Here is a 280,450-nt window from a genome sequence, read left to right on the forward strand (position 1 = left end):
CTCGTTTATCAGTTCTTGTGATCTACTCATTTATTCATTCATTTGATCAAAAATATTAGCAAAATTATTTTTTGCCTTGCCCCATAAAAAAAAATAAATAAAATTTTTCACTTTTATATGAAGTCACATATTTGCTCCCAAAACTAAAAATATCTGTTTCAATGAAGGTTTTTATGTAAAATACATTATTTCTTAATATACTGTAATTTTCAAAATAAATATTCAGTTTTTTCATTTTGAGAAAGGTAAGCTATCTTCACTTTCCCCTACCAAATTGCAATCCAGTTCTTTACTTGATAAAAAAAAAAAAAAAAAAAAAACGTTCTGACTTCGCAGGCCTCAATTTATGATTAAACTATTCGGTACAAAAAACAAAAAAGGAGCAAGTCAAGTCAGTTTCGAATCCTTTGCTCCTTTGCTGTTTGATTCCGGTAGTCTACGTTCTGAAGCCATTGTGATAGGGGTGCAATATTGTCTAAATGAATACCGTATTCAGTCGAATCTAAAACGCCCTGAGGTCTACTCGAATTAAATCTAGTGTTTTTTTTTTTTTTTTTTTTTTTTTGCGTTTAAATTAATACTTAATAATTCTACCTGATTTGGAAATGGTGAATAAAAATCTGCGCTTTGTTTTAGTTCAAAAGCTATGGATTTTAATTTTTCTTTTCTCAAAATGATATTTTCGGCAGTTTAGTTATTATTATTATTATCATTATTTTTTGAATACACAGGATTAAATAAAAACTACACATGGTTATATATACGTAGAATACTAATTGTTGCTGTTCAAAAATAACCGCCACTGCGCTGCACGATCCGAGTAAACCACCCAATTTTCCAGGAAGGTGAAGCAGTGAAAACAGCATTAGAATATCTGATGTTGCACCATTTTTTTTTTTTTTTTAAAGCAGTCTTCATGTTAATCACGCAAATGTTGTGGTCACTATAATTACCTACGGTTTTCCACCTCATCATAGGTGTTCTTCTGAAAGGAAAACTTTTGGGCAAGATAATTAAAAACTCTTGATACGGATTATATTATTAAATTGCATAAAAACTGTAGTTTGTATAGAGAAACCGACTGCAGATTTTAAATGAGAAATTCGAAAATGTCTCAGGTCTGTTAAGAGTCTCATGCAACAGAAGAAAAAAATCTTACCCAGTGTAATTGTCAATATTATTGGTCACAAAAGAACCGCCTTCGTTTTCGTTTTTTTTTTAAATTAAATTTTCGTTTTAGACTCGAGAAAAAAATAACTTTTTCTTTATTTATTTCTTAAAAAATTTGAAACTTACAAAATACTACTAATATGCAACTTTTAGTTATATATTTGTTTAACCAAAACCTCACCAAACTAGCGCGTTTTGAGATAGCGTCTTCTACCTTATCTCAAAATGTGGCAAAATTCTTCAACTTCTCGCTGTGGTTGCTACAATTGAGAATTTCTCAACTCCCAAAACTGACTTTATTTCGATGGTTCCAACACCCCCCCCCCCTAACGGACTTTTTTGGTCACTCTTGACCTGGGACCATTATCTGGGACCTAGGAGCTCTGCTGAGTTTAGTGGGTTGAGAAATTCCTAATTATAGCACCAGTACCAAGAGAAGTTGAAGAATTTTTCCGTATTTTGAGCCAAAGCATGCTGCTTCAAAATGCGCAAGTGAGGTGAGTTTTCAGTTAAAATGCTACACTGTGTGCTATAAAGAAAATTCGGAATAATAGATATTCAAAGTAAGAAATATTTAACAGTTTTAAGCGGTATTTTTTCGTACTGAATCCATTGTGTAAAAACTTTCTTGGCAGTAGCGGAAAAGGATAATGACAAAGTGCGACTATTGTGTGTAACATTTCATTTTTTACTGTAAAACTCATTCTCATTTAACAAAAGCTACGAAATCACAAATTTGAATTTTCAGTTTCTAAAACTACTCCCACGAGAGCAATTTGCTGGCTCAACAGGTGAGCTATTTGGTTGCGTCGAAATTATTGAACCAGTAGTTGATGCAATAAAGGGTATCTACAAAACTTAATTAATAAGGACGCTCAAAAAAAAAAACGCTCAGCTTTCAATTCACAGTTAATGGTCCTAGCTGACTATTATGACTCGTTCTTTATTTTTAACGCTCCATTTTAGAGTAATTAATTCCGGCATTAGTTTATGTCAATGAATGTGTAGTCGGTTTTAGCACCTGGATTTTCCCAATGGATGTACAGAAACAAAATCCCACTAACTGCCATTTTCTTATTACGTTTTTCTTTTCAAAAAGTCATGTTTGCTTTACACGATAGCATGAAATTCATTTAGGTTCGGAAAGTTTTTCTGGGGATATCGTGAGCGTAAGAAGAATCGGAATCAAATTCGTGATTATTTTTTCGTTTTTTTTTTTTTTTCGTTTTGAGTGCTTTCATTTTGAAGTTTGTTTTCTATGAGATTCTTGAACTCGGTAGTTATTTCGAGTCAAATGGTTTTGGTTCTTTTTTGAAAAAAATCCTGATGTCAACTAGGAGAGGAAATATTTTTGATTTTGTATATAGGTATGTTGGTTTATTCTGAAGTTAAGCATTAAATTTCACTTAACCATAACTGGTGGGGTGTCGAACATCCTCGGAGAATTCGAATTGTTCATTCAAATGTTTTGAAATGCTTACACATATTACGGCTTATGGCTCAAAAAAGTACATGTTGTCACTTATGGGACTTTTTCAGTTCTATTTATATAGATAAGCAATACAAAACTCATTGGAAATGTACCTAGGTTAAATTGCTAAGTTTTGTAGAACGCACAAAAAAATGTAACGTTGTGGTTATATACATCCCACCACGCCCTGAACAGTTAAAACTGCGGGTTGCATATGGCACCTTTTAGGTTGTAACATTTTAGCTCCCAGAGCCCCCGCCCCCCCCCCCCCCCAAGAATGCCATTTTGCCACCTATGGCACCCTTAAAGGTACCGGAGGAAGCCAAATGGCACCCTTATAGGTCCCGTAGAATGCCGCATGGAAACAACTGGCACCTTTAAGGATGCTTATGGGGTGCCATAGAGAGCCAAAGAGTATTTCATAAGGAGAAGCCACTGGTGCTACAACGTTTCGCCCTGAAAATTTCGATATGCAACCTGCAGTTTTAACAGTGTATGTTAAAAAATATCACCTTACTAGTTAAGGGTTTATTATAAAAAAATACTATACTAGTTTATTTGGCTTTTTCAACATGCTTTTTATGTGGATGAATCAAAATTTTTATTGCTCGTTCGAAACATCGGCATAAAGTTTTTTTTTTTTTCAGAAATCATGGACGATTTCTCTGTACCAAATACATTATTCATATTTAAGCATACATTATGTTTAAACTAATGAAAACAAAAGGTTTTTTAGATAATATTTATATTTGTAGGGTTTTTTTTTTTTTTTAATTTTATCTACCGCATCCTCCTGTTCGATTTCTTAGAAGTATTATGCTCGTTTTCAAACGAATACATATAGCCTAATTTAAAGACAAAAACAAGTTTCCTCGAATCTTTTGTAATCTCGGGTGTATCAAGCGCCTAACATTTAAAGTTACACTAATTTTCTTTTATGTTTTTGAAATGAAATCGCATGAAATTAGATTTTCCGATTTCTTAATAAATATATGTAACTATCATTGCATTGTTATTTAGTTGAGAATTATTTTTTAATGTTATCTATCTATCTTTTGAGACCGATTTAAAGGCTTATGTTTAAGCTTCTAATTTTACATTAAAACACAGGTAATAAAATTCAATATCGTCAGTTTTCGTTATCTTAGGTCAATTCAAAATAAATTACTTCTTATATGTATATATAGAGAAGAAATTCGTTTGGGAAAAATGGTTTTTAGTCTAAAAATTGGTTTTAGGGATTTGGGAATAAATCTGGGTGTTTGGATTATGAACATCCATTCATAACGTTCGTTCTTCGTTCATTCAAATGAAGCCAGCAATTTGAAATTTTACGAAATATAAGTGAAATTTTTTAAAAATAATCATCTTCTTTGACGTTCTATTACTATAGAAGTGAATATAAAATCATTACTCTCCCCACCTTTCGCTACGCATGATATCCCAATCATACACATAAACAATAAAAAACTAATGGAGCAAAATATTATGCTAAACTTAGGAAAGAAACAATATAAATATCTATTTACTAGAAAAATGGTTAAACGTATTCAATGAGATCAGAAAGATTTTACTGATGAACTAAATCTATGTATAATAGTTCATTCCAATTTCATACTTGAGCTGACTGTTTTATTCAATTTTTCTCCCAAGAAACAGACTTAACGCGAGATTTACAATGCGTCACACTTTTAATGTCATTTGAAGAAATTTCATTAAAGATTGTAAATCCTTATAAAAGGTTTAAGCAGTTAAAATGCGTTTAAATATTATTTAAGCATTAAATAAAAATTTTTTCACTGTATAACGTCTTAATTGTATGAGAAAGTGGACATAGTTCAAAAATTGATTTAAATCTGATTTAGTTCAAATAGTATTTAAAAAGTGGAGCAAAAAAAAAAAAAAGTGAAATAACGGGGCAAAGTGAAATAGTAAAATAGTTTCACTGTCTACATCGCCAACTATCTAGCAATATTTTAACCATGTTCCTAAACATATTGCCAATTCCAGTCAAAAAATTAAATGCTCCATATGTCAGTTTCAAAATTTGATGCCCATTTTTCAATATTTTGTGGTTTGTCAAAAATATTTTTTGTTATTCTAAAATGATAAAGGATTTATGATTAAATTTTGAACATTAATTGAAATCTATTAATGTCATGTGCAGTATTTATTTAGTTAATATTAGGCACGTTTTGATTTGAATGTTTGATGCAATTTGTCATGAGCACGCGGGGTAAAATGAAGTAGTCCGTTTTGTGTAGTTATTCATTCATCTACTAAATCGCTTAGGTATTCATTTATTAATTAATTAGCTCATTACATTCCTACACATAATTATTTACTTATTTTTTCTTTAATTCATTTATTTTCTTTTTCATTCACTATTTTATTCACTCATTTATTTTTTCTCATATATTAATAAATTTATTTATTTATTTATTCTCTCGTTTATAGTTTCATCATTTATTCATTTAGTTATTCATTCGTTTATTTACTCATTCATTTGATGAAAAAAATTCAATTATAAAATGGAAATATTTCATAAGAAAAATAATTCTTTTTTCACTTTTCCACATTCGTGGGGCAAGCAAACTGAAAAATTTTCTACTTTTTTTAAGGACTAAATTTACTGCTAAAAATGAAAAAGAATATACAAATGCATGTTTCTCACAAAATTCGTCATTAGTTCTTAATGTATTGTAATTTTCAAACAAAATTTCCAATTTGCTCATTTTGAAAAAGGTACGTTAACTATTTCATTTGGCCAAACATTCCCCTATATTTGACAATGGATCTAGAGAGGAACAGACGACAATCGTTTATTTATTCATCAGAGTGAAAGTAGCTTAAGATTAATGGGACGAACTTTTCATGTTAATCAGTATAAATTTTATTAGTTACTATGTCTTTTCTATTAAGGAAGCAACATTGAAGTATTAAGAAAAATCAATAATTTTTATATTCACTTTCCCCATGTTTAAATTTAAAATTTTTATGCATGGAGCATAACTTGGCATCGTATTTTTTTTTTTTTTAATAGTTCTGAACGGGAGTGTAATGACGCTGGATTGCAATAGTTTTTGTCTTTTAGTATATGTAGTTTCTTGGAACACACTTTTAACGTATGGTGCATTTAGAGACGAGTGATAGCGGAAATAAATAAAAAGGGTTGTTGTTTGGCGCCAAGATTTCCTTATTTCATGAATTTCTTGTCAGATTGGCGATTTTATTCATGAACATTCGCTTATCTGTTTGGCACTATTTTCAATTATCGCAGCGCCAAGCAAACAATGCTATCACCAAGTGTCTCGTTGCTTTGTTTACTTCCCCTATCACTTCTCACTGAACTCACTATAGAACTCAATCTGTATAGCTCAAAATTTGCTGAAATACTTATTTCTCAGTTTAGTATATTAACTTGTTAATCGCTATTTTGTTAGAAATTGAATTAACTACTCTCTACGTTTCACCGACAGTTCCTAACCCAGAAAAGAGTGGAAATGCTATTTTTGTATTTACTCGCATGTTGTTGAGTTAAAAAGAAAAAACAAAAGATGAATGATGTAAGTTCGCTGTAAACACGCACGCACATGCAATAAACCGAAACTCAAGTAGTGCATTAAATTTTCATTGCACAATTACAGGAAGATTTTTATGCTGATGTACTCAATCGTGCATGTAGCAGAATTTCATCTCTGCTGGTGATTAAAAGCACTGCACAGTTCGCAACTGTGCAAAGAAAAACAGAAGATTAACTCATTTAAAAAATGCAGATAAAAAAGGACACTAAGTAATAACGAATAAGCTCCGCTAACTTTTCTTTAAAACACCAAATACGTCAATTTTAACTTCCAGCTAGTTACCCTAACTAGCCGCCGAGTTTTTCCCTTTTTTCCCCATTTTTTTCAATCTGTGATTAATCTATGGAACGTTTACTTGTTCTGGTCAATCAAGTTTGTCTTCATTTTTTGCGAGAGTGAAAAAAAAGCCGCATTTCTGTCTAATGAGCTTATAAAATCAATATTAATAAAAGGTATAGATCGATAGGTAGTACTCCTTGAACCGTGTAAGCTGTTTAGATTGCACTGGTTTTGGTACTTAGTCTTATACCCTATGGACCACTTGTTCTGGGATCATTTAGCCTAATTACTATTAAGATCAAAATTGGATGTAGCCCAATTTAAACATCAGGCAGAAAAAAGTAACGGAAACATAATTAAGTAAATTACAGGAAGCGTTTTTCCCTAAAAGCTTTTTACGCAGCGAGTAAAAAACTTGGGTTATTTTTTTAAATAAAGGCTGTTGCCGAGTTTTGTTCGCGAGGTCATTAATTCTGAGTTTTTATTATTTTCTTCTCCACCGTAAGTTTAAAAGTAAAGGACAGTTCATCGCATAAAGTTAACATGCTCGTTAATCATTTGATTATTATCTCCCCATCAAAAAGTGCATCGATGTGGGCGATTCTTCTGTGGTGTTGGGGTATTAGTCTACTCACCTTTGTTCTTGCCCAACGTCTTAAAAGACTTTTTCTCTGCGCAGATAATAATGTCTTACACCCTTTTAAGTGAACACAAAAGGCCCTGTTTCCCTTTCCTCCAAAAATATTCAAAGCCATGCTAAAACGCAACTTTTGCAAATGGTTTTAAAGTGCGCCACGATCGATTTTACTCCAGATTAAGATTTTAACTCGAGAGTAAGCTTGATGCATATTGAAGCATTGTGGACTAACATAATGGTTTAATAGTTGGGTGATTATCCACTGATAGTTTGGTTTCTTATCTTGCATGATGTATATAGGAGCATTATGTACTAACTTTACGGTTCTATAGTTGGGTGCTAAACAAAGAGATAGTTTGGTTTTATATGTATGTAACAGTGGTTTGTATCTGTTGTTATTTCATTATTAAAGAAAACTCGGAACTGAATTACTTACTGAAACACTGATTTTTTTTTATTGAATTGAAAATCGTCATTAGTAGTAATTGAATAAAGTCATTTGATCTGTAACTATGTTTTTTCCCTATGATATCCGTGTAGCAGGAAAAAAACCCCTAAGATTTCAGAAGAAAATATGCGTGTAAAGAAAATAATTCTCAAAGCTACGCTGAATCGAAACTTTTACAAATAGTTTTGAAGTGCGCCACAATCGATTTTTCATCGGATCAAGATTTTAACTCTGGAATAAACAAGCCAGATGAATATTAAGTCATTATAAACTCACATAATGGTTCAATAGTTGGGTGTTTATCCAAGGGATGGTTTGGTTTCTTATCTTTGCTTGTAGCATATTGAAGCATTATGGACTAACCATATGGTTTGGTAGTTATTGTGTTTTTATTTTATTAATAAAATAATCAGAACTGAAGCAATTACTACGGCACTAATTAGTTTCATTTATCACGCAGAAAATCGCCATTAGTCGTAATTATAGAAAATCATATATTCTGTGAGTATGCTTTCCCCTACAATATGCTTGTTGCAGGAAAAAACGTGAGATTTCAGACGAAAATATACGTGTACAGTAAATAATTCCAGAAGATGTGCTGAATCGAAACTTTTGTAAATGGTTTTATGGTGAGTCATAATCACTTTAACGCCAGATTGCGGTTTTAACTTGAGAGTGAGTCTGATACATACTGAAGCATTGTGGACTCACTTAATAGTTGGAGGTTTATCCTAGACACAGTTTAGTCTCTTATCGAAATAGTAGTGAAATCTATCTATTGTCGATCTAAAAAAATGCAGAACTGGATCAGTACTGGATTAGTTTCAGTCATTAAGCAGAAATCGGTTTTATAGTCGTAATTATGGAAAATCATTTGATCTGTAAATATGTTTTTTCCTACAGTTTGCATGCAGTAGGAAAAACAAAAGATTTCAGGCTTAAAAAGTTCATTCAGGGACATAGCTACAGTTTTTCAGTTTTTTTCAAGGAGTTAAAATACTTTTGACATTTTTAGTTGAGGGAAATTCATTTTGGTTGAGTGAAATTTGTGAAAACAATAAAGACTATAATAGTGATCAATTCCATAAATAAACCTCGTTTCATAAAAATTAAATTGGTCTCTAAATATATATATATATATTTTTTTTTTTGCATTATGCATGCAGTAGGAAAAAACAAATGATTTCAAGCTTAAACAGTATGTTCAGGGATATAGAGCTTTTTTCAAGGCGAGAAAATACTCTTTGACATTTTAAGAGGAGTGAAATTTATTTGGTTGAGTGAAATGTATGAAAATAATAGAGACTATAATAGTGATAAATTCTATTAAAAATCCTTCTTTTATAAAAATTAAATTTGTCTGTATATATGTTTTGTCCTTCATTATGCATGTTGTAGGAAAAAACAGAAGATTTCAGTGTATAACAGTTCATTCAGATTTTTGATACTCTTTGGCATTTTTAGCAGAGTGAAATTCATTTTGGTTGAGTGAAATGGGTGAAAACAGTAGACCATAATAGTGATCAATTCTATAAAAAATTATAGTTTCAAAAAAAGTAAATTGGTCTGTAAATATGTTTTTTCCTACATTATGCACGCTGTAGAAAAAAAAAAAAAAAAAACAAAATTTTTCAGGCTTTAATATACAATAACAGTCGAGGATATAGCTAGAACTTTTTCGGGAAAATATTCTTTGAAATTTTTAGAGGAGTGAAATTCTTTTTGGTTGAGTGAAATGTATGAAAACGGTAAAGCCAATAATAGTGATCTATTCTACAAAAATCAAACTTTTTAAGGATTAAGTGGAAGAAGGTCGGGACTTGGGAGTGAAGAGATGAGTACTATGTGGGCTGTCCATAAACAATGTCACACTTCCCAACCCTTTTGGACCCCCCTCCCTCTCCTTAGTAATATAGTCATACTTCATCTTACACACCCCCCTTTTGTCACAAGTCACTCTATTTTTCATAAACGTATCATTATAAGAAATGCGTGATGTGACGCTTCTTGTTACCCCCCTCCCTCTTTGTCACAATGTCACGAACCCCCACCCCCTAAAATCGTGACATCATTTGTAGACAGCCCTTTGAATTAAAAAATATTGCATCTTAGAAAATGAAAGGAAAAGAAATAATCAAATGTGGATTTTTTATAACATTCAATATGAATGTTTATTTATTTTTTAAATACAAACTATATTCAGCATTATAAACGTCAAAGTAGGGGCTGTCCACAAATGGTGTCACGCTTTGAGGGAGAAGGGGAGGGGGATTGTGAAATTGTGAGAGTTTGTGACAAGGAGGAGAGAGAAGGTAACAAGAAGCGTGCCATCACGCATTTTTATAAGAATATGTTCACGAAAAAATAGCGTGACATGTGACACAGGGGGAAGGGGGGAGGTGAAGTTAGTAACTTTGGGACAAATGGGAGGAGAGATGTTAAAATGTTGTAAAAACCATGACATCAATTATGGACAATCCCCAACATACAAAGCGGGAATAAACGCGTTTCAGGCCTATTTCTGTTTTTCAACCAGTAAAATACGCTAAAGTACAACAACTAATTCGCAAACCATCAAGAAAGAAAAACATTTTAAAATTTTTAGGCTAATTTGATTCGAAGTATTTCCTAGCAGTTCTCTGTAATCGAGTAAAATAACTATTATATGCAAAAGAATGAAACGAAAAAGGGAAAAGTTTATGCTCCATCACATGAGGAAGGAATAATTCCGTTGCTTAAAATTTAAAGTAAGTAAACATTTGATGCTGAATCTAAAATCCTCTATGTGTCGTATAAATATTATCAAACTGCTCAATTGCAAGTAAAATTTAGAGAAAACAATCTTAGTTTTACAACTTACTGAAAACAATGCACTTGATTCAAATGTCTTGCCCAGACAGAGTTTACCTTAAGGTAAAGGATTTTCTCATAACAGTCCTACCTGATGTATACAAATTATCGTCTTAGGATTGGCAATCCAACCCCAAACCGTGCTTTAACTTAAATCTTTGATTTGACTTAATGCATTTTTAAAGCCTTGTACCAGCATGAATATATGTAACATATTAGAGTTAAACATTTATGTGGAATAATAAAATGTTTTTTTTTTTTTTTTGAATTAAGAAAAGGCAAATTTTGAGGCAGTGTTTTGGACTTTGTTTTAAACAAATAAAGAATGTTTATCTATCTGTTGTAGAAAAAAAAAGACGAAACTAAATGTGTTTATTGCATCATAGTGATGTATCTTAAATGTGAGTATTTTACTGTAAAAATTAAACTGAAGAATCTAAATACTGTTTGTAAATTCATTTGAAATCTATACTTTTTATTGCCACATGATTTTGTATTAAAATGAGCGGGAAAAATGAATAATAAATTTCAAACACTCAACATAACAGCTTTTGTGAGATAAATAAAAAAAAAATCAAAGACCTACTAAACAATTAGCATCAATTGTTTTAATCGTCATATAGAGTTTGATCACTTTTCTTCAACATTTCAATATTTCCTATTGGTAAACACAAAACGTCATTTTATGCGTATATATATAAGCATATATATAGGATGTATTATGCATAATATACTAACAGGTTTTCGACGTGAAATTTTTGACATCTGTTGAGAAAGTAGTAACATGTGCGTAACTAAAATATCTTTCAGTGCTAAATAGACAAACGCTCTCACTAATGTTTGTGTGTCAGATTGCAATGGCCGCCTCTGAACTCTTTATCCATTAGCAGCAATGAGATGGCAGCTATAAAAAAAGAACACACTTATGCGGATGGAATTATGGCACCTAGATCTTCATTGAATAAGGAAATCAAGCGTTCCCGTTAAGCAAACTAAAATGGAAGAACAAAATGGAAACATACATTAACGACATTAGTGGAATTGATTTAAATGTGGCTGATGTGGCCTTTTCGTCCTTGAACGCAATCGATGGCATTAATTTTTCTTTGGAAAAGTTCTGTCTGTCTGTCTGTCTCTGCGGGCCATTAGAAGACAATCTGTTCTGCTTGGACTGAAGGGACGCGCTGCCGATTCTCTTAACATCCCGTTGCAAAAAGAAATGCCGGGGGTCAGACCCACATTGACGTTTGTGCAAATAAGAGCTATAACTAATGCACCAAGACTTCGTTTTAATTTAATTCCCTTCCAAAATAAGGAACCTTAATATTCAATGTCATGTTCTTAGCGGACGAATTTTTATTTTACCTATGCTAGTTTCTTTCAATATTTATTTGTGGGATACGTGACAAAAAAAAAAAAAAAAAAAAAAAAAAAAAAAAAAATCCATTTTATCAAATTAAATGATTAAAATAAATATGTAAAAAATGAGCAAAAGTGCTTCCATAATCAATAGTATTCCTCTTACCAAGAACCGACCCAGATTTGGTTTGGTAGGGGGTCACTATTAGAAAAAGGGATTTCGTTAGTGCAAATTCAATCAAAAATAAGGTGTCTGTGGTTAAGTTTTGGAAATAAAAGGACCCAAATGGCATCTTTGAACAATGTTTGGTAGCTGAAAAGAGTCATTCGCATGACTTCCATGACCCCTCCTCCTTTTGAATACCCGCTTGTTTCTTACTAACATACCATTATCGATAGAAATAACATGTAAGTTTGAAAATATTTAAATTATAGTAGTTATATCAGTGTCAAAACGATGTAGAGAAGAAAGAAAACGTTCAATCTTCCCTCTTGATTTATGTATCATAACCACTAAATCTACTTCAGTCGCCCATTATTTGTTTAGTTGAGTATGCTCGTAATAGATGTCATGTTTAATGACTTTAGTTTAATGACTAATTTAGTTAATTTAGACTCATGTTTAATGACAAAAAAAAATGTCATTTTAGATTACTTGTTCTAGCACTAAATTTTAAAAGCAGGTATTAATTATAATTTTTTTAAATATAAAATGACTGTTTGAAACCAATTTAAGGTTGCAACGACGTTAAATTAGCCTTATTTTTACAATAATCTATCGATATAAAAATATCTGTATGTGGGTGGGTGTGCGTGTTTGTTTTTATATGTATGTTCTTGATACAAATCCACTGCTTACGTTTTATCTTTGCCACATTCGGCACAAAGGTCCTTTCATGCTCAGGAATTCACATAGGGGGTTTTCACCAAAAATCCATGGAGCGGAAGGTTTATTCCTATTAATAGCAATGACTGAGTTTTGGAATTTTAAAAAATCCAAAGAGGTCCAAGTTTAAATTTTTGGTCATAAAATTACTGTCATAAAAAATAAATACCACGTTGACGGGAAATTTTACTTTTTTTCCCTTTTATTTTAGCCTGATTGTTAAACTTACGTCACCTGACACAACATTTATTTTCGAGGTAGACCATATTACGCCGGGCACAGCAGCTAGTATACCAAATTTAGCAAAGTAACGGCATCCCCCTCCAAAGTGCAGCACTGCCCTTTTGTAAAAAAGAAGGTGTGGCAAGCTATATTTTTATTTGATGACATTCAATACGTGAAATATTATTTTAATGTACTGAAAGAGTTTTAGTAATTAACAGAGCCATAGAAATTATACAATCAAACATAAAGCTCACATCAAAGATGGCTTCTGGGCTTGTTTGGTAGAGCGCAGCGCCTTGCTGCCCTTTTGAAGCACTCGGATGCTTTTAAAAAGCACTACACAGCCTCTTCTTATTGCTGTTACAAGTACCGTGTATGTGATCGTGTGGTTTAAAAAAGGACTCATTCTCTAACAAAACAAGGGCTTTTGAGTATTCTGGGCACCTTTTGACAGCTTTTTATTCGTTTTTTCTTCTTTAGGGTCCTATTATTAATTCTTACGTAAGAACGCATTACAAATTTACAAATAAATGCAATGAACCGGCTTAATCCCGGAAGAAGAGATTTTTGATATAATTCGTTTACATTGTAACCTACAGTTGACCAATACCTGATCTGAAATATCCCACTCTGCACCTGGTAAAGAGCAGGCCCGAAATATATCTGCAGTTATCCACTTATTCTCCATTTCTTTTTCTTGAATTTTCTTTTCACTGTAAAGTACCTGCAATGAGTCAGCTGTTAGGACAATGTAAACGGCACTGTTAAGTTTCAAATGAAAAAGTGTAACTTACCGTCTCCCTAAAAAAAAAAAAATTCAGTACTACTAGAAAATCTACAGGAAACTGGGATCCTGCAATTTTTTCTAGTATAAAGATACAGTTCTTTCTTATGTTACTTAAGAAGAAGCTGCATAGTTACAACGTTACTTAAGAAAAAGCTGCATCGTTACTAAAATGTAGGGAAAAAAACTACCGTACTACCAGAGAATATCAATGAAATTGGTAGTCCATAAACTTTTTTAGTATAACGATACAGCTTCTTTTTAAGTAAATTGACAGCGTTACTTAAGAAGAAGCTGTAGTGTTATTAGAAAACTTTATATAAGTCCAGGATTTTTTTTAGAAGCACTGCAGCTTTTATGTTTAAGTTATAGAGGTTACTTTTACGAAGTAAAAACAAAATTCTGAGAACGTGCATTCTTTTAATTTACCTATCAATCGACTTATACCATAGTACTAATAAGTATACACTTATTTTATTAATAACTATTACTTTAAAAAAATCAGAAAAAAAAACATGAAAATTTAGGTTATGGAGAGAAAAAACAAGCACCTCAAAAAAATTCTAATGGTTTCATTAAATAAATATTTTTGGAACATGTTCTCAAACGGTTGATTACACACAACTTCCGTTTTCTCTTTTTGTTATCTTTTTTTGACACGAATGTGAAGACTTTTACTTCCAGTAACAGAAGTTACAAAACAGGTTACATAAATATGGAACATACAATTTTTTTGTGTAAAAATGAAACAGAACATGGACTTGAAGCTCTAACTTATGCATTAATGTATCGGAAAAGCTTTTCCTATTTCGACAAAATGTTTACACTTCAGAGTGATAATGCTTTGGGGCAATTCCATGGTAAAAAAAAAAAGTATCAATTGTTGCACAAAACACCCTACAAAGTGTCCAAATATGTTAGATCCTTGTTTAATTGTATGAACATTATGAGGAACGTGGTCTTTTAATGAGCTATGATAGGAGTTACGTCCGCACATGAGCAAAAAAGTATTAACTAACCTTTTTTTTTCTGGGAATCTTCAACATTTAATTGCATTTTAGCGCTTTAGTTTTTCGTACAATAAATCAAATATCTAACATATTTGAGGCTTTGTAAGTTGTTTTGTATAGCAATTGATAAGTATATTACATTGGAATTGCTGTTAGGGACGAAAGAAGCATTGTGTTTCAGAGAAACTTAACCTCAAATAGCCAAAATGATCTTTGATGAATTGTTTAATTCTTCTCTTTTGGTAACAAGGAGAGTCGTTTGGTGAGATTCAACCAGTATTGATGAGAGATGACTTAAATCCCTCATTTCGACCCCCAAATCAATGTTATTTGAGGGAGGAAAATCTTTCGATGAGGCAATATGCAAATGAATTTCAAGGCAGAAAGCTCGATGTTTCTTAGAATTTTATTTTATTTTGCCAAATTTTTTGATTTAGGCAGTTTTTTCTTCTTTTCTTTCTTTTTCCTCTTTTTTTCCGACGGCATAACTCCCATTGTGCTGTCCTTTTATTCACTGTTGTAAAAACTAATACACATTTCTTTGAGCATCCAGTGCCGCCCCTTAGTCCATTAAGCCCTCAGATTAGGTAGTATGCATTTATTAAATTATTTATTTATTATTTAATTTATTAAACCTTCACCAAAAAAAAACTAGTCCCTGTTTTTTCGTAAGGGATAGAAGTGCTGAAATCTGTTTACCTTGTCGACAACAAAAAGATGTGCATTCCGCACCTTCCAAAACCCAATAGTCTGTGGTCAAGGTGATGGTGAAGGTTAATTTGTACCAGAGGTAATGGGTTTAACTCTCTGACTGCCTGTCCGGCGTTTTCCACGGGCAACGAATATGCAGTAAAATCTGCTCATACCAAAATTTCAACGTGCTTGATTTTTTGACGTATGTTTAAATCCTTGATCCTTTAATCATAAAATTGGCAGTGTCTCGTTATTTTCTCGCCAAGGCTATATAATCCCATATCAAACCCCCATATATTATCTTGATGGCAGAGTAGGAAAAATAACATGCAAGTAAAGTTTTGAAGGTAAACTAACGAAATGAACTGCAACTTCTCTGCAAGATTATAAAAAATAAGCTCATGAAAATGTAGCATATATAAATTGTGTAACTTTATCATATAGTACTGTAGTTAGGCGTAACCATAAATTTCCCCACCTCTCAAAACATCCCATTTCATAATAAATATAATTATAAACTTTATCCTAACATTTCTTTATAGATCTGTTCCTTTGATGTCTGTACCGAAACTGAGAATTTTAGTCTGCTAACTTTTGTTTTAGAAGAAAGGTTATCAGCAGCTTACTCATACGTGCCAGATGCGATTATCATTAAAAAAAAAAAAAAAATTGTTCCTATTCTAAAATTAAAATTAAGGTACTTGCTATAATCTCAATATTCTTCTCCAAAAAATAATTAACTAAATATATTAAAAGAGAGGAAATGGGTGTTTTTCAATGTACTCCCCTTTTACCCCATGGACCTATTTTCACCCACCTGACCCTATTTAGATTGACAGTCATTTTGCAACCCACACCTATTTCAAACGCGAAAGAATCACTCTGATAGTGTGTTACTTTCATTGATAGTGTGTTGAAAAAAAAAAGAAAACTGAGACTGAAACATTTTTTTTTTCTTTTCAAGAAATTGGAATTTAGTGCAAAGATTGCGGAATAGGGCTCGACCTTGGGCATTGTTTTGAGATTTATCTTAGCAAATGTAGTTTCTAACCGACACACAAACATAATGTGTATGAATAATAGGGTCTGGGTCTGGTGGGGTAAAGTGATCATAAAATCCAGTTTTTTCAACTTAGGTCATTAATCTAAGAATTTCTTTTAAAACTTCAAATTTTTTTCGTCGTTACTACACATTACATTAATAATGAACAAACTGCACTGAATTTTTGGAAGAAAAAAATATATTTGAATAGCTTTACTGCATTTTCTTTCTCATATGTGGTAAGGACCTTGGGTGAGGTAAAGTGGTCATAGTTAAAAAACATTGATCTAAAACCATCATAAATAACCATATTTTTTTAAAAATGATCTCCAGCTTAGTTGCGTATGCAGGCGTGTTCTTGAGACATCCTGAAAGTTGCCTGCGCAGCCAATCTGCTAAAAATTAAAAAAATATATATATATCAAGGAAAAAAAATACAAAGAAGTTAAAAGAGTGTTCAGATTTTAGAATGTTTCCTAAGTAAAAAAAAATTCTCACAAAATGAAATATTGCCAGTATTAAAATTTGTAATTCAAAACTTAATTCTTAATAGTTAAAATCTAAAGTAAAAAAATTACTTCTTCCATTTATTTCGAATACATAGTTTTTTATTTGCAAAAAAACAGTCAAGAACTTTGTACTGTGGAATAGGGAAAATGACACAACGTGTATAAAGTACAAATAAAAGCATTAAAAAAAAAGATTTAAAAACTCAACAAACAGCAGTTTCCTTAGGCTCTTCTTCCAGCTCTTTCTCAGGAAACAGCTTTTGCTGAGTTTAACTCTTTTTTATATGCTTTTATTTGTGCTTTATACATGTTGTGTCATTTTACTTAGTTTTTTATTTAATTTATGTGCACTTTACCCCATTGACCACTTTCCCCCACCAGACCCTATATAGTATAAGTATATTTTTATATTGGTTTATATTGTTCAATCCATTTGTATTGTTGTGGCATTTTTATGCGTTTATTTGCACTGTATTCTTGGAAGCTTAAACTTGAGCTTCTAATTGGGATATATTCGAATATAAGGAGCCATTATGTGTTATAATATAAAGTATTGCATTTCTAAACAAAATTTTTGTTCTTTAACAATGATGATGTGGTCACGCCCACAATACGTATGAAACTTTTTTTTAACTCTAAGAAAACTTTTTAGAAAGTTGGAGACATAATGGCTAAATATCAGGAGAGGAAAAAATAGAAACTGAAGTTTGAAGGTCAGGAAATAAAGAGCAAATACACGCGAAAAAGGCCTCATTTGTGCAAATATATTTTTTAAAAACATCACATTTTATAGCAAGTTAGTTAAACAATTGAGCAATCAGATGCTGTCTGGCAGGAGCACTATGTTCTTCAAAGTTTTTTTTTTCATGCACAACAGTCTAAAATATTACTTAATCTGCAAAAATTAACCAAAACTCAGTGTAAATTAAACCCTGATTTTAGGGAATTTGGTAGATTGGCTTGGAGGGCCCAAAATGTATGTGCGAAAATGGGAAAAAGTCTCAAAATACCTAAAAATAAAACCAAATTTTCGGTCTGAAAATACATTTTCATGCTGACATATTTAAAATCCCCCCTAATGGCGTTAATCTGGGTATTGAAACAAGCAGTCTGTGCAAAATAGTCATAAAAATTCATTGACCCTTATAAAAAGGCTCTTCTTGAGCGAAGAAAAAACCCTTCTTAAACTTAGTGTAATTTTATATGACAATTAAATTTCATCGAAGGATAGCGACGGAAGTGGAAAATAACTCTTTTCTGAAATTGGTTTTACCATAAAAAATATTTTATACAAAATTTAAAAGAAATTTTTAGTAAAAAGTTTGCTTAATGCAATAATATTTGTAAAAAATAAACGTATTATTATTAGCCTTTTTCTCAGTAATGGCATCAAATAACGTCACAATCGTCTTTTGTGAGATATAACTTTTAACATAATCATTACTTAAAACTGTAATGTATCGATTAGAATCAAAGTGTTTTCTTTTTAGAAAAAAGTATTGTTTTTTATGTTTGTTTCTTATTTCCTCGTTTTGATAATTTGTAAAAAGACATTTTTAGTTTAATTCCGTTGAAAATTGTTCATATAGTTTCACCCTCAATAAAAATTCTGGAGTCATTTACAAATTATGATAAATATTAATTAAAAATTCTTTTAACTACTCAATATTTAAAAAAAAAACTATTTTACTGGAGGCATGTTTTTTTTTTTTTTAAACTAGCTGCGTTGCTCGGCTTTGCACGGTCTACCTTGAAAATAAAAGTTACGACAAGTGACGCGTGTTCAACAATCAGGCTCAAATAAAAGAAAAAAAATATATTGTAATATTTTCAGTGAGAATAATGACGACAACTCCTAAGAATCCCCATTAAAATTTGGACATTAATTCGTAAAAGTTCCCGTTCAAATGAGAAAACTTCGTAAATAAAGATAACACTGTCCCCAAACTCCCAATACTTGAATGAGTAAAGAGAAATATAGCTAAAAAGGTTATTAGAATTAAGGCAAAAGTCTTAAAATAGCGCAAATAGACCCTTAAATCCTTGTTAGAATTAAGACAACAGTTCCCGAAAATCCCTCGTACAACCTCGACATTAGTCTCGTCAAAATCCTTACTTGAGTGCGGACAACAGTCCTTAAAATGTACCATCAAAGTAAGGAAAACAGTTCCTAAACACTCCTATTGGAAGGAGGATAATAGTCCATAAAACTCCTTAATTAGAAAAAGAAAAACATTCCCTTAAACTTCCCATTAGTATAAGGACATGAATTTCACTAAACACCCTGATAGAATAAATGTTACAGATTTCAAATAACTTCAACATTTCCTCAAAAAATATCCATCGGGGTTAGGAAAATAGTTCTAAAAACTCCTTTCAAAATGAGAAAGAATGTCCAAAAAAAATCCATATTCTCTCTTTTAAGCCCATCAGAAAAGGGAGAATAACTTCAAAATATTCCCTTTTTTAATAAGCTCGATATTCCCTAAAAAGGCCCATTACAATATCAACAACAGTTCCGCAAAATCCATACCAGAATGAAAGTTTTCAAATAACATTGACACCAACTCTAAAAATTCGATCAGTCTAAAGTCAATAGTAAAGTTTCGGTTAACACAACCAAAATCCATCAAAATTGATGTCTTACAAAACAATAATAATAATAACAATACTAATAATAATAATAACAACCAGAAGGCAAGAAGTTGCAAGAAAAGCCTCAAAGCAAAAACAGGAAATTTATTTGTTCTCTCTGAAGCAAAAACTGGCAACAGGTATTGCTTCTCAATGATGTCTTCATGCTAATTGAAAGTGAGATAAATATTTGATTAATACTCAAAAATGTTTATAACTTTTCCCTGGCTATCTTAGACCCTTGGAGTTTCAAAACCGCAGGAAGAAAATCGTCTAAGAGAGCATTTTTAAAGAATTTACAATGAAACTAAAATCGAGACGGAATGATACATCATTATTTCGAGTAGAAAGAGCCATTTACTCCTTTTTTGAGTCTTAAATTAAAATTCGAACAGTTCGATATTTTTTTAGCGTTCAAAATTCCCTTACGATCCTTCCCAGGTGCCAAATTACCTAGGCGCCAAGTTTGGTCAAAATCTGACGTAAACTGTGGATTTGTATAGAGATAACATACAAAAATATTTTGTTTTATTTATATAGATGACGACGATAAAGCTTGGAAAAGCGTTTTGTAAATGCGTTTGGGGAAAAAAATCGAAGGAGCGCTATATTCTTAAGAACTAATTTCCCCTTTCTGAAAGATCCGAAAATAGTCTGGATTACGTCACTCGTGAAAAAATTTAGTGAAGACAAAGAGAAGTAAAAGACTTGAGCTTCCGTGAGCTCCCATGCAAATTGAGAGCAGCATTACGTGCCAAATACAAAGATTGCTCAGATGTCACGTTTGGAATATTAATAAAGAAATTCTTTTTGCTTTGATTGACTATCTTACTAAAGATCCGGTCAATCTAAATTACATAATGCCGCCTGTATAAGGGGGGTGGGGAGGGCTGGAAAATTAGTTTTCAAAATCCAGGCTTGTAACCAGGTTTTGAAGCGATGTTTTTTGTTTTTATTTATTTATTTTTGAACTTATTTCAGTTTATCACCAATAAATCCAGATATCCAAACAATATACTATAATATATGAAGCACTCACCAAAAAATAAATTGTCAATGCAGTAAGAGTAAACAGTGTCCACTGTTGTAGTATTAAAAAAGCAAAAGATAGTAGTACGAAATAATCATTCATAAATACCGCATATTTAAAGGTCTTAAGTAAGCGACACAACATTGCCTAATCTAAAGTTCACTCTCCATATGAAGCGATGGATCATGTGACTCGTAATCATGTAACTCGTAAAGTAACACCAAGTCGCTGCAGAGCGAAATCAATAAGCTATCTTATTTATTCAAAAAATAAAAGAAATTTGCGTTATTATTTATAGAGAAAAAATGTTATTTTCATTGGTACTTTAACTTTTGAATTCGTACTCGTTGTAACGAGTATGTACACTGTTAATTAAACGTTGAAGTACCAGCGGAACCCCCTTTAAGAGAGCCATTTTGGCTTTTGGCATCTATAAGGGTGCCATATGACATTTCATTTGACATCTTTTTCTCACTTGCCATGGCAATAAATTTTTAATTAAAGTGAAATCTGGTGAAGGTTACATATTACTGAAAGTTATTAACTCTTAAGTTGGTAGAAGCATATTTGATATGATGGTCAAAGTTAATAATTTTTAGGGTGGTCTTGTGTACTGCGCTTTTTATTTGCTTAATTTTTTTCTTTTACTCAAACAGTTTGCTTCCTACCTGCAAATTCATTTGTAATGAAAAATGGTAAACTGCTATTGGCTCATGTAATTTTAACAATAAACTTCAAAAAAGTATTTTTCAATCAATATGTTATTCAAGTGGTTTAATTTATGCATTAAATAAGAAAGAAAAAGAACACCTTTTTAAACACTTCACAATCCTTTTTATTTACAAAAATCATTCAATGCTTCATTAAATCCAATGCGATATTTCTGAAATCAATCGTAATCTTGTCTCTTTAAATCAACACAATAACGAAATATAATATCTACTCGTTCCCTAGCAACGGAAAAGCGCGAAACTGTTTTTTGCGCTGAAACATAGAATTATCCTGGCGCCAAACATCCAATGAGAAAACAGACCACTGGAGTAAGCTATGCAAGACTAGTAAGAGGCAGGTAGTTTAACACAGAAGGGAAAAACACACATAACAACCGATAAAGAAAGGAAAAACAGAGCTCAAAAGTAAAAAAAAAAATATTTCGCAGGTAAAAGTGTAAGAAATTACTGTGGTAGTAGTTATTAGGGAATCTACCACTAAGCCAACTGTACGGGTTATGTGAAATCCTAGCCTTTAACTGCTGATTCAGTTATCTAAGAGAAGGAGTGAAAAAGAGAAGTAGAAGAGGGATTTTTTTTTTTTTTTTTTTAATTCTATACTTTCTCCATCCTTTTTTTCCCAACTCCTAGAGCTCTATTTTTTGCATTTTTTCTGTCTCCCAGTCTGCGTTTCACACGGCCTTTTGTGTGGGTTACTAGCCTTGCGATCGTCGGAAAGAAGCCAATCAGAGAGTAGCATTTTAGAAAGGGAGAGAAAAAAAGGGAAATGTGCCAATTGTCAGAATTTTTCGTATATTTTAAATCTAGACTTTGGATTTAGAAAAAGAAGCTGTGAGAACAATGTCTCCCGAACAAGTACTTGGATATAAATTAATAATCATTGTTCTGGATAAAGCATTTTTTTTTTGAATTATTAGACATTACGATATTTTTCAGTATGAATGAATCTTATACTAGGTAGCTAAAACTCCTGTTTCATTCATCGTAATAAATTTATGTTATGAATTTACAAATTATGTTGAATAAAATTCTGAATGAATAATATCTATAATTTTCACATTTTACTGTTCAGGAGTTTTGGAAATTGTTTCTTACTCCAAATATCAAAGTGCATGTCTTTATAAGGAGCCAAACCAATTGTTTTTATTTATTTATTAATTTATTTATTTTTCGTGTTAAAAATTGTACATTAACTGCGAGAAACACATTTTGATTAAAATTAATACACGCTCCGTAACAGTTTTCAAATTTTGTGAACACTCAAAGTTCAAATTTTAAAAAAAGTTGTAAAATTTTTTTAAATATACTTTATTTGCATTTGGTTTGATGCACTTCCTTGTATTTCTTCTAAATTAATTGTTTTGCTTCAATGTAAGGAATAGTTTACTGCGCTATATGCTAAAACTAGTGGATGAGTTTTAAAAATTGAATGAACTTTTGTTGTCAATGTTGTTGTGTTTGAACTATTATTGCCTAACCCGTGAAAGCTGAATTTCAACGGGTTAGACAATAATCTGCTCAAAACTTTTGTTGACTGAGTTTAAACTAATAAAAATGAGCTGAAACAATTTAAATTATTTATTTATTTTTCCATTTCAATTTTTCAACTAAGGGTGAAGAAATACATTGAACATAAAATTAAGCTATATAATTTGGAGATAGATCGATCTCTTACGCCCTGTTCAATTGACAAGCTCCTTGGTTGACGGACTCCAGCTCTCACTACTGAAAAAATAATTAAATAAATAAATAAATAAATAAACTTTAATGTTAGTTTACTATTTAAATTAAAAATAATCATCCAGAACAACATCTTAACGTAACTCAAAGTAATAAAAATGAAACATATCATGGTTCAAAACATCAACAAGGTACTATACTTAAAAATACGCACTTTTAACCAAAAACATTAACATTAGAGATCAGTCAAATCTAGAACAAATGTCTACTATTAATACTTTTTAAAAGGTTAGGCAGTGTATTCCATGATCTTGGCCCCTAGGATTACTGCCGCAAGATCGTTTTTGCACTAATAAGTATTAGGTTTTTTTTTTTTTTACTGTTTCTAATTAGACAATTATAATTCATTTCTTGGATTTAGCACTCTCAGAAATGCATCGCTTACTTCCGAACACTTTTAAATTGTTGGACAAACTTCATCAATTGCAAAAATTCTTTCTTCATTGAGTCAGACTCAAATGACACGAATGTTAGTCAATTGACAAAAAGTTGACTCAATTTGACAAAAAAGTTTATTCAGAGCATTTTTCACGAAGCCATTTCTTCAAATACCACCAAAACAGTGCTATTTGAGGATGCATTTTTTACAGTGCATCTATTTCAAAACAATGACCGCTTGCTTACACTTTTTGCGAGTAATTCTGTACGTTTCATGTTATTAATCAACAAGATTATCAACATTCGTTTAACATTAATTTTGTATCTTAAGAAATAATAAGATAATAATCGACAAGCATTTTAACGATATACACTTTTATAACCAGAGGTTCCAGACGAGTGAATATATTCCCTCTAAGGTGAAAGCAGGGTGTCCAAAGGTGCCGTGTTGTCCAGGATATAGAGCAGGGGTGCGAAAACAGCGACAATCGCAGACAGGGGTGCCAAAACAGCAAGCAATCGCTAAATGACTCGCTGGCGCATGCGCTGCCGGCATACATTCACCATTCAACCACTTCAATATGGCGGACGAATGATATGTTGCATCTAGCATAGCCTTCCATGTCTTTCACATTGAATGAACTACACTATTGGATTAAATCTCAACTTTTCTAGAATAATTCTTTAAAATAACAAGTAAGTACAGTTTTTGATCACTTTGTAGCTTTTAGGGCTTTCAAGTATAATTAAAAGTACGTTCACTGCTTTTCAGTTACCGTTAGTCCGTTACGGTATCGTAGTACCGTTAGTTGTTTAAATTCAGTTTGATGTTACTGTCGTGAAATTTCCATCATTCAAAACGCTACTAAATATATCTATCATTATTTTCTTGATTAGTCGATAAGCAACATTTAATCACCAAAATAATAACCGCAATAAGATTATCAATAATCAACAAGTGAAAATCTAAATAAAAATGATTCTTGTGCTTCGTAGATTAAAACAGCAAGCACAAAAAATAAAAAAGAAATCTCTCTCCGTCTAGCTTTTATTTATTTATTTATTTATTTATTTATTTATTTATTTATTTATTTATTTTTTTGCTTTTTCATTCAAGTGTTTGAATCATTTCCTGTTAGCGGTTAATATTTCGATAGCGTTAGGAATTTCTTTAGGTTTTTAAACTGTCGAAAAATTTCATATGTGCATTTTATTTTATTGTTACTCTTGATTGAAATTTTGAACGTTCGAGAAACGATTTTGTTTTTCCGTAACTGTAATATTCCAGAATATTTTTGGCTCTTCATGTAAATAATTCATAAGTATCTCTACACTTTACTTTCGGTGTGGTTATTTCTCACAAATGATCATTAACTTAACTATTTATATTTAAATAATTACTCGTAGTTAACTTTAAATATATTTGTGATAACTCTTTGATGCCAAGTAAAGTGGGTAGATATTTATTGTTTTATTCATTTTCAATATTACTTTATAAAAAAAAAAAAAAAACCTCACGCAGAATTTTTTAACAAGTTTTTAACTGCCCGAGAGTTATTATAATTATTATTGTGTATTTTATTTCTTTTTAAGAAAAGGATAAAAATTTTACAGGTCCGAAATGTTTTTCATTTGCTTTTACCCACCTGTGAGTCAAAACAGGTTGAGAAACACTGAGTTGAAGCACGATCAGATGAATTTAAAACAATGAGCACTTCTTAACTATATGTTGAAAACTCTGAAATATGATCAAATGCTGTAATAACAAGTTTTAATCATTTCCAGTACTGAATTCATGCAATGTGAAAAAGTCCAAAACGTAGAATATCATGAATCAAAACAAAACTATTAAAAAAAAAAGAATTACAGAACTGTATTCAAAAACGTACACAATACGGGGGAGGGGGGAGGAGGATCTACATTAAGGGTGCCGTTTCTCTCTCCGAAGGTTCATTCTTTTCACCCCGTTTGCTTATTTTTTAAAAGGTGCCTGTTTTTCACCCTAGTTAGAGGTGCCATTTCGGCTCCGTATTGGGTGCCGTTGGTGAACAAGCGTTTCACCCCTGAAAGGTGCCGAATGCAACCTGTAGTTTTAACAGTGAGAGTAAAATATTAGACTAATTTATAGATGTATTAGTTGCGACTTCAGATCGTGCACCACCTTTCAAAGTCATAGCTCGTAACTAAAACTAAAAACTAAATGATTGTCTTTTCTCTGGATGCACTTGAACAATCAGGAGCGGAACTAACCAGGGGTGGATTTACAGGTTTGTTGTTTCTTTAGAGATGAACGCAAAATATTTTTATGAGTCTTTTTAAATCACCAGTGGAGCCGCAATGTCGTGGGGACACTCGCAATTGCGATATGGTAAATCCGTCATGATTCCAACGTCACAAGAGAATTGTCGTCTCAGATTTGCGCCTTATGATAAGAAATTTTACAACTTCACCTGCCTAAACAAACATCTAGCTTCTGTAACATTGAAACGAAAATTCTGTTAATTGTGGTCATTTTAGTTTGGTTTTCCTTTTCTTACTTAACGTGAATTTTGCGTGGTGCATATTCGTCAATTTTCAGGTGAAATACATTGATTATATTTCTCTAAATGCATTCAAGGTCGGGGTTATAAATACAACTGATACATATACGATGAACAGACTGGGGAAGAGGAAGACAAAACCCAAATGATCTAAACTGGTTTAATGAGGATAGAATAATTCATGAACAAACTAATTAACGTGCTCAGATATGAATACCAACATTTGATTGTAATAACTCGTAATTTCTGTAATAACGGAATAGACTTTCCATTAATAATTACTTCACTTATGCTTTTCAAGTTGAAACAGACAGAATTATATTTTCCACGATAATTCCATGAACAAATATTAGGGAACTAAACTTAAAGAACGTGATCTGTGAAACTTTTATTCAATTAATCAATGTACAGCTAAATAAAGTCTGTAGAGCATGTTGTCATGTTAAATTTTTTGTGAAAGGTTTGGGGTAAAATTTGACGATTGGAAGTACAATATTTGTCAGTAAGTGTAAATTTTTAAGTGAAAAATGCGAATAATAACCAGTAATTTCGAGCCATGGTGAAAACTGGGGCTATCTTGTAAGAAGATATTCAAAGCAGAACGTTAGGGGGGTGGATAGAATAGATGCTTGCAATGAGTCCCCGTTTCCTTCATGACATCATGCTGCTTCCTGGAAAGTTAGGGAAAATGTTCCCCTCCAAGTTTTTTAATATGACTGAAAGCGCTTATTCATTGGGATTCTTCTCAACACAATGCACCCAATTTTTCGAGGATGGTAAATCACTATATAGTGAATTGTTTTGTATTATTTTGTAAAACGATGGATTTTCGAATTTACTCAGTTTGGGTAAAATTGCCTTTAATCTTATTTACACATGTCCGAGCGTGCTTTGTTTTTCTCCGGTACTCAATGGCATTAATAATGTCCAAAATATGCATTGCCTAATCTCAAAAGCCTAATTAGTGTAGTCAAATTGCTCATTTATATATCTTAGTACATATTAATAACTGTTACAAAAATCGAAATGGTTAAAATTTTAGGAAAGTGTTGAAATATAATCTCGTTAAATATTTTGGCTTTCATTAATATTTTGCATGATGCTTTCCATTAAGTAATATGTGCAGTAGTGCAGTTCAGTAGGAGAAAATTTGATTCCTCTAAGAATGGAATGATAGTTTTTTACGAAGTAACTTTAGAGGTAACATATAAGCCCCAAAATATGGTGCAATCAAACTTTACGTATTTAATAGCATCACTAGTGCAGCCAGAATCGATATTCTGGGGGTAGGATAGGCCATAACCGTCCTTACATGTATATAAACTACGATATTAGGATTGTCAATATGTGTGAAAATCAAGGGATTTGGGGAGTTTACTCCTTTTGCTGTGCCACTGAGTAGCATACAAGAAAGTGCCAAGCTCAATTCTAATATATGATTCAAGAATATTCATTGTCACTATACATTTGCCGATATCAATGAATCACTTATATTTGCATTTTAAAGTTTGTAAATAGCATTTTGTTTCAGATGAAATAGAATTACCGGCCATTCTTAATTTTTGATCTAATTTAGTTCAACAGCTTTTTTATACTGCACCTTCCCTATCTTAAAGAGGAGTGCAAAGAGTTGTTTTAATCTTCTGTAAGGTTAGCTATGCAATCTAAGACAACTTGTATAACAAGACTGATGCATAAAAACTTAGCTCATTTAGTTTTTCAAGCAAAATATCAAAGTTACAAAGTTTTAACGCTTTAGCGTTTAGCTAAACGGCGCAGTTCATATGTTCCATGGAAGTCCAATTCGATTTTATCAACTGTAAAAATTCCCTATTTCAACTTCCCAAGGTAAAGCATTCATAGATTACCAGTGGGTTCCAGTAACCCTATTAATGGAGCACATGGGCCCCGTATGTCCCCATAAAATCAGCATTTAATCAACAAAAACTATCGAACCATTTTTAGTGCAGACTCGAAATGGTCTCGATTGAAAAATAGTTCGAAAAATAAAACTAACCAAAAGAGATGTGATAGTCTGTGGATTGAAGAACAGTAATTAAACTTATTATATTGAATTGATTTTTAAAATTTCAAAAGTGTATTCTATCGGACGTAAATTACATAATTCAAGAAATTGTATGAATCTTTTATACGAAGAAAAATACCTTTTAACAATGCGCTGTAATGAAATATTTTTTATTTTCGAAATGTTAATTATATTTTCAATCATCATTTGATCTATTCTGCTTAAAAGAAACCTTTGTAATGAATCCTTTCGGTTAATCGAAATCTCCGTACAGACTCTTTTGACGGAAACTAAAAAGAAACATTCGCTCCACACTTTCTTTCTCATTGACGTCTTCAGTACCGCAGTCCTACCAACTGAAAACCCGAACCTTGGATTCTGTCCAAGTTCCAGTCTTCAATAAATTACAAAAAAAAAAAAAAAAAAGAACTTTCTCTCCACTATTACCAGAATTTTTTAAGGAATAGTTTAATCATGTACTGGTACTAATAAGAAAAGGAACTCTTATGAGATTATAAAAGTACATTAACTGAAAAATAATTAACATGGAAATGTCCGTTTAATTGCGATCAATTAAAACAGGAATAGAGTTATTTTTTATTTGATTTCGACGGACTCAAATTATGAAAGGTTAATGCAGATTAAATTGCTCTACTTAATTTTTAAAACACATCTAATTTTTAATAAATGGGTCGAAAATATTTTTTGTACCAAGTTCTTATTATTTTGAATTTCCTTTCATTTTCTAGTGAAAAATATGCCAACTAAATACAAAACCAAATGGTGACACTAAAATAGTAAGCGAAAGATGTTTTGGATTGAAATATATCTTACATTATTTATTTAATATTCTCTTCTGCTATTAAAAAAAATATTTCCGAAAATAAATAGATAAATAATATGAATAATGAAATAAATGTATAAATAAGTAAATGAATTACAATTTATTTACAAATGGCACGTACAAATTAGCACTAATGTCATCAGCATACGAGTTCTTCAATATTTTTCATCAGTACACGTAAAACCACTTCGTACAGAGCACACGTTGGAGAATCAGAGTAATTTCGAACACATATATAAATAAAATAACGGTATGAGTGAATAAATAAATAGGTTATATGAATGAATAAACAAATACTTGCGTAAAAGAATAAACAAGTAAATAGATAGACAAATAAATGAATGAATAAATAAATACTTGCGTAAAAGATAAACAAATAAATAGATGCACAAATAAAAAAATAAATAAATACATGCTTAAAAGATACACAAATAAATAGATGTAAAAATAAATGAATAAATAAATACTTGCGTAAAAGAATAAACAAATAAATACGCGAAAAAATAAATAAATAAGTAAATAAATAATTAAATTTATTTAACAAATGACACAAATTAGCACTAATGGCATCAGTACACGAATTTTCCGATATTTTTCATCAGTACGAGTAAAACCACTTCGTACAGAGCACATATTTAAATGTTCGGTTGTCGTAGGTTGACGAGTGTTACGAAGAGTAGTTAGGAGAATCAGAGGAATTAGGAACACGTATATAAATAAAATAACGGTATGAGTGAATAAAAAAATAAATAAATGTATGAATCAATCAATATTTGCTTGCCTAAAGAAAAAACAAATAAACATTTTTTTTTGTATAAATAAATAAGTGAATAAATATATAAACGACAAAATAAATTAAAAAGATTAAAAAAATAATGCATAAAAAAATACTTGAAAGTAACAAAAAAAAAAAAAAAAAACCATTTCTCCATCATAAATCAATGCCCATTTATACACAAACTTGATAGCTGAAATAATTGCCGAATGAAAAACTAAAAGTAAAATATTTATTTTTACGCTCATGAGGGGTGAAATAATTACATGGACACAACTTTGTATATCTTTTCGCAACTAACATAGGCGTCAAAAACTCGGATTTAGTATCACTGATTAAAAAAGGGAAGTATTATATCATTTCTTTTCAATGTAGAATAACAGAGCCTCAATAATTTTCCAATTATCATTGGAAACGAAAAAGTAAGGAAATGCGATTAAGCTCATATTCCCAAAAGCTAAAAATTTCTGTTTGAAAAAGAAACAAATAAATTCTTATGTCAATTTGTATTATTTTCAACACAAGCCTTCCCAAAAGGAAAATCTAATCGATTTAACAAACTCTCAATTTAATTGATACTAATAGCTTATTTGTCTGCAGTTTGAAGTTTGTTTTTCTTCAATTACTAAGCATTTTATCGCAATCAATTGCTTAAAATATGAAAGTTGCTGTCATAATTAATTTCGCTGTGTTTTTGGATGCATTTAATCATTCGCAAAAAGCGCTTATTTTGTCATATAAGGAATAAATTTCTGAAATACTTTGAAGTATTATTTATTTAAAAGCTTATTTCTATAGTTAGAGTTTAAATAAATTATTGAAAAATTGTGCTAATTTGTTATGAAGTAAGTGAAGAAAAGAGTTTTCTTTTTATATTACTAAAATAAAATCAGATAACAAAAATAAATTAATTGGAATATTGGTGGTTGAGGAAAATATAAAATTCTTTGGCGTTTATTAAACGAGCAAAAAAGTCAAAGCAAAGATCATGTGAGAAGTACACTGTAAAAACGCTGGTTACATTTAGCACCTTTTAAGTTGAAATGTTGTAGCTATACCGGGGGGTCAGTTACCCCTTAAAGGGCCAGAGGGAAACTAATGGCACCTCTAAGGGTGCCATATGGAGCCAAATGGCACCCTTAAAGGGGTGCCGCTGATACTACAGCGTTTCACCTTGAAAGGTGCCACACGCAACCCGCAGTTTTAACGGCCTAATATAGGACAATATTTCTGCGTAAATCGAATTTTTTTCGTAAACCCATTTTTTTTTAAACATACTATTTGTAAACTTACTGTTTATCTCGATCAAGTGCCATTATTTGCAAATACCTACAGTAATTTTGACATTTTAACGTAATGCAATATTAAATACGATGAATGAATTTGCCAACTGTTATATTCCTTTCTACTGCACAGTAAACTAGTAACACGTAGACTTTGTTAGTTATGAAAAGTGGTAGAAACTAATTCACGTGCGCGAGGTTTTTAAGTAATATTTTTCGCCTTTCATATTGTAAACATTAAGTGAGAGTTTACCGTCGTTTCCAGTAATGTTCGAAACCACAATAATTTTAATTATTCATCGTGCAATTCCTCGTACAATTGTTTGAACAAAGTTCAAAATAGGAAGTCAAATACTGATACACATTAATTCTGTTTAGCCAACCCCTTCTGTAGAAAGTATAACATGAACTTATATTGAACAACCTTAAACCATGTTTGACCTTAGAGCAAGAATTAGTAAATGGAGGGTGCAAGTCCAATCATTTGCTTAGCAAAAGCTGAGACAAAGATCCCAAGTTACGTGACTCAACAACGATGAATGGTGGACACGTTTTGCGTGAAATTAGCGAAAGGAACATGATTTCTTCCAATGTATTGCTTTCAAGTATATCACGTTACTTGAAATCTTTGCTACACGAATTCATGTCTTCACTCCCACTCATGTCTCTATCTCTTCTCAATGGTTTGAACAAGCTTGATATTACTATATTGTTCTAAAATGCGACTGTCAATTCTTTAGGACTTTTTGGAAATGAAAAGTATGACAGACTTCTTTTCATCTACAAGCTCATTTTTTCGATTGATAAAAGGTTTCCTTGTGACCCCGAAACACGTATCTGCAATTTCAATTTCTATTTGTGCAGCTATAACGTTGTTTTTATGATTTTAACTTGTAGCACAAAGTGAAAAAATTTATTTTAATCTGCTGTTATTGTAGGAAAAGTTAGTCATTTAAGTTCAAATCTTACAGATCAAGTGTCTGTTTTGAACTCAAACTTATTTCATGCAATATCATTTTCTGTTCTCGTCATTTTCTTCTTTTTTCAGTGAATGACTGAATGCTTAAACATCAAACTGTTCCGAGTGGCCCAGAATCCCTCGGCTAATCTATTCTAATGAGTTCACTTGGTAAAAGAGAAGTTTCAGTCGAAAGGGTGGAAATTTCAGATGATTAACTTTTTCTCAGGTCGCATAAGTCAAAATTTGACACATTGAGAGCTAATCTATTATAATTCTTGAAAGAAATAGATGGGATTAAATTCACCTTTCTTGAACACGGTATTGGGAATTTTCAGACAACTTGAAAAGTATAAGCAAAGAGCATTTTTTAGTTTCACACATTTAAATTTTATGCGTTATTTAAATTACAATTTGCAGCAAACCACTGAGAATTTTTTTTAAATCAAATGTAAACGAATGCCCCATGAATCTACGTATGATTTTGATTATGATATTTTAACGGTTCGCGATTACTTGATCATATTGTTGATTTAAAAGTTTAGTTTACGGAGGCTAGTAAGGTAAGACCACCAATAGTTGACACTGGACTTCAATGTTAAAACTGCGGTTTGCATATGGCACCTTTTAGGGTGAAACAGTGTAGCACCAGCGGTATGTCCTTGAGAGGGGCCATTTAGCTCCGTATGGCACACTTAAAAGGGTGTCTTACGGAAACCTATGGAACTCTAAAGGTGACATACGGACATACGGAACCAAGTGGCACCTTGAAGGGTGCCATGGGGGTGCCATAGCGAGCTAAATGGCACCCTTGAGGGATTCCGCTGATGCTACAACGTTTTACCCTAAAACGTGCCACATGCGACCCGCAGTCTTAACAGTTTATTAGTTGACTCTTATAAAAGAAAAAACAGATTAACAAGAAAAATTATACAATTGCACAAAAACTACAAAAATATGAAATGTTTAAATTTGCAATGCTTACCTTTCAACTTATTTTTAGCTGATCTTTTGACGCCTGTGTTTCTGTTGTTCATTATTTTTTTTTTCCTTGTAAGTGTCAGACACTAGTGCAATTTTAACTACTGGTGCTTTTACAAAGTACGTTTTATTTTTATTTTATTTATTTATTTATTTTACTTATTTATTTTTTTATTTATTTTATTTATTTATTTATTTATTTATTTATTTATTTTTTTATTTATTTATTTATTTTTTTTTGAGAATATCTGATAGACATTTTTTTAAACACATACTAGTTCATATTCAAGTAAACTTTTAAGAAAACTAACCAGCAGAGCAACAAGGGTTTTGGGTGTGCCCCCCCCCCAAGAAGCTCGTCATTTAAGGAGTCCAGGGGGTCAATTGATCCCCCCCCCCTGCATTGAAAAATCAATGTTTTGGCATATAAGTGGGAGTGTTTTTCGTTGGTTTTAGCAAAACGTACGATAAGTTTGCACATTTCGTCTCCCCCTTCCCTGGAAACATGAGAAATGATAGGCATGCTCCGTAACACTTCACTTTAAACTGTATTGACTATTATAACATGGTAACATTTAAAATATATTTTAGGGTGGTTCAAAAATACATGTAAAAAAAAAAGCTTCTCCTAGATACCAGGATAATCCTCAATATTTTTAGACTTGTGGATAGCAATATACTGGAAGGATTTTAGTTTCCTATTTCAACTGTAAGAGGGTGCTCAACCCCCTATCCCAAATTTCATCAGTATGGGGAGGGGGGGTAAAAAAATACGTTGAACTGGAAAAAAACAATGCTACATATTATAATATACACGAGTAATATGCATATACATTGCAATAAAATAATTATTTATAAAAAAAGAAAAAAACTGCTGAAAAAATTAAATGTTTCTAAATTTGTGACATTTTCTATGCTACGTCTAATGTTGAATTGAGGGGTCATTGAGTACTGTCTTAAAATTTGAGTAAGAAGTTAATTTCAGCATAATACTATTAGTAAATCTAAAAAAAATTAGGTGGTCTCCTGGACTCTAGCTGGAAAAAAGTTTTTTTTTGAACCACCCTAATATGAATACCTACCCTATATATATGGAAATGCTTTTATGACACCTACCCCCACGGAAGAAATGCAACACCAATAATTGGTGATTTTTAATCACATTAAAAAAGGGGGACTTTCCCAAATCTCTTCCTTGAATACGCTCCTGATCAAAGACATCAAGTAAACAAATCAAATAAAGTCGTTTTATTTAAAGATATTTTGGGGAAAGCAGGTAACGAAAGTAAATGTCACCGTTATTAGTTTTGAGATCGGTTTTGAAACAGACCGATTATTATTATTTCAAGTCCCCAAGAAAAAAAGGATCGATGATTTGTTACAGAAAGCAATAACTTTAAAACATAGCACAAGTTTCTGAAAAAAAAAGGAAACACACAATATTATTTCTAGTGGAAATTGAAAATTGATTTGATTCTAGTTCGAAACTGAATTCGTCTTATTTTGTGATTTATTTCAACTTCCATGCCTGCACAAACTCGCTGCATTAACCAAAATCTCTCATAAAAACTGAGCTAAACGTGCCAATGTAGCAACCTGCAAGTTATTTGGATCCTCAATAGTGGCGTTGTGCATAGCAGCATAGCAATCAAGCAGACGGGCCTTGCTTTTCCCGCCTCATGCGCCAGGAACTCACCCCCTATCATTAGAGCTTACTTATTCAAGGGGAAGGCACCAAACATTCCTAATGCGATGTGCGAGAATAGGCATCCTATCCTGTTATTTCTTGCTGCTTTGATTTTTTCTTATTCCTTCGAAATTTTTTATAACTTTTTTTAGTCCACAGCTAACCACGACTTGCAAAGAAACTCCGCCAACTGTAATTCTAGTGGACGCCGCGCCTTTTTTCTTTGCTCTATTCATTTCTTTCATTCTTTTTCCTTTCTTTTAATATATTATTTCTTTCCTTTTATGATAGGTTTCGAGACTATGCAAAAAGCTTTAGCATATTTTCTTGTGAGCTGGTGAATTTTCAGGGCATTTTCTTTTTCTTTTTTATTTCTAACCTGTTTTTCAAATCTTTTACGTAGTGTCTTGATTTTGTGTTGTCCTCTAGCGACGAAGGACTATCAACATTACCGCGTGCTTTCACGGGCTATAAAGATATAATCAGGTTGTTTGAATCGCATGGTCATCATAATAGCCCTTAACCTTTGGTTAGAGTTTTCAATTTTCTTGGACCCGCTAATGGCTTTATTTCAGGGATTAGTTTCAAACAAAAAAAGTGCGGGAGCCTTATCCTTCAGAATTCATACTGATAAGTGAATAATCTAAAATTTCGTCTTATCTGTAAAAATGCATCGAAAAAGAAAATTGTATGTACAGGAGCTCAGCTCCCAAGAAAAAAAAAGCTTTATTTATTCCTAGGAAGAGAATATTCAGGGTAAGACCTGTTTTTCATTTCAGAAAGCAATTAGGGAAGTTATTTACTGTCAAAACTATTACGAACGTAAAAACGTTACGACTACGCTAATCACTTTATTTCAGGGATTAATTTCTAACAAAAAAAAGTCTGAAGCCATACCTTCAACATTCAAACTGATAAACGGTCTAATATATAAAAATGTATAGAAAAAAGAATAAATAAATAAAGGAGCTGAGCTCCCGCGCAAATTAATCTCTGTTTTATTCGTTGAAAGAGAATAGTTAGGAATCAACTGGACCTATTTTCATTTCAGGAAGCAATTTGTCATGTTGATCTAATATTATTTACAATTAAAAATATTCTTAATATGAAAAATTTACGACTATGGTTTATTTTTTCTGGAATCGGCAAGCAGTTAGGACTAATGATTGCAGTTCTGGTATACCGATATTTTGTGCTATTTTACAATTTCGTAAAACCGGCTTTTACTAAGGAAAAACGCCGGTATTTTCGGTATCAGCTTCGAATAATAATTATTTCTCAAAGGGGTTTTTCATAAGTTTTTGTCGTTTACTTTTATTCTACAATTATACAAATAATTACAGTGAAACCCCGATTTTACGTTCCCCGAATATACGTTTTTCTCGCGTTTTACGCTTTTTCTATCGGGTTCCAGTTTCTCGTATACTAATAAAGTTAATTAACCCGAATTGCAAATTTGTTATTAATGAAATTTCCAGCATTTTATGTTTTCTCTGGAAAGTTAAATAAATAAATAAATAAATAAGCAATATTTTTTCTTTTGTGCTTTTTTGATGCTAATCCACGCTGTTGAAAGTTGATTTTGAAACCAGAACTGAATTACACAGACTTCTGTCTTCTCTCTGGTCAAGGTATTTCAAACGTGGAAAGGCTGGATTCACTTTAAACTCGATGACTGAAAAACAATCCACTAATACGGACTATTTTTAACCTAAACAGCAGGATTCGCAATTTAATGTTAAAATGATTTTAAAATGGTATGGCTAATAATATTATTTTTTATAAAATATAGATGTTTTACTTTTTGAAAGCGTCACCTTTTTTTCTTTGAAAACCAGTCCCTTTAGAAACGTAAAATCGGGGTTTCACTGTAATTGAAATAATTTAAAATGGCATCCTTATGATCCTCTTGCTTTTTACGCCGATAACTTCAACTGTTACATTTTAACTCGATGCTAATAAGCCCAGACAGAGGTAGAGGTAGAAAATGGTGTGGTGTCATTTGTTCATTATTCACTAAATTTTTGCAAAACAAAAGGAAAAAAATCTGTTTCAGTTTGCGTATATATATATATATATATATATATATATATATATATATATATATATATATATATATATATATATATATATATATATATATATAATATACACACACATTTTAAAAGAGAAAAGTACCAGTAAAAATGCTTTTCATAAGTCTAAGCTAATGAAAAATGTTAAATATCTGAAATTTCATGCTGAAATTATCTGTCGCGTAGGAAAAAGTAATTTTTCATTTCCGAGTAATAGTACCTGTCGATCTTAAATTGTAAGAGCTTGTTTTCTCCAACAATGTTAGAGATAATTAAAGCCTTCCTCTCAGTGCAAGGTCTCGCAAGCCGCGTTAATTGCGTTTTATCTCGAGGGAGCAATTTTTGATCACTTTGCACTATTTTGGTCGGCACTTTCTTATTAAATAAATAAATAGTAATAATAAAACAGAAAAGAAGGGAGAAAATGCAAGAAACGTTTTTGTTTGGTGAAAGACTATTTTGTGGAATTGATTTCTATTTACATATTAACAAAAGGCTCAAGGGGAAGCAATTATATAAACAGTATAACAGTATAAATATTAACGATATATATTGAGCAATCCATTTGTACAAATGAGACACTTTTACGCATATATTGACATTTCATTCCCGGAATTTTAAACTTTTTCATTTAATTGTGATCCAGTGGAACCACGATTTTACATAGTCCGTTTCATACGCTATCCCGCTTCCAACGTCCTTTACTGATAGTCAGTGAAAATTATTATACCGGTAATATTAAAATATTTCGGATCAAAACTTACATTTTTTTTTCAGAAACCCCGCTTAATACGTTTTTCTTAAATCGCATCAAACTTTATAAGACTTTCATAAAAAAATGTGTCTGTGTTTTTCTTCTGTTTTATTTTTCGTGATAAATTTGTTTCTTAACCGTTTGAAACTGTTATAGCATTCTTTCTCTTCTGTCTTATTGTATTAATTGTCAATGGATAAGAACTCTAAAACAATTTTTATTTGTGAATGCAAACGAAGTATCAAATTTCCAAAAAAAAAATTGCAAGTATAAAACGTGCTAAAAATGAAATGGTGTGCAAAAAAAAAAAAAAAAAAAAAAAAAACGCGTTACAGATTAAGTCCAATTTTCAATTAGAAGTGTTCATTTTAAAAAAGTACGGTTTTCAATTTTTACCCCCGCCCCCGATTTTACATTTTCTAGCTTTGTATGTTTTTTATCACAAGTCTGAAAGAATGCGTATAATCTGGGTTCATTGTTTATTCGAATATAAGGAACATTTGTGTATCATAATTTGAAGTATCACTTTTCTAAAATGTCATCTTATATTTAAAAAATAATGATTTGTACGCGATGCGGGTGACCGTACGGTCACACCAGCAACGCGTACAAGACGCGCGCACTTCGTATGATGATACATAATGGTTTCTTACTTTTAAAGTTACCAAAATTTAAGGTCAAAGTTTAAAATTATAGGATAAAACAAAAAGTCGTGTAAGCGAAAAAATGTCACAACCATGCAAATTCATTGAGCAATTTAAGAATATTCTAAACTTGTATGGAGCATTAGCGTATAAAAACCAACCTGTATCAAGTCTCCCTTTTCAAATTGTGTATAATAGACCATAATGAATCATATTCATCTTATATTATGCAAAGTTATAAACTTTAAACTTAAATAAAAGCCAGCTGTTATAAAGTAGAAATATATTCCGACTTACATTTAAAAAAAAAAAAAAAGCAAAGCATTATGTCAATGTATGGCATATTGCTCCAGGAAACAGCTCCAAAGTCTGTTGCTTTGAATTTAGAAGTTAACATATTTCTTAGATAATCGCCATAAAAATTATCTCGTAAAATCTAAATACTTTTAAAATGTTTAGGTCAGTAAAAGAAATCCTTTAAAACATATTGGCCCGTCGGCAGTGGCGTACTTAGCGTAGGTAACCCCCGGGGTGGTAATTTTGGGTGTCACCACCTTCCCCCCCCCCCACAAACGCGAAAGAAATTTTTTCATGTACACATGAAATTTATGCAATTTCCAGAAACAACTACGTTTGTGTTATAACGAAATTTTAAGTGGGCTAATGTACAAAAAACAAGTAAAAAGGGGGACCTGGGGGTTTTCCCGCGTAAAATTTTCAAATTTTTAGTCTTAAAAATGCATTTTAGCTTCATATTTTTTAAACACTTATTATTCAACCCGGGGCGGACCGCTCCCTCTCCTCCCCATAGTGACGCCACTGCCCGTCGAAAATCACAGAAAAATTTTATCATTTGGGAAGGAGATAAAAAAAAAAAGTTCTGTGCAAAACATAACTGGTCTAAGTATTATTCAAATAGTCCATCTAAAATACTAGCAATACGATGGACTGCCCTTCACCTTGCAAGAAAATAGATGAAATTTTTTCACACGCCCCCGTCCGCCATTAAACTAACATTCCGAATTCTTACTTAAAAATAAGGGTTCGTTGGTCAAAATTAACTGAAACCAAGAAACTAGTTATCCTCTTGAAGGACTGTGGATTAACCATATTCTTGGTGAATCGTTGAACCTTTATTTTTAATTTTGTATCTTGGTTTTTTTTGCTAACCCTTTGTGTCTCTCCTGTATATTAATACCTGTCGGAAAATTTTGAACAAAGTATAGTTGTTGTTGTGTGTTCACATTGTAACGTTTTGAGAATATTATTTAATGGAAGGGATTGCTGGCAAACCTCTAAGTTTATTGGGTGTATTTTTAAGTACAATGTTTTTTTATTGACTTAGCGTTTCGTCTCACGTTGTCTTGCACCATTTCCGCGCCAACTTCAAAAGTTGTGGCTTACAGTAGTATTGAGGCTGTTTAGAAGGTTTCTTTTTTTTTTTTTTTAACTCAGCTTATGACATTATGTAAGATGAAAATTTTCACAATTTTACTGTTCTCTAATTAACATCTCTACAAGTATCATTGGGTCTTTTAAAACCTTTGTGCTGGAAGGGGTTGTATACTTTCTGCTCCATGTGCTTGCGTCTAACATTTTTGTTTAGAGATTTACTTCAGACTGTATTTGGAAACTCATTTAGTATGTTTTTTTTTATTTTGTTAGATTGGTTATCAACAAATAACAATAATATTTATCACGTTCGTAATCGAATACAGTCGAACCTCATTAACTCGAACACGCTTAAAAAGAATTACTGCTAAGACGAACTACATCTACGACATCTACGATCCCTGCCCTATTGTATTCACATAAAACGCTATTTATTGGTTTTCGGAGAAGACAAACTGTGGTTAAAATAAATTAATTTTAAAAGTCTCTTTGAATTCGTTTTAACGAGGTTCGACTATAGAAAGTTATTATTTCCTTCAACTAAAAAAAATTGCAAACATAAGAATCTTAAAAATAAAATTAAATTAATGTTGAAGTAGTTTTTTACTCATAAAATTCAGAGCATACGTGTAAGCCACATTTTTTGGGCACACAACTTTTTTTATTTTTTTTCTTAAGGAAACTGCACAACTATTTGAAGGGCCACGGGGAAGAATGATCATAGTTCACCATGCTCAAATTTTCCTCATTACGTTTTTGAGCTTGAAATCTCGAATCGTTTCCAAGTTAGCCTCATTCTTCCCTGTTAAAACTCACTCACTATGATGATTCTTGCCTGAATAATATTTCTCTGTAATAATCTACGTGTTCAAATGGGTTAACCAGAGTTTTTTTTAGAAAAATGGACTTTGATCGTTCTTCCCCGTAGCCCTTCATTTAAATTCGATCGGCGAAGTTTAGCTATGAAGCGTAAAATAATTAATGAATAACTGGTCAAAATGATACGATTATACGAATTACAAATATTAAAGAATAACTGATCAATCAAGATTTATATCGCGTCTTCCTTTTGCACAGTATTAAAAACGGAAAAAAAAGGGGGGGGGGCTAAGCTAAAGCAAGTTTTAGGGCTGATTAGCTGTCTCTAAAATATGAAGAAGAAGCAATTACATCTGAATGCTGACAAATGCGAGACAACTCGACAACTCGCTTTCCCTCAAATTTTTCCACTCCCAAAAAAGGTTATATCCCTTGGCGTTCTGTTGATGATTTAGACATAATGCATTGGCTCAGTCACGTGGCATTAACTTAAACCAAATTATATCATTAAAATGTGAGGGATATCAAATCAATTCATTCCTGACCTAGAAAAACCAGATTGGTTTAGTTTACTCCGTATTTTGAAAGTGTATAAATATTGGATTGCATTAGTGCAAAGTGTACGATACTGGATAAAACTGATGAATATTCTTTATGCTTGGGGCAGTAGTATTTTTTGGAAAATTAATGCCAAAATATTACCAAATAATTATCTCTAACATTTAACGAGTAAAACCATTTTCAATGCTAAATGTTTTTCGCGACTTTTTCAACACATTAACAGGATCCGAAATTTTGGGACAGTAGGCCCAACTCGTCTGCAGGGGTTCTTTTGAACAAAAAACTGAACAAAGTGCTGTAAACAAGTGATATTCAGCACCACTAAAATAAATTTCAAAATTCGCCTTGAAAAATAAATTTCAAAGGTCACATTTACGAGACTGCAAATAGAACTTTCCTTCGTAAAAATATTGGCCTATAATTTTCTAGGAGACCGAGATCCCCGAGATAGAGGGCGCTTAGGCCTTATCTTATAGGTCTAGGCAATAGCACATATAGAAACTACCTTCTAGGTTCAAAGGTCTCTACCTTTTGGGTTCTTATATATAAAACAACAGTATCAGGATTGGCAATGTATATTAAAACCAAGATTTCTGGAGCAGTTTTGGCCCCATGAACTTCCCCTGACTGCACCACTGGGTTTTAATAAATCAGACGTTGCTCATTAAAAGGAAAGGATAAATTTATTGTTAAAAGAAAAGTCGTTCTTCTTTGAATAGTTAGGTTGTTTTTGCCTTTTTCCGAAAATTCTTACTATGGAGATAACATTTCTTCACTTTTATTTTTTCAATTGGTATATTTTTTTTCCATTACATCTTAATATGCTTCAATGACAAAGAATCTCACGTAATTGATTTCTTAGAAAAAATATTTTAATCAACGTTCTGCTATTTCGAAAGATTTTTCTACCTTCATCTAACAAATGTACACCGAAATATGATAATCACATACCAGTTTTTTAATGCCACAGAAACGAGAAATTAAAGAAAAAAACATCCCCGCAGGAAATCTGTTTTTCTAAATATAAACCCAAATGATATAGCCACAACTCTCAATTTCTATTTTCCCTTTTTCCTTTAATCACTGGACTTTTCTTTTTTGGCCCATCTGTTCGAATAAATCTCCATGGTTACTGTCGACCGGCCATTTGAGTCGAAATTCGGACTGGTCAGTAACATAGCTTTTTCCTGGATCATGATCCTATCGATTAATGACGAAACTTTAGAGGAAATCATGCATTATGACGGCGCAGCGTTTTCTATAAAAGACGAGTGCGTATTTTTTTTTCTTTTTTTATCTATTAGAAAGAAGTTGAGATAAATTTGTTGTTTTTCCTCTTTTTTTTGGGGGGGGGGTAGACTCAGAGATCTGTACAGAATGCATACGTCATGAAACGAGACCTGTCAACAAAGGGGTTATTTATAAATTTCGTGAAAGAAAATACGTCAAAGCCCGTTTAACTCTTTAATGCATGATTTTTTAAAAACCTTTAAAATACAGTGAAATATCGTTATAATGAACATCAATACAACTAAATATCCGTTTCAACGAAATAAATATTCAGTTTCAATTTAATTTCCTTTGCATTGCTTGAATTTCATTACAACGAAATTCCCGTTAAAACGAACAAAATTTGCGGTCCCTTGAAGATCGTTGTAACGGGATGTCACTGCATGTTCTTTGGGTGTAAACTTCGGTTCAATACATGAGAACAATACTGAAAAAATCATACATTAATTCTGGGATGGTTTAAGGTTAAATAACCGTTTGGCACCATCGGGTTTTAACTGAAAGAACAACATATATTTTACCACTAAATGTCCCAAAACATTGATAAAAATTGTAGAAATGCTTTAATTTAAAATAATAGTAAAACAAATTTGTCATAGAATTTAAAAACTAGGCATTTTCAAGCACAATAAACTAATCAAAAAAAAAAAAAGAAAAGAAATCTACTTTAGCAAATTGCGAAAAAATAAATATGTTTTTGTTTTCCATTACATTGGTGCATTTACAAGTTTAAAATTTATTTAGTGGTACCTTCAGTGAGTATTTTCTTGGTTATTGGCAAATACAGATTTTCAATAGTGGCTAAAAAAGAATAGAAATGAAATAAGAAGAAAACTATTTAAACCACGTAAAATGTTTCACTTTTATTGAAAAAAAAAATCTAAAGAATCTTTACTGGGAAACCCTGTGCGCGTCTGTCTGTGTGTCTATATGGCTGTAATCCTATCTTCTTAGGACTATGAATTGCTATACAAGATCAATACTGGTTACCGTTTGATATAGAACAACTAGGGAAAGCCATTCCGTCCTGTCTTACCTTTTAATCCTTAAGAGGCCGGAGATATGAATCGATAAAAACCATCTAGGACATCCAAGGGGGAAAAGCATTAAAATTATCCAAATAGTAAAAAACAAGAAGTGAAAATAAATTAGTAAGTGAAATCAAATAAACTCGTACTTGTTTTAGAATATTTTTCAGATTACATTCATATTTTTTGCTGTCCTAGACTTTTTTTAGCTGGATTGCCAGGTAAATAATGAAACAAATTGGGATTTTCGTACTCTTTAAAACTTTCAGAATGCTTGTATTATTTTGTTTCTTTTTTCAATGGCATGTATTTTTGAATATGTTCGCTAATGAGTTCATCGACCTTCTAAATCTGAATAATTGTGAATAGTGTACAAAAATGGTGACACGCTGGCCGTGTTTACGTATTCTTCGAGATGTCAATTATCACCACACAAAGATCTTCCTTAGTGATCTTTCCTTGTTACTTTTCCACTAAATATGTATTGCAATAACAAAAACTTCAGAGTTTTTGTTTCAGAGAGTGTTCAGAGTGTTCAGAGATTTTTTTTTTCTAAGCGAAATTTGTGAACACCCTATTCTTTTACATTTCAAATTCATATAATATACCATACCAATGTATTATTACAATTCCTTTCATGGCTGTTCAATTAATACCCAACTTTGCTCTTCAATAATTAGTAGTCAAACAAAATAAATTACGACGTTGATTACGTGTCATTGTCTGGGGCGTGCATAGAAATTTTGGGGCCCGTCACAAATGACTTTTACGGGCCCCCTACAATATTGTTTACCCCTTCGTCCCTACACATTTCACCCCCAATTTTAACAATTTTGGGTCCCCTTCAGGGTCGGACCCGGGTCAACAGGTGTCCCTTCTCCCCCCTTGTGCACGTCCCTGGTCATTGTGCCAAAATTACACTTTAATTTGAACTTGATGATTCAAAAAATGAGTGTTTGTGAGCAAAATAAGGTATTTTTAATCATAGGAGAATCGAAATCAAAATGTTTTGAACATATCGTGACATTTACTATTGATTGCTCCCAAAATAGTCATTGAAGAAATCTGCGGAAATGTCATTAGCGTCGCTGACCAAGAATGATGAATGCAGGCTCAAGCTAGGAAAATGAACTCGGAAGTCTTGACCGTGAAAATTTACTTGCGGAAACTTAATACAATCACAAATTAAAGTGTATGCTCTATTAAGTGGTACAAATCTCCCTGTACTTGATCATAGGAATCTTTTAAGCGTTTGTTCATGATATTTTCCAGTTATAGCAGCTCCAAAAGTTATTTCCAAGCTATACCAGCGTCAAAATCTCTGTATTTCATATTCCCCGACTATTCTATAATGCTCCCCTTTTAGAACTTCAGAGCTACAACATTTTTCCATGTAACAGTTGCACACACCCTTTTCTTTTACATGTCAGAAATTATATACTAATGTATCATTACTATTCCTTTCATGATTGTTCAATTAATACCTAGCATTGAACTTCAGTAATTAGCAGAAAATAAAATAAATTATGACATTGATTACATGTCATTACCCCAAAATTAAGACTTTAATTAAAAAATAATGATGCTAAAATGTGTGTTTATGAGCAAAATAAGGTATTTTTAATCATAGAAATCAAAATTTTTGGAACGTATCATGATATTTTCCTAATGATTGCCCTCAAAACAGTCATTGAAGAAGTCGTCGGAAATGTCATTAGCGTCGCTTACCAAGAATGATGAATGCGGGCTCAAGCTAGGAAAATGAACTCGAAGACTTGACCGTGGAAATGGAGCCGGCTAATTGAGACACGCCAGTCAAAGGGGGATATCACCACTAAATATGCTAAAATGAACGGCATATTTGGATTTGCCTTTTTAATTTGTTCTTTTTCCGAACGCACAATATCGGATACAACGAATGAGATAAAAATCGTTTATTGCGGCCGTTTATCGGCTTCGGAGCTTAATGTCGAGTTGACATGGATTGAGTAATTAGCGTGAATTAATTAATCTCTTCACTTTTCTTCGTTGAGCAGTAGGCGTAAGGCATAATTGACATTCAGGCTAGTTAAAGAGTCTGGGGTAATTTACATGAAGAAGCCATCAAGGTGAAGACAATCTATACTCAACGCGGCTGTTTTAAAATTCAAATGGATTGTACATTTTTGATGAGGTTCAAAGGTTTCCGTTAATTTAACCTTTGGTACTTGACTTTTTCACCTTTTCGAGTGGGTTTGTTAGCTTGAAACCAGAGTCCAGAGCTCCGATCGATTTTTTTTTTTTTTTTTGGTACTAATCGTAGAAAATGTATGGTTTGTTGCTACGATAAAACTTAAATTCGAAAGCTGATTAATTGTACTTATTTATGTTAGTTCGATAACAATAGCCACAGTTTTCCTTTGTCGTTGAAAATAGTCTGAGGAGAAGGGGAGAGTGTTGTACCTTGGGATGTTTCTACCTTGGGACGCTGCTAATTTTTAAGAAACTATTTTTAGCAGCCATGTTTTTGTAATATCTAATAGTAACCTTCACCACTAAATGGTGCCGAAATAAAAATCAGCATAAAATGTGTACAATTGACGATTTTGTGAAAAAAAGAAAATAATATAACTCTAAAGTAAATATTTTCTTCATTTTTAATTCATTTTCTTTCTTTGTATTTATAAATTTAATCAAATAAATTTTATTTTGTTATAAAAGAGAAGTACATTAAATATTTTGTTTATGAGAAATAAGGATAGTGCATCCTGATTGACCATCATTTTGGTTTTTCTTAAACAAAATGGTGATTGTACCTTGGGACAGCCAAACATTTTGTACCTTAGGACAGCCAAACATTTTGTACCTTAGGACACGTTCCAAGGTACAACATATGCATGGTTCTTAATAATTAAGATACGTTAAGGAACATGGAACAATATTCAAATCTTATGTATTCTTTTAAACACATTTAATGTTAGATAATAATTCATTATTCATAATTCATGATTTAATTCACTACCATATATTTTTTTTTTCTGGTGCAAAATTGGTTCATGTATATGACTGTTTCCCGAATCATGAAGACATTCCCTTAGTACAACAGGATGTGTCCCAAGGTACAGTAGGATGTTGTACCTTGGGACAGCTTGGAACTTTTACTTTAAATGGCTGGCCATATTTTATTTTTTAACTGTCCGAATTTTAAAAAATATATTGTGTAGAAGTATGTTGGGGTATTATAATGTATCTTTTAAATTTTTAATTTGATTCAAATAATTGACGTTAAAAATTAAAATATGAAAAGTGTCCCAAGGTACAACACTCTCCCCTACTGCAAGAGAGAGCAGGAAAAACTATTTTAATGTCGTTTCGTTTTAACTTCTTTAATCAATTTACTAAACCACCGACTTTTGAAATTATTTATGTTTTACAACAAAGAAAAAATGACAAAAAGAAACTATTGATTGTTAAATACAAAAGGTCCTTGTTTTGAAGGAAAATATGCATTAAATGGTACTAGTAACATTTATTATACTTTTAATAGTTTTTATCTCTATTAAGAAAAAGGTGCTATATATATTTAAAAAAAGAAAGAGAGAAACAAAAACAAGTTTCCAGGAGGTGTGTTTTAAGTCTTTTACATCAAAGCCAGCATGTGAAATGTACTAGCAAGTGCCGTTTTCCATTATTTGGCTTGTTTACCATTAAGAATTGTACTAAATGTTTGATGTCCCTGAATCGATTAGAGCAACTTGAGCAATAGATACTGATTTGGTAACTTGGATACTGATTTGAAAAAAATTGACATAGCGCCCTTTATCTCCCAGTTACTGACTCTAACTATTGACTTTTTAATGACGTTAAATCTAAATCAGTTTTTGAAATTTTACATTTTAAGAAGCCCATTTTATCTCATAAATCGCAATTAAAAAACTTTTTGAGCTAAACATTGTGATACGACTCTGCCAGGACTGCAGAGTTGGAGTTGGACTGATTTTGGTATAAAAGAGTCGGAGTATGTAATTTTCTCATCGTGTCCATAAATTTGCCAGGGCTGGCGGAGTTAGAATCAGAGTCCTGCAGTTGGAGTTGGATTGACCTTGAGTAGGATACGAGTGGGAGTTAAGGCACTAAAATTCCAAGAGTTGGTCATTTTCCCTCCGACTCCGCAGCCCTGAAAAATAGCTCCCTGATTTTTACAGTTTTGAATCAGACGTACTTTCCCCCCTTTTAGCTTGTGCAGCCTTATGATCATGCATTACCGCGGGAAAAAGTGTTTGGGTTTTCCCACGGTTTTCCACTCTCGGCAATCCAGCCCAAGACGTCTATAGGGAAGTCAATGGTCATAATCATCATACTACATGGGACATAAATCTATACTGTAGTTAAGGTTGCGGTTAGATGATGCAAAATTATGTTTCATTGTTCCGTAATTCAACTGTAACCTAGTGTTAGTAGAATAGTGTCAATAGAAGAATAGCAAAAAAAAAAAAAAAAAAAACATCAGAAGCTTTGAAAAGCATAAGATGATTCCTAACTTTTTTTCCTGGTTCCTAGATATTTTAGCAATTTTATCAACTTTGTTTTAAATCATAGAACTTAAAAAATGGTCTCAAACAGGGGCGTAGCATGGTTTTAACCTGTTACTACTCAGAGTAGTGTAGTTTATATCCAGGTATGGACTTTTATGTTCCCTCATGCCCCCCGCCCCCAATTATTACAGGCCCCCTTGCCAAATCATGCTTCTGGCCCCATACCAACTTTGTCAAGATAGTAACTATACGCATATAAATAGACTTTTATCTCACTTTTTTTTAAAACTTGGGCTCCTTCCACCCGAGTCACATTGCTGTTATAACTCCAAGTCTCTTTTATGGGAGGGCATAGGCAGGGGCGTGCACAGAAATTTTAGGGCCTGTCACAAATGACTTTTGCGGGCTCCATAAGGTTACCCCTACGAACTCACATATAATTCACCCTTATTCAAAAAATTTCGGGCCCCCTTCAGGCTCGGGCCCGGGCAAACAGGTGTCCCTTCTCCCTCCCCCCCCCCTTAGTACGCCCTTGGCCATGGGTACTCCCTCCAGAAGATGAAGTCTTGGTTCGTTGGTGGTCTCAACACGCTAGCTAGCCGAAATTGGCATTCTGGTGTAGGGAAGCATCATAACATTCCTTACAAGTATATGCCGTATTTGTACTGGTAACATAAAACCAAGGACTCTCTGCGTGTGTGTGTGAGGGGGGGACTCCTCCAACACCCATCTCGCTGCTCCACTTTTATAGCATACAATATTGTGTAAAGTATGGATAAGTTCATCTAAAAATTTTAGCGTTTGCTAATCAGTTTCAGAAATTTTAGAATCATCTAAATGAATGCGGAATACGGGTCACCACAACTCCAATTGTCACAAAATTAACACCCAAATGAAAATTGACTGAAAATCTTTAATAAATGTATTATTATAAATGTATAATGCCATTTGCAGTCTAAAAAGGAGAAATATTAAAATATTTTGCTAAATCCATTTGCACTGGTGTTTCGTTTTTACACCTATTTTTGCACTTTAGAGAATTTTTGGCTTTTGATTCTGATATATTCGGATATAAGAAGCCATTATTTGCCATAATATGAAGTATCAACTTTCTAAAAAGTTTCCTTGCATCAAAAAATTATGATTTATAAGTGTTGTGGGTGTGATCGTACTGTCACGCCCGCAATACGTACAAATCATTATTTTACAGGTATTAATTGGTTTTTTTTTTTCTTCCCTTCTTATAAAGCTGATGTTTTATATTATGATATATAATGGTTTCTTATGCAGGGGCAGATTCAGGGGAGGGTCAAAGGGTCAGCCGACCCTCCTGTGACAAGAATTTTATTATAATTATTACCAATCTTCAAATTTTTAAATTCGAAAAAATAGTACATGGAATCAATGTTAACCTGTTTTTTGCTTCGTTCCGTAAGGTATTTATTTCTTCTCAGCGCGTCACAGTTCAAATGATTGACTGGGTTCGTTTAAATGGGCAACTGCTATTTTCAGTTTTTTTGTTCATTTTCAAAAGCACAATCATCTCTAATGAGCTTAACCATTAAAAAATAGTAGGGAGTTGTTATGTGAATGAGTTTTCATCTCATTGGGGGGGGAGGGGAGGATGGGCACCCCTGCTTACAAGAAGCTTTTTTACCTAGAAGATATAACGCCGGCCATTGAAACTTGACCCCCCTTACAAATGTTTCTGGATACGCCCCTGTATCTTATGTTCTAATAGTCTCACAATTAAAAGACAAAGTTTAAAAATTCCAGTAATTAAGTGCTAACATATCTCTAATAATGTCACACCCTTACAAATGGATTGAGCAATTTATAAAGTCTTGTTATGAATTTAAAGAAAAAAAAATAATAATTCGGTCCAATTCAATATGCATTAACTGATTCTAGAATGTTGATATATATTAGTCTATTTTGAGAAATTTCTGTCTCAGCGATGCTTGAGATCTTGCCTTTCTTCTTCTTTCCAAGTTTGAGTATCACACGTTTCAAGTTACAACTTTTTATCAGTGAGCCAAAATGGAGGTTTTTGAGTCAACCCTTCAAGTGTTGACTCAAACCACCCTTAAAAGTGAACCCTTAAACCCTTAGTTTCAACACATACTGCCAATCTTGATACAGTAGTTTTTTTTTTTTTTCATTTTAGGGCAGGTCGTAAAATCAATGTAACTTCAACCGAAAAATATCAAAATCATGCCCACTTATAATACAAATACATTGATTTCTAAAATCAGAAGAGTGAGGGGGTGGAGCAATTGCGCCCTCCTGACACCGTGTCACCCCAAAATGACTGGCCTGTATAAGGGCAGTTATGACCGAAAACCACACGCAGAGGGTAATTTTTGCCTGCGCTACAATTTTTGTGCAACGTGCTTCACCTTTAACTAGTAATTTTGGGCGTCATTATAACCTCGGCCAGAAGAATTGAACTTCTGCATTCAAACTTTTACAATGTTTACATATCTGACTTTTTAGGTATGTGCATGTCCCTTACGATGATGTTTTAGTCGTACTAAAATAAATAAATAAAACAAAACATATTGAAGATTTTCTTACTTTAATTTGCTAAATTTTGTTTTGCGCGTAAGAAATATACTGTTGATATTATATACACTCCTCCTCATCGCTTACGTTACAAAAAAAAAAAAAAAGAAAGAAAGAAAGAAAAAAATTCTTTGCACCAGTCTCGTGTTATAGCTAAATACAATTTAAACTTGAGCTTAAAGTTTTATTGCAGGATGATATATGCAGTTGTGAAGAAGTGCTTTCGTTTAGTTCATATGTTCAAACTTTTTTTTTTTTTATAAATCTTTATCATTTGCTCCAAACCCCAATTTGTGTTGTCTTTTATTAAATTAGATGTATGCATGTAAATCCATGATTTGAGATATTTCCAGAATATAAACGCATGTAAGAATACAAAGTTATCGTGACAAAATGTTTATATATATTTTTACAAGAATATTTATATTTAACTTCAAAATCTAAGTTAATATAAATGGGATTGCAGTGATATGAGCCATGTGTCTCATTCATTCTTAAATTTTGGTTCGTGTCATTATGTGTACAAAATTAAGCATAATTTGATTGAATTAAGTCATCTGCTTTTGAATTTAATTTGATATAGTTGTAAACGAATCTGATAACAACTAACCCAAAATTTGATTCTCAATTGATACCAAATTAATCCCAAATTGTTATCCTCCGCCTGATTTAATGTTCGACAACATCTAAAAATCGGATTGCACTCCTAAATGTTGTTAAATCCAACTGCTTGCCCAGAAATCCTAAAAAAGGAGATCAAACATGTTTGAATATTCATTTGTAAACTTGATTGATGATTAATAATAAAATTTATTTAAATTTGTGAAAGAGAGAAGTTAGATCATCCTGCTCATAGTGTAAATTAATTGTCCTCCTCTTCTGTCCATAGCTGATGGTTAACTTAGGAAAACCACGTGGCTGTAAATTGTTCAGATCAACACTTCAACCTTTTGTGATTGGTTAGAAGAAAATATAAATCAGCTAGTCTATAGAGATTACCTGATTTATAGCTTCTTCTAACCATTTGCATTAAATCATCCTTAATGTATTTGTTCAAAATCATAACAGCATACTTACATAACTTGGTTGAATTTAGTCATCCTCCCTTAAATCAGTTTTGGAATTATTGTTAATCAAACTGGTAGTAACCCAAAATTTGATTCTCAATTGTTCTCAAATTAGTCCCAAATTGTCATCGGCAGTATACAATGTTTAGCAACATCTAAATCAGATTGTGACTCCAAAATTCTTAAATCAAATTTATTGTCAAAAATCTTTCTCATTAGAAAGAATCTCCTGAAATATTAAAATATTCACATTTTTAAATTAGGTAGATGATTAAAGATTAATTTCATTGGTGACAGAATAAGCTAGATCATATCGTGTATTCATTTTCCTCCTCTTTTCTCAATAGTTGGGTAATTTAGGAACACTTCGTGGCTGTGAATTGTTCAAATCGATGCTTCTTCAAACTTTTGTGATGGAATAATCCACTAGCGCATCCAGAAATACCTTCTGGAGGGGGTTTTCGTATCAAAAATACCTTCTAAAGAGGTTTATTTGATCAGCATAAACTACTGTATTAGAATTTGCATTTATGCTAAAACATTATGCTCTGGGGGGAGAGTTTTTACCCCAAAACCTCCATTTCGCCGTGCCACTGGAATAGTCTATTGTCATCTTCTAACCATCTGCATTAATTAAAACTTTTCTTATGTGTACAAAATCTAACATAACTTGATTGAATTGAGTCATCCCCTCTTGAATTTGCTTTGGATTAGTTGAACCAAACTAATACTAATCCAAAATTTTATTTCCATTTGTTCTCAAATTAATCCCACATTGTCACCCATGGTATGGTTTAATATTTAACAACATCTAAATCAGTTTGTACCCCCAATATTGCCAAACCAAATTACTTGTCAAAAATCTCTCTAATTTGAAAGAAGGTCAAATTTGTTAAAATATTCTCATGTGTAAACTTGGTTGATGATTAGTAATTTTATTTTACTGTTTGAAAGAATGACAAGTTAGATCATATTATGCATTAATTTTCCTCCTCTTCTCTCGGTAATTGTAATTTAAGCAAACTTCGTGGCTCTGAATTGCTCAAATCGATGCTGCTTCAATCTTTTAAGGTTAGAATAGTCGAATTACAGCTTTTTCTAATCATTTTCATTTAACCATCCTGATCTTGAACCAATAGCTTGGTAAATCACCATTGATATTTTCCCTGCTCTATTTTTTCGGGAACAGCATTGGCTGCCAATTTGAAAGTAATCCCAAGACAAGTTCAATCTTTCACAGAAAATACATATTAATTTCCCACCTTGAAATACTAAGTCATCCACGCTTAAATTTAAATTTGGAATAATTGTTAACTAAACTGAAAGCAGCTAACCCAAAATTTAGTTCCCAAATATTCCCTAATTGTTATCACAATCCGGTATAGTGTTCAACATCATCCTAATCAGATTGTGCCCTGAATATTGCTAAATCAAATTTCTTGTCAGAAATTTCGAGAAAAAAGGTCAAAAGCAGCTTCACAAGTGTAAACTAGGTTGATGATTAATAATTAATTTCATTTCGATGTGTGAAAGAATGATAAGTTCGATCATATTGTGTATTAATTTCCCACCTTTCTCTCAATAGCTGGGTAATTTAGGAACACTTCGTGGCTGTAAATTGTTAAAATCGATGCTCCTTCAACCTTTTGTGATAGACTAGTCGATTTATAGCTTCTTCTAATCATCTTCATTAAAACATCATGATCTTGAACCGATAGCTTTGTTAATCAGCTCTGTTCCTTTCGCTGCCCGATTTTCTCAGGAACCACGTGTCTGCATCGGCTCCCAGCTTCCATCGGAGTCACGTGACGGCGTCGAAAGCGTGTCGTCATTTCCTCTAATTACTGTTGTCGCTGGGGCTGGTTTTATAAATGGCTACCATGCCGGGAGAGCTATTCATTTTCAACTCGCTGTCCTTTGAATTTCGGTTGAAAATTGGCGCCACGGAAATTAATTTCGCATCTTTAAATACTGTTTAGTTCTGCAAATATCTGGAAGTGTCGAGAACGATGGGGAATTAAACCTTGTTTAAGGATTTATTAAGCCACATTATCACCTTAATTTATTGATTCTTTCTTTTTTTTCCTCAGCATTATTTCGGTAATTTAAGAATGTTTTCTTATGGTACTCAGCCAATTAAGTTTCTTCTCGTCCGTTGTTCCTTTTTGTTACACAGTTTATTATTCATTATTTAAGCGAGTGTTTTTATATTTAACTGATAACTTATAATTCAAATTATAGCTCTTTAAAGCCGAAATACAAATAAATTTCCCATCGTTAAACACTGTTTAGTTCTCCAAATACAGACACAAAATGAATGGAAATTATGCTTTGGTAGTGTATTTGTTAAGCCTCGTTTTCAGCAAAATTTCTTTCTTTATCATTCTGCTAGTGTAAGTTTGTTTTTCTGTGGTGCTCAAAAATTAAGGCGCTTCTTTTAAGCTTTGTTTTTGTTTAATATGGTGTTTTTTTTTTTTTTTTTTTTTTTTTTTTTGATAGTATTTCCCACGAACAGCTTCGACCTTTGGTTGAAAATGCACATTAGTTTCACAGCTTAAAATAATATTTAGCTCTTCAATGTCTGAAGTATAGAGACTGATGGAAAATTAAGCCGTGTTTGAGGATTTGATAAGCCATGGTTTCAACATGCTTTATATCGATTCTTTATTTTTATTACATATCGTTAAAACTGAGTTGTATATGACACCTTGTAGAGTGAAACGGGTACCATATTGAGAGCCAAAGGGCACTCTTAAGGGGGTATCGTTTGCGCTACAACGCTTCACCCTAAACGGTGCCGTATGCAACCCACAACTTGAACAGTGTAACGTCTTCAGATTGTATTGTCATGGTGCCCAACTAGTTAAGTTGCTTCTTTATATGCATTTAATCTACTTTACTACATATTGCAACATTTGTGCCGTTTTCTAACTAAACTTTATTATATATACACATGGAAAACAAGAAGTTCATCTGGAACTAAATAAACCTACATTCCTGCACAAAACATCAATTTTCTAACAGTAGACATACAGTTCTATCAGCAAACAAGGTGTATCTCAATATTCTTGAACCGTTTATTTATTTTATTTTTGCACTAGCCTTACAGTATAGTTCAAAACATGTTAGAAGGAGATAAATAAGACTAAATAATTGAAATTTTAATTTCTAGGAGAAAAATGCATAGTTGTTAAAGGTATTCACAGCAAATATTTGGAACGACATTTCTTAGTCAAATAATGATAGTTAGAGGTACGCTATTCTTGCTTGTATGGTCTGTATATATTTCTCACAATAGGTTTAATTTGTAATTTATTTCACTTGCAATTTTCTAATACTTGTAACAGATTCCTGAAAATCGCTTAGAAAACTTCGAAATGTCACACATTATTTCCAGGCAATGTTCCGGGATTTCACGGGTTTCTACCCGTTTTCTATGAAAACCAAGTAAATTTGCGAAAAGTTTTTCACGAATTGCTGGAATTAGACCTCTCACTGGTATGAAAAATATTTTTCGTTGTCACTGTCAAAATATGCTCGGTGTTTTTATTAAGTGCTTCGTCTGGGGTTTAATTTTTGCCCGTCCAGTTTGACTAAGCCCCAACTGAGGACGTACTGCATTCTCTTGATACTAGCTTTGCAAGAATTGCAGGAAAATATGGTCTTAGGCATTTGCTATTTTCTTGCAATTCTTTTGTCCATATTTGCTAAAACTCTTAGCTTTGTCCATATTTGCCGAAATGCTTTAGGATAATTCCTGTTAAATCAGAATGGTGCCAAGCTACTACTATAAACATATACAAAACTTTCTTGGAACTTTCCTGATATATTCCAAAAACGCGATTGGCTTTTATTGGGAAGGAGTAGGAAGGTTTTTCTATTCTTCTGACAAGATTCCAGGTTAATTTCAGGAAGGTTACTGAGTTTTAGCGAGAAACTTTCTGTTGTTTGCTAGATACGTTACTTTCAGAAGTTAGACACATTAGCCATCCATTATTTTCCAGGTACGCAGGGGCGTGCACAAATATTTTGGGGCCCGTCACAAATGATTTTTTTCGGGCCCCCCTCCACATTGTTTAGCCCTATATTTCACGCTTAGTTTTAAAATATTGGACCCCCTTCAGGCTCGGTCCCGGGCCAACAGGTGTCCGTCCTTTCTCCACCTGCCCCCCCCCCCGTGCACGCCCCTGCAGGTAGTTTCAGAGTTTTTATTTATTTATTTTTTTAACAGTGTATAATTCAAACTTTTACAACAGAATTTAAAAAAAACAATAGCGATTACCAAGCCAAAAAAAAAAAGGAAAAAGAAAAAAGAAAGTAATTAAACTTTGAATGAAAAATAATTACGCCTAAATAAATTATTTGTATTAAAAATGAAATAGTTTGTAGTGCTTTCTTCAGGGTAAAAAAAAAAAAAAAAACACTTAGAATTCACTAAACCAATCAATCAATCCCTTACCTTCGTGAATTTTAAATCTGCAGAGGAATATATTTTGGTTTTCAATATACGAATGTAAACATTATTTTTCTGTTTCTTAAGCAAATATTCAAAATATGTTTTGAATCTAATTTTATCGACTTCGGGGGCTAAAAAAAGAATTTTGTGCAAATGGTTATTTAAGTTTTAAAGTTTTAAAGTTTAGATTTCTCCCGTAGGCCTTTCAAATTTTTTTTTTCAAGCATTCAAGCAAATCTGCCTGGTAGGTTTGTATTAATATTTAATCCAAATTTTCGATCTCGATGTCTACCAAGGAACCTATTTCAATTTTTAATTAAACTTTATTTTATTTTTTTTTTTTCAATTGCATACTGGGCCAATGACTACCTTTTTGAAGTTATTAATTTTAGGTAAACATTTTAAGGAGACAGCATATTACTGCGAACGTTGAATTGCACAACGTATTTGTTCCACGCTTATGCTCCACAGCGACACAGTTGCTTCGCTGTGGTTCCTTCAGCTATGTCGATTGTGTTATTGCCATTTTGTTGAGATGCTGTTCCTTCAAAATTTCGTCAATAAAAATATCTCTGTTTTCCAATATTTTCTATAAGAAACACTTTGTAGACTGCTGCTAAACGTATCAAAAAGTTTTAAAAATACCAAAAATATCTCAGTGGAGCAAGCCTTCAATCCCTGTTGTTCATTACTCTCTGCCATGTCCTGATTTCGGTTTTAAATCTATAATAAACATCATTTTTCGTTGTCGTGCAATATTCTAATGGAAACCTCTATCGATCAAGAACTTTTTAGCAAAAGACCAAAACGTCGCTTTTATGATTTCATGGGAGAAAAAAATCGGAAGCTATTTCATTTTCAAAAAACTATAATGTTGTCAAGACGATTTTTGCATTAACTTAATTTTTCTTTGCTTCTCTATCAGTAGCTCAGGAGCCCGCCCTTCATTTTGAGCCACTCAGGTAACACTTTGGGGAGCTGATGTGAAGGAATCATTAATTTTAAATGTCAATAAAGCCGACTTGAGATGATATCAGACGTATAACAAAGGGAGCGACATTATTTGACCAGCTTGCCTGATCAATTGCTTAAAAAAAATCGACGATAAGGTATCTCGTTTAACGGAGCCAGAATTTTTCGACAATATGAAAAATTAACGAAGCATTTTAAAAATATTTGACGCTGGAAACTTTCAGCTTGATACGCACAGAAACCGTTGATGACTGAAACATATTTAAACAGAAAATGCAACTTTCTCTGTTGATTCTTCAAGTCATGTTGGCATGCATTTTATGCTGATATCAAGGGTGGATTTAGCTTCTGGTTTTAGAGAGGGTCATTATCGGAAATATTTGCTCACAAAAAGTTATTTGGGGAGAAATTTTCGAAATGTAAGTGCTCAAAATGTAGTTTTAGACTACTTTTGGTCGCTATGGGAGAGGGAGCCTTCTGGATCCGCGCTTGGCTGATGTACTAGAACTCTTTCTGATTCTCCCGAAGATAGGTTGTTTACTAGATCGTATATATGTAATTACTGCTAAAAGGAACAAGTCTAAAAATATAGCTACAAAGGTTATAATGACTAGGGAATGATCAATTAAGGAGAATAATAAGGGTTCAAAAGGTTTTTTCAAGAAGAGTTTTCAGAAGGAAGTTCCTTCGATCTTCTGCAGTACAAATGAAACTAGAAAATGAGTTTGTCCTCTGATTTGCGTGTTCATTCATTAGGTTGTTGTACGCTTTTCATTTCTATCCCCGCAAAAATAAATACATAAATAAATATATAAATAGAAAACTCGACACAAAACCATAAAACTATCTTATTTAAATTTTAAAATATTGCCATTATAATTATCAGTTAAACTGTTTTCACTGTTATGTGCCAAATGTTAGTGAAAAAGAAATTGCACTTAAGTATTCCTTCACTGATCGGTCTACCCGAGTACGACTTATTACAGAATCATCTAAGCAAACAAGTTAACTCAAATACTGGTTCAGTGTGACTTCAAACTCTTAGCGTTGTTCTTCTACTATGTTATGGCAAAAATATTTTACTAATTTTTGCATCATGACTCGGTAGGAGAATATTTTTTCGATTTTGTTCGTAATCACTGCAGGATATGTTCCTGGGAGGTTAAAACGAGCCAGAATTTTATCCTTGGAGGAAACCAGTTATGACTGTACTCCTCATTCTCATCCCAAGGCACCACTGTGCCCCCCAGTAGACGTGGTTGAAAGTCGCTTTAAACTTTTAATATCTTATCTCTGTATCTGATTTTGAAAATTTTTGCAATTGGAAGTATGCATCTAGGACTAACGGTTGCAAAAATAAAGGTCATGCAGGTTAAACCTCAACACCTTGTATGTAATACAGATGTAAAAGAAAGGAATAAATTTCGCTTCCGTATTGAGCCATCGATGCTCGCACCTTTATAAAAGACGAGCTTTCCTATTCAATATATTACTTTAAAGAGCTAATTTCTGTTTAGTTGCAATTATTTTTCAATATCCCAGGGAACTAGGGAACGCATTGACACATAATAGATGAGACATACTGTTTATGAGTGTCAGAAATAATTAATAATTTGCTAGGGCAGAGTTCAACCTTTCGTGTAAGATGAGATTCCAGACGCATGGAACGCTTTAGAGGTTTGAGTAGTTAATGCATATTAAATTGAGCATAATGGTGAAATAGTTTAGCTATATTGAATGATGATAGGGTAACAGAATCTCGTTTATACTTTAATTAATCATTTTGACCGGAATTTGATTACGCTTAAACATTATGTTACGTAAGTCGTTACATTCCTTTTCTAGACAACTCGTAAGTCAAGGTCACTTCCGTTCTTTTTACCTTTGCCAGTAACACTAGAAGTTCAGAAAAATTTAAATCCAACGCCTTTCTTTTGAAAACATCTTAAGAGCATTTTGATGCTTTTAATTTGAAAAACTATGTCCAAAAGCAAAAAAGGTGGTATAACGTCACTACATAATGGGTGTTTTTACCGTCACGTGTGGGACAAATAGGACTGAAAATTTTCTTACATTTTTATATATAAATTCTAAATATTTAGAGCTAACAATTAACAATTTGCTGATCTAGTGAAAACCCTTTACTTGGGTGGTTTGTCAATTAAAAACTATGTTCCAATGTCTTTTTTAGTTGTTATTTTTAAAATGAAATTAACCTGTCACGTGCAGGACAAAAGTTCAGTTTTAGCTTTCTCAATTCTATCAAAATATCCTCTGAATCAATTAATGCTACTTTATAATATTTTACTATTAGTTTAAAAAATAAACAAATATTGGGCAATTCCTCAGAAAATCCGACATTTTGTCCTGCACGTGACATCTCTATATTTTACTGTAAAAGCAAGGTTTAAAAAATGCAAGAAGCGTATCTTTTTTGCCTAGGAAATCACACAAACATGTGTGATTTGTTGGACTTAAAAATTGTTTATTACATATTTTGAAATCAAATACATATTTATCACGTGCCAGGGCAAAATGTCTGCTTTTCTCCGGAATATGCGCCCGCATGTGCCTGTGGGGGGGGGGGGGATAGAAAGGGTGCGACCTTCACTGTAAAAACTGCAGGTTGCATATGGCACCATTTTAGAGTGAAACGCATTAGCACCAGAGGCACCTCTTTTGTTGTGCCATTTTGAAACCTACGGCATCGTTAAGGGTACCAGCCTGAGCCAAATGGCACTCTTAGAGGTGCCATATAAAACCAAATAGGCCCCTTTAAGCGCGCAATTGGTGTGCCAAAAATAGAGAGCAAATGGCACTAAGGGGGTGCCGCTGCTGCGACAACTTTTTACACTAAAATGTGTCATATGCAACATGCAGTTTCAACATTGTTGTTCCGATCTTTCTAATATAAGATGATACAGTATTAAATTGAGATTTCAACATTTATTATTTTTGCCTCATGAATTAGAAAGAAAATCGTTCGTTGAAAAAAAAAAGAGAATATAATAGACAGTTCAAAAGAGGAGGTTAAGTGAGGTCTCAAATAATCGAGAGTTCTAGTCTTACAACTACTTTTCTTACATTTTTTTCATCTGATCAGAAAAAGAAATTAGTGAAATTTGTCGATAGAGAAATTAAGTACATTTTTGACTGCATTATATATATTTTTTTTCCGAAATGCAAAATGTTAATTGCGAGTTTGATGAGTAATTCCTATTGCAGAATTTTTGATTTGAATTCCTATTCGTCTCGCATGAGTTCATTTGATAACAGATAATTGAAAAAAAAAAAAAAAGGCCACTATAAAATGTATGTTGGTATAATTGCAATTTTTTAAATGATTTTTGACTTTCACTTTCGTACTCAGAATATCACCAAATTCTTAACTCAGTCAGTGGTAATCTGAAGCTGTTATTTTCAATTTAGTAATTACATGAAATCAGTGTTGAAAAACAAGAAAAGACTCTATCCTTAATTATAGTCGCTATATTTTGGTCGAAATTTTTTTCCCAAATTAGTTGCTACAGTTTATTATTATTATTTTTTTTTTTTTTTTTGTAAATCATTTTCGTAGTCTTTATCAATTATCTTCAATGTGTATATTTTACAACGAATAAAAGAATAATCATATTCAAATTAGATGTACTTTAGATCAGTGAGTGATGAGTTTAGATTTTCAGTCTCTGATCCACGATCAATTTTCAAGTGGTCAGCGAACAGCTAGGGAAATTTAATCTATATATGATTTTTATAGTTGTAAATTCGTGTATTACGGAAAACTTTTGGATTCACCTCATTTCCCATAATGTAACTGTTGTGAAAATATTATTTCAATCGTATGTGGCACGCTTAAAGTTCGGAAGGATACCAAGTGGTCCTCGGAAGTGAAAAGGTTGAGAACCAGATTTAGATAGTAAACCAGAGTTATTCATGCTGCATAATGCAACTTTTTATGGAACTTTTCTGGTAAAATTTGTAAAGCAGTTGAAATGAATTGATCTTGAACAAATTGGCTGATTATAAATGATATCTTTGTGGAACAAGTTCTGTCGCAATTAGCCACAAGAGTTACATACTAATCTTTATATCCATTTTGAGAGTTGATATATTTTGGAAATTTTCTTCCTTAATAGCTACAACAAACTCCCCTGTAATCATATACGCAACTCTACCCAATAACGATTGTTAAAATCGCAACAATCCATTGAAGCGGATCGAACTCTATGCAGAGTTGCAGGTTAGAAGCTCCTATTGTGAGCGTATTAGGGTCGAATCGGCGGGCTAAAAGACCCTAAAAAGCGTGTTCTCTCTCCACGGGGGGTGACGATTGCTATTGCCTGTTCACCATCCATCAACCTGCAAGAGATCTGAAGTTGCCGTCATAGCGTACTTTGTATACAGTCCTTGGGTGCTCTTCGAATCCACGTGTTTGTTCTGTTCGTTTTCGAATCTGTGTTCTGCTGCAATCAAAGCATGGCTCCGCCTCTAGCTGCGACAGATAATCACTAGTTTTCACTCTGAGTAGACCTACTCCTGACGTCTTTTATTCTTAGAACTCACTTGCCCCCTCCCCCTTGCCTTCCCTATAATCTCATTTCCACACACACCCCTCTGCATGTCGGTGCATTCTGTTCCAGTGCCGTTTCTTACAACCAGTTTCCTAAGTCAACCTGCCTCTTCTTTTCTCCCCCCCCCCCACGGCTCTTCTTTTTGTCTTCTTTTTCTTTCTTCGGCATATTCGCATACTCCATTTGAAATCTTAACACGATATTCTCCCCTTCCCCTCCCCCCACTGTCTCTCACTCTTAAACTCGGTATAAGTAACAGCAGCCAAGGCGGTCGGTTAAAAAAATATTAATGCAAGCAGCACCTGCATACAACATTGTGGCGGTGGCGAAAAAAAGAAAAAAAAAATGCGACCGCGAAAATGATTTTGACATTACACGAGTTGAACTTCGCGGAATTGTTGAACCATTTTTCAATGCCACGGAAATCATTTGGGACAACATAATATTAGTTTACGAAATTTAATTCTGCTATTTCGTTCAAATCAAAGCTTTGACAAGAACACAATTCGATCTCTTATCAGCTGTTTTCGAGAAATAAATAAATACAACCCCAAGATTTATGTCTGGAAAATAAATGATTCCTTGATAACTCTTAACAAAATGCTTTGCGGAGCCACATTTTAAAACATGATGTAATAATCAATGTTGCGCTCATTTTCTTCTTAAAAAAAAAAAAAAAAAAAAAATCATGCTGATTCCCAATATGTGTCTTTTTAAAGAAAAAGCCACTGAAAGTTTTATAGGTATCCCCCATCTCCCTCAATATTAATTAAAATATCCCAGTAAATCATACTAAAGACAATGGTTTATGATATAAGTCTCATTGTATTTGTACTCGAACTTGTTGAGTGTTAAATCCTACTAACTAGTTCAAAATTTCTCCCCTTATTATAAAATACCATTTTTTTGCATTGTGGATACTTTGAAAACAATTAAATATATTAACTGAATGCTAGCTCACGCGAAAGGACTTAATAAGTTCTGCTACATCATAAATACATGCTGTTTAAAAATTTCTCATTAAACGAACAGAAATATAATTTTGACACTTGTTTTTTGCAACTACATAAGATTATATTATCTAAATTGCAATAATAATAGTAAATAAATAAGTGAAATAAAGTAAAGCGATGCCATTTATGCACATTCATTTTTCTTATTGAGTTTGTTTTTTAACTTTTTCCATTGCTGTAATTGGCAAAAATTACGTAACCAGGTGACATGTGATATAGGATACTTCTGTAACTCTTGTGTTTATTGCCGAGAAAAATTATATATTGTGTTACTGTTTGCTTTCTCAGATGCTTTTGATCATTTGACATAGACTTCCTCCAATGAGCATAGTGAGTTATATCAAGATTTCTGTAAAACTTGCTGTGTTCATTGCTGAGAACAATCTGTATGATGTCCCCCCCCCCCTGTTTATTTGGCTGCAGTTGAGCGATATTTTCAGGTTGCATTTCTACGCTACCTCCCCCCCCCCCTTTTTCTTGTAGGGTGATATTGCCAATTTCAATTTTTATCTTTGCACGTTTTCTTCATTTTGGGCATCGCTCCTTGTTCTAAGTACTTCTTTGTACTATAAGTAGGGGAATATGGTGCAAAATGAAATAGTTAAGATAATGTCCTTTTTTGAGAATGAACAAATTGGAATTTTCTGAAAATTACGGCACATAATGAAAGAACAATATACTTTATAATAAACATGCATAGAAACATTATTGTTTATTTTTGGCAGTAAATTTGTACCATAAAAAAATTTAAAAAAAGGTGAAACTTTTTCACATCTTTTTTTCATGAGGCAAAGTGAAAAATAAAATTATTCTCTAGCGAAATATTTTCTATTGGATTATTAAAGATATTTTTGATCAAATAAAGAAGTAAATAATAGAATGAATGAATAAATAAGGGAACTGTTAAATGAATGAATGTAAATGAAATAATTAATAAATGAATACGTAAGTGTTTTGATAAAGGATTGAATAAGTAAATGAAATGAACTATTTCACTTTGCCCAATCCGCTTTGCCCCGCATGCCCTTGACTTATTGAATAAGTCATTTAAAATACAAATAAGCTTTTTATTAAATAAATACTGCGCCGAATATTAGTAGGTTTCAATTCATAGTTAATGTTAATAACAAGAACTTTATCGTTTAGTAATGACAAAAATAATTTTTGACTTACAACAGAATATTATAATATGAGTATCAATTTTTGAAAATTGCTTGTATTATCATGTTCTTTGATTTTCATAGGTAATTTTTCTCGACTGAAACAGAGTACATGTGTTACTACATAGTTAAAATATTACAAGGTGGGTGGCGCTAAAAGCAGACTAAATATTTCCCCATTTCACTTTGCCCTGCTATTTCACTTTGCTCCACATTCCCCTACTACTTAAATTTTTGCTTCCTCTCTTCAGCTCTCTCTCTCTTTTTCAGCTATTGAAGCTTTTACTGCAAAAGAAAAAGGCTTCAGACAGTTTTTTGGATTTATGGGGCTATCTTTAATGGTTTTATAATTTTTTTTTTAATGATTCAAAATTTTTGTTTCTTTGCATGCTTTTCTTCCGATAGATGAGCGTATTATTTTAGATTTAACTGCTTGGTTACATTTTGATACAAAGGAACATTGAAGTTAAAGAAACTGTAAGATTTCAGACAATTTACTAAAGAATGAAAATTATTTTTTTTAATGGTCATGAAATTTTTCATACGACTCAAGTTCATTGTCGCAGGAATATACAAAATTCAATCTTAAATGAATAAAAATGACCGGATTTAGAACATCCACAACAACATTAGTACAGAGCATGATAGTACAGCTTTTATTTGAGCTCTTTTTCATAACATATAGGAAATAAATTTATACTTACTTACTATTAAGTACTCGTAGTCCTTTTATGCATCCTTGTTGTTCTTTTTTTGCTAAATCTATTAATGTAAGAAGTAAGATTTTGACCTTTGTCTGGAAACACATAACACATGTATAGAATAAACTCAAAAACAGCATGAACATCAAAAAAAGAAAAAAAAAATGTATATACGTGTTTCGGGATCTCATGAAACAAATTTTCGGAATCTCAACGACTTTTCTCTCCGAAAAACTTTTTTTTTTTTTTGCTATTTATGCGACACAACACTGCGTTATTTCCAATCCTAAGATTATTTACTTCTAGTAGGAATAGAGACAATGAATTTCATAGTTTTTCGCTGAAAAAAATTGAGTCTTGTTTATGTCTTGTTAACTTTGAAAAACCTACTAATTTCTGCACTAACGCAATTAGAATTTACCTCCTTTAGTGGGGATTGGGAGTCGTAACAATACTTACCTGCATGTTACCATATTAATATTGGCAATGGTGTAAAGACCAAGTACTCCCCCCCCCCTCCCGAACCGCTGAGCCCCTGCGATCTACACATTGTTGAAAATCGGGTATAGACTCTGCGGTGGAACATGAATCTTGGGTCTTGTCAGTTGTCATGTTAGTATGAAAAATACAGGGTTGCTCACCTTGGGGAGTGTCATATTTTTAGGGGTGGGGGGTGTTTTGAGGGAGCATTTTTCTCTCTTCTTGGGGGGTATTTGTTGTATTTAGGGGGGGGGCGGGCTCGCTTGTTTTTGTGGGGGGAGGGCTCCCCTGCAATAAATGTAATGTGCTCATATTATTCGTATTAATGAAATAGCACTATATGTCTGACCCTTCCGACACTTCAAATGTCCGTACAAACATACACGAATGTTAAATTATATGTAGTCCAATATTTTTCATCTAAACTAAAATTTATACTTTCCTTTTTTACTGATAGTTGTTTTTTTTTTTATTTTCTTTTTTTTTTTCTTTTTTTTTTTTTTTTTGCTTTCCTACCTCGGCTATTTTTATATTGTTGCCGCTATTGTAGCTATAAAAGCTTCACCGTTAAAGTTTCAGTGTTAGAAGTGTACTCACATTATTCGTAATAACCAGAGATCAACATAATCGACTTCAAATATCCGTAGAATCATACGCGTATGTTAAAATGAATGTAGCCCAGCATTTTCCATCTTAACTGAAATGTATACTTTCTCTTTTGGGGTGATTTTTTCCTCCCGTTTTGGATTTCTAACTCGGTTATTTGTATATTGTTACCGCTGTTGCAGGTATAAAAGCTTCACCGTTATCTCATATCAATATTGATAAAGTTCACACATTAATAATAATAACATCAGATCATTATAATCAACTTCAAACGTCCATACCAGCATACACGCATGTTAAATTAAATGTAGCTCAGTATTTTTCATCTTAACTAAAATGTATACTTTCTCTTTTTGAGTGATTTTTTTCTCTCTCTACTTTGCTTTTCTAACTCGGTTATTTTTATATTGTTGCCGCTGCTGTAGGTATAGAAGCTTCGCCGTTATCTCTAAGACTAATCTCATTAGATGTTAAAAACGTACAAGCAAACAATCTTGTCTTCTTGGCTTCAATCCAAAGACGCAAACACGCCAACATGGTGCGAGAGGAGTTTTTCTCTCGAAAAACGTTTTTTCTTCATAAAATCCTCATTTCAGGTCTGGTGGTCGAATTTGAGGTTCCTACTCCCTTGTAGTTCGGATGAAATTGCAGAGCTAATTAGGTGAAGTTTAATTGAAGAAATAATTATTTCCTTCATTTATTAATGTACTACTTCTTAATACAGATTTGAATGCTGACTATAAGTATAAAATGCAGTTAACTATCTAAGGATGAATTTGAGGTTTTTACTGTGTGGCTGCAGAGTATATTGACGATGTATGAAGTACTCCATAAAGTAATTGGTAAAGAATAAATAAATAAGCAAACATATCAATACGACCATGGAAAGGTAAAAGGCAGTATCTGCGAAGGCAGTGCCAAAAAATCAGCTGAGAACTAGCAGAAAACATTACAAATTTAAACACCATTGAAAATTTTGTAATTTTTGTACAATTTCATAATTTCTTCGGTTATTCCTTAAAAATGTCAAATACCGCATAATTCAATGTCAACCAGGAGTGCTCACATGGGCATGGCGCAGACTGCGCTATTACAATTTTTAGAGGAGGGAGGGGTTGAAGTCTATTTTTCCCTTTTGGGGGGGTGCTCTTGCTTTGAGGGGTGTCTTCGCGGTATTTAGAGGGGGACCTTTGCTTTTAAGGGGGAGGGGGCGGGCGCCCCTGGTGTCTACTCCCCAGATAGAACACTTCGATTCGTAAGCGTTTTTAAATAGTTATTACCATTTTGACAACCATTTTAAAACGATTAAACGTTACGTGCGCTACATGGGTAGTACGGGTGTCAAATACTAGTGGTTTTACCATTATGGTTATTTCGAATACTTATGCGTACACACAGTTTATATATTAATCAGTTTTGATGAAAGAGTTGTGACGTGAGAGAGACAGTGACGTAAGTAGTTTCCACTAAGTTTTTCTTTCGTTATACGAATGTTTCGTGTATACTATTAGAACTAATATTTTCAGTTACTGATCTCGTAAAAAGTAAATGAGAAAAAATTGACACAAAATTTACAGATTAGATACGAAGAAAATGCATAATGCCTGGAGAAATTTTTAAATGCTTCTTTTAATGTTGAACAGTGTGCACTGTGTTTTAAATATTTAGATAGCCTGCAATCACACAGGAAGAGGAAGCAAATAGTAAGGTGGATTTAAATCCCTATTTTCTGAACTTAATATCTTTCCCAATGAAATATCTTGTTACTCCATTTCTATCAAATTCAAAAGTGGGTGTTAACCGAGTTGGTGTGAGTTGTGAAAAGCTGAAAAATTCATAAATTATCAAATTGCACTCCATCAATGAAGTATTGACCAAAGTTTGTTCTTCGTCTCCATTTATCCCCTATTCTCCCCCAAGGGACTGCCCACAAATGATGCCACACTTTGAAGAATGAATGATGGGGTTCTTGAAAGTGTGACAGTTTGTGTCAAGGAGGATGAGGGTGTAACCAGAAGTGTGACATGGCGCATTTTTTTTATAAGAATATGTTTATGAAAAATAGCGGGACGTGTGACACATGGGGAGGGGTCAAAAATGTTGAAAAGGAGCATGAAATATTAATGGACAGTTCCAAAATTTTCATTCAGAAATCAAATAAAACAATAACGGCGAATTCCTTATTTTTCAAGTATAAAACTTGATTTGTTTATTTGTTCAAAGTTTATTTTTATTTAAGCTTTTGTTTGATATATTTTAGTTATTTATGGCTGGTATGATAAGGAAGGGGGGGGGGGGTTGAATTATTATTTACATTTTTTTACGAGAAAAAAAAGGGATAAATAATTTTGCCATTATGTTTAACTTATTTTTATTCTGTTGCAAACATATTTGAATATAATATAGCGTTTCTTTTTTAAATTTAGTTATTTATTGTTTCTATTTTTAAAGACACATTCCCGAGCTCGATTTGTAATCGTTGCTATTGAAAGAGATGCTTTATTCGACAATTACTGACCATTATTATCATTATATAAACAACTATGAGCTGTGACATATGTCCTAACATAATACTTAACAATGTAACTAGTGTAACAATGTATTTATTGTTTTAGCTTAAAGGAACACACCTTTGAATGATTTATGAGGTTGTTTGGATCTTAGTTTGAATCTGATTTTGTTTTTTAATTAAATTTTATTTATTCATTTATTTATTTTTTTGAGGGGAAGGATACTTTTTTTTCATCACGATTTGATTCTTAACGTTAATCAATATCTTTAAAAAGTTAGAAAGATGAAATGTTGCTTCAAAATCAAATGTCGATCGAATAATAATAAAAAAAGGAATTGTTTAAGAGGAAAGAAGTCTACGATCCCATGTATAGCAAATGTCACCTGTTGTTTTTAAAGCAATGATTGATTTTTTTCTTTCTTTTTTTTAAATGATCTAAAAGTTAATTATAACACTTTAATTATAAAAGTAAATTACAAAATATATGAAAGTAATATTGCAAAAGTCAATTTCTATACATGTGTGGACATGGACATTAAAGGATAATTGGTTTTTATTTGAGCATGAAATGTTTGCATTCAAATTCAGACGTTCATATTTAATTTTACAATTGCGTTTTTTGTTGATTAAAAAACTTACCACATTATTAAAAGACAAAAAGATACAAACAAAATTTTTGATAAAATGAATTCAAATCATGATATTTTATCATATTATTTCAGCACTAAATACCATATTATTATGCAACAGAATTTTAAAGCAGTGATAATTTGATATGTAAAGTCTTTTTTTTTAAGTATCAGCAAGAAATAAACCCTTTTACATTTTGTTGAATTTATTTGCATTACAACCTATGAAAACAATGTGTTGGTTTAAATAGATTAAATAATTTCAAATTTAATTTAGTATTCATACAAGACACAGTTAAATTTTGAAAAAAAATGTATCCTCATTCAAAACATTTGGAGCTTAAATCAGTTTTCAGAGATTTATAGAGCTACTTAAATAAACAGAGAAGTAATTCAATGTCAACTTAAAGGATTGAAGACTAGTATGTGAGAGAATTGGAGTTTGATAAATTAAACATACAAATAATGAAGCTTAAAAAGTTATTCCAAGCTATCAATAATGTATAAAGCTAGCTCTACTAAAATGGTTCCTCAATTTGTTTCAACTTAACTTCAGATTTTATGGCTGCTAAATTATCAAAATGACTTCAAGATTTGGAAATGAAACTACACAATTCAAATCAATTTGTTTATTTATTGTATTGTTAAATTGAAAACCTATAAACTATATCAAAATTATCTCACAGATTTTACATAAGCACAAATAAAACCGTAAAATAAAGCGTTTTTTCCCCCTTGCAACATATTTAATTTTTTTTTTAATTAAATTTACTTATTTTTCACACAGAATTGTGTGAAAAATATTTTGTTGTGGATAATATTTTGTTGACATTTTGAAATAGATGCCGCAGCTTGAGAGGAAAATTAATATTTTAAATATTTTCAGTCAAATTTTAAATATTTGAACATGTTATTTGCTAATTTTTAACGGCTTACAATTGGAAAAACAATGGAGCGTAATAAATCTATTGTACCTGTCTTTAATTAATATTGTTTTCTTGATTAAATTTATCCCTTAGGCGTGTATCTTTTCATTTAAAATTTTTAAATAATTTATGTAAAATAGACACAAAGCTGTACTCTTATAACCTTCTATTCTCAATGTCTTTAGTTGAATAAAATCTAAATCATAAAATAAAAATCATATACATTTTAATAGTATTAGGTTATAGATGAAATATATTATATATTTTTTTTTTATTTATTTATATACTTTTTTATCAAAGCATGAATTAGAAATATGAAAATGCTTATTTATCGATTGAGTATTTGCTTTTAAATTTTTATCGAACTTCATACAGATTTTTTACTGTAAATATTCATAGAATACATTTATATGCATTGTGAGGAAATGTAATTTTTAAACCAACTTAGTGGGACTTATATGGAAAAGTTAGTTTTTTTCTTTTAACTTTAAGCAAATTTAATGATAACGTAACCGAAAATTAACGTATTTAATTAATTCATTTGCTTAATGTAATTTTGGAAAATCTGTTTGAAAATTTCTATTTTTTGCAAACAAGGCATTAAATTATTTTTTTCGCAATCATTTTATTTTTTATTGCTTGCGTCAACTTACATCAAATATTAATTCGTTTCAGAACCTAGCTACAAACGGAATTTGTGGGTCTGCCTATGATTGAAAAGCAATAGTAAAAGGTAACACTGACTCACTTTATATCAAATGTATCACTAAAACTGCGATATTATCACAGTGTTATGTTTTCAAATGTAAGTTAAGCTAAATGAAGTAATTGTTAATTAGCACTAATATACTAATTTTTATGCACTAATATTTACGTTATAGTTTAAAACATCTTGCTTTTTCTTTCAAAGGAAAAGTCATATATTCTATTTCAGCCCAGATTTTGACTTTTAAAACAATTAATAGATCTGCAAAGGCTGTTCCTTATAGTTAGTGTTTTTAAACATCTTTAAGATGTAATTCTTTAGCTTTTAAATTTGAACTCATTGTCACAATCTTACTCTGATTGGAAAGTTCTAAATTAATTATTTTAGCTGAACCTCTTTCATTAATATTTTTAAATCATAAATGAAATTTCTAGCGTTCGTGTTATTTTTTAAATTTTTAGCTAAGGCAAGTGGTCAGTTTCTTTTCAATGCCCCATATAAGAAGTTTATAATTATCTTAACAGAACTAACGGAACTGATGACTCGATTATGCTAATTATTTATTTTAAGGAAGATTATCTTACTCATTGTTTGAAGAAAAAAAACCGTTTTCTTAAATACGAATTTTTGAATGAAGTAAAAGTGTTGAAGATGCAGCTAATAGCATATCAAACTTTCGTTTTCAAAAAATCCCTCTCTATATGGAGACCATTTTCTTCAAAAATCAGTTTTCGTAAAAATAGAGATGATTGCTTTAAAGAGGTTTCACTATTTGTTAATTTACCGACAAATATCTTAGTAGAGTTAAGTTGATAACTCAATGTGTAATGAATTTCTTTTTTTCGAATTTTCATTGTGTGGAGCTATTGAACGTTTTTCGAAAGAATTTTTATTGAGGCATTTATTGATATTTCTGACGCATGTGTATTAATAAAATATAAATTACAGATATTTTTTTACAATATTCAGTAAATATATATATATATATATATATATATATATATATATATATATATATATATATACATTAATCATCACACAGAGAAATCTATCAAAAAAAAAAAATAAGTAATAATGCATAAGCTACAAGTGTTTTCAACCAGACTCGCCGAATAGCAAGTGTGTAAAAAAATCTTTGTATTTAAATTCAATTTGTTTGCAGCTTATGTAACCTCTTAAATCAAGATTTAATCTTATACATTTCCTTTAAAACCAAATGAACGGAATGGTAAGTGTAATGCTAATTTTACATTTCAAATGAATTAGAAAGTAATTCAAGAAAGGATGTTCGGGTTAAGGATTCATAATGGGATGTAATATTTTGTTCTTGAAATAAAAATAAAATGATTGGCATATGGATGTTAGGGTAAAGGATTCGTATTGGGATGTAATAAAATGCGTGCCCTTAAAATAAAAAAAACATGATTGGCAAATGGATGTTAGGGTAAAAGATTCATATAGGAATATAATAATATGCATGCTCTTGAAATAAAAAGTAAAGCGATTGGCATATTGATGAACAAATCTAGTTTCGTTTTAAGCTATAGTTGACGGAAACTCTTATGAGCTGTAAATTAAGATTTAATTTTCATTAAATTTTGGCTTATTTTTTAAATATTCTTTAGTGATGAAATACCTTTCGCTAATTTATGCATTCAAAATGCCCCAATCTTATTTTGAAATGGAGGGAAAATGAAATCGTTTCATATCACTCCTTTTTTATGACCTTTATGAATTGTCAAGTGAAAGTTTTGATTTTATTACTAATAAAAATATGAAGGTATGTCTAAAAAATTTGAATTATTAAGTACTTAACTTTTAATACGAAGAAAAGAAAAAAAATCAATTAAATAAATAAAGAAATTTGAAAAAAAAAAAAAAATTGGGTAGATAAGTAATAGTTTAGTATGTACACATTCCATTACAGTGGTTTCATTATTTTTTCTTTTTCATTAGTTCACAAAAATGTTAGTATTTGAAGCTTGAAAAGGAAAATAAACGCTTAGATATTTCATTTTAATCGATTATATTAAATTTATGCTCATCATTAACTAGTCAAAAGTTTTAGTACTGTAATTCAATATTAAAAAAATAATAATAATAAATGAGTGAAATAAATAAATCCCAAAATCTTGTTTGTACTCACGTTCTATTATGGTAGTTTTATCGATAAATTACTTCTTTTTATTCGTTTCCTGAAATACTATTTCTAAATGCTGAAAAATGAACATTAATATTTTTCATTTAATTAATAAAATTAAATGTTTCTTATTGATTTTCATTATTAACTAATTAGTCGAAAAAATCTATTATTAAAAACGTATTCTGTGATAAGAGAAAAAAAGTAGATAACTAAAAATAAAAAAAGAAGAAGAAAAACATTAGTAAACACGTTCCATTACAGTACTTTTATTAATTATTTCTCTTAAATATTATTATTAAATACTGTAATCATCAAAAGATCATTTTTCTGTTCAAAGAGGGAAAATACTTATTGCAAAATAGTTTAATATATAAAACCAGTAATGCTGATTGTTGCTTCAAGAAATGTTTTTTTTTTTTTTTAAAGAAAATTCTAAATTGTGAAGAACTATGGTTTAAATCATGAAATCCTTTCAATTAGATAATAAACATCGAATTCCATTTGTTTATCAACTGTCAAGTATCAACTAATCAAAAGTTAATCAAACTGATCATTTCATTAAATTTAGTTCCTTGGAATATTATTATTAGATAATATGCGAAGAAACTAATATCATTTAATTTCATCTTCCCGATGTAGTTTTTATTTAAAAACTGATGAATTATGCAATCCTTCTGTAAAATTTTTTAGACATTTGTGGAAAATAACGCTTTATATAGAATCAGCAAACTATATAGTATAAGTAAACTATTTTTACTTGAACAAATGGTTATTTATTGCGGTAAACAAATTGAAAGGTGTGCATTTAAGGAATTTATAGCTACTATGTTTTCAATCATTGTGGACCATTTATAATATGGTGGCAAAAAGATAAATATTTTGGAAAAAAAAGGTGAAATTTTAAATAAATTAGAATAATGTTGACTAAATAATTTACATCTCTCCACCAAAAAAAAAAAAGTTCAATAATTTTTTTATTTAAATGGGGATAATTAATTATGAAAATGAAGGAGTCTCTGTTTGTAGAAAATAATAATGATAATAGCTCAAATTTATAAGGAAATAGAATCAATTCTAACTGAAAGATTGAAACAAACACTTCCGAATCGAATGATAAACAAACAATCAAATAATCACGTACAAATAAGATTTTAAAGTCAGTGCAGATCCGTCAGTTCAAGATTTTATAGTTAATTTAGTTGGAAAACTCCCAGTGGCTACCACTCAAATGAAGTTAATTTTGTAATGGTCAATAGCTAATTCGTTTAGTTTATCTAAAGAAAAAAGGGGCGGGGAAACGCCCATTTTGAGCATGCTAATAACAGAAGCAGAAATTAAATTGTTGTTCATACATTATTTCCATTGATACATTGTGTTGTCGTTATCAATCATTAATGCCAAAACAATAATTAACCGAATTAGTTTTTTGTGTTTTGAATTTGCGGTTAGCTAAATGCAATAGTTTCGAGTGGTGTGATGCTAAAAGGATACCGGTCGAGTGGAACCTCGATCCGATTAAAATAGCATCTCACTCGCACATATGGGAGCACTGAATGTCAAATAGTTTTTGTTTGTGTTTTGCTGTGTGTGTACGAGAGAAAGAGAGAGAGAGAGAGCGTACCTGTTTGGTGTGTGTGCGAGTGTGGGGGGTGGGGAGAAGTCCACCCCTCTGGATGAGGGCGCCACTGGGATGTGGGAGCGTGTGCGGCGAGCGATCTCTTTGGCCCCACATCAGCAATGGTCTCTGAGCGGAGCGAACCGTGTTCGGTGCCTAGCCAGTGAGAGGGAGCCACAACTTCTGGGGCCCGGGCACGTTTTTCAGGTGTTTTCGAGAGCACGCCATATTGTAGCGCAATGTGTCCCCAACCATCGATCATTCTGGCGTATGCTCTCCGGGTCATCGCAAAGGCGCGCGGTTGGCGGGCGCCCGTCACGTGATATGCTAATGCTCTCCAACGGGCGGAGCCAGCGCTCAGTTAAACGACAACCCCAAAGAAAAATTATTTCCATCCAATTCATCCAAAAATTAATGATCATGAGTTCGTATTTGATGAACTCTCCCGCTTACAGTGATCCAAAATTTCCACCGACAGAGGAATACTCTCAAGGGAATTACATTCCTAGCCACGGTGGGGATTACTACACGCCGTCGCATCACCATCACCATCATCCACACCATCAACAACATCCACACCATCAGCATCATCCGCCACCGCCGCCGCCACCGAGTCACCACCAGCATCCGCAGCAGCACCACCACCACCACCCCTATGCCGGATACCCCCTGTCCGGCCCGGTCCAGTACGGCCAGGAGAATGGCAGTCCGGTCTATGGGGCGGCGGGCCAGCACTATTACCGGCCCCCACCGCCACCGCCGCCCCCCTGCGGCATGGGGCCCGTCTCGCCCCTGGCCCGCACTCCGACGCTCGAGCCCCACGTGAGCCCCGTTCCCGGCGGTCACAAGCAGTCGCCCGGCTCATCGCCCACCCCGCCCGGATTGCCCGGCAGGCAACCACCTCAACCATCTTCGCAGCAGCAACAACTCGGACCCACCTCGCCCGACTGTGCAATAACGGCCGGCAATGGAGCCAACCAGCCGGTTATATACCCCTGGATGAAAAAGGTCCATGTTGGTACAGGTAAGTCCCCGATTTTATTACTTTTCTTACTCTCAACATACCCCCCAAACTGAGAGCGTTAATCCCCATCTTAAACTCAATCTAACTATTAAGTAAATGTAACCATGCGTCAAATTCAATGTCTAGTTATATCGCCAGCCGTGCTATTTCTAAGATCAGCCCAAAACTATCTGTAAACAATCCAAATTTTTACTACTAACTGAAAGCGTTATAAAACCTCTCCTCAAAATTCGAAAAAATATCTTTAAGTATGTTACTCTCCTTTTATTACTTATTCAAAATTAAAGTGTGTGTCCATGCTAAAAAGATCATTAAAACATCGAAGTTTATTTTAAAAATAAACCAATAATCAGAGACAATCTCTTTTGGTGAAACTCCCAAAAGATTCAATTTTCCCACTAATTGATGAAAAAACTATCAGAATATCTTATTTTCTGAAATACCTTTCTAAATTTTGATACTTAAAAAAAAAAAAAAATCAAGGAATGCAGGAAACTTTTCCCAGGATTTTTAAAAAGTCAATACAATTTTCATTAACTAATAGCAAAAACAGTGAAAATCATTTATCCAGACATCTAATGCATCTCAGCTCTAAAATTACAAAAGAATCGCCATAACTGTTATCGATGCGAAACTAAAAAATTACTAAGTATAAATTAGTAAAGTTGATAAACTCGGTTCAAATATATGAAATTTTGGTTAAATTACATGATAATTTCTTACTGCTTGTATTTTATTGCTAGAAACATTTCCTTTAGAAATAAGACAAACACATTTCATTACGAGTTTTAAAATGCCACAATGCGAATCTAATTCTAAACATTTTTTCACCTTTTAAAAGTTCCATACCTATGTTGAATAGCATCATAAATCTATCTCCTATGGTTTTCTAATTGTCTGTGTAAGTTAAAATTAAATTGAAAATTCTGGAAATCAAAAATGAGACATTATTAAGAAATGTTCCAGATAAACTTTTTAAAGCACAAGAGAAAATGTTGAAAAAATCAGTTGTTGCATTATTATTTAAAGGCTTGACATACAAAAGGTACGAAAACCACCAACTAAATTATGCTATAGCGCGATGTAAAGTATCTTTAAGCACCCGTGTAACAATACATTATTTTATGTAACATTACATTTTTCTAGCTGTTCTAGAAAATTTATACTGATCTGAGCTTTTAACACATTATCAATCTCACTGGTTCTAAAATAAAATTGAGAAAAACAAGGGTTAAGTCACTGCAAATAGAAGTAAACAATGCGAATTTCCTGCAGATTGAGTCGCGCTTTAAATACCCGAACTAATTGAGAAAAAATATTATTGTAAAACTCTGCTTTCAAAAGCTCATCTTAGTCATTTTTACAAAAGTTTTTATAAGCTAAAAACATTACCTAGACACACAAGGCAATAATTAAATATTTTTGGTTGGAAACATTACTATAAAAATAATGCTTTCCCAAAAACTACAAGACAATAACTGAACATCTTCTGTTCAACTATTTTTATAAGATAAAAGCTTTACCTAGAATAACGAGACAATAATTAAATATTTTCAGTGTGTTTGGTAATATAACAAAAAATATAAAACGATCTTTCAAAGAAAATGAAAACTTGGTTCTCTAATGTTTAAAATCCGAAAAATTATTGTTGACGAGCTAGTAAACACGTGTGCAATTTGTCGAGATATTTATGAAAACCGGTACAAAATAGAAGCTGTAATTTCGAGCATAAATTAGCCATAAAACTCGGAGGAACACGCGAAATGGGCTATTGAATCTGAGTATGGGTAACGCTGCTGCATTCTAATGACAAATCAGCTGTGTTTATGATACGGTTTTATAAAAAGACTTGGATGAAGACATTTGGACTTGATTGAATGTAAACGAAGAGTTTTTAGTTGAGTGCAACAAGATTTGCTTAAGTGTTTTTGTAGATTTGATTGGTATACAGAAGGAAAGAAGATTTCGACTAAAATGTTCTTAATGTGCAGTTTGTTTTGAGTAATTATCATCACTAGTTGGTTTGCCTTTACGTAAATCAAATGGAATTTGATTGTTTGGTGAAAGATTTGCATTTATAGTTGTGCAAAAAGCAGTTTTTGGTATTAATGGCTCTTATGTAAGTCATTAATGATTGTAAATAATGAGTGAATTTGTTTGTTTTAAGTTACTTAGAAAATTTTCTTTAAATAGCTTAGAGCGTTTTCTTCAGAAAAATTAATTACTTCAAGTGTTATAAATGAAATTTCCCAAGGCATCTATAGAAAAATATTATTTTTTATAGAATCATTTGACTCTTGAATTTAATTGAGTCTCATTTGTTGTTAAACTAACGTCCACATTGAAAAAGGATCCCATAAGATATCACATATAAAAAGGGTCTTTCATGGAAACAAAGCTTTTAAAAACTTGGTCTTGCTTGTATTTGTGAAACATTTTACAAGTAAAATATGTTTATTAACTAAATGCTATCTGTTCTATGTGTGAGACATAGAAGATAACAACGAATTAAACAGAATGCTATATATTTATTAACTTTACGCTGTGTCTTTATTCTTTTACTTTTAAACAAAACTATTTATTTAATACAATCAATTAAAGATTTAACTTCATTAGTTTTCTTTTATAAAGCAAAATATTTGTTAAATAGGGATAAATCAAATAGATATCTTTTCTTTATTAAATGAAAAAATGTAATGCGTTTACGTGGTTTTAGTTAAACATTGTTTAGCATGTAGAATGCAACGACAATATTTTTAAAGAAGTATTTTATTGAAAAATTGCACATAAATATAGACGCTAACAGCATATACATGCACTTGTATTCTGAATACGAAAGATTATTGAAGATTCTTTATACATTACTCCATGACTGCTTTAATAGTGTAAATAATGGCTCCAGTTATTTTTGATTATGGCTAAATAAGTGTGGCCAAATCTAAAAATAGCTTCGATTTTAGGAGATATTTTACTGAAAAAAAGACTTTTAGCAGAAAGTAGTTATTGCTGAATTTTTGAAAAGATTTACAGTATATTTTAACGTTTGATTATACGAAATGGACAGTAAAAAGAATTTGCTTTATGAGTTAAATTTATGTTAAATCATTTATCTGTGTTTTGTTTCTGTATAATCAATAGAAAAAAGATGTGCTTAAAATGCAATGACATTTATGCAATAATGTTCATTTTCAAGTTTGATAATGTTCAATAGCATGTTTAGAGTTAGCCCCCCCCCCCCCCTACATTTGGTTGTCAAACAATGATAACGGAAACACTTGCAAGCGGATTTAAAAATGATTAATTAATGCAACTGTGTTATGAGTAAAGTTTTTTCTGCTCGACTTGACAATGTTCCTCCCATTTAACTAACTTTTTTTTTTAATTTCGATTATATTGAAAATTCAAACGTATGATGCAGTAAATGAGCCTTTAACAACAGTAACAGAGGAAAAAATATTTCCATGTTCAACAATGCACAACATTTAACTTATCCCTTTATTTTTGCTTTTGCACATTATATGTCAAACATTACAAAACGAAATGCTTCAAATACAACTGGCATGCATGCAACAATTTTAAGAAAATTAGTTTGTTTTCCCAGCTTACTAACATTATAACAATGATCTAACTTTTTTTTTTTTGCTTTGATAAACGATACTTGGAAAACATATAGAAGTGACATGTTTTTTTTTTCTTTTTTTTAATGCGGCACATATTTATGCAATAATGGTACGATTAATGTTTTATTTCTTTAAGCTTGACCATGTTTTGTTATATGTAACTTGTTCTGTTTTCAACTTTGTAGATGCATTCAAATATATATTAAATTTCGTAAATCTAAACAATCAAATGAAAGTGATAAATATTATATTTCTAATATTTTTCAAAAACAAGCTTGTTGAATAATTTACCTAACAGCATAGTTTAGCAACAATGAATGATCTTACAAACCGTTTATACGTTTTTGAAGGGACTTTATGAAAAAATGCTGCAAATGAAAAAAAATATGTATTAGACTCTGCACAGAAAATTTTAAAAACGTATAATTAATAAAAACGTATAAAAGAGAAATGTATAAACGGTGCTTCACTGTATTTCAAAAAGTTATCCCTTAACTTATTTTTACTTGAAAAACACGTTTACGAAACTGTATTTTTCTTATTCAATTTGCACTGTCTAGCACTGGATTAAAAACGCGTTCATAAAAAGACTTTTCTTAAAAGAAAGTACGAAGTACAACAATAACAGTTTATTTAAAGCGTTTTTTGCTTCGTTAAATCAATATTACAACGGCGGCGGAGTAGGAGTTAAGAGAAATTAAATCCCTTTGATGATAGAACATCTAATACATCTTAAATCCTACCAATGGCTCCTAAATCCCAACAATTTCTTTAATGTCCTTTTTACGCCACGAAGTGGCGTTCCATTGGGAGATACGCTACCCCTACTGCCGCATCGGTTCTTTCAACTTCCCCGGCGAACGTTGAGCGCTTGGTTTATGGTTGTCTCGCCTAGTTTGTCAACTCAATTTCGAAGCTTGCCGTGTGGAAGTTTTCGGAAAGTTTGCTAATTATACAAGAACTTCCTTCAAAAGAGGTGAACGAATTGATTATAGTTTATTAAAATAGGAAAATTATATTTTAATGTCTAAAAACGTTTAATATGCTATGTTTGTCACAAAACAATGAAAATAAAAAATAAAAAAACAGTTGATCTATATTTCCAATGATATCAGTTTAGAGCGATAAATATTCATATTCATTACCGATATTGTAAGATGAAACCTTTAATTGGAATAGTTAAAAGAACCTCTAACATTATAATAGAGATTGATGTTGATTTCGTGAAATATTGCTAAAGCTGCTGTGTTTGTTTACTTATTCCATTCACCAAACATCCGCATACAACTAATATTGAAAATTACTATAAAATTGTCACATTTAATCCAGGTTTTCAAAATGTTATAAGCAATGTTTACTTTCCATAGGAACGTTTAGAGCTTGGTTTATGTTTGTTTCATCTAGTTTTTCAACTCAATTTTGAGGCTTGCTGCAGTATGGAACTTTTCGGAAAGTTTGCTAGTTGTACAAAAGAGAGGAATGAATCGATTACATTTTCTTAAAAAAGAAAATTATATTTTAATGTCTAAAAACGTCAAATATGCTATTTTTGTCCAAAAAAAAAAAAAAAAAAAAAAAACAGAAAGAGAATCGGTATATTATTCCAATTAATGTTAGTTAATAGCGATAGAAATTGATAATCATTGCTAATAATTCAACATAAAACCTTGAACTAATTGAAGAATTTTCTAATATTATAGTAGTGTTTCATACTGATTTCGTAAAATACCAATAATGCTATTTATTATAATGCTTGTTTACTTACCTCTTTCACCAAACAAACACATATACACAAGGCTGACTATTTTCATTAAATTAACGGTTGCAAAACAATTCTTCAAAATGTCTAAAGAAATTTTGGTAGTATTTTACTCTTAAAATTTAACCAATACAATATGAAAAGTATTAATTTAATATCTGGTGCAATGTGCTGTAATAATTTGAAATGCGTTATTGCACGGTTAACATGTAACTTAATTTTCCATATTTAATAGCAATCAAAATCTAGGGTTGTGACAGTAATTAAAATCCCAAAACATTACTTTTATGAATAAAAAATATTGTGACAGTATTTACCATCAGTATTATGCTATATAGTTCTTAAATGTTAGTGAAAAAATAATGCATCATAATGTCGACCAATAAAAAGACTAATAGCGATACATATTTTGTTTGAAAGCTTTAAAATCGTTCTTCTACATAAAGCATTTTGAAAATAAAATTTCATTAAATTGATTAACTCATTGGTAGTGATGTTCAGCTTAAAAATGCATACTTTCCTAATGTGATTCAATTATGGTAAATATATTAATGGCCAATTTATTATTTAATGAACCATAATGCATTTTTCTGTTGAATATTACATATACATATTATATCACGCCTATTATTATATGAAATAAATTATTGTTGTCGAATAATTTTAATGGATAATTAAAATGAAGTCATGGAAGGAAGTTTTTATTCATTCATTAATCGAAAAGTACTCAAAATTTTCAACCAGTCTGTTCAAAATTTCAACGAGAAACATATCAGAATCAACAATCAGCACCATTTCGAATGGGAAATCCAAAACAAAGCACGTTTCATGCGGCAAATTTAACAGGGAGCACTTTTCATACAGCAAATTCAAACCCGCATACTTTTCAAGTGGGAAATTCCAAGTTTCACTAAATTCCATCTCGCAGCAAGATGCCGTTTCTAGTATAACAATCACCGTTTTTTGCAATGCAACACAACTCCACTGTCCAAAAACACGTTAAATCTTGATGTTCAATGCTTTGTTTACACAGTTAAGGGAATGAATGTTACAGACAATCTGCAAGCAAAACAAACCCCATAAAGTTGTTGCGGGTCGGATAATGCTTGTTTACATCAATAATACAGGAGAAACTTCTTCATAACCATGGTTTTTTTTTTTCCGCACTGGGAGCAAATATTTTTCTTAACTTTTATACTAATATGTTTATAAAATATCAGTATATCGAAGCATTATGTTTGCCACCAACATGTACTCTCACTTTGGCTTTGTATATCCGACTATAAGATGCTAGTAAGAAAAATTCTGCTCTAAGGAAAAGTTCGTAATATTTTCAGTATTACGAAACGATGATCACTTAGTCTTTTTTTTTTTTTTTTTGGCCTCAGGGACCGCATTTTCTTTTTTTTTATATATATATATTTGAATTTTTCCTTAGTTTAAAGGCTCATTCTATTTTGTGTTAACTATTGAATACTGCATTAAATTTTAAATTACTGCAATACGAGAGCGTCATTCAAAAATTGTAAGGACTTTAAAATAATAATGTAAAAATATGAATCCATCAAAATGTATTTGACACATAGCAGTATACTTTATATAAGTATTATATCTTTGTTTCTTTGCATCGCGCATAAATTAACGAATGTTACTAAGCTAACACCTTTTGTAATTGATGAAATGGAACAACTCTTTTAGCTTTAAAAAAAAAGAAAAATGTTTGAGTTTACTTTTAGAAAAAAAACCCCCATATTTTCATTTTTAGGTTAATGGAGGGGTTTCTAATCATTAAGACGTGCCCCCAAAGCGAAGCATAGATAGAAATATTGCATTGGGGGGGGGGGGGACATGCAGCTGTGACCAAACTTTTTGAAATCGATTAATAAGTAAATAAATTATCATAATTGGTATTCGTAAGTAAGAATACGGGTACTAGTTATTAAATAAAGAAATTATTATAATTGGTATCCGAAAATAAGAATAATTCATTGCTATGTGCCTGCACTATTGTAATGCCACCACGTTTTAAGAAAATTTGATCTTAAAAACAAGCCCACTTATCGAACTAATATTGTATCAATATTTCAGTAATGTTGTATTTTTTTAAAAGAGCATTTTTCTGTAATATTGCCTGATTTGTCAACTGTCGTAAATCTGTAGGAACACAAATTACTGTATAAGAGTAAACATATGTTTTGGGTGCATGAAAAACTACACATAATATAAAATGTTATTTATTTAACGCAGATAATAAATTGTAACACCAGGATAGCATTTTTTACATTAGATTTGTTACGAAAAATAAAGGAGAGGTGAAACTACTTCCGTCTGTAAAAAGGAAGGCACGGGTGAATTTTTTTTTTTTTTTTGGAAACCATTGGATTAAGTTATTGTTTAGGTATTACTTAAAATGCACACGTATTTTTTATAAACTTAAGTGCATGTGTATGGGAGTGAAGCATCAAACTCCTGAGCAATACGTATCTACAAAATGATTGTATTAATTTTATTCTAAAGTAGAAACTAGATTGTTATTTTAAGCGTCTTTGTTTTGGAAGGAGAAAGTAAGAACTGTTTGAGGGTTTGTCCTTTTTTCATCATTGTTTTAATTATTATTATTAGGGCTCAAATGTAAGTACGTACTTTAAATTTTAAATATGAAACAAAACTCACAACATTGTCACTGTAGTATGATGGTTGTTTCTAATTCTAATACTAAGTAAACCAAATATCTACAAAAGCGGCGATATAAATATAATATAAAATTGCTTTTTTCTTTTTTTTTTGATCGACGTGCTTAAACTACACTGCTTAGTTTAAAAAAGAAAAAATCATACTTCCGGGATCATTCTTACTGAATCCCCCCTCCCCCCCTTCTTTCTACAGATGTCCATGGTTTTGTATTTTTCAATTTCTCTAATAGTTTTTTACAAGAAATTTAACAATGAAAATAGTGCTCCTTTCCCTCAAAATAGAAATTATGATGGTCAAGTTCTTGAATAGAGAAAAAAATAGGGAAGCAGGAGGGGGAGCTGTCTTCAGAAGACGGTGGGTGATAAGGGAATACGCTAGTCAGATTTGGATTCAAGGGCTGATTTACCATGAGAAACAACTGGGAATAATCTCAGAAGCAATATTTACGCTGTGCAAAAATTTATTAGATGTATTGGTTATTATTCAGAGCAAATTATTTACAAATGTTTCCATACTTAAACTATAGTTATAGTACAGCTTTATTTCTTCACAAATGGCGATTGATTCTGAATATTTTCGAGAAGAGGACTATAGTTTTAGTGTAGAAACAATTTTTAGTTAAAATATCGGTTACTTAATATTTTCGTGTTTACTTATTTAATTTTGCAGTAATTTAAATCGTGCAGATTGATCCCAGCAGAGAATAAGAAAGGTTAAATAAAACTTATAGAAACAGTAATTGGTTTAGAATATAATATAAACAATGAATGACTTTTGTTTTAATTGATTAATATTTTTTGTTAAACTTAGTTATTCATTTTTTAATTTGTTGTTTATTAATTTAAAAATGGAAGTATAAAAGAGTTTATTTTTACCTACCGTCTAAATAAGAGTTAATTTAATTCCTTCTGCATAAAAAAGGAAAACAAAACTGCAAAATCTTTTTAAGTGTGACTTTTACAGGTTTGGGAAGTGGTTACAAACACGCGATCTGAGATCTGGGAATATTTATTTTAACCTTAGTCTAGAAAGATTCAGATGATTCAACATTTGGTATCATTACAATATAAATTAATAATAAAAATGAAACATTTCAAAAATTACATGAATATGTTTTTCACAAGCAGACAAAAATTGCTCTAAACGTTAATTATTTATGATGAATGATCAAAATGGCAGATGCAGATCTTGAATTTGTCTTTAGATTGTGTTTCACCTTCACTTCAACATGTGATTCAGTATTTTTCTTCATTATTATTTTTCAGTTATCAAACAATACATTTTTTTTCCATTGCATTCTCTCTTTAAATAGTGATGAAAGTGAATGTGCAAGTTCTTGCTTTTCAATTTCATTTATGTAGTTTTTTTCAAGTATTTTGATTGCTGTGCCCTTGACAACAATAATTTAGAACAAGGTCATACTGATTATTTCTGAGACTCCGGTTATTTCTGAGAAGTCCCGTGGGGTATCAAGAACATTTATTTAGTTCCATCAATGACTAATTACCTGACCCAATCTCATCCAACTTCCCACATCTCTTAGGGTGAAAAATATTTTCTGTTCTGGATGCATGTGAGGAAGTTTCAACGAAAACACAATACGACGTCAGAGTTTACTTTTCCATTTGAATCATAGCGATCGGGATTTTTTTTTCCTGGCGGGTGGTATCATAAAGGTCCTTACATGTAGTGTAAACTATACTACTGAAACTGCGGGTTGCATGTGACCTCTTTTAGGGTTGAAACGTTGTAGCACCAGTGGCACCCAATTAAAACGTACCATTTGACTTTCTATGGGTGCCATTTTAAGAGTGCCATAGAGAGTCAAATGGCACGGGGGTGCCCTGATGCTACAACGTGTGACTTTAATAGGTGCCATATGCAGCCTGCAGTTTTAAGAGTGTAGGATTGGTAATATGACTTTCATTCAAGAGCTTTGGAGGGTTAATCCTAACCATTTCCCTGCGTCTCTGCATAGGACAATAGCAATATGTAAAAAAAAAAGGAAAAACTATCGAAACAAAACAGCACAAAAAACAAATTTTTCTCGACCGTAATTTGAGTCAGGATTGATTGCATTATAATACCCAATTTTATATTAAGCGAAAAAATAATTGAAATAAATATAAATATGCACCAGTGTGCTTAATGTTACTAAAATGTATCAAAATTAAAATAATAGTCTGCTCCAGTGCTTTAATTTGCAAGAAAGCTCACGGGAGTTCAACTGTACTTCTTAATTTCACGTGGATTGTTCACCCAATTGGTCGGAATTAAAGCTGTTTTTGTGTGAAAGCATGTTCGAAGTCTATAAGAATCTGTACTTCTTTTCTTAGAAGTTAAGCTTTGCTTTGTTCAGTGCAGTTTTTCCCGATTACTGAAGTGATACATTTTGCTTTATATATTACCACTTATTTACAAAATGAATCAGTTCTATTTTTAAGTAGTCGTCGATAAAGTAGTTGCCATTTCCATAAAATGGAAATCCATACAAATTCCTTACATTTAACTTTCATAAGAACAGAAACTTTCCGTAAGAATATTCCCTAATCTGTATCTGTACCTGAAAGGTAACGGACACTATGTCCATTTTGTTTTGAATCAAGATTTAAGCACCATCTTACTCAACTTTTTATACCATATCTATAGGTATAAAGCACTAAGATATATTTTATAAGCTCGTAAATGACAATCCAATAATACAAGTCATCATTGAATTCATCTCCTGGCAAACTTTGTTAATGTGAATGAGAGTGCCTTTTACCCCCTAGGTACTAAGATATATATATATGTGTGTGTGTGTGTGTGTGTGTGTGTGTGTATATATATATATCAGGGCTTGATTTTAAAAAAGTGCGAAAGTCAGGGAAAAAAATTCGATTCCGCCAAAGGTGTAAAAACTTAAGAAATCAGAAATAATAACTGAGTTCCATAAGCTTGCAAATTAAAGCCTGATATATGTCAAATATAAATCATTCTGTAATTGTACTGATAATCCTTTGTGTTTGCTGACGAATTCAACTATTGTCAATAATTATTTCCCAAAAAAATTGAAAATGTCCCTCCCTCCTTCCCCTTGCAGTTAAAAACTGTCTCAACTGCAGTTCATTATGCGCCCAAGTTGATCGTTTAAATTTTCATTATGTGTGTATACAGGATCCTACAAATCCCAGGCGCAAGTTTTTTTTCCCATCCTTTTTTTTTTTGGTGTGTGTGTGTGTGTGTGTATTTGAATTTTTTCTGAATATTTTGTAGCTAAGCAACGTATAAGATGAAACTCCTTTTTAGCAGTTCGCGTGTGTAGTCAATTTTAGCGTCCGTGTAGTTAGTTGGCCATTTCCGCCATAATTTCGTGATTTAGATGCTAGTGGTTAGGTTGTAAAAATTGCACTTATGTCAACGATGCATGAATTTGTTAAAGTAAATGTTAATTTCTGATTTGAATTACTAATTTTAAGTACTTAAATGAGAAAAGTAAACTGTAATTTATCTATAATTCGAAATTATTCTTCAGATAGTCATTTGGTAGTAATTCTTTTAGTCTCAACCGAGATAATCAATTTTGATTTCGCATACTTGAAGTTTTTCTCTTCTGTCTCTTATATCTTGATAAGATTGTCTTTGTTATTGATATTTAGTAATCTGTTTTCATCAAAATATCAAATTAAACATAGTACCAAGGATATTCCCTCATCGCAATGTTAAAGCTTTAGCTGAGAAAGTTTAGTTTAATATCAATTGATCTATAAAAATCATTTTCGAACATAACTCCCTAAAGAAAAAGAAGGCACTCCCCGTTGTCAACGGTAAGAATTTTTACTTCAGTTCAAAATTGATAGGCACACCGTAAGATATAACTTATAGCTATTTTTGGCTATATTACACACACTTAAAAATGCAGGTTGGATGTGAGTCCTTTTAGGTTAAAACGTTGTAGCACCAGCGGTGCTCCCTTAAATGAACCATTTCACCCCCTATGGCACCCTTAAAGGTGCTATTTGGTTCTGTATGGCACCCTAAGTGTGACAGTAGGCTCCCTCTAGCACCCTTAAGAGAACCAGCGAGAGGCAAATGGGCACCCTTAAAGGGGGTGAGAGAAGCATGGTGCTATGAAGTTTTGCCCTAAAAGGTGTCGCATCAACCCTCAGTTTTAATAATGTACTAGCTGTGTTTGGGTATATATTATACGACTGTATGTGCAACAAAATGAATTTGAGTTTTGTCATTTAGGGTGACTTTGAGCCTTGTGTGTAAACAAAAAGATACTTCAAATGTATAGTATAATATTTGATTTTAAAAGAAAAGAAAGAAGATGAAGTTTCAGAGCTGCACTCTCTTTTCAGGGTTACGAAATAAGTTTTCTACTTTTTCTTTTCTAAAAAGAAAATTGGTTATGTAAACATCTCCTTGCATCATTCAAGATTTCTGAAGTGACTATTTGTAAGCTATTTCTGATATTGTTCAAATTGCTCTTCCTACATCGTATAATTTTATGCAATCTTGATTGTAAGTGATAGAAATATTGTGAGTTGTAAAGTACAAAGGAGGAGTTTATAAACATTTAGAAATATTATTTTACTGTTTTAAAGTCACACTACTTTTATTAAAATAATTCATTTAGTATCCTATATCTGACGTGGCTTTAAGTGACTCTAGATGGCAGGATGGCTTTGAGTGAAGCGGATGATTCTAATGGACTATAACGTAGTGAGGCAAAAATGAACGTTGACTTTTGCTGACCGTTTCGTGTGCAACAAATAGTACCACATTTTTCCTTATACTTTACTATATACACAAATTACTTAGAGTTAAAAGTTAAAAAGTTGTCGACAAAGTGAAAGTACTTGATTTGTATGATTTATTATGCAAAAACTTTTCTCAATATTTGTTTTAAATTGTTATTTTTAAGAAGTTTATCTGTCCAGTGCAGGACACACTTTTGGACATCAATTTCAAATTTCTCTACACAAATAAAATGTCCTTCGAATCGATTGCTGAAACTCTTTTTAAAAATATACTTTGTTTTAGTTTCAAAAGGAAACTATTAGTGGGCCGTTCCACTGAAAATCGGACATTTTGTCTTGCACGTGACAGCTCTAAATTTTGCTTAAAATGTACATTGTTAAAACTGTGGGTTGCATATGGCACCTTTTAAGGTGAAACGTTGTAGCACCAACGACATTCCCTTAAGGGTACTACAAGGAGACAAATGGGAGAACCATAGGGCGCCAAATGGCACCCTTAAAAGGTGCCACTGGTGCTACAACTTTTTACCCAGAAAGGTGCCATATGCAACCCGCAGTTTTTATAGGATAATATTTAAAATGTGTAGTAAACTAAACATTTTTGTCTAAGAAAACCCACATGAATGTGTAATTCCTTAGGCAAAGAAAAATTTGTTTAGTAGACGTTTTGAAATGAAACAAAGTGAGCTTTAAGAGTAAACGTGAAAAGAACAGCGTTTTTTCCTTGCTAACACCACAGTCGGAAGACTAAGGAAAGGCTCGTAACTGTGAAGCACTACAAAATTGTACTTTACGTTTGTTTTGTTCAAGTGTTTACAAATTTTATTATTAATCTCAAATTTAATCAAGTCTCAAAGCAAATTTACTTCAAAACAGCGAAGCATAACATTGGGTTATTTCGTGTAAAAAAGCGTTTTTTAAGATTTTTGCATTGTTAATAATCAAATATTTTAGATTCTCGAAAGCCAACTTTTTATTAAGTGCATTTGAATTTCATTGCCTATTTGCGTTTGTGTTTTTTTTAATGCATCCTTCTTTTTAAATGGAAATATAGCCTCTTGTTGGTATATTTAATGCTAGAGTCTTATTTTACTACGCTGAAGTGGTGATTTTTTAGCAGTCTAGAATTGCCGACTAGAATAGTGGTTTAAACAATAGATTGATTGTTTAAGTATACTAGAGAGATACAGTTTCAAGATAGTTGCGATTCTATCTAATAATTATTCTATACGCTAGAACGTTGAGATTCCCATTGATAAATGACGGGTTTTTTCTTTAGAAAAAAAACATATTTGTTCTAATTTACAACCTTTATTTTTTAATGCTATTAGATCTTGTGTCTTTTTGGATTCCCGCCGGAGCTCCTATATCATGGGGGGAGGGGACTCTGAGTTGTGACAGATATCTTATTGCGACAAACTTGATTTTTCTCTACCTTATTCAACCCCTCAGAACTCGAGCCTTGAACGAAACCCCCGCACCATAAGACTTACCGTGTAAATTAAAACACTGTCAAAACGGGAAAAAGTATTTTCTAATGATATTAATGTTTGTCTTCAGTGATTCTTTTAAATGCTGAGGTATTGTTTAGCTTAAATGTTATATATATACACTCTACAGTGAATAGTTCAAAATCCTGACTTTATCAGCAAAAGTTTGCTTCGGGGGGATCACTGCTATCAATGTGTTTCATTGTTTCGACAGAAAGCATGACAATGAAAATCACACAAATAATTGAAAGTTGTCTGCTTTATGCATGCCTTTATAAGGAAAGCACAAGTTGTGTTATCTTTACACTTTTATCAATGTTATCCAGGGATATTCCCTGAAATAAAGACAACCGTTTTATGGGAGATCATGCTGAGGCATGACTCCCGCCTTGTCCACCTCCCCTATAAACGAACTACGGTTTGGGGAGTGAAAAATTTCTTACACTGTTAGGGTGTCAATAAGAAGCACCAAATCGACGAAGAATAATGCATCTAAAATGGCAAAAAGTTGCTAATTAATTTTATAAGCAACGAAAAGAAGTAGTATTTCAAATATTCCCTTATTTTTTTTTAATGAATTAAAATGATTAATGCGATCGTATACATTTTATTCATAATTTGTTTGAACACAACATGGATGCATAATTGTGTCGGTGGTTTAGGGGGAGGGGGTATGACCCTCACGACCCTTCCCCTGTATCCACCCCTGATGTCATCATAGTACACGTTTGAACCTGGGAGGTAAAGAGCACTATGTCACAAAACAAAAGACTTTTGACTTATATCATTTTATGATAACGGTTTTTACGATTTAAAACGCTTTTCAGCTATCACCTTTTTTATAAAATCTTGCGGACATAGTGCTCTTTATCTACTATTTACAGATATAATAATCATTCGGCAAACAAGAAATTAAATGCAATAAAATTTCGGTACACAATTTCAATGATGATACACAAACTTGACTGATTTTTAAAAAAGATTACTTGCGTTTTTTGATACATAAAAACTAAAGAATAGAGAGTTAAAATTACGTCTCTCTTTTCCCCTCACAGCTAGGTGGTATAAATTGCCATTATAACGTAGTAGCATTTTTCCCGTTAAATAATTAACGTAATCAAATTTATTACAATTTTTTAAATAACTGAAATCTTGCAAAATGCTGATAACGTTGCTCAGTCTTGTTCGAATGTCACACTTTTTATGTTTATTTCATCAAAAACATAATCTATGTTCCTTGCTATTTCCTACTGATGTTTTTATCATTCACTAATTTTAGTTTTGCTTATTCACAATTGAAGCGCTGAGTAGAAGAAAGGGTTACGCGATATATTTGCTAACATTTTGAGATGATCATGTAGAATTGTAGATGGTGCTATTTTATGGAAGTGTAACATTAAATTTTGCTCTTTCTTAAAATAGCATCAACTGCATGATGATCTCTAATCATATGTCCCACAACCATTCTTTCTCTCACCGCTCTGAATATCATTGTCTGCATGATGATCTCAAAATGTAAACATACGTCACATAATCCCTTCTTCTTCTCACCCCTCTAAATAGCAGTGTTTGTATGATGATCTCATAGTGTGATTATATGTCACATAACCCCTTCTTCATCTCACCCCTCCTAATAGCATCGTCAGCTTGATGATCTAATAATATTAACATATGTCACATAACCCCTTCTTTTTCTCACCTTTCCAAATAGCATTGTCTGCATTATGATCTCAAAATGTAAACACATGTGACGTAACCCCTTCTTTATCTCACGCCTCCAAATAGCATCGTCTGTATGATGATCTCAAAATGTGAACCTATGTCACATAACCCCTTCTTTCTCTTACCCATCTAGATAACATTGTTTGCATGATGATCTCAAAATGTAAACATGTGTCAAATAACCCCTTTTTCATCACATCTCTCCTAATAGCATCATCTGCATCATGATCTCAAAACATAAACAGCTGTCTCATAATCCGTTCTCCGACTAACTCCTTCAGTTTCAATAAAGTAACGATTAAAAAAAAAAATCTTTGTGTAAACGAATTTTAAAGATAGTTACCACTAAAATGTAGGTAAAAATGTGCCACTTAAGTGTATACTGATTTCAGATCAACCTTTGATTCAACTTTCACCTTTGATTTTAATATTAAAGTCAATATTACATTTTGTGTGTAAGGCAGTAAAAAAGCGGTTTCAAATACAGGAAATTGATTAGCAATCCCCTATTAAAAGGCAAAAATTTGTTTTGATTTAGTTTATTTCTCTTTTAACGGTGTAAACGATTAGAGGCTAATTATGAGCTCATTTCAATAACCTTTAGCCTTTAAATTTAGAAGCATCCACTTTCATATTAATACAGTGTTCAGACCGATAAAACACATTCAAATCGCTAATACTACTAAGAGAAATTGTTTTCCTATATCAATAATGCTATAAAAATAATTATCGATCATGTCTGAATTACCGATGTAATATGTAACAAAAGTTTCTTATATTCTTAGAATATTGTCAAAGATGTTTTAGGTAAAACCTTATATTGCTTTTATTTTATTCTAAACTTAAAAATACTTTTTTTTTTTTTTTGAAGCTATTTGTTGTTACTCATGTCTCTTTGTATTTGAACTTCACTTTTAAACTTCAAAATGTAATGCTAGTTCGAGCTTTCTTAATCGTTTCTTAAGATAATTATATACGATTCAAGCTCATTACTGAATCATATTTAATTAGCTTCAAGTAGCATTGCTGTATTTTCATTTCAAAAATATTGAACCATACTTTGAAGCAGCAAAAGCACACTTCTGTGTGTATCTTTAGCACAACCGTCGTGTATTACATCAAATTACCCAAAAATTTTGCAAAACATTGGTGAAGAACCAATTTTTCTTTGAAATTTTCTGACAATATACTCTGATAACGATTTCAATATTGATGACAATTTGCTGCATTTAAAGTTTTGGAAAGCGCTGGAGTAACATTTTGAGGAAACACAGCATGCACCCCTTATCAATTTAAAAATTCGCTATTTCACGAAATATTAGGGAGGTACGAAGCAAACTATTCAACATTCTAAAATTAAATGAACAGTTGAATATTGGGTACATTATAACCTGTTTTTTGGCAAATATTATGCTAAGCTTCATTTCAGATATGCTACAATCAGAAAGTCAAGTCATGTACATTCTAATCAGTTGTTAATCATATTTTAGAAAGTATTGAACTAAAGCTTTCAAAAAATGTTCTTTCAATAAATATATAATTTTTATAGTCGCTTTGTTATGTTTAAGCATATTTTTTATTACAACACGAAAATAGCCGTTACTCGCATTGCGGATAGAGATAATTCATGAACTTTTACATGGGTGATCATAATTTAATCTAATAATAAGTAATAAATTGCTGATTTTATTTTACTTCTTTTTTTTGCAGTATAGATCGTATTACAAAGAAATATTGTTAGCAATAATGTCAGTTATTACCTTTTACAGAGTTAATATTATTTGACGCCAATGTATATTAAGATTTCTGGATATCAGCCGGAATGTATGATTTAGGAAGTAATGGCATATTTTCCTTCTGTTTGTGTGGTTGAATAACAAAACAAGAACAGCTACAATTTCAATCGGCTTCGGCCGATTGTCAATCTTTTTTCTTATTTTTTTCTTCCCATCAAGATTTATGGGTATCAGTTGGGATGTGTGCTTATTACGTAATGACATTAAAGTCTTGTTTGTGTGATAGAATAGATCAACATGAATGGCTACAATTTTAGCCGGCTTCGGCCGGTTTTCAATAATTTTTTCTCATTCCATCGAGATTTATGGATATCAGTTGGGATGCGAGACTAGGAAGTAACGACATAAAGATTTGTTTTTTGTTTTTGTGAGGAGAATAGCAAAACAGGACTAGCTACAATTTTAATCGGTTTCGGCTGATTTTTAATATATTATTTTTTTCTTTCCATCAAAGCCCATTTTCATTACAGCAGTGTGTGCCGTGTCACGATGCTTCGCGCGACTGTTTACTTTTATAAAAACAGAACCACGTGGTAACGGCAGGCAGGAATAGATCGATTTTTCTTGCCCCTTCCTCCCTCCTTCTGCTGGGTTCGCAGCCGCAATATTTCTCAGTAAAAGGTCTTTTCATTGATCCCCTTTGGCAATACGTAATAAAAAAGTAATCGAGAACCGTTCGTGGCGGTTACTGATAACACTTCGAAAAAGACTGGGTCTTTATTTGAAAAGAATTATTCCGAAATGCTGTTAAAGCTTGTTTATAAGCGTGGAGGAGAGTTTGCTCGACTTGTATATGTTGCACGCCTGGCAGTGACGGCGTTTTCCACAATGGCAGTTCACTTCTTTAGTAGTCTGCCAAAACTTTTCCTGTGTTTATTTTGTTTTAGAAATTCGGGTTAAATTGCTCTCTATGATCAGAAGCGCTCCAAACTTAAATATATGGGAGGGCGAAAATTCTTGATTTTCCGAATATAACTCCTGATATTGACGAATGTTGATAATTTTGCGAGATGGAACTCAAATTTTGCCGAATGATGATTATTTTGCGAATACAACTCCAAACTTTGCCGTATGATGATAACTTTGCTGAATCGTCAGACAAAATTTGCCAAATAAGGAAATTTTTTGGGAGGTCACATTGACCTGCCATCGGGACACCCCTGTTGATGAGTTCAAGTTTTTAATTTTGCAAGTGAGTGATTGCCATGATTTCTTATTGCAAAATTTTTATTTACATGCATCAGGCTATCGTCGATCTTTAGAAAATAACGTTGTGGTCTTATTTTAAAGGTTGCTTTTTAATTTCTCATCAATATCATTTTTCCTATCTTTGAAAAAATAAAACAAAACTCATTGAATTCCATGCATATAAAACGATTCCTACTTTACTAGTAGAAACGTTCGCTGGTTTGTGATGTTCCGTTATCTTTTTCGTTTCTGCTCTAACGCAGCCAGAATTTACCTTCAGGAGGAGGGCGTCATAACAGTCCTCATTTGCACATAACTATCACATTAAGATTGGCAATGGTGTTAAAACCGAGTGCTCTGGAGGATTTTTACACCCCTCTCTCCACCTTTGCTTTTCAGAAAAAAATAATGAACACATTTTTTTAAAATTTTAATTCCGTATTTTTAGTTCTTGTTCCACTAGGGAAAGTTGCATCGCGTCTTGGGCAATTTTTTCTCTTGTAATTAGCCTTGCTCCTTAGACTCTTGGTTTGAAAAGTTGTTAAGCATTTTTTCTTGTGTAAGATAGCTTCAAAAACAAGGATTCCGATTCTAATCTTGACTTTCATCTGCAATTTGATTTGCTGAAGAACGTCTCAAAGAGCCAAGCCGACTACACGTTCCAGATTAAAACCGCGATGCCTAAGCTGATGATGTCGTGAAAATGAAACATGAGTTGCAAAGCAAGAACACAGTTTAAAACGGAAATTAATATTCCCTCGAAGACAAATCTTCGAAACCTACGATCCGATTCTCTCTTCTGACGCTCAAAGGCCATTGTTACAAGTTGGACCAATGCCTAAAGCTGGCAGTAGTTCTTGGATGTTACAAGCCTGGCTTTCTCTGTAGGTAAACTACAGGGATAGTGGAAGCTGCCAAAAAGGCGAGGCTCTGGATTTCTGAAGAGGAAAATTAATGGCGATTTGCCTTGGCTGGAATTCTCTTCAGGTTTCTTCGAATGTGATGGCCGATATGTTTTGCTGATATCAAAATAAATAGATTGAGATACATTGGATTTTAGGCTTTATATAGGCCTGTCATGTTGAAAGCAGTCTGTATCTGTTCTTTAAAATCATACAGTAGTTTTTTACAACAGTTGAAAGTTCAGCTTTTTTCAAAGAAAATTTTTATGCTACTGAATGTTTAGAGAAAGCTTCCAATACATTCAGAACAAATTTTTAACGTTAACAAATTTACAGATGTTAAAGTAAGGAAAGACATTACTCGCCAATAACTACAGTAACGCAATAGTAAAAATTATATATATACATATATTTACAGTCGAGCCCCCCTATATCGAACTTCCACATATCGAAATTTTTTTAGAGACATTCGTAGGTTTTTTTTTCCACTTTAGACTTTGTCTCATGAAAAATGAAGGTTAGGGGAGAAAATTATGTTTACTAAAAGTTGCTAAGAAACTCATTAGAAATCTGGGTTTGAGGGGTGTGTGGATAGGTCGTTGTTCCATTCTGGAGTTCTTAAATTCCCTCAAGTTTATTTCAAATCCTAGTTGTAACCAGTAACACTGTAAAATCAGTTTCAAGTTATCCTTTTTGTCTGTTGATTATCATTCCTAGTCTTTTTAGCTTCAGTAAAAATCATTCAAGTTAAGTAGATTGAATTTTTACTTTTCTCTCGATTACATTGTCAAAACGAATATCCCCTCCTGTTGCGAATCAAGTTGAACTGCCGAAGAATGAAGATGTATGAAGGCACAAAAATGTAATTTCTGTTAATTTTTCAGTTATTAACTTTCAATTAATCCGATGCTCGTATAAATTAGAAATTGGGTTTCATGCACGAAAATTAGCTTTAATTTTAATGTTTTAGGACATTTTTATGATAAAATAAGATCGTTTCTATGTATCGAAATTTCTGTATCGAATTTTTTTCCGGCAATTTACTACTTCGATATATAGAGGTCCGACTATGTATATATATATATACTCGGAAAACATATATCCTCTACTAAATTTTAATTCAATAAACATAGTGCTTAGTGAAGCCGGTTTGTCTCGCGCTTAAGCTGTTTCAGAATTAAAAGTAGTGAAGAATTTGAACGAATTATCTTAAGTTAATGCTGTTAAAATTTCGGGTAAACTTAAAGCAAAGGTTTGCACGAGGGGGCGGATGGCATTTAAATTTTTAAGGGGTGTTGTTTAATAGGTCTTAGCCTTGTTTGGAGGAGAGGGATGGTGGCTCACGCTTGGAGAGGTGATCCATTGTACTTGAGGGGATGCGCCCCCGCTCTTAGGAGGGTGAGCACATCTGCTTAAAGTACAGTCTAAAACTCATGTGCTTTAAACTTCAGGAACGTTCAGAAAGGTTCTGTAAGAAAGAGCAAAATTTCTTACATAAAAGTTACAGGATCAGCAACCTGCAACAGGATTCTTGTGTTGTCTTAAACTGCATTGAGCCTATAAAGATTTACTGTAAATGAAACGAAGTACAGGAGTCGAACTCCAGTCAGGAAGCTCCCATTCCAATTAAACCATTCTGTGCAGCAAACTTCTTAAAATTAAAATTCGTATAGTTTCACAAAACGCTTCGAAAAAGTATAAGCTAATTCGGACGAAACTTAGCGTGGGGAACGAAAAATCAACTAAGTTTTGTACAACTTTCCATTGCGTTAAACAGAGCATTAATATTTTAGTAATATTTTAAAGAAATGAGAATAATTGGTACAATCGTTTGTAAGGGACCTTTCGCTGGTCAAAGTATTACATAAAAAATAATAAAATAAATAAAATAAAATAAATAATAATGATCATAATAAATAAATAAATTAAATAAATAAATCTATAATCAATAAAAAAAAAATACATTTTTCTATATACAAGCCACTGTTTCTAAATTATGATCCAGTAAATGAATCGCTTCTTGAGAAAGTAAATATTATATTTCTAGTTATATAATTAAAGTTTTAAGGTAAGGAGCTGTCCACAAATGGTGTCATAATTTTAAGGAGGGGGTCGTGAAATTGTGACAAGGGGGGTGGAGGGAGAGGTTAACAAGAAGTGCGACATCACGCCTTTTTTTGAAAAGAATATGTTAATAAAAAATAGAGTGACGTGTGACAAAGGAGAGGGGAATAAAGTGCAGTGTGACACTTTGTGACAAGGGGGGAAGGGGAAAAATATTGGAAAAAATTGTGACATTTATATGGACAGCCCCTAAGGCAAAGTGAAAATCTACCGTCAGTAATTTTGTATGGACAAGCGAAATGATACGGTGGAAGTTGTTTTCGGAAAGGAATTTTAATATAATGTTAATAAATAGCTACATGGAAAGCAATAAGTGCTGACATCCATGATTGTTGCCTACAAGTACCTTTTACTGTAAAATACTACAACAATAAGAGTTTACGGTGTTAAAACTGTTATTTACCTTAAAACATTCCTGAATTTTTAATATAATGTTCCAATTTGGCATGTTTGCTCTATTCCTCGAAGTTCATCTCTTTACATAGTGACTCAACAAAGCTATAGTGCAATATTCTTGACAAAGAGAGAGAGAGAAAGCTTTTATTTAAAGGCGCTGTCGAAGTTAAAAAATGGAAATCTGAAAGTTAAATAAAACTAATAGTTTTTCTCCCATAATTTATAAAGGATGTAATCTTAGAAGGCCGATTTTGTCTCAAAGCAGCGGCAGGCATTTCTTTTTTAGTTTGCTACCCTGCTTCAATCAGAGTGCAGTGAAGCATGCATTATATATCGCAAGTAGCTTTCATAGGGAAAATATACGCATATGTTGAAAAGGATGGTTGACTAGATTGTGTTTTTAATGTAACTACAAGACAAGCACCTGCTCTTGGTCGTCGGAGCATAGATAAAATTACTTAATATGCTTTAAGAAACTGGTGACGAATAGAAATGATCTGTCACCTTTATTTCTGAAAGCTGAATCCTATAACTGCTTTAACAGTAACACGTCACGCACGAGATCTTTTCATTAAAACTGCCAACCTCAAGATAAATCACCTTCTCTTATTATTAAGACTTGGCTAACAGACCTTTACTATTGCAGATATAGACCATTGTGTTCGATTCTATGAATAGCATTTTGAAGGGAAATTACTGTAGGGTAAGTGTAATTTGAAATAAATGCCCGTTCTGCTGAAGCAATGTCAGAAGTGAATTATGCGCTATCTAAGATGACAGCCTTTTTGTTCTCAAAGAGCGGTATTAGCTGGATATTTTTTTATTGAATTACGCGTGGGTTATTGAAATAGTAAAATCTTCTGAATTAATTTTGTTGAACTTTTGCTTAATGTGCAGTGTTGATCGCAAATGAAAACATGATAGAAATGATGATTAGAAGTTGAATTATAATAATTAATTAAATGAATAAAATTAATTTTAAAAGAAAACTCAAAGAAACAGCGTGAAATTAGAAATCGTAAACTTTTATATCGTGACGGGTTAATATATTTTTCAAAATGAGGTTTATTATCACCGCACCCTTTAAAGTCAAAATATACGACATTATTTTATTTTATTACCGAATAAAAAATCGAGGCAGTTTAAACAAAGTTATTTAAGTGGATATTTTTGTTCTTTTTATTTGATTATTGAATTTCGAATAAAACTTCGCCAAAGTTCAAAATATTGGTTAATAGGTTTTCATTGAAAAGTTTTTTTAAACCACTCTGTATTTTGTAGTTACTGCCAAATTTTTAACTCCGACACGTACACCTCTTTTCATTTCGATGCTTCAAGTGCTTTTTGAAAATGTTTGAATAAAAGTTGTTTAAAGAAATTAAACGAACATAAAACACAAATATGGTGTAGTAAAATTTTTCCATTGTAATTATTTTTTTTATTATTATTTCGCTGCTATTATCTTGCTTAATTCCCAGAAAATAAAACAAATCATCTCTATTTACACTGTAAAAGCACTTATTTTCGTGAAAATGAAGATATCGGTGATTTTGCAAGCTGAAAATTTAGCGAATGTTGTCATGAACAGAAGCAAAAGTTGATCATAAATATAAAGTTGACTACTATTTCACGATTTTTGCGATTACGATGGCTTGTAAAAATCGCAAAAACAAAAGCCTGACAAAAATAGGTGCTATTGCATTATTGAAACCCGAAACCAAATAATGTCAGTATTTCAGGAGTTTTGTGGACTTTTTACTGTGTTGAGCACTTTATTTACGATGATTTACTGTTAAAAAAGTGCTCATACCAAATTTTTGGCGAAACGTTTTGCGCTTCACCAATGGTTGTCTTAGTAGTCTGATACTGCGTAATCGGTAATAAAGATCTGGTGTTTTATTTTGAATTTATGTGAGTTAACCTGTTAGAAGGGCCTCAGTCATGTACTGGTACGCTAGTGGTGATTGGTTTATGCTAAATTTCTCGTTATCTTAAAGTTCTCTAAGTACCCAAGTTCTCCACGGAGCCAAGCAACTGACACAATAGTGTTAATTGCTTGGCTCCTGATCTGAATTAAAAAGGCTGAGCTGTCTTCAGGGCCTCCCCTACTCCCAACCGGTAAATCATCTCTGTAGTTGGCACAAGAGGAGTGTCAAGTCCTTTTTTAATAAAAGACAGGAGCTTTACTTTGGGACACATATTCGCATAAATACTTTGAGAAAGTTGAAGAAGGTGCTTAGTTGCAGCTAAGTTTGTAGGGTTTTTTTTTTTTTCTTATAAGCAATAATCTGATTTAGAATTATCCTCCAATCCAGAGCTTGATTTAAAATTTTAGCTCGTAAAAGATCCGGACCTCTGAAAATAAATATCTTGCTACTTTTTGCAGTATCAAATTCAAATTGTCAAAAGTTTTGAAAATTGTTGAATGAATTTTGCAGTTTTTAAGGAAACTACCCATTTTTTTATTCGTTCAGCACAGTTTGGTACGAAGTATGTCGTTTCTCCAAAATATGTACGCTGTATCAAACTCTTTGAAAAACTAGTATCAAAAAATGTCTCGAAAAGGTTTTGCTGAATCTAGGTTTAAAGCTTCAGCAGAGTGCAATGATCTTTAAAAAATGAGAAATAAATTTTAAAATCTTATATGAGATAATAAAGATTTTTCAAACGTAAATGTCAATAACACTTCGAATGCATAATGGCTCTTGGATTCAAGATTCAAATGAACTACCAAGTTCGTATTGGGATAAAATGGGAACTGGCTTCTCTGTCTCAGCATCTTTACCCATTTCTTCCTCTCCAAATTAAGTCTAATATCAACCTTTTCCAAAACTTACATCTGTTAAATGTCTCAAAAATGTGATAGAATCTAGCTGATTTTTTTTAAACAATGTGGAGAAATTTTATATTAAAATACCTCAGAAAAGATAATAACTATGAAATATTTTTTACGAAAATTTCCATAAAACAGTTCGAATGTAAAATAACTCTTGATTTTTTTATTCAAAATCACTATCAAGTTCGTATTGGGAAAAAATGAGAACAGGCTTCTTCTCTTTTACATATGTACCCTGACTTGAGCCAGAACGCCCAGTCTTTGACTATCACTTTGCAGTTTTCTTTTTATTTTCATTCTTTTCGATCGACCACTCTGCGTATTTCTTTGAAGGTCACCTAACTTTTGCGTCATGGTCCACTGAAAACCAGCCGGACGAAAAAATGGTCGATTATAAACTTGCTAGGTAAACGCCCATGATCGGGAAATCATATTACCGTTGGAATCCATCACGACAACGGTAGAGGGTCGTATTGACTTCCACGAATGGAGGGTGGTGAATTGCAAGAGTAATAACCCTGCAAATCGAAAAAAAAGTCGCCGATTATTTGTATAGTTTTACCTTTTTTTTGCAAAAGCACTTGATTATACATCAGTGTCGAAATAACTAGTTAACCTTTAACTGGTTAAGTGGGGTGCTTTACCCCCAGAAGAATAGGAATTTGCATTTAAATGTTTTTGCGATGTTTACATAGTGCTCAATCCATTTGCACGGGTGTAGCATTTTCGCGCCTATATTTGTACTTAATTCTCAGAACTGTAAACTTTGGCTTTTGATTGCGATACATTTTATAAAGAACCATATGTATCATAATATAAAGTATTAACTTTGTAAAAAGAATTTTACACTTGAGAAATGATGATTTGTATATGCGGGTGTGACCGTGCGGTCACGCCCGCAAAATGTATTGGCATTGTTTTTCAAAAACAAGAAAACCTATTAGAAAGTTAATACTTCGTATTATGATACATAAGAGTTCCCTATACTCGAACATATCACAGTTAAAATCAGTTTAAAACAGTTAAAAACAGTTTTAAATACTGGTTCTACAGGTCGGTGGACCTGGAAACCACAATTATAGGGGTATTCTAAAGTAGAATACATTTTAAACCATTAACTAGGTACATTTCTATCTTTCTTTCCTATTTTGGAAACTGCTACTTTGAAAATATGTGGTTTTTCTTGTCAAAGGGGCATCAAATTTTACCATTACCTGGCTATCACCTTGGCTTAATCGGGCTCTGATTGTATACAAATGTCATTGAAATAGGTTTCATAGAAACGTATTCTATCATAATATTGAGTATAAATGCAAAATCTTTAACGCTAAACTTTTAAGGAATCATGTTTTCCCTGGTGCTTCCTGAAAGTTTTCTAAATGAAGATTTAAATGTCCTCTTCTTGCATAATTTTATCGTGGTTTGACCACACTGCGTATAAGTAAAAAATGGGGTGTGATGAAGCTGTACTTAAATCTAGTATAAAACTGCCAATTTCTTTTGAAACAGTTCCCGCTTTAGAAATGTTTAGGGATAGATACTACGAATGATTAAATTTGTGTGAACTAAGGTAAATGACTAGTTATAGGCATGGTTAAGCGGGTTTTTTTTTCTTTTTTTTTAAGATTTGCATTGTTATTGAGTTGTGATGTTGAAGTTCTAGTTCATGGAAAAAAAAAAAAAATTCTCACGGTGTTAGAACTTAGAAATTGCACTTTTATAGCTGTAATGTTTCACCAATTTTCAACCATGATTTAGGTATTTTTTTAACATAAATTGAAATACAATGGTTTGACCAGTTATGGTCACTCTCTTAGTTATGAGCATGCTAAAAATTAGGAATGATTATGCTAGTTGAATTCAAATATTTTGAGGAAATACATAAAAAAGTATTCAGCAATATTAAAACAGTTGTTTCTTACGATATAATCAATTTTAACTTACCCAATTCAACAACATTAGAATTAAAAAAATGGATAACTGACAAACAGCTTTTGTAAGGTTCGTCTGAACAACAACTACAAAATAAATAAATAAAGTAAACAACTATTCTATTACCGCATTTTTTACTTATCATCTGCTAAATTTAGTTTATGTTTTATCATCAATTCTAAATAATAAACTTGAGTAAAAATGGCTAAAAAATCAATTATGGTCATGTGTGCCCATAACTGAAATATTTTCTTTGATTGACTAGTTATGGGCACATCGACTTGAAAGGATTTTAAGTATCTTCATTAACAGCAAAAATGTACTCATGTGATAGAAAAAAAAGCTAGGGAATGAGTGCGTACCATTTAAATTGCGAATTGAAAAGAAAAAGATATCTCGGGTCCTTAAGAAAGAAACTCTTCAAAAGCTTAGATGCAGAGAAAACTCACTATTGGTGACTGATAAGCATTAAAATAATGTATCACATCGTGGATAAAAACTTATGTTTGTGAAAAATGTTGTGGGGGTGTTCTTGAAAGATGCTATTTCGAGAATCCACTGATGATGTTAATGGAATATTATTTACAACAATGATATTGACAATGCGAAACAAACCAGCCCATTACTAGTTGGGTCCCCATAACATGTCCCAGTTGTGTTATCCCAAATCTGGATATACTTTTCCTCTGCTTTAGAGCTAGATTTAAATTATTGACATTTTTTACTCCACGTTTGGCATTGCTTAAGTGCTACTTTATTTTTTTCTTTGAATGATTGATGAGAATGCGTATAAAACATACTTCGCTAATATGCTGTGTTTTAAGTAGATAACTTATCATTAGTGTAAGGTTTAATTCGTATTAAAATGTACATAAAATTAAGCTCGTTTTGCATAAAAAATCAGTAAAAATCCTGAAAATACTTTTAAAAAAGTATAGATTATTTATTTTACGTTTTATAATTGGTGACTACTTACATACTTTTCGATCTTTAAAGTAAATGGGATTTCACGTTATTATATCATAATTAGAATCACGTGGGTGTTTTTGTTTTGAAGAGGTTTAGCCACATTGGAAGCAAGAATTTTTTTTTTCTTTCGATAACGCTCGCTTTTCAAAATTTCAAGTTGTAACAAACGGCTTACTTTGAAGTTCATTAGTTTTCTCCGAAAGTACGAAAATAATCATACCTGATTTCAGAAATTTTCCCTAAATGTTCGCAGTGCAGTGATTTTACCATTAAAAATATTTGATGGAATTACCACTAAAGAAAACCGGCGGGATAAATCTATTTCAATATGCTAAACAGGAAAGGCGGTACGTTAATCAAACAATAAACTATCGGGGAAAAAATGTTAAAAACAAGAGCCATTGCTTGAAATATCTTAGCTTCATAATAATTATATGTCTATTTTATATTTTAAAAAAATGTTTCATTATAAATCACATACTAAATTAATAAAGCTTAAACTAGTTTATACTGCAGGGGGGGGGGTTGTAGTTTAAACAATGCTAAATTTAAATGTAAATTCATCAGGTGCTCTTCCCCCCCCCCCAATTCTGCACAAAAAATTGGCGCAAATTTTGATAAATTTAATCATTATTACAAATTGACACTGACATCTCGTCTTATTCTGCTAGTCCTTCTTTAATTACGTGATGAAACATGCAAGTAAAAATATTGAAACTCGGAAATTAGCGGGTAAAAATATATTATTTTCAAAATTTTCTCTTCTTCATTTTGAGTGTAAAGAAATTAAATATAAAAGTTTATCTTTTATTTTTTTTAAGATCCACACATTTAATCATTCACAACTAAATACCCAATATGAAAGGCTAATCATTCAACTAAAACAGACAATAAAATGCTATTTCAATACCTAAAAAATGTACTTGGAAAAAGTATTTAAGCCGGTGGACACTATACAATACCACGTGAAGTAATCCTTTTTTCTTAAATTCGTTCACTTCATTTATGTTTCATTATAAATACTCTCAACAAAACTATTGAGTGCAAATGTGTAAGAGATATTGCATAATTTTAAAGCATGCTGTATGTTGCCGTATTGCTGCAAACTTTTCTGCTATGATGTTATAGGCGCTATTGCATGTGCAGGCGCTTTTTTTTTTTTTTGCAAACTACATCATCTTACGCAATAAATGTGTATAGTCCACTTCACGATTGTTGACATTCGTCTTTTATCGAATCTACTTAAGAATCAATTAAAAGCAATTGAAATCAGGGTTGTTAAAATCAAGATTTGTTAAAACAAGTTTCTTTCGTGAAACATCATTTTTTTGTCTAATTTTTTTAAATCGGTCTATAAATAAAGCAGTTGATTTTTGAAACTTGCCGAGTGCCAACAATAAGGTGTTGGACTATACCTGTTTTTGCAACAAAAAAGCTGAAATTTGCGCATATTGTATGACATGCTGGTGGAGATTTATTCCACCAACAGTAATGCATGGATAATTCGCATGTAGCGCTGGGCCCATTGATTAAATTATGTACTTTTGTACGAGAATGTACACTGTAATATACAATTTTGTGAAATAAAAAATAAAATGCGGCTAATAAAAACCTTAGGGAATTTAAAGCTATGATGTAACAGAGACTGAAACCAATAAACAGATATGAGATTGGGTTTGAAATTAAAATGCAACTCGATAAACCATTAGCACTCTTGTGTCGAGTGTGACTCGACATAAGTTTTTGTCTCAGAAGCTTCTTTATAGACTGTAACTCCATATCAGTTTTATCTCAGAAGCTTCTTTGTCGATCGTGAATCGACATCAATTTTATCTCAGAAGCTCTCGACATCAGTTTTTATCTCAGAAGCTCATTTGTTGAGTGCGATTCGACATCAGTTTTTATCTCAGGAGATTTTTGAAAGTTAAACAACTATAGTTTATTCCAATCAAATTTTACGGTTTCTGGTTTAACATAGCTCTAAATTCATAACTAATTAATCTCATTCATTTTGATGTTTGCTTTATACATTTGAAAGATTATATTTCAAAACTACAATATTTTTGTCTTTATAAATAGCTTCAGTTGACTTTGTTTTTCCGATGATAGATACCAAAAGGGTTAAATAGTACTTTTTTCTCAATGAGTTTACTTCAAATAGGCTGATGAAATTGGTTTCTTCTAGTTTGTTGATTTTTCAGTAATGTTTGCTGAAGTGATTATGCTTAGCTTGTTAAAGCATTACAATTTATGCATGCATGCCTAAGCAATATCACAATCTGCATTCTTATTTTGAAAACTATCTTGTTTCAACCAATAATATAACATTTTAAAACGTGTATCAATGCTTTGAGCAAAGGCTTGCGAACCGAAGTGTGAATGGCAGCTAGAGATTGTATTGAATTTTTGGATTGCTTAGCTCCATAGTTGCAGCTAATCTTTGCTCATCATGTATTTTTTTACCTCAAGCGATACTGAAAAATCTAAAATCCTGATGAATTTCAAAACTTTGAGGATTTAAGAAGAAATCAAAAAATTCTAATATGAAAATGCCTTGCAATTTTTTCCTTCTCTAAGCAAGGCCGTGATTGTATATTTAATTAAAACCATTAATTATACTGCTTTTTAAACAGTATAATAATAAATGGTAACAATAATTTCATTGAAGAAAAGTACTTCAACATCAAAAAGCTATTCCTAAACGTCTAATAGATGAATGGAAATCTAAGTTTTTGAAATTAGGAAAGAATAAGAGTTTTCTTTGGATGTTTTTGTTACTGATTTTTTAAAAACCCAAAGCAAAACTGGAAAGCAGATGGAAATGTTATTTGCATCAAAGCAAATGAGATTTTATAAGTGATTAAAAGTAAAATACTTGGTGAAGATATAGCTATATTCTAATGAGGCGAAATGAGTTTTTGGACAATTACTATTACCAGAGAATGACAATACGTTATGACATCAGTTAAGGCTTATTCGATAAGCTTATGTCACTTTAAATCTTTTAGTTATGTCGAAAGACTCGTGATATTAGGAGTATTAGAGTTATCATTACTGGATTTTGAGAAGACACAGGAGTAAATGTGCATGAAGCAAGTCCAACGCAAGAAAATTGCAGAATATACAGAATATAAAACAACAGCTGACTTTGAAAAAGGTGTGCAACTACGTTGCGTCCTCCTCGCATTCTAAAAAACACCCACTGTATAACTTCTGAAGGATACGAGGCATGTCTGTGTCATTTGGATATACATGGATGTATATAGTTGTGTGACTGCTGCAGCGTTCTCATAAAATTCACAAATAGTACTTAGAAAGGGGGAAGTGTTTTTAGTTTGGAAATACTTAATTATAACTAACAACTTAACCATCTTTACAAAAAAAAAGAAGAAAAACTTCAGATTCCTGAAAAAACTATTATTTAATCTAAAATTAACCTTTAAAAATAATGCAACATACAATTATGTTAAATTTTCTATATATAATGTGTGTGATTCAATATCTTTTTCAGATGCGCTGCATTTGCGAAAAACTCGCTGACAAAAGTGGTTTTCTTTCAGCAGCACTTTTTGCAGCTCAGAGTTAAAACTTGTCAGAAATTTAGAAGTGCTTTCAGATAGATTTATGATGCTTACATGAACACATCTATGATTTATAGCAAATAGTCCTTTTTATTAAATCGAGCTCTCAGTGTAAGGCTTATTTATTTTGGCTATTAAAAGCCATAACACGGGTTAGAAAGAAAAAAAAACTGTCCATCAATTTAACTTTTAAAAACCATCAAAACTTCAAAGATGTAATAATCAATATAAATTTTATTAATAACATATAAAACATATTTAGTTGCTCATTAGGCTAATTATGTACGCTTCAGGCTTTAGTTGAAAGGTATAAATTCTTCCCCACCCTGTAATGGTTGGATCTATAAAATAAATCCCTTTCTATTAGTACTATTGTGAATTATTTAAACTGCGAGAGATATACCAAAAGATAAGTTACCTAAACAATGGAGGAACATGGACAATTTCCCAACAATACAAGGAGGAAAAAGTGAAGACAGCACTAGAAAGTCGCAAATAATATCATCAACGGACTGTAATTTTCAAGAGAAAAATCTTCTGTGCAGGCAAACACTGGATGGAATTGCTTTTCATTAAGAGGAATCAATTGCCCAGTTTGGAGTCAAAATAATCATGTAAGGGAACATTTGATATTTTCATTATCCTATTTATAAAAGTGACGGATATTTTGTTAAATACTACAATCCATTAACTTCTTTTTGATTCCTCATTACATTTTTACTTCTATACGGAGTCTTTTGAATTTAATGTTTGGTTGGGATGCAAGCGGTTTCATTAACGACTTCCTATTGTATGTGTATGCAGGAAAAGAATTGTTATACCAATTATATAAATGATTGCTTCTTTTAGGGTGAAATTAAGTTACATGTATGAATAATGTTAATCATTTTTTCATGTAGTTTTGATGCTCATCGTTGCTTTTTCTCTTTATTACTTTCAGTTTTAATGTATCAGTTAAAATGTTTAACGATGGCGTAAATTTTGTAGAAGAGGGAATAAGTTGTCGATCAATAACCGAGAAAAGAATTTTTTATTACGTTTTTCAAGAAGCACGGAGTAAAATCAGGTTTTATTAAATGCAGTATAATGAAATCAAAATCGAAATATTTACTTTAGAGTTGATTAATGCGTTTATTTACGATTTTTCCAAAATGGAAAAGCGTTGTCGTTTTTCTCAGAAATTATTGATGTAATTTTGAGGAACAGAAAATGTATGCGTTCTTGATTAAAAATAATCAGCTATCGCAGAAAATCATGTTTCATATTCTTTCGTGGATTTTTACATGTATGATGCATGTATATAGTTTTTTGTAGTAATGCACCTCACAATAAGTTCTGGTCTAAATCAGCCTTTTTTTCCCTCGGAAATTATAATTTGCGTACTTTTGAAAATATTCTTATATAGCTTAATGGTAGATAATTTTCAATGAAGAATTGCACCTTTCTGGAACACATGTAAAAAATTGAAAATTATTTACATTTTAAGAGATTTTTCAATTGCAAAGTTATATCTTTCAAAATGTCTGCACTAAAGAACTACATTTTCTTAAGAGTCCCTTTAATCAGTGGGTGAAAAAAAATCTTGCGCATCTGGAAAATATTATGAAAAATGTATTGCAACTATATGAAATGTGAATAATATAGATTTTTTTCTAACTAACCATTTTTGATGTTTTAGCGCTTAGAGTGTTTTTGCACAAAGTATAAAATAGTGTTTATGCCTTAACATTGAGTTAACATGATTTAACGTTAAATTTCATCAAGTGAAAGTTACTTTTTATTATTATTATTATTATTATTTTGATATTAGCACTAACTTCTAGCTGTATTGCGCAATGCATGTGACCACTAAGCTCTTTCATTAGATATAAGTAAAAACATAAATGGAAATGGAAATTTTAAATAATATTTTAATATATATATTATAAAGAAAGCAATACAATAGTAGTCTAAATACTTACGTACGAAACACGATTACCAAAATAAGGTACGTCAAAAAATACGGTAGTATTCGATCAAATTGATCTCACCAAACGAAAAATCAAGTTAAACAAAAATGCCAACATTGGTAAGAAATTTTTTGATTTAAATTAAAAACCCTTTTCAAATACTGGGACCTTACATTTCCTTATTTCTAAGTTCAAGCTGCATAGATATGTGTAATTTTAAGAGTAAAAGTTATATTATATAGTTTAAATTAATTGCAAGCTTTGAATGCATTTTTATTATTTATATAAATCATATCCAATTGTTCTTCATTGCTATATTTTTATTTACTCAATTCAGTTCTTTGTGTATTAAGTTTTGTTTATCTTTCATTTATTTATATTTATTTATTGATCATCTAGAGTATACTTGGTGCGAAAATTTCTTCTAATACCACTGATATTTTGTTCTTAAGTTTTGTGCATTTATTTACAACTCTCCAATAGTGTTAAAAACAAAAGATCTTTTATTTCAGTATCATTTGTTTCTTTCTTAATTCTGTAAATTTCGATTTTTTCGGAAACGAAATTGGCAATTTATAATTTCAAGTTTCCTTAAAGCGTCATAAGTAAATAAATACTGAATGACGTTATGTCTAAAAAAAATGCAAGATAAAAAATTCTCAGCTGCAAAATGTTAAAAGTAAAAACTTTTTAGAAAATGCAATTTAACTTAGGACAAATGGAAGAAAAAAAAACATGTAAATTAATTTATTAAAATGAAAACGAGTCGCATGTTTCACAGTATGCGATACAAGCGCAGAGCCTAAGTTTACATCAATTAGAATTTCTACTAAACGACAAATGTGATAGAAAAAAAAAATTAGTTTTAATTGTATCATTTTGCACCCCGACGAAAGATTTTAATGTTTTATTATTATAAAATTTCACTGTTCGAAATCAAAAGAACTTACAACACATTTTTACTGAGTTTGAATGATTTTCAAATTTTGATCCTAAATTAAAATTGTTGTAATTGCAAAAAAAAAAAAATAATAATTTTGTTTTACATGGCGACGACATCGATTCGTAAAAATTTTTTCATACTACGAATTTAAGATGCTTTCGATTGTGAAATCCATCGAAATAGTCATATCAATTTAGCATGCACGCTTTTCAAAATTTAGTTCATGATTGCAGTCACGAGATTATTTTGAAATGCTTAAAAACTCAAACTCGTTCAATTTGCCAAAATTAAAACTTTGTTAAAAAAAAAAAAAATCCGCACACTCAATCGACTTAATTACTTGTAAATTACAAACTCATTTCGTTGATGGAAGATATTTATTAATAGTTATGTTTATGCATTTCCATTCCTAACTGATAAAAAATCTATTTTATTACAGTTTATAATCTTTTAGAAATTTATTCCTTAAATTGCTGTTCTTGACGAAATTTATTATCTTTGATTAGCATTTCAAGTTCATATAATTGTATATTTATGTTTTCATGCGTTTTAATAGCACGAAATATAAATTCAAAAATGTATGTCAAGTTAAGTAATAAAGCCATTTAAATTGAAACAAATTCGTTATATAAAAATGGTTGTTGAGGCAATTTTAAAATAATTTTGAATTTTAATAATTTCAAGTTCGGCGAAGTTTGATTTTAAATTTCTGAAAAGTATCTGTGGAGGAAAAAATAGTTTAATTTAAATATTTCGTACATATTTGCGCGCCAGACCTTGCTTTTGATGAATGTCGTCATACATTACTGCAATGAAGTAAAAACTCAATATCTGTCTTAACACTAAAGCTTAATGTAAACACTCTCAAGCTTACATAGTTTTTTAAAAAATCATTATCTCAAAAAATAAGTACAATAGTTAATTAATTAATAAACCAACATTCATGTAGTCCTAATTACAAATACCTAATATTTCAGTTATGTGCTTCGGGATTATAAAGAATAAATAGATGAGCTTCGAGATGGTGAGGAATTAGGAACTCAAAATCTTGTACAGTAAAATCTCATTACAGCGAATACCAATACAACGAAATATTCGTTTCAACAAAAAAATATTTTCAGTTCCGTTCAAATTATTACGTTGATTGAATTCCATTGTACGAAATTCTCGTTGTAACGAAAGAGCGATATCTTGAAATTAGTTGTAACGGGATTTTCCTCTACGTGCATTCATACAAGAGCTCCTTGTTTTCCCAAAACCGTTTGCATTATTTTTGTAATTTGCTCTGATGCGTTACAATTTTTTCTAAATTGGTTTATTAAATAAAATATTCAGTACAAAAGTAACCATGTTACTTCTTAAATACCGATAACATTTCACTACGAAATTATGAAATTCAAAATTATTTTCAGCAAACATCAACCTATACATAATTCAGGAAAATTTTCATTTCTGTAAAATCTGTTAAATAGTATATTCAGTAAAATATAGTACTTAAATCCACGCTGTACATTTCCAGTTTTGTCGACTTGACACATCGTTTTGTTGATACTCTTGGAAAATTTATAAATATGTATGGTTATAATTCAGTTAGAAAATAAAACATTCAGTTACTAATTAATTTTAATGTTGCATCACTTTAAATTTCAAGATGTTTCTTGTAAGCAAAGTTTTTGATTAATAATATAAAAAAGTACTCATTGATTATTGTGAATTAGCCAGGTTACAGGATGCACTTTCTTTAAATACTTTTAATAAGTAATAAATCACTATTTTTTTTTCTTTGCCTCCTCCAAATAAACAAACCCAATAGTTGCGTACAGATTTTTCCGTACATCAAGGCTAAAATACAGGTACGGCTCTGATAAGTTGAGTTATGATCTATGACAATGTTTACCTCTTTTGGGGGCAATAGGGAAGGGTAATTGGCGCTGAACTGAGTTGGTTTCTTTCGTAATAGTTTTGCAAAAAATTCCAAACTCAAATCCACGCCAATAACGTGTCTCTTTTTCACTGAAAGCCCGAAAAAGAGGTAAGCGATGTCAAATTCATAGCTCAGCTTATGAGAGCCCTACTATAACCATTAGTTATAAAATGGGGATTAATTAAGAGAGAAATTAATTAAGAGATAAAATGGAGGAAGTGAAGACTTTCTTTCGTGAACTAAAGACCCCAAATCACTTGATAGATTTTAAAGCAAAGCATTGGAAAAAATCAGGTTTCTTTCGCTAGTTTCTCGCAAAACGTGTCAAAAATTCGTCGTTGTTGAGTCACGTGACTTAGAATCTTAGCCTCAGCTTTTGTTAAGCTAATGATTGGACTTGCTCCCCTCATTTACTAATTCCTACTTCAGGACTATAACTCTCAAAGAATACGGTACTTCAAGAGCTCCGGTTTATGCAGGGTTTTAAAATATTTTGACCAGTTTGCGTAACAGAGTGGACAAATAAGCTTCAGAAAAAAAATCGGTTTAATTTCTAATCCTAAAGAAAGGTTACTATAACAAAACAAGCATAAAATGAAATCAAGTTTACAAAAAAAAAATCTGTTTGAAATTTCAAGAAGAAACTTTGTTTAATCATAAATAAAGAATGTAACATAGTGGGTATCCGACAATACAATTAACTATCAGAAAAAAGATTAAAGCTCTCCTTGTTTGTTCACTGTAGAATTCAATGTGGTGAATTAAAAATAGTTGAACTACTTAGAATTCTTTAAAATACTACCAGATTTAGTGTAATTTGTTCATTTTATTTTCGAAATGGCTGCAAAACAGTGGAAAATAAGAGCCATAGAAAATGTAGGGACCTAAACAACAGTTTTTCGAGTGGAGTTTTTTTTCTCTTCAAGTTATATTAATTTAATGTGAAAGATATAATTAAACTATATTTTTATTGTTGCTGCTTTTCAGCACGATTTTAAATCCGATTTAATTTCTAGCGATTTGAAACAAAACAAAATATTTTTAAGTTCTTCAAAAATTACTTATTAACAAAGCATTGGTTGTTGAGTATACACAATCGAATGGTGAACCAATAAAAATATGATTAATTGGTGGTAATTATTAAATTTGATTTAAAAAAAAATTCCAATGAGTCGGACTATTTTCGAGAGATTGATCCATTTCCTTTTGCGACAAAAACTTTGAGGCAAGCTGAACCATATTTCGGTGATGATTAACGGTAGTTGGTTAATTACTTTGCCCTTAAAATTGTACCGTTGCTCAATTCTGATGGTGAGTAAAATTAGCAAGCGTTACGATTGCGTCATTTCATTTCCTAAATTTGGAGTGCGCAATGAAAAGGTTATTACAAACATCCATAACCACGATGCAACAGCTTTAAAAAAACGATTCACAATTGAAAATGTAACGAGGACTATTCTTCCTCTATTTGTACAATGTGTTAGCTGTAGAACTGGTACATTTACTACTTTTCCGTTTTACACTGTTAAATATGCGGGTTACATAGTGCACCTTTTAGGATGAAACGTTGTAACACCATCGGCACCCCTTTAAGGCCTTAAGAGTGCTTTTTGGCTCCCTATGGCACCCTTAAGGGGGTGCCACTTGTGCTATGTCGAATAGGTGCCATATTCTACCCGCAGTTTCAACATTGTAGGTACTACACATTGCGCATAGGTATACTGCATCTTGGTTATTATTTTCCATTTTACTTATTGCAGCCGTGTTTGGAGCTATCGTATAATAAATACTTCGCCTTTTAATTATGATTTGAGCAAAACAAGGCATTGAACAAGCAAGGATCCGCCAAAAGACCAAGGCAGGCTCCCCCTCCCCGTATAAAAACCATGAGACTTTTACTGCTTTAATTCAGAGCCTTCCTCGCTAAGGGCTAAATGCCTAGTTTCTGACCTTGCTGACATAGCCTCTGATCAGCCCTGTAAACAAGGCAAAAATATTCATTTAAAGAAAAAATACTCTGCCAAATGGTTTAATTAATCCTTCAAAAATTAAAATAATCCGTCAAGTATAAAACACGTTCTTAAATAACATGAAAAATTTCATTAAAATAATTCACCAACTGAATAAACAACTTTAAAAGCTCCATCAAAATTCGCCGCTGATTAAATATATTTTAAGTCGCTGAAAAACAATAATTGTCTGATAAAAATGCTCCACTAAAATTAAAGCATGAGGAATGATCAAGGCGACGATGCAAACAATACTATTCTGTTTTCGCCAGTTTAGAAAGTAAACAAGTCACAAAATGCCATTGAAACGAATGCAGCACCTGTGACGAAAAAGTACATAAAATTGCTCACCATTCATTGTCATTTTTCTGATTTATAAGATTAATAGTTCATAGTTTTAACAGTGATTGAAAACAACTCAAATAAGGATTTAAATTCAATAGTGTCCCAAACATTTTTTCTTTTTTTTTTTTTTCCACTTTTGCTTTTGTTACTGAAGGGTACCGTGTACATGTCGTCGCCTCAGAGCAACAGTAAAACTTCTAATCCCTGGAATAACACTAAGATATCTTACTGTTGCTCTGAGGCGACGATATATATGCTTTGTGCGCATGTGAGGATAACTTGATACTGGCTTTTAATAAATAATATTCGCGCCAAAGTATAGGTATCAATATGTTAGAAGATGTTATAAGGTTTAGCACTTAAATATGCTGAAAAAGATCTCTTGTGAAAATAGTGTTTTGTCTTAAGTCAGTCTCAATTACATGACAGAGGGTGGAAGAGGGGACCACCTTGGAGGAAACCACCTTTGATGGAGGACACCCTTGAAAAATCGATCATTTCCCCCCACTTTGATTCTTTTTTTCTTTTTTTTTTTTTATCATTATCACAGTTCTTATTTTTTGGTATATGACATAAAGTACAACGCTTTCAATATGAAACTTTTTTGAATATTGATTAAGTTTATGGACTTAAGTTAATTTACAATTAATCCCGCAATGAATTAATGACATAAATGAGCAATGTATTGATGACAACTAGAGATTTAGTAGGGCGTTTTTCATGGCTCTAAAATGCTCCCTCGCGTTTTTTTAAGGAGTGAAATTCATTTTGGGGGTGTGAAATATTGGTCATTATCATGAATTGCCGTATACGAATTGAACTGATAATTATTATGAATCGCTTTCACTGAAACAGCTCACAACAATGAGGACCATTCATAAAAATAATAAATTTCACTTTAAAAAAAACTTATAAATGAAAGATAGTACAAAAAGATTTTTAAAATTTATGATATTTAACATTTTCAATCATAAAAAAATATGGACATTCAAATGTAGTATTCCCCCGCCCCCTATTTCCACGAGTGCTAAATTTTTCCATAAATTACAAGGCGTGAAAATATGACTGACTAAATTTTTGAGGCGTATTTCCGCTTATCAATGTTTGCAATAAGTTTGTAGAAGTATTAAAAATATCTCTGGTGACAACAAAAATTAATAGCAAAAATCCACGATGATGAGTTAGCTTGGACTAAAGAAACTAAATTTCATTGTAATCGGTTTCCTTTATTGACCAATGTCACTAACTGGGCATTATCTTTCGTTGCTTTGACCCATATCAAGTAATCCAATAGTCAACACATGTCGTCATAATCAAAACATATCTTAATAATAGACGTCACGTTTAAAAAAAAAGCCTCCCCCCCCCCTTGGGTTTTTTTTTTTTTTTTTTTGGTTTATAACTGCAATATTAGTGGTCAAACTAAAATTTCACATATCTTTTGAGTTGAATCGAAGCAGAGATGTAATTTAGATGTCGGATGGATGAAAATTTCTACTTTTTTCTGTAAGTAGCGAGTCCTTCAAATAACCAACCTAGGACGCGTACCGAGCAAGGTTTGAAGTCATTAAAAGCGTTTTCGTGCAGCATTTGACCTTGAATACTGGTCTCCGCTTTGCGATGAGGCCCTTTCCAGTGAGTAACGTTGAAGATTTTCAAGTTAGATAATAGATTTGACTTGCTTCGATAATATTTTCGGTTGCGTAAACAAAACTTCTGAATTTGAAATTAAATATCGTATTTATTCGGATTTAATGACGCGCATGTTATTCAAACACTGTTGAAGCTGCTGGTTCCATATGGCACTTCTTAGGGTGAAACGTTGTAGTATCAGTGGCACCCCTTATGACTGCTATTTGGCTCCCTATGTCACTCCATACGCACCCTTAACGGTGCCATTTGGATCCGTAAGGGACCCTAGGGTGTCGTTTGGCTCCTCTGGCACCTTTAAGAGTGCCATGGGTGGCAAAATGACACTCTTAAGGGGGTGCCTCTGGTTCTACACCGATACAATCTAAAAGATGCCATATGCAACCCACTGTTTTAACAGTGAATGATATCATTAAACCAATCATCAATGCTTTTCCCAACTTTGCATTAAAATTTCTTAAAAATGAATAGTTGGTTCTAAAACTTTAATTTGTAATTGTATGATTTATATTAATTTTTATGCTTAAAAATTTAAATTCTCTCATCTTACATTCTGTAATATTATCTTTTTCAGTTGTTCACGATAACCAACTTCTACAGTTAGGTATGATTATTTTCTTTAAACACATATCAGATTTTCTATTTTATAACTTATTTACAGTTTCTAAGATGTTTATAATTGTTTTATAAATCTTTTTTTCCTCTTACGTTAGTAACTAAATTTTAATTCTTTTTTCATTAAAGTTTCTGAAAACTTGCCTACTTTATTGTTTTGCAAAAAAAGAAAAAAAAGAAAAAAAAAGGCGCTTCAAATCTATCTTTTTACATCTTTGTAATTGTGAAATAAGTCTTGTAATTGCAAAATACATTACTTGTGAATTTTTTAAGCACCATAACGCATTATTGCAGGCAGTGAAACTGGATTTATAAACTTACTAAAAGTGTCTTAAGTAAAAAAAAAAATGAAGGAAATTTAAAATTGAATGAGATTGAAGTATTTTACAAAAATAATATCTATTGTAGTATGTATGTAAACATAATATGTTTCATAAATTTACAAGTAACTTTAAGAAAGTATCACTCACCGATCAGAATCAAACTTAGCACATCTCGATAGAATATATTAAAACACTCAACACGTAAAAAATAAGAAATAACAACGTCAAATAGCACAAATTGCAGTTTACTGCGGACACTTGCGTGTTTCGGCGTTACAAGGAATGCCTTTTTCAATGCAAAATAGCGAGCTTTTGGATGGAAAGACATCCGGTAAAAGCGGGATGCCTTTGTTACCGGAGGTTTTTGCATCTGAAAGCTCACTATTTTGCATTGACAAAGGCGTTCCTTGTAACGCCGAAACACGTGCCTGCAGTAAACTGCAATTTGTGCTATTTGACGTTGTTATTTCTTTCGTTTTACTTTTTCTGCGCAAAGGTATTTATTTAATTCACTGAACGCGTGTTTTTTTTTTTTTTTTTGTCGGCAATCAACACTTTTAACGAGGTAAAATTCACCCCTAAATATTGGATTGATGGGATAATAAAAGATGCGCTATATTGTTTTATTTTAAATTTTAATTACAAAACTTCAGGCAATGATTAAAAATTCGAAACAATTTTATTTTATAATGAGAAAAGAAACTGAAGTTGACGTGATTTAGGATTTTTCCGATTATTTTTTTCCATTCACTCAATCCCTATAAATAGTAATTTCGGAAAAATCCCAAAACACGTCAACTTTAGTTTTTCTTATTGTAATGTATATATATATATATATATATATATATATATATATATATATATATATATATATATGTGTGTGTGTGTGTGTATATATGTGTGTGTGTGTTCGGTTTTTTTAATAAAACAAAAGACAAAGGTTCAGTATTTTTATGTCTTCTATCAACATGCAAAGTTTTATTCCGATCGGTGAATGACTCTTGAGTAGGGTTGCTCGCTAGTGATTTGCAATTTGTCCTCCACTAATCCCGAACTAAAGAATAAAGATAAGTAGAAGTTACATAGCCAAACTAAAGTAGCTCAAAGAAATATTACTTATGAAAGAGAAATTCTCAGGTTTTTCATCCAAGAATCTGTCTCAAAGAGTGGGACTAAATACAAGTGTGAAAAATCATAATACATTGAAGCACCGTTTATACGTTTCGCTTTTATACGTTTTTAACAATTATACGTTTTTAAAATTGCCCCTTCAAAGTCACATATTAACCTATACCTATTATACGTTTTTTTCATTTGTACGTTTTTTCATACAGCCAGTCCCTTCAAAAACGTATAAACGGTGCTTCACTCTATTGCTTTCACGTTCAGGCGACGAGATTTGAAAAACGTTTTGTACTGGCGAAGTAAATCAGTTCTACCATTGTTTTCGCAATAAAAGCTTGTTTATTGTACCGTTTGACTTCAAAACGTTAAAACTCACTCTTAAACCGCGTTTCTGCCAGGTGACCGTTCAATTATTTATTGAAAAATAGCGCAAGTTAAAATATTTGGGAAGACTAAAAAACAAGACGATGCAAAGAATTTGGAGAGAAATGTAAAAGATTAAAAATCGGTGATTAAAAAGTTCATAATATAAAGTGCTAAAAATGAAAGAAATAGATTACTTGAAGTGAAAAAATAAGATGATTTTTTTTAAATAAAAATTAAATACATAACTTAATTAAATACTTAAATATATAACTCACTTGGATAAAACTTAATTAAAACAGTTTTCAATTGAGTTAGAAACTTCATTTCTTTTAATAGGGGTGAAGCAAAAGTTCAAAAAAAGTCCAGTTAAAATACTCTAAGATGAGTCTAACTATGAATTTGAATCAAGAACGCATTGCATGTAAAACTTGACCTGGATCTGGGCAAATCATATCTTACGCTGCCTCATTTTTAGTGAAAAATATTCTTCATTTATTTGTAATTCATTAACTTCCTTGATAGTTTTGCTCAAATATTTTATGGGAACTTGCCACTTTTTAGGACTCGAATTTGTTTACTCGTGTCACTTGTTATTTTGAAAATTTTATTGGCTCTATTCCTCTTCGTTAACGTTTTATCATCGTTTTGTAATTATTTTTTGATCTTATCAGTTAAGAATGCTATTTTGAAACTTGTTTTTAAGTAACGACAATATTGTTTTTTTTTCATTTCAACGAGAAACACAATTTATAACAGTATAACACTGTTGATCAAAAACTTTCTTTAAAAAAAAAAAAAAAAATTTTATATTTATTTATCACTATACCTTACATGTATTAATCTATCAATTTTTATCTAGCTACTTCTATCCCCCTATATCTAGCTATCCATTTATGCCTACCAAAACATATATCTATCTATAAATATCTAACTATACATATCTATCTCTGCATGGGTGCAAAAATAAATAACTCTCTCTGGGAAAAATTTCTAGATATACCACTGCTAGCAATAATATTTATAATTTTACTACCACCTTTGATTTAAATTAAATTATGACATTTGTATCATTTTAGTGAATTGCGCTCAAAAATGCGCTTACTTGAGACCGATTTACAACTTGCATTCTTTTGAATTTCTATAATTTTGTCACACATTGTCTGTCATCAAGAATCATGACACGGATGCTATAGTGTGGTTCTGTTAAGTTAAATTTTGACCTTGAAAATTTTTACTTCTTTTTGGGGAAAGTGTGATTGTAAGGAAGATATAATTTATTCTGTTTTCGTGTGATTGACGCTGAGTTGAGCTGGGTTACTTTCGTAGTTGTTCTGCGAAGGTATTCCGATACAATTGAGACGTTTATCTTTCTGTTGTTGGTTTAAAATATCTTCCTTTAATTAATATGTTCAGAAATTACCAATGAAAATGTAATGATTGCGGACAACTCCAGAAAATGAGCGCAATAAATTAACGTTGACGAATCTCTATGCATTTTCATAAGTGAATATTTCATTAAATTTACTGAATAATTTGAACAGGACAAAACTATTCATTAGAATTATATCTAACTATATTGTATGCGAAATAGAATCGGGTTTGAAGCGAAAACAAAATGAAAGCGTTCTGTTAAACCCCTTGCAACGGGTAAAAAAAGTGCGTTTGAGATTTTAATGCTCGCAATAAATCGATGTTATATTTATTATTGTAATTGTTATTATTATCATTATTATTATTTGCTTATAATAGTTTAACTGATGAATATTCTGATGGATAAAGAATAAATTAGCTCATTTGTACATAAAAAATATTGGTAAAATAAACATCGTTAAACAACCAAAAATTTACAAATGTTTGTGTTTGTTTAACGTTGTTGATTTTACAGTTAACCTGAAAGGATGTTAGATTGTTCAAAATCAGGCGAAATTCTAAATGATAGTAATATTCTATATTTTACATTAAATAGAAAAATTCTGTGGCACAACTTAAACCTTTTCTTGTTAGTGGCATAGCAAATATAGTGAAGCATCGTTTGTACTTTTTTTAAGGGACTGCATGATAAAAAAAGTATAAATGAAAAAACGTATAATGGGTAAAACTTAATATCTACTGGACCAATTTAACAAGCGTATAAATGATAGAAACGTAAAAAAGAGAAATGTATAAACGGTGCTTACTGTTTTATAAATGCAGCGGACTACTTGATTCGTGACATATACCTTTTAGTTTTTACTCGTAAACTAAAAATTGAGCTGTAGGATTTAACCAGAAAACAAATAACTCAAAAACAAATGTTAAAAACAAAAAAATAATTAAACAGAAATAAAAAATAAAAATAAAAAAACAATAAAATTTCACATGGTATGAAATCAAGATGAAACAATAAAAATAAGAACCTTGTAAATAGCTCAACAGTGCTTTCTGGGGAAAAAACGGAATCAAAACTTCTTACCAACTTCTTCCAGTAATAAATCTACACATTTATGTTGCAAAAGTTTATAATTACAACTAAATTTTTTTTTTACTAATAACAAACAGTACAAATGACAGTTTAAATTATGTTTCTTCTATTCGAAGTAATCTGAAATGAATGAAGATTAAACTTGAATATCTGACTTGCAGCTTTTTTTTTCTCCGAAAAACTGCTTTAAATGTCGTTCGCAATAAATAAATAAGAGTTCAACAGATTAATAAGATTAAGTTAATAAGCAATTAGAGAATGACAGTTGTCGCAAGTAAGTTATACATGTAAGATGATCAAAATGTAACCTTACATAGCTAAAAAGTTATACTGAAACTAAACAAATTTCATGTTTAGTTGACATCATACGAAACAGCTCAACCAGATGTTTGCTAAATTCCAACCTAATGCTCGTCAATGTTTATTTATTTATTTATTTATTTAATTAATTTATTTATTTATTTTTTTTTGCGCATTGCTGGCAAAAATAATAACATATATAGCTCTTGATCTGCTTTTTGAATGTAATTCTTTGGCTCAAATTGATCCAAATTTTGAATCCCCCATAATTGACAGCTGTGCAATAGCTTTGAATTAAAAAAGAGATTAAGAGTCTTTCTGAAGCGTCTTTAGTCAGTGTCAACTTGTTTGGTTTATTCTCAACGCCTTATATTTGACAGATGAATAACTAATTGCATGATAATCAATTTTAAATGGCAAAAGTAAGCTTGCGTTACTAATTAGCGCACTTTAAATATGAAAATGTCTTGATAGATATAGATTTTAAATGAAATTGATTACCTTGCTACGCCATTTTTGGGGCTAATCTTAAGTGCTACCACATTCGTGCTCAAAATTGACAGCACCTCTAACCAAATTAACCTACTTGTGTCACTTTCGCCTACGTTAACATGCTAATAAAAACTTTTGAATGTAAGCAATGTAAGTAAAAAGTTACAATTTGAAAGTATCTATAAACTTTTAGACTATCTTATTTTTCCCAGAATCAAATTCCACACAGCCAGCTCTTGACCCGCAAAGTTTGAAGCCATTTTTATGTCGTGCTTATTAATTCCTCATTAGCTTCAGAATACCTGCTCTTTGTCATCAATTTTCTCGACGTTTTGACCGGTTACGAACAAAATATACCTAATGCTGGACTGTATCAATAAAATGATAGGTATTTTTTTAACTGTGTTTAAAGTGTTATTAATGCAAGAATTAAAATGCAACGATCGGGTCCTAATTAAAGAATTAATTTCGTAATAAAACATCTCCTAAGGTGCTACTAGATTTTCATCTACAAAGCTTCTATATTTTCAAGTGAGAATGTAGTTTTGACTACAGATGATATATTTTAAAACTCTATCGAACGGATTAATCTTTCAATGGGGTTGGTTAATGATTGGTGCTAAACTCATGAACAAATTAGCAAGTTTATCTAAAAAATAACATAGTAAAGACACAATACTTTGGCATGTTTTCAATTAACAGAAGGAATAAAAACTAGTTATTTCTAATGTTTTACCTAATTGCAAAAATTCTTCTTCACCAATTTGCTCATTTTTATGTCGTGTTTATTAATTTCGCATTATCTCCAGATTACCTACTCATTGTCATCAATTGTCTCGACGGTTATGACCGGTTATGAACAAAATATATCTAATGCTGGACTTCATGAGTAAAATGACAGTTTCGTTTTTTTTTAATGAACTGTTGTTTAAACGGTTATTTAATGCAAAAATCGAAATTCAACGACCAGGTCCTAGTTAAAGAATTAATTTTGTAATGAAACATCTCCTGAGGTACATAATTTTCCTCACCTTTGTACTTTTGAATAAGGATAATATATTTTAAACCCCTTTCGAACGGATTAATCTTTCCGTGGCGATGGTTAATGATTGGGGCTAAACTCATGAACAAATTCGCAAGTTTATCTTTAAAAATAACACAGTAAAATGCATTACTTTGGCATGTTTTCAATTAACAGAAGGAATGAGAACTAGTTATTCATGGTCACGTTTTTACGCACCACACGATAACTGTTGCTGCATCTAAATAGTTGTTCAACTATCTTCACTTGATAAGTTTCTGACGTTTTCTAGTGGCAGGTCTCCTCCATCACTCCCGGAGTCTGTCATATGTGATACTCATCGCGAGCTGCGCAAATGTAATGACCTTTAATGTACAAGGAAAAATACATATCTAAGAAAGAAAAGCTTTAACTTGTTCACTGTTAGATGGATGAACGCAAACAAAATTGCTTGGTTCTTAATTTGGGGTGCACATCTCCTCGGACAGAGAAAAAGAGAAAATCAAATAACAGTTGATTGCATCCGTATGTTTGTTTTTTAAATTGAGTTTTCCTGCTTTAGAGATATTAATGAATACTAAACGCGCAAAAATCATTCCTATATCTGAATAGTATCTAAATCTTGTACACCAAACTTCCATCTGGATAATCATGAACAATTTTGCTGTACTCCTTCCATATATATGTCCTCTGTTAAAATAGTGTGGTGGTTTTTTTTTTCTTTTTTTAATACATGAACTCCTATTGTTTTCGTTTCTCTTGCTAACGTGTATTTGTGATAAAATAAAATTTAAATACGTGGAGGAATATTTCAAAGGAACTGTTTGCAGCAAGAGTCAACCTAAAATCAGCGTCAGAAATCAGTAATGTAGCTTAGCTTTTGAATGTGTTATTGTGACTGCTTTCTGTCTTAATGACTAAAAGGAATTATTTAATACACGTGATCTTCAATTTCTTAAGAGATACTTGTCTACAAATTATTATTTGAGGAGGCTAAATGATTATTATATTTTATTTTCAATAAATACAAGCTTCGTTTCAACGTTAACAGTTTCATTTCAACTGTATTTTAAAAACTAGTGCCATAAAAACAGCATTAACATCAATTCGTAACTGAAACAAGGCCTGAGGTATAACTTGTTAGCTGCTTATTGGCAGACTCTAACATTTATTTCAAATATATGTAATCTTAGCTTCAAAAATGTAGTAGAGGCGCTATTTTCTCCCACATCCAATGAAGTCTCAAAATAATAAGCAAAATGTAATGAACACTATACCACGCAAAACCGAGTTTATAGACCACCCCTTCAAAAATTAGCCTGAAACTTTCTCCAACGCGAAACAGCGCACTTTTTAAAGGAAGATTATTTAAATACACATAGATACACACACACAGTAATTCTCGCCTTTATACGAGTATTTGGATATTAAGGAATTCTTTAAAGTAAACTGTTATCCATTTAATGATTTTCAATTCACAAGTGATTTAAAACTCATCAAATGGAAGAAAATACAAAATAAGAAATAAATAAATAAATAACAAAACTTAAACTTATCGTGTTGACGAAAATTTTATTAACACTTAATAACTATTATTGTTTGATAGAGTTACCGTTAAATGTTTTTTTTTTTCTTTTTAAGAAAATACAGAAAATAATTGTGATATCGATAAATAAAAAGTGTATGAACATACGTCAAAATTTACTTTTAAGTATCTTTGAATGACATTGCTTTCATGAATACTAACTAAGAGATATTTTAAGTGCTACTTTATGATTTTTAATAGGAAATATATGCGGATATGCAGCTCTCTAATTAATTATGATGTTAGTTGAAATAAATTTACGTTTAACTCATTTTTATCTTCATATACTTTTATTTACCATTGCGCGTTGTACATATGTGATGAATAAAAATGAACATCAAATAATATTTTTCCTTTTTTTTTTAAATTTTGGTTATGATAAATGAAAAATTTAACGTTCATACAGCACAATTTTTCAGAAATATTGCATACGCTTATTCTGCAGCATAAGATTTAGGCAAAGCAAATATGTTTTAGACAAAGTAAAAGTGTTTTAGACAGTAAAACAAAGGGTTTTCAGAAAAAGCAAAAGCGTTTTAAAATAAACAAAACAGTTTTAGACAAAAAACTAAAGCGTTTTATGTAAAACAAAAGACATTCAGATAAAAACAAAAGCGTTTCAGGCAAAGCAAAAGTGTTTTAGGTAAACCAAAATATTTTTAGACCAAGCAAAAGAGTTTTAAACTAAATCTGGTGTCTTAGTATGGCAAAAAAAAAAAAAAGAAAAGGATTAACGTTAAAGCGAGTAATTATTTACTTGGGTATGTATTTTAAAATTATATTTGGTTGCGATTTTTAATTCCAACTAGCATTTTTTCCGCCTAAGCTATATTTTTCAAATACAACTCTATCATAAATCAGAGACTAAAGGTGAAATTCCTGGAGCTTTGACCCCTATAACGCCAATGGTGACTTCATACCTAAATATCTCGAAAACTTACATATGAACCTTCTGGTCGCCGTGATAAAGTGTTCCCCAGCTATTGAAATGTTTTATTCATTTACTCCTGGCACTCATAATGACATATAAGTCGGAACTTCTGGAACACGTGTCAGGACGCTGTTTTCCAAGGACAGGACACACTGGAATCTAAAACCGATAATTTGTCACGAGTTTCATTAATAACACAAAAGTTGGATTACACGTGAAAATTATATCATCTCCCTGAAAATAAGTTGCTCTGAACTAAAAATTCATTAATCCTTAGGAAACTAGCTCTAGAACCTCACTTAGTTACAATTTTTGCCAATTACAAACTTCTGGACGCATTATTTAGTATAGTTTTCAAAATAATTAGTTTCTTCTTGTTTATACTACGTGCATTGTAAACTAATACTTGGTCTTATGATCTCACCATTTTATCTGCTTTTCAAATTTCAGTTTAGCTTAGATTTAAAATATTTATGTAGTTTCAGTCTGATTGTTTTTCTCAAAACTGATATTATTAATAATTAAATATAATAACACATATACTAATATTTAACTTTTTTTTCCTCCTGTCTAAGCGTGTTCCGTAATATTTTTTTTTTTTTTTTTGTAGCTAAAGAGAACTTCGTTAGTTTATTAAATAAATGTTGATATAATATAAATGTTTCAGCTAGAAAAGTATGAAAAATATAGAACTTCGAAGAATAAAAGGTTACACAAGTACTTATTTCAAAAGGAGTAAGTGTTGTGACCTAAAAATAATTAATAATTCAAAATTTTGATTTAAAGATGAATTTACTTAATTTTTATAAATAAAAGCGAAGTAAATTAAAAACTAGCAACATTGAGTACAATGTAGCACAGATATCAAATATTCAATTTAATAATCACAATTTTATAGCATTGAACATCCGATTTGAAACGCTTTTAGGTATTTACTAATTTATATGTTTATTTCATGTGTCAAAAGTGTTTTTAAAAGTGTAATGTGCTAATATTACTGAAAAGAAAACTTAAATAACTTTTTGAATGAATGCGTCAATATAAAGAGCAAATAGGTAGCAATTCAAACAGGGATGCCCCGAACTAAATTTTTATGAGGAGGAGTTTGTTGAATAAAATTCCAATTTTACAGAAGGATAAAATACGGGATCATTAAATGCAACTTAAATATTCTTAAAAGAATCTCAGCGTTACCCTTTCTCCCCAAGTTTACCGAATCGTCAACAAAATTTTGCCGGATAAGGACATTTTTGGGAGGTCACAGTAACCTCCTATGACCTCCCATCGAGGGATGCCAAAATCTAAAATGTATAAAACTGAAAAAGTAATTTTATCAACGATTTCATTGCAATTTAGTTGTTAGAAGTAATATAATAGAAAAATATTTTCGCGCTTAACAAGATTAAATTTAAAAATTACCAAACTACCATAAAATTGCCGATAGTTTATAAACAAATGCTGTAAGCCAAATTTTTTGAAAATTAGATGCTTATATTATTTTAAAGAAAAGCGTATTTTACTCTTAAAAATTAAGAATAATTTATCGCGAGATATAATAAAACTATCAAAACACTGCATTCAGCTTTCGGAAGATTTATAGAAGTCATTTTTAAAATCCGTTAATTAAAAACGAATTTGCAACTATCTCGCTTTCATTTTAATAGCAAAGCTAGCATTTTCGAATGATAAAACGGGGACGGATATAAACTAACAGCCGTCAATGAAATCACATAGACTACAAAAATACATCCAACGTATCACAGTATCAAATAATATTATTAATCAAATAATATAATAATTTTTCAGCTGTCATTTGTACAAGTCATTAAAACATAAATTTCAAATATATCTTGCTTTTCCTGTAAAAGCAAAGCAAAACATCTTTGTAAGACTTTTTTTGGATAAACCATAGAAGAATATATTCTTCTTCGAATGAATTTTCTTGGTAAAACGGAAACGAATCTAAACTGACAGCAATCAATGAAATCGCATATACACAAATACATAAAATATAAAACTGTGTCAAAAAATATGATTATATATTGAGCAGTAACTTTTACGAGTCATTAAAACAGAAATTTCAAGTATCTCGTCGAATCTAACCAGGCGGCAATCGATAAAATCGCATAGCTACACACATAACGTAACACTGTATCAAATGTGCGTAAAAATAACGTCATCGAAGACCAAGTTGTGAATGAAGTTCATTTAACACCCCTCCCCACGGTAAAGTCACAGCTCATTCAGAAACGTTTTTTCACTCCCGATCCGGCGGCATTAGAATATAAGTTAAGGGAGTGAACAAGGGAACGATTGAGAGTGACTTAAGTGAGGTTAACTACACTTTAATGGGGGCCACGTGCAACTACGATAAATAGAGGCCATAATCATAAATTATATCTCGCTGGTCGACATACTTAAAGCATTTTCCAAATCGTTCCGTCGACTCATATTACTCAAGCAATAACAATAAATCAACTCGCTCTCTTCGGCGGTGTATGCTTCACATGTTTTCTTTACTACCAGCCTTACCCCTCCCTCAAAATCTTGCTTTCTTATCTCACTTTTTTGTACTTCCTATTTTTAATTTTTTTCTTGTTATGGTCGTGAGAACAAGGCTCTATATTGTGCAGTTGACAATCTAGGTGAATTGTCTCCCCCGTTCGGCTATTTTAAAGTGTTTAATATATATTTTTTTTTTATCTTCGGTCCTGCTGTTTTCACAGTTATTCTCCGCAACCTGTGGAGTTGTCAGCGGATTCGCTTTCCCCACTTTCGCTTTTATTTACTGCTGTTGGGAAGTTGGGTTCATTTGCTTCAACTGCTGCTACGATTTATGTAATGCCTTTGGACATGGAGATTTTATCTTCCTATGAGAGGGAAAAGCTTCTGTTGAGATCGTCTTTTTTATGATCATTGCCGCACTTGAGCATTAAGCTCACTGGCTTTCGTTTTGTTTCACGGGCTCCGTATGGAATCGAAACAACAACTGAAAACGTATTTAAAAAAAAATAAAAAAAATAAAAATACCCTCCCGCAAAATCTTGCTTTCTTACCTCACTTTTTTTTCATTCATATTTTTATTTATTTATTTATTTATTTTTTATTTTTTAAATTTATTTATTGTATTTTTGGTTTTATTTTTTAATGTTTTAATTTTAATTTATGTATTTATTCATTTTATTTATTTATTTATTTATTTATTTTATTTCATTTATTTATTTTTTATTTTTTTGTTATGGGAGCGAGAACAAGATTCTATGTTGTGCAGTTGACAATTTAGGTGAATTGTTTCCTCGTTCGGCTATTTTAAAGTATTTAAGTTTCTTTTTAATTCTAATTTTTTTTTTTATCTTCGGTCCTGTTGCTCTCACAATTTCATTTTCCGCAACCTGTAGAGTTGTCAACGAATTTGCTTTCCCCACCTTCGCTATTGGGAAGTTGGGTTCATTAGCTTAAACTGCTGCTACGATGTATGTAATGCCTTTGGACATGGAGATTTATGTTAAAATGAAAGGGAAAACCTTCTGTTGAGATCGCCTTTTTTTTTATGACCATTGCCGCACTTGAACATTATGCTCACTGGCTTTCGATTAGTTTCCCGGGCTCCGTATAGAATCAAAACAATTACTAAACACGTACTTTAAAATAATAATGAAATAATACTACCAGTCTTACCTTCCCTTAAAATCTTGCCTTCTTATCTCACTTTTTTGTACTTCTTATTTTTTTTTCTTGTTATAGTCGTAAGAACAAGGCTCTATATTGTGCGGTTGACAATCTAGGTGAATTGTCTCCCCGTTCTGCTATTTAAAAGAGTTTAAGTTTTTTTTTTTTTTTTTTTTTTTTTTTTTTTTTACGGCTTCGGTCTTGCTGTTTTAATTTTTATTCTCCTCAACCTGTGGAGTTGTCAGCGAATTCGCTTTCCCCACTTTCGCTTTTATTTACTGCTGTTGGAGAAGTTGGGTTCATTTGCTTCATCTACTGCTCCGAATTATGGACCTTTGGACATGGAGATTTTATGTTCCTATAAGAGGGAAAAGCTACTGTTGAAATCGTCTTTTTTATGATCACTACCGCACTTCTTTATTAAAAGCTCATTAGCTTTCGTCTAGTTACACTTGCTCCATATAGAATCGAAACGATAACTGAAAACATGCCGTAAGATACAGCCAAAATTCGTTAAAACGAAGACGGACGGAACTTTAAAATAAATTCGCCTGAACCGTTCTTTGTCTTATTCAAAAGACAATAAACTCCAAACTACAGGACGGAGATCGCAAATGTATTTTTTCTTAGTAGTTGTTAATTTTAAGCGTTTTTGATTTAATGAGGTTTGACTGTAATAATAAAATAATACTTAACCTTAAATTTGTTTCTTGACTTTTAAATGTCGTTAAAGCAAACACTTGTTGCTGGTATGTTGTATACTCAGTCTGAGATGCTCTACAATAATGGCATTAAAGTTATATTGAATTCTAAATCGTTTCAGAAAATGCTATCAAATTGATTATTAATATTATAAGCATTGTAACATCAGAAGGTTTTGTAGTCGGCTTTTGCTTAAAAAATTAAAAACTTACTTAACCTCAAAATCGACATTATTCATGACTTATCTATTATCCTGAAGTTTCGGTTAGGTTTTTAAAAATATTGATACACATTAAGGATTTCTTGACTTTTGACTATCGTTAAAACAGCGTCGATGTCTTTATTGCAGGTGTATTGCTTACTGACATAAAATCTCTTTTCAATTATGCTCAAGTACTTAAATTTTTCATGAAAAAATAAATCATGTTATTTGTTAGTTTTCAGCTTAATTAATTTTCAACACTTTCGTTATGGGTGTACATTTAGTTAGGTCTTAGGTGTAACCATCTTAGCATTTTTCCAGTTTATTTATGGAACAGAAATTTTGATTTAAACTTGATATGATCTTTAAACAATGAAAATTATTGGCGCAACTAAATTCAACTGTGTACCTAAATAGTTTTTATTATTATACTCTCCTCTTTCTTAGTAATGATGTGAAATCATCATTTTTCCTTTTTAACTATTACTCCTTTTATTTTCATTTTATTTTCTTTCATCTCAAGTAAATAATTGACTTTAAATCCTACACTGTTAAAATTTTTGCCAAGTGTTGTACCCATTTTGAGATAATACTCCTGATACAATTAAGTATATCGAAATATTACTCATATCGATATTCGGCATTTTGGTGTTTGCATAAAATATTATTTTCTGAAAATCTGGTTCTACCTTTTTTTCAATTCATTCCTAAAAGCAGTAGCCCCCCCCCCCCCTCCCTTTCCAGAAAGCAGTGCACCTCACTTCAAAACTTTTCAGTCTGTTTAAAAAAAGATCTTAACCATTTTTAATTTAATGTCTACTTTATATTATTGTTGTGTATTTATTACTTTGTGCAAAAAAAAAAAAAAAAAAATTCTAATTCGAGTCCTTCTTTTCAGTTGCTCCTAACGGGAATTTTCCTGGAGTCGAACCAAAAAGGCAGAGGACAGCCTACACTCGACACCAAATACTCGAATTAGAGAAAGAGTTCCACTTCAACCGGTACCTAACACGGCGGCGAAGAATCGAGATCGCACATTCTCTCTGTCTTTCCGAGCGACAGATCAAAATCTGGTTCCAGAATCGGCGGATGAAGTGGAAGAAAGACAACAAACTCCCTAACACGAAAAATGTTAAGAAGAAAAACCCCAATAATGCCAACAACGCAAATAACAATACTAACAACAATGCCAATAACAACACAACAAACAATAACAATCCGGACCAACAAAATGCGAACAGATTATCCAACCCTCAATCTCAACCTCCAACGTTGCAACCGGTGGTGCCACCGCCGCCACCACCGCACCACATGATTGGCCCTTCTCCTCACTCCCAACCAAACTCCTTGGTGGATTCAAAGACGGATTATGGACTTACAGAACTGTGATGTTAGCATGTAAAGTCCACTTTTATTTGTGTTCGTACTATTTCTCACATTCCAGAACAATGTAAAAATTGTATGTAAAAGTTATTACGCCTCTTCAGACGGTTCCCGCTGGAAAACATTTCCAGCCAAACTGAACTTTTTGTGGAATTTATTACGAGTGATGTGAATTATTTAACATTAAAATTCACAAGGATTGTGAAGACATGCCTTAAAAGTAGATCGAGCGTTTTAGAATATGGCAACAATCGCCATATTTTTTGGTACTGAACTGTGTGCTTGAGATGCAACTCAGAGGTGTTTTCATACGTGCTCCTATGTATTGTTCCTTACGTTAATAGTTTAATGAATAGGGTGCTGCTTTTATAATTCTGGACTGTGTAAGAGTTTCGATTTTTCAGTAGACACCACGTGTTAGTGCAATAATATAAGCAATATGTTGTGGCCTTGAGAAAAGCAATCGAAATCATTTTGTTGGCGAAGTTGAGTCTAGTAAGTACATTTTCATTGAAAGAGTTTTCATTAATGTGGTTGTTCTGATGCTCTACATGAAGTAAATACTTCAGAGTGGCAAATGGTAATCTGAAAACATAAAAGCATCAAAAAAATTGCTTTACTATAACGAGAACTAAATTTTCCCTCCAGCTTTTCTTAAATCTACTGGTAAGTAAAAATTTTAAAAGTAAACATGATTCGTACACTTCCTACAAAAAAAAAAAAAAAAAAAAAAGAAAAGAAAGAAAGAAATCCCAAAGAAATATGATTTTTTAGATCTACCACAGGTGCCACTTAATTTTTAAGTTTCATTCTGTAGGCTAAAAAGTGCAATTACGAGTTATTGTGTTAATTGTGCAAAACTTTAAAATCGTTTCTGAAATTTTTACCTTGTTGGTTGTAAAAAAATACGACAGTTGTTTTGTGTATTTGTCGGAAGATTTTACATTAGTTTTTAGCGGAATGTTTTATTGTTTTATTTGTAAGTACTTCAAGTTACTCTATCGTGTTAAATGTCTTTAAAAAACAAATCATTTGTTAGCAGCATTTTGACTTCGAAATTAAACACAAGAATTATTAGTTTTTTCAAACGTGGCCTGAAAATCATTGTGGTTTAATTTATTAAAAAATAATAATTACTGCTGCTTTGTTTCTTCATGATATATAAAAGCGTTTAAATCTATATTATGATTTACGTATAGTAAGAAAATGAGAAAAAAAAAATGAAAAAAAAAAGATATCAAACATGTGATTTTTATTTCGAATGTCTAAAAGACATACTTGCTTACGCTCCCGGTGAGAATTAATTGTTTAATTATTAACGAGATTACAGAATCTCTGTCAATAATCGAGCTCAAGTTTTAATTTGAATGCAATTGATTGTATAATGGTTACCCAATCAAGCTTTTCCTTTGTCATATACTTTTCGTTGTTGGTCACAAATTTTCAATCTGAACCTCTGGGATGCATTTCTTTCACAAGCGAAGTGAAAAACCCCGGGCCGAGTGCGTACACGTAGATTGATTGTTTTGAAGAAAAATTTTCATTGAACTAGAAAACTATCCCAACAGTTCTAAGCTGCCTCTTTCATCTAAATGTGTACAGTCTATCCCTTTCTACGTCCACTTCTTCTGAAAAAGACAATGATGTGAGTTCGACTGCACAGAACCTCGAGCGAAAAAGAAGAGAAAAGCATCCGTTTTATTTATGTATTTAATTGTGTTGTCGCTGGACTGTGTCTGCTTTTGAAGGTATATGAAAGATGACCATAGGGCATTTTCGTGTTAGCTAGCCCTGGATGATACGAATTCTATTTGATGTTTTTAAAACTGCAGAATTGAACACCTGCGTCTCTGAGTGATAAAAGGACTACCTTCGTATACTTGAGTTCCAGTGGAAAATTGAAAGTTGTATAGTATATGTATCGACCGAAAAGCATTGATTGATGTTTTTTTGGTTATAGAAAGGGTCTTTCAACTTTCCACGCGTTGAACAAGGTACAAATTTCTATATTTTCGTTAAAAGTCTAATATTTCTTTTACCACCCTAAATGAGTAGACTCTCGATTAACAGGGACGGCCAAAAAAGTTACTAAGTTATTTAGAACAAGAGGAAGATGGCAGTCTTGGTTAAGGGTTAAAGGTTTTGGGGAGCCACAATCAAGTGTAGTGCAAACGAAAAGCAGGTCTATAATTTCAATTGTCTGAACACAATAAGGTTAACTGTAAATTTCTATTGCGTAGTTGGAAAGTTAGATAAGTATTAAAATCATTGACTTTGAAAAAAAAAAAAATCTTGATATTATTAATGGCCTTATGTATAATTTTTCAAAAATGTTTAAACAAAATTTGCATGTATTAGAATATCCGTGATATTTGCTTATCCGGCCGTGGCATTTCCGGACCATCCCGGTTATTTGGAGTCTACTGTAAAAAGATTTCTTAGCTGAGAAAGGCATGTTTCGCCGTTCAACATCATTATTTCATCAGAGAAGCGTATTCATTATTGATGCAGCTCTTAGCCTTTTTATTCAGTAAGTATGTGTACTCAGCTGAAAAACAATCTCAGGGGGCTTTTTATTGTGTGTACTCTTGTACCGATTGTTGTACCTGCTGAGCAGAGTATTTATTTTAAATATTTCTGTTTTTTAGTGCATTGCTTTTTCATTAGTATCGTAGAATCATAAACGTATTCAAAAAATATAATTCATTCAGTGAGTCAATTTTGTCAGTCACAAATCCCATGCACTTCAATTTAAAAGAAATACGCTATCGTTTGTGCCAATAAAGCCGAGGAATTAATTGAACGTAATATTAGAATATATATACTTTAAAGGATATATCCGTTGTAATTTTTTAAATTTTTATCCATTTTTCCCTCTCTTTATTATTATTAATTATTATTTTAGTTTGATGCATTAAAGTTAGGAATAAAATCACGAAACACATAAAATTGTCAGAGCTTTGAACTAATTGCTTGAAGCAAAGTCGCATAATAGTAAATCCTTGCAAGAAAATGCGATATTGTTAAGCTCTTTAAATTCCACATTCCCTAACTTGGTAAGTTTTGCAAGTACTATAAAACTAATGAAGATGACGATCAATTTTTTGCTCATCTTTTGGCTCAGTGTAATTTGAACGTTCATTGGGTATTCCCGTAGAACTGCAATATTCTTGCTTCGTTTCTTTCTTTATTTATTTTTAGAGCTTTATGGTTTCCACAAGCTTTCTTGACTAAAATATTCATTTAGAATTTTTACAAGAAAAGTTATTGAAAATTTGTTCATATATATATATATATATATATATATATATATATATATATATATATATATATATATATATATATATATATATATATATATATATATACTTATATATTGATAAAATCTCTGTATCACTTTCAAGATTTTTTTTTGTATATTAAAAAAAACCCTGTTTAAATGCAACTACAGCTGTTTTCAACATTATTAATGAATTTTAAATGACGAACTGGAATTTTTGCTCTGAAAAGTTTAACTTCAAATAAATTGCTTTACTTTAGACACTTGATTAAACGGAATCGAAACTATCTATGTGCTTAATGTATTTAACAATTAAAGCAAATTCTCAATTTTCATTTTCAAATTTTTTGAGTCCAAACTTAAAAAAGTTTTCAAAAACGGTACCTGAATATGAAAGAATTTTTTTCTATTTTCCAAATTTGAAAGTGTATGAAAATCCGTAACTCCATTCAGACACACAAGTTGGCTGCTAAACCTGAATGAACTGAATGCCAGCTGAGAAGAGCAATAAATTTGCAAAAATTCTCCTGCGAATGAAATATCGAGTAATGCTCTTTTACCATCTTCAGTTCGTGAGATTGTTAAGTAGCATCTAATTGCTCGTTGACGTTTACTTAATGTTCCCAATCGAAAGCAATCCTGAAGACGATCGTTTCGTTTTGTATTTTTTTTTTCTTCCTCGGGAAAAGGAAAATTGAATTGAAAAATCTGTGAAAGCGCTTCACAAGGACGCGACAAGCCAGTGACAATGTTGCTCGCTATAAGAAAAATGGTCTCCGAACGGCGCGATTCGATCGGCTAGGAAACCTTCAGCGATTCCTTTATAGCAAAAGCTGCTGAAGGCCCAGGGGTAGGGAGAAGGGGCGAGAAAATGATGGGAGTTTAAACTGCGCCAGTGTCTGACATGAACCTTAACTGGATGATGGAAGTTCCCTGGAAGATTGCCAACATCCCAGTTGCAACCATCCGTTCCGTCTTGAAGACACGGCGTCGTGGTGTCCTTGTCTCTGAGCTGCTAATGTCTCGCTTTTTGAATTGCACAAATGACGTCAGAAAGATTTATTCCCCCACCCTCTGATTAAGACAAGTATGTCGGGGGAAAATTTAATTTTTCGCACTCTTTTTAGAGCTAAGATCCGAGCTTTTGTTTCTATGCATTTATTGTTTGTGTTCGTTTATTGGATCAGACCAATTATAGGCTTTCTTAGTTCTACATTGAAAAAGTTTCGTTTTCAGTAACTTTTATTTCTTTGTTCAAAACTTTTGTCAGTAAAGTTAAGGTCGTAGTGTAATTTCATTCTTAACTTTCTCTCTCTCTCTCTTTTTTCCTTTGATCATTTCTGATTGTAACATTCTAACTCTCCTCCAGTTTTGAGTTAATATTTGTGGACAAACTTCAAACAATAAACACAACAAATATTTCCTGACCAACACTGTTAAAACTGCTGGTGGCATATGGAATCTTTTAGGGTGAAACATTGTACCACAATACATACCCTTATGGATGTCACTTAGCTCTCTATGGTACCCTTAAGGGTGCTATAAGGCACTATGATACCCTTGAGACACTTTAAGAGTGCCATTGAGAGCCAAATTGCACACTAACGGGGTGCCACTAGTGCTGCAATGTTACTCCCTAAAAGGGGCCATATACGACCCGCAGTTTTAATAGTGAAAGCTTTACAACAACAACATATATTGGTGGTTGTTGGTTGAAGTAATTCAAACGCTTTGATGAATCTAAGCTATACTTGCCACTCAGCGGGTAGTTAATTTTCAACTAATCAATCATCTTAAGAAATATGTTTAAATTCATGCGCATTCAATGACTAATAACGTTTTCAGAAAATGCGTGAATTAGAATATAGTGACATGATATATGGTATGGATTTCCGCCCTTACCAATTAAGACCTAATCACCTTTCCCGAGATAAAACTAATCAAAATTGTAAATGCAGGAAAAATTAGTTGCAACACTTTAGATGCAATCTTTTACTTTACCATTTTTTGAAGTAACGCTCTTTATTCGATACCAAGCGTTCAGCCTTGAAGTGTTAAAACGACAAACCAGCTTAAACAACAAAACACGATTTTAATTAATAAGCGATCGCTCATCTGTTTTAAGGAGGCATATGTGAGGTGGATTCAATTTGCACTTGCTAAATGGTAAACGAACAATTTGGAGGCGAGTCTCTGAAATGTGTGGCACGTCATTAATTATGTCAAATCGATGAAGTGCAACCCACGTTAGTATTCTGGGCTTCTCCAATTGGGAATCAAATAATGACATTCACTACCATGATGTGATTTAGCTTAAACTGCTCAATTAAACTACGCTTCGACTGCTTTTTGGATCAAATGGTGACGAAATTAAATTTTATTTTTAGATAATTTGACATTAACCGATTTATGAAAATGGGGATTGCATTATTGTTCTGGTTGTATTTATTTTTAATAGGAGATTAATGCAATGCTGTTAAGGATATAATGCAATTGACTCCCTTCGATTATTCATTTATTAGCGTTAACCATTAGTTTCCAATTTATCTTTGAATCTGCGAATATAATGGTGAAGGAGTCATTTTAATAGGTAACATCATTTAATCGGTAAGGAGTCACTTTATTAGGTTTTAATAGGTAAAAATAAACATGCTAGCGGGGGGAGTCTCCAGGATTTCTCACGGGGTCTTATTTTTGAGAATTTTGAAACATTTTTGTGAAAAAAAAACAAATGTTTTTGTGAAATTTCAAAATGTAAACATAGAGAAGTTTATCAATGTAGATTAGATTTCCAATTTGCGTTCTGCTTTTTTAATAAATGAGTTTGTGAAAGGTCTGATTTGGTCAGTAGAAATATTGTGAAGGCTCCATTTTCGTCAATCAGAATTATGTGAAGAGTCCGTCAAATTTAAAACAGAGCATTTTCATGAACATAACCTTGTTTTATTACTTTCTATACAGAAGAAAAAGAAAGTAAAATAGTCTGGAAGCATAAATTTTCTTCCCCTCTAAAATTGCTCATAGGCGTCCGCGAAAGTCGTAATTAGTAATTTTTGGCTCTATGCAGGAACCTCTGAATGACAGACAGATGAACAGAACTGTCAAAGAGTTCGAATATAAAGCAAAATATTCATGGAAAAAAGAAAGAGAGTGAGAGAGAGAGAAAAAAAGAAACTGTCTTACGGAATTTCTATGTTTAACGATAATTTTGCCTTTTCCCCCCTGTAATCCTCCCCCCCCCCACCCACAAACAAAGAAATGTTATTTCTTTAAATATACGTAGTTTTAATAGTATGACTTTTAACTACAAAATAAATGAAAACGGAAATAGTTTTAACGAACTTAATTTCAAAAAGTTTCATCATTTTTAATAAATTTTAGCCTGTCTTTTAAAACTCTGAAAATCTTTTGAGTTCGAATTTCTTATAATTTACGAACTAATGTTGAGCCTATAAACTCAACTGTAATTTAATTTTTATGGACTAATTGTTAATTCAAACTGCATTTCCTGTGCTAATTTGAAAAGAAATGTTTCCATTAGTAAAATTTAATTTTCATTTAAGTAAGGAACCCTTAATGGAGCAATTAAAACACAAGTATAAATGACTAAATGCATTAGTTTTAATAGCTTACTAATCACAAAAAGTAAGTAAATAAATGTAGTTTGACCTCTTAAAAAGTTTTAAATAGTGCGTTAATTTTAGTAATTAATATTTTTCAATGAAACTCTGTAAACAATTTAATTTTTAATTTTCAATTAGCCTTGAGTAACTACTATCTTCAAAATGTATATTTTTTTAACAGTATCCGCGCAAGTGCTTTAGCTCGTATTTCAGTAAACACGTGTAGAATACAGAAGTGCAAGAAAAAATCTTTGTTTTACACAATTTGTAATATTATTATAAAAAATTAAGCGTTGTGTCACTGATAAAGGTGAAATCCTACGTTTTTGGATAAGCTGAGGTGTGCATTTAAAGAACTCGTTACTAAATTATGAACAATTCAAAGTTAAGAGCAAATATTCTATTAGTTGATTCTTTATAACTCTCTCTGTCTTTTCTATACTTTTTTATTACTTCTTGTGAACAGGTTTTTAAAATAAAATGTCAAGCGCTCCTATACTCAGAGTTAGATGCACAGTGAAATCCCGATTTTACGTTTCTCGAGGGACCGGGTTTTTAAAAACGTAAAATATGGGAGATAGCAGCAAAACTAGTGATGGGAGCTGATGAAAAAACGTTAAATGCAGGGAAAACGTAGATTCGAGGGACGTAAAATCGGAGTTTTACTGTAACTATACATTAGTTTTCTTTCTCATTTGCTTTCTTTTCTTCTTCATTTTATTACGAACTTTTAAAGAGACCATAACGCGGTATTCTTGAAGAATATATTGTTTTAGGTAAAAATCTAAAAAATAGAAATTGAAATCATAAATGAAATATTATAGCTTCATTTATTTATTTATTTATTTTCAAACATTTCAATGCTATTGGTAATTTAAATTAAAATAATCCCCAGATTTCGACTGTGCAATAGCTACAATTTTTGAGACTGCTTAAAGATTCTAAACAGCGCCCGGAAAGTTTGTCTTGGTTCTTAGCTGGATTCCATCAATCAAACCTTGCCTCTATCTGATCGTGTCTGCATCAGATGTTATCTAATCGCTTTCGCCTGAGTTGACAACAAACATGAAATAATATCTCAAATGGTAGGAAATTACTCTTTTCATTCAGCAGCTTGTGTAATAGTGGAATTGCGTTTGAACGTTCAAAGTCACTAACTTTGCCTCGAATGAACAAATAAATAAGAATTTGTCGTAAATGATTAGATTAAATGATTTAAGTGAGGAAATGCTCATTTTTATAGGAATTCACCCAATTGAGTCGTTACAATTATTTTAACCGTTTTCTCCCTTTCATGCGTAATTTATTTTTTGTTAGTTTAAAACTTAATTATTATTACAGACAGGATTTTCTTCAACAAAATTGCATTTCCCCCAATATTTACAGCTCATACGTTTCACAGTCGATTCTCTTAACAGATGAAATAGTGTCAGTAGAAATAACAAAAGAGTCAAGTTCTTTTTTCTTCCTTTCTGTATTTCCTTATTTATATTTCTCCCCCCCCCCCCCACGCCAGTTTAAGTCAATTTTTTCTGGCTTTTGAGCAATGCCAAAATATTTTTTTTAACATTAAAGGTAATTATCGCCATTGTGTCGTATTATTCTGAAATCATTATCAGAGGGTTATTTTTTTTAGTTAGTCACAAAAAGTTTTCTAGATTTTGAGCAATGCAAAAATACTTAACTAAGTTTAAAACGATTGTTCATATTTTTTAGTGTTGTTGAGAAATCATAAGAAGAAGGTTCGAGGTTTGCGTAAATATACAGTAGAGAACCAATTATCCGGGAAGTTCGGGACCATCGCTATCCCGGATATCTGAATTTCCCGGTTTTCTGAATCGCTAAAAACCTCTGTTGGCCGATTGTTTATAAAACTTAAATTACTATAATAAATAGTAATACATATTAAAAGAAGAAGAAAACAGTTCAGAATTGCTTATAAATAGTGTCGAAATATTAAAAACTACTAGTGAAAGAATAATTTAAACACCAAAAAACTTCAAGTTGTTCATAAGACCTGAGACCCTCACATTCAATCTGAAAAAGAAAAAAACTACCACTTTTCGATATTTAAAACGAAAAAAAAAATGAAAGGAAGGGCTAGAAACAAGTTTTTGAACGGAAATGTGCGATTTTCTTGATATTCTGTATGAAAAAATTTGTTTTCATTAACGCGTTTTGTTTTTAAATTTTTTATAAAGATTTTGTGTTTGTGATTACGGTGGTTATTGATAACTATTGCTTTTTGCAATATCAATAGCAGTTTGATTTATCAGTTCTTGCAGTATTATTACAGTCATGCGTTTAACAATTTCTAGATTCCACAATTAACTATCCAGAAAATTCGCGAATCTGGTTTTCGGCGTTTCCCGCAATTTCGCTAACAACACTGACGCTCTAAACGACTTTAATTTTAAAGGCCATACAATAAAATATTGCATTAGAATTCGACAATATTCATTTCTCCATTTCTTTACTTTTCTGTTAGAATAAAACACGAAAATTTCCGACTTAAGAATGTACTTCTTAATTCAAGAAAATATTTCGGAAATTTTGCCCCGCGTAAAGGTCAACTTAAAGTTCGTTTTTGTAAACATTTTCCCCAGTTTTACGTAAGTAATATGGTATTTATTAAGAAACAGTTCATATTCTTTTAGGTATTTCAAAAAAAAAAAACTTATTTTTCAAAAATTGCCGAAAATGCGTATTTTTAAATAATGGCGGGAAAATCTGCAAACATTTGCCGGTTTTCTGGTTTCCCGGTTTTTTGGTTCCCGGATAAAAGGTTCTGCACTGTATAATATTTATTGTTCTTACACCTTAATTCATTTAAAATTACAGCGGCTGGTTTATCCATTATAAACTTAAAATAACTGAAAAAATACTCACAAACTGAAGATTTTCCAAAAACATACTTTTAACACAACATTAAACCGTTCAGTAATTGAAACTTTTCTTCAGAAATTGCTTTTAGCTTCCTCAGCATTTTTAACGTAATTTAAGATTTTTTTAAAAAACATATGAATAAAATTTTTAAAAAACGCAATGTCTATTGCGTATTTAACTACCTCAAAACTAAGTCGCTTATTAATGCCTTAGAGGCATCAATCAATTCCAAAATACTGTTAACCATAGATTCTTAACTGGTAAATTTGGGATTTTTGGAAATCATAGTATAACGAACAGAAATTTGGTTTTCGGGGATCTTTCATTAACCGCGAAAGATCGCCAAAAGAAATTGCCTCACTGAATGAATCTGAATTGAACTATTTTGAGTCTGATTTGAGCGGTTTTCAGACTACAATCACGTCCAAAAGGCCAGCCAAACTTAGCTATACAAAGCAGCCTTGCCCCAAAATACGTATACTTTCTACTCTTTACAGACTCTATCTCAATAGGACTCATTTTTTGATGTAGAGAAGAGCTAGGTTTAAAAAATGACCCCCCTATCTCGAGACGCTTCTGGTTCATTTCCGAGATCTTCTGCACTCTAGCGTCGCACATCAGTCTCCTGCCATTAAACGAATTATGCAATGAAGAAATGATGTTTTAATATACAGATTCAAATTAGTAAACTGTATGTATAGAATCATTTCAGTGTTTTATTAATTAATTGATATCGGATGTTCGTATAACGCCGCCTTTATGCTGTTTTAATTAGTGAAAAGATACGTATGTGTTTGTGTCGCGTCCGTATACATCCCGTCTTGAGTTGAAAATGAAATTGCTTAAGTATCCCACTGTTATAATGCTGAGTGTTTGCCACTTATAGAAATGTTTCTTTTTTTTTTTGTGATTTTTGAGGTATTTTCTAGTAACGACTAATACTGCTCAGTTTTTCATTTGTTTTCCGCGATGTATGTGTAATTTAAGTGCGTTTTTTTTATGTTGTCAAAGAATTATGTTATTGTTGTTGACTTTTCTCCTGTGGAGTTGAATTTGTTCCCGTTTATATGATTTTATTTAAATAACGAAAAGTATACCATTCCAACTTTGAATATGAAAATCTTAAAATTTATTAATTAGGCCATATCTGATATTATTGTTAAATGTAAATGGGAAAACTATTGTGATATTCGATTACTTGATTGTAGTTAGTACTAATGAACAGTAAAATAGCAGATGCAATATGTTCATAATAATAAGGGTGATAAAAATAATCGTTCCCTCGTGTGTATCTAAATTGGAAATGTAAATCTGCTTCAATATACATTGTTATTTCTATAAAGGTACAACTCTTCATGTTCTACAGCAACTAGCGCTGCTTCAAACATTTTTATATTTTGCACCTATCATGTATTTTGTATATTAGAAAATCCACGGTGCAAAGACTGTGATCTTACAAAGCCAGTAAAAATATACATAGATGTTGATCGTCAGTAAGCCCAACTCTGGAATCAAACAAAAATCGAAAAAGCAGTTGGTAAAAAACTACAAAACCTTGTATTCGAGGAAGGAATACTCTAATAATAAACAGGTTGTGAATGATGCATTTTTTTAAAACTTTATTTTCAAGTGTCTTTTGTGTTTGTTTTCGCAAGATCCGAATTAATTGCTGTGGATGCATCAACCGTTGCATATTGAGTTTTGATTGAATAAAATGTACTTCTATCAGTCTTTGTGGCGTGTCATAATTATTGTTTTTATTAAATCAAATTTCAACAAAATATTGCTTCACATTCAAACAACACAAAATTACTTTGTGTGTAAACTCAGTGGCACAGCGAAGGGGAGGGGGTGAAAACACCCCCCAGAAGCATTGGTTTTAACATAAATCCAAATTATAATACAGTAGTTTATGCGTATGAAAGGGTTTTGAGATTATCACAAGTATATTTTGTTAATGTAATGCCAATCACTCAAGCGACAGTTTATCATTGTCAAATTCTTGGACAGGTTTAGATAAGCTTAAGCATTTAAATCCACTTCGCGTTGCTATTAGTTGCTTCAGTTTAAACGATATTTGTAACAACTTATCAAGAGAAAAATATTTAATATTCATTCATACCTTTGTTTATAGAAGCACCAGTTCTGTTTTTTCTTTATTGATACTCACACATGATTTTTTTCCCCTTTTAAATGATCGTATGGGCGGCTCAAAAAATTAAAATAAAAGAGTATCCTTCAAAAACCGTTGTTTGTTTGTTGATATGTAACCGTTTATAAATATAATTTCTTTGAGTTAAATGTTGGGGTCTCTAAATGATGTCGCACCTTTTTTTTCCAATGCGTTTGAATCCGTCCTTTGTCACAATTTGTCCCACTCCGCCTTGCCCCCCCCCCTTTTTCACACGTCACGCATTTTTTCATAAACATCTTTTTAGAAAAGTACCTGATGTCACATTTCTTGTCACCTCCCCCCCCCCCCCCTCCTTTCTCACAAACTTTCACAATTTCACAAACCTTCTCCGCCCTCAAAGCGTGACATAATTTGTGGACAGCCCTTTAGCAAGAATTTAGTAAACTAAATAGTACGTACATTAAAGATTTAGTACTAGGGAAGCGCTCCTAATTTTACTAGAATTCAGAATTATATTTGGTTTGTTATTTTTTTAGATTTAGAAGAAGGGTCAAAACGTTTATGTAGCCTGAATCAAAATTAAGGATATTGTACTACTAGTTTTGAGGTTAGCGAGATTTAAATATAAAACTGAAACATAATATAAGTTAGCATTAGCTTCTTCATCTAATATACCAGGGGTTCCCAAACTTTTTTGATTCGCGGCACTCTCTAAAGAGTTAAGATTTTCTCACGACATCCGAACCTACACCTGTTACATTAAAAATATTGATACCTCGGAGAGTTCACGACACCTACTTTGGTAACTCTTAACTCATCCTGACTGCCAATACTTGGAGCGTTGGATACAGGGCATCCATGAAAAGCGATTCCTTACTATCTTACTCCTCTAAACCTCATGGAGCCGGACAGTCAGGCATGTCCTGACACACTGAAAAGCGTTCTAATCATCGTCACCCGCCGCCCGCGGCATTGAGCCGCCACAACGATTGACAAACGGGGGTTGGCGAGCGAAACGAGCAGGGGAGCACCCTCTAGTTAAATATTTAGTGTCTGATATTTTTTGTTAAGACTTAAAAAAAAAAAAATTGCCTCACAGAAAAGGTTTGATAAAGTACAGTGGACGCCGGTGAACTGAATCAGTGGTTAATTGAATCAACCGCTTTAATGAATCAAATCGTCAAAAACAGAACAATTTCTAGCTTTTTTGAATTAACCGCTTTATTGAATCAGCCGCTTAATGGAATGAAAACTGTTTAGATCAAATGTGATTCATATTAGCGGCGGCCACTGTAAAGGGAAGCGAAGAAATTATTTTAATGTGTGATATAAATTTGAAAATATTGAAAAAAAAAAAAAAAACCTAGAGGATGGTAGAATCACATGAGTAGGAAATGTGGTAACACATACTCTCACTCTGTCTTTTCTGCGTATGTCTGTGTGGCGTGCTCTCTCTCTCTCTCTCTCTCTATGCAAGTGTGGTGTGTGTTTGTGATTCGAAATTTCAGAGATTCAGAGTAATATTTTGAGGATGGTCAAATATTACCATGCTTTTTAGTTCCGCTGTTTTATCTTCGTGGTAATAAGGGTTAAGTATTGATTTTTTTTTAAAGTTTAGTTGTAGAAATTTGAGAAGATTTGAAGGATCAAAAAGTTTGATCTTATAAAAAAAGACTGAATTAAGTACATATTTATTAAGCGTTCATATTTTTTTTCCTCAGATCATTTATTTTAAGCCATAACCAAGCATTGATTTTGTCCAAAATCGTAACACACTGATGTTTCTATTATATGTTTCAGTACCATTGAAATTCGAAGGAATCTGGCATAAGAATCGCTATTAACATTTTTAATAAGTAGAACAATGTTGAGTAATTACACAAATGGTTTGGTCACGTAATTGTGATATCAACATTCCTGAATAACCAAGATGCAAGTTTGAAACTAAGAAAAAAAGAATCATAAGTGATGCTTAGTTATATTTTTTTATATATTTTTATTAGTAGCCAAAACAAGTTACTTTTGTCCCGATTGCAAATTTCATAAATGGCAGCTAATTGATGTCATAAATTTAGAAAAAAAAAAATGTTCGATTTAAACTCTCTCCTTTAAGGCTCCAGTACTTATACTTCTTTACTTTTTATAGCTTTTAAACGGTAGTGTGTTCACAAATTTAGGCTCCCCCCCCCCTCTTCTCAGCATATAAACGACTTTCTTTTTCTTTTTAACTAAATGTGTTAATTTTCTTCCTTTGAAAAAGAAAAAAGCAAAAACAAAAACAGAAAAGGAGTGGGATGTAAGGAGTAGTAAAAACTGGTTTCTAGGGTGGAAAATATGAAAATTTTTAAAAAGAAATTACTATACACGCAAAAATAAAGGCAAAAAAGAGTGAGGAAATGAAAAGTAAAGTTAATATTTTTTTTAATTTGAGTGTAATTCATTGTTTTAATTATTTGCATCTGCAAAACAGTTTTTCTTAAGAAAAAAAAATATTTTTTTTAAATATCTTTTTTCCGTTGCGAAATAAAATCGGCAGATGCTATTTGACAAATAATATAGTGTGTTTGATTTTATATAGACATTATTAATATATTTTAAAATGCTAAAAAGCCTAAAAACTGCCAAATGAGAAGAAATTTCATATGCATTATTTAAAATTATCACATTCAATGAAACCCGAATTCGGATAACTGAAATGCTGCCAGTGCCCTGATTTTGGCGACCACATAACAGTCTGATTTTCGACTTAAAAATTGCTAGAAATACTTCCATAGCAATTTTAAACTCAATACATGTAAAACTGAGCTGTGTTAGTTGACCAATCACAATCAACTGATGTGACAGTAAGTACTACCCGACTATTAGGGGCGTGTTATTGTTAACCAATAAGAAGACGAACACGAATCTGTGAATGCTCGGTTATCTGTGAAAGGAATCTTCTTATCAGTGAAAGAATCATCATCCACAAAACCATTTGCCATGGATAAAAATAAAGAAAGAATTTAATTATGAAACTCAAAATTTTAATGCTTTGTTTACATTCTGTTTTCATCACAAAACACAAAATGATTTTAATTACCTAAGGGCAACTGTTTTCACATTGGACCACACTTTTGCACCAACTTTCAAAATAATTCGGAACGATCACCCTAGAAAAAAAAAATCATCCATAAAAATGGTGCATGAATATTCATTAATAATCAAATATGGTTTTGTATAGATTTTTTCCTCCAGTAATTTCCAAAGAGATATTTATTGTTTGAAATTATAAACCCACAGCAGTTTCTATTTGAGGAAAATAACAGGGAAAATTTGTAAGATATTTAAATATCTTGTAAACAAGAGATATATATCAATCGATGAGTCCGAAAACCAGTTATCTTTGTTATAATCCAGGATATGACTAGTTTTTGGACTCATCAATTAGACATATTTCAGCTGAGTTTCAAGCTGGTTTTGCTGCACAACTAACAACATCACCTGCTTTGAATAAAATTTCTCCCCCTCCCTTTTGTCTGAAAGAGAGAACACGTTTCATTTATTTTAATTTTTTTCTTTATTTATTTTTAATCAATTAATTAAATAATAATTATCTTTTTCATGAAACAATTGCCTCCCCCCTTCTCACATTTTACAAGCATCATCAAATTAGGCATTTTTGTACGCATTTTGTCTTTTTTTCCCTTTTTAACGTATTGAACAAAAACCCTTTGCTCCCCCCTCCTCCCTGGAAATATTTGAAATGACTGGCCTGTCTATACGTTTCTTTCTTGAAATATTTATCTTAATAATTTATGACTTGATAAAATGAATGTTAATTTATTACAACTTGAGTACTTTCAACATATCAACCAAATAATGTAGCAAAGAGGGAAAAAAAAAACTAATTTGTTTCATCAAGTTACCTACGTGTTTCAATTTCAAAAAAAAAAAAGATGATGCTAATAAGGCAGTAATACATTTCAAAGTAAGGTTTTGAATTTACATTATTCCAATAAGATGATGATAATAAGGCAATATTTCACAAAAACATGACGATAATAAGGAAACAATATATTTCGCAACATTATGATAATAAGATAATTATGAATTTAAAAGTAACATTTCAAATTAACACATTCTTAAAAGGTGATGATAGTAAGGCAATAATAAATTTAAATGTTAGTTTTCAATTGAATACATTCAATATGTTCGCAAGAATAATTAATTCGCAAGAAAAAAAAATCCTTTTCATAATTTGTATCTTTGTTATTGTGCTTTATTTCACCATTATCTCAACTTTATTCACTATCATGCATTGAGAAATGCAATAAAAAAAGAATGCTAATCAAGGATAGTAGTCAATGAATTACATTTGTTTATTATAAACAGTTCATTCCTTTTTGCAGTTCATTGTACCTGTAGTTTCGGATACAATATTTGAAAAATTGACTTGTTTGTAATTTAAAACTAAGTGATCATCTCAGGTTTTTTCTTCCTTTGTAGCAAATTTTTTTTTGCAAATGTAGTTGATTGATTACTTTCATCACTTCCATAGCACATTAAGTTCGTTCAGAAGTAAACGAAGTCTCTTTTCTGTGTATACCAGCATCGTATATTAACTGTCTCTCGCTAAATTATTTCAAATATTTTTAACAGAAGGCACAGTAAATATCAAAATACAATAAATACCCCCCCCCCCCCAAAGTAGTTACAATTTTAGCCATTGACTCGAACAATTTTAGCCATTTAGGGGCCGCTTAACAGTGGGCGTCCTAGGCCACGGTCTAGTTGGCCTATTCCAATGGCTCAACAAGGTGGGGTTTCAGAGGTAACTCCCCCCCCCCCCTTCAAAAAAAGCCTTGGTTTTAACATTATTGACAATCCTAGCGCAGTAGTTTATGCACACGTAAGGATTGTTTTGATCAAAGAACCTCCTCTAGAAGGTGATTCTGGCTGCGCTAGGGACCTATTCAGTAATCAAGCCCTGTATCTATCTAAGATAGATAGACATATGTATGGTTTTGTATTGTATTTATTTTATTTTATTTATTTATTTATTTATTTTGCCCCACCGAAGCAAAATAAAATGAAAAAGTGAATTTTTATTTGAAGGAAAAAAAAAGTCAGGTCAAAAGGGTTAAGTTCGGAAGAAAAAATCCAATTACGATTTGAACAAATAACATTTTAGGGTAATAGGAAAATCTTAATGGTTTTGAAATCGATTTTTAGATTTAACGATGAATGTGGCGAACCTTGAGCAGCAAGAAATCGCTAATCTATTTCATGTTTACAGTCAAAAAGACTGAATTTACATTTGCCACGTGTAATTCACTAAACACGGGTGTTGTCCTTTAATTATATTCCATTCCATGTAAACGACTATAGAAACATCATGTTTATCTATAGTTTCATTTTCGTCAATTAATGTGAAATTTATAATAGGTATTTTGCATTACTGTTTAATATTATTTATTTATTTTAAATTGTTTTTCTAGTAATTGAGGTCAAATCTCATGTAGCAGCAGTAAAAATGTTTACTAAATTATAATATCAGCTGTTTTCTCTTTTTAGAAAGTATGCATAAATAAATTGCGAGCGCTGTAATATTTTTTTCTAATCTTTGGTATCTGACTAAAAGGAGTACTTCAAGCTTTTTGAAGTAAAAATCATTGTTGTTTAACTTCAATAATCATAAAATGGTCATTTCAATACATTCCACTCACTAATTTGTTAAATGTAACAAGTATCCATTAACTATTTGATGCTTGATTAAAAGACAGATAATTCTTTCATATTATTTTTAGCTAATAAATACATGACTGTTAGTAAAAACACCGAAATTTAACTTTACAAAAAAATGCAAATTAGTATTTGGAAAAAATATTGCAAAAATAAAATCATGCAATGAATTTAACATTAAATCTTTAATGAAATATTTAAAAAATATTTAACAAATGTGTTTTTCACAGTGAATGATGCAACGATCTGTCATTTTTCTTTTTTTACGTAGCAGTAAAAATATTGAAGTCGACTGTTGACTACATTAAATATGAAATATAATACAAATAAAAAAGCGTTTAGATGGAGGGGAGAGTTTGAGAGTGCGATAGTTAAACCAGTGTGGTGGGTTTTCTTTTTGCAGCAAATAGTCACGAAATTGACACTGCAGCAACGAAATTTACATTAATAATTCCAGTGCTATTAGGCACACATTTGCAATGAAAATTGAACATGTTTTAGAGCTACAAAGAAATGGATCTAGAGTGTGTTTACTATCATTACTCAGCGCAAAAAAATGGAGCGGGAAAAATAGCAAAACCATTGCCAAAAAACATTCCAAATTGAAAAGGGCCAAATGTATAAGAGTTTTGCCATTTTTTCACGTAACATTTTTGTTTTCTTTTTCTTTTGCAATGAATAAGTGATTTTTCATAGCTCCGAAACAAGTGGTCACAAATTTCATTTTAAATTTTGTTCTATAGTTTAATGATCTATCATTTAAGTGATGATAAAATTCTTGAATACTGTTATTTCCAGCTGAATTTGCATCTTTTGAACGTACAACTGAGTTCAATTGATTGCATAATTTGACATAAAATAGTTTGTCCATAAAACATAGTTCAATCTTTCTTCAAGTTGCTTGAGCAATCGCTCTTAAAAATTATCTCAACGTGGATTGAAAATTCAAATAATGGATGGATATTAAATTGTGTAGTGCATCGAATTGGACACGTTGAATGATATTGTACACATGTTCTTATATTTTTTGTGGTTTGGACTAATTTATATATTGTCGCGGAGTATTGAAGCTTTAATCACAGGCGGCTGGTACGGGGGGAGGGGAAACTGCCCCCTCACTTTTAAAAATAAAGGAGCTTTGCCCCTACAATTTTTTAAGTTCAAAATTAACGATCAATCCAGAAAACATTGAATTGATCAATTCACCTGCATAAAGAAAGAACTGACCTAATAATTGTGGGTTTTATATTTTGCTCAAGTTATTATTTTATGAAAAGTAAAATGGAGCTTTAAATAGGAAGAAAGGATTCTTCTGTGGGGCCCGGCCATCCATCCCAATTTTGAGGTCACGTCGTTAATTTTTTAGAAGTTGTTTAATCAATAACGTTAGACTTCAATTCATAAAAAAAAATCAGCTGCAGGGACATCACCCAACTAACCCCCCCCCCCCCCTCTCCGCACTTCCTTTGACTCCCTACTTTTTTGGTGCACCAGCCGCCTATGGCTTTAAGCGTGAATTGTTTTCCCATTCATCAGTATTTTGTTTCATTTGTTATGCGAGTTCTTTTTTTTCTTTTTTTTTTTCGAGCTCCATTCACTTGTGCTGAAAAACGTGTAACAGCAAAACACGTGTCGTTTGCAATTTGAACCTTATTCAAGCACACACACACACACACATATATAAAAGAGAGAGAGAGAGAGAAAGTAAAAAAGGGGTTAGAGATGGGGCTTAGAAATCGACAAATTATTTTTGCAGTTCATACTTCAGCTTCAAATGTTTTGTTGAAAATTCATAAAATATTTGTGCAACAAGAAATACGCATAAAACAAGTTACAAAGAGACAGAAGAAAAGTAGAGAGGGGAAAAAAACTGCACTTCGGGTGAAATTGTGTTACGACTGGAGCAGTGGACGCAGGAAACTTCTACATCTAATGCATGTCCCGTGGGACTATTACAAGCCCGAAATTTCTTTCCTTTGCCATTTACAAGGCAAGACGGATTGGTGTGCGCTGGATCCGTATTACAGAAACCGGGTTTCAGCTTTGGTAGCTGGGTTTTTCAAGCACGCCATTCGTTGAAGGTTCGTGCAGCAACGCTAGCCACCTCCCTAGTAAGATCTCGCCCTACCTCCCAGCCTCCCCTCAGTCGGAAGGGGGGGATCTCGTTCGGAGAAATCCCCCCCCCCCCCCGCTACCATTTTCCTTAAAGGTCCGTCTCCAAAACTGCAAAAGCGGCGGTGGCCATTTTTCCGGTAATAAATGTCCTTTCTGTACATACACTTCATCGCTCACAGTCGGCGTTTCGTCCGACGAGTAAGAAATGGGATTTTGAAAACAGCTGCTAGTGTCAATATTTGGGAGAGTGTTGCTAAAAGTGTTTATAAGATAGCGGCGAAATTTCGGAGAGGATTTCGCGGCCGCTTTTCAGGAAATTTGCTCTTGATAGCAGTAAACTTTAATAATTGAGCTTTGCTTGCTTTCGCTCTGAAAGCTTTTTATCCCATATAAGCGCGTGATGATAGCCAGGACTGTATATGTTAGGGATTTTCAGCCTTTTCCCACCACCATACCTATTTTCGCATATCATATCACTCCAACGAAAACACTTTGGCTGTATTAACAATGTGATATATTAGGTCGCATTGTTCAAACAGGTGATTTAAATTAAAAATAAGAAATTTTGTTTTGATGTATATTTTATTGTTTTTATAAATCAGGGGGGGGGGGGAAACATTTCGGAGAAAAGAACTAGTGGGAACTCTGTGCTTGATTTTGTTTCAAAGTTCATCTTTGGATGAAAAAGAAATGGATTTTTGAGAATAGCTGATGGTGTTAATATAGTAGCACTCCAATTATCCGAACTCCTACTATCCGAATCGCTGATTATCGAACTCAATTTCCGAACTTCAGGGGAAAAAAAATAAAGTAGATTCTCAGAAAGATTACACTACAAGCTAGTGCAAGCAGGGCGAACATTTTTGGTATGATGAGCAGTGGCGGCTCGTCACTATGGGCCGGGTGGGCAAGGCCCACCCAGAAAAATTGTACACCACTAAATAGATCATGTCAAAATAACGTTTAGTATTTCGCTAAAAAAATAATAATAATAATAATAAAAACAACAAACAAACAACGATTTGGGGACATGAAACACATTTTAAATCTCTAACACTTTGCATATCGCTTCTAAAATGTTAGCGTTTCGCTTGCAAGCTCTGAGAATGATTCTTGGGGCTGCGACTGGTTTGCCCCTCGATTGACTTGCCACACCTCCGCACCTAACCAATCACGACGATTCAATCAGACACCAAAACGACAAGTCCGTGTCACTCCGATTTCTGCTGTGTGGGCTCCCGCTCCCTAGCCCTCCGAAAAATAGCTTTACCCCCAACAGCAGTAGAAGGGCAATAGCAGGTGGGGAAGGATTTGACACACGTCACTTGTACGAAACAACAGTTCGAAAATGGGCAAAAAATGACAAGCCCACTGAATGAAAGAAAGTGCTCTTATCGTTTTCCACCGTCCTTCTTTTGTATTTGTCTTTAATCTTAAATTTCTGTTAGTATCTGGAACTGGCATTTACCATTTTATGGGTTCCCTCCGATTCTACCGCATCGCATGCGTGCGTATTTTTATTTATTTTTCTGTTTGGAACTAATATGATCGGAATTTCTGAATGAAGAATTTGTTTTCGAATATACTAGTTGGTTTTGAGTGTGAAAAATTCTGAATTGGTCCGAAACTTTTACAAAAAAACTTCAATTGGGCGAGATCTATTCAATTTTCTTTTTTGTTCTGATATTTGGCAAAAGTAATAAGTATTAATCGTATAATAGGTCTTATCGATATGTGTTTTCTATTCTGTAGTACTCTAAGGCGGAACAAACCTGAATTATTTCAATTTGATCCGGTACATCGCTTTAAATCCTTAAAGGCGTATAGGGCCACATAACCTCAAAAATGATCAAACTTTTCGATTTTTTTATTGTTTGTTTTAAAACTTCAGATTGTTTCAAACTTTATGAAGAGAGTTTCAACGCTTAGTTTAATTATTTAAAAAGTTATTAACTTTAGGTCACTCACATTAGGTGCGCTTTTTCTTGATTTCGAACTGTTTTTGAGCAATCATGAATTGCTTATTGTGTTTGTTCACTTGACCGTTGAATGACGTATGCCTTTGATTTTATTTTTCTATTCTTATACTGTTGGCCCCACTTAAACGAATACCGTCGGTTTCAAGAAATATTCGATTAAGCTGGGAAATTTTATTTATCTTCCCTGGTTGACAACTTTTGCTTAAAACGTAATAATAAATCAATATCTAAGTAATAGAAAAAAAATGTTTTTGATTAAAAAGCGTTTTAAATAAGCTAAGTAATCAACAACATAGTATAATAACTAAGTATATATGATACAAGTACATATGAAAATTATAAATATGCAACTTACAACTTGAGGTATTAAATCTACACATTTTTTCAGTTCATATTGTTTGGAGAAAGTCCATAATAGTGGATTCCTTGCTCAATGTGTTTTGTGAACAGTTTTCTAAATTCAATTACCGCGTTTTACGTAATCAATAATTATCAATTTCTTATTTTCTGCAATGTTAATATTTTGTTGTGTTTTTTAATTTATTTATCGACTGTCTGTTGGTAATGGCATTGGTAACTATAGAAGAAACTAGATAGAATAATAGAAATGTCTTGATGGAAAATTAATGTTGTTTTTCCCGCCCGTCGTTTGCCGAAAAATGCTATTTTAAGTTTTTACGTCAGTAATTGCTCCTATTTAATTTATTTTTAACGTATTCAAAAAAAATTTCAGCAAAAATATATGTGAAAGCCGATTACTATTATTCGATTTTCCGAAGAAATTATTCGATTAAGCGGAGATCTCTAACATTACATCTTTAAATTTGGTTCCTAGAGATTTTACCTGATTAAGCGGGGCTGACAGTAATGCAGGCATCCATGTGCCTCAGAATCGAATTATTTATTAACGACCTTCTGGACTTTACACAATCCTTTTTACGCGAAAAAAGTATCCAGCACATAATATCCAGCATCCAGCCCCAGGCATTCATTTGAATTTTGACGTCAGGAATTCAAAATATGGTTGCGATAAAAGCCATTAGTAGAAAAAAGAAATTCCTCCTATCGCAATTCGCGATAGTGAAAACCGTACTTTAAATTCAAGACCTCAAAATTTAAACTTTTAAAAAACTGATATATTCTTCAGTGTTTTGATTTTATGAAAGGGCATGAAAAATAATTATTGGTTAATAAGTAAGCGCATACAAAGATTCCAAAGAATTACATATTTTATTGAAATGTTTTACAAAAATGCTATGAATGTGATGTGACCCTAGATATTGTGATGTAGTTTCACACAATAAAAATAATTAATTAAATTAAATAATTAATTCTAATTTTGATGTATGAAGAATGCACTAGCGATTGAGGAAACTGTGCTTCTGGAAAAAAAAATAGTTACCAATTTTGTAATTTGAGATAAGGAAGCATGCTAAAACGAAAGTTAAAGCTTCTGCGTGATCATGTGCTCGTGTAGGCATCAAGAGTGTAATGTAGTAGTTTAATTAATGCTGTGTGTTGTTTATTACTAGTTGGCATGGAGTGGGTGTTTTGTCATTAAATTTAGGTTATTTACCTTGAATTTTCAAAAAATGCTCAAGTGGATATTTTTCTAAAACAATTTCAACTTTGAAGTAGAAGAGAAGTTAGAAATGAAACAACTGCAATAAAGACTATCTTATATTGTTCAGCATTACTAACTGCAGTCCTCTCCATTGTATCTGTATAAATATTATTGATAAAACTTTATACAGCGAGCCCACCCGCTAAATTAAGGCACGAGCCGCCACTGATGATGAGTCACTGTGTCAGAGTGCAGTTTTATTATTGACTTCTAATTCTTCCTTGTAAGTACGCTTAGCAAGCGAAAGGGTTGACTTTTCTTTTAATTAGTTAGACCTATTTTTCTCTAAAAACAATTTTTTCTCCCATTTTCAATACATATAGTGATTAATTAAAATCCAACTCTCCGAATTTTTGGTTATCCGAATGGGGTCCAGTCCTCATTGATTCGGATAATTGGTTTTCCGCTGTATTTTGAGAGTGTTGCTAAAAGTGTTAAAAAGATAGAGGTGAAATTTCGGAGGGGATTTCATGCTCTTTTCAAGAAATTTGCTGTTGATAACATAACTTTCATAATTGAACTTTGCTTGGAACGTTTGCTTTTGCTCTTTTAGTTTTTCATGCTTTGTAAGCGCGTATAAACTGATTTAATAAGTTCATTGCAAAAATACTAGCTGTTATGAATGTGTTCTGTTCAACAAACTATTTTAAATAAAATAATAATTAAAAAAAAAATCGAAAATAAGTACGATAATCAGTAAAAATATATCTATCTATCTATCTATCTATCTATCTATCTATCTATCTATCTATCTATATATATATATATATATATATATATATATATATATATATATATATATATATATATATATATATATAATTTATTTATTATTATTATTTTGTTATTTTACTGCTGTTGAATTTATTTTTAAACAAAATGAAACCAAAAAGTTTATTAGAATGTTTCACTAACAGGTTTGTTCAGGTTTAGTTACTTTAAGCTATTTATATACGAATATTTATTTTTCTCGTTTATTTCCAAAATCTTATAGAAATGTTAAAAAATCTAAGACTGTTACACTTTTAAAAAATAAAATTCAATGTTTCACCAAAAAATAGTTAAAACATTTAGCTGCTACCATCTTATTGTTGATAAGTTTTACCAATGCTATGTTACCAATGCTTTTGGTAGACACCAGTTTGTAAAAGTATTACAGTGGTGAAACTTATCACTAAGAAGATGATTGCAGCTAAATTTTGCTAGATTACACCAATTTCTTGGTGAAACATTTAACTTAATTTTTAAAATTATTTAACATGATTATTAGTTTAAGAATGAATAGTTTGAAGAAATATAGTGAAAGTAAATTTTATGAATGTAATACTACAGCTGATAATGAGTAAAGATTCGTGATAAATGATCAATAATTCTTCTTGATTTCCTGTAAAATGGTTTGAATTTGAGGCAAAAACGGGGCATCTTCCTCAGATAAATCTGAACTTATACGCAAATTGACTTCATATTGCGTTCATTATAGGCGAAACATGGCTACTTGATAACGAATAAATACCTTTGTACTTGAAAATTAAATAAAGGATGTATCAACGTTTTCATCAAAACGTTGGTACATCCTTCATTTAATGGCTACATGGTTTCTAAAATATTAGGGCAAGAACTATAGGAAAATAAACTTTCGTGCGCTTTTAGCTGATGGATGAGTTAGGTATTTAACGACCATTTCATTAACTAGCGTGATATTTCTGGAAAAAAAATTGCTCAATTTCCACAAAGTTGTCTTCACAAAATGCCGCAAATTGCCCGTAAAGTGCAAGGCTTTGGAATTCGAGTATCAAATCCGTGTTCATTCATCAAGTTTTGAGGGAATCGTTCTTAAAATAGACTAACTAGGCACAAAAACATCTAATTGGCTGTGTAAAATAACTGCGAGTTCGTTAAAGTCAATTCATCATTTTTTAAAATAGACCGTTTCTCTTCGCGAAGTGCGTTTTTGTGGCAGTTACTGCTATGTGCTGCTGAACCGAATGATTCATGCAGATATTTGCTGGAAATGCAAATTAAGACACGCCAAATACAAAAAGCAATTATTTCAAGTAAATTATCAGATGCAGTCAAGGGCATAAATGGTCACATGTCCATTCAACAGTAGAGTAAATTCCAAAGTTATGTCATCTTGGAAGTTAAATGAAATTTTATCAGGAATTCAGTATATTCCTTTCTGTTTCTTGTTTGGATTTTACAGCGGTAAATAAAATCCCACTATTAGAAGATGCAATACTTTCTAATACAAATTTCAGAAATTTGCTTTTACGAACAAAATTGCTAAAAGCATGCCATCTGCTACAAGCAAGCATCTTTTTTTCACGACTTTACTTCTGGAGGTCAGTTGTTACTACGAAAATACCTAGAGTATTTTTAGCAATAAAAAAATGCCTTTGACGTTCTTCTTGTGGCATGTATTTACCAGCATCCGTGACCAAGGTATGAGCGTATATGGAGAGTGATGGGGGAGCTAACAACACCCCCTCCCCCTCCTCTTGGCCGAGAGACACATTGTTTAGCCGAAAATTGTAGACATTTACCAATCCTTAATGCATTATCCCATTTAACTACCATTAGCCCTCCCCCCCTCCTCGAAATAGTTCTCTATATACGCCTATGGACAGAGGTATCTTAATCTACTAGTTGCATAGGATGCGCGCAAGGGCATCCGGCATTTGCAGTTAGTTCTAGAAACCGATTTTTTTCTTCAGATTTTAAGAGCCTTTGGTAAAATAAAGCACTAGATGCTTCATGTGGTTTCTAGGCAACATTATTTTGTATATATATATATATATATATATATATATATATATATATATATATAGAGAGAGAGAGAGAGAGAGGGGTATGCATGTCTGTATGTGTATGCTCCTTATACAAATCCAGTTTTCGGTGGAACTTTGCCAACTTTGGTAAAGTTCCTTTAGTGCAGAATAATTCACAGAGTTTTTTTTTTTTTTTTGCCCCAGGGTGGAGGGGGGGGGAGGGGGTCCTTACACAAATCCAGTTTACTTTACTTTGCCAAATTTGACATTAGGTCCTTTGATGCTCAGGAATTCTAATTGGGGGGGGGGGAACCTCCCTACCCCAGTTCCACTAGAAAATCCGTGAAATGGAATGTTTCCGCCGATTGATAACAATATTAAATTTTGGAACAAATCAAAGAGATCTAAATTTAAATTTTGAGTCTTAAAAGTGCTCTTTTCTTTTCGTTGACGGGAAATTCTACATCATTTTTTTCCCTTTCATTTCAGCCTAACTGTTGTATTTTCAATATAGATCGTGTAACGCCGGGCAACGCAGCTGGTTTTATAAATGCATTCTCTTCTGCTGCTTTTGGATCTGAGATTATTTCCTTCCATTACAATTCTCATCGTCATTTTAGTAAAATAAGGCTTTTGATAATTTTAATTTCTCAATATCATTTAGTACGCTTCTATAACTAAGGCATCCGCTTTATAGCTTTTATATGACGGTCCATACATTTGTTCTTTCTGAAAACAATTATTCTCGTAATTATCACTAATAGCATTGTGTTGTTAATACAAGTTAGCAAAAAAAATTTTTTTCCCATTGTGCTAAAGAAGCACATAATAAAGAAATCGTGTCTTATCTTCTTAAAAGTCTCAAATATTTACCCAGATTACATCATTTTCGTAAAATCTATTTTTTTTTTTTTTTTTTCATTTATAGACCATAAACTAAAGAAAATAAGTTGATCAATGACTGAACACTAGTTCTTTTGTCTTAAAAAATTTAAATTTTGAAATGTTCAGTCTTTATTAACATTGAGAATTCAATGTCCAAAAGTTGCGAGTTCAAAAATTGCCATTTTCCGTTTATTAGTGCATTGTATGTAGAATCCTATTCCGCATCGAACCATGTTAACGTTATTCTTAAAAATAAATAAATAAATAAAAATTTTTAAAAACTTTGTAATTTTTACCAGTGTTAAAAGAGCTCCCGTGCCATCCTTTGCATGCGCCAGACAAACGTTTTCCCTCTCTCCTGTAAAGTAACGATCACGACACTTTCGTTATTCTGGCTCTGAGCTACAGAATTATCGAATGCAAATTATTTAAATAATATTTTTTCATACTTTGAGACATCAGAGTCTTAATATTAGCACAGAAAATAATAAATGAATAAATGATTATTATTGTTCAAAGAAAAAAACCTGTAATTTGACTTTGAAAACATCGTAAATGTTTTCAACACATCTGCACTCATATTGGCATGGTTCTACTTCAATTCAAGATATCAACCCGTATAACATACTACCTCGTTTATACGGACTGATTGGGACCGAAGGCAATCCGGAAGATCGGAAATACGATAATCCGGGTAGTATTTGGCAGTGGCGAAAGAGGGGAGGGATAAAAACACCTCACAAAGCCATTGGTTTAACATAAATGCAAATTTTAATACAGTATAGATTATGCATATGAAAGGGCTGTTGTGATTAAAAAAAAAAAAAAACCCTTCAGAAGGTATTTTTGATCAAAAAATCCCCTCCAGAAGGTTTTTTTTTGTATCAACCCCTCCCCCCCTCCCGAAGGTATTTTTGATTAAAAACCACTCCAGAAAGGTATTTCTGGCTGCGTTAGTGGAAATGACTAAAGCAAATCCTTAAAAACTTAACGCTCCCATTACGACACACACACACACACACGCACGAAAACCGCATATTTTTTTCAGCAAAATCGCATAGAATCGCTAAAAAGACATTGAGAAAAATCAAAACAATTGCTCACATAATTTCTCAAGAACATTTGATCCGCTGTCTTACGTAAAAAAAAAACTTCTCATTCTCTACCGCAAAACTTATGGTCCGAAAAAGAGTAAAATATTTCAAGATTGAATGAACGAGTTGTAAAGTTTCGTATTTTATCAGTCGTATAAAATTAATGGTTGAAGTATAATTAGCTCTCTATTAAGATATTTGATTTTTTAAAGTGGACATGTTTGAAATTAATTACTCCTGTGTTTGATTGATTATTATAATAAGGCCAAGTGCTGTGGTAAACACTCTGCCAACTAAAATCTCCTATTCCTTAGGATTATGGATATTTGGATAATTCCTTAGGATAATTGGATATATCAAATGAATGTAAGGCACTGGGGAAAAACTCAATAAAAAGTGCACTGCGAATTGTATAAAAATTTATTTTAAGGGTTATTCGAAAAACTGATCACATATCGCATTAAGATTTTTGTATTAAAAGCTTTAGTTTGTTTAAAAAAAAAAAAAAAAACAGAGCAATAGCTTCACATGACAGGTATAGAAGCTGGAGCTACCAATTCCCACAAAGATTGTGCTCGGCAAGTTCTTCTTGAAGTAAGCATTAAAAAAGGAATTGATGCTTAATTGTTTTCTTGTAACCTTTTCTTCTGCGAGCTAATCTACAGATTCCTATCTTAATAAGTTTTTTCCCGCCACACTTGTCATGTTCCGTCAATTTGACAAGCGAGTTAAAAACCGAAGAAAAACATCGAAAAGGATTATGCCAAAGATGCGAGGCGAAGAAAGCCGGCTTTTCATTTGAGGAAAGTAAAAAAATTCAACCCCCCCCCCCACCAAAACCGGTCCGAAAATAATAAATTATTATGTCTAGCCGGGTCGAAAGTGGCTCCGCTTTTTTCAAAGAGGATACTTCTGTCATCCTGTCAGACGGCACAACAAAAGTCCCTCGGAATCCCTTTCAACCTGCAGTAATTGCATACTATTCCATACAATGGAAACACGTGCAACTGCTATGGCTATCTCGTGTTAGACACACACGCAAGCCCAGCCCCAGGTAGGGATACGATTGCTAATGCTGTTCTTCTTGTCTCAACCAATGTCTAGAATTTTACAACGACAAGTTGGGGAGTCTGATTTCTCCTCGATTGCTTTCCCCCACTTCGACATTTGAATTGCATATTTAAGTTAGATTAGCTAATCGTACAGCGGGCTTCGCACTGTAGCATTCTAACTCCGATGATTTGTCCCTTTTTTTCGCGGAAAAATTTCCTCACAAGTACACAAGCTGAGAGAGAGAGAGAGAAACTTGCGCTAACGTAATGGTCTTTTAAGTGGAGTTGAAGATTCCGGCCGTCTTTGGAGAGGGAACGTATCGATGGATACACAAAAAAGAAAAAAAATCGCGAAGTCAAAAGAAAAATGTCTTTTAAATAACTGCTGTTGAGAATAGCCTTGAAGGGAATTGTATGAAATTAACAATTGCATCAAAAATGCGCCGAAATTTCAAGTGGCACAGAGTACACGCAAATTAGAGATAATCGATTGAAAACGGGGAGTGTGTAATTGCGAGTAAGAAAAAAAAGTTATGAATTTATTTATTTACTTATTCATTCATTTATTTGCTTTGAAAGCTGGACTGAAATGATGGGCTCAAAATTTTGCAATATACTGTGTGAAATTATGACCTCTGGAGCATCGAGGGTAAGGGTTGAAGGTCAAAACCTTCCTTTGTTTTAACATCTACTGCCAATCCTGATACGGTAGTTCATGCGCATGTACGTTATCCCCCCCCCCACACACATACACAACGGAAGGTTTCGTGTATGTCCGCGATAGTGCCTCAACAAAGAATATTTTTAATGATTAGAAGTTTTAATGATTTGTTGTCAATAAATGTAACACTAAAAAAGCAATTTGAAAATAACGTACTTGTTTCTTGTAAATTGCTTTTTATTCCATCAATATCTCGTTACTTTTGCACTTAAAAAAGGAGAACAAATTAAATTTACCTTTTATAAATCGCCTGTTAGGATAGTGCATATGATTTTAGGATTTTATTTCATTCCCGGTCCCCGTCATGGTTATCTGCTGAATACTTTTCGATCTGTAAAATGTAAAAAATATTCGTTATTAAGCGTTTCACAAATTTTATGCATTTCTGTGTTCCCATTGGACTTCATGATTTATTATTATTATTTTACAAACAAATCGATTTTAAAAAGCTCTTTCTTCCTGAATTTGATTGTTTCTTCCAGCAATTCCCGTGTAATATACTTAAAATATCTAAATTAAAATCGTGAACTTTTCTTTAAACTTAAATCATACCTTGTATTTAAATTGCTGAGCTAATTTTTTATGAATCACTCTGTTCTTCATCAATATTTCATGAAACTACGCACTACTGAATTTTTGATCCGTACAAATAGGTATGGAACTTCGTCAAAGTGTGAGAAACAGCATATAATACCCAAAGAATTTTTAGCTTAGCTTTTTTAACGATGTAGATGTTTAAAAGTTAAGCCTTGTTTCCATGTAAAGACCTAAGAAAATGTATAAATAAAGCTATTTTAATCCCTCCCGTATAAGCAAACAAAAGCTAAAAATCTTTGCATTTATTTATTGTTTTTATTCGGCTGAAAAGGTTCGGTTTGCAGTTTAAATTTATAAATACCACGATATCTTTCAGATTGGTTTTGTTTTCATCTAAAGTTTTATGTATGGTAATAAACATATTTTGAAGCATGCCTTCACAGCTTTACGTGTCACAACGCAGTAGGGGAGAGTGTTGTACCTTGGGATACTGCTAATTTCTAAGAATCTACTTTTAGCAGCCATGTTTTTAGTAATCTCTAATAGTAACCTTCACCACTAAATGGTGCCACAGTATATATCAGCATCAAAATATTTAAATTGGTGATTTTGTGAGAGAAAGGAAATTTCATGACTCCAAAGTAAATATTTTCTTCATTTTTATTTTATTTTCTGTCTTTGTATTTGCAAACCTAATCAACTAAATTTTATTTTGTTATCAGAGAGATGTACTTTAAATATTTTGGTTATGAGAAAATAATGATAGTGCATCTAGATTGACCATCATTTTGGTTTTTCGTAAACCGCGTGGTGATTGTACCTTCGGACAGCCAAACATATTGTACACGTCCCAAGGTGCAACATATGCATGATTCTTAATAATTAAGATATGTTCAGGAGCAATGAAAAAATGTTCTAATCTGATTTAGTCTTTTAAACACATATAATGTTTGATACGAATTCATTATTTATTATTCATTATTCATAATTTAATTCATTACCATGAAAAAAATTTTGTTTTTTGATTCAAAATCGGTTCAATAATATATAAGTTTCCTGAATCATGAAGAGTGTCTCATGTTACAACAGAATGTGTCCCAAGGTACAATAAGATGTTGTTTCTTGGGAGAGTTTAAAACTCATACTTTAAATAGCTGGCAATATTTTATTTTCAAACTATCTGAATTTTCAAAAATATACTGCAGAGACATTTGTTGAGTTATCTTAATGTGACTTTTAGATTTTAAATATGATTAAATAATTGACGTTAAAAATTAAAATGTGAAAAGTGTCCCAAGGTACAACACTCTCCCCTACCCGTTCTAATGAATATGCAGTCGTGGATTAAGTTTTCTAATAAGTATTATGTTTATGTTATTTTCACGTTTAAGCCAAAGTAAAAATTTCAAAAGTAGAAAACAAAAATGGGGGGAGGGGAGGCGAAATAAGTAAATGAAATTATTATTTTATGGATTTCTCAAAATAACCGCTGTTCTATTTTCGCAAAGGAGAGTTTATAATAAATAAATAAACAAAAATGTACTTTATTTTAAATGTTTTGTTCGTTGTAAAAACTTTGTTTATAATTTTATATTTATGGAAAATCTGTCAATGACATTTTTATAAATACGTTATTATTTATATAGTATGCAACTGAAAATCGTCAGCCTTTTTGACATAGTATAAAGAATGAAAAAATCATATTCAGTAATTATTTCTTTCTTTTATAATTTGATGGTTTCAGTGTTGCATAGAAATAAAATTATCATCTCCTTCATTCGTGTATTGTCGAGGATAAGATAAAGGAATGCACGAAATTAAAATCAAATTAAGGAGCAAAATGTTTTAAATTGTATTTTGTTTGAGTTCTCGTAAAGACTTCCTTGCATTAAGCGTGTTTAAATGTAACTATTAATTTCCTTACTCAATCAAAACTTGAACGCGTCAAAGTCATTGAAAAAATCGACTGTAATGGAAGTTCTTTTCAAGCTTTAATAAAAAGTGAAATGTTCAATAAACTACTAATTGTAAAATCTAATTTGTGAAGCATGAGAAACGTCTTTCGAAAATGCGAAAAAGAATGTTTCAAAAAAGTAAATAAATAAAATTTTCTATTTGTATTATTTTAACTGTAGTTTTATTCATATAACTGCATTGGTTACGCATACATGGCTAAACACACTCATTCATTTGTCAGTTTTGCAAATAGTTTGAAATGACTGAACTGGAAAACTATATTTTGCAAAATTACAGTCTACAAATCTGAAATAGGATTATACTTATTGACATAGAATATCTGCGTGCATTGTTATATCGTTACTAAGTGAAATTTTACATTTTTGAACTCAAATTATAATTCCATACAGCATAGCATAAGGGTAGAATGGCTCTTTGAGAGTTGGAAGCAAAAATCGATTTTAGTTCATTTTTCTACATTAAAATAATTCCAAGAAACATTCAATAAATCTAACAAAGAAGCCATGCATTATTAATGTCTAGAAACAAGTGATGACACAAGCTTGAAAGGGAGACGAAATCAATTTGATTGATCACTATTTTGTATCCGAATCGTGTTCAATCATCTACCATAAACACACTCAAAATCTATCTAAGAAACGTGCGGTAAAATTCCTTTGATTGATGAGTGGCAAGACAGAAATACAAGTAGCTAGATTTAGTTTCATTATCGCTTTACGATGATATCTGCAAGTATTTTATCAACACGACCAAAATAAGAAAAAAAAGGAAAAACTAAATAAGGAAAACAATTGCGGTCTCGAATGTCATTTAATTCCAACCACAATCACACCTCGATTGTCAAGGGTAAGAATTAGTGACAGCGAACAACATAAAAAATAAATAAATTTTACTTTTCACCGAAGTCCCATAGTCAGACAATTACGCGACGCGCTTCATTTATATTCCCATTATCAGTCCATTAGTTTGAAGGCTTCAAAAACGTTGCGCGCCTTAACCTGGCATCATTTATCACCTCACCTAGAGCAATTCGGTCTCAATGAGGAGACGACCCCCGAAGGCGGCTCTATCCTCGAACTTCATGACTCGATTGATCACTGTCAAGCGGCGTGTTGTCATTCCTGGCTAGACCACCGAAACGCAGGAACAGGGTTCCTTTGCCTGCAAAATATGTAAATCGAAAATTACCCCGTCAGCCGGCCTGGTTGCCTACTGGACTTGTCTGCCGGAGAGCTTGTTTGGGGAGCTTTGGCATGCAACTCCAGCGTTGGTCAGCATTAGCGTGAATAACCTTTAGCTTTCACGTGTTGGAGCAGAATCATGATTTCCGCAAGCATTTGTTACAAATGCTACATTTGTCAGGGCTCGCTTTAAACTGGACTTGGTGCTTTGGAAATGAACTTAGAAAAGCTGGGACATCATTTAGAGATTACTTTACTGGGCGTGCAAGCTCGTATTCAAGATCCGATGCCTTCAAAACCGATTTCGCTCTCTAAATATGGAAATTAAACCTGTGGCTCATAAAATCTCTCGTATCAGGACAATTTATCTCTGTGTTTGCCGTGGCTGTGTGTGGCCCAGCAATAGGAATAATACAGATAGTGAAATTTAGCATTCTTTCTAAAACAGTTGATCTACAGCTAAAAGCTAACATTGATCAAAATTCTAAAGAATGAAGCATATTTGCACATAAGAAACATACTGATAAAATTAAAATAACTTGAAAAGTTACTTAGGTAAGAAAGGTTTATGGCGATAATCTTGATGTAGTCTTTGCAAGTAAGATGCAATTTTTCATTTTAATGGCTCATAAAATTCTTGATTGGAGTCATTTGTTTTCAATTGCCTATTTGCTTCAAGTACGATATTTCAATGTATTTCATCACATAAACATTTCTGCAACGTTGAAAAAACATTATGCAAATTTAAAGTAAGAACTTAAATCTAATCTGGAAAGTTGTTTTTTATCAAGAAAACAGGGGCGAATTTGCTCGTTTTGCGCGCAGTCACAATGCACTTTTTGGGGCTTTTAAAGATGAACAGAATCATGTAAAATATTTTTCATGTCCCCTTTTGGATCCCAGTCGGAGCCCTTATTTCGTGAGGCCACTTCACGATTGCGAGATGGTAAATCTGACCCTGCAAGAAAAGACGAAACTTTAACGCGTCAAAAGTTTAACTCTGTTACGAGGACAGAGATATGCTATTTATAGGCGCACCAGAAAAAAAACTCTTCAAACAAACTTATTCTCCACTTATTTGTAAATACGAAGCAACACTTTCAAAAAACGAAGTTATCTTGAAAAGATAGATATTTCTTTTAAATTAGGTTATTGCTAATACGCTCTAAAGTTTTGCTACATCTGTAGACAAAGGCTTAATTTCTAACGGAAGAAGTACGCAAGACTATAACGTTCAAGCGTAATTTCATACGTCAAAACTTACGTTTCAAACTAAAATTATTCATACCCTTCATAACTAAAATTCTTTCCACATAAAAGTTAACGTAGGTTTAAAAAAAAAAAAGGATGCATTAATTAAGCTCCCCTGAGGTTCCCATAGAAATTAAGATTTGATATAGACCTGTCACGATTTTTCAGTGACTTGATAAGTAGTGTACGTTGTCTTAAACTTTTCAGTTTAATTCAAACATCATTGACTACGAAAACATAATACATGTTGTACTGCAGTCACGGAAATCTGATAGACTGAAATTGATTGCTTTTTCTTCTTGTTCTTGTCCTTTTTTTTTCTTGAGCATGATCAAGGGTTTCTTTAAGATTTTACTGATGAGTTGGATACCCCAGTAAAGTTTTACGCTTTCATTCAAAGGTTTTGCAATGTTTACATGCATGGCATTATTTCTACAGTTCTTGTGGTCACTCTTCAGCTGTATTTATCTAAAGAAATAACGCAAAAATAATTGGAAAATGTCCAACTTCAAATAGCTAGATTTTGTGGAGTGCCCGAGAAATATATTGTTGAGTTTCTAAATACACTAACATCAACACCTACGTTGGAAGAAAATCGTGTCACCAACTTGGCAGGGCCAAATTAAGCTCCGTGCCTCCCAAACTCAGGCCAGAAATCTGCTGCTCTCTTCTCTTCTGAATTTCAGCTAAATTACTTTTATTATACTCTGAAAAGATCCATTTTTTCATTTAGTAGATGGAAATAAATAATATTAAATGAAAGAAAAAAGAAGACCATTAAGGAAAATAAAGATATACTGACATTGGGCTTGCAACTGATGTTGAAAATTTTATAAAAGGTAAAATGTGCCGCCTCTAAATGTTTGCCACTCCAGGCAGCTGCCTACACAGCCTATTTAAAAATTCGGCTCTGAAGTTAAGGGTTGACATGAGTTATATTTTGTTCTTGCAAAGTGAATCGTAATCTTTATGTATGCAATAGCTGCCGTTGTTGAGAATCTAGAATTTCCACACCTGATCTGCTGAGACAAGGCAGTGATTAAAGACGCATCAGACGAATACAGAAGACGGTTACGTGAAACAAATCGACCAACATCAATTTATAAAAGTGTGGTTTAAGTTACGCTGGTATATAAAAACGCTCAGCGAGAGAAATGAGGGCCACCTTGCATGCTGCTCTTGATTAACAGGAGATTGCTTTCATGATTAATTGCTCTACAAGATTCACTCTGCGGCTCGCTTTTTTTTTTCTTTTTAAAAAAGCCGGTAGCGTACTGCTTTATCAAAATGTTAAGGGCATTTTTAGGTTTATTTTATTTAGACATTTATTTAATTCATTTCATTTTTTTTTTCATATGCTGAATAATATTATTATCATTATTGAGAACTCGCAACGTATTTTGAGAAAGCGTGTTGATTGTAAAAATGTTCAGGGCATTTTTAGCGATTTTATTATTTACTTACAAAATTTAATTTATTTTGTCAGTATTATTATTATTATTCGTGAGAACTTGCAAATTATTTTGATATAGCGTATTGCTCATAAAAATGTTCCGGGTATTTTTAGGGTTTGTATTATTTACTTATTTACTTAATTTTATTTGTTTTAATTATTTTATTACTATCATTGGAAACTCGCCCCGAATGTTAATAATGCGTACAGTTCATCAAAATTTTCTGGACATATTTATGTTTATTTATTTATTTAATTATTTACAAAATTTCATTTAATATATTTTATTATTATTATTATTATATTTTATTATTATTACTATATTATTATTATTATTATTATATTTATTATTATTATTGTTGTTTGTTATTAGTATCAGTATAGTATGTTATCATTGTTGAAGATTTACAAAATAAATAAACTAATTATTTATATGTACTCCGATGAAAATTTAGTAAAAGATCGATTTTGCGATTTTAATGAAGTTTCAAATTGTAATTACTTTTAACGCGCCAACTTTAGGCGTAAACAGAAGAAATAGATAAAAGCTTTTGAGTTGATATGTTTAAACTAGTTTAAGGGTAATGTGAAACTTAGTATATAATTGCAGATTTAATAAAGACACTCAATAAAATCATTAGTAAGTCCGTTATTGAACCAAAAATATTATTTCTGGAAATGTCCAAAATTTAATTGTGTAGCATAAAAGTAGAATTCAGTTTTCTTCACCAAGTTCATGAAGTAATGAAAACAAGGATCTGACATATATGGAGTCTTAGTAGAGTATTTACAGTGGAGACCGTTTTTTTTTTTAAATTTTATTTCTTGTTTTTTGTTTCTTTTTTTAAAATTATTATTTTTCACAAGGAGAAGAAAATAGATCAATTGAAGCACCTGACAGTGCAATCTATGCTCACTCTATTAAAACTGCGGATTGCATATGGCATCTTTTTGGGTGAAATGTTATAGCACTTGCGTTACTTTTATAAGGGTTTTGATTGACTGCTGGGGTGTCCTACTCATTGGGACTGGTCTCTCTATGTAACCATTAAAGGCGCGGTTTGGTTCAGTATGGCACCCTGTTCCACCTCTAAGGATGCCATTTGGCTCCTTCTGGCACCCTTGAGGGAGCCATAGAGAGCCAAAGAGAGCACTCTTAAGGGGTGTCACTGGTGCTACAACGTTTCAGCCTTATATAGGTGCCATATGAAACGAGTAGTTTTAACAGTGAAACAGTTGCAAAACCAAAAATTTTCTCTTGAGAAAAAGGGGGTTAGCATTTCTTATATATAAATATGTTACCCTTCTGGGATTGGCAACGTGGTTGGAAGACTTGGGTTCTAGAAGTAAACTGTATTGCAAACCTCACTTTTGTTACTCCTCTGATACATTAGGAGGGCCTTTATGTAAATAGGATACTGCAACTATGTCATAAAAATATGAATGTTATTGAAGGGCTTTGTAAGATTTCTCTTTTTTGAACTAATACTACCCACATGCAAAGTTTTCGAAAAAATAAATAGAATTATATAATGATAAAATGACAGTTCAAGATGATCAAAACATACAATTAAAGTTGATCAAAACAACCAAGACTGGTTAACGTAGTTCGACGTCAAGGGCTGTAGGAATAAACCCTCATGAAAACCTTATGTAAATAGTCCGGTTATCGGCTACACAACAATGTCATAACAACTATGAGATTTGCTAAATATTTTGTAAGATTTCTCTTTTTCCAAATAAATTTTACCCAGATGCAAAAATTTCGAAACTGTAATTTGAATTTTAAAATGATGAAACAAATAGAAGGTGATCAGGACACACAATCAAAGGTGATCAAAGTAACCTGAATTGGCAACATGGCTCGAATCCGTGAGTTCTAGGGGTAACACTTCTCCCCCCTCCCGCCCTCTCTTAAAAACCTTAATCTGATAATTCTCCTAATGCCCTTAAAAACACAAAAATTACTAAAGAGCTATGCAAAACTTTGTTTATTAAAAAAATAATAATAATTACTACCCATATGCAAAGTTTTCGAAAAGATAAATTGAAATTCGAAATGACAATAGAAGGTGATCAAAAAAACCTGGTTTGGCAAAATGGCTTGAAGCCTTGAGTTCTGGGGATAAATCCTCCTGAAAAGCTTTCTCTGAGAACTCTCCTGTTGCCCATTAAAATATAAAAAAAAATATTAAACAATTTTGTAAGATATTTTAATATTTTTGAAAATAAATACGACCCACATGCAAAGTTTTGAAAAAGATAAATTGAATTTTGAAATGACGAAATGACAATAGAGGATGATCAAAACATACAATCAAAGATATTTGTTGTCTGGAAACTATTTATAACTTTCACACTGTGAGCGAGTCAAATAACTTATGCGATTGTCCATGCTTCAGTAGGAAGTTAAATCCTTGATTTATGCGCGTCGTCTCGGATTTTATCTGTTCATGTTCGTTTGTCTGCAGAAACGTCTGTGTTGGAAAGATACCCCATTCTGTTCACGTATGATGATGGTAATCACAGCTAATTATCACTTTTCGCCATGCAAATGCATCTCAACACGCGAGCTGAAAAATTAGCTCATTTGGTAGGCATATATTCTAAAAACGGAAACCTACAATTTTCTTCACATGCTGGACAACTTTTTAACTGATTAAAATTGTCTTTGCAATTCGGAGAACCAGTTTAACTTCTGATTGCGAAAAACAAGCTCCCAGTTAGATGTATACGAATTCTTAAATATCTGAGATTATAAAAAAAGAAAGAGAGAAAGAATGATAAACTATTATTTTTGTCCATTTTGGCATGGCATCAGTATTTAATTGCAGATAATAAATACTTCGTAGAAATATTAATCTTCAAAGAGGATTTTCATCTCAATCTCTTTTTCTTTTTCAATCGTATTATGGATAAATATTAAAATCCCAATCTGGAAGTTCTTCCATAATTTGTATACGAATAATGTATAAATTGTAACTCATACTTCTTAACCGCTCTCTAAATGTGAAAATAGTATGCAAAAAGATAAAGAAAAAAAAAAGAGAGAAAGATATATATGATCGCAGTAAATTACGAAATAAAAATATCGTTTACTAAAATACTATTTGTTTTTTTTCGGTAAAGAATTTGACTTAGGAAAGGTGTTTCACTTCTCTAATGTGTCTCTAAAATCAAATAACAGGATTTTTAGCATAAATTTATCTCAGCTTTTGGGTTACAATTTTCAAAATTCGCCATTTTTATCAGTTAGTATATAATGAACTTTTACTTTCAGCCGACAGATTAAATTTTTGATGCTAAATGCAGTAGATAATTGCCTCTTATTTAATGGAGGATACAAGAATATGGTTTTGTTTTGAGTTGAAATTTTATTTAATACAATTTTTATTTTTGCTTCTTATTTATTTATCCTTTTTTTTTTAAATGCTGAAAATAAAACAATGAAAATGTATTGTATTATCGACACACGACAAGCCTGCATTTAACGTAGTTCCAGATAAAAGGGTTCCAGGTTTTGATCAAAATAAAAATTTGGTTTTATATTACTGTATTTAAAGAAAGAACAATAATGCATCTCATACTAAAACTTGCATTGATTTTTCATTTATTAACTAATTTATTTATTCATTTCTTTTTGGCTGCAAATTTGTACAAAAGTGAAAATTTTCCAATCCCCCCTTTTTTGCATGTGACAAAGTTAAAAATAAAATATTTTTGTCATAAAGTATTTCTTGTTTGATTCTTTAAAATATTGCTCATCAAATAGATGAACGAATAAATGAATAGTTGAAAATAATAAATGAATAATGAAAACATAAAAGAATAAATTATTTAAGCAATTAATACATGAGAAAAATAAATGAGTGAATAAAATAGTGAATGGCAAAAAAAAAAAATATATATATTCGAGTGAATGAATGTAAAGCTCTTAATAAATGAATACATACGCAAGCAATTTAACAGAAATGAATTATTTCACTTCGTCCCTCTTGCCCTTCACAAATTAATATTAAACATTGAATATCAAAACATGCCTAATATTAACCAAATAAGTACTGCACTGAACATCAGTAGAGTTCAATTAATATTTAAAATGCTAACAGCAAAAACTTTATTATTTTATAGTAACAAAAAAATTATTTTTGATAAACCACAAAGTATTACAATTTGTGTATGAAAATTTAAAAATGCCTTATATTATTATTTTTCATGATCTTTAGAGCTTATTTTTCGACTGAAATCAACTGTTTGTTTAAGAAATGAGTTAAAATATTGTCAGATAGAGCTTCAAACTAAAAATATTGTACCATCTCACTTTGCTCTATGTTCCCCTACATATACTGCCGTACTAATATTGGCATTATGTGTTCAAATCAAGGATTATGGGGGGGTTGACTAAGTCTCCTTCGTTCGTTTCTGGTACTGGGATATTATTTTCGTAAACAATGGTTATTTTTTCCTTTTTTTTTAAACTTTCAGATTTAATGTGGAAACATATGACCAGTTTATATTTGTATTGATAAAGTGATTATGCATTTACGCATTAAATTTTCAACAATTCCAAAAAGAAGTTTATTTTTAAAAAAATTAAGTACGTAAGAAAATAATTTAAAGCATTAAAAAACCCTTTTGAAGCAAAACATTAAGTTTTATAATATATTATATTAAGTAATCCAACATTGTACTTTTAACTTAAGTAATTTTAATGTAACTTTTGAACGATTTACGCGTAAAATATATTGTAAAATAGGAATTGTTTTCATTCAAAACGGGTTCATCACACACAATTCATTTTCAAGCTTTCAAATATGTTCCGTCCGCAACGCCTCTGACACATTAATAAAAGAAGCAGACTGCAACTCCAACTTATTGCCACGTAATAAGCATTTCTCTCTTGTTTGGCACGTTGGAACGAAAACCCATCTCGTCCGCAGCACCTTTCTTTCAATAAATGCTGTCAAAAGAGCTGCAATTTAATTTACTAATGTTTATCGCATTGTGACCTATTACCTATTACTCATGTAACAGCAAATAGTCCTTTTCCAGAGCACATTAGCTCACTGCTTCTCTCAATGGTCAATCTTTGGGGCGGGTCATTGAATTAAAAGCACCAAAAGCCTAACCCTGCCAATGAAACTCGAGCATTTTATGCAGCTCCAGAATGAATAATGCACCAAGTAACCCTTCCACGGCGATCCTTACTTAAATAAAGCCTGTCCACCATTTAAAGGAAACAAGTATCAGATTTTCCCAACTTGCTTAATCTACGTGGATAGCACGCGCTTTGCAACGGGTCAGGTGCTGTTCCACCGAACAGAGTTGAATCCCAAGTAGAGCCATCCTCCAGCCCCTGGTACGGTATTAGAGGGCATTACTAATTCACACAGACACATGTAATGAGCGAGCATCGCTGATGAGCTCAGACCTAAATTAGATCAGGTAGAAGGGCTAGATTCCCTAGACACACGTAGGGGAAGCTAGACACTTTGAAAAAGCGCGAATTTAAATGAAAGAGACGGTCCGTGGCTGAAGCGGAGAAGGTTTGGGGAATGGATAGAAATTTACATCAACGCTTCCGGAGAATCCCAAACGCAAAACTGAAATATTCCCAAAGATTAAGACTCGAAACTTTGCCGACTTCGTTAACAAATACTTGGTTGACTAATTGGAGAAGGTATGGATTGCTCAAAATATTTTCAACGAAATTGAGAAGAAATCTTTTGCGAAAATTCTACTTGATGAAATGTTATTATTTACTCTGATTATGAAAGTTGTAACAACAATCTTTTATCAACTCTTATCTTTTTGGACATCTCTTAGTAATGCAGAAGGAAGATGCATGTTCCAGCTAATCTTAATATTCTTCAGGTATTTCGCTCACGAATAAGAACTCAATTGCGTACGACTCAACTGATAATGTTTTGTAAATAAAATATTTTCCTAAACAACGCCCTTGGAGACAGGACCATGTCCACCAGACGTGGATCCAGAGCGGAGGGGTCGTGAAGGGCACGACCCCCCTCCCTCTAAAGCCACCGAATATTGCCTAAACCTGTATTTTTGAAACCTACATTTGAAAAAAAAATCGCCTCAGACTCCCTATTTGAGCACAAAATTACACTTTGACCCCTCTCTTTCCGATAATGACCCCCTCGAAAACCAGACGTTGAATCCGCCCCTGTCGTCCACTCAATAGTCAACCCCATAGATCAGCCTGAGAATATTCGGCTTTGCCGCCAAGAGAGCTGAATTTTTCACGATAAGAGTAGCAAACAAGTGTTTCCGGTTACTAGAGAAACACCATTTACAACAGCAGGAAAACAAACAAACAACAGCAATAATGACATTAATACTAATACACTGGATGAATACTAACAAGAAAATCAAAAAAAGAAACAACAAACATGGCAGAGAGATGCCACGCCACCACAGCAAGGAAAAAAATGTAAATTCAAATTCAAATTGAATGAACGGTTTACATAACAATAATAATAATAATAATTAGGACACAAAATATGGAAAAAATAATGGCGACAAAAAAGTGAAAAATAGAAATATGTATAGTAGATTAGGTGAACGAGAACAAATTACAAAAACGAAAGTCTAACTGTTGAAAATACAATATTGCTTTAAGGTTATAAACTGAATCGAAGCGATACATCAGAATATTTTCATCGCTCAAAATCAGGTTCCGACGAATTAATGCATTTTTCCTTCATTCTTAAAAGGGTTGAAGTGAATAGAGCATTTCCATCCCCAAAAATCTTGAGCAATGCTGGACTGATTTAATTGTTTTTTCGCAAGTTCTCAAAAACGAAAAAATAAAAGGCATTACCGAAAATTGTTATTATTGCCTACAATATACTTTTCCCAGTCATTTTTGAGTCCACGTGATCTATTAAAGATTAAAACTCCATAAGCATTCAGTAAAAGACTTTTTACTTAATGGTATCCAACGCAGGGGTAATTAGTTTGACTTGACCTATGACGATATTATAAAAAAAAAATGTGAGAAACGTTACACTTTTACAGAGCTTATGAGTCTTAGTCTGACAGTGTTCTTGTTTCTTTCCAGTTTTTAAACATTAAAATAAAAAATATTAAAAACATGCTTTTTTTAAACAATATCATTAAAATATTTTATATTGTTTTGTAGCCTCATCGCCCAACGATTACACAGCTCCAAAATTCATCTAATTGAAGCGGTATCACGAAATAAACGTTTCAAACTTCAAACCAACATCGGGCGAATTCTATCCAGAGAAAAAAAAGGGGGGAGGGGGGGAGAAAAGAGGAAAAAATCCTCCTCCTCTTGCCAAAATCCCTAGAACAAATTAACCGACACGAGTGGCCTAGGCTTCGCGACCGCCGAACCGTTCGAAATCTGCCCCTTTTACGTGAATGGGAAGCTACAAGCCGCAACGCGGGATTTATAAGGCTCCGTCACGAATAAGGCTTTTCACTTCCAAGTGCATTGATTTGAACCAGGCCCCGAGGGAAGGCTAAATTACTTTTAAAGACAAGTGAAGGATTGGGTTTTTTGCCTCACCTGACAGACAGTGGGGCCGTTTGCATGCTGTAATTAAAAGCTCTTTGTTCCTTTTCGAATTCACCAGAGAAAAAATTCCTTGAGGGAAAGGTGGTTTAATCAGGGTTTAGGGAAATAATTCTTCACGTTGATGAATTAAATCAGAGTTGGAACACCGGCAATGAATAATTAAATAAGTGATCGGTACAAACACAGATTCCACATGAAGAAAATTTATGGTTTGTTTTCCCCGTCAAAGTGATAGTCAGAATGGTAGGTCATTTAAATTTTCCCTCTATAGTGTGGTCGATATGCGAACATGGTTACCATTAAAAACTTTTTGTTCCTTTTCGAATTCACCGGAGAAAAAATTCCTTGAGGGAAAGGTGGTTTAATCAGGGTTAAGGGAAATAATTCTTCACGTTGGTGAATTAAATCAGAGTTGGAGCACCGGCAATGAATAGTTAAATAAGTGATCGGTACAAATACAGATTCCACTTGAAGAAAATTGAGGCTGTGAGAAGCAAAGAGACGTAAGTGGCAAAATCAAAAATTTGGAGATAATAAGTACAAATAGTAGGGGAACCTCTCCTCTGTCTTGGGGCAAGAGACAGTACTAGTAGCCCTTGTTGGTGCTGCAGTACAGCATGATTTAGAAAAAAAAAGTTCAATGAAAGCCAACCTATGACGTTATCTTTAAATGCGTTTTACTCAAATCTTGAAAATGTCCACTTACATCCCTTTGCTTCTCACTGCCTCAATTCATGGTTTGTTTTCCCCGTCAAAGTGATAGTCAAAATGGTAGGTCATTTAAAATTTCCCTCTATAGTGTGGTCAATATGCGAACATGGTTACAATTAAAAACTCTTTGTTCCTTTTCGAACTCACCGGAGAAAAAAAATCCTGAGGTGGTTTAATCAGGGTTTAGGGAAATATTTCCTCACTTATGATGTATGAAATCATTGCTGGAATATCGGATATGAAAAATCAAAGAAGCGACCGTAAAAATAGAGATTCTACATGAAGAAAATTCATAATTTGTTTTTCCCGTCACAGTGATAGTCAGTATGGCAGGTTGTTTGGGATAAGCAACTTTGCCTACAATGATGTGGCCAATATGCTAACTTTAAGTTATTATAAAAGCACATAATATGCTTTATGCCAGTGGCGCACACAGAAATTTTACTAGGGGAAGGGCCAAGGTCGAAAGCCTCATTCTCATATCATTACCCAAAAAGTTGTCAAACATATTGACTTGATTTTATCGATTTCCGAGAACGAAAAACAGTAAAAAATAAACTGTTGAATAAATAATTAGCATTATTTAATGAAATATACTAGAATGAATAATCAGATAGCAAAATAATTTAAGCATTTACTTTTCTCATAACTAAAAAATGGACTCAAGTTCATAAAATCTCATTTTAATCTAATTACAAAACTAAAAACATGGTTATTACAGTGTATTAATTTATAATCACCATTCTGCTTCTTATAGGAAATTCTTTATAGGAAAGTGCTCAATATTTAAAAAATATCTTTTAACATGAGGATTTTGTTTTTTCAACTTATTAGAACGGAAATAATTTTTACCTTTGTTTGAAATTATTCTAAGTACGAAATACGTAGAATCGTAATCAATCGATGGGAAAAAGCAGGGGACCTTTGGGCACCTTTGGGAGGGGTCCGGACCCCCTGGACCCCTCTCTTGTGTGCGCCACTGCTTTATGCTAATACACTTAAATGTTTTGTTCAAATGTTGCACCTTAGAGCAGCCCGACATTTAGGGAGCGGTAGAGGTCAGAGTGATCACCTCCCTGACTTTGAAAAATTAATAATTGTACGTATAATTAGGTTTGGATTTTTGTTAATCCTCCCCCCCCCCCAATAAATTTTGCATTGAGAATGCACTCCCCCCCTCCTTCCTGGAAGAACTTGAAATGACGGGTCTGCCTTAGAGCAGACATCTAATAGCACAAGCTTACTACTCAAATGCCAACAGGAAACATGGTTTTCACTGATTGTCACGAGACATTTCGTCATGCCGTCAAATTTCAATGAAGAAGAATTGTTGTGTTTGTTTATTTTGGGAGGTATGGTAGAAATGGGTAACTCAAGTTAACACAGTTAAACCAGTAATGAACAATTAATTATTGCTCAAACATAAATGTCAAACCCTGTCATGTGACAATGAAAAAAGTGGCAAATTTCCGCAGAGTTTTTCTTTTTGTTCCGAAAAGGAATACTACTGGCCTACTTCCTATGTGCATAATGCGTTGATCTTTCGTTCTTTTTCCCCCAAGTTAAAGTCACTGTCAAACCTAGTGTATATTTCGATATTTTTTGTTTTTTGATGATGGTATTTCAACTTTATGGCAATTATTTAGCATCTAGTTGATTTGTTTTTATTTAATTTTCATAACAGTTCAATCATCTTGCAGATTAAATTTTCAAAGTTTCATTTATTTATTTATTTATTGCAGATTACTCCGAAGACAAATTACCAATTTTCCTGTACTCAGAACAGCGGACGGAACTATCAAGGTACGAAATTATCTTTAAATATTATATACACACAAGGTCTGTTAGAAAAGTATCCGATATGCCGTTTAGCCGAATCCCCACATGTCTCCCAACGGCGCTGCTATTGTTGGAAACATTCCGACAAGGCCTGTTTAAGAAAGCAGTGTATCTCGGCTGTCGTTAAAATGTCCTCTCCTTTTTGAAATCTCGAAATTTCAATTACCTCTTGAGTTCGGGGAACAGCGAGATGTCGACAGCAACCATATCAAGAGAGTAAGGAGCCTGTTTAACCAGAAGAGTGTTTTTTTTTTTTTTTTTGCAAAAAACGTCTGAATTAATTGCGAGAAATGTGTTCGAAAATTGTCACCCAAAACCGACTGCATCTTCCGTAAGGTTTCCACATGACTTTCGCCCAGTTTCTGGTAAAATTTGATGCAGCAGTGCTGCTTCAGTCGTTTCGTCGTAAAAATGTAAAATTCCGTCGGGAGAACTATACACCACATCAGTAAAACTCTTTTTCCCAGCAACTGACGCTATTCACAGATGAGAAAAAATTAACACGAGAGCACAGAGGTTCAAAGTTGGCTCATACAAACACGCTTGATTCATATCCGTTATGTTTTCATCACAAAATAAAATATAAGGGCGGATACATTTCTAACAACACTGTTATATCCGCACACACACACACACACACACACACACACACACACACGCACACACACACACATATATATATATATATATATATATATATATATATATATACACATATATATACATCATTTATTTTCTCATTTGTTCATCGTTTCAATTGTACATGATGTATAGCGCTTATATTTGTTTGCTATCATTTAGCTATCGTGTGTGCTACTTATTTTTATTTCTTTGGAATGGAAAGAAGAGTAAGAACGTTTTTAGAAAATTTTAGTGTGAAGGCACAGTGCACCCCCTTAAGGGACCACTTGGTTCCTTATGGCACCCCAATAGCACCCTTAAAAGTCCATTTGGTTCCGTATGACACCTTATGGCACTTTTAAGGTTTCCATTTGACTCTCTTCGGTAACCTTAAGGGTGCCATAAGTGACAAAATGGCACCCTAAAGGATATTCTTCTACTGCTACAAGGTTTCACCCTAAAAAGTGCAACCCGCAGTTTTAACAGTGTATAGATTAATTGAATTAGGTTCGTTTAAATAGTATTAGTGCAAAATACAAAATTTTCACTCGCAATTTTTTGTTTAAGAAGATTGGATTTTCTTTTCCCCCATTTGAAAGAAATTGGCTTTCATTGAATCAGTCGTTAGTTTCTGTTGAAAATTTATGATGGTGGAGGTCGGACAATCATTTAAGCTTCCATTCTGTAATCTGCTCTTCGAAGCTCTCTAATTTCACCGCAGGTGTAATAAGTGGAGTAGAAACTAATTTCGAGTTAAATGACTCTGGGTGAAAGCGCGAGTTGATTTAAACGAAGCATTCAATTTTCATCAGGTTTCAAATAGAATGTTTCTATGCTCACACGGAACCGAACCGTGTGATGTAAATGACACTGCTAATTTATTTCTACGGTTAAATAGGCGGCTTTTAACATTTAATTTAACAACCGAATAAGACTCGTTGTTAAATTAAATCGAGTATTAAATGTTTCATCAGGCGCAGTTGTCGTAGCAGTTAAGCAGAAATATTAGGCACATTAAGCAGAACCAATATGTCACTGCGGGCTGCATAAATGGCGTGTTTAGGCTGATTGATGCTTAGTCGTTGCTATTATGAGCCACCCCTAAAGCGCTATTTATGAAATGATGACTCGTTTTTAAGCACCTTTTATGAATGGCCTTGACGTTTTAGACTGAAAAGTAAGGACATGAGTGTTGATGATGAGTTCTGTCGGCAAGGGCACAGACGTATAGCTTTATTAAATTTCTCAGACATTAGCTAATTAGTATGTTATGTAAACAGAAATCCCTTTTTTGCGAGTACTGTTACAACGAAAACTAGGTTTTAATTAGCAATACCTACATTTTCGGATGAGTAGAAAGTATGTATTTTTATTGCAAATTAGGAACAACGGAGATTATTGAATTGATGTCATTATTGAGAAGTATATTTTGTCGCAAAGTTTACTTTCACGGCAGACGCTTCTTATATTTCGTAAACTGGTCGCTTGCAGATCCTTTTTAATGGTAATTAACAATTTCAGGAAATATTTACCTTTTTTTTTAACCTCAGAATCTGGCTACTTTTCGGTTAATTTGGTTATTTGGTCTAATTGGTTAAAATGAATTCATTTTCCAGTATACTATGCATCTGCTGTTACCAAACACTGCACAGTTTTATTGGTTATAGCGTGGCTTCAATAAGTTGAGCTATGACCTTGACAATATTTACCTCTTTTTGGGGAGTTTAGTGAAAGAAGACCTGGTATAAGCGAGGATTTGAGTTGGAATACTTTTTCAAAAATATTGCGAAAGTAACCAAACCCAATCGAGAGCCAATAAGTCCCTATTACCAGGGGTACCCACACCCCTAAAAACAAGGGCGCGCCTCCTAAAAATCACGAGGACCCCCCAATAGAGAGCCTCCCCCCAAAAGTGAAAAATACCCATCAAAACACCCCCCTATAAATTTGAATGGCACAGTCTGTGCCATGACCCCCCTCGGTGGGCACCCCTGCTATTCCCCCCCCCCCCAAAAAAAAAAAAGAAGTTAACATTGTCAAGGCCAGAGCTCTACTTATCAGAGCTACGCTAAACCGTTTGCTGGTTAACGGTTTGTGGAGTGATGTTGTCGATTACCAGATGGATGTAAACTTGAATTAATAACATTACTGCCAAACTGCGGGATAATTCGTAGCATGTGAAACTTGGCTGAAAAAATGGAGCGTTGGCTGGATTTGCCGTTTTCTTACAGATTTGAGTGAATAATGTGGTTCACAGTAGACATTAATAGGGATACTTGGCTTCTACAAATGTATCAGTAAATCCAAATTGGCTCTGGTACACTAGTCTCAACCATGTTCATATGCTACGAATGTTGCGTAACTTGACAGAACACATGTTAAGCGAAGACGTAATAATGAGAGTCCAGTGTATTTTAAATATTCTTCTCTTCATTTTAACCAGATGTCCCTTATTAAGAGTTAAGCCTTCCTTCAGTAAGACCATGTGCTTGGAAGGGTGCTTTTTGAAGTATGAATTATGAAGTAGATGAAATATAAGATAATAAGACTGGCTTTTTATATGTGTGGGGGGGGGGGGAGAGAAGGGACACCTGTTGGCCTTGGCCCGAGCTTGAAGGGTGCCCGAGATTTTTAAAATTTAGGGTGAAATATATGTAGGGACACAGGGGTAGGGGTGCAAGTCCAAAAATAGCCATTTTCAGGTCATTATTGTTATGTATGTAGAATCCTATTCCGCATTGAGTCATAACATCGTAACTATATAAAACAAAATAATTCGTAATTATTATCAGTGTTAAAAGAGTGCGAGTTCCAACCCACATGTATGAAACAGACAAACTTTTTAATCTCCTGAAAAGTAGTGATATTGCTGCTTACGTTAGTCTGGCTTTGAGGTACAGATTTAAGAGCTTATAAAATGAAAATTTGGTCATTTTAGTCTTTATACCTTTCAATAGAGAATAAAAAGCCCAGTAAGATGGTGCTTGATTCCCGATTTTGGAAGAAATAAACGTAGTACCTTTTGCCTCTCGAGTACAGAATTATGTAGTTGCTTTCAATTTGTGTTACTTAGATGCTATTTAAAAAAGCCATACTGCAAAAAATTCAATTACCCATGAAGAAAGGGCGCAGCAAAAATGCTCATCTTTTTGCCTTTTTATTAAGACAAGAGTGTTCATCTTGAGGGACAGATTTAAACCGAAGAAAGTTTTCAGCGGGCCAAATTGCGGAAAACCCTTGGGAGAAATCCACTGTCTTCGTCTAGAAATTAATCCTGAGTTCTTAAGCAAAAATAAATGAACAATTTTGGACAACGCCTTGAATAGGACCAAAATGGGTAGCGATTAGCTTACTTCTTAATACGAAAACGGATTTTTTTTTTCTCCCTCTCTCTCTCTGAGATTTAATGCTCTGTGTACTGTCTCGAAAATTTATTATCCTTTCTTATAAAAAACAAATGTGACACAAATGATGCCAAGTCGGTATATTTTTAAAAAATTATTTAATCATTTTTTCTGGACAGTAATGGGTCCAAAACCATTATGTTGTAAATATAATTTTCCGTGGCAATTTTTCTGACTTGTTTCAGGGTTCGGTTTCGGTCATTGTCGCGGAAGAAAGGGTCGATAAATAGATTTATAATATTGGATTCCGGAACGCTAAAAACTTTTTAATTTGGCGAGAATCTATTCCATGTTTAACAAACAAGCAACAAAACTGTGCTTCCGGAATTGGATTTGGTTGGTTACGAGACTTCTTAATGCATAACTGCGCCAAGCTAGAGCGGAGAAGGGGGGGGGGGGATTGGGGCTTGCACTTCCTGAAGATTTTCTCTGTCAGGATATTTAATTTCAATCTAAAGGCATTAGAAAATGCAAATGATTTTTCTTTATTTTTTTGGATTTAGTTTATTTATTATTAATGACTTCTACGCATATTGAACATAAAATTTTGTCAAAATGTGAAATAAAATGCTTATTTTTTAAGTTTCTCAAAAAAAAAAAAAAAAAAAAAACAAGGTTATTGTTTTTTAAAAACAATTAAACAAGTTGCATAAAAATCCCTGTAAGAATAATATCAAATACAAATACAAAAAGAAAAAATGCACTCGTTTCTGACGAATTCAAGTTTGCCTAATCAACGATTGCAGTCAGGTGTTGAAACAAGGATATTTCATTTGTTTGTAACTTTTTGTCCAATTGGAAAAAGATAGCAAAAAGATGAAAAAAGCACAATTTTTACTTTTAAAAAAGCATGCGATAATATGTATTCTATTTTGAACCAGAGACACAATTTTACTCCTCAACAACTTAGTTTTCATGAATTTCCTTCGTCACAAAATGACAAAGGATAATGTAACCCACTATCTGCTAATCATAAAGCAAATAAAACAATCGAATACTGAATATGGCATACTGAAGGCAATGGGCAATCGAAATTGCTCGAAAAAAGATGATTACCACACTGGAGAATAATGGCAGCAGTGTATATAATGAATATCTCGAGGTGGCGGCCTTGAGTTTTTTAAAGCGGCCTTAACAGTCATGTACAATTTTCACTAATATTTTCAGTTGCATAGATGTGTGTTTAAGATGTATAATTGTGATTATCAGGAGTGCCTACGTAGGGGGGTGGGTTCATGGTGCAGATTGCGCCATTGAAATGTTTAGGAGGGGGGGTAGGTGTTTTGAGGGGTATTTTTCTCATTTTTTTTGGGAGGAGGGACTTGCTTTTGAGGGTCTTCGCGATATTTAGGGGGGTTTATACTAACTCTTAGGAGAGTGGGCACCCCTGTGATTATGGTTTCATTGTTAGGCTTGTAAAGTAATATTTGCATTTTTTCACCTTCAGTAAATTGAAAAATATTCTGTGTGATAAATACGGAATAATACTCCTTGAGGTTTTGCTTGAGCCACCCTTTCATACAACTGATCACATTAAATAAATAGCAAAAACTCTCTCAAATATCCCCCTCTAAAATTTTCAATTACGTAGTCTGCAGCATAGGACCCCCCCCCCCCCCCCCGTGGGCTTTCTTGACATACGATAAGTCACTTACGATGCATTAGCTATTATCAGTTTAAGACAGTCAAGATCCCGGGCGACTAAAAATTGACTTGGCGACTTGTTATTTCAAATCACGTTACACTGAATTTTCCTATAAACGCTGAAAAATAATTTTCCTGACTCCAAAGATTTTCCAATTTTTGTAGGTTTTTGAGCTGTTATTATTAGTATTATTGTTATATTCGCTATCTCTTGATTAATTTTAAAAACAACGAACTTCATTGAAACTCATCCGGTAGCCAGGAGCGCTCCAAATTTAAATTTTTGGGAAGACGGAAATTCTCAACTTGCCGAATGGAACTCTAAACTATGCCGACTGATAAAATACGGGTATGAACAGTGTACAGTGTACACGTCTTACAAAAAAGGTATATTCGGGCATTAAAAAAATTTCAATCTTGCAATTATGTCTCCAAATTTACCAAATCGTCAAACAACATTTGCCGAATAAAGAAAACTTTTGGGAGGTCACAGTGACCTCTTGTAACCTCCCATACGGGTGCCTCTGCTGGTAGTCTTGACATTAGCTCGAACGAATTCGTCAAAAGTGACATTCACTTATGAATGCAGTTCACTACTATCGACAGTAGAGGGAGGTGTATTAATTCCGGCAATCAATATGCCTCATGCGTTGGTATTAAGCACCAACTTGGAGATATTTAATTCTACAAGATGTTCAAACAAGATTCACTTGAGTAAACATTTTCCACTTTGATTGAGAGCTATTTGCCCTAATATATCCAAAATGTTTATCGCGATTTTATTTTTCTCAAAATCGAGATTTAGAAATATTTCCTGTTAGGAGTTAAAATTACTTTCTCCTTAAGAAACGTACTATCTTCGATCATCAAAAATAAGAAATAGAAAGCAGAAATTATATTGTTTAGACAAGGTTTTGTAATTAATTCAGGAAAGCTAAAATGCATTTTGTTTAGATAAGTCTTTGAAATTCATTCAGGAAACAGAAATCTACCTTGTTCAGACACATTTTAAACCCCCAGCTGAACCTACCTCTTGATAAAGTTGGTTCTGTTAAAATGAACTCTGTTTCGTCACTGCACACGAAAATAAAAATAAAAGCCCAATTCTGAAAAAAAAATATTCGTAGTCCACATTTTTTTGGTGTTCTGATCAACCAAGATTTTGTACGTGGGTCGCTTTTGCTGTGAAATCTGCACCCCCCCCCTCCAAAAAAAAAAAAAAAAAACATCATTTGCAACCAATGCAGCAAACCGCCTGTTTGAAGTTCTCCATGCAGCAACGTAACCGTACCTCCAAATCATGTTCCAAATGGGATCTCGAAACTAGTGGAGCGGACTGCAAAGTTTTGTGAATTTATACTTTGCTAATTGCCCGAATTTCTAGGGCACGACAGGCAGCCAACGGCCGTCAGCATACACACACACTTTACCTTACAGTTTGCGTGGGTTAGAGAAAATCGATTGCGCATGCGCACTTTCCCCAAACTTCGACAGTAGAAAGAGGGATGGAGCCTCGGTGGGTGGGCTGTCAGCCTACCTTTAGGGTAAAGTGTCCATATTAAACCCCAATGGGATTAAACATCCAACTCTTCGTGGGAATTTAGAGATGTTCCCCTTGATGGCGAGTATTTACTACGAATCTTCAAAGATGCCCAAGATTAAGGCAAAATTGTATCATTTTCTTTATGTTTGTAGGATACATACTTTGATAGATTGTGCTTCACTTTAAATTACCGTAGGGTTTATTTTAATTCAAAATTACTTTCATTTGGAAGCCATAGTTTTAAACTATTCATTTTTACTATTTTTCTATTTAAACAAAAAAAAAAAAAAAAGTGCGTGAAAGGTTTGTCTCTAAAAATATCGCTAAAAGAAAAAATGAAACTCAAGAAGAAAAGGAAAAAAGAATTTGTCTCTGGCAATAAAGTTTTTGCATTCAAGGATTTCTGTCAGGTTTTGAAACAGTTTTTTCTTTACACGCTCCTCCCGCCCTCCTTTTCTAATTTCTATGATCTGTTCCGTATTTCTAAAAGACATAATTATTTAAAATTCAGTCCACCATTTCAAACTTTTAATTCATAATAAAAAATAACATAAATCGTAATATTTAAAAGTTGTACGTGAAGGAGTCACTAAAAATAAGCAATCTATAAAATAAGAAATGTACGCAATTGTAATATTAAATAAAATATACAAGTGAAGAATGTTATAGTAAGTAAAAAACAAATGCAAACAAAAATCCCTAATGAATATCCCGAATCATGATTTCATAAGAGGTTTTCTTCACCCAGAATTTGTGTAAAATCTGATGTAAATCACCCTTCGATTGGGCTACCTTCTCTGCAGCTTTGAGTATCTATAAAACGATGTTTTTTTCAAGCGAAATTGTTGTTTATTTTTCTTATTTTTTCCCTTCTTGAAATGAAATTTTACTCGATGATAAGTCTACACTTTAAAAAATGAAGTTCAATGTTTCACCAAGAAATCGATTAAATATAGCAAAATTTGGTTGCAACCAAGGGCGGACTGGGCCCCCCAAAACAGTGCCAACCTTGATTCCCAAAGGGCGCACAGGTTCGAGGACGGCGCAAAAAAAAAAAAAAAAAAAAAAAAAGAAAGAAAGAAAGAAAGAAAAAAGAAAAGGAAAAAAAGGGCGCAGGTTTGAAGGCGGAAAAACACCGAAGGCGCACAGGTCCGAAGGTGGGAAAAAGGAAAAAAAAAACTGAAGTCGCACGGAAGGGAACGGCACAAAAAAAAAAAAAAGTCGCATTTTTTTTGGGGGGGGGGGGGGGGAAACGAAACTGCAAATTTCGAGGGCGAAAAAAAAAAAGTAAAGCACACTGGTTCGAATGCGCACCGGCCCGCGGGCCGATGGGCCGGCGGACTTGTCCGCCCCTGGCTGCAACCATCTTATTGGTGATAAGTTTAATCAATAAGATGATTGCAGAGTAATTTTGCTAGATTTAATCCATTTCTAGATGAAATATTGATTTTTTTTAATTTTTATTTTTGGAGTGTATAATATCGAACTACTTCTATTCCATTAAGGATGTAAAATACTGTCTTCTCACCTTGGACCGCAGTTGCAACCTGTTTTTTTGTCTTTTTTTTCTGACAAAATATCAAACCAACCGTTTTTTTTTTTGTTTTTGTTTTTTTTTTTTTTTTTTTTTTTGCGCTGGGGATTACCACAAAAATTCACTGTAGTAGAGCGCTCACAATTTGTAGAGCGGAACAATTATAGCATCACCTTGTAAAAGAGAAATACATATCGATTGAGTTTCAACAAAAAATGCATAATAAAGATAGTTTTCCATAATCAAAACGAAAAACTATGATTTGGCAATTACTTCCAAAGAATGTTTCTCCATTTAGTTAGTGTCTTTAAAAATAATTCTTACGAAAGTCTAGTTCATCACCCCCTCTGTGCAGTAGACATTTTCATAATTGATGACTTTAAGATTCATATGCATATTGATGAATGTTCCATCTAATGTCTTGTGATATTATTCAACCCGACATGGCACGAGAGTTCGAAAGAAGAGGAATTGGGATCTTTCGAAGTTGAATTAAATTTTAATCACGTAGTACATATTACTTATTAAAATCTTGTTAGAAGGATTTCTTTTCTAAAGCCAGGAAATTTCGATACCACTGGATTATCAGAAGTAGTTTTGAAAACTAAAGTCATGTAAATGTAAATGTTGAAAGTTGCAACGACTGTTATTAAAATAACTTATTTTGCATCCTATTTCTGACGTAACTTAAATCGGTTCAAAATTGCAGTATAACTTTGAATCAGACTAATAAACATTTTTAGAGGATTTAATAATTATTATTTCTTGCTTTTGTACAACAATTTAAAGAGTTTTCCTCCATTTTACACCATCAAGTACAATTAAGCTATTAAAGTATGAGTGGGGCCAGTGGCGCAGCAAAGGGGGGATGGAAACACCCCCCAGAGCCATTGGTTTAAACATAAAAGCAAATTCTAATACAGTAGTTTATGTTTATGAAAGGGCTGTTTTGATTTAAAAAAAAAAAACCCTTCAGAAGGTATTTTTGATTACAAAATCCCCTTCAATAGGTATTTTTGATCAACCCCCCCCCCCAGAAGGTATTTAATGATCAAAAAAAAAAAAAAAAAAAAAAAAAAAACCCTCCAGAAGGTATTTTTCATCAAGAACCCCCCTACCCTCCAGAGGGTATTTTTTGGTTTAAAAAAAACCCTCCAGAAGGTTATTTCTGGCTGCGCTAGTGAGTGGGGCATTTTAAAATGGAGAAATTGCGGCCTAAAGCTATCCTGAATGACTAAAACTCAATACTCGACACCAAGGGCAGATCCAGCTTCTGGTTTTAGAAGGGGTAGCTATCGTAAAAGGTTAGAGGGTGAAACTGCAATATTCGGGCACAAATAGGGGATCAAGGGCGAATTTTTCCAGAAATGAGGCCTCAAAATACGGTTTTAGGAAATATTTAGTTGCTATAGGTGGAGGGTCATGATCCCCATGACCCTCCTCTGGATCCATGCTCGTTCGACACCTTCTTTTTCAATAAACTCAATTGTTGTACAGGCACTTCAATACAGCAACGCATTCCTAAAGGATTAAATAATTATTATTCTGCTAAAACAATAGCTAAGCTTCCATTAAATCGATTTTTCTCACTGTACTTTTAGTAATGAGAATTAAAATCTCATTAAGATAAATTTTCGGATTAAGTCTTAATAGAGCTGTTTTCTGAATGATGCTATTTATCCACTCATCCTCCAGTATGAGCTTATTATATTCACCATTGAGTATTTACGGTTCAGTGGAGCGCCCATGTGTGACGACGTCTGTCATAACACCTTACTCGACGCTTAAGTTATTGATGATCGAACTCCTCGTCAAAGCTGTAAACAAAGTCCTATACATGCATTGATGATTTTTTTTTATTTTTAAATCAAGTTTCGTAGTTAATGAAGAAGGGATGTAGTCATGATTAAGCGATAGATATTGAGTGAGGAGAATATATTTTGGCATATTAAGATATGATAGGAAAAAAATTACTTCTTATTTCATATTAAATTAAACGAGAAACAGAGTTTCATGGTGAAGAATGAAAATGATTTTAAAAGTTTGTAAGTTTTTAACTTTTACTGCTTACGTTTTTCAGGACCAAACTTCTCGTCAAAGCTGTAAACTAAGTCCTATACACGTATTAATGATTTTTTCGTTATCAAGTCTCGTAGTTAATGAAGAAGGGATGTTGCCATGATTAGGCGATAGATATTGAGTGAGGAGAATATATTTTGGCATATTAAGATATGACAGGAGAAGAATTACTTCTTATTTCGTATTAAATTAGACGAGAAACAGCTTCTTGGTGAAATATGAAACTGATTTTAACAATTCGTAAGTTTAACTTTTACTGCTTACCTTTTTTTGGGGATCAATCTCCTCATATGTACTGTAAACAAAGTCCTGTTTCTTTTTATCAGTCTTATACTTAATGAAACGGATTGATAGGGGGTTAAGTCATGGTTAAGCTATAGATGTTGTGTGAGGAGAACATAATATGGCATATTAAGATTTGGCAGAAAAAAAAAAAGATCTCATCCCGTATCTTTTCAGACAAGAAACAAAAAAGAGTTTCTTTGAGGGAAAAAAATAAATAAACTTAGATGTTTAACTTTTACTTACGTTATCTGTGCTTAAACGCCTCGTCAAAGCTATAAACAAAGTCAATTTATGTACTCCAGATTTTTTTTTTAATTTCTCAGTCTTGTACGTAATGAAGCGGTTTGATTGGGATCATGGTAAAGCGATAGATATTGAGTGAGTTAATTATAATTTTTCATATTAAGATACAATAGGGGCAAAAACTTCTCATTTTATATCAAATCAGTCAAGAGAAAAAGAGAGTTTCTTAGTCAAAACAAAAATAATTTAAAACGTTTATAAGTTTTTTTCGGCTTATGTTTTTGAAGATCGAATTATTCGTCAAAGCTGTAAACAAAGTTCAATTCGTATATTCCAGCTTTTTTTCAATCAAGTCTTGTAGCCACTGGCGCCTCGAACTTAAATTTTTGGGAGGGCAGAAATTCTCAATTTGCCGAATAGAATTCCGAATTGTGCCGAATGATAAAATACGGGTAGGTATTCGGGCATTTAAAACTTTCAATCATGAAATAATGTCTCCAAATTTGTCGGATGACCAGACAACATTCGCCGAATAACGAAAATTTTGGGAGGTCACAGTGACCTCCCGTGACCTCTCATCGGGGCATCCATGCTTGCAGTTAGTGAAGCGTTGATTGGGGTTTAGCCATGACTAGACGATACATGTTGAGTGAAGAGAATACAATTTGGCATATTATGATATGAAAGGGAAAAAAAAACTTCTTATTTCGCCTAAAATCGGAAGAAAGAAATGGTTTTTACTGGAATGTTAAAATAATTTTAAAAAGTTGAAAGTTTTGACTTTTTCTGTTTTAAATAAATTGTTTAAAAATTATATATGGCATACGAAGTCCTGATAAGCTAATACAGCACTTATGATCCGAGTCGCACATAACAGGAAAATTTTCGACTAACAATTTAACCCACTTATGCGTTGCTCAGATCTTAAATTTTTTGAAAAATTAACACATTTATGAGATGTTATCTAAAATGAAATGAAAAAAGCTTAACATAAATATTAGACGTCTATTCTATAGTGCACAGAAACGTGCATAAATAATTTTTAATGACTCCATTTCTATGTATACTGGAAAAACGACTCCTTGAGACTTCGAAAAATGTTCTAACAATTTCCAGTGCTAATGTCTACATATTTCAAATATCAATCTATCCCACGTGTCTATCATTGGTTAGTTATGTTATTTCTCACCAAGCTGTGTGCTAAAATATGAGTAAAATGAGTACAACAACGAAAATGATGTACAAATAGTCGCAATTTATTTATTTTTTTTTTGTTACAAGTTGTGTTTTATTCACGTTGTTATTATATTTTACTCATTGAAAATTATGTTCTGAGATAATTGGATGGCGCCTAAGGCAGGCAGTAAAACACTAACATGAATTTCAAAAACGAAAGGATTCTATAAACAAAGGGATGCTTGAAACATGCTTTATTTTCTTCAGTAAACTCTGATCGCGCCTTTTATTTTTGTGTCTGAAAGAAATTTATTTTTTTCTTACTTAAAATGTAGCTTAACGAAGCTTCTAAGTTTCCTCTAGTTTCTCAAAACACTACTTCTTCCTCTTGTTTACTACCCTGGATCCTCCTAATCTTCCAGTGCTTCTGAGTCCATCGTTTCCTTGAGGCGGTCAATTGCAAGACGGATTTCCGCTATGTAATCCGGGCATCGGCAAAGATTTGATCTGTGAATAGCCCGAAACGGCAAAGTGCTTAGTTCGAAAGAGCTTCTTTAACTCCAGAAGGGAAAAAAAGTAAAAACGAAATTTCGTTGATAACGATGTTAATAACGTTTTATTTAGTGCTGTCGCTTTCAATAGTTTTTTTTTTGTCTGGGACATCTGAAAGTAAAATGTTTTTGACCTCATTTTATGGGATAACCGTTAAATCTTTCTTTTTTTTTTTTAAGAAGTTGAAAAATTTTTCAGACACATTAAAGTTTTCGCAATCCAGGATTGCAATCGTATTTTTGAAAGATTGTTTTTTTTTTTTTTTTTTTTTTTTTTTTTGTCTTTTGAAATTGTCTTTGAAAACTTTTTTTCTTTCAGGTGTCTTATATTGTAATGTTGATTCCTCCGTGTTTCTATAAATTTTAATTTTATCGTTTCAGATTTTTTTTAAAATCATACTAAATATTACATAGAAAAAAAAAGAAGAAGAAGAAGAAGAGGAAAACACTAACAAATCCCTATATTTAAAAAGTTACACCCTAATACATGAAGCAGAAGAGGAAAGCGTGCAAAGGGCATGCGACAGCGCACAGGCGGGCGCTGTCTTTGTTTTCTCCTTCTTTCTTTCATTTTTTTTTGCGCCCTTGAACATGTGCGCCTTCGACATAATATTTTTTTTTCTTAATTTTGCGCCCTCAAACCTGTGCGCTTTTGTTTCGCTCTATGTTTTTGTGCTATCGACTTGTGCGCCTTTGTGTCATCGATTTTATTTTCATTTTGCTTGCAGAGGTTTTTGGGGTTTTTTTTTCTTTTTTTTTTTTCGCCTTTAGTTTATCTTTCTTTCGCCTTCAGGGTTTTTTTTCTTTTTCTTTTTCTTTTTTTTTGCCTTCGGTATTTTATTTTATTATAATTTTTTTTTCGCTTTTGAGTCAAGGTTGGCGCTCTCTTGGGGGACCCAGTACGCCCCTTCAGGAAGCAGTCATCATAAAAAGAAATAATATTTGCTGTAAGAAATTCAATATTGGTTTTTGTTTCTTCTCGAATGTCTGTGCTCTATAGATAGATGAGTGCTCCATGCTTCCAAAAGTTATTATTCTGTCTGAATTTTAGTTTATTGTTTCTGGTTTTTATTCATACTAAACATTTACAAAAAAAAAAAAAAAAAAAAAAACGTAATAAATCGCAACATCTTAAAAGTAATGCCATAATACATGAAGCAATCATCATAAAAAGAAAGTACATGTATGGTAGTTAATTTGAGCTGCTGTAATATTAAATGAAAGATTATAATGACATTGAGTTCTGGTAATTTAAGATTTGAACTGTGAGTTACTCGAAACGGCGATGTGTTTAGTTCCAATCTGCAACTCCAGATTGGAAGAAAATAAAGTTTGATTATTTCGTAGAATTTTAATTATTTCGTATTCGTCTCGCTAGTCTAACGTTTTAATACGCGCTATCGACAACCTATTTCGGTATTTTAAGATCATTAAGCCACAGGACAATGTATAACCCCCTGCGATCCACCTCAGACTGAGTTTTTATTGTATTTCGGTGATTATTACAGCAAGTGTATTCTGACAGCTCATTTAGATAACCAGAAACTGCTGTTTAACTCTTATTTGAGACAACAGTCAAAAAATAAAGGTAAACGAGCTGGAGGCAGATGTCCTCTCAATGAAGCGGAGATTACCTTTACACTGATAGCTAAAATTTAAGACAGCCAAATATTGTTTCACTCTTATTAGAAATTATCAGTTTGGAATAATCATAAACGGGCTGGAGACAGATGTACTATCACTAAATCTAAGATTGCCTTCACGCCCGAAACGAAAATCTTTATCACATCAGCGAGACCACATAAGCACTGTTCGGCTCATCTCCGGAAGATGAGCCGGTATACCGTAGATACTAGCGGTTGAATAGTGCCACTCATCGTCTAAAGATGAGCCACACTATTCGACCGGCAAAAATTCAACTTTCTCCAAATCAACCTCGTTATCAGTAGACATGCATCACAATTACTGAAATCATATTGATAAAAATTAATCAGACGATCTCGACCAAAATCCAGTGATTAATTTCAATTAAAATTGATAAATTGAACTTGATCAAAAGGGATCGATGATCTTTATTCAAATTAATCAGAATAATTAACCAGTCGATCGGGATCAAGACAGCCAATTTTGATCGAAATGAATCGTGTGGTATTGATCACAATAATAGAATAATATGTTGATAAATTTCGATGTCATTGAAGCAGTTGATCTTTACGGAATCTTCCGATCAAAAATCGATTTACAACTTCTTATCAAAACTGATGATCTTGATCAAAATGGATCAATCGAGTTCGATCTAAATTGATAAATGTTGCATGGTAGGAAATCGATAGCGATTTAGTTTCATCGTAACATTTAACAGAATTAAACTTGAGGTTTATTATTTGGATACATCATCTTCTTAATGTTCTGTACCGACATATCGGCAAAATTAAATTACAGCAGAGAGTTCTGAACCGTAAAAGAAAAATTGAAAATAAACAAAAATTTCCCTCCGCATAGCTGTGAAAGAAAGCGTTTCTCTTCCAGACCATTTTCAACGTTGCTATAGAGAGTGAATCCTTTTCCTTTAGAAAGTTCTATAAAATAAGCCCTGTTGCGAGTGATCACAATAATACAGTAATACATTGATTAATTTCGATGAAATTGAAGCAGTTGATCTTTACCGAATCTTCCGATCAAAAACTGATTTACAACTTCTTATCAAAACTGATGATCTTGATCAAAAGGATCAATCGAGTTCGATAGTTGATCAATGTTGCATGGTAGCCGATCGATAGCGATTTTCTTTCATCGTATCATTTAACAGAATTAAACTTGAGGTTTATTATTTGGATACATCATCTTCTTAATGTTCTATACCGACGTATCGGCAAAATTAAATTACAGCAGAGAGTTCTGAACCGTAAAAGAAAAATTGAAAATAAACAAAAATTGCCCTCCGTATAGCTGTAAACGAAAGCGTTTCTCTTCCAAACCATTTTCAACGTTGCTATAGAGAGTGAATCCTTTTCCTTTAGGAAGTTCTATTAAATAAGCCCTGTTGCGAGTGGATTTGAAATTTAAAATAAGCGGCGGGAGAAAATAAACAACATGAAAGAGAGCTGGGAAAGTTTGAGAGCCCGTACTGCCTCATACGATGTAAATATTCCCCGTTTCACTTAATTTAACATTACGCATCAGTACGTATTACTTACATGCTTCAAGAAAAACATGCGTTTGTAGTTGCAGAAATTCTTGGGAATAATGCTTCTTAACGTCTGAGTTTTGGTTGAGGCGCCGGTTTTGGCGCCTCTATTCTTTAAGGTCCCACTTGCTTTAAAAGTGCACGCGACACTTTTGTTAATATTAATTTGTTTGTGTCTGGTTGCCGTGTGCATTTATTTACTTCAGATGTAAATTTTGGGTTGGAAATACGTTTCGAAGATTTATGAGGTACTAAGTTTGGTCGTTAGCTTTTTGTACGTGGATTCATTATTGCTGGTTGATGGGACTACATTGATAAACTGCAGCTTAAAATAGGTTTGATTAAAGGGATACGCCATCAAACTTCGACTTCCTAGAGTAAACTATCTTTGATATCCATTAAATGACACGGTATCATCTCGTTCTTTCCGTTTGTGATTCCGGTCAAAACAGGCAAACTATGCCTTATAGTAATTCGCCTTTTCTGCTCTTTCAGAAACCTAACAGTCTCAGAAGTGATGATTTAACAAAAAATCACTTTAAAAATATTGCTATTCGTTCCAGATGTACACTTCCCATCAACTGCTATATAACTTTAAAAATTGTTAATTCATGCTCGATAAAAACAAATTTGCAATCTAACAAGATTGTCACTATATTTTTATTCATTTTAGTTGAAACATTTTTTTTTCATATTCTTCATATTCAAATTTCCTAATTTATTTTTATATGTTACTCTTGATTCTTGGAGCATATGTGGTCTCCTTAAAATAATGAAAGTATCGCTCGGTGACCCGCGAGTCATAGGCTGCCTAGACTATCTGCTTTCACGGAAAAAATAAACCGAAAGTAAACAAACAATTTGCAAGAAAGTTTGTAATTGTGCCACTTTTGGGGATTGTTTTCTGGAATTAAAAAAAAAAGAAAAGAAAAGAAAAAGTAACTAATGGTGTTTGTATTTACTGTCTGCTTAGCACCAACTTGTTTTTATTCTAGCCAAACACCTGACTGACTTCGCCAAATGGTACATTTCTTTCTTTTCGTCAAGTGTACCTTTCCCTTGAACACAGTATAGAACACGTTCCCCTATCATATCAAGTGATTCAGTGCAGTAAAACTTCGATTATCCGAAAGTCTCTTTTCAGGAACTCTCTATTAACTGAAATTTATTTTGATAATTTTTGAAATAACTTCTAACACGTAAAAGGCATTTCAACATTAAATTGAAATAAAGAATGTGTTTTCTATTGGGTGTACTAACTTATTCTTATGTATATTGTGCTATAGTTTTACTTTTCGAAAAGCGTTTTCGTACAATGCATAGTATATCTAATTTTGCTCTGTCTGATAATTAAGGCACTCTCGATTATCCGAAAATTTCATTTTTTTTGAAAATTGTTAGTCCTTTTTACTGTGGATAACTGAGTTCCTCTATATGTTTTCTCAACTAAATAAAACCTCGTAGGTTTAAAACAACAGAAATTAGTTAGTTTATAGAAATTAAGGCACTAAGTATGAAATATGGCACCAGACGAATGTCTACCATTTCGCTCTGTTTAGTGCGTTTTCCATTCACCCCGTAATGTTTCTCGTTGCAGGTTCTGTATTTCGTTTCGAATATTCTGCTTCATCTGTCTAATCGTCTCTAATCTATAAAGATACACTTTGTCTTTTAAATATGTTCAGTAAAAAGTAGTCACTAGAGCTGATTTTAAATCAAAATGTTGGCAATACTTTTGCTGCGTCATAAGTTTATCGTTGGGGAGAATAGAAAAAGTCGATAACTTTTATGCGTTATTGTGTGTATGATTCCATTATAAATTTTCAAGAATTCAATTTTAACCAGCAGAAGAAAAAAAAATTATATTAGAAAGTGAAGAGGCTATTTATGCTTGACATTGGAAGGTCTTCTTCGGCCCTCCCATGCATATGTACATTTAAAAGAAAGCATGCAGTGGCTTTACAATTGCAGTTCTTTTTGTCACACGTACCACCATGCGAAGGTTGGTTAAGAACAGTGATTCTCAACCTTTTCATTTCTTATGACCACTTGGTAACCTTCTGAATCCGGAACGGGACATCTACGATAGAAATAATATTTTCACAACAAAAACAATGTAAAATGAGTTCAATCCAAAAGTAAAAAAAAATTAATAACAACTATGAAAATGATATAGATTAATTTTCACTAGCTGTTCGCGGACCACTTGAAAATCGCTTGCGGACCACTGGTTGAGAATCACTTGTTTGGAATTCGAAATAGGGAAAAGTGTTCGTGTTTGGCCAAAGGCAGACCTGCAAAGAGAACGTTGGTTGTGTGGCAACACCCCCTTCTTTCCCACACAATGGCGAATCTCCACTTATTCCTTCGCCTCTGCTTTAATTACCATTGGAGACGAGCAGCAGGGAAAAGCAGACTCCAAGAGTTCAGGGGGAGGGGGAAACCTAAACAATAGCCTCTTTCCGCAAAAGATCCATAAACTCAGTCTGATTCGCCCGCTTGTCTTTAGCCGCAATAAATCAAAGAAAACTTTTCAAAATAATCTATCATTTGAGAGAGATTTTTTTTCTTATTTTCTTTCTGAATTCTCTTCTTTGCCTTCAGCTATCTGTAATTATAAACTAAATTTTCCGGCATTTTTTTTTTTTTTTTGGATACATTTGAGGGGGGAGGGGGGAGAGAAAATCAAAAGAAACGAGACGAGGTGTATTATTCAAGATCATTGTGCTACTGCTAGGTCTGAAGACATTTGGATTTCGAAATCTTCGTCGCAAAAAGAAATCTTGAAAAAGTAAGGATATGTTTACGTCGGATAATTTCTTCTGTCGCACAAAATCGTAGTTTTTCAGACAATAGTTTGGAAGTTTTTCTGGCAATGAACTGGGGATGTAAACAATATGTTTGTAAGAGAAATTTATTTTATAAACAGCTGGCACAGTTGAAAGTCGCTCACGGATCGGAAATATAATAGAATGCGGAATATAGGACATTCCTTCTTAGATGGAAGTTATTTATAAATAGGAAAAGGGAAGTAAAACTTTCTTTTATGTAAATTATATTAACGAACAAAAAAGAGAGAAAACGAAAGATTTTCTTAAAATGTAAATATTTGAGATAATTTTAATCGTCAATCGAAATAAATGCAATCAGTAATGTTGTGTGACTCATACACATTCCTTACAGTAGGACTCCTATCGTAATACTAAGTCCAATTTTCACCTAAAGAAGAGGTTTTTTTTTTATTTTTATTTATTTATTTATTTTTATTTTATAATTGTCGGTTTTAAAAGAAAATTTACATTCTTTAGAAGTTTGATCTTAAACTATTTTTTTTATAAGTTGAATGCCATACGCTAAAAGCATAATTTTATGCTTTTAGTTTGAGTTTCGCGAGGAAAGTTTAGATGAAACTAGAATCGTTCCAAACTCGTAAAACCCATCGTTAACTAAATTATTTTTTAAATTTATAATAGAAACATAAGAAATATCTAGATTTTAAAGTCTAAAATGTTTAGTTTTGCAATACAAATCTAATACTTCTCTCCAGTAATTTTCTATAGCTATTTTATATTTTTATACTTTCCATTTAAAATACTTCAGTGAATGCCGATAAAATTGAATCTATGGTTAGTTGAATCAACCGCTTTGATGAATCAAATCGTCAAAAACAACAAAATCCAGCTTTATTAAAGTAACCGCTTTATTAAATCAGCCGCTTTAGAATTAAAACTGATAAGAACAAACAAGATTCATATAAGCGGCAGCCACTGTATAACAAAACTGCAATTAGACAGTGATTTTTTTTTCTTTGAATAATCGGTGAGAACCACTAAAGTACTTATATACTAGGAAGAAATGTAATAAATCAGTTGAAAACTGTTGTAGTGTAGCTTAAAGATGTATTTTGTCACAAAATTAAACTAAGATGGGCACAGTAGGCCTGGGCCTATGGGTCATCAATTAATCAATTTTATAAACGTATGATCGATTCTTTAGATTAGAAGATAAGTAGATTTTAAAATATAAAACATTCAGTTATTGCAATACAAATCTTATACTTTTATCCATTAATTATATACATACATACATACATATATATATATATATATATATATATATATATATATATATATATATATATATATATATATAAGTAGTATACAGAGGTCCTCGTGCTACGCCTCAGGCAATATTGCTTTCCCCCTTCCTCCCCCTTTTCTCGTAGAAGATCAGGAGGGTATTTTATGCCCTGAGGGCATAGAGTATTTTGTAAAAGGTTACGGGGGTGTATAAACTTTTTTTCGGTGGCAACACTATTTTTAACCCTTTGGTGTTCGCGTAGAATGTGAGGATGGTGTTTCGTGCCCTGAGGACGTAATGTATTCATGAAAGGTGACGTGTATAGACACTTGTCAATCATCTGTATATCATATATATTAAGTCAAGATACATTACATTAGGTGCTTTAGCGCTAGAAAAGGTACATTACATTCTATTAGGTATTTGTGCACATTACATTATATTAGTTCGTTAAGCGCTAGTACGACACACATTACATTACATTAGGTCCTTTAGCTCAAAACAGGAGCATGCCCCTCCCCCTCCAAACAATAGTTTATTCACGTTTATTCTTGTCCGAACCTGTCCAGACAAGAATAAACAAGAATAAACTCGACCGACTCCAGACAATACCTCATAGCATGAACTGAAGTGAAGATAGACAGCTCTGAGTGAACTGAAGTGAAGGGAAGACTGAAAACTTTTCAACATTCTCTTTGGCAACGTCAGACTCGGCTATTCATGTGTTATAAGATCGCGCTAGGTCACTTCAGTTGTTGCGTTAGGTGCTACTGGTTGTGTTTTAGTTCTCGCTTGCTTTTCTTTTCTTTTACGCTGTGCTGTATTCTCTGCTGCCTATCCATTCTACAAGAAATGGCCAACGATAATGGAAATAATGCTGGAACCTCGAAGCGCAAAATGGAAAAATTGGATGAAACGAACAAGAAAATGTGCTTCGACTCAGCTCCAAAGCTGACGATGGATTCATTACCAGATGATATGATACACTTAGGTGGTAATGTTTTCGTTTTAGTGAATACTTTTTTGAAGCAAACACGTGTACACATTAGGAAATATTCAAGTGGCGATGATGGTGTTCTACATCCAACCAAGGATGGCATTTCCTTGAAGCCAGATGTTTTCAGTGCACTAATTTCAAGTCTTCGCAAAAATAAAGGTGAAAAATTAGTGGAAGACCCCGATTTCGCTTTTGTTGTGAAAAAAGACGTTTGTGTGTTCAACGAGACTGTAAACGGCAACATCAGTATTAGCATTCAAAGACTCTTTAAACCAAAAAGAGAAATGTTCCAGTTGGTACCAGAGAGAGTGATACTTTTAGAAAACCAGATCGACAAATTATGTTACAGTTATTCCATCATTTTGCGTAGCGTCAAAGACAAACTTTTAACATACACCCTGAAAGAGCATATCCTATCAGAAATGAAAAAATATCCCAATGATAGTCGCTGGGATAACTTTGACAAAGACACGCCACAAGGAGCTGATGAACTGAGTGAGTCTTTACGTAGGTGTTTGTATACCGTACTTATACAAAATATAAACTTTCTTTCCAAAAAAGACTGCTTAGACTGTAAAAATGGGTTTATCTTTAACATGGATCTACATGACTGTGAATCCTCTACACGTGCTCAAAAGTTTGACGCGTTTTTCGAGCAGGCTCTCTATGATGTTAAGTGGGAAGCTTTGGCTCATGAATTTGTTGTTATTAATGTTGATCGCCCATACATAAAATGGTTCATGTCTGGTTTGTTTCATGTGTTAGATGTTAAAAATATATTTGAAAAATTTGAAGAATATTATTTAAATGAAAAAATTTATTAAATGTCTTTAACTGATATGTATATAACTTCTTCGTGTAAATAAAAATGTGTTTGTTGTTTTCAAAGAAATCGCGTTTTTTATTATGTTGAATAAGTATAAATAGTACTCACACTTTTAAAAATCCTTTACTTCTATTGCGCCTTTTGTGCAAGAAATGGCTCTCACTAAGTTTTACAAGGTTCCTGAACAACCAGGTAGTTTTGGTGGAATAAATGCTTTACGCAGGGCAACAGGGGATACAGTTAAAGTTAAGGATATTAAAAAATGGTTAGAAACAAAAGACTCTTACACTTTAAATAAATCTGTAAGACGCAATTTTAAACGCAATCGAGTTGTAGTGGGTGGAATAGATGAACAATTCCAGGCGGATCTCTTAGATTTAAGCTCATTAAGCAAATTTAACAATGGTTACAAATGGCTTTTGACTTGTATTGATGTTTTTTCACGCTTCGCTTTCGCTGTACCCTTAAAAGATAAGAAAAGTAACAGTATTTTAAATGGTTTGAAAGAAATTTTTAAAACTCGTTCTCCGTTGACTTTGCAAACAGACAAAGGTAAAGAATTTACAAACAGTTTAGTCCAAAAATATTTAAAAGAGAAGAACATATACTTCTTCTCGACGAATAATGAAACAAAAGCTAGCATCGTGGAACGCTTTCATCGAACACTAATGTCAAAGATGACAAGATACTTTACTGAATATAATACACACAAATATATTGATGTGATTCAAAAGTTAATTTTTAGTTACAATCACACTTGGCATCGAAGCATTAAGACAGAACCTGTTAACGTAAAAATTGAAAATCAAGATGATGTTTGGTTAACTTTATATTCTGATCTTAAAAATTCATATCATAAGAAAGAAAATGTTTTGAAAGTAAACGATACTGTACGTATCAGCAAATGGAAAGGTAAATTTGAAAAGGGATATAAAAATAATTGGTCCAGGGAAATATTTACGATTCAAAAGGTTATTTTCAGAAATACTCCAGTGTATGTACTTAAAGATTTGTCGGGAGAAGTTATTCAAGGAACGTTTTATGCACACGAAATTCAAAAAGTGACAGACTCAGGATATTATCCAGTTGAAAAAGTGATTAGAAAAAGGAAAAGAAATGGGAAACAGGAATATTTTGTAAAATTTGTTGGATACCCAGAAAAATTCAATGCTTGGGTGAGTGAAGTAAAAATGCTATAAATACAGCTGGTACTTAGTATCTATACATGCATATGTAAAAATGTCTTTCTACGTGACGTTGCCATCAGACAGCTCTCTAAATTACTTTCCTGGAAATAAAATTTCAAGTTTTGTCACACAACTTTCTACACCTATAAATTTAGAAGGAAAATGGGAAGTAGGTTTGGCTGAGATAATTTATCCGCATACGTGATACAACGTGAACGAGAAAAATAATATGTTTGGATTCGACCTAGGAGATGGAAAACTCATTACAAGAAAATTACCCCCAGGATCTTATGAATCAGTGCCTGATATTTTGAAAGTCATGACTTTGGCTGCCCACGATGGAAAAATTAGTTTCAAGTTCAATGCTAATAATAAACGTGTCAGAATCAAAACAGAAAACAATGCAAAGGTAATACTTGAGGAAGGTTTGTGTGATCTTCTTGGATTTTATCCCCAAGTAATTGACGGCTTAGTTGACAGCACTTTCGTGGCAGATCCCCAAGCAGCTTTTCCAGTATTCTATGTCTACAGTGATATTGTGCAGCCAGTGGCGGTTGGACATATTGAAGCGCCTCTACTAAGAGTTGTCACTACGTCTGGAAAGGATGGAGAAATTGTTAGTGCTCATTATGATAGGCCTCATTATGTACCAGTCATTCGACAATGTTTTCATACCATTCAAATTGAACTGCGTCTTAATTCGGGGGCATTAGTACCATTTGAAAGAGGGAAAGTGATCATTGTTCTTCATTTTCGAATTCGCCAAATACTATAAATAGGGGAAAGTTTCGTAAGTGTAATTTTAATTGCCTTGTATCGCAGAAATAAGAGGCACGATGAAAGTTCCTTATGTGTGTTGCTCCAGAAAATTTGAAGAGCACTATCTTCGCCAAAATGGGTCTGGAATTCCATTCTATGAAGGTGTATCGTTTCAAAAAGGGTACGGATTAGGTGGGGTTTTCCGTAGATTATTTCGTGCAGCGTTACCATTCTTGGTAAGAAGCGGAAAAGCTGTTGGAAAAGAGGCTATTATAACAGGAAGCAAAGTAGTGAATGATGTGTTGTCTGGAGAAAATTTTGCAACGTCAGCCAAAAGGAGAAGCAAAGAAGCTGGTAAAGGATTGGCTCGTAAGGCCATTGATCGTGTGCAGTCTATGATAGGAAAAGGGAAATATAAAAGGAAGCGAAAAAAGCAAACACGAGTCATTCAGAGCAAAAGAGGAAAAGTGAGAGGACGAGACATTTTTGATTCATAATGGCATTTATTCTAAAAGGATCTCCCGAATGTGTCAAGTCTGAACTAGAACTTTTCCATTTACCTGCAACTCAAACTGCTATTGAGAATGGTCAGTGGGTTGAATATCATCCGTTGTCCAATTTATTTGACGGTGGCCCAGTGGAGTTTCATGTTTCCGGCAGCGGTGAGGAATATATTGACTTGAGCCAAACTCAACTTTACGTTAACGCAAAAATTGTAAAAACAGATGGTTCTCCCATTGCGAAAGATGCAAAAATTGGACCTGTCAATCTTTTTCTACACTCCCTATTCAGTCAAGTGGATGTTTCGCTCAACGAAAATCTTATTTCGAATTCTAGTAACACTTACCCTTACAGGTCATACATTGAAACTCTTTTAAATCATGGATTTGATAGTAAAACTTCTCAGTTAACATCTGAGATGTATTATAAAAATGGACTAAAAAAGCGATCAAGCTTTCTTGAGTTGAGTGCTTCTGTGGATATGATTGGACGTATTCATAGTGACTTGTTTCATCAGGAAAGATTACTATTGAACTTAGTGGATGTTAAAATAAAACTAATAAGAAGCAAACCTGAATTTTGCTTGCAAGGTGACAAAGATCATAAAGTTATTCTGGAGAAGATAAGCTTACTAGTACGAAAAGTAAAAGTCAGTCCCGGCGTTATTTTGGGACATGTGAAAGCTCTTGAGAAAGATACGGCAAAGTACCCAATCAACAGAGTGTTATGTAAAGCATATTCCGTTCCTCAGGGAAGCATGAGTATGGTTCAAGATAATATATTTATTGGATCAATGCCACGAAAACTAATTATTGGATGCATAGAAAACGATGCATTTCATGGGACATTTGAAAAATCACCGTTTGACTTCAAGCATTTCAACATGAACTTTATTGGAGTTTATGTTGATGGTCAACCCAAGCCGTACGCTCCACTGGAATTGAATTTTGATAAAAATATTTACATAAAAGGATACAACAGCCTTTTTTCTGTGACTGAAAAGCTAAGTCCAGACCAGGGGATCTTCATGTCCCGAGAGGAGTATATAAATGGAAACACATTATTTGCCTTCAATTTATCGCCTGATCTTTGCAACGGGGATCATTTGAACTTAATTAAGCACAGCAATCTTAGATTAGAAATTAAATTTTCTCAGCCTCTGTCTCAGACCGTATGTGTACTAATTTTTGCCGAGTTTGATAACGTTATTGAGATAAATAAAACAAGGAATATATTGTACGATTTTTCAAACTAATATGGATGGACATCAGATTCATTTTATCTTGTCACGAGACCCAAGTACTTCATCATTTTTCCGAGGAGTCTTTCCATCTGATAAAATACCATTGTTGAACGAAAAATCAGCAATAGTGGTTAATGTAGACGAGTCCACCAAACCCGGTTCTCATTGGCTTGCCTTCTACTATCATAATAATGTCATTGAATTTTTTGACTCTTATGGAAATTCGCCTGAGTTTTATGGTCAACGATTCAAATCTTTCATAAACAACTATCCTTCTGTACACTGGAATTCAACAGTTTTGCAAAGTCCTACATCCAACGTGTGTGGCCCATATTGTATTTATTTTGTATTAAAACGATGTCAAGGATTATCTATATACACATTTGTAAAAGATTTGATTCACTGTCGAGAAAATGACTTCAGAATGTATCAGTTTGTGAAAAAGCGTTATGGTGTTCGAATGATTTTTAAAAAATAAAGAATATAATTTTCATTAGTACTTTTGTATTGTTTCATTTTTTTTTTCAATCAAAGCACAAGAAGAATAAATAATCATTAAAAATTGGAGTATTTTTCTGCGGTGAGAATTACTATAAATACACCGACATCTATCACTACGCTTAGTTTTAAATATGGATTCGTTGAAATTGCGCCACCCCGCGACAATCATTTTAGCTGGAGCTACTGGATGCGGGAAAACTCAGCTTGTAAAAAAAATCCTAGATTATAAAATGATAAATCCTTTTCCCCAAAAAATATTATGGTGCTATGGTGCTTATCAGAAACTTTACCAGGAGTTAAAAGATGTTGAATTTCATGAAGGATTACCTCCAAACATAAATCGGATATCGAATTCTCTTATCGTAATTGATGATCTGATGAATGAACTTTCATGTGATGACAGATTGTCTTGTCTTTTTACGAAAGGTAGCCACCACAGAAACGTCAGCGTGATTTTTATAGTTCAAAATATGTTTCATAAAGGAAAAGAAATGCGTAATATTTCGCTCAACGCCCATTATATATTCTTATTTAAAAATCCCAGAGATAGATCACAAATTGCACATTTAGGTCGACAGTTGTATCCAAATAAATCCAAATTTTTCCAAGAAGTATACGAAGATGCCACATCAAGACCATTCAGTTACCTATTAATTGATTTAAAACCGGATACAGATGAATCACTGCGACTGCGCACAGGGTTGATACCAGGGGATAAATACTGTGTGTATCAGCCACGCTAGTTCATACCTTTTTGACGGAGCCATGGCATCTGCAGTTATAGATTTCGAAGGTTTTCAACTATCCCCCTCACGATTTGTCGTGAAAGAAATGGCTGTTTCTGCCGTGAATGATGTAACTTTTCACGGGAGGTGGACCTTTAAGCCGCCCCACTGTTTCGAAAAGTTAAGTCGTCGGAAAAGAATCACTTACGCATGGGTTACTAGAAATTTACACCATATGGAGTGGTGTGATGGTGAATTAGCATATGAAAAACTACGTCTTGTGTTAGAAGTGATTTTTGAAATGTTTTCTTTTATTTATGTAAAAGGAATGGAGAAAAAGATATTCTTGGAATTTTTATCTGGTCGGCACATTTTTAATTTGGATGATTTTGAGTGTCCTAAGGTTGAAGCGTTACCAAGCTCCGATGTGTTATGTCCTTTTGCACATGGAAAGAATTTTAAACACTGTGCTGTCCACAAAGCGAGATTATACGCAAAATTTTTGGAGACTATTTAAGCTGTGTTTTTTCCTAAAGTTGCTTCATTCGACTATAGAATGTCTACCTGCACACAAGATCATTTAGATATTCTAAAATTGATTGCTAAAAGTAAAAAAAGACATGTCATTTTAAAGAAGTGTCCTAACAACATTATCAAGTCGCTGTGTGAATGTGCTCTTAATACACTGCATGGAAATATCCCACTTTCCAAACATCAAAAGAAAAAAATAGCTACTTATAAACGAAGTTTAAGAAAACTTGCTGACAAGAAAGTACCTTTATTTAAGAAAAGAAAAATTCTGGTTCAGAAAGGAGACGGCTTTTTATCAATATTACTACCTGCAGCTATTTCTGTGATCAGTTCACTCATCAATGCAGTATAGTAAGAAAATGATTCTAGTGCCAGAAGAACGATTTGAAATAGTCAATCATTTATCTGACCTAGACAATAAAATGCAAGATGTTCTTCAAAGGAAAGATATAGAACAGAGGGAGAAAGCAACACTATATTTACAAATTCTGCAAAATTTTTTGAAGTTGCACCATCCTCACAAAGAATCTGAAGAAATAAAGAAACCTGCTGAAAATGAAATTTCAGACACTATTTCGCAGAATAAAAAGGAGCATGATATTTTGGAACAAATCATAAAGATAGCACCTGTGCGGCATAAAAACACTGCAAGAAGCATACTAGATTTTCTGAGAGAAAATCCGTCAACATTTTCCTGGACTCCTGAGTTAGAGATCATTTATAAGGGAGAAAAAGTTCCCGGAACTAACATCGTTCGCTTAATCACAGATTTGCTTCGAAATCAAAAGAGGGTACCGACAGGAGCTAAACAGTTTCACTCAGCTTTGAAGGAAATGAACATTCCACTTTCTTATATTGTAAACCGGAATTTTTTTCAAGAGCCAAAAATTGTAAAGGAGCGTAAAACTTCAAAACGTATGTTTGCAAAGAGAAATACATGGCTATCTTATTGATGTATATTTAGAATAAATAAAAAAAAACATGTTAAATAGGTACTATCTCGTTTTTATTTTACAATTCCTGCTTTCAAAAATATTTAAAAAGTGTGTTTCAAAATGGTCACTGAAACTTGAATCTTTTATTTATTATTATTATTATTTTTTTTAATACTAGAAGTTAGCATTTCTTCACTTATTTTACGCATATGCAAAAAAAGTAAATAAAAAAAGAATGAAAAGAAAAAAGACCAAAACAGATAGGACTGAAAAACATTTTTATTTACACATATTTTTTTACATGTTAGTTACATAAAAAATTGTAACTGCTGCATTTATAGTCAATAATAATAATATCAAGAAATATTGAAAACAGTCATAAGTTAACACAATTATAATAATATTTACACACACACAGACATATGTTCTCTTGTTAATGTTGAGAAACACATCAATACCCATATGGTAATGTAGTTAAGTCCTCTTTCAAAACACGTTTGTTATAAATAATTTTGTATAATTTTACCTCCTTTTTGTTAGATACTTTCCTACGTTTTCCATCTCTGGTGATTTTCGTAGGATTCACCAAACTAATGGATTCATTTTCGTCCATACTGCAAACCAGATTCCGCATTGAATCAAAATTCAATTTTTGAGAGTTCCTAAAGTTCAGAGTGAACCCTCGCACTTTGCAGCAAGTCTTTCCTTGTTTGGTTACATAAGCGTAATTTTTAGGACCTCCTATTAAAAAAAAACCAAAAAAAAACATGAAATGTAAAAGTATATTTACATACATACATATATATATATATATATATATATATATATATATATATATATATATTCTAAAAATAAAATGATTAGTGAGACACTAAATATTAACATTTTTGAGCGAAGCACCACATTTAAAAGTTTACCAGTACTTACCCGAAATGAATGTTGTGATTTCATCACCATTCAGCTCATCAGTAAACTCGCCTAGAAAATTTCCGATTGGTGGGTCGTTGACTCCATTTGAGGCATATATAATACTATCAGTATCATGGTAAAGGACGGCTTTTCCCAATTTATCCATCTCGGTGTATAATTTCATCCGAGCCCAGGAAGTCGTGAATGCAGCGAGGAAAACATTTGTTGTAGTTTCTTGTTGCACGAACTCTTTCTGGTTGTCCCACACGAGAGCAGCGACTTCTGCGGTAGGTAGGTATATATCCTTTATCTAAAAAAGTTATAATTACTAAAACTAGAATGGGAAACATGTTTGCATATATAATAAGTGCATTTCTTTCAATACCAAAAATGCATAAGTTCTAAACAAGATTTACATTTTTTGTTGGGTCAGCCAAAATTTTATTAAACTGCGGCAGAGAATGGACATATGTGAGCTGCACTTTGTTGATGTTCATTCCCCATCTGTAATAAAAGCGTAACAAAAATAAGACTCTTTCCAATCAGTGCATTCGCATGCACACACACACACACACTCATAATATGGAAAAAAAATAGTACTCTACCTCCCCCAAAAACTGTTTAGAGCTAATTTTGATACTTGGCGTTTGCCAGCGTTTTTTTTAATGTTCTGGGGATTCAGTTGAATTCCTTCTTTTTCTAAATACTCTTTAATGTATTTTTCTTTTTCGGCATCAGTAGTGCAATCAGCTGGGTATCCACTGCTCTCCTGTTTGATTTTCAGGAATGTGTCAATGTATGATTTAAATAATTCAGTTGAAGACTTAGAGAAATGATAAACTTCATAAATCTGAAAAAAAAAAATCAATACTGATAATTAAGCAAGGACAGAAACAAGTATTGAGACTGTTACTTTTTTAAAAAATACCTTCGTCAGTTGGTATCCCTTTTCAACTGCTAGCTTCACCTCCTCCGTCACCCAAGTGCCAACAATCGCTCGTTCTTCGTCGCTGTGTTGGCAAACACCTTGGCTCATGTTTTCTGTGCAAGCTTTGCAGAGTGGAAACATCAGTTTTCCGTTGCTCCGAAAAGGTAGCACAGGGAGATAAAGTTGTCTAGGAGGAATCACCTTGCACTTAATTATCCCAAAGTAGTCATTTAATGGGCCAAACTCTTCTGTGATTATTTCAGGGTGCCCTACGGGATATTTGCAGTATTTGTTTACCTTTTAAAAACAAAATTGAAAAAAAATGTTAATTAGGGAAATGACACGTAAACGCATTTTTACACAAAAACATATATAAACAAGCAAAAATAGAAATGTAAGAAACTGTTCTAAGTTAATAATTACCCATGGATAAAGTGAAGTAAAATCCACATATTTGGCCTTTCCTTCGTGAAATAACTTGACGGCATTCGTCCTGCCTCCATAAAATGCATCTCTGGGACACAGCCGATCTTCTACTTCATGAGTTCTCAGGAACTCTTTCAGGCTGTTATCTTTCCTCACATCATTTTTGAACTCATGTTCCCATTTCTCTACTACAGTATGTCCTAGAGCTCTCAGATTAGATGTCGTCTCTAAGGTTTTATTGTACAAGTTCCGCATTAGTTGACCGTTCACTGGATTCACCAACTCCTCATCGAAACAGTCTGGACATCCATGGTAAAAGCACCCCTAAAAAAGTACATTTGTTTTATAAATATACATTTTTTTTAACCAGTTACTTTTAAGTTAGATAGAGAGAATGCAATCTTACATGAAATTGATAAATTGTGTTTGTATCCTCACAATATCCATCTACAGAATGTCCACCAATTCTCACCTCTCCTTCTCTGTTGAGGCCATGCTGAATAAATACCTGCTCCTCTTGAGATACAAAATCCATCCAGCGGATTGAGTCAGGACTGTATATTGTACTATTCACATAACCGTGAACTGGAATCATGGCAATGGTGTCCTCCATCATATGCTTGGAGCGAAACGCAGCCATGCATGCCGACGCTATAGTTATGTAACTAGAAATAACAAAATTATTGAAATTCAATTCATATGGTATTATATTGTCATACATTAACAGTTTTGTCTGTTTTTTTTTGGAAAAATAAAATATCTTACGAGAAGGGATCCACATCAGAAATTTCTTGAAATCCTTTCTTGAATGCAAGGCAGCTTTTTCTCAAGATATCCACATCAGATCTGTAAAGTGAATAATTAATAAGTGTCAACATAAGTAACAAAAAGAAAAGTAGATAATATGAAAAAAAGCATTTAGTAAAAAAAACAGGTACCTGCAATATGCATGCATTTCTGCTTGAAAATCAAAAAGGACATTTTTTTGCTCCTCATGCCACTTCAAAAACTCCTCTCTCGTAGAACTTGACATGGTTTCTGGAGAATAAAATTCAATTGCAGGAATTTTTCCTATGTAACTTTGGTTCTCAACCGTATTAAAAAGATGTGGGAAAAATCCTTTCTTGAGCTCTGGCAAATCGAAGGAAATAGGCAACTTCGACAGTCCCATTGGCATGAAGTTGAACGAATCAATTATTCTCATGTTCAATGCTGGATGGCGAATGGACATTACTTTAGCTCCATTGGGTATAACATCGGGTGCTGTCCCCTGTTGCAACAACCATGCCATAATAAATTGGCCATCGAAACTGTAAGAGAAATAATACTCAAAGTCAATATCAAATGTTATTATTAATCATAAAGAAAAAAAGAAATTTATCAAGTCAAACTGTTACCCCTGCATGTTATGGGCTATGATAGTGTACCCTTTGTGTTTTGGCGAAAATAACCATGTACAGAACTCGTTACAGGCGGAATATCCTTTAAAGACGAACTCCGTCTCATCGGCATATTGTGCAACAACAAAGTTCACTAGATGAGTTCCTGACGACTGATCAGTCTCCATGTCAAAAAAAATAAATTTTTCCACTGATTTTTTTGCAGGAATGCGCTGAAGGAAGCACTGGTGCTGTTCAGGGACAACAAACATCTTGCAGGATGGACACATTAATGTACCGCACTCATGCAGTGCCTTCGGACAGTTTCTGCGGAGTATTACTTTTTCGCATTTTCTGCATTGGTACATCTAAAAAGAAACCAAATAGAATATAAGTTTTATATGTATATATATTATAAGTTTTTCTTCGAGAAAAAACAGAGAAATAATTACTTTATCACAAAAAGAAAGCTGTCGTCTTCCTGGAGTTGCCTTGTGCCTATCGAAACACTCTTGGGATCTGCACAAGCGATCACAGTCTTTACATCTCTGTGGTACTTCAGCGGTACAATCTCCATCAAAACAAATAGGACATGCCTCAGGACATCTGTGATCTTCAAGGTTTTGGAAAGGTTTTTCACACGTTTCACAGTAATGATTCGTGCCATAAAAGCCTTTCATGCTTTTAATGATGTCGTAGTGTCCTTTGGAGAGAAACAGATTGATCCTTCGAGATCTGTCCTTTCCTTTGTAAGAAACCTTTTTTTTTTGAGGGAAAAAAAAACATATAGTTTTTAGAACACTTTGATGAAATCATTTTATTTTAATCACATTTAAGCAGCCCAAATGATATGTTTTTTACTTATTAAAGGCAATCTTAAAACGCATACTATTACTATATAAACATGTATTTCATAGAAAAAAACGTACCTTATTTAGACTTTCAGTAGAAACTACCACTATCTGCAGATCCAAGTATTCCTCAAAAACGGCAATCTCCGCATAGGTACAAGGCCCTCTCTCCACTCCAGCAGCGTCATGTAAGTCTTTAGCTTTCTCCAGCAGGGCTGGTCTTACAGGATTTCTGAAGGAGCGAATTTTAGTTATGTCCCCTTCAAGGTGTGCCAAAGCATATATTATTGCTTTTGCACAGCAAAGGCCTTCGTCATCGCTGGGAACTGAAACGATGGATTTTTTTTCCAGGCGATCTGTATCATATTGTAATAATTTACGATTTCGTCCTGCCCCTATATCTCTCCTGACTGTGATTACATCTACAGTAAAGCCACTGCTCAAATTAATTTCTTCATGGGACTGTAAAACTTTCATAATTACTGCGACGACACGTTCTACAGTCAAGGTGGAAATTGACATTAATGTCGTTGATATGGGCCTATCCAAACCATCTGCAGTTATACAGAAACGTATTAGATCATTCGGGGCTAATCCTAAGAGAAATGAGAAGAAAAGAAGGGGGAGAAAAAGTAAGTCATACTATTTAAAGAAAACGCTAAATTGAACTTTTACTCCTACAAAAAAGTAAACAAAATAATAATAATAATAATTACCTTCACTACATCTTCGAATTAGATGCCTGATTAGTACTCGCACCAGCTCGACCGCTGTAACAAGAGGGGTTTCCCGTACGTGTTCTGGAAGACTATCTACATCTATTCCAGCACGAAACGTGATTTCCTCAGCACTATATCGCCTATTTCTTCTTCTATTTCTTTCTTCGATTACTATGGCATTTTCCAACTAAAAAAATGATGAAATGATATGAATAAATACATGAAACTGGTTTGTCGGGGAAGAGGGAAACATTTTTAAAAAGTGGAAAGTGTAACTAGTGTTTTTAAAATAAGATTAAAAGCTTACTGACCTGTTCACGATCGTGTGCTTGCAGCTCAAGGTAGGGAGCTCCACTTGAAGATGGGCTGGGGTTGTTCTAATTGAAAAATAAGCACATAAAAATAACTTGGCCTAAAAAAAAAAAAAAAAAAAAAAAAAAAAAAAAAAAGTTCTAAATCATTTACTAACATACTAGTAAATTTACCTCAAATCCAGAACCAATCTGGTAGTATAATGGTAGCCTTAAGGGATTTTCACAAAATATTTGGGTTACATCTCCCATTAACTCGTCACCTGAGTCACTAAAATAGTTTTCTGCTCCTTCGATTGGATTCTCAGCAAAAACTTGAGATGTCTCACTCATACACTAAAAAATAAAAATAAATATATGTTTATGTACACACACACACAAAAAGGCATATTAGAAAGGGAGAAGAGAAAAATGTGCTCACATCATCATCATCTGAATCCAATGATACTGAATCTTGTATTCCGAAAACCTAGGTATAAGTATACACTTAGTAAAGTAAATAAAAAGGAATCTTTTTTTTTTTTTTTAAATAAGTAAAAACAATAAATTACTTTCAACATAAATTTTAAAAGATATGCAGAAAATAGTTCAACAAATCAAATGTGATTCATAACACAAAGCAAAAGTAATAATAATAGTACATCAGAACTATTAAGCTAAAGTACAAATATCACATGCCTTTTTAAAAGAGATAGGATAAAGCGGAATTATCAGTGTTAACGGTGGAGATTGTATAGAAAATCAGCAAAAATACAAATTTAGCAGAAATTATTTGGAAAAAAAAACATAGAGAAAATATATAAGTAGAAAGGAAAATATTTCAATGTGTAATATATTTGTTTTTTTCTTCAACTACATGCATACATTTTCTTAAAAGAAAAGAAGTTATAATACTGTATTTTTACAGTATAACTTAAGAAAAAAATAAATGAATAAGAGTAGAAAATAAACAATGTTATTACCCCTATGTATATATATTAAAATGAGACGAGTTTTACATTTGAACAATTTGGTAAGTTGCTTTTTCTTTTTTTCCCCCATAGTAAAAACATTCTCGTGCATTACTACACCTGGTTGAACAAAATCGTGTTTTCCTTTTGAAATCATTGTATAAGCGTTCTCCTGTTTTACTCCAAGCACTTTGAAAACCTTCAGGGAAAGTATAAACCTGCTCCTGCCGTTGTTAACTGAGTTTTGTTCAGTTTCCCCATTTTACCCTAGGCAGCTAGTAACCTACACCGTACTTCTCTCAAGAATGCTGCATCTTTTCTTTAAGCGAAGTTCTTTCTTTAACTGTTGCTCTGTGAAAAAGATTTTCAAAGACTTTCTCATTTCATTAACATTCAGAATTATTTTTTGTAAAAGGAAAAAGATATAAGCAAACTAAATATCTTAAACAGAACTAACACAAATAGCAGCAGCTTAAGAAAGTTTCCTTTTTTGGAAGGAGCAATAAGAGAGTAAAAGATATTGCATTGAAATTAGAGTGTACTACAAGGCGCGCACCTTTTAACATTTGTTAAAAATGATCATTAATATTGAAACTATTGCTTAGAATTGTATTTAAAAAATAAAAACAAATGTTTTCAGGTTACTCAAAACAATTTTTCTGATCTGTTAAAGTTAATACAAAATAATCAAGAGGTTTTTCTTTTCTTTTCGGAACAAATAAATTATAAAAAATAATAATATTAATAACACTTCATCTTAAATAGTAATGCTGAAAAACAATAGGAGGGAAAACTTACTTCACTAAAAGGCCTTTTAACCGGTGCCATCTTGCGTAACTGTTCTATCAAAGACTACTGCAACTCGACTGATCACACTATTGATGTGAATTCGATCTATCGAACATGAGCGTTGCCAAAGAGAATGTTGAAAAGTTTTCAGTCTTCCCTTCACTTCAGTTCACTCAGAGCTGTCTATCTTCACTTCAGTTCATGCTATGAGGTATTGTCTGGAGTCGGTCGAGTTTATTCTTGTTTATTCTTGTCTGGACAGGTTCGGACAAGAATAAACGTGAATAAACTATTGTTTGGAGGGGGAGGGGCATGCTCCTGTTTTGAGCTAAAGGACCTAATGTAATGTAATGTGTGTCGTACTAGCGCTCAACGAACTAATATAATGTAATGTGCACAAATACCTAATAGAATGTAATGTACCTTTTCTAGCGCTAAAGCACCTAATGTAATGTATCTTGACTTAATATATATGATATACAGATGATTGACAAGTGTCTATACACGTCACCTTTCATGAATACATTACGTCCTCAGGGCACGAAACACCATCCTCACATTCTACGCGAACACCAAAGGGTTAAAAATAGTGTTGCCACCGAAAAAAAAAGTTTCTGCACCACCGTAACCTTTTACAAAATACTCTATGCCCCCAGGGCATTAAAACCACTCCTCATCTTTTACGGTAATATCAAAGGGTTAAAAAAAGTGTTGCCACCGAAAAAAAAGTTTATACACCCCCGTAACCTTTTACAAAATACTCTATGCCCTCAGGGCATAAAATACCCTCCTGATCTTCTACGAGAAAAGGGGGAGGAAGGGGGAAAGCAATATTGCCTGAGGCGTAGCACGAGGACCTCTGTATACTACTTATATATATATAGATGTGTGTGTGTGTGTATATATATAAATTTTTCAGTTAAAATACTTAATGATTCTACTGTTTTTCTTTTTTCATAATCAGTGAAAACCGCTAAACTACTTATTTTCTATGAAGAAATGAAATAAATTAGTTAAAAACTGATTAAGTGGAACTCATGTACGTGGATGTATTTTGTCGCATAGAATTTATTAAATATTTTAATATCAGAAAATTCATCTCCGTTTTTGATCAGCTTAAAAATATTTTTCAAACTAGTTTTCATTTGCACACTATACGTGTATAGCCGTACATTCCACTTTGAAAAATTTTGATCTTATTTACCATCTTCTTAACCTACTAGAAAGATAAACACGAAAAATCCATTTCCATGATTGCCTGCTGTAAATAAAGAATAAATATTTTGCAGTCATCATCACAGGCGTTCGTGGTAAGAAAATCGTCAGAAATTCAGATATGGAAGATTAGTCCAATGGCAATTTCCAACAAAAAAATTGCATAATTTAGTTCCTGGGAAGAAAGTGAAGGAAAAAAAAATCCAGCACACAGTCCACAGAGAGAAGTAATAAAAATGCAAGCCACCCACATATAATCCAAGAATCAGCGAGACAGGTAGGGGAGGGGCTCATGGTAGCATGGATATCGAAATACATTTGCAAAAACCTATAATGTCAGTTGCAGTTTTCCCCGGTACAGACCATTACAGATATTAGGCGTCTACTGGCCTCTGCTGTAGGTGGCTATCAAGTTTCATCAGAACATAGTGTTCCCGAATCAATTTGGCGAGCTGGAAATGCCAATTACAAGCTTAAGCGTAGAGACTAATCTTCCCTGACGTTCTGTTGAGTGGCGAAGCGAAATCAGGGAATTAAATTTCTTGTTGTTCTCTGCTAACTTCGTGGATTCGGTCCGAAGCTATTCTTTTGAAAACGTTTCTTTATTAAGTTCAACGTATCTGCAGAGTTTGACGAGGTAGGGCTAGACATTAAAAAAAAAAAAAAATAAATAAATAAATAAATAAACATTGCAGACTTCGTGAAAAACGCGTTCTATTCTTCAGAGTAGTTTCTCAAATAGAGCTAAAGTTAAGGTGCTCTTTGAAACTTTATAATTTATTTCTAATAAAAAAAATAAATAAGTGCACACGTAGCTAAGCAACTGGCTGTTTTTTTTTTGTTTTTTTTGATATGGTGTTCCACGAACAATTAGTGCTATTTAATGAAAACAAGTACTGGAATCATGACTTAAACTTTATCATTTGTCCTAAAAATATCTTTTACGGAATTTAAAAAAAAAAAAAATGACAAATTTTACATAAAAAGCATTTCTTATGGTTTTAGTGGAAATTTTCTAATATGGTGTTCCGCAGAATGATTGGTTTTTCTCTAGCAAATGATGGAGATCTGTTTTTAATTACAAAAATGATCGGATATGGTTAATGTTTGCATGTATATCCCTCATCAAAATTAAAACAACAGTGAGTACCAACAGCGTGGGATTTTGAAAATTTTATTTCAATCTTATTTGTTTGTTATTATTATATTACTTATTCATTTGTTTTTTGAATATTGGCAAAAAGCAAGACATTTGGAACGATGAAAATATATAATTCAGGTTGATATCTTTATTATTATTTATTTAATTTATTATTATTATTATTATTATTATTACTATTCGTTTTGCATCGCTTAGACGGTACTTATTGTATTCAGAAAAAAAAAGAAACGAATTGAAATTTCTGTACATATAACTTTAAATTAGAAAATGTTCTGTTAGAACTCTTACTTTAAAGAGTAGACATTAGATCTATTGGCAGGTTGAGGAAACAACTTGATTATGACACAATTTTTTTAATGAAAATTATAAATAAATTACATTTTTTCGGGGGGGGGGGGATTTTTCTTGGAAAATTGTGTATCAGTTCGTTTTTTTTGTCTCTGCCTAAAATTTCTGCAAAAATAATTATTTTTAATTGATAAATTGTTATACAACTCTTACTGTCTGTTATTGATCCTTTCCGCACACATTTGCATATTAAAATATACATGCGTCTGCGTGCGGAAAAAGAGAGGTTAATAAATGTTTAAAAACTAAGTTGTATTAAAATTTTGTTGAATTCTATCAAGAGCAAATTGAGGGGGCAGGGATTAGGGGCGGAAAAAGTGTGTTTTGTGGAATAAATTTCCATTAGCTACAACCAACACTTGGAATATGCTGTTTTTCGCAACGGAAAACAACCTAAGATACTTAATAGGTTAAATTTTTTTAAGAGAGCAGTTTTACGAAGGGTTAACTAAAGTAAGTTTTTACTTCCAAGGACGATATTTTGTTCATATGTCATGTTATGTTACTATGCAGCTAAAAAACTTTTCGCCGTTTCCTTCTTCATTTTTTTTTTTATTTTCGGGAAAACAAACATTACGTGAAAATAAGCCAACTTAACTTCTTTCAGCTTGTTATTAATCAAGTTTTCATATTGATTAATTTCATGTAACCATAATAATATAATTATTTGATATTGTATGACTGTCTAGTCTGAAATTGCAGCGGAAAATTACAATGATTATGACTGAACGAAAAAAGTTAGTTTTGATAAGATATATAGGCGAAAAAAATTGATTTAGTTTTTTCTCCGTCTTCGAAACCAGTTTTTTTTCCGTAGCAAATAAGTAAAAACGTCTTCTGACATTTTTGTCGGTTCGTGCATGATATATTCACATTTTTTACAGGGATGCGTGGACTGTTTGACCAATTCCGGATAGTAACTTTTTTCTTTTGAGATTTTCGATACATTTTTTGGGCTGAAGAAAGGATACATGAGTTGTAATTTAAATTGTATCATAACGGAATAAGCTTGATATAAAAATTTATGATACTGAAAATGTAAAAATCACGTTAGACAAGATTGACTTTGAGAGAATGAAATAACGCATTGGCAAAGTAGTGTCTTGTAAGAAATATAGGTCAACTAGTTTTCTTCTTTTTTTCTTTTACGTTATTAACCAGTTTCATCTAATTTGTCACGCAGGATATATATATATTTTTTAAATACTAATATTTGGATGAAATTTTCTCACTATTTGAACTGTATTTCTTTTAGCATTTCAAATCATCTGTAATCTTAGTGATTTCTGAAAAGTTTAAGAAAAACAAGAAAACGTTAATTTAAATTAAGGTATGTGGTATTGAGTCAATGAGTAATGTTAAGCGTTTTTTTATGTACGGTCTAACTGAATTAAATTTGGTAAAATGACGTTATTATTGTTCTATGCTTGTGCAGCTAAGAAAATTAGTTTTTAATAAATTAATGCAATTTTTTGTTAATGACCATAAAACCATAGTCTAACAGAAATGAAGTACAAACCGTTATTGTTTCTATTTTATTTAATATTTTAAGAATAAAAAAACTAAGAAGGAAGAAACCATTACAAGCTTTATAATTATAAACATACATGTCAATTTAATTCAATTGTAATGGAATTCAAGCAATGTGATGGATTTTACATCGAGACCGAAATTTTATTTCATTGATATTTCGTTATATTGATATTCGTTGTATCAGGATTTCCCACATTTCCATATTTTTAATTTTAATGATAAGACAGATAACAATTAGAAAATTAGCTTTTCAAATTGTTGTTTTGAAACAGTCTTTTTCGCATTAAGTCCCCCCTCCCCCCCCCCCAAAAAAGTACTTTTTTTAGTAGAAAAGAAACAGAAATTTAATGAAACTATAAACCATAGTCCAGCAGAAATGAAACTTAAAAAAACTAAAAGCAAACTTGCACTTGATTAACATTTAATGTTTTGAAAAGAAGAAAATAAGAAAGAAACATTATTTAAACAATTTTAACAATGTCTTTATGGTGAAAGATACAATATCTTTTTATGAACATTTGCTAAAACACAAGAAATGAATTTCGTTTTCGAAGAGAAAAATGCTTTTCTAAAATTCATTACCTATTTATTGCAAATACATAAAATAAAGTTAATTTCTTAATTAGCTTTAATATCATAGGACTGATGCTTTTGCGTTGCAATAAACAAATAAATTCATAGCAGAAAAGCCGTAGAAGTATATCCTAATTAAGAGGCTGCAGTTTGGGCTGTCCCTTCAGTTCGAACTGGTTCTTGCTGAATTTCATCTGCACTCTCATTGGTGGTGAACCACTTCTGCAAGAATACTCTTAACTTCCCCTTGAAGAGACGAAATCTATTAGGCAAACCGAGTAATGAATGCTTTTTTAAAAATCCCGTCACAAAGCTTTAATAGCCCTTTTTTTCAAATTTATTGTTTATTGATTACCTTCAATGACTGTTTGCTATTGAGATCTATTCCATTTGCGCTGCTGTTTTAGATAAGTCATTTGTTTATGATTGTACAAACACGGTTGATTGGTAATGAAGTGACTGTAATCTTTATTGTTGCTGCTTTTTCATGAGCGATTGTGCACGCAAACTGAATGATTAATGGCAATCATAAAATGTGTGGTGTGTGCGCTCAAGCAGCATGAGTTTGTGTCTTCATACCATCAGGTAATGTTTTCTCATTATGTTTGGTGGTGTTTGGAGGGATAACAATTGTCTAATAATACATATATGTGGCGGAAATAGGATTCGGTTGTTTAAAACGATTTATAATATTTGTCTCTAAGTTAAATAAGTAATGAAGGGCATCTGATTTGACATTTTGATGCCTTTATTGTAATGCAGATATATAAGTCAAACTATTTCGTCGAAGCTGTTATGAGGAAACTATCCTGGATAACAGGAAAAAATAGTAATTAGTGATCAAAAGTTTTTGTTTGGAATACTTGCGCAGAAAATTGTTAGCTTACATAAATTAAACGTTATTAATGAATTAAATGGATACAGTTGTCTAAATTGGTATTACTTTTAAAATAAAAGGGGGATAAAAAAAGCGAAAAAAAGGAAAAAAAAATCGTAAAGCATTTTTTACATAATTAATAATTATAACCCAAGAATTTTTTTATACATTGCCTTCACTAAATAAAGTAGAAAATTATCATTTTAAAATAAATACCATGCTTATTATAAACGGAAATACCTTACCCCACCCCCCACCCCCCGCCATTATCTATTGTATTTGAATTTAGCTCACAAACAATGTTTCATCCACAGTTCAGTTATGCTTTCTTGTTTCGTTACTTCTTTCTTAGTAAAATATTGGTCTTAATTGGTCCTCTCATTGATGCTTCAATGAGAGCACATCTGCCTTCAGCGTGTTTATATCTACTTCAGACTGATAATCTCTAATAAACGTGAAACTACAGTATCAAAATGACGAAATCGAGCTGCGAGATACGCTTGATTTTACCAGTTTTTAAGAATGTGCTAGACTGTGATCAGGTGTAATTTGTTGAGTTATTCGCGAACATCAACAAGCATGATATTTTACATTTTGTCAGACCTTATTATTTGCACTACGGGGCTCCGCCACGTGCTCGTTTAGCTCGCCAACCGCCGTTCGTTACCTGCCGCCTGCGGTGGGTGACAATTGATGATATTAATGCTTTTCCGTGTCTTAGGTGTGTGATCCCTGGATGTTCTCAGGACTGGGTTTCCTTTCCTTATCTCCGGCCCCTGAAAGTTTAGGGGACGAAACAGGGCGGAATTGCATCCTCTGGTTATCCTGTATCCAACGGTGCCAGTATTGACCAGGTTGACAATGCCAGTCTGGAAGAGATAAGGTTACAGACGCACAGGCAGACAGACGTGCACATTTTTTAATCATAGTAGATTAACTACTTGCAAAATGTATGCGTTACAAAAAAAAAAGTATCGGTTGACAAAGGCAATATTTTGTAAACATTTTCTTTAAATAGGGGGCGTATTGCCACCGGCGACAATAGAGGCACATTTCCGAAAATCAGAGTCGGACAATAGCAATGTTTTACGTCATGCTTGTCTTAAATAGTTTATAATCGAATAATACACAACAGGAGCCTCAAAACGACGATCTGCTAGTGTATGACTAAAGTTCGCCGATTTTTCTTCTGAAATGGAAAATTTTAAAGATGTGCCAATGTTGATCAGTATTGTGGCTGAAAAGAGCATTGAATTCAGGTTTAAAATCAGCAATTAATTACGTTTTCATACTTTTTCCTGAGTGTAACCATTGTTGTCGATGGACATGCGCTGTTACATTCTGTACTCATTGTTATACCTGTGATAAATCTAGAGAGAAGTAATATGTTTCGCATTATAGACTTCTAAGCTCAATATAGAGCTCAAATCAAATTGAACAACGAGTAATGAAGTCATTTAATTTAAACACATTTAGAAAAGTCAATTCTAATTATATAAAAAAACATATGTTTAGTAACACGTGCTCTTTCATACTAACTTACATAAATCAGATCTAATAATGTTAACAGCTCATTTCCATAATTACTTAGCCTACATTTTTAATTCATAAACAAAGTTTCTCTCTTCTAATGAGCCTTTTCCTACGCCTTTCTGAAAGCGCTTACCGTCGTAACTAAATTCCTGTGTGGGTACATAATAAAAAACTAGTATTTGCGTTTTCATCCCGTTATTTTTGCAACGGTCGCTACTGTTTGCTATAAATAACCAAATCGCTTATTTTTGTATAGATTCTGTTTTCTTTCCTTTCTTTTTTTTTTCTTTTGCATAACTTGGCAAAATACATTTTAGCTTTTGTACCAACGCTCTCTAAAATATAAATTATTCGTTAAATTATGCGTAGTGTATGAAATATACCGCCAGCTCAGTCAATTCCAGCTGAGGACTGCAGTTTCGTGCTTATTAGCACTCATCAGCCCGGCATAGGAGTGACTGAGCTGGAGGTGGAAAACCTCTTAAGGAAGCCTAGAGTGCCAAACAAACTGGTACCTAATACAGAATTAGCACTGACCAGACGAGTGACCGAAACAATGGTTCAAATGAACAACAAATGGTTCATATGAACCATTGTTTCGATCATTCATCAGCTCAGTGCTAATTCTGTATTAGCTACCAGTTTGTTTGGCACTCTAGGCTTCCTTAAGAGGTTTTCCACCACCAGCTCAGTCACTCCTATGCCGGGCTGATGAGTGCTAATAAGCACGAAACTGCAGTCCTCGGCTGGAATTGACTGAGCTGGCGGTGTATTTCATTTATTTCTGCCTTAGCCCTGGCTATTGAATATGCGTAATGTGTTAGTAAAATTGTGCGCTATGTGCCTGTGTTGATGTGCCCATTGCCTAGTTCTACCCTTGTGTTCTGTTTATGACTTTAAGAGCGTTATTGTGCAAAATAATACATTTACTAGTAGAGCCAATGAATATTTTAACATTTTTTCAGTATTTCAAATCAGAGTAATGTTTTGAATTTCTTTGAGAAATTACAGTTGCCTGTACTTGCAACTGCAGTACGAATCGTCTATACGAGCTAATAATATAAAAAATAAGAAAGTAATCTGATAAATACAATAGTTCGCGCTTCGGATATCCTACAAAGTTCTGTTTGAATCATACACGTGTAAAAAACATAAGCTGTTTAATGTATACCCTTCTCATATACTTAGTTTTTGTAAACAATTATCTGGAATAGTTGTCATAAATATATAGAAATGATTAGCAAACCAATACGGCAAATAGCAGAAATTACAAAAAGGTAAGGAAAAAAAAAAGAAGAGCAATCACACGAGTTTGCAAGAGAGGTTTTTACAGCCCTAAGTTTTTTTTTCTTCTTTTTTGAAGTATATATGCACGGATTTAAGTTAGAAATACAAAATTAAATTTAACAAGAAAATCCATCCTGGTAAGCTTAGATCAAATCATGCATGTATTAACAGTTAACTTTAAAATGTCCTTCTCAAACGTTTAGCTTTTGAAAAATAAAATTAGTTCGACTAGTTGTCGTAAGTAGCTTTAAATACGTTTCGTAAAAGAGGCTCTTTTCAGTAACTTCAATTTGTGTTTCACTTAAACATTTTTTCAATGAAGTTTTAAGCAAACTGTGCAGGAATATTTGATTTTTAAAACTCTTTTTTTTTTCTATATTTTTGCAGCAGACATATCGGTTTAACTTTTACCCAGTGTGCTGGGATATAATTACAACTACACGGCTCATCAACAAGTCCACCTTTTACTTGTCTCCATAGCGACAAGTTCCAGTGGCGTATGCCCAAGGCTTGAGGGCGATAGTGCATCGATCCCCCCCCCCCCCTTGCAGTCATCTTTCTGCAGTTGGTTCCAATCGGGCAACTTGGTTTGCGTGTCTGTTCCACGCTGGTGTGGGCGGTGACCCAACGGCTACGGCATATTTGTTGGCAAACTTTAAGCGGGAAAAATGTTTTCCTCCTCTCTTTTTTTTATTTTTTCTTTTTTACTTCATACATTTGCTTTTACTTTCGTTTTCTTTTTCTTAAGCCAAAAACGAAAGCTTGTTTGGGCTTACGTCCAACAGAGACTCAGGTGTGGCCTGAAGCCGCCTAGCGTTATTATTAGACAATAAGGTATTTTAAACAAGAAAGAAAAGCTTTGCGATATATCTGGGATTTATATCCAATAAGTTTCGCAAGTCCGATAATACATTTACCTTACGCAGCATATTTATATATAAATATATGAGTCGTTCATTTAAAAAGTAGGACAAGTCCTTTTTTCGAAAAAAAAAAAATCATGTATATATTGATAATTTTATATCAAACTTAATGTAATCTTTTCATCTGAAAATAATAGAGTCAAAAAAAATTCTGAATCCTAATATATTTGAGATTTAAGTTTTAGTTCTTCCTTAATAAATTGAAACGCAAATCCTTAAATATCTCCCAATAACAAAAAAAAGGCTTCTCCAATAACATTTGGTTAACAATATCATTAGTTGAAACAAATGAGCAACAGGTGTAAATTAATAAATTTCCTATGTTTACGAATGATGAATTTGATCATACATTCTAAAGAAAATGTGTGAAACACTTATGAAAATTTACGAAGCTTAGGATTTTTCCGTGATTTACTTCGTAATAGAAATGTATTGAAACCTCGGCAGGGCGAAGAATGGAAAGTAATTTTACATAATACTTATTTAAGAGTGTGTATAATTATAAGCAATTATGTACTCTTGAATAAGTACCTATTATGTAAAATTATTCTTATTTGAACAATTATAAGTAATTATGTACCCTTGTTCCCATAAAAATTTGTTCCAATATTTTTCGACAGTTATAATCAATATGTTTTCATTGCATACGCTACCGTGGTTTAATCTCGATCGTGGTTTATTTACTTATATATTATTATTATTATTATTATTTAATTGCTTTAAAATAAAGCGTAATTACTATTATCAATATAATCTGCCACTTAGCCCAATGTGGATCAATGCCTCTCTTCGAAGATTTTTCCACTTCTTAGTAGCTTTCAATCTCCTAGTTCTCGTCAATTGATGCAAATATTTTTTTAGCAATACGTTCGGAAGTCTTTTTGTGATTTCCCCTCTTAAAGTTTCGCAAATAGATCATCTGCACTGCACATTTTATACCAACTGAAATATTAACTAAATCAAGAAGAAAACGGCTGTTAGTGCACTTGCAGCCGTTTTGCCGACCAACATAATGAAGCTTTTATTTAATGATTTATTTTTTTAACTTGCTCTACAGCAGTCTCTGTCAGGGCCGCCACTAAGATATTTTTTGTCTCATAACAGGAACCCTTTTTCCTTTGCAATAGTTATTTAAAAATTTCAATATTTGTCCCATACAGTTCCTTGTTTCTAGATGCCTCACATGTTCTTCCGTCGAAACCAAACATACTAACAAAATACCTTACAGTTCCAGGAACTATAAAATAGACATCTGGAAGATGTTATTTATTTCAAGTGCTTCTAAAAACTGACGCCACAAAGACGTCATAAATGTCATGTTCTGCAGACTCTCGAACCTCTCCGTGACACCATCAAGGGGTTAAGCTCTTCAAATGATTAAAAGTGTTTTCGTTCCCTGGAAACCTTTTGACTTTTTTCGGTTTGAGTTTGAAAATAGCGGACCACCAGCAGCTAGCTAACATTGCAATTAGTAGTTGACACTTCACTAATAGTTGACACTTTTAAACAATAAGCTGAAAGGTAAGCAATACAAATTGAAACACTAATTGTAATGTTGATTAAAAAAGCATAAAACGAAGAACTAAATGGCTTTAAGATCAAAACTGAGGCGTTGACATTGAAAAGGGTGTAAGTCAAAAACCCTATTAAATAAGGTTGAATTCTTATTTCATATAATTTTCAAAAATTTGAAGACCGGATGCATCTGCAATTCGGAACAAGGAAACAAGAAGAAACTGTTTTTTGACTTACGCCTTTTTTAATGTCAACGCCTCAGTTACAAAATGGTGTTCAAATTTTTAGTGCTTTTCTTTTCATCTTTTTTATTTATAACTAGAAAAATCGCCCTCCATGACGGGTGAAAATTGCTTCTACATTTGAAAGAAGCAGTTGCCCGTTTGGTGTATTTTGGCAGTTGAAATTTTAACCCTAACTCCGGTGGATGAACCCTAAACTCCAGTAGATAGCGTTCATTGCTGAACACATTTTCGTTTCTTCATTCCCCTGAAATGACACAGTCTTACCAGCAAAACAGTTAAGTTACTGGATCCAGTTCAGCCATGTCACAATAAAGCCTTTCCCTGCATGTTAAACATTACCAAAACATATTATCAAATCATCATGCCGTGGCACGAGTTTCATTGTTGATGACGTCAGGAGCGGTACTCGATCATTGGCTATTATTATGAGAACTGCTCACTACTAGTTACAGTGTTAACTGCTGGTGGCCAGGGACACCCCGCAGGAGGTCCCGGTAGGTCTCTGTGACTTCCCGAAAATTTCCTTTTTTTGGCGAAGTTTAGAGTTTCATTCGGCAAAATTATCATCATTCGGCGAAATTTGGAGTTCCATTTGGCAAACATTATCATAATTCGGCGAAATTTGGAGATCCATTCGGCAAAATTATCATCATTCGGCGAAATTTGGAGATCCATTCGGCAAAATTATCATCATTCGGCGAAATTTGGAGATCCATTCGGCAAAATGCGAATTTCGGTCCTCCCAAAAATTTAAGTCCGGGGCGCCCCTGCTGATGGCTTTACCCAATTAAAATCTTTGATTGAAACAATAAGCAATTTTGGTTCAATATCTTTCATAGAATGCGATTTGCATAAGCTCGGTGAAAGGAAAAAAAACATTGAAACACGAAGCAAAGGAATAAAAGAAAAAAAAGCGCCGAGAAGACAAACTAACCTGCTTTCTAATTTTATTGCGGTAAAAGCGATAAGAGGGACAGATCGGCAAACACAAGTTCTTTCTCCAACAAGACGAATGGCCAGATAAATAGCTGAGAGAGCGAAAAAAAATTGCGCCGAGACAGCAATGGGCAGATAATAATAATAAAAAAAAAAAGCGAAACCACTTTCAGCAGAGAGAGTTTAAAAGTGTTTTATTTCAGTAGCAGCTACCGTAATGATTACGGAGAAGTGTTTGAAATATGAGCGACTCTAAAGGGCCCTAGTGTAATGGACGGGCTCACACAATCGTAAATCACGCGTTTCTGTGAGCCGCTTTCTGGTACGTGGATAGAATAATGGATGGCCGCGGCGAACCACCTGCTAACAACCGAACTTAACCCTGCTCATATTAGCAAAAGCTGTGGGGTCACTATGTAAACACACAAAAATCAAATTAGCTAATCCCTACCGCCTGTAGTGTCATAGCCCGTTTTATGGCGACACATTAGCGCCCGTTTCGCAGTTTGTCATTCTAAGGAATCGCTGGCTCGACTTTCTTTATCTGCGCTTTTGTTTTTGAAAGCTTCATTAGCTTCCTTTTTAATGATCACTTTACGATCTAGCGGAAAGAGCTGCCGGACCGATTAAAATATAACTGTTCCTGGATTGAATTGGGCTTCTGTCCATGCTGAAAGGATAATGATTGGATTTCTTTCATCGCGATTATTATTTCAATGTCACATCCTATTTCCGATTTTTATTACAATGAATGTCAGTTTTAATTAAGTGACATCCTGAATCCCCCCTCCCCTCCGAATGCATATTGTAATCTACTTCAATTGCTAAATAAAGACTCGTTTTTCTCATAATTTGGCTGAACTTTGGTGATTAAAAAAACGTTCCATGAAACTCCTTAATACTTATCTTACGATTTTATTTGATTACGTTGATATGATATCAGTTGCGCAAGTTTTTTCTGGGCAAATTAAACTAAAACTGTAAGTATATTTTAACTTTTTAACTTCGTTAGCAACCTATCTAATCTACATCCCCCCCTCCCATTTTTTTATACAGTGAGTGTTTTGTGTGATTTGCATATCAGCTTTAACCGTAACTTGATTTTTGTGTGTAATCTATAAATAGCATCTCATATTATTTAACTGCCGACTCGCTCAGGCTTGTAACTGTTTATGTTGTGCTTTTAAAAAAGATTCATTATATACAACGTCATTGTAGTAATCCCGAGGTGGTGGGTTCGATTCCCGCCCGTTGCCCTGGTTGTAACTTCCTTCTCTGTGCTGTTAATTCTGTCCTACACTATGTGCCTGTATTGTGCTATCTGTCATATTGGACGTGAGTTCATAAACGGGTCCTGTGTGACCAAGTACGCGAACTCGAAATATATGTTATCAATAAACCAGATAAACCAATTAAATCCAACATGGCGCAGTCGTACTCGAACTTACGTGCATAAAACAAATTAATTTGTTTAAATTGAAGCAATGGAGTTGTCCATAAAACCATCAAGAAGTTTAAACTTAATTGGAAATTTGGCCGAAGAATGTTGTAGATTTCGTTAGAACTTTGAAATTTTTCTGAAAGCCGCAGGCTATGTCGAGAAAAAAATTGACTATGTTAAAGTCGCAATATTGCTGAATTGCGTTGGTGAAGAAGCAGTGGAATTGTTCAATACATTTCAGCTTACTGATGTCCAACAAAGTAAATATGAAGATGTTTTTGCTGCCTTCGAGAATTATGCAAACCCCAGACAGAATATTGTAGTGAAAAGATACATTTTCAATTGTCGTAAACAAGAACGTGATGAGAAATGTGATGAATTTATAACAGATTTAAGAAAATTAATCAAACATTGTGAATATGGAGCTTTAGTGGAAAGTATATTACGCGATCGTATTGTTTTGGGAATAGCTAATAGAAGCATTCAGGAAAGATTGCTGCGAGAAACTGATTTATCCCTGCAAAAAACCATAGAGATATGCAGAGCTGCAGAACTGAGCAAACAGCAGTCTGATATTATACAACGGAAAGAAGAAATTAATCTCCTAACGAGAAATGACTGTACAGCAATCACACACACAGTGCTTCGCGAAATAAATGAATCGGTAAAATCTGACTTGTAGCGTAAAAAGAGTGACTAGCTATTTGTGCAAGAAATGTGGCAGGCAACATTCAAAAGGACAGTACTTTGCGTACGGGAAACAGTGCAATTTGTGCAAGGGACTAAATCATTTCGCTATATGCTGTAAATATAAGTCAAAAGCTGTGAATTCGATTCAAGAGAATTTCATTGTTGATTCTGTTTTCAATGACGGTAATTCATGTTGGACGCATAAAATAGAGGTAGGAAATAAAATTTTGATATGTAAGTTATATACAGTGTAAACGTCATCCAAAATGTTTTTAATTCCTGGAATTGTAGTAATAATGTTAGACCTATTAATTTAATGTTGGAAGCATTTGGTGGAAGTCAAATTAAGCCAATAGGCGTTGTTAATTTAGAATGTAAAGTAGGAAATATCGATAAATGTTTAGAGTTCGTTATTGTGAACGAAGTTCTGGAACGATACTTGGATTGTCCGGCTGTGAGGAATTCGGTTTTGTTAAAAAACATAATATTAATAGCATTGAATTAAGGGAGGGAAAATCCTTTTATTGGAAAATATAAATATGTTTTTGAAGGTTTAGGAAAATTTAACTTAACATGTGCAATAAAAATAGATGAAAATGCACAACCTGTCGCTAGATCACCAAGAAGAGTTCCAGAATCAGTTAAATTAAAACTAAAAGATAAATGTGCTTGAAAAAGATGGTATAATTAGTAGAATTAAAAATCTAGATGGTTGGAAAAATAATTTAGTGATTGTCGAAAAACAAGATGGTAATTAGGGTATGTTTAGATCCCCAGGATTGAAATAAAGTAATAAAAATAGAATATCATTTAATACCGACTGTTGATTAATTAATACCTAAGTTGTGTAACAAAGCTGTTTGCAGTGTACTTGATTTAAAAGATTGGTTTTATCAAATAAATCTTGATAACGCATCAAGTAAGCTTTGTCAGTTTAGTACTCCATTTGGTTGTGTTTATAAATTTAATCGATTACCCTTCGGGATTTCCGTAGCCCCCGAGCTGTTTCAAAAATGTAATGAAACTTTGGTGACAATCCAGGTGTATTAATAGATTTTGACGATTTGCTAATTTATGCGGAAAATGACAAAGAACATGATGAGATTTTGAGTAAAGTTATTGAAAGAGCTAGAAAGTTAAATATTAAGTTTAATTTAAAAAATTGCAATTTACAGTAAATGAGGTTAAATATCTTAGACATGTGTTTAATAAGTTTGGTATAAAAACTGATCCCGACCAGGTAAAAGCCGTATTGAATTTGCAAATACCCACTAATAAAAAAGAGTTACAGGAAATTTTAGGTATGATTAATTACTTAAGAAAACTTATTCCTAATATGTCTGAAACTAATGCCCATTTAAGAGACTTATTAAAAACATCTGTACATTTTGACTGGTTACCAATATATACTAGAGTTCTTAATTAACTAAAAAATAAGGTTAGTAAAGCTCCTGTCTTGGCAAATTTTGATTCTACCAAACCAATTATATTACAGTGTGACAGTTCAAAAAATGGGTTAGGGTGTTGTTTAATGCAGAATGGTCAACCTTTTGGTTTGGCATCTAGGGCTTTGTCTACCGCTGAACAAAATTATGTTCAAATTGAAAAATAGTACTTAAGTATCGTATTTGCGACTAAAAAGTTCAATAATTTTATATATGGTAAGAAAATAATTGTGCAGAATGATCATAAACCTCTTGCATCAATTCATAATAATGTTGTTAATGTATTATCATGTAGACTGCAACGAATGAAACTGAAATTGCTTAAATATGATGTTGATGTAAAACATGTACCAGACAAAAATCTATATGTATCCAATTTACTATCCAGATGAAATTGATAATGATGAGTTCTTAAAAGAGATAGTACATTGTGTTAAAGCTACTAGACATTTGAAGGTTAGTGAAAGAAGACTAAGAGTTAAGAATATACTTTTAAGGATCTAATATTAAGTAATTTGGTGTCATTGTGTAAAAATGGCTGGCCTCGTACTAAAAATATTGTTCCTGAAAATGTTAGATTTTATTTTAAGTTGAGGTAGGATCTTTTTGAGAGGGACGGGAAAGTGTTTTTAAATAATAAAATTATTGTTCCCAATGAGCTTCGAAAAGAAATGCTTAGCAAAATTCGCGAAGGACATTTTGGTATGGATAAAAGTGACTCCAGTGCAAGACAAATTTTTTATTGGCCAGGTATGAGTAACGATATTGAAAATTTAGTTGCTAAATGTTCTATTTGTGAAAAATATAGTTCAAGTAAATGTAAAGAACCGCTCGTATCTCATGAGATTTTGTCATTACCTTTTGAAAAAGTAGGGTGTGAACTTTGAATTTGGCAAAAAAGATTACTAAGTGCTTACGGATTATCTAACAAAATGATTAGAAATCGGTCCAATACTAGTAAACAAACGACTGAAGTAATTAATAGCTTGAAAAACATATTTAGTACTCATGGCATTCCTAGATTCGTTGTTGCAGATAATATGCTTTTTGGTTCTAGGGAATTTAAAAAAATTACATTAGATTGGGATTTTAAAATAATCAATAGCAGTCCAAGGTATCCTAAATCTAATGGCAAAGCGGAAAATGGATTGCTAAAAGTATACTTAAAAAATGTTACGAGTCCAATCGAGATATCTACATCGCGCTCATAGAATACAGAAATACACCTGTTAAAGGTTTAGATTTTCCCCCATCCCAAGTCCTAATGAGTAAAAAAAATCGTACTAAACTGCCAATAAGTAGAGAGTTGTTAAAACGTGAATTACAATTTAACCTTCAGGATAAAATTATTAAAAAGCAACAAATAAGTAAGCTATATTATGATAAAACTTCTAAAAAACTTGAGGATCTTCATAAAGTTCAAAAAATGTTAAATTCGTAATGGTAACAAATGGGAAAGCGGTAAAATAGTTAGAAAAGATGGAAGAGCTTCGTAATTACTGGGTGAAACAAGAAAATAATCGTGTAATAAGGCGAAATATATATATAGGTGCCATTTAAGATCTTCCTATAATGAGCCCAGTTTTAGATTTAATAGCGATATGGATGGTTCTACAAAAATGCTGAAAAAAAAAAAAATGCTGAAAATGCTGGTATAAATGCTGAAAATGTAGCAGGTGATTTAAATATCGATTTGGGTGCTGAGAATTCAAACAATAATTGCCCTGGAATGAACTCAACACATTATGTAACAAGATATGGAAGAACTGTTAGACCACCAGATACGTATGTTGCACAGGTAAAATAGTTTGAACTGTAAATACTTGAATTGGTTTGTGTATATAGTTTGGAAAACGAAGGTGTTTTATGTGATTTGCATATCAGCTTTAACTGTAACTCGATGCTTGTGTGTAATCTATAAATGGCATTTCTTATAATTTAACTGCAGACTCTTGCTCAGGCTTGTAACTGTTTAGGTTGTGCTTTTAATAAATGTTCATAAAATACAACAGTGAGTTCTGATTCAACAGTTTGCTGAAAAAAAAAAAGGCTTGATGGGCTCATACAAAACCACTCTGCCTCAAATGTGAAAAACTAACATATAAAAGTTTTTGAATTATTTATTTCAACGTTGGGTTTGGTTAGAGAGGCTTATTGCCAGTATTAAAATTACTGCATGCTTAAAAATATGATTTTAATTGGAATCATTTGAGAAAATTTGATTCCGCCCATGCGATTCTGACAAAATGACATGAGCAGATATGGTGATTTTAATCGGAACAACTTTGAGGATATTTAATGTCTCTCTTCGAGACATTGTCAGATGTAGTTTCTTAGTCAGAATGACCCGGGAGAATGTCATGCTTCCACTCGAAATCTCGCCTAAATTCATATCGGTATCAGAAGAGAGGATTTAAAAACTTCAATCAAAATTACACACTCATCTGGGCAGAGATTTGAGTAATTTTGATTACCCAACCAGACTTAATAATCGAAATCATTCTTACTCACTCATACACACCGAAGGAAGTATGACTGTAATTTGAATACTTTGGGAAGATTCAATGATATCAATCGACATAATCCAAGTAGATATAAGTAGATACTTTAATTTTACCTTTATGGATTTTCATGCAACCAAAATCATGAGTGATTTTAATCGGAATCATTCGGGAAAAGTTAAAAGCTCGGGTACAGGGTAGGGTTTAGTTTTACACATATACTTACACTTATTATAGTCGAGCCTCGATTATCCGAACCTGTCAGAACCGGTCCTAATTTGGATAAGCCAAATAAATAAAGTTCGAATAGTTAGGCAAGCAACTTTAGGGATACTTTTGACTGCTTAAAAACCGGTTAAATACACTCGTTAATGCATGAAATTTACGTTTTCAATCAAATTTAGTTAGTGAATAGATGGATTTTAACAATAGGGTACAGTTTTCCTTTGTGGTTAAAATGAAATGAAGGAGAGGGGGGCTCAGCAGAGCCAAGCACTGCGACCAGAGGTCTATTGTACTAAACCCCAAACAAAAATCTTTAAAAAGACCAGTAGCCGTAGCAAAGATTAGCAGGCATTTAATGGGAATATCATAGATTTCCCAAGGATCAAGTAAAAAGGCGGCCAAGATGTTCAAACCTATAGGCAGAAAAGGTATCACAATCACTTCCTTTGTGGTTAATCCAAGCTAGGATTAAGCTGTTAGAATTATGTGTGCCTTGATCTTGATTCCTCTAAGTCTTTTTTCTCTTATATATTGGAAGAATATTTTCAGTTTTGCTTTGCTTAGTGGGGGGAAAAAAAGAAAAAAACCAGCTGGTGTGTTCGGATAAACGGACAATTCGGTTCTTGGCGTTCGGATAATTGGTGTTATACTGTATATAATTCATAAACTAATGGGAAAATTTAAGAAAACGATATTCATGTACTTCCTTTAAAAATTACCTATGGCATAAACTTTTATTCCTCAATGAAGGGAATGTGAATTTTAAATAAGCAAGAAAAAATCAGTTTTGATTAGAAATATCATTCTGGACTAAATTGTTTCATTTATTTTTATAATTGAAAATAGTCTTGATTATTTAGATTCAACCTTCTAATAATGGCTTCGGCGTCGGAAAAAAGTTTGACGTCACAAACAAGACATAGCTGTTTTCAGCTACATAAACTACGCGGTTAGTTTTTTTTTGCTTGTGAAACTCATATTATCTCTAACCCGATCGAAAGTCAAACATTAATACTTAAACATACATTGTGTGTATAATTTTTAATTTGAGATTTTTCTTATTTTCAGATTTCAGTGCTGATATTCGCATTACTATTTTATAATAATAATACGAGTAGCGCCATTAAGATGATTAAAAATATTATGTATTAACAATTCCTCAACTGCACTATTTATGTCCTTTCAAATTACAGCTGCTCATAATTTAGATCCCATGAAGCACTTTGTTTACGTTTTCGTAATTAAGAGTAATTTCACTTAATTTTTACTCATTACAGTCATAATTAAGCAAATTTCAAAATAAAAAATGACATTGGGTCACTTTTTCATGAAGTACACTTAAGAAAAATGCGATTAGTCCCTCCCCTGGGGCTGCGGTTTTTTAAAAAATATTTTTAATTACTTCAACGCAGAGCTTTTTCAAATTAAACATTTTTCAAATGCACATTTTGTATCAAGCCTCTACTGCAATACAAATTTCCCCCAAATTTATATCCAGACAAGAGTAGGGGTTTTGTTTAAAATAATTACTATATGATGCATGTACTAATATTTTAATGTCTACAATAAAGAATGTTAAACTTTATTCAGTTCTAACTTTGCTATCTATGATAAAGAGAATTTCTATTTTAGTAATGATATTTTTGCGAGAAATTGTGAAGTAAAAGAAATAATTTCAGAATATATTTTGTGACATATTTTACTGCACCGACCAATACATACATGCTCTAGCACAACCAGAATTTACCTTCGGGGAGGGGGAGGGGTCGTAACTGTTTTTACGTGCATATAAACTACTGCACACCCATAAAAGTGCAGGTTGCATATAACACCTGTTTGGTGTGAAACGTTGTAGCACCAGCGACACCGTTTGGCTCACTGCCAGGGGGTGCCATTGGGTACCACAATGGCACACTTAACGAGGTGCCGCTAGTGCCACAACGTTTAACCCTAAGAGGTGCCATATGAAATCCGCAGTTTAAAGTTTACCGAATTGGAAATGTATGTTAAATTCAAGGGCTAAAACATAAGTAATAGAATTCTAAAGTAACTTTTGAGAATTTTATTATGTGTAAGACATCACTAATTATTAATTTAAATGTTGTGCGCAGTTTTATTTTTAAGGATTAGACGATCAAACATGCAAGTTAGTAAAATGAGTTAATATTTTAATTATTTGAAGCATTTAAATAAAATTAAATCACGGAGTCCAACATTAATCAAATCATTGACTTATTTAATTTGATGCGTACAAAGTCTTTAATTAGCTTAATTTCACAGTACATTTTTTGATTCCCAGTCTTTTTATAGTGTTTTTATTTAATGGGTTCTGCGCTGGACTTTTTCTCTAATTGGTTTATAAATCATTCCCTTTGCAGCGAATGTCGTTTGCACTAATAACTCCATTAAGTTAATGTTATTTCGGTTAATACGGAATTAAATTAGCAGAATCTTTTGCTTGATTCTCTCGGGTTGGAATTGCGGATGAAACGCAATGTGCTATCGTGTGGAATTTTAAAATTGATTAGAGTGTCTAGGCATTTTCTTTCGCATTTCTTGTCCTTTAAAGATTTTTCAGTAGTAAAGTTTTATTATTTAAGATTAGCACGTAGCAAAATATTTCGTTGAAAATAGAATTTTAGTAATAGATTAGTTAGAGAATAGATTTTTAGTAAACTTTTCCTTTTTTTCAGTACCTTTCAGAGATATATAATGTGTGTGTGTGTTTCACGTAATATCTTTTATAGGCATGCCGTATTTCGGGGGTAAATTTTGTCATAGATAATTGTAAAAAATGTTTTTACATTTATCTACGACAATTGTGCGAAAATAATTTTTTCTCGACCTTTATGAAAGTCTAGAAACTGCTTTAAAAATTTGCTCCATATCGTAAGGGGCAAAATTAGTGGTCGTCAACGGCCCCAGGTTGACTTATTTTTTAAAATGGCAACTGAAATTTTTCTATCAATAGCCGAATGCCATTAAAAAAAATAATGACTAAAAGTGTACATCAAACACTAATTATATTACTTACATTAAGAAATGAGTTAAGATTATTTATTTCACCAATTAAAAACAATGTAATTCGCTTCGTACTTTGAGTCAAAAAAAAAAAAAAAAAAGAAAGAAAAAGTGGTTACTATTTCTAAAAGTTGCTGGCCCTTTACTATTTCGGGTTTTTTTTTTTTTTTTAAATCTCAGCGGCACTTTATTTATTTATAGTGCTTGCACTTATTAGAATAACTCCATCAGTTCCATTAATAAATTATTATTATAGAAAAAAATCTTTAAACTTGCAATATATTTGTCTGAATGGTTTTCTCTTTTCTCCTTTCAGAATGATTAGCAGCACTATAACAGAGCACATAAGGATACTAAATTTTGAATGCAACAACGAAAAGGTAAGAATATTTATAATAATGATTTCGTTACTTAGTTACTTCCATTAAACTCTTGATTCTCCTACAAAAAATACTTCAATGTAAGCTGAGTCAGAATAATGACTTCAACTGCTAAAGATTTTAAATTACTCGGAACATTTTTAAAAATACCGTAAGAGATTTGTAATAAGCGGACATTGTAAATATTTTATTATTTTGTTACAAATAAAAAATAATACAGATCAGATTCTAGAACAGAATAGCTTCAATTATCCGAACTCCTCCCTCCGAATTGCTGATTATCCGAAACGCTTTCCGAATTTTAGGGGGGAAAAGACAGAAACGGCATTGCGATTCGCAAAATAATGTTTCTGCTTTCGTTCTATTCCCTCCATCAATCTAGCAAAACAGTTGACTAGAACAGATGTATTCAGCAAGCAATGATTTTCATACGTACATAACTAATTTACAACAGTTGTAAGCACATGTAAAAGTTTTGACTTTTCATTAATTAACTAAAAGCTCATTTTCTTCAAAAAATATATTTTTTAATCTCATTTTCAACACAACGGTAGTTTATAAAAAAAAATGGAATTCTTCGAAAATATTCCAATTATCTTAATTTTTGATTAGCTGTCCCAATTGATTTGGGTAATTAATGCTTTAATTTTAGTTTCGTCAAATATGACCTGTGTCTAATTCAAAACAACTGACGTTTCATACGGAATTTTTGCGTCAGTTTTGTGATTGGAAAAAAGCAAACTTGTTACAGTAAAACCTGTGTAAGTTGACCACTTGCGGTGCAGCACTTTGGAGGTCAACTTTGACAGGTGGTCAACTTATAGAGGGTAGTAATGAAAACCTTTTTTTTTTTTTTTTTTGGTCATTTCTTGTCCTATGCATTCATTTTTAACTAATTGGAAGACTTTAAAACGATAAGAAAAAATATTGTTTTAATATATTTAGAGGTTATTTACCAGAATGACTCGTAAAGTTTCATACAAATTTAAAATTTCGGTGAATCGATCAAAAAAAAAAGCCTCATTACTAATGAAAAACAACTTACTTGATATTAATAATTCCTAAAAATTCATAAGTCAAAAGTGACTCAAATTCTTCATTTGATTTTTTCTTGAACATTTGTAACCATGGTAATCTAGTTTTCAACGAAATAACTCCTTACTGAGGTTTGGCGCATTTTCTGTTACCTAACATCAGCCCAATGTTTTTCGATGGAAACATAAATATTCATAGGATTTTCTAAAATGTCTGTTTATTTATTTGAGGCATAACTGATGAAACCTTTAGCACAATCTAATGCTTTTGCCTAGTGGTCAACTTACAAAGGGTTTTTTACAATACTCAAGACCAAATTTGGCGTACATTAGTGGTCAAGATAGACAGGTGGTCAAGATAGAGAGGTGGTCAAGTTACAGAGGTTTTCCTTCATTACATAAGATAGGACTAATTCCGTTCCTGACAAAAGCGGTCAACTTAGACAATTGGTCAACTTACAAAGGTGGTCAACTTTACAGGTTTTACTGTACTATGAAAACATTTAATGTGCTGGGTATGAAGTAAATCGCTTTAGACTGACTTCCCAAAAAATGAGTTCCAATGATTAAAACTATACTGGTCTACTGGGCTAAAAATCGTTATTTGTATTGCTGATAGTGATCAAAGAAAGGGGGTAAAATCAGTGTCTTATATGGCATAAGTGCTGGGGATAATAGCAGTTTGAATTGAGATGTTTGGGTTTCTTGGGAATCACCACAGCACATTGCAACTCGGCATGGTTTCACGCAATAGCACTTTTAACTAATTTACCTCTCATATAGTACAGTATACTGCCGTGTGCAGGTAAACGGCAGTATCTGCAGAAATGACTTTTTGAGATATTTGAAGAAACGCGTTTTGGATTCAATACTAACGATAGGGAAATGTTAGAATTAGACATCTTTTTCGCGCCTTTTTTTCAGCGGAAACCAAATAAGCGAGCTTGTACAATAAAGATACCGTACAATAGATGACAAAAATGTAAAAAAAATGAAAAATGAAAAATTTGCAGTTACTGCCCTTTACCTGCACACGGCAGTATATGCAAAGCATTTATGATATTATGTTTGCAGATTTGTTTTTGCAGGCTAAATTAATAATGCATACTTAAAGCTAGAAATTATTTCTTTTGAAAATTCAATGATGAGTCGCTATGGATTATTTCGTTAATGCACCACCAAGCACAGGTTATGTAAACTAACTTTCAGCAAGTTTTGTGGCAACAAAGATAATTAAATTTAGATTTTAAATCGATAGTTAGAACTTTTCTTTTTTTTTTTTTTTTTAGTTGTGTCACTTGTTTGCGAAATAATGACGACAACAAGATTAAATTTTCACCATAACCAATTATCGATTAAAAGTTGATGGCAAATTGTTCTATCATGAATTAAACAATTCCATATCATCTTTTTTTTTTCCTTTTTTTTTTGTTTTTTGTTTCTTTAAGAATGAAAAACTTACTTTAGAGTGAAAATAAAATAGTTTTTTTTTTTTTTTTTTGTAGACTTGAACTAAAAATATATTTGCATTGTCAACAGTCCTCGTGTGTTTTTTTACAACAAAATGTACTTATTAAATATTAAAACTCCTGAGACCAATTCATCCCGAAGCATTGGAGAAAAATTTGCTCAATAAAAGCTGCAGCCTGCTTAGTAAAACTTTTTGTTTACTCAATGGCAGTGTTCCAACCAGAATATTTTTCTAAAGCTTGCTTGTAACAATCTCATCTGTTTGCGACTTGCTTTGAACTTGCTTCAAGTATTGTTATATGAAATAAAAAAACTGCTACTTTTGACTAGCCACAACCAAGATTGTTGGAGCATAAAAAATCATAAAAAATATTTCCGAGTTATATTTTTACATATACTTCTCTTTGATGCTATTCTTACTCCTTTCTTTAAGTTAGATCATAACGGTCTCGGCAATGCTTTTTTTTACGAATTTTTTCCTTTTTTTTAATTTTTATGTTTCAAAAGTGTTTCTTTTTTTTTTCTTTTTTTGGTGGGTTTTTATTTGAATTTGCAAATGAAAGTTTTAGCGAAATAAAAACAGTTGTTTGTCATTTTCGATATCCAATGAATCGTACACCTTTATAAATTTGTTTAAAAAAATGTAAAATAATTATCGTGTTCAGCAAACAAACGTATGTTTAATAAAGAATTTAATTGACTGGAAATTTTAATGAGTAATGGTTTACAGCTTCATTAATAAGTAGTTGGTGAGTGTGCTATTTAGTGGAGTATCATATGTTGACCTTTTAAGCACTCGCTATTCATTTAAATTACGAATAAGTACATCTATGAGAATATCGATGAATAGTCGAGGTCATGTAGCCCAGGAAATGTTGTCTAAATTATATTTTAGTGCCTCTATAATACTTAACTACAAAATAATTGATTGCGATTAGAAATTTTATTTTCTTTCGCAGGATCGTATTCGATGTAAAGCAAAGAGTGAATTCTAGCTAATTATACGATTTTTATTTTAAAATATTCTCAACAGCACTTAATTTTGCACAGTGTGATAAATTTATAATTTTTCAAGCGAAATGTCGTTTAAATAAATGTTATTAGAAACGACAGAAATAAAAATCAGTATATAATGGTTTGCTGAACTTATTGAGGAGTTTATTGCAATATTTGATTAATATTTTTTAAATATTGGGTATGTATGTTCCGTTAACATCTTTTTGAAGAAAATAATTTATACCTTTCTTGTCTGTCAGAGCACTTTGTCACATTTGTGTCATTTTTCGCACTTTTCACACAGAAAAATCTGCACCGCGTGGAAATTTAGTATATCATCCTTAAGCATTCAATATTTATAGCAGAAGCATCTGTATTTATTTAAATTTTAGTTTCTGGAAGCAAATTGAACAAAATATTCTATTGTGCACGACATACAAATACAACTCAGAAAAAAACCCTCTTTACTGCAAACTTGAGGTAATCTAATGACTAAAAAGTACTTCTTCAGATTTTTAGAAATTAAGCACGGAAAATCTTCAGCTGGAATAAAACTAAGGCAACCTTTAATGTCTTGACGACTGCGCTTTGACTTCATATAGCCATCAAACTGCGTTTTCACAGACAGCAATAAAATTTGAAGCTAAAATACAGACACTAATGAATCGTGCACTAGCACCACATTAAATAATAGATTAGAAGTAATTCGTTGTCTCTTGCTTGCGATGAATGATCCGACTTGATTCTGACCACTTCTTCTCCTCCTTAAGGATCCAAACGAGTGCTTAACTCAAAAAAATAAGTAAATTCATCAATTTAGCTATCTTGTCTATCACAGCAGAATGACACATTTCTGTCAAATTCTGCACATTCATCAGATGCAAAAATCTGTGAGACCTTTCAATGTCATATTATCTCAGAACTACAGTATCAATCATTATCTCAGAACTATCAGTACATGCAAAGAGGAATCAACATTCTGATGATTATTTAAAATTTCAACAGTTTATTGAAGCACATTGAATAAAATATTCTATTGTGTACTACTCAGTTTGAAAAGAAAAAAACTGCCCGCTTTAATGCAAAATTTGGGTGCTTTATTGACTGAAAAATATTTCACCACATCTTCAGCAAGTAAGCATTTAAATTTTCAACGGGAATCAAATTGTGGCAACCTTTAATTTCTTGGCGATTGCGTTTCGACTTCTGAAACTAAAAATTCAGACACTAATGAACCGTGCACTAACACCGCATTAAATAGTAGATTAGAAGTACTTCGTTGTCTCTTACTTGCGATGAATGATCCGACTTGATCCTGACCTCTGCTTTACCCACTTTCTTCCTACCTCCCCAAGGAACCAAACGAGTGTTCAGCTCAATAAATCCTCTTTTCCTTCTCATTTCAGAAAGGTTTTTCTAGATCCCATTTAATCCTGTGATTCTTATCGCCTTCCACATTCTTGAATGGTGGCGTGAAAGACATCTTCTCTGCTATTGTCGTTTCTCTGCTTCGTGCTTAGATCGGTTCTGGAAGACAGTGCGCGTTTCACAGGACACGATTCACTGAATCTTCCACTTGTACTTGATGTCGAAGTGGGTTTACGCTTGCTTTCTTGCACTTTATGCAGTTCGTTTTATATTGTTTAATTAATAATGTCGGTTTTTCATTCAAAGGAAAAATATTCATTCAAAAACCAATTTCATTCGCAGAAAAGTTATAAATATATTTCTGTATCTTTCAACTGGGGTGCAAATAAAATTGAATCGTTTATTTCAAAAACCAGTCAAGCGTCAAAATTGCTAATTTTAGGAAAACATCTATGTCATTATATTAAATTATTCTTTATCATTGTTTTTTGAAAGAAATATACCTAAATATATATTTCTTTTAGTTTAAAGCATTGTAATCCTCATAGAAAAATTTTGATACGAAGGTGAAAATGCTTTTTCAAAATTTTCGAGTTTATCGCTTGACTGGTTTTTGAAATGAACGGTTTAATTATTAGCGGCAGGTAAAATTTTAATTGAAAAGCACAGCCCACTATTACACACAAGATTGTACACTGAACAGGGCTCGGCATATATAATCCCGTATTTGGAGAGTACTCTGTGTGAGTTGTGGTAGGGATACGGTGGCGGAAGAGTGGTATCGAAAGATAGCAGCATGCATGCCATTTGCAGTAGTTACATTGACGTGCCAAGGTGAACATCGTCATGTGTTGTGGGGGATATATTCGTAATGGTGGTTTTTGTTTACTACTCAACAAAAGAGTTTCACATTCGGTTACAACTTAGCTAACATGATCCTATTCGGCTAGAAAAACTGTTCACGTGGTAACTGTACAGGATTTTGCTTTGATTCATGTCAGAAAATCCCTGGGTAGCTGTGTGTTTTAAGTAAGGAACGCTTTGGGGATTCCTGGATGGACGCACCACATTTCACACATGTTGATCACATGCGTTACATTTTTCAGTACTGGAACAGTACGAGGTCGACTGGGCGCTTTTTTTTTTAGTGCAGTACCTAGAGTTTGACAAGCAAACATGACTTTTTTCTATCTTTGACAGGATCATGTCGACCAGATTGGAATCGAACACGAAATTATCGCTGAATAGCAATAATAATAAAAAAAAAGCCATCATTACGAACATACTCCTCTACAACACATGGCCACACTCACCTTGCCATGCCATTGCTACTACTGCAAATAGCACCTATACTGCAATTTTTCGATACCACTTCCACCACCGTATCCCCACCACAGTTCACACAACGTCCTCTCCGAATACGGGAGTTATATATGCCGCGAACCCTGTATTTAGATTTCCCGAAGAAGTAGTAATCAAACAATTATCTTGGTATTATAAGTTGAAATGCCAAGTTTATATTGAGTACGCTTATGTAACATGAATTATTTAAGTTTACATACTAACACAATTATTCAATTAATGAACATACTATTGCGAAGTTATTTACTTGTAGGGTTGTTGTTATAAATTTCTACATGTTAGATGTATTTTTTTATCATTATTATTATTTGCGTTTGTGAGCTTACATAGTCCATGAATGCAACCATGGGTACAGCTGATTTCAACTTTAATTGAAAAGCAGAGCTTACTACTACCATGGCAGTTATGTTTAGATTCCATATAGAGCAGTAGTATTTAAAAAAATATATCTTAGTAAGAGTAAAATACCAAGTTTATTACTTAAACTTACGTACTTATTTCTAGTAAGCTTACTTACAAACACAAGAAAAAAAGTGTATTAATCATTTCGAAGTTAGTTATTTGTCGGTAATTACCATTTATATGAGTTGTTTTTACTTTTTTAGTTATTTGAGTGGGAGTTGGAGAGGGGGGGGGGGGCGGCATGAACCGCACATTCATTATTTGGCCTCGTTGTTAGATCGCGTTGCAGGCTCTTTCCATTTTTTTTTTAGAATTACAAAATTTCTCATTAGAATCACAAAATTGAGTTTTAATTAGTTTTTTCATACCGGACCCCTTCCCAACCTAAGTGCAATTGATATAGTACCCCATAGCACCCACAAATGGAGACTATGTGAAGGGATGGGAGAGTCATCTTAAACATTTTTTGAATGCAACGTTGGGTGCATCTCCTTCAAATTAGGTGAATAGGCAAGTTTGAAGTAACGACTTCCATTTCGTCAATCTCAGAGGATCTTTCCATGCCTTGTACAGACATGGAACTAATAAAAAAAATATGAAATCAAAATTCTTTAAAAACCAAACTTAAATACTTAAATTCATCAAACAGATAAAACGTAGAAGATATCGCTTTCATCTTATTTACCCGATAACAAAGCTGAGAACTGAGAACTTCGATAAAAGTTGAATCAGTATTTGTAATGAGGTAGAATTTTGAAAATAAAATGCCAAAAGAGAAGGTAAACTAGTTTTATCTAAACATTTTACGTAAATTGTCACTGAAAGCAAGAGAAGAACATATCGCATAAATTTTAAATGTTAAGTTTGAGATTTTTTGCAAAAATTATACAGTGGTTGATATGTTTAAACCAGAATTTTTCACATCAATCAAAAATTGTCGTCATGTTTCATGAAGCTACAAGCTTTATTTCAAACAATGCTTTATCAAAAAAATAAATAAATAAATAAATAAAAAGAAAAAAAAAGTTTTACTTAAAACGTACAGATGGGTTTCATATACTTTTAGCATCAAAACCTCTTTTTTTAACGGTTTTTATTATTACTGTTTTTCATTTTTCCCTTCTCTCTTTCTGCTTCTTTTTTTTTTTTTTTTTTGGATAAATAAAACAATTTTTGATACAACAAAAGTTTTAACGTATTCCAACTCTTCCATTTAACAATTTTCTTAGTATTTAAATTGCCAGCGTTGAAAAGAAAATAAACAACTGCTCAGTAAAATCCAATATGTCCTTCCTGATTTAGCTCAATACCTACACAAGTCGAAAGAGTGGGGTAGGCCTTTGCCAATTATTTAATTCTCTGGGCAATTAATTCTGCTGGAAGATCCTTTGCGAATGCAAATCCACCGACTTTTAATCCTTTGAAGCTCAAAATTGGGAACGAGGGATTCCCTATCCCGGGAGGGGGTTTCTACGAATAAAGGGGTGAACCCAACGAGGGAGACTGCCCCCTCAAGGAGTGCGTAGGGGATGGTATTGGCATCGTCACCATCTCTGGAACGATTTATGGTCTTTTCCGCTATTGATCTGCCTGAAATTCCAGTAGGGGTAAAGATTTATGAGTATATTTTGTCTTCTTTCTGATGGACGCCACTTATAATTACGGGGGGTGCAGGGTAGGGAAGGTTTAGGCCAGACAAGTAACCTAGATGTTTACCACATTTGGCCGCTAGTTGCTGGATTTCGATTCTTCTAAGGAGTTCTTTTGATAAAAAAAAATATTACACCATTAAACCCTTTAAAGATGAAGCAATAAATTAAGCAATAAATAAATACCTCTGTGACGAGGAATAACAGGAAAAATCCAACGTTGTTTAGCACAAATAAGCAGATTACAGAATGCAAGTGTTTCGCGCTTTCAAGAAACCCCTTTTTCAATTCAAAGGTGTGAGCTTCAAGATGTAAAGGTAAGCTTTTACTGGATGTCTTTACATCTAGAAGCTCACACTTTTGAATTGAAAAAGGGGTTCCTTGAAACCCCGAAACACATGTATTCTGTACTTTGTTTATTTGTATTAACCAACGTTGGATACTTCCTGTTAGCCGTTAAAGGTTTGCCCAAGGAACTTGGGAAGAACGCTTATTAGTCCAGAACACAAAGCATATCTGGAAAATCATTAACTATTGATGCTTAAACGAGTGGTTATTTTCAAAAGTAAAATCATATGCAGTTTTATGTAAAAATTGAGTTGACTTATTAAGTTTAAGAGTACATGTTTATAACATTGACTGATGGATTTTGATTTCCTTAATGAATCTGTAGCTGTCGTTTTCTTTAAAAAAGTTTCTTTCTGCTATGATTTATTCAAATATGAATGAGTTTTTTGCACGCTTCTTATTTTAGATACGTTATAAAAATACACACATATATATATTTTTCAAATCACAACAACTCTACTCCTTAATAATATTATTTATGTGCTATAGTCATGAAAATTGCAATTTTTATGTAGAAAAAGATAAATGTAGAAGATAACTTAATCGTCGACAGCAAATAAAGTAGCAAAGACATTTCAAGGAAGGAGGCTGATATGAAGTTTGGACTATTACGCTATTTTCAATGCAGAACAGGAAAATTGTGAAGTACAGGAATAAATTAGACACAGGCAACGTGATGGATTGGGGAAACTCTTAGATAAATATTGCCAATCCTAATAAGGTAATCTATTGGTATGTTAAATTGACGATTTTTTAAGTGGTTGTGTCAATCCCTTGGTTTTGAGTAACATTGCCAAGCCTGGTATGTAATCGTACACACATTTAAATCTTATGACAGACTCTCAAAGAGAAGATTCTGCAGTGTTATAACACTTCTCCTCTCCACCCTCTCTAGGAGAAAATTGTGGTTGCTCTGGTTGAGCACACATATGCTTAATTTTATCGCAAATTTGCATCTTGAAACATTTTTTTCTGCGAAATCTAAACTAAGAAGGTTTAATGAAACATCTGTTGCTGAATTATTACCGGTGTAGAATTTTTATCTTGTTTCTGGGCCATGACAGGATGCAATTTGCTGAAATTCATTTTCTAGCAAATAAAAACAAATATACAGTGCAGAAAGGGATAATATTCAAAGATTCATTATCTAAAATGTTTCGCCAATATTTATTTTTGGCGTCGGTTATCGTGGCGGTAACCCTATTTTCCGCTTGGACGCCTCCTGAAAGTTTTGGCTGACTTTGTATCAGAAGTGCAGATCTGACCTTTCCGTGTCAATAGCCGTTTCTGTGCTCAAAATTGCTCACAATGCCACAAATGAGCTCAAGCAAAGGAATGTGGATTTCACTCTTTACATACCCGAGCTGTCCGAAGTATCTTGAAAAGAGAATGGATGTTTCAAGAAAATGATGTTTTGTCTTCGATTTCTCAAATTTGAGCGACAGTGTAATTGAAATCTTCCAAAACGTTTATTTCATTAAGTCACGGATTTGAGACAATTCTTATCGCGATACCTAACTTGCTGAGTAATCGTTATAAACAAGGACTTTTTATCATTTAATGATGAGTTCTTGAACTTTAAAAATTTCTTTGAAATACGTTTTTTTTTTGTACAAATGTATTTCATAAGAAATTAGATGCACATTGCTAAAACTACGGGTTGCATATAGTACTTTTTGGGTGAACCGCTTCTAGCACGACCGTTAAGATTGACTTTGGCTGCCTATGACACTTAATGGTGGTCAAAAATGGTTCACGTATGGATACCACCCAGGCCCGTGTCCAGAAATTCATAAAGGGAGGGGTTTTGGTTTCAATGTTTCTTCGTTTTTACTTGCATTTCATTTCTGTTAAATGGTTACAATGAGGGGTACAGCGGTTTGTGTTGGGGAGGGGGGGGGGGAGGGTTCCAAATTTTCAGACGTCGTTTTAAGTAATATTATCAATTCTATTATTGTGTTTTTTGCAGTAGAGCATAGTTTTTGTTCAGCCCCTGTATATCCGGATCAAATTTGTAGTTAAAAATATGTACTTATATAACAATTTAAAATTATGAGTGCAAAACAGCGGCGCAACTAGAAAATAGTTTTAAGGGGTGCACATCGAAAAAAAATTCTAATCTGATAACGGGAGGCCGGAGTCCTCCCCCGGAAATTTTTGGAAATTTTTAGTTTTAAAAGCGGAATTTTAGATGGTACTTGGCCCCGCGGAAATTTGTAGAATTTACGCCTTAAAACGCGATTATAGGCCATATTTATTGACGTAGGGGTAAGCTCAGAAACTTCCCCAGATCGTTTTTTTTCCCCTTGAAAAAAGATAGAAATCAATTTCTCCTCTCCCTTTCAAATTTTCCGAATTGAAATTCGAAAGATGCAATTGCAGACAAACTTTGAAGATTTTTACGGAGAGGGGATTCTGGTGCTGTCCCCTGTGCTAAATTTAAGTGCTAAAAATTTAAGCAATGTTCTAAGATATTAGAAAGAAGGGTTCAGAGTCTATTCCACTTAAATTTTTCGGAAGTGTTTAAAAAACCTAATTTTTGATGATGCTAAAGGAAGACGGTTCGAGGGCTTTTGCCCGATTTTTTTCTGAAATTAGTCTTAAAGACGTGACTGTAAGATCATATTTGGTAACATTAGGGCCCTAACAAAACTGAACCAAATCCAACTTGACGCGTTTTTCGAATGGAATTTTAAGCGATTTTGTTAGACATTCGTGGGCTTTTTCTGAAAATTTTGCGAAATTGAAGATCTGGAAACAAAGTTGATGGTGAGTAATGCTTTTGGAGGGGAGGGGAGTGGGGGATCGGAGGAGTAGAATACTGAAGACTTTCTTCTTTTCAGACGAGCTAGAAAAAGAAAAAATGTCGGTAAACTTCAAAGATAAATTTTTTTAATGCTGTATACAAAGTTCAACATTAAAGTTGTTTTAAGTCAAATATGTACTTTTTTTTGGTTTTTTATTATATTTTCCCCAATGGGAGGGGTTTAACCCCTAAAACCCTCCCCTTGGACACGGCGCTGATACCACCCTTCAGGGGTGCCGCTGGTGCTACATGCGTTCCACGCTAAAAGATTTCAATGCATGATCTTCATGCATTAAATTCATGTTCTGCCATAGGTTTGAGGAAATTGGTATCTTTTGTAAGTTGTCTGATTTAAGGACCATTAAGTATACGAGCTTTAATCTTTTCCATAGTAATCTGAAGAAATGTTTGTCAAATATTATAAAAAGTTTCCATTTTTCTCGAGGTCAAGAAATTAAGAAAAAAAGTTGTGGAATGCTAAATTTTTCAAGACTACGGCATTTTAAGCCAGCTTAGTTGATATCGAATCCATTCTTCATACCAAACCTTGAAAGTTCGTGCAACGGCCGATGTTTTAGCAAAGTAAATTCTATACTAAGTGTAATAACGAAAGAAAAGGGTTAAAAAGTTGTAGAACCAACGGAATGTTGTCCCGTTCAGGTTGGAGCCTTCTTAAGGGTGCCATAGAGCTTACATAGGGTGCCGTAGGGAGCCAAATGACCTCCTCAAGGGTATGCCGCTGTTGCTACAAAGTTTCACCCAAAAAGGTATATGCAACCCGCAGTTTGAACAGTGAAGTGGTATTTGTAGTGTTCTACAAAATTTACATCTGATATGAGGCAGTGAGAAGCAAAGGGATATTTAAAGTTTCGAGTAAATCGCGTTTAAAGATCAGATCTTAGGCAGGTTTTAATTAAAAAGAAATTCTAAATCAATATGTACAGCAGCACCTACTAGGGCTACTAGAATTATCTCATGCCCTAAGACAGAGGAGAGTCCACTTAAAATTTGTACTGGTTATCTCCAAATGTTCAAGTTTGTCACTTGCATCCCTTTGCTCCTTTCTGCCTTATATGATAGCTTGCAATTTCCAAATGAATTATGCAATATTCATTAGCTAAAACAAGCTCATTATTGTCATTTATTTAATATTAATCATTATGCTGTAATAAACTGAAAGGAAAAAAAATAACTACTTTCGTTTTCTCCGAACTCAATCAATTCTTCTCTCCACGGTTTCTTATCACTATTATTCCTAAACAATCCAGCTTAGTTAAACATAAGTTCCAGACGATGGACTATCCGTGACTAATGCCAAGCAATACGTCAAATACATAACAATGAGCTTGTATTCCTTGGCAGTTGTTGCCGATTCGCAGAACCTCTTAACACAGACAGAATCGCGTAAAATTATAATTTGAATGACAGGTCTTTGTCGTTGCTAAACGCCGTACATTATTCATACTGTGTATAAGCGAGGTATATCTGAGACATTGAAGAAATTACTGTCAGCGACCAGGAATAAATTTATTTTGTATGTATCGTAGAGGAAAGAACGCGTGCTTTTTTAAAATTTTGCTCAGGATTTTGCACCAGCGTCGTTTTTTAAAATGAAAAATGGCAAAGTAATGCACCGCGATCTGTTTGTTTAATGAGAAGGCAAGCGAATGCGTTTGTTTGGTTAAATAAATAACGCGCTGTTTTGATTAATGATTGTTGTAAATTGTGCTTTTGCTGTGCAATTGAAAAAAAATTGAATGTTTATATTTCATTAAACAGTTTCAATATCTCATTTGGCAGTCGGTAAATCATTATCTAAAGTACTTGGCAATGATTATGCCATCAGTAAGCTGGTTGATGATCTTGAGCTATATGATCCAAATGGATGTTTTATAATTCGTGTGAGCTCTTTACCATTATTGTCGATGCATAAGCGGTGCTTGGAATAATGACTTTTATTTTGATAATTGTTTGCCAATTTGTAAGCAATATGTTTTTTCTTTTCTGAAACAAAATGATGTAAGTTTTATTTGTATTTAATTCTCCGATTGTTTTTCTTTTTTTATTTAAATTTGCACTACAATAGGTTTTATGACATAAAGCGCCAATAATCCCGAAGCTAGGTATATTTGATTTTAGATTAAAAACTTTGAATCGCATTGCTTTATTTATTTTCCAAATGTTTTTCTTTTCTGTTTGAATTTGCACTACAACAGAGTTTATGTCATAAAGCACTAATAACCCTAAAGCTAATTATATTTAATTTTAGATTAAAAGCTTTGAATCACAATGCTTTATTTATTTTCCAAATGTTTTTACTTTCTATTTGAGTTTACACAGCAATAGGATTTATGTCATAAAGCACTAATACCAATAACCCCGAAGCTAATTTTAAATCAAAGAAAGATTTAGATATTTAATTTTAGATCAAAAACTCTGAATCACAATGCTATTTTTTTTTTTTTTTTTTAAATTTAAAGCTGAAAATTGCGTTATACAAGACTTCGGGGTGGATTATGTGTATTGTATAAACGTTGCAATACACTTTTATCAGTAAAATGGTGAGCTATGAAAAAGGTTTTAAAAATAATTCTGTCGTTCATATAATCGAGAGACTTTTTAGTTAATTTCAGCATTTCGTTATGCTCTTAATTTATTGATATTTAGCCAAGGCCTTTAACAAATGTTAACTCTCTCTCTTAATACGTTGATCTTTGCATTGAGTTTTTATACAGAAAACAGCGAATTATAAAAAGTCGTCAAAAAATTAATTTCTGTCGTTTCTTTAATCGAAAGACTTTTAATATGATATTCAACATTCCGTTACGTCCCAAACTTATTGATATTTAACCAAAGTTGTTAACAAATCCTAACTCTCCCTTAAGACTAATATATGCAATGAATTTTTATATAGCACATATCGAATTATAAAAAGTCATCAAAAATTTATTTTTGTCGTTTCTAGACTCGAAATTAAGAATCGAAAGACTTCTAATGTGAAATTTAGCATTCTGTTATGTCCTTAACCTATAGGTATTTAACTGATGTTGAAAATGCGTTTTTATGAACCCAATGATCAACAATAAAAAGTCTTATAAAAATAAATTTATGTTCATGTAGTCGAGAGACTTTAAATTAAATTCAAAATTCTGTTACGTCCATAACTTATTGGTATTTAACCGAATAAACCCTAACTTTAGAATAGTAACAGTAGTAAAGAACATATGTATTACTAACACCTTATCAATTATTGATAGCAGCAGACAACGTATTTCAGGTCTTCCGGGAAACAGATTTTCAAGCAAATAAGTGTGAGTTTTTGGATACACATGACTTTACAACCCAAAAGCTCGCACTTCTTTGCCTTGAAAAAGAGGTTCCTTGAAACCCCGAAACACGTTGTTACATAAACTACGATGGTCATTCTGTTTTTTTTTCTTAATTTATGACTATAATTGTTGAAATAAAAACATGCTTTTGGACAAAGCGGGTAGGGCCAAGCGGGTATACCCGATTTCTTTATATATATATATATATATATATATATTATTATTTATTTTTTTGCAAATGTACTGACTTGGATCTTTTATTCAAGTAGGATAAGTGTAATGCATAACTTAAAAAAAGTTATATCTATGATGTCATTTTTCTAGTCTAATGATCTAATCAATCATTTCTTATTTTTTTTTAAACAAATGTGCTGACTTATCCGGTCTAAATTGAAAATGAAGTGTCTTAATATTTGATGATAAATAAATATTGAGATTGAAATTTTGCAAGAATCACTTTTTATTTTAAAGTTGACAATCCCTGCTAGGAGAAATAGAATCGAAATTTTTTCGATAAAAAGTCAAAAACTACAATTTTTGATCGTCTTTGGGCCTTCCTTCCCTATATGAAGAAAAAAAAAAATGAGTGAATAAAAGAGTGAATTAAGAAAATGAATGAGTGAGTGAATAAATTAGTGAATAACTAAATGAAGGAATGCAAACGAATTAATGAATAAATTAGTTCGTAAGTGATTCTGTAAATGTTTGAGTGAATAAACGAAATAAGCTATTTCTCTTTGCCCCATATGTCATTTTGTCCCGCATGTTCTTGACTAATTTTATAAAATATTTATAATACATTTAAGCTTAATATTAACTAAATCAACAGCGCACCGAATATTAGAAGGTCTCAATTAATATTTAAAATGTTTATAACAAGAACTTGATCATTTTATAATATCAAAAATGATTTTTCAATTAAAACAAATATTACAAAAAAAAGGACCAATTTTTAACAATTGTTTGTATTATCATATGCTTTTCCTTCAGTGTTTTTTTTTTTTACTCACTGGAATAAACTACATGTGCTTCTACATTGCTGAAATATTACCGGATAGGTGGCGCTAAAGGCAGAGTAAATATTTCATGATTTCACTTTGCTCCGGTATTTCACTTTGCCCCACATTCCCCTACTTGTTTTAATAACATGCAAATTCGCTGCAGTATTTTGGCAATCAAAGATGAATTAAAAGTTTATTTTGACTTCTTTTTAAGGGAATCACTTTAAAACATTTGTCTTCAAAAATTTTTGTCAAAATGGCTGAATTTTCACTTTTTAAAATAACGCAAATGGGTTAATGGAATAGGAAGCACGTGTTTGACTTTCATGCATCCACTGCCCTCTTTTTAAGAATAAAAGTAGCCTCATACAAAAATAAGTATTACCGAGCTTGTACTTGTTTTAACTGCATGAAAAAATCGCAACTCAATTTCATCAATGAACGACGAATTAAATTTTTATTATTAAAAAAATAAATAAAAATTAGTCCTCAAAAAATTTTAATTGAATGGTTGAATTTTCACTTTTTGAAATAATGCAAATAGGTTAATGGAATAAGAAGCACGTGCTTGACTTTTATGCATCTATTGCCTTCTTTTTATTAATAAAGGTAGCCACATACAAAAAAAAAAGTATTACTGAACTAGTACTTGTTTCAATCGCAAGCAATTGCGCAACTGCATTTTGTCAATGAACGATAAATCGAAAGTTTATTTTAACTTTCTTTAAAAAATCACTTTGAAACTTTTGTCTTCAAAAGGTTGACAATATGCTTAAATTTTCACTTTTTAAAATAACGCAAGTAGGTTAATGGACTAGGAAGCGCGTGTTTGACTTTCATGCATCCACTGCCCTCTTTTTAAGAATAAAAGTAGCCTCATATAAAAATAAGTATTACTTGTTTTAATCGCATGCAAATTCGCAGCTGCATTTTGTCAATGAACGACATTTTAATACCGGGGGGTTGCCGTCGCGACAGGACTGCGATCTGCATACCAGATCAGCGAACCAACAATGCCAGCCGAAAATGATGCCCTCTTCTCTTTTATTATGCACACGTTAAGTAAAGGAAGATACGGACCCGAAGCAGGCCTATCTTCTCTACCCAGCACGAATATTAATTAGCAACTCCCGTAGAAGAATATTCAAAGCATAACCTTCTCTTAAGGCTCGCAAGCTCATCAGTATGTATGTGACAGCTAGGCGGAAGATTAATGGTCTTTCCCAGGCCACATCCAACTTCGGGGTACACTACAAGGATGCTTTTAAAAAACTTTTTTCCAATTTTTTTTTCTTTAATTTTGTTATTATTTCGTCTCGTTTTTTGGTTTTGTGCTTTTTTTTTTCTTTCTCCTACCTTCACACAGCAAACTTCAGTTTACGGAGATGTAATTATTTCAGTTTTATTTTTTAGTTCTTTCTGTAAGTTGTTCGTTTTCGGGTTTTCTTAGCTAGTTGTTCGTGTGCATGTGTGTGTGTGTGTGTGTGTGGTTTTTTGGGCTTTTTTCCTTACCTATCTTCTTCCTTACAACCCCAAAATCTTTCGTACCCCAGGACAAGTTGAGGGAAAGTCATTAACGTGGATTTCTTCCCCGAGGAATGTTCTTGGAATGTTTTGCGTTTGGTAACTTCAGAGAACGAGCTGAAGTTTTTGCATTTCAGATCCAATCGAAGAATGGATGTGGTTTGCTGAAGTTGTAGGGGTGTATTTAAACGTCATTGTTTTGCGCATGGTAACTTCAGGCAGTCGGTTGAAGATTTTGAAATTGATATCGAACCAAACAATGGATGTTTTTGTCTCCTCCCGCTTTTTTTGTATTGTTCACGTTTAATTACGTAAGAAATGAACGGAAGATTTGTTTTTCATATCTAAGTGAGGAATGTCAGTATTTCGTTTTTAATATTTTCCATGTGATTACTTTAGACAATGAGTTGAAGATCTTCATTTAAGGTCATTTGAAGAACATGTATGTGTATTTTGTACTCAATGTTTTAAATTTTGGTACTGTTAGTCTGTCGTACCCAACTGAAGAGAGGTCATAGCCCATAGTGTGCCATTGAAATCTTTAAAGGGATTTTTTCGGGGATTTTTCATATTTGGGGGTGTAGGTCCCAGCTCTTAGGGGTTTTCGTAGCATTTGGAGAGGCGCGTCATTTCTCTTGAAGAGGATGAGCACCCGATGTATTTGCCAAGCAATGAATTGACTTTTCTCCTCATAAGTCCTCACATGCACATAAAATACTTTAGAAGGGTTGGAAATATGTATAGTTGAAAACTACAAGTTCTGGGGGGGGGTGCACCTAAACCCCTGCTTCTCTGTTAGGTACTTTTGGGAATACTCATTTAGGGAATTCCACTAAAAAAGAGCCGTATTTCAGACGATTGGGACTTTTATATTTTTTGACTCTCCCTATAGTTTATCAGAGAGAAAAGTTTAAAATATTGTTTTAAAATGACGTTTTTTAAGCATTAAACCTCTAAATACTTAATATTTTCTTTCGAGACGTGTATGATATCAGATCCTTTTGACAGGTTTTTAAAAGTAATAATTATTTAAAATTTTTGTTTTTATTGATACAAACAATGATTTGACAAGAAAACTGCACGTGGCGCCATTGATTTAAATTAATTTTCTACAACTTGCTTTTCTAACGCAAAAATGGAATCATTCCGATATGCTCAGAAAAAATATCAATTTATCGATTCCTTGACCAGTGGTGTTTCTCTGCATTGACGTTTCACGACAACGGTATAAAACTCATTGTTGGTCAAGGCAAAAAAAAAAAAAAAATAGGACCTAGCACTGATCCCTATTCTTGGAATATTTGAAGTCGGAGAAAAAAAAAAGCTCCAAATTTAGTGAATTGTTTTGCCAAAAATTATCAATCATATTTGTTGATGGAAAACTTAACAACTATTTTTTAGGGTTATAAGCTCAATCGTTAATAACTTACAGGGAAATTCAAATGATATATTGATCTCTGTAAGGTTACGGCACGTAGCATTGAAATTATTTCCTATTATCAATTATACGCATGCTTTCTCATAAAGGACGTTCATTTCAGTTTACAGATTCATGTTCAGAAATTCCTTAGATGTGTTTCATTTATTTTTGTGCAACAGGATCAGAGCTGGATATTATGTAAATGGAAGTTCATTCAGGTGAAAGTTTGTAACTATTATTACTTTACCCCACCCAGACCATGAATACATTTGAAAAGGGGCCATAAATACATTTGAAAAGGATAATGTCATATAAGACTATTTAAGTCATATTTTTTCAAAAATTCAGTGCAATGTGTTCTCTATTAATGTAATTTAAAGAAACACCAAAAAAGTAACTTTTTAAGAAATTCATCTTTTTATTATCCACCTAAGTTGAAAAACCTAGATTTTATTACAAATTTAGCCCACCAGGCCCATAAGGAATGTTTTTTTTTTCTGCTTTTTAGCAATAATTACAAGATAACTATTAAAATACGAGTTGGACAGATTTAAAAAAAAAACGGATTCGGAAAACACACTTAAGTGCAGGCACGGATCCAGAGAGAGGGGGGGGGGATTACTGCCCCACCCTCAATGGTTAAAGATAGCCTAAAATTGCGTTTTTAAGATTTATATTTCGAAAAATTCGCCCCATGACCCCCCGTTTTCGCTTAAAAATGGCACTTATGACCTCCACCCTTTCCGGAAATGACCCCTTCCAAACCCAGAAGCAGGATCCGCTCTTGCCAAAATGCATGCTGTGGTTAAAATAATTAATCTTGTGAACAGACTTTGATCCTTTTTACACAGCCGAGAGAAAGTGTAGACCTACTATTCTAAAGTAGTGATCACGTGTCATCAAATGTCTAACGTTACGTGGATACCACCCTAATGAGATACTACAGTCAAGATGGTTTCCCAATAAAGAATTTGTTAGTTAATTGAAAATCAAATGCAAAAAAATGATAGAATTTGGGAAAGCTTGGAGAAGAAATCATCAAGCAGTGGGTTGATAGCAGTTGAGGAAAATGATGATAAGGTAGATATAGGAATTGATGATAAGGATGAAGATGATGATACGAAATCACTGTTTTCAAAACTAATTAGATTGTTTTTATCTGGCTAGAGTTTCAAACTGCCGAAAGAGACGAACTTAAATTCATCATAAGCAAGGCAGAGTATATAAAATTACTGGTTTACACATGGACTGACTAAATAGAATGAGTCCAAATTTAGCTAAATTTTCTTATCACTGTTAACTGTAAATTTTGTCTCTTTTCTGTTATTGTTAAAGCGCAATATTTCTACTCATTGAATTAAATCATTCCAAATACAGGTTTAACACTTAACTGGTGAAGCGATTTTTTTAATAACGTGGATGTATGTAACTGCAACATTATAATTCTTGTGTACTCCACAAAATTTAGCAAATTATTACAGGAAAATTTCCAATGACTTATGAATTACTGTTTTCTATTACTGAAACAGTACTATGAGGGACACACGTATACATCAAAGACATATAATGTAAATATTACATAATGTTTGATTGGAAATGTCTGGGGATGTGATCAGTGAGTGATCACATAGTACATACACATTTTGAAATAAGAAGACAATAATGAAATATAACATTAAAACTAAAAGTAATAATAAAATGATGGCTTGAATATGTACATTGTGAATAATATTGATGATGATAATGGATTGAATATATACATTAAAAAAATAAAAATAATAACTTAAAACCAAGCCAATATCATTATTAAGTCAGAACCTCACAATCGGCAAAAACATTTTGAATTCGAAGTTTTGAGAGCTCTGAAACGTTTCGTTAAACTTTTTGCTCGCAGATGAAGTAATTTTTAAGTACCGCAGCGGCATCAACTTCATTTATTTATGAGGAAAGAAGGAAATTTTTCTGTTTGAAATCTGAAAAAATGCCACAGCATGTAAAAGTAACATTGCTTTGCAGTTTTAAATGTAACAAACAACTGATATTAGTTTTATAATTTTAATGGCTTATATCTCCTTCTTGAATCACTACTTCCTTTATGTATCTGCATTTTAGATGATAAAATTTGAATTTTAAATACAAAAGTGCTCAAAAGGAAAATTGGTATAAATTCAATGAATCGACTTTCTGGAAAGTGATAAAATTCCTACTGACTTACCCACTTGACTCTTCTGTATTGTATTCTATACATTTCCATTGAAAGGCACCCATGCTTCTATATGAAAAGAACTTCATGTGGTTCTAACAGCTCCCCAGACTCATCAGTTCTAATTTGCTTAGCAACTAATAGCTTCCACTGACCTCATGCTGTCTTGATACTAATTACGACTACCAATCCATTTTCAGAGGTTGTCAGCATCCTAACCGGTCTCCATTTGTCGAATGGGTGTTTATGGACGTCAGTAAGATCAACCAAATAGGTCCCTTGTGTGCCATTTGAGGTCTCATTGGTATATCGCATCCCTTCCCCTGGCGAGACACGTGACTTGGACTCTCTATGGCCCTGATGAATGGAGATATAGTTCCTCAAGCTCTTCATTGTGAACACTTTCTAACCTCTCCCATTGAGATACCGATGCATCTTGTTCACAATATAAGAAGGCCTTCGGGAATTTTGACACTTGTTGGCAATTTTACAGATAGTCTGTTTGGACAGAAAATTGATGATTTCAAATTTCCGGACGTCAAACTGAGTAGTATCACGTATTTTTCTCATGGGCTAAAACTGAACTAAACATTCAGATTTATTTTTCATTCCTTTATTCATATTTTAAGGACTCTACGACTATTTTAGCTCACATAGAAACAATATGCGCTTGCGTGAACTGTATGCTGCGACAGTTATGTTTTATCGTTTGTTAGCATTTTTAAGGAGCTATATACTAGCTCGTTTTCCTTTGAACACCATAAAACGTACGACTTGGGACTTCTCTTGGGTAATATTCCGCATATGTTTCTCAATAGTTTAAATTGCCTACTCAAGTAAGCACTCATATTAAATTATGTTTACTTTTTTTTTTCTTTTTTTTTGGTGTCTGTCCCTCTCAAAACCATTTGAGCTCTTGTGACACAGGACACTGGAGAGTTTTAAATACTCTTTTTCTTTTACACTTACTCTGCTAACTTTTTACTTAATTGTTCATATTTTTCGGAGATGTATTTTGCACAATGTTTGATATATGATATCAAATTCTCTTCACAGCACATTTTGAATTCATGCCCTGTTACATGTCATCACATCCAGAAATGCATCACTCACTTTCGAGGATTCAATAATCGTTAGTCAAATATGATCAGTTACGACCATATTTCCCTTGGTGGGTCAGAAACGCATGATCAAATCTCTTGAAATGTTCGTCAGTTTGACGAAACGTTGATTTAATTTGGCAAAAAAGTTAATCTGAGCAATTTTTACGAAGCCATTTGGTCATATACGCCGAAAAGTTCGTTAGATTTGAGGATGTATTTCTGAGAATGATGACATGATTCGAAAGTTGAGATTCCTTCAAAAATCAATTGAGGCAGTGAGAAGCAAAGGATGTAAGTGAACATTTTCAAGTTTTGCGTAAAACGCGTTTAAAGATAAGGTCTTAGGCTTTCATTGAAAAGTTTTTCTAAATCATGCTGTATAGAAGCACCTATCAGGAATACTATTATTATATATTGTCCCAAGACAGAGGAGAGGTTCACCTACCATTTGTGCTGGTTATCTCCAAATTTTTAATTTTGCCACTTACACCCCTTTACTTCTCACTGCCTCAATTGATACTTGAAAATTCATTTGTTCACCGGATAAAGTAGATACATAGGAAAAATAAAATTGACTCTTGTGTTTGAAGCGATATTTATTTTTTTTAAACCAATAGTAATAACAATAATTGCAAAAAAAAAAAAGGCAAGATTGCAAAGACGGCGCGACCTTTGATAAAATAAGCAATGCAATTGCTAATTTTATTATCAAAAGACGCGCAATTTTATATTATAGTAATGTGAGTTGAATGAAGTTTGACCAAGAGAAAGGTTGCACGTTTTTTCCCCCCGCGGTCATTTATTTTAAGTGAAAGTGAGAAAGATGGAGAGTCCCATTCCCTCTCAGAATAGCTGTCGTTGGAACTGTACAGCTCATGTCCATTTTCTTCCTTTTAAAACAGAAGACCACCTGCACGTCCGTGATGCAGGAGGAATAAAAATTGCGCGGCCTATCTATTGTTTGTCGGTTAGGCGTAAACAAAGACTTCAACGGCCGAAGAAGAGCAACATGTCAGATAAACTTGTCGCCTGGCTCAAATGAAGCCATTTTCGGTCTTTCTTGTCATCATCTGTTTTGGTAGTTTTCGCCGGCCATCTTTTAACAGAGACATGAACACTCTATTTTGTTTTGCTTCGTTTTCTTTTTCTCTCCCTCCCGTTCTTACCTTTCAATAGTGAGCAGAATGTCTTCCGTCAACGCCATGATCTCTATACCACACCCGTATTTCTCCCAAAAATACAAATTATGAGGGAAGGTATAAAAAGTGTGATTCTGCTTTGTAAGTAGGCTTTGCATGTTTACACCGGGATTTGAACGGTAATATTTTTTCGCTCCAGTTTCAGTTCCGGTTTAACTAAAAAAACATATATCGGTTTAGTTCCGGTTAGCGTTCCTCCAAAAATAACGGTTTTCGGTTCAGTTCCTCATGAATAACTTTAGTTTTTTATTTTTATTATGCTAAAATAATAATTCTATATGACTGAAGTAAAACTAGAAAGTATTGAAAAATTGATTACGGCAACAAAATAGCTGAAAATATATCGAACCGAAATAAACCAATTCTTTTTCGTTTTGGTTTTGGTTTTCGATCTACCGAAATAACGGTTTTTTTTTTCTTCAGGTTTTCGGTTCAGTTCCGGTTTAAAGCTCTAAAATATTAACTTAATTGCTTTGTCGCATTTATATGCAAGCTAAGTTTGTTTCCAATTAATTAGTTGGGTTAAAATATTTCCTTTGTTCAATAACCGTAATCCCTGTGTAAGAGTAAGATCGTAATAGCATGGTAGAGTTCACGGTTTTCACGATGCAGCAGCTCTTTGGAATGTCCAGGTCAAGGCTTTATTAGCATGGGAGCTCAGCTCCTGCACTTCTTTTCAGTTTCACGCGACTTTTAATAATTTAAACGAAATTCAGGCCATTTTAGGATTAGAAGATGTTTTGAAGATTATAGGGCTCCTGCACTTCTTTTGTTAAAAATCAAGCTCCGAGTCAGGCTCATATTTGTAACTTTAGAAGTTTCACATGTTTTGAATATAAGTGCACATACTTGTTTCGTACATTGTTTAGCTTATGTTTAGCATTCTTTCCCCTCCTTTTTTAAATTAAACGTTTGGAATGTTGATCCATATCAATTTTTTTACCCCACTCTACGTTCGCATAATTCCTAGTAATATGTCACATTTTTATCTGCATTCACTGCATCATTACTCTCCATTTTGTTTATTTTTTAAATTTCACTGAAAGATTTGATTTTTCATCAATAGTTTTAAATATTTTTTAATTTAAGATTTTTTCAGTTTCAGTTTAACATTTATTTAGCTCTCTTTTATTATTACTATCGTTTGTGTTATGAATATTTTATTGTATAGGATAGCACATTATATTCTCTCGTCCTTCGTTTTCAGCATTTTTTTACGTGTTTGGGAAGCAGCCAAAATCATCCGTTTTCTCTTATTTTTTTTTTTTTTCAGCAATCCTAACTTTTTTAAAGTCCCTAAAATGTCACTTTCTTCCTTTTTTGATTACAGTTTTAAGCACGATATAAAAGAGACAATTACTGTACTTAATTTAGCGACTTACTTGAAAAAAAAAAAAATTCAAGATTTAATTTGAATGAATCTCCGCTGAATTTTTCGCAATGGTTTATAACCTTTTATCCATTTTGCAATTTTCGTAAAATTTCACTTATAACAATATTATACGTATATTTCTTATAAAGGATATTTATTTAATTAAGACTTTAACACTTAATTGAAACGTTTTGAAGAATCGTAACAAGACTTTAAATTAAATTTTTTTTTAAATCTTTTTCTACAAAATATGGATAGAACAATTACTTTAGTAATAAACATTTTTCAGAAATGTAAATATATGAGAGTCTGTAAATGCATGTAAAATATTTATTTTAGAACTTCATTTAGTCTTAAATGAGTAGAAATTTTCATAATTAAAAAGTATTGCACCATGATTTGTAAAATCATTCGATACTTCTGGCAGAGCTACATCTTTTATAAATGTACAGATATTGTAAATTTGCAGGCGTTAATATTTATCAGATTCATGCTTTCTCACAAGCAATCCACTTTACACCATTTCAATTACACAGACAAGACATTTTTATAGCACAAAGAGAGGAAATAAAACCTAGGGCCCTGGGTGGAATCGAACCCACAACGTCAGTCTCATAGACAGCTCGTAAAGCTAGAGTTTTCACCGCTCGTCAGTAGAGGCCCGTGTTGGTTTCGTTAATAAGGTTTTAGGAGTTTTGTGTCGGTGCTGATCCTTACGCATGCGCTTTGAATTGTACCTCAGTTTTTAAAGTAATTTTGAGGCTAGATTTTGACGGCTTTCCGCAAACCGCCGTGAAAGTTTCCTCCAAAAAAATTAGTGTTCTTAAAATCGACATCATTTCTTTCTTTTCTTTAGTAAATTTTCTTTTCCAGTTAAGTTTTATTGTTTTAAAATTATAGTTTAACTTTTGCTTATGTCAGCAACATATCTAGATATTTATTTTAGTAATCTTTTCTTCCCTCGTTGAAGGAAATTAGTATAAAAATGAATAAATTAAATATTTCTACTGAATGAAAATGTATTTGCTCTTGCAAAACAATATTTTGTTACCCTTAATATCAGTCCTAAATTTGTTTTTCTTGGAGATAAATTAAAACTTTTACACCTGCACGTACGATAATGACGTTTGGGAGACGTCATTTATTTTATGTGGCATTGTGAACTTGGACGTCTCCGAGACGTCTCGCACTATATCCGCTGGACGCCGTACTGGCTATTTTTAGAGATATCAACTGTTTCAAGGTAGATATCAAGTTTTAGTTATTGCCCACTAACATTATGTATGATACCTATTAAATGATATATAGCAATACAAATTTCAAAATAGAACGTTTTTCTGACCTTGCACATAACTGTTCTGTTGAACCATTTTAAATAGAAGTTTAGCCCTTTCAATAAGAAGTCAAACTGCATTGTAGCTATATCATGAGTTCATTATAATCATCGATATTTTGTCACCACAGTTTTACTCTTGGGTTAATTTCTTTTCAGCACAGTTATTAGGCATTCCTTTTTTTTCTTCAACGACCTATTACCAATTTAATGATAATTCTGAAACTTTCATCTTCCATTAAGGATGTTGGTACAGATGATATTAGGTGTTAAGATTTATTACTTAGAGAACACAGATAGATCTTTACTAAATTCTCTTTATATAAAGAAAGTCCCCCCTAGAGGTAATACTCGGAATAATATTCCCTACCCAGATGACAGATAAGAGAAAGCGGAAGTTAGCGTTGCTATAGAAACTCCCTGGGTCCCCTTTCCGATGTGGCTGACCCAACCTGAGCATCATTAATAACCGTCCTTTGCCAGTGGACAGTATGCGAAAGGAAGGAGGAAGGGGGTGGGAAACAGATGGACTCGGTGAAACTGGGTTTGCTTTAGACCACTGTTGGACACCTGGACAAAGAGACGCACCCTCTTGTTGTCTACTCTGGGTGACATATTTATGGTTCCCCAGTAGGTTTCCCTTCAGTAGAAATGAGATAGGACACATCCATTCCACTACCATCAATGTACCAACAGACTTTCCTCGGGGCAAGCGAATTTTACAAAAAGACGCTCTAGTTTCGACTTCTTTTTGGAAAATTTCTTTAAATTTTATTCGAAAACGAAACTGTTTGGAATACGATACTTGCACACATGAACTAAAAGAATTTTTGAGCACATTCGATATTGTCTCTTCGATTGACGATTGTATTGACTATTTGTACTGACGATTCTAGTTCGATATTGTCGATTAATGTGGTAAAAAAATGTAAAAAAAAACCTATTTTTACTTCCTTTTACAAAAAAGGAAGTATTGTATTCGCGAAAACATTTTCACTCAAAAATCGCCCTTAATTTCCATTTTGCTCACCCCCAAATGAATGTTGAGTTTTTTTTTCGATTCGACCACATGCGGAAAAGTGCCTAAGAATGTATAGACACGCGAAATATCCATTTTGACCATCACCGAGGTAATTACAACGACTTTTCTCGTGACGTCTGTATGTATGTGCGTATGTGTGTATGTGCGTATGTGCGTATGTGCGTATGTATCTCGCATAACTCAAAAATGGTATGTCCTAGAAAGTTGAAATTTGGTACATAGACTCGTAGTGGGGTCTAGTTGTGCACCTCCCCTTTTGGTTGCTTTCGGATGTTCCTAAGGGGGTCTTTTGCACCTTTTTGGGGGGAAATCATTGTTAATTTCGATGTAAACTCAAGTGGCGTTATAATTTGTCGGACACTTGGCGATATATCGCCAGTCTTTTGGTCGCCAAGTTTTGTCGCCAACTTGGCGACAAATTTGGCGGAGTTTGTTTTTTTTTTTTTTTGGTTTCAATTTGGCCATTGTTGGTGATATTTAGAGAATAAATATTGAATCACATTAAAATAGCGAATAATGGGGAAATGACATTAAATTGGAGTAAAAGGAAGTCATGTGATGCACACATCAGCTCGTTAGTTTATAAATGTCTAAATATTTCCATTCTTTTTGGGACACACCTTTAAAGTTTTTTTGTAATATTATATATTATATTGTTCAATTTCCAATCAAAAAATTTTTGTACCTTACGGTTTGCTTAAGACACGTTTTTTAAATGCATATTATCTAAAAGTAGGAAAGCGTGCAGAGATAAATTTGATATGAATATTTGTATTTTTATTGCAGACATTTATGCACTGTATGTTGCTACACATGAACATTTAGCGTTATGTGTATGACTTTATTCCGTTGAAGATGTATACATTTGAATCTGTTAGCATAGAGGAAGATAAGTATGGGAAACACTGAAGAAGATTTGATGAAGATGTAGAGATTGAGGACAGGGGAGGAGAAGGACACCTGTTGGCCCCGGGTCTGAGCCTGAAGGGGTCCCGAGATTTTTAAAATGAGGGTGAACTATATGTAAGGACGTAGGGATAAACGTAATGGAGGGGTTCTTGTAAAAGTCATTTGTGTCTGATTGAGGAAGAAGAATGCATATGAATGTGCATGTGAAACGAAGATATCGTCTGAGGAAGTTAGATGGGGTGCTTCTCTTTTCTTTCCATATTTACAAACTTTAGATAAGTAGCGTGCTTGGGTGAAATTATATTTCATTATCTTTATATTTTGAATGTAAAAATTAATGAAAGATGAGGAATGGTTATTTGTTTACACTAACTAAGCGAAGTTTAGACTAGTACTGTGTGGGGAACTTCTGCTTTCCGTCATGCTACAGGGAAAGTCCATTCAAGATGCCAATATTATTAGCCAATAACGATGGCGATACTTAAGCCCGCGATTCCCTGCCAAAAATTTTCGTGTTGCGTGCGAGGAATTTGCGTTAGCTCTAAAACTCGTGAAAAACTCGAGTTATAGCCATTTCGCGAAAATGGAATCGTGTCGTAGCACGAGACGACTGTATCGTTACCTGTATTTCGTACTGAAGAATGGATTAAACAGTTGAAGCTTTCATACAAAATGTTACTATTGTTCAGTTAAAACTGCTGATTGCATATGGCACCTTTTACGGTGTAACGTTGTAGCAGTAGCGATAACCCCTTATGAGTGCCATTTGGTTTAATACAGTACCCGTATGGCACCCTTAGGGTTGCTACAACGCCGCTGGTGCTGCAACATTTCAACCTTAAAAGGTACCACGTGCAATCCGTAATTTTGCTAGTGTATTACCCCATTAGTTTAGCTTCGTATTTAATGCATTAGAATAAAGTATCAGAATTTTAAATTCATTTCATGATGTTTCTTTCGTCTCAGGTTTCTACGTTATTCACCGAATAAATGTCACGTTATAGGTTTTTTGTGAAAATCCGTGATTTTAATGACAAAAAAGGGGGGAGGGGGGAGGAGTCGCGTTTACCAGTTTCTTATTCAAAGCTACCACGCAAACCGTAATTGAAGTGCTCATACATTCGTATATAAAGGAAAATGCTGTCGGCGTTAGTTACATGTTGGTCCCTGTTCGTGTGTGGCACGCGAATGAATAATATTAGGTGCCACTTCAACAATCTTTTGTTACTCGAAATTCATGCTTGCTGATATATTTCACAGTAAATGAACAATTTTAAGAGAAAAAACAAGCCTTGTAAAACTTTGCATAAAAAAGTTTTTTGCGAAGAGCATGAGCAAAAAAGGATTTTTATCATCGTTACGATTATTTTGCTATTTTAGGGGTATATTTTAAATCATTAAAGTAAATAAATTAATATTATCATTAACTCCAAAGAGAAATGCAGACCTTTTAATATACAAAACCAATAACATTAAAACAAAAACTATTGAAGAAAAATTAGAGCTTTTAAATATAATCTTACTTTTCAGCTTCGTAAAGAGCTCTTTACGAATAACATGTATACAAAAAGACGATTTTAAAAATTATAATTATTTTTCTTTTTTTGGTGGGGGGGCAGCGGTTAAAAGCAATTTTTTTTTTTTTTTTGAAATAGGGTTGGTTGGGGTAAGTGGGATCCCTTTTGACAACACTTCGTTTCCAAAACCTTATATAAAAGTTTTGAACAAAAAAAAAAAAAAAAGAATTATTGTCTTATTTTATCTTGGACATTTTTAACAAAAGTTAATCCTTATTTTCTAAAATAATGCTTTAAATATTCTTAACGATTATATGTTAAAAAAAAATCAGATGGGTGTCTCACTTACCCCATAAGAAGGGGTAAGTGGGTCACCCCCCTATTATTTAAATTCAAAGCAAGCATATCTAAAAAGGGGGTAAAGAGATTTTATTTGATAAAGTACGCAAATTTTTAGTAGTAGTTATTGTTTTGTAAACACATCTATTTACGAGGTATTTGCTGTCTTTTAAATCTGTGTGACAAAAATTTTTAAACAAAAAACAAAACAATTACATCTGTGATACTTATTGAAAGCCTATAAGTATCTACATACTTTACTTTTAACATATAAAGGTGTGTTGAATAAACATAACAGTTGATTAAGGTCAATTTCGGTATATTAGCCAAAATTATAAGCTGAAAAAGAAATTGGAAGCACTAAATGACTACGTCTGTTTAAAGTATGCTAAGGAAGAACTATCGTCATACACAAACTGGATCTCTCCTCATCCTCAATAATAATTCCAACGTCCTCTGCACTTGGCCAATAAAAACTCATCATTTCTATTCGTCCTTGCAAATTCAGCAGCAATTTTTTTTTAAATTTGTATCATCTACTTCCAACATTAGACCTACATAATGTTTTATGGTTTACTTTGATGTAAGTTTCACAAATACATAATCACCACCTTTAACAGTTTCTGTAGCTGAACTATCAATTCCTACTAGGTCATCATAGTTGTCTTGTATTTCACTAATACAAATATTTAACCAGAGTTGCTCTTAATCCTCATTTTTATTGGGGACCCACTTACCCCTTATACTACTAATTAAATTGACGACTTATAAAATCATATTGAACATCTGGAATAATGCACCAAAAGCATTATACAAATTAACATATTGTAAACTAACGTGGTTGAAAATCTTTAACATTTAAATTGGTCGAAATGAGGATGCCACACAGTTTATAATTGATGTCACACCTTTTTTTCAACAAACTTTACCCCCTCCCTGTGTCAAATGTCACGCTGTTTTTCATACGCATATTGCTATAAAAAATGCGTCAAGTCACATTTTTGCTATCCCTTCCCTAGTAGGGTAATAATGCCGGTTCTGCCCCAAGAGGCGGCTCTGCGGCTATGAGCCGCCTCCCAATCCCTCCGCCTCCCTGATGCCGCCTCCACCGCCTCCCAATCCCTGCGCCTCCCCCAGCCCTCCCGACCTTGGGGTTGACCCTCCCCACGACCGGGGCCGCCGCGAGAACCCGTAGAAGGTGACGAGGGTTTTTCCCGCGTTTTAGATATTTTTCCCGCGTTTTCGGACTTAGAATATTTTGAACTTGTTGTCATGGTATCCACAAAGTTTTTACTTTTTGGATGGCAACACTTGTTTGAGTTTCGGTTTTGGAATGGCAACACTTGTTGTCATGACAACCAGAGTTTTTAGTTTTCGGTTGGCAACACTTGTTGCTATGTTTTAACTTATGCTATGTTTAACGTCGGTGGCGCCATCTATTGAGAGGTTGATTTTTTATTTCCGGACTTTGAATATTTCTGCGAATTTAATTATTTTTATTTTTACAGAGTGTTGAAGTTGGGAATCGAACACCCAAACTTTGAGTTAGCAAAAACGTATGCTAACCACTATGCTATATTTTTCATTACTCTTTCAGTCTTAATGTGAATCTGTACCATGACAACGAATATTACAATTAAATTAATTTTAAAACCATCAGTTAATTTACTCTTTAGTACTAATCATGGCATATCATTAACTGAATTTCAGCTCATAATTGAAACTATCATCATTATTATTATTTTTCATAATAACAAAGTTTTCACTTAAGTAAAGATTTATTTAAATACAACCCATTCGAGATTTTAGATTTGGTTCAATGCTTTGTGGACTTGAAATATATTTTAAACTTTGATTTTCTTTTTCATGCATTTCAAACTTTATCATTTTTATTTTTTCTAACTTGTTAAATTTTCTTAACTAATTTCATTTTTCTTTGTCAAATTTACAAATATTTTTTCTAACTTGTAAAAATTTCGAAGAAATAATTTTCTTAACTAATTTTTTTTGACTTTCATACAACAAAATATTTTTTCTTACTTGTTAAATTTTCAAAGAAATAATTAACTTAAATATTCTTTCACACATTTTGAACTTTAACGTTTTTTCCTGTCATTTAGCACTTTGATTTTTTTTTTTTTCACTATTTTAGCGTTTTTCAATTATTTTCAGTCTTTAACTATTTTCTTAACTTTTTAGTCTTTAACTAATTTCAAGCATTTCAGACTTAGATTATTTTTTCGTGATTTCGATTTTTTTTTTTAGTATATTTTAGAGTTTGATCATTTTCTCGCTTGTTTTTACTTTATCGTTTTTTTTTTTTCCCGATATTTTTAAACTTAGAAATTTTTCACAAGTAGTGACAGGAATCGAACCTTCAAATTTTTCAAAACGTTATCATGTCTTCAATTTTTGCAATCATGTCAAACTTGCAATCAATTTACTCGTAGTAGTAATTAACACTTATCATTAACAAATTTTCTCAGATTTTAAAAAAATCAACTTAATTAATTTTTTCCAGTAAGCAAATTGCGCACTCAAGTTACATTCCAACACTGCATATATGTTTCAAGAGTTTCATTGAATTTATCACATTCCATTTAATTAACTCTAATAATTACTTTTTCATTAATACTTAACTTAATCATTTTATCATACATTTATTCCAGTTACAAAATTATGCTTAAAAGTTATTTATTTTTCTTAGCACAAGAGATTTTAACATGTTCCTACTAAAATGCTTTTCACTCTAGTTTGAGTTTACTAAAATAGCAACTCATTTACGATTTAGATTCATTTAATCGTCTTTGATTCTTTTTTCATTGTTAATATTTTAAATTATCACATACGTTATTATTTTTATACATTTATCCATTTAATTTTCGAAAATCTACAATCAATTTACTTTTCGTATTAATTAACACTTATCACTATCAAATATTTTCATGAATTTTAAAAAATTATCTTCTTAAATAATTTTTTACTGTAACCAAATTTCCCACTCAAGTTATATTTTATCACTACATATGCTTTTCATGAGTTTCACTTAATTTATCGCATTTCATTTAATTAACTCTAATAATTATTTTTTATCATCGATATTTAAGTTAATCATATTTTCCTTTCTTTATTTTTTTTTCATGCAAACACTCTTGATGGAATAAAACAAAATTTTCAACTTTCATGAATTAAATCCCCTCTGAATATTTTATTTTACTTTACCATACTTTACTATTTTACTTACTGCGTTTTACTATTTATCATTCATTACAGCTTTTCCAAAATATTACTTTACAACCAACCAATTTCATTAACAGAATTTTCATTACAATTTATAAATTTCACTTTTATTTAATTATTTTTACCTACGGTAAAATAAAACACATAACACAAAAATGTTAAACATCAATGAAGTACCCAAGAAATGTTAAAATTATAAGTCGAGTATCAAAACTTCATGTCAGCAAATTTTAAAAATAGACTTACCGAAAAATAACTTCTACTGAAATTCATTTCAAAACTTGGAATCAATTTACTCTTAGCATTAATAAACACTTATCATTAAGAAATTTTCATGGATTTTAAAAATCAACTTATTTAATTTTTTTCCAGTAAGCAAATTTCGCACTCAAGTTACATTTCATCACTTTATATGCTTTTCAAGAGTTTCATTTAATTTATCACATTTTATTTAATCAACTCTATTAATTATTTTTTTGATTAGTATTTAACTTAGTCATTTTATCGCATAGTGTTTTACTTTATTATTTTTTTTTTTTTTTCATACAAGCACTCTTGTTAGAATAAAACAAAATTTTCAACCTTCATGAATTAGAATCACTTTGGCTATTTCATTTTCCCAATAATATTTTACTTTAACAACTAATTTCTTTAACAAAATCGATATCATTTATTTTAGTCTTTATCCTTTTCGAACGATACATTCAAATGGACAGCTATACGTTAAATTAAGAAACTTAATCTAAATTTTGACAAATTAAGTTATAGCTAAATACTGACTAAAATTAAGTACAAAAGACTAACCTTTTTGGGGTGAAATCCCTCAAGTACCAGCTATCGCGAAGTTATTTAAAAACAGTGAATGAAATTGTAATAAGTGGATTGTTAATTATAACTCAATCTCACAAAATTACAATTACATGCATGTTTTATTTGAAATCGCTGCATACGGCTGGCTGGCTGCCCATCGTCGATTTGCAGAACGCATGCCGTGATATCGCAAATCAACTCGGCTGTTGAAAGAAACTACCGTAATCCCACAGCACTTCGGATCGTCCACACACACGCATCGAGGCGAATTGAGAAAATGACTTTATCAATATTGCTATCTACCCCTTTACCGATAACAGATAACAAACCCCACGTGCTAGTATTATTCACCACCTGGCCTACGTCTTTCAAGTGATGTCACTGTTTCTGACCAATTAAAATTAGTTCACGTTTCTCAAATATCAAGCACATAGATCGGCAATAGCCTGATGTCAGGTTTTTCCAAACAAAATTTTAGATTTTAATTCGTAGTTTCGAATTAATTTCTTTTTCATTTCAAACTTATAAAAAAAAATTTCCAGCTTGTAAGAATATTTCTTTCAAAAACAGATTTTTGATTCAAAACAGTATTTTTTCAAACTTGTAATATTTTTCTACTTAGAAAATGAAATCAAAAATTTTTGTTTTCTTTAATCATATAAAATGTTTTTAAGAAATAATTTCTCAAACTTGTAATATTTTTCCACTAATTAAAAAAAAATCAATTTTTTTTTTCAATCATATAAAAATAAATTTTTAATCTTACAACAGTAAATTTTTCCGCAAAAATATTTTTTTCAAATCAAAATAATAATAATATTTTTGTAACATATTGTTTTTTTTCCTTTCAATCTTTTTTTTTTTTTTTCAAAAATTTTCAAACTTACGAAATAAAATTTTTTCAACTGAATCTTCAAACGAAATGCTTTAATTAAATTTAAAACTCAATATCACTTTACTCTTAGTATTAATAACCAATAGCACTTAACCATTTACTCTTTGCACTCTAAGTATTAATTAACACACACGCATTAGAAATAATAATAATAATGTTTAAGATACTTACAAATCACTTACTCAAGCTTTCAAATATCCATCTAGCATGTTATTGTTCATTCGTGTGAGGGAACTTGTAATAAAACTTTACTTATCAACCGAAATTATAAGCGAAAATATCGCATTTTTTAGCACTTAATATAATCCTACAATTAACAAATTGGTTTTAACTTTGAATTTAAGAAAAATAAAAACTATTACACACTTAGTAACATATCTATCGATGTATATTATTTCATGACAAATCACAAATAGGTGAGGATCTTTTATCGATCATGTGACCAACTAAGTTAAGAAAGAGCGTTCTTATCTCATATGAGAATTTATAAGTCTTTAATATTTCTCTTTAATGTAAGTGTATTGATACGTACGAGTTTGTGTATGTGAATATAACTGTGTATTGTTTTCAAACCATTGTCATGTTTAAGCTTTACGGTTCTAATTTTGACTTTCCACTTAGCATTATTTGAAGTCCTTCGCATGCATTAAACTATAGAAATATTACAAAAATTATATTTTCATTCAGTCTTAATTACAAAACCATACAATAAGATGAAGACAACACCGATAGTATAAAGATTACTTACAATAAAGTGCATATAAAAAATATATGTAAGAGTGATTTCAAAGTATAATCCATCAACCATATTCAACAACTCAATCAAAACACAAGTCTCTTTTAAAATGATAAACACAATTTATTCACACACACAGTAAAAGACAATTAAAAAAACTTTCATCTTTAAGTAAAACTCTTCAAAACTTTCAAGCGTATTTTTAACATCGATTGCATCAAATAAATCAGACACATGACATTTTAAACATGGACTATCAACATTCAAAGCAACGAAGTCACGAGTCAAGTTTTCCCAATTAACATTAAAAAGAGCCCGTTCGAAAAAAAAGTGTCGAACTTTCGACCCCTTGTTAATGATTCACATTCTTTTTTAGAAAGGTAGTTTATGTTGCATATGAGCTCATCAAATAGTCACTTACGTAGAGAATCAGCCAGTTTACGAACTTCTTGTGATGTATATGTGCTGATTTTATCACATCGACAATCACAGGGATATTTTTTCTCAATTTCCGAAAGGATGTACTCTTTTAGAGTATAAGTCATAAGTTTGTCTTTGACACTACGTGAGATACAAGGGGATGCGTAGCACAATTTGTCAATCTGGCTTTCCAAAAGTAGAACTCTATCAGGCATCAACTGGAACACTTCTCGTTTCAGTTTGAACAATCTTTGCACACTAACACAGATGTTACCATTCGCACTCGACTCTCCTTTTTTATAACAAAAGCGAAATCACGGTCTTCGATTAATTTTTGATTTACATTTTTACGTAGGCTTGAAATAAGTGATCTCCACACATCTGGTTCTAAGGAAATACCATCCATAGTTGGTCGAAAAATACCATCTTTCCCACACGTATATCTTCTAATATGCACGCGTGTACGTTTCCGAAAAGTATTCACCTAAAGTGAAAATACAATCACCCAAGTGTATCATATCATCAGGCTGTGGAGAAGCCTCAATGTTCATTTTCATGTTCGTTGCATCCCATCTGTTCATCTTCAGGCTTCAAAGTTTCAGAATGATTTTCACCAGCGTTAGTCATTCTTAACTCTCATAGGATTAGGAGTCACAATACTAAAACAACTTCCTGTGAACTTAAAAAATAAATCAAACTAGGTTTTAACACTAGCTGGTGAAGAAAAATCCTAAGTACATAGAATAAAATTTCACGATCTCTTTCAAAGCTCAGAATCACCCTGAAAATGATTCTCCAAACATCCACTATAAACCAATGAATATTCACTTTAACCAATGAGAAGTGTACATAAATCTCTTGCTACTGACGTCATAGAATATCACATGAACTTTTGAGCAGAATTGAGTTGTTTTACACAGTATTCAGATTTTTAGAAAATGCCAACACTTTGACTTCCAAATTCATCCTGACCTACTACGAGTAATTTTAAGATGGTAGCAGGTTTTCACATCACATCGAATGCCGATGACGTTTTCGCATCTCACGCATGACATGATCAATCACGTGTAATTGATCATGTCAATTTGCATGAGATGCGAAACCGTCATCGGCATTCGATGTGATGTGAAAACCTGCTACCATCTTAAAATTACTCGTAGTAGGTCAGGATGAATTTGGAAGTCAAAGTGTTGGCATTTTCTAAAAATCTGAATACTGTGTAAAACAACTCAATTCTGCTCAACAGTTCATGTGATATTCTATGACGTCAGTAGCAAGAGATTTATGTACACTTCTCATTGGTTAAAGTGAATATTCATTGGTTTATAGTGGATGTTTGGAGAATCATTTTCAGGGTGATTCTGAGCTTTGAAAGAGATCGTGAAATTTTATTCTATGTACTTAGGATTTTTCTTCACCAGCTAGTGTTAAAACCTAGTTTGATTTATTTTTTAAGTTCACAGGAAGTTGTTTTAGTATTGTGACTCCTAATCCTATGAGAGTTAAGAATGACTAACGCTGGTGAAAATCATTCTGAAACTTTAAAGCCTGAAGATGAACAGATGGGATGCAACGAACATGAAAATGAACATTGAGGCTTCTCCACAGCCTGATGATATGATACACTTGGGTGATTGTATTTTCACTTTAGGTGAATACTTTTCGGAAACGTACACGCGTGCATATTAGAAGATATACGTGTGGGAAAGATGGTATTTTTCGACCAACTATGGATGGTATTTCCTTAGAACCAGATGTGTGGAGATCACTTATTTCAAGCCTACGTAAAAATGTAAATCAAAAATTAATCGAAGACCGTGATTTCGCTTTTGTTATAAAAAAGGAGAGTCGAGTGCGAATGGTAACATCTGTGTTAGTGTGCAAAGATTGTTCAAACTGAAACGAGAAGTGTTCCAGTTGATGCCTGATAGAGTTCTACTTTTGGAAAGCCAGATTGACAAATTGTGCTACGCATCCCCTTGTATCTCACGTAGTGTCAAAGACAAACTTATGACTTATACTCTAAAAGAGTACATCCTTTCGGAAATTGAGAAAAAATATCCCTGTGATTGTCGATGTGATAAAATCAGCACATATACATCACAAGAAGTTCGTAAACTGGCTGATTCTCTACGTAAGTGACTATTTGATGAGCTCATATGCAACATAAACTACCTTTCTAAAAAAGAATGTGTGGATTGTAAAAATGGATTCATTTTTTACATGAGAGTGCATGAATGTGAATCATTAACAAGGGGTCGAAAGTTCGACACTTTTTTTTTCGAGCGGGCTCTTTTTAATGTTAATTGGGAAAACTTGACTCGTGACTTCGTTGCTTTGAATGTTGATAGTCCATGTTTAAAATGTCATGTGTCTGATTTATTTGATGCAATCGATGTTAAAAATACGCTTGAAAGTTTTGAAGAGTTTTACTTAAAGATGAAAGTTTTTTTAATTGTCTTTTACTGTGTGTGTGTGAATAAATTGTGTTTATCATTTTAAAAGAGACTTGTGTTTTGATTGAGTTGTTGAATATGGTTGATGGATTATACTTTGAAATCACTCTTACATATATTTTTTATATGCACTTTATTGTAAGTAATCTTTATACTATCGGTGTTGTCTTCATCTTATTGTATGGTTTTGTAATTAAGACTGAATGAAAATATAATTTTTGTAATATTTCTATAGTTTAATGCATGCGAAGGACTTCAAATAATGCTAAGTGGAAAGTCAAAATTAGAACCGTAAAGCTTAAACATGACAATGGTTTGAAAACAATACACAGTTATATTCACATACACAAACTCGTACGTATCAATACACTTACATTAAAGAGAAATATTAAAGACTTATAAATTCTCATATGAGATAAGAACGCTCTTTCTTAACTTAGTTGGTCACATGATCGATAAAAGATCCTCACCTATTTGTGATTTGTCATGAAATAATATACATCGATAGATATGTTACTAAGTGTGTAATAGTTTTTATTTTTCTTAAATTCAAAGTTAAAACCAATTTGTTAATTGTAGGATTATATTAAGTGCTAAAAAATGCGATATTTTCGCTTATAATTTCGGTTGATAAGTAAAGTTTTATTACAAGTTCCCTCACACGAATGAACAATAACATGCTAGATGGATATTTGAAAGCTTGAGTAAGTGATTTGTAAGTATCTTAAACATTATTATTATTATTTCTAATGCGTGTGTGTTAATTAATACTTAGAGTGCAAAGAGTAAATGGTTAAGTGCTATTGGTTATTAATACTAAGAGTAAAGTGATATTGAGTTTTAAATTTAATTAAAGCATTTCGTTTGAAGATTCAGTTGAAAAAATTTTATTTCGTAAGTTTGAAAATTTTTGAAAAAAAAAAAAAAAGATTGAAAGGAAAAAAAACAATATGTTACAAAAATATTATTATTATTTTGATTTGAAAAAAATATTTTTGCGGAAAAATTTACTGTTGTAAGATTAAAAATTTATTTTTATATGATTGAAAAAAAAAATTGATTTTTTTTTAATTAGTGGAAAAATATTACAAGTTTGAGAAATTATTTCTTAAAAACATTTTATATGATTAAAGAAAACAAAAATTTTTGATTTCATTTTCTAAGTAGAAAAATATTACAAGTTTGAAAAAATACTGTTTTGAATCAAAAATCTGTTTTTGAAAGAAATATTCTTACAAGCTGGAAATTTTTTTTTATAAGTTTGAAATGAAAAAGAAATTAATTCGAAACTACGAATTAAAATCTAAAATTTTGTTTGGAAAAACCTGACATCAGGCTATTGCCGATCTATGTGCTTGATATTTGAGAAACGTGAACTAATTTTAATTGGTCAGAAACAGTGACATCACTTGAAAGACGTAGGCCAGGTGGTGAATAATACTAGCACGTGGGGTTTGTTATCTGTTATCGGTAAAGGGGTAGATAGCAATATTGATAAAGTCATTTTCTCAATTCGCCTCGATGCGTGTGTGTGGACGATCCGAAGTGCTGTGGGATTACGGTAGTTTCTTTCAACAGCCGAGTTGATTTGCGATATCACGGCATGCGTTCTGCAAATCGACGATGGGCAGCCAGCCAGCCGTATGCAGCGATTTCAAATAAAACATGCATGTAATTGTAATTTTGTGAGATTGAGTTATAATTAACAATCCACTTATTACAATTTCATTCACTGTTTTTAAATAACTTCGCGATAGCTGGTACTTGAGGGATTTCACCCCAAAAAGGTTAGTCTTTTGTACTTAATTTTAGTCAGTATTTAGCTATAACTTAATTTGTCAAAATTTAGATTAAGTTTCTTAATTTAACGTATAGCTGTCCATTTGAATGTATCGTTCGAAAAGGATAAAGACTAAAATAAATGATATCGATTTTGTTAAAGAAATTAGTTGTTAAAGTAAAATATTATTGGGAAAATGAAATAGCCAAAGTGATTCTAATTCATGAAGGTTGAAAATTTTGTTTTATTCTAACAAGAGTGCTTGTATGAAAAAAAAAAAAAAATAATAAAGTAAAACACTATGCGATAAAATGACTAAGTTAAATACTAATCAAAAAAATAATTAATAGAGTTGATTAAATAAAATGTGATAAATTAAATGAAACTCTTGAAAAGCATATAAAGTGATGAAATGTAACTTGAGTGCGAAATTTGCTTACTGGAAAAAAATTAAATAAGTTGATTTTTAAAATCCATGAAAATTTCTTAATGATAAGTGTTTATTAATGCTAAGAGTAAATTGATTCCAAGTTTTGAAATGAATTTCAGTAGAAGTTATTTTTCGGTAAGTCTATTTTTAAAATTTGCTGACATGAAGTTTTGATACTCGACTTATAATTTTAACATTTCTTGGGTACTTCATTGATGTTTAACATTTTTGTGTTATGTGTTTTATTTTACCGTAGGTAAAAATAATTAAATAAAAGTGAAATTTATAAATTGTAATGAAAATTCTGTTAATGAAATTGGTTGGTTGTAAAGTAATATTTTGGAAAAGCTGTAATGAATGATAAATAGTAAAACGCAGTAAGTAAAATAGTAAAGTATGGTAAAGTAAAATAAAATATTCAGAGGGGATTTAATTCATGAAAGTTGAAAATTTTGTTTTATTCCATCAAGAGTGTTTGCATGAAAAAAAAAAATAAAGAAAGGAAAATATGATTAACTTAAATATCGATGATAAAAAATAATTATTAGAGTTAATTAAATGAAATGCGATAAATTAAGTGAAACTCATGAAAAGCATATGTAGTGATAAAATATAACTTGAGTGGGAAATTTGGTTACAGTAAAAAATTATTTAAGAAGATAATTTTTTAAAATTCATGAAAATATTTGATAGTGATAAGTGTTAATTAATACGAAAAGTAAATTGATTGTAGATTTTCGAAAATTAAATGGATAAATGTATAAAAATAATAACGTATGTGATAATTTAAAATATTAACAATGAAAAAAGAATCAAAGACGATTAAATGAATCTAAATCGTAAATGAGTTGCTATTTTAGTAAACTCAAACTAGAGTGAAAAGCATTTTAGTAGGAACATGTTAAAATCTCTTGTGCTAAGAAAAATAAATAACTTTTAAGCATAATTTTGTAACTGGAATAAATGTATGATAAAATGATTAAGTTAAGTATTAATGAAAAAGTAATTATTAGAGTTAATTAAATGGAATGTGATAAATTCAATGAAACTCTTGAAACATATATGCAGTGTTGGAATGTAACTTGAGTGCGCAATTTGCTTACTGGAAAAAATTAATTAAGTTGATTTTTTTAAAATCTGAGAAAATTTGTTAATGATAAGTGTTAATTACTACTACGAGTAAATTGATTGCAAGTTTGACATGATTGCAAAAATTGAAGACATGATAACGTTTTGAAAAATTTGAAGGTTCGATTCCTGTCACTACTTGTGAAAAATTTCTAAGTTTAAAAATATCGGGAAAAAAAAACGATAAAGTAAAAACAAGCGAGAAAATGATCAAACTCTAAAATATACTAAAAAAAAATCGAAATCACGAAAAAATAATCTAAGTCTGAAATGCTTGAAATTAGTTAAAGACTAAAAAGTTAAGAAAATAGTTAAAGACTGAAAATAATTGAAAAACGCTAAAATAGTGAAAAAAAAAATCAAAGTGCTAAATGACAGGAAAAAACGTTAAAGTTCAAAATGTGTGAAAGAATATTTAAGTTAATTATTTCTTTGAAAATTTAACAAGTAAGAAAAAATATTTTGTTGTATGAAAGTCAAAAAAAAAATTAGTTAAGAAAATTATTTCTTCGAAATTTTTACAAGTTAGAAAAAATATTTGTAAATTTGACAAAGAAAAATGAAATTAGTTCAGAAAATTTAACAAGTTAGAAAAAAATAAAAATGATAAAGTTTGAAATGCATGAAAAAGAAAATCAAAGTTTAAAATATATTTCAAGTCCATAAAGCATTGAACCAAATCTAAAATCTCGAATGGGTTGTATTTAAATAAATCTTTACTTAAGTGAAAACTTTGTTATTATGAAAAATAATAATAATAATGATGATAGTTTCAATTATGAGCTGAAATTCAGTTAATGATATGCCATGATTAGTACTAAAGAGTAAATTAACTGATGGTTTTAAAATTAATTTAATTGTAATATTCGTTGTCATGGTACAGATTCACATTAAGACTGAAAGAGTAATGAAAAATATAGCATAGTGGTTAGCATACGTTTTTGCTAACTCAAAGTTTGGGTGTTCGATTCCCAACTTCAACACTCTGTAAAAATAAAAATAATTAAATTCGCAGAAATATTCAAAGTCCGGAAATATCTCAATAGATGGCGCCACCGACGTTAAACATAGCATAAGTTAAAACATAGCAACAAGTGTTGCCAACCGAAAACTAAAAACTCTGGTTGTCATGACAACAAGTGTTGCCATTCCAAAACCGAAACTCAAACAAGTGTTGCCATCCAAAAAGTAAAAACTTTGTGGATACCATGACAACAAGTTCAAAATATTCTAAGTCCGAAAACGCGGGAAAAATATCTAAAACGCGGGAAAAACCCTCGTCACCTTCTACGGGTTCTCGCGGCGGCCCCGGTCGTGGGGAGGGTCAACCCCAAGGTCGGGAGGGGGTGGGGAGGAAGTGGAGGAGGCGGTGGGAGGAAGAGTGGGAGGGGGAGGCGGATTGTAGATGCATACTAGCGCCACCGCCTCCTGTTGCAGAACTCTCATTATTCCCCTACTGGGAGGGGGTCTAAAAACACCCCCAGAGGTCTTGGTTATAACATTGTTGACAATCCTAATACAGTAGCTAATACACGTGTATGAACTATTGCGACAAAGAAAACCCTTCCTGGAGGAATTTCTGGCTGCGCTAGTGCGGAACATGCACGTTTAAGTAGTTATGTACGTTCAAAACAGCTTTGACAGTTTATCTTTATTTTTATGTATCATTTATAGTGGTAAGTGCTATAGGTAATGAAATATAAATTTTTAAAACCGGGATATTCTTTTATGCAAACTCTGTATTTACGTGACTTCATTTATCTAACTATATTGTAAAAGTCTAAAGCGGCGTTTCGCAATGAATTTACCTTCTTTCTAAAAACCAAGGAGTATTTTCAAGCTTTCAAAAGTAAAAACTGCAGATATTTCTGTGATGGGTCATATTTCAGATCCTCTACCTACGATAGACTCCACTTAAAACTACTGTCACTTGTGAATCTGACGGAAAAAAATAGATGAACAATTAACACATTTCAATTGCATTTAATGAACTTTAGGGCCTTTTTTTTTTTTTCATGACCCACCCTGTACAATATTCGACTTCTAAAATGTCTTTCCCTGGAGTGTCTGACGTAAAGACTACGCGAATAAAAAAAATGTAATTTGAATTGTATTTCTTCAACTTTAAGGCGTCTCATCCTGTACAATATTCAACACGTAAAATGGCTAAACTACTTAGAAAAAAAAAGAACCAGTTTCTGAACCGCATTTTAATCAACTTTAACTATAGCCATTAGTAGACCTTTTATAACTTTACCACGTTTTTGCGAGAACAAAACGAAATTTAACCCTTACTAGAAATAGCATTTATATCCTTTAAGAAATTCTTTTGAGGCAATTATGGATTTAACTTGGTCATTAAAGAAGCTTTACGATTCACATTCACGGCGTTTCGCAATCTTTCGTTAGTTACTGCTAACAGTTGAAAAGCACCTAAACTTTGCGTGTCACATTAAACATAGAAATGTGTTGTGTGTAGGGGTTACTCGTTTTGAGAGCACTTGTTAAACCAAACAAAAATGTCTCGTTATTTGGTAAAATTTCAAGTATGTTTGCACATTATAATTTCTCACTTATGTTATACTTTACTCAAAATTGCTTTTTTAAGTTATTAACAGTCTGACATTACTAATATGGGCACAGTAGGCCTATGGGTTGTTTCGCCCCTTAGTTTAGTAACAGTCTGACAGCTGTACTCTAAACTAAGGGATTTTTACGAAAATTTTGAGAAGAGAAACTAACTGTGGCTTGTTTAAAATTGGGAAATATTAGCGCAACATTTTATATTTTACCTTTCAAGTAAAATATGTTTCTATGTTCAATGACGAACTGTTTCTGAATATCTACCAATTTTTTCTATAGCTTTGGAGAATTTAACGGTTTGAAAATTCTACGAAAATAAAAGTTAAATACTTGCAACTTATCTTTGTAAAGAAGGGTTTTTTGATATATTTTGATAAATATATAAAGATAAATAGATAAAAATATTAATACTGATAGAAAAAGATCAATAGATAGATAAATAAATGTTAAGAAATAGATACATATCTAAATAAATACATAGATGGATGTTCAAAAAAGGAAAATATTCTCGAACTTCATAGACACATGTACGTTGATAGATATAGACAGATTATGGATAAATAAAAAATATAAATAAGAAAATAGATAGATAGACCTCTGACCCAGACTTTGTAACCCACAAATTAGTCCGACTCCGACTCCACTACTCCAAATCCAATTCCGGAGTCCTAGTTCTTACTGTGAAATAAGGATTGTTGAGATAATTTACTTTTATTTTCATTCTAAAGTTTTAATGGGCATTTGTTTTATTTTTGGCAACGGGAAATAAAAGTAAATTCGGAGTGCTTTATTTTTAACAGAAAAAAAGAGCTGTGCAGACAATTTATTATTTTATTTTAGGAAAATTATTTATTTATTAAAAAACTTTATTAATTATTTGCTTATTTTCTAAAGTACGCTTTTTTTTGAGCAATGACGAACTGCTATTCATCGCCACTTGACCGTTTTTGATGTTTCCTCCATCTTTATATAGAGTTAAGTGTGAGCTTGGATTTGAGTTTTTTGAAAGTTATTTAAGTATAGATTTAGATTATCACAGATAACTTTTTTGTGTTTAATTACGTAAGTAAATATGTGATGAGTATGTGTGCATAAACACTGTCTTTGACGAAACCTCATAAAAAAATCACATGGGGTTAAGTTTGGCAATCTGGCTGACCAACCTAAAAAGGGTAAATCATCATCATCTGCAGGGTCAATCCAGCGTGGTGTAATGTCAATGGCACAGCGAAAGGGTGTGTGTGGGAGGGGGCCAAAAACTGGTTGCCCCCCTCCCACTGGCTAAAAACTGAATTTTAAAATTGTTGACAATCCTAATACAGTAGCTAATACACGTGTAAGGACTGTCTGAAAAAAAAAAAAAAAAACCCACCAGAAGGAATTTCTGGCTGCGCTAGGACGGAACGTGCACGTGTAGTTACTTGCTTTCAAAAAACTTTCACAGTTTATTTTTATGAATCATTTATAGTGCTAAGTGTAATAGTTTATGAAATATAAGTTTTTAAAGTCGGGATATTCTTTAATGCTAACCCAGTATTTCAATTCCCAATTTAATAGAAAACGAATACTCCTGATGAAAACGTTGCCTTTGTTACGCTCAAGAATGGTGTGCGTTTGAAACGATTTAACTGGATTTGCATTTTACCAGTAAGCCTTCTGTC

At 32.5% G+C, this 280,450-nt stretch overlaps 3 protein-coding genes across 5 annotated transcripts; 2 read left to right on the forward strand and 1 right to left on the reverse strand.

The window, feature by feature from the left end:
- The first annotated feature begins 73,765 nt into the window (after positions 1-73,765).
- LOC129231232 (homeobox protein Hox-C4-like) lies at positions 73,766-234,568 on the forward strand. 3 transcript variants are annotated; one of them, XR_008581228.1, is made up of 5 exons: positions 73,766-74,777; positions 115,926-115,955; positions 130,042-131,021; positions 176,825-176,885; positions 234,522-234,568. XR_008581228.1 is itself a non-coding variant. In XM_054865496.1 (3 exons), exons 1-3 carry the CDS (start codon positions 73,829-73,831, stop codon positions 130,530-130,532), a joined length of 1,470 nt encoding a protein of 489 aa, XP_054721471.1. In that variant the 5' UTR covers positions 73,766-73,828; the 3' UTR covers positions 130,533-131,256. The 3 variants fall into 3 exon arrangements, 2 of the variants coding, with proteins under 2 accessions (XP_054721471.1, XP_054721472.1); XM_054865496.1 differs by lacking the exons at positions 176,825-176,885; positions 234,522-234,568 and having other exon boundaries at positions 130,042-131,256; XM_054865497.1 differs by lacking the exons at positions 115,926-115,955; positions 176,825-176,885; positions 234,522-234,568 and having other exon boundaries at positions 130,042-131,256.
- On the forward strand, positions 201,534-204,025 carry LOC129231140 (uncharacterized protein F54H12.2-like). Its single transcript, XM_054865387.1, has 2 exons — positions 201,534-202,709; positions 203,564-204,025. The coding sequence occupies exons 1-2, from the start codon at positions 201,534-201,536 to the stop codon at positions 204,023-204,025; spliced, it is 1,638 nt and encodes a 545-aa protein (XP_054721362.1).
- Positions 205,739-207,451, reverse strand: LOC129231233 (uncharacterized). The gene is made up of 5 exons (XM_054865498.1): positions 207,311-207,451; positions 206,988-207,232; positions 206,799-206,886; positions 206,401-206,692; positions 205,739-206,214 (listed from the first exon to the last, which is right to left on the reverse strand). Exons 1-5 carry the CDS (start codon positions 207,449-207,451, stop codon positions 205,925-205,927), a joined length of 1,056 nt encoding a protein of 351 aa, XP_054721473.1. The 3' UTR covers positions 205,739-205,924.
- Positions 234,569-280,450: the final 45,882 nt, after the last annotated feature.

The sequence above is a fragment of the Uloborus diversus genome, chromosome 10 (assembly GCF_026930045.1).
Source record: "Uloborus diversus isolate 005 chromosome 10, Udiv.v.3.1, whole genome shotgun sequence".
In the NCBI taxonomy this organism is placed as follows: domain Eukaryota; kingdom Metazoa; phylum Arthropoda; class Arachnida; order Araneae; family Uloboridae; genus Uloborus; species Uloborus diversus.

Bases quoted from the DNA above. Each gene is read 5' to 3' on its own strand.
- LOC129231140 (XM_054865387.1), top strand. From the start codon at position 201,534: ATGGCATTTATTCTAAAAGGATCTCCCGAATGTGTCAAGTCTGAACTA. The intron at 202,710-203,563 runs GTATGTGTACTA...GGTGCTTATCAG, and splicing joins CTCAGCCTCTGTCTCAGACC to AAACTTTACCAGGAGTTAAA.
- LOC129231233 (XM_054865498.1), bottom strand. From the start codon at position 207,451: ATGTTTCCACTCTGCAAAGCTTGCACAGAAAACATGAGCCAAGGTGTT. The intron at 207,233-207,310 runs GTATTTTTTAAA...TTTTTTTTTCAG, and splicing joins AGGGATACCAACTGACGAAG to ATTTATGAAGTTTATCATTT. The intron at 206,693-206,798 runs GTAAATCTTGTT...TAACTTTTTTAG, and splicing joins TGGCTGACCCAACAAAAAAT to ATAAAGGATATATACCTACC.
- LOC129231232 (XM_054865496.1), top strand. From the start codon at position 73,829: ATGTGGGAGCGTGTGCGGCGAGCGATCTCTTTGGCCCCACATCAGCAA. The intron at 74,778-115,925 runs GTAAGTCCCCGA...TATCTTTTTCAG, and splicing joins AAAGGTCCATGTTGGTACAG to TTGTTCACGATAACCAACTT. The intron at 115,956-130,041 runs GTATGATTATTT...CCTTCTTTTCAG, and splicing joins TAACCAACTTCTACAGTTAG to TTGCTCCTAACGGGAATTTT.